Raw genomic sequence first — 260844 nt, 5'->3', positions numbered from 1 at the left:
GCATTGAGCAGCACGGCACGGTGGAGACTCGCTCAGCCAGCTCTTCCTTGAGGCCTGCGACTGGCTGTACCAACCTCTCTCGGTTGGCCATTCTGGCGCAGGAGACTAACGGGCTCTGCCTGGCCTGCCGGAGTCACGTGCCACCCAGCAGGGAGGCAGGACACTCCGCCACTGCTGAGTCAGGTTCTTGGAGCACACGCACCACGGCGGAGAGGTTTTAAGCTATTGTGGACCCTCAGAACTTGGATTGCCCTGATGGGTGACGGGGAAGGTGGGGCTCAGGCTTGTTCCCTGGCCTGGGAGCTCCAGTGGGGCACCTGCAACACGGGGGCGTGCTAGGCGGGGGTACGCCCTGGGCTCTGAGGGCTTCTGGGGAGGTCGGTGTATTGGCAGAGGCCACGCTCGCACAGGCAGGGGCCGGCCCATCGGCTCTGAGTGCGGATTAAACGGCCAGACCGGGGCCAACAGAACAACAGTGGGCAGGGCACAGGGTGGAAGGAAGTGGACCGGGAAGGCCCAGACTCCAGCAGTGCTACACGAACAAGGCACCCGCTGCAGGATGACAGAGCCTAGTGTGCTCCACCCCTGCCAGGTGCACTGCTCGATGTTCATAAACCAGAGCATGCACATTCTTACTGTCTTGGCTCCTTCTAGAAGCTCCTCCTGGACAAGGAAATGGCATGCCCCCTGCAGCGTATGGTACTGATTATCCTGGGGTTTTTCTGGGTGCCCCTCCCTCCCGCTTACCGTGCCAAGGGGAAGGGATCTGGGCTAGGTTGCTGGCAGGAGCCCGAGTCCTCCCGCCCCGTGCCCACCGTTGTTCTGTTGGCCCTGGTATGGCCGTTTAATTCGCACTTGGAGCCTATGGGCCAGGCCCCGTGCCTGTGCGAGCGTGGCCCCTGCGGATGCACTGCCCTCCCAGGAGCCCTCAGACCCCAGCGCGCACCCCCAGCCTAGCACGCCCCCTTGTGGTGCCCTGAAGGGATGAGAAAGTGCCTGGAGGAGGGTGCAGTGGGGAGGAGCCGATAGCCTGGCTGGGGACCAGCCAGTGGGACCGCCGTGGGGAGCTGTGGGGCCCGGTGGCCCCCAGGTACATGTCTTCCGTCTGTCCCCCACTCTTTCTCCCTGGGGAGTCTTCAGGAGAACTTGATCCGCTCAGTGAAAAATAATGATCAAATGTTCCTGCATATCCGGATCTGCAGCGGGCTGGCTGAGGCTGAGGCTCTGGAGGCCAGGGAGCGGGGCAGCCCCAGCCGGCCCGGGTCTGGGGAGGAAACACCTGGCCTAACAATGTTTTCCTGGTCAAAGGTCAGCAGGCGTCGCTTGAGCCAGGGAGGACCTGGGAGATGGGGTGAGGAAGGCAAGGGTTCAGCACCTTCACAGAGGGGGACGCAGAGCCGGCCAGGGAGATCTGCCCAAGGCCACAGCAGACAGCCAGGCAAAGCTCATCCGAAAACAGACCACTGGGGGCTCCTCCCGGCAGGAGGCAGGCCCCCGTCTCCCTTCCCCCTCGCTCCCTCTGCCCTGTCCTTCATACAAAGGTCTTGCTCTTGCGAGGCAGGCACTCTACCACTTGGGCCATGACCCAAGTTCTTTATGGGTTTAATTATTTTGGGGATAGCTTGTATTTATGTCCAGGCCTGCTTGGACTGGAATCCTAGTCTTCCCATGTAGATGGGATGACAGACATGTGCCACCAGGCCCGGCTTATTGGTTAAAATGAGGGCTCAAGAACTGTTAGTCCATATTGGCATCAGACTACATCCTCCTCATCTCCACCTCCCAAATACCTGGGATTATAGAAGTGACCCCCACAGCTGGCACCTTTGTTCCTTAGGAATCAACAGCAGCCACTCGAACAAATGGGAAATATACTTCCATGCTCACAACGAGGCAAATGGCTACTTTCCTTCTCCCCAGACCTGGTGGGAACAGCAGAGCTGGGAATCAAACCTGCGTACCCTGCTCTCTCACCCGCAGCATTGTAAATGTTGTCAAGTCTTTCACACTGTCTGGACCTGCCAGCTCACATGGAGGGGAACGAAGCCAGCCAGTGCACCCCTGAGCAGCTTGTGTTAATGCTAAACTTATGGGTTTCATTTTGTCTTTTAGTTAAAAGTATCTTAACTGGTACATAAAAACATAAACATGGGAGCCAGGAGTGGAGGCGCACACCTGTATACTCAGGGGGCGGACCCAGGGGGATGGTGAGCTTGCAGCTGGCCTGGGCTACACAGTGAGACCCTGACTCAAAAAACAAAACCAGGGTCAGGTACAGTGGCACAGGTGTGCTGATGCTCTCTACCTCACCAGCAGAGGTAGGAGAATCGGGTCAGAGGCCGGCCCAGGGCACGAGTTAGCACAAGACCCTATCTGGAAAGTAAGCTAAAGTAAAATGGGCTGGGGTGTGGCTCAAGTGGTAGAGAAACTCAGAAAACATGAGGTCCTGAGGTCAAGCCTCAGGACCATTAAAAAGCAAAAATACCATCAATGAGTGGCATGTGATGTTTTAATACAGAAATGCTTTTGTAAGGTTTAAATATCTCCCCAAACATGCATCCTTTTGAACTTGTGGCAAAACTTCTAAACCTCTTTCTTCCAGATTTGTAAAATGCACATTAATGAACGAATGTACATTGTCACCTAGAATCACCTTCCTCAATTAACAGCCCAGAGCTTCTTGGGTCTCTGTCTCAAACTTACACACTCTAACTGCCACCAGGGGGCGCTGCACACCTTGCTTTTCCACTTTGATTCCACTTGGTTTGCAGTCGATGCATAGGAATATTGGACCACAAAGCCTGTGTCATCTAGTTCCTTAAAGCCAGACAGCTTGTGGAACTCCAACACTGTGCTATCTGCTGGTGCCAGGAACAAAGAAAGAAAGCATACGTAACATGCACTGTGGGCGCCAGGAGGAACATCACTGTAGCCCACAACGCTGATGGAAGACGACAGGCTGTCAGGAAGAGCATATTCCGGGCAGGACAGGTTCTGTCAGCATGCCAGGCCCTGTGCATTAGCCAAACAATGGGTGAACAGAGCTGGTGTTGGGGTTCAAGGTCAGATTCTGCCACTTCAACCCACAGGCCCCTCTTCCTGTTCACAGTTTTAGCGTCCTCATCTGTTCAGGGTCCGTGCAGTTTGAATACTGTGTGTCTTGGAGAAAAGCCAGCATGCCTCTGTGACTGGTTAAGAGGTTAGAGTGTGAGAGAATTGTTGGTCAAAGTATCTGCAGCCAGCATTTATGTGTTGCTGGGTGAGGACACTGAAAGCCAGTGCCACTAGTGACCAAGTAGGTACCAGACGTGGTCTCTGAGCCCGTTTCCTCCAGCAGCGAATGCAAAGGGAAAAACGCCCACCACAGAGGGAGGGGCTCACACAGAAGCCCGCTTCCTCCTCAGCCCACAGTAGGAAAGACCCCTCATGATACCAGCCTGTCTCTAGTGAGTGTGAAGCTGGCCTCGCCAAGCTCCATTTCCGTCTTACTGAGTCTACTCAAGCCGGGTTGCTAAGTTCTTGTTGCCATCTTCTTCCATCCTTTTTACCCTTTATGCCTTTGCCAGGTTGAGGCTGGCTGGAAATGGTGGTGGTGGTTAGGGTTTGGGAGTCAGAGGAGGGCGGGAGGCTTCGCGCGCGCGTCCTCTGCCTTGCTGCCTCCTTGGTTCTTAGCAGTGATTTTCTCAGCTCTGCTTTAGGGTACGGAGCGATCAGTGGACCCGGCTTGGTGAGCAGCACGAGACGATGACATCACTGTCATCCACAGCCCAGGAAAAACCCAGGCTCCAGTAACCAAGGGGAAGGGCGGCTCGTCCGCACGGCGGGGCCCTGTCAGGCTTCAGGGTCTGAGAGCGTTGCTGAAAGCTACCCAGAGCCGGCCTGCCGCTGCACAGCGCGCTGCTCCACACCCGTGGAAGGGCAGAGTGTCACCCATGAGTTTTGTTCCCCCTTTCCTGGAAGAAAGCATACCAAGTGCCCACATCAAAATAGAGTGTGAGGTGTGTCGCAGGAATCCTGTCCGGTCTAAGCCCCCTCCGGGGCCCTCTGGGGGAACAGAGCAGATAGACAAAACCCTCTGCTAGAACTGACATTGCAACAGGCCTCCGGCCAGCGGCCTCCCTCCTGGCTCCCCCCACCCCCAACTCCCTCCGGCTCCTCTTGTTGTTCCTGCAGCGCGACCGTTCAGGTGGCTGGACGGTGCCTCTGGGCCCTGGAGGACCCAGCTTTGCGGGGGGGGGGGGGGGGACGCCAGGCCTCAGAGGAGGAAGTGAATGGCTGTCCCGGCTGCTGGGTTTCACTCCGCATTGTCTGCTTCCAGCGTTGAGTGCACAGCTTCCCGAGGCTAACCTTCCAGAACGGGGGAAAGTGAACAAACTGGAGAACTGAGCAGCGCCTGACAGGCTTGTCTGTCACAATCACATCCTGTAACTGCGTCTCGGGGCAAGTGACTCATCTGAAGGGTCACCTCTACCCTTTCACATCCAGCGTGACAATGGGGTCATTTCATCAGCCTGGACTTGACCACTGGTATTAGCAGCCTCTTTCTACCCTACATAGCACAGACACCTGACAACGGTTTCGAAGCAGATTCTTTTCATGTTGATTACAGTCCGGCACAAAATATACCATCCTAACCGTGTGTGAGGGGCCAGCTCAAGAGAATTAAGCTTCTTCACTGGGAGTACCACAGACTTCTCATCTTTACAAAGTAATAGTATGATGCCCAAGCTCTCTTCGAGTGTTCCCAAGCTTTGAGGAGTTACTATGAAGCAGGTCCATGGGCATGCTTCCGATATGAGGGCCTGGACTGTCGGGGGGGGGGGGGGCAGGGAGGGCGGTGGGAATGGTGCTCTGGTGTCCCTGCCCTGCTACAGCCCCCCACCTCTCCCCATCCCAACGGCGCCCCCTCCTTCACGCTAGCCTCCCCAGAACTGTCTTCTTCAAGCCCTGCCAGCCTGCCAACCCCTGGGGCACTCTCCTTACGTTGGGTTGAGCAAGAAAAACACTTGAGAGCTGGTCACGGGCTCCAGGGCAGGAAGCCCTCCACCAATAAACCATTATCTCTAGGGCCTGTCAGATCCTCATTACAAAACCAGACCCAGCCATTTCCTCCCGCAGCGTCCAGCACCCTGGCTGAGAGCGAGCTCCTGGCCTTCCTCAGCAGCCACAGCACTTGGGGGGGGGGGCAGTTAGAAATGCAGATTCTCAGCCCTGGCATGGTGCAATGCCGAGTGCTTTCCCAGCATGCACAGCCCAGAGTTCTACCCCTAGCACTTCAAAAATAATAATAAAGACATAGATTCTTGATGCCCATCCCAATGTTACTGAATCAGGACTTTGGGAGTCAGAACCTACAAGCTGTGTGTGTGAGAGAAAGGGAGAGAAAAGAGGTGGGGGCGGGAGGAGGGGAGACAGCACTGTTACTGGGGCTTAAACTCAGGGCCTGGGTGCCATCGCTCGGCTTCTCGCTCAAGGCGAGCACTCTAACACTTGAGCTAGAGCTCCACTTCCAGCTTTTTGGTGGCTAATTGGAGATCAGAATTTTGGATTTTCCTGCCCAGCCTGACTTCCAACTGTGCTCCTCTGATCTCAGTTTCCTGAGTCACTAGGATTACAGGTGTGAGCTACTGGAATCCAAGCAGCAATAAGTCCTCCTGTGAAAGGTGCACACCACACTCTAGAATCTCTTGGTACATGAGACGTGCCTCACTGGCCAGTAGCACCAAACCTCGGGAGCGTGTTAGGCACAGACTCTCAGATGCCACCCTGGTGGGCATCCCCATCTACGTCAGAGCCTACAGCTCTGTCCTCAGGGACTTGAGTCATTCCTAGCTGTCACCTGGGAAGGCCCAAGAGCAGCAACACACTGGAAGGAGCCGAACCTGTACCAGATTAGACCCTAAATATCTTCTGTGGCCAAAGGAACCTTTCAAAGCAGTCTAAGGAGACCCTTGTTCTCAGCCAATAGCTAGGCATGGCAACTCATGCCTGCCATCGCAGCTACATGGAAAGCTGGGATCAGGAAAAGCAGGGGTTCCGAGCCAGCAACGGAACAATGTTCATGCCCTGTTCATCTCTGCAGAAGCTGGGTATTGCGGCACAGGCCTGTTAGCCCAGCTGTGGTCAGGCCTGTAGATCTAGCCCAGCTCCCCCAGACAAGATCCTATCTCAAAATAACCAATAGAAAAAGAAGTGTTGGCTCCACATCTCAGTGGTAGAGGGTCTGCCTGTCAAGCCCCAGGCCCTGAACCCAGGTGGAAAAGAAAGAAAGGAAGAAAGGAAGGAAGGAAGGAAGGAAGAAAGAAAGAAAGAAAGAAAGAAAGAAAGCTTCGAGATCAAGAAAGACCAAGAATGTTATGGAACTATTCCAGACTAAAACAGACCGGTGACAGGAGGAATAAGTGTACACGTGATCCTGGACCTGGAGCAACGTGCGTAGCTCTGAAAGATTATTGTTGGAGCAACTGACCAAACTTAAATATAGCCTGCGGATTAGACGTGGGTCCTGGCTCTATAAGAGAATGTTCTGATTGTAGGAAATACACACACAGTGGGGTCGGGGGGTGAGATGGGGCTGAAGAAGTGTGTGTGTGAGAGAGAGAGAGAGAGAGAGGCGGGGGAGAGACAGAGAGAGAGGGAGAGAGAGAGAGACAGAGAGAGGGAGAGAGACAGAGAGAGGGAGAGAGGGGGAGAGGGAGAGAGACAGAGAGAGAGGTATTCTGTATGTTTACACAGAGAGCAAAGATACGAGACCCAACCAGTAGATCTAGGAGACGAGACTCCCATGTACTGATCTTGGAACTTTTATAGATCTGAAATTATATCAAAATATATTTTACTCTTGTTACAAAGCAAGATCACAGAGCCCCAAGAGCTCTCCTCCTTCCAGCCCCAGCCCCAGCCACCTCCCCAGAGCGGCTGTGCCCCGGCCCTCCCACACACCCACCTCCCGCAGCCCTGGGTTCTTACCCCAGCGCTCCTGCAAAGGACTCCTCTTGCCTCAGAGTTCGCCTCCCTGGACGGGACCTGCACGCCTACCCGGGCTTTTGCTGCCAGTCACAGGCTTCAGCAGGGCCCACACACAGAGAGGAGCAGTCTCCACGTCTGAGACTCCAGTTTCCATTGCAAAACGCAGTCTGACTCTGCAGCAGGCGCCCGGCCACATGGCGGCTCCACTGTGTGGCCCAGGCTGGCTTTGAACTCACTCCTGGCCCCAGAGATTCTCTCACCCCGACTTCCAGCAGGGACTCCAGGCAGCTCTCTACCACGCCCAGCCTTGTCCTGGACTTCCATTTCTACTTTCTCACCCAGCCCTCCAGCCTTCACCCAACCCTCCAGCCCTCCAGCCCTCCAGCCCTCGGGTATGCCCGCCTGGTCCTCCACTTGGTAAACAGAGTCCCTGTTATCTGCTGAACTCTAAGGAAAAGATACCCTAAGCCAGGCACTGGTGGCTCAAACTTGCAATCCAACTACTCAGGAGGCTGAGATATGAGGATCAAGGTTCAAAGCCAGCCAGAGCAGAAAAGTCTATGAGACTCTTATCTCCATTAAACTACCAAATCATGTAGGAAATAGAGCTATGACTCAAGTGGTAGAGCACAAGCCTTAAGCAAAAGAAGCTCAGGGACAGCACTCAGGCCCTGAGTTCAAGCCCCAGGACTGGCACAAGAAAAAAAGAGAGCGAGAGAGAGAGAGAGAGAGAGAGAGAGAGAGAGAGAGAGAGAGAGAGAGAGAGAGAGAGAGAGAGAGAGAGAGAGAGAGAGAGAGAGAGAGAGAAACGGTACCCTATCCCAAGGAGCTTCCTAGGTGAGCAGAAGTTGGCTGAGAAAACCAAGACTCTGAGAGGTTGTTCAGCTTGCTGAAGCCACACCGCATGCACACATCTGAGCTGGGAGCTCACTGGCTCTCACTGCAAGGTGCCAGAGAGAAGTTGGGGCGCATCTGCTCCTGGGTGGCCCCCAGAGCCTCAGCCCCTTTCCACACTCATCCTCATGTTACTTGTTTTTTCCAGGTTGTGATTTGTATGATTCTGTGGCCTCCAGTCCTACTCACAGGTAAGGGGAGGTTGCTCTGCCTCATCTAAGCTGGAGATGTGATCAGATAACCTGGGGGGGGGACTGAAAAAGCAAAACCAAAGTAACAAAATTTTAAAAAATCACTTCAAAAATGTCTCAGGAAGAGACTAAGCATGAAGAATTAAAACAATGCAAGGGATCAGGACATTTCTCCAACGAGGTTTTACTTCTCCTCAGCCCATCGACCTTTCCCTCCTTGAAAGCATTCTGTGCCGGTTCATTGGCCTCACCAGGGCCAGGCCCTGGGCCCTTCACCATCGGCCCCACCAGGGCCAGGCCCTGGTCCTAGTTCACCGCCTGCAGCCTCTAGATCCACCCCCTGCTCCCCACCATCACCACCACACAGTAAGACAAATGTTTGTCTTGGAAATGCAGTGCCACCTGGGAGGTCTGGAATTCCTGGGGTTTACTGCGGGCCTTGACTTGGACTTGCTGGGTGACCTTCCTTTCCCTTCTCCAGTCCTGGGTATCTGAACTAAAGGAAGAAAGCAAAGTGTCCCTCCCTTCTAGTCTCTCCCATACCCTCCACCCCACCCCAGACCGGAGATTGTGCCCAGTTCCTGGTGGAAGACCAAGGGAGAATCTGACCGGGAACACGTCCCTATTCCACAAATGCTCAGGATGAGAACTGGAGACGCGTTCTTTCTCTGTGTGTGAGACCTGGAGATGCGTTCCTCCTCCATGGGTGAGAACTAACGATGTGCCCTCCGTGATGTCTGCAGAAGACTTACAGGAGATAAAAAAAAAAAAAAGAGAGAGAGAGACACATTAACCACGTTTTGTTGTTCTAGAGAAACAAGCCATGGCTCCACCTTTTCAGGGCATGCAGGTCAGAGCTGAGGAGGGGCAGATGACACCGCTGCTCTTTGGAGTGATCGTTCCCAGAAGCCTTTCTGTCCTCAATGGTCATTGGCTTTTCACGTGACCAGGCAGCTGACTGCCGGCATGTGGCTGGCGAGCCGGCGCGTGCGGCTGCAGGAGAGTGAGACGCTGCCTGGCGCTGGCAGCGGCAGAGGGCGCAGCAAGCCCTGGGCTCGGGCTCCTTCCCTCCCTTGCCCTCCAACCTCTTTGCTCTTGCTTGGACAGCACGGGATGGGGGCTCTGAGGGGAGCTCATGAGAGCACCCCAAAGGGCAGCATGGCCTTCTGTCTGCTGCAGTGTGCCATTAGGGTGAGGGATGGCAGGAGAGCGAGGGTTCTAGTCCACGTTCTGCTGATATAGAGCAGCATGGTTCAGGGCCAGCGGCGGCAGGCGCTGCGCACCGAGCACACGGAGGAGCGGGGCCAGAGCGGAGCCCCTGCCGTCACCGCAGTGAGATGCAGCGCCAACCACGCACCAACCACCAAATTGAAAGGGACCCTAAAACGTGGGACATGAGCTGGTGCAACTCCATTTCGAACTTGAACTCTTTTACAAAACCGCATCTTAGTTCTAAAAGGCCCAGTTCCCCGCATGGAGGATACATCCGTCTCCATCCCCTAACAACCTTACTGTTTCTGTTAAAGGCTGACCAGTAAAGCCAATACCTTGTAATCTTGCTCAACTTGCTTCACCACCCGCTTATGGTAGAAACCCCGCCTTTTGCCCGCCAAATTCACATGCCAGTTCAAACCAAAACGATAGGCTAGTTTAAACAACTACTACAAGGCAGACTGTAACTCCACTGGCCACCTGTGTGTGGCCTGCCGTGACTATGCAGTCCTTTGTGTGTGTTGTGACCCCACTGGTCACCTACGTGTGACCAGGCTTGACCACATGGATGTTGCCTTTAAAAACCCCAGCTTGGGGGCCGCTCGGGGTCACAGTATCAGCTCCTGAGCCTATGCTGGGGCCCTGGCCGGTCAGTGTAGGAGCCTTCTCAATAAAGTTGCTTCTTTGCTAACAACTTTGTTGCGGTGGGCTCTGTCATTCCAGATGACTCGGTGGGCTTGCCCGCCTGAGTAGGGGTCTTCCTACTACAAAATCACCCAGCGGGCTTTGTCCTGTGCACAGCAGGGATGAAGCTCAGCAGAAGCCATGGAGGAAGCTCGGTTCGTGAGCACACACTGCACCCACGTCGTGGAGGAAATGTCTTTCAACAGGAGGGCTTGCAGGCACCGCTGGCTCTGCAGGCAGAAGGAGTCATGTGTGCACGCATGTGTGTGTGAACACACGCACACACACGCACGCACACACATGCACAGGCATCCCTCTGCTTTCCGTTTTCCACCATCAAAGCCCTGTCACCATGAGAGGCAGGGAGGGTGGGCACAGTGGACAAGGCCGGGGAGCAAGCCACGCGCGGTGCCCCTGTAACAGGCTCTCCATGGCACGCTGCGCTGGATGTGTGCAGATATGATTCTATTTTGTCTCATAACCACATGTGAGGGAAAAAACATGCGACCTTTAGCCTTCTGAGCCTGGCTTACATTCTTAATAGGATGGCTAGCTTCCAGATCCATCCATTTCCCTGAAAAATGACATCCTGTCATTCAGTTTTTTTTCAGATTGAGATTTCGTTTATTCCTTATGAATGTACATTAGTTACACCGGGGGAGGATTTCACTGTAACATTTCCTCATGTTTACCGTGTATTCTAATAAACTCCCTCCTCCACCATTCTCCCCTCCCTCCTTCCCCCTTTCTAAAAGCAATTTCAACAAATTTCTATGTTCGGCTGTGATAGCTGCACACAGTCGCCACCCATTGTCCTCGGCAGCCGGGCCCCACATGGTGCCCCACACGGTGCCCCACACGGTGCCCTCACACGGTGCCCCACACGGTGCCCTACACGGGTGCCCCACACGGTGCCCCACACGGTGCCCTCACACGGTGCCCCACACGGGTGCCCCACACAGTGCCCCACACGGTGCCCCACACGGTGCCCCACACGGGTGCCCTCACACGGTGCCCCACACGGGTGCCTTCACACGGGTGCCCTCACACGGGTGCCCCACACGGTGCCCCACACGGTGCCCCACACGGGTGCCCCACACGGGTGCCCCACACGGTGCCCTCACACGGGTGCCCCACACGGGTGCCCCACACGGGTGCCCACACAGCCCTTCTTTTCCTGCTCCCATGCCCCTGTGATCGGGAGCTTTCGGTGAGGTTCTCTATGCTGTTTTAATTGATCCATTCTTCCTTACCATCCATATTTTGCTGTGTGTACCTATTACATTTTCTTCATCCATCCATTGGTTGTAGGGTGTGGGCTGTTGGCACAGCTTGGCTGTGGTGAGTAGTACAACAATAAATGCGTGGCACCTCCACTGTATCCTACTGGCGTTCCTTTGGATGAGCGCCACGAGAGGTAGACCGGGTCACGGGAAGGTTGACGGTCCATTTACCGGGGAGCCTCCATAGCTCGTTCACGTTCCCACCAACAGTGGGTTATGGTTCCTTTTCCCCCACAACCTCACCAGCACTTATTATTGTTTGTGTTCTTGATGATGCCCATGTAGACCAGGCTGAGATGCAATCTCAATGTCATTTGAATTTGAATTTCCTTTATCACCAGGCATGTTGAGATTTCTTCATGTATAACTGTTGTTTTTTTTTTTAAGAAGTTAACGAATTCCTTTTCCCTGAGTACTTATTATTCTCACCAAATAAGACAATCGGGCCGTCTCCCAGAGCAGGGTGTCGCCCAGCCGCTCGGCAGGCATTTTTGTGATAAGTAACCAAGGCAGCTGTGGAATGAGTGTCCTCCGGGAGGGGCTCGGGAGGGGCTCCTTGGTTCACTTCGCCAACCGGCAGGCGCTTGTGTCTCTGGGTCTGGTTCTCTCCCAAAGTGTAAAGCCCTTTGGGTTTTGCAACACAGACTCTTCAGGCACTTTCCTCAGGCTGAGAGCTGGCGACTTGCGCTTTACCGGACGTGGCTGGCACGGCACGGGCGTCGGGGCACCCTCGACTCTTCAGAGAGGAGAAGTCAGGCAAGGTCAACTCAGAGCAGCCCGTGCTGCCCGGGGATCCTCACAACAGGACTGGTTCCTCCTTCTTTGCCACCAGGAGACTCTGTTTTAAGCAAGTGGGACCCCATAAATGACAACTGACCCTCACCTAAACTGTGCTAACCTAATCATCCTGTTGTCTGGGATTCAAGATGTGTTTAGTGTGCTGGCCACCGGTGGCTGGCCTGTAATCCTCGCTAGTCAGGAGGCTGAGATCTGAGGATCATGGTTCAAAGCCAGCCTAAGCAGGAAGTCTGTTAGATTCTTTTTTTTTTTTAAGTTTTTTTTTTTTTTTTTTTTTTTGGGTCCAGTCATGGGGCTTGAACTCTGGGCCTGGGCGCTGTCCTTCAGCTCTTCAGCTCAAGGCTAGCGCTCTACCACTTGAGCCACAGCACCACTTCCGGCTTTTTTTCTTTTTGCTTATGTGGTGCTGAGGAATCGAACCCAGGGCCTCAGGCATGTAAGGCAAGTGCTCTACCACTGAGCCACCTTCCCAGCCCATCTGTTAGATTCTTATCTCCAATGACCCACCAAAGAGCTGGAAGTGGAGCTGTGGATACAGTGGTAGAGTACCAGCCTTGATCAGAAAAAAAAAACAAACAGACTCAGTCTAAGGGCACAAGCCCTGAGTTCAAGCCCCACTACTTGGGGTGGGGGCGGCGGCAGCGGTGTAATTTAGCATCTCAGTGTCTTAGGTCAAAATACAACACTTTGAATGAAAACATTTCTAAGCTCCTGAAAGGGATCCCACAAATCCCCGAATTTAACCTTCCCCCAAGTCTGCTCCACAGAACCCCTCCCCTTTACTAGGAAGGTTTGTCTGCAGGCATATTTGGACATGACCTCAGTGTCACACCTGCATGTGCAGAAAGTTTAATGTGTAAATTCATTATTAGCAACAATAACCAATAATAAGATGATTGTGACAATACCTTGCAATAAGAGATAAATGAATGTGCTCTCTCAGAATATTGTATTAACTGTAAATTTAGCAAGCTCTTCCTTCCTTACTGAATCAAGAACTTAAAGTTTCCTCTTCACTTACAGGAAGCTCCCAGCTCTAGGACAACACAAAAGTCCATTTGATGGGCTGGGAAGGTGGCTCAGTGATAGAGTGCTTGCCTTGCATGCATGAGGCCCTGGGTTCAATTCCTCAGCACCACATAAGCAGAAAAAGCTGGAAGTGGTGCTGTGGCTCAGTGGTAGGGAGCTAGCCTTGAGCTGAAGAGCTGAGGGACAGCGCCCAGGCCCAGAGTTCAGGCCCCACAACTGACAAAAAAAAAAATCCACTTGATATGATAGCTACTAGTAACTGTGGCAGAAACTCTGGGCAGAGTAGAAGTCCAGGGTTCACTTACTCATCACTCAGAAAAACATGTGTCTTAAACCTAATTCCTAAGTAGGAATTACTTACTTCAAGGTTTTTTTCTCTGTAGTAGTTGCTCTGACAAGAGTCTCCTGTAGTAGTTGCTGCCGAGGGTTGTCTTGCAGGAGATGGGAGCTCTAAGTCCTCCAGACTCAATGAGAAAAGAAGTCTCAATTGACTAGCGATGTCTGCCGGGAGCACCGGGTAAGGCAATGATGGCAGATGTGCCAGGTATTTGCCATTTTTCAGTAAGGAAAGCTGGCGGAATACAGCGGCCGGGTTCCATCCTGCAGGGCAGTTGCCCCGCCTAACAGATCTCCTGTCCTAACGCAGACATAAAGTCAGCCTGCTGTCTTGTTTCGTTTGGCAGTGCTGGGGTTTGAACCCAAGGTTACCGGAGCCCTTTCTGCCTGTTTGGAAACGGGGAAGGAAAAGCAGGAATATAGTGGAGGAGATGAATTTGTTCCAAGTACAGCGTGCAGGTATGAAAATACCACCGCGAAACCCCTCATGTCACAAAAGTGTACCAATTCAAAAATAAAGTAACCAATGAAAACAGACCGAGGCTCCCATGATGCCTCCCCAGCCAGGGCTGGCACCAGACTGCAGTCCTCCCACCTCTGAGCCTACACAGCTGTGACCACAGACGTGCGCTACAACTCCTGGCCGGCTAGTTGAAACAAGGTCTTGGTAGCTTTTTTTCTTTTTAATTCCTGGTGGACTCTAAGCACAATCCTCCTACTTCCTCCTCCAAAGTAGCTGGCATTACCAGGATGTACCGCCAGGACTGGCACTTAGCATGTCCTCAAGGTTTATGTACTCTGAAGAATCAGTACTTCGTTTGCACAAGCTTTAATCTGAATGCCAGTCTTCAGTTCTTTTGAGTGTACACCGAGGGGTGGAACCGCTGGGGCACACAGTAGTTCCAGGTTTATCCGTCTAAGGAATGGCCAAGTACTTTTTTTTTCCAGCAGCCAAGTTCCTATCCCAGCCTCCAAAGTAGCTAGGACTATAGACATGCCCCACCAAAGCCCCGCTGTGGGGAAGCTGATGTAAGTAAGTTCATTTTTTGCTGTTGCATGAGACAAGAATCCAGTTCCATTCTTGTTCCATGGCCGTTGGTTGAAGAGATAATTCTCATCACCTTTAAGTGGTCCTGACATCCTTGTTGAAAATCACTCGGCCACAAGCGTGTATGGATTTGGTTCTGGACGGCCACTTCCTTACCGCTGGCTAAGATGCCTAGTTTGATTGCTATGATACTGTCCCAAGTGTTGAAATTGGAACCTGTAAGTTGTCCAACCTTACATTTCTCAATAAAACAAGCGCTTTGGCTATCCAGGATCCCTTTTAATTCCAGGTAAATTTGAGGATCGGCCATCTGTTTCTGCAAAGCAGGAAGTTGGAAATTTGGTGGGGATGGCCCTGAATCTGTTGATTATGGTGGGGGTAGGACTAGCTTCAGGTTCCTTTTCTGCCTTTTCCTGCCTGTCTGCCCCGGGAAGAATTTGCAGCACAACGCTGACTAGCAGTGTCCTGCGCTGCTGGGTCTGGGGCAGGTCCTGCTGAAGGGACCCGACCCGGGGCTGTGGTCAGGGAACCCTGACCACAATTAGCATCATGAAGGGATTTCAGAGAAGCCGCTCACTGCCGCCTCCTGCTGACTGAAGTATGCCTTCGGAGACCCGTCTCTTCCCTCACAAAGCCGGTTCCAGCTTAGGAAGGGCACAGGGGGCCCTTCTCGTGTCTGGAGACCTGAGCCTCTGCCATGGCCTCCCCACAGGACCCCATGTGACCTCTCTTCTCCAACTGTGAGGTCTCTGGGTCTTCGACGGTGGTGTTCTATGGTGTTGCACCTGGGCTGGCCGTGGCCTTGATGTCTGACTTCACTGAGAGAAACATGTCAGATAAGCGGGCCCTGCTATGACAGGGTCCTCACCGTCACCTCCACGCCTTCATTCAGCAGCCAGCTCCACGGTGCTGGCACCGCCCCCGTCCCATTGATGAAGTGTCCTGAAACTTCTCAATGAGCCGGCACACTGTAACTGCAGTGATAACGGGCTATATCTGGCCAGCCCGGAATCCTGCCCTCATTCCAGACGCTGCTACGGCTATTGCTTATCTGCTGAGCAGGAATGACTACAGGCAGAGAAAGTACAGGGAGCCATGCTGTTGAAGAGTAGAGAGATTAATTTATGTCGCATGTGGGCCCCAGTCCTGGGCCCGGCAAGTGCTGGGCAGAATGCGTGGTGACAGCTGCCCGGGGTGCGCTCCGCACGCCCGGCGCCCCCAGAAGCAGATTCCTTCAGGCCTCTCAGGCTTAGCTGACAGCTGCGCTCCCGGTAAAAGCTGCTGAAGAACCAACAGGACGGCTGGTCCCAGGAAGTCAAGTTTCCTGTCCTGAGAGGCACTGGGAGGGGAGGGGCTGCGCAAGGGGCGAGGGGCGACCTCCCCTGGCCCCCTCCACCCCAGGGTCATCCTCGCCCAGCACCGGGCGTGGCTTTCTGCCTGGGCATCGAGTAGGGCATGGGAGACTGAACTGAGGGGAGGTGGTGTGAGTGCGCTGGGCTCGGGCTCCCCAGGAAAGAGCGCCAGGCGGCAGGTGTGAGCGCGACACCAGGCAGAGGGAGAGCAGAGATCAAGGAAAGGCCATCTGGGGCCGGAGCCCAGAGCAGCCCGGGCACGGTGCACCGGGCGGCTGCCTGGCCGCCCGTGGGGCTCACATCACATCGTGTTTGGCCCCAGTGGGGTGCACACCACATCTTGCTGCAGACTCTGCTGCGGGGTGCCTGCCTTCATTTATATGAAAACCAAGGCAAACATAAAAGTCTCTCCCACACCAGAAAAATGAGCTTTGTTAACTTTCTTTTGTGTGTGTGCCAGTCCTGGGGCTTAGACTCAGGGTCTGAGCACTGTCCCTAAGCTTTTTCAATCAAGGCTGGTGCTCTACCACTTGAGCCACAGCTCTACCTTTGGTGGTTAACTGGACATAAAAGTTTCACAGACTTTTCCTGCCTGAGCTGGCTTTAAACCTTGATCCTCAGGATCTCAGCCTCCTGAGTAGCTACGATTACATAGGTGTGAACCACCAGTTCTCCACCATGAGGGGCGGTGAGGCTGTACCCCAGCACGCCCTCTGTCCTGAGGGTGGTGCCCTGTGGGGCCTTGACGCCCGTGTGCACCCCCATCCTTCCTCTCTGCCCCCCCCCGAGCGTGTCACAGGAGAAAGCAGGGCCTGGGCGGGGTGAGGCGGGGAAACTGGGCACCGGCCCAGCCTCTCGTGAGTCAGGTGCTCATGGCCTCATTCTTTTGTTCAAAGCGAATTCCTGGAACATCACCCGATGTCTGTTCTCTTAATGCAAAAACACCTCCCATGCCAAGGACTGTCCTCTGGGGTCACAGCTGCCTCTGAGGGATGGAAGGTGGGCGGGGGACAGAGGCGGGGTCCTCGCAGCAGTCTTGGTGTGAGTTGAATTGTTATTGGAGAGCGTGATGTGAGACAGGCTGTGATCTGACATTCATGACGGCCTGGGCGCTGTCCCTCAGCTCTTCAGCTCAAGGCTAGCGCTCTACCACTTGAGCCACAGCGCCATTTCCGGCTTTTTCTTTTTATGTGGTGCTGAGGAATCGAACCCAGGGCCTCATGCATGCAAGGCAAGCACTCCACCACTGAGCCACCTTCCCAGCTCTGACATTTATTTTTAAATGGGGTGGGTGCCAGCAACATGGCTGACGGAGTAAAGGAACCTGGAGGCTGAGGGGCTCCAGGGCCGCTCAAGTCCATCATCCAGTCTGCGCTCCTCAGACTCTACAAGCGGGAGGCACTGGAAATAAGGTCCCCACTGCCCAGAGCACACGAGGAGGAAGACAGGACCCCAGCACACGGTGGTCCAAGAGCCTGTGTCCAACTGTGGCACATATGATGCAGATGTGTTGGGAGGAGGCACGGGAGGAGGCGGCATGGTTGCTAGGCCACAGGAAGAGATGCCGTGGCCGCTGCAGAGGTGGCTTGCATGGCCTTTCTGAGGAAACAACACTGGTGCTAAGACCTAGATGGAGGGAAGATGTGAGTCCCGTGCAAACGTGGCGATGGCACTGCAGACAAAGGAACCAGCATGTGCAAAGGGCATGAAGCAGGCCGAGCCTGTGAGCCGGCAAGGCAGGCGTGGTGAGCGGAGAAGGCGGAGGGGACAGGTCCTGTAGCTCTTCACTGCCAGCAGCTGGGCGTCCAGTTCCACACACGGGGAAGAGAAGCCTTCACAGGGTTTGTTGTTGTATTTGCTCTGGTACCAGGGCTTGAACTCAGGCTCTGGGCATGGTCCCTTAATTTTCTGCTCAAGTCCAGCATTCTACCTTTTTTTTACTGATTAAATAGAGAAAAGCATCTCATGGGCTTTCCTGCCCAGGTTGGCTTCAAACTTTGATCCTCATACCTCAGCCTCCTGAGTAGCTAGAATTATAGGCGTGAGCCACCAGCGTCCAGCCCTAACGGGGTTTTGAGCTGAGGCTGACAGCCTTCGCCATGGCTGTGACAGCTGGCCCACCACCAGCTTCTGTAGCTGAAGTGTTACTGAGACCGGTTAGTGCACTCGTTTACCTGTAGCCCTGCTGAGCACTTGGGACAAAACCCACCTGCCCACCAGGCCTGACCTACTCTCTCTGGCCCCTTACAAGCGAGTTTGCTGGGTCCTGATCTGAACCATACTCTCCGGGGTGGACTCCGGCTGCCATGGGGACATGGTGACATGGAGGAGGCCGAGCCTGGCCCGCGGGGGCCTCTCCTGGGTGCTCGCTTGTGCTTCTGAGGGCAGAAGTGCCCGGCACATGGTGGCCGGGCGGGCGGGCTCTGCTTTGAGAGGCGTTGATTGCTGCTCATGAAGCCCCCACCCAAACCCAAACTGCCTGTCCTTTGTCTGTGGCACCTCATTACTGTTCTGGGGCTGGCCAAGCAGCTGGTTCCCATTACCTGCTTGTCCCACGGCGGCAGCCCGCCGAGACTGCCAAGTCTGCCCACACCACACCCAGCGGGGAGCGAGAGACGCTGTGAGAACCGGATCTCATTTCCAAGTTGCAGGGCAGATCAGTTTTGTTTTGTTTCTTAAGAAAAACACAAAATACATGAAATAGCTGAACACTGTGTTAGAAAAGTAACCCCAAACATCTGCAGACTCTGCTGTGGGAGCTCATTTTCATTCCTTTGGTTCTAACTGATAAATATTCACACAATAATTGAGTTAGTCTATTTTTTCAGAGGCGGAAAACCATCCATGTTATATAAAGCAACGGGGAGGATGAGGGCAGGGATGCGAAGATTTGGGGTGAACAAGCGGTTTGCTGTAGCTGGGAGGTCAGAATGAACTTCACATATTTCAACAAGCGTTGATGACTGGGCACCTACTCAGTGCCAACCCCGACTGAGCGGTGGGATGTCTGGGTCTGTGCTGCCTGGGCATCGTGGTCTGTTAGCAACAAATAGCGTTGGGATGGGAAAACAAAAGCGAGCACTGCACACCTCCAGAGCAGACGCTACCATTCTGATCTCAACGCTTTCTTGTCTTCAGAACTTCTGGCTGCTCCTGGATGGCAGGACAGAGGACCAGTCGCTGCGAGCCCCAGGCAGGTGGGATTTAACACAGGAGCAGGAGGGGATGGTGGGGGCTCTAGACACTGCAAAAACATGGTGGTGGATCCAGACCCCCAACAGCGCCGTCAGAAGTCTCCGAGTCTTGGATCCTCACTCTCCTGCTGGGCCTTCAGGATCAAGCAGGCCCTTCCCCATGGATGGCATGAGCCAGCTACCAGGGTAATGCTGGGCCTACTTTGTAGTCTCAATAGAAGGAGGACATCTTTTCCCAGCGGTTTCATCTCAAGTCCTGTCAACTCTGGCCTGTCTTGATTCTCATGCCCATCTCTAAGTCAATCTCTGCAGCCACAGAGATGCAAGCTTCTCACTCGGACTGAGGTCAGTCCCCACCTCTTGGAGCCTGGTCGCAGCATAGTGAAGTGAAAGGTGGTGGGACCTTTGAGAGGTAGAGCCTGGCGGAGGTGTTTAGGTCATTGGCCTCAGAGGGCATGCGTGTAGTTGCTGCATTAGTCCTCATGTGCAGGTGCCACACACAACACTACACATGGCCTGGCCTGGCTTCCTCAACCTTTCACAAGTGCTCCTTTCAACATGCCATCACCATGGTGCGGTAGACCAGAGGCCTTGCAGAGGCCTAACAGATGGAGCTGCTTGGTCTTGAACTTCTGTCCTCCACAGCCGAAATAGACCTCTTTTCTTTATAAAGTACCCAGCCTCAGCTACTTTGTTAGAACAACGGGAAAGAGACCAGTTCACCCTTCCATCTTCTGGACTCCCCCAATGCAGCTTCTCAGGAAAAAAGGCACTGGGCTCCTTGAGGTCTTTGAGTGGAACACTGTGACACCGCTCATAATGGCCGGCAGGAGGGTGGACTGGAGCTCAGTGAGTGTGGCTGGTCACTCTCCAGGGGATCTTGGGTCAGTGCCCCCCGCCCCGACCCACAGCTAAAAACTGGATATCACAGTCTCTGCCATGGGGGCTGCCATGCTGGCTGCGGAGATAATCATCTTCCTACCTACTCGCCGCATGTAGCCCTCACAACGGCGCTCCATGCCCTAGGGATAGCTCAAGAAAGGGGGGATCCAGGAGGGCCCAGGGTGGGAGGAGCGGGAGGTGGCTGACGCCGTGGGCCAGCTCTGACTGCGGGCCACCTGGACCGGGCGCCGAGGGCAAAGGCCTGGGCAAGCCCCTCATCCTCCCCAGCTTCTCCTGCCCGGCGTCCCCCCAGGAATGGCTTGGCTCAACCCCAGAAACGCTTCCAGAAGTGAATACATAGGGACCAGCCCTCAGCTGGTCAGAGGTCTGCCCTAGACACAGCTACAAGGGGGGAAATACCTTCAGGCTTGTCTCTGAAGACCTGCGGCGGGGACGGCGGCACCCTGAGAAGGCAAGCACCAGGCCTGCAGCCCGGCCAGAGCCCGGCTCTGCCCGCCAGCGTGGCTCTGCCCGCCAGCGTGGCTCTGCCCGCCGGCCCGGCTCTGCCCGCCGGCCCGGCTCTGCCCGCCGGCCCGGCTCTGCCCGCCAGCGTCTGTGTGGCCTGGGGCAGGAGCTCACGCTCCTCCACCCAGGGATGGAGGAGCTGACGGTTTGAATTGGCTCTATATGGAAAATGGCAATAGACAAGTCAATCTTTTTTTCTTCTTTTTCTGGATCTGGGGCTTGAAGTCTGGGCCTCAACGCTGTCCCTGAGCTTCTGTGCTCTAGGCTACTGCTCTACCACTTGAGCCACAGCTCCACTCCTAGCTTTTTTTTTTTTTGGTAGATTGGAGATAAGAGTTTCAAGGACAGGCTGGGAAGGTGGCTTCAGTGGTAGAACGCTTGCCTTGCATGCATGAAGCCCTGGGTTTGATTCCTCAGCACCACATAAGCAAAAAGAAAAAAAGCCAGAAGTAGCACTGTGGCTCAAGTGGTAGAGCGCTAGCCTTGAGCTGAAGAGCTGAGGGACAGTGCCCAGGCCCAGAGTTCAGGTCCCACAACTGGACACCTCCCCCCCCCCAAAAAAAAAGAGTTTCAAGGACTTTCCTGCTTAGGCCAGCTTTGAACTGCAGTTCTCAGATCTCAGCCTCCTGAGCAGCTAGGATTACAGGCGTGAGCCACCCACACTCGGCAGGTATACTCTTTATTACTTCTCATAAAATATACTTAATCTTTCCTGCAATAACAGAGGTAAGTTGTTGGTAACTACGTAACAAGTGTCTCTTCGTCCATATTCAGCCAAACACAAGTGTAATTTACAGCACTGGAAGTGCCTCCGGACAGGCGCACGCACACACAATGCTCCATCGGAACTAAACACAGATAGCCTTCCTGTCTTTATTCCCTAGACAATGCACACGGCAGTGACGTTGAATTCACGCACGACCACAAACCATTGAAGGCCTTGTCTCCAAACATTGTGAGGTATTGGAAGTTAGGAATTCAAAATATAAATTTCAGTGGTTGGGCAGGGACACAATTCAGCCTCTAACAGGGGATGGTCAAGGAGAAGTGGAGAGTGTCGACGTGGCACAGGTGGCCTGGTGTGCGGCTGCGGGCAGGTGGCTGACACCGCCTGCGGTTTGTAACAAGAGGATTAGCCACTGAAGACTCAGCTGACCTAAGGTGAGAGAGCTCACCTGATGTGATAAACCCGAGAGACCCCGAGGAGCACGAGGGGCACGGGTGTAACGGAAGCGAGAGCAAGGGCGGGGGGATGCTGAATCTGGGTCGCTGTGGCGCTGACTTAAGTCAGCGCCAGTCCCCGTGTGGGCCACCCAGGGTCGCGCTTCATCCATACTCCGCGCCTGCCAGGTGTTTGATTCCAAGTTACCCTTGAAGGTTCTCTTCTTTCTCTGAGTCCTGAAATGCTTTAAATAGCATCAGGGTTAGCAGTCCCCAAAGATCCAGCTGGGTCTACTTAGGGGCCTGGTGACTTTCCCTCTTTCTGATGTGTTTACCAAGGTTTACAACACTGTAAGGGTCTTCATGCTCCTTCGCAGTCCTCAGACACCCTGACCTGTTTCCTATTAAGGTTTATTTGCATGTTTTACAATGCAATCATGTGCGCTCTGCCTGGGGTTTTCACAAGGCATTCTGTGATCCTATGAGCCACGCTTGTCTATGTGGCTCACCAGTGACCAGATGTCATGATGTGGCAGGTGATGACTGGGACTCACTGTGCTGTGTGAACCAAGAGTTCACTCAGCCCCACTGCTGGGCTACACTGCACAGTATTAAAACGCCAGCGTTCTCCCTTGAGGGGGCAAGGGAGGGCGCAGAAATGGAGGAGGAAGGGGACAAAGGCAGGCATGGTTTCAGTAGACACTATGTGGAAAATGAATGACGCAACTTGTGGGCAGGGACAGGGCAAGTGGGGGAAAGCAAAGAGGTAACACTGTCTAGAAAGGAAAACGTACTCCTTACCTGACTTATAAAACTGTGCAACACCGTAACAAAAATAAGTTATATTTACAAAGCACCACCATTCGTCTGTCTGCACATCTACCAGCTGAGACGTGTGTTGGCCGTGAGGCTCTAGTATAGATTAATCTACTCAGCCGGGTGCCAGTGGCTCATGCTGCAATCCCAGCTACTCAGGAGGCTGAGGTCCGGAGCATCGTGGTTCAAAGCCAGGCCAGGCAGAAAAAAAGCTTACAAAATTCCATCTCCAAAAAATAACCAGCAAAAAGTGTGGCTAGAGGTGTGACTCAAGTGATATGCCACTACCACTGTAAGCTACAGGCCAAGCAAGAGAAAGACACAAGGCCTTGAGTTCCAATCCCAGTTATGGTAAAAAAAAAAAAAAAAAGTTAAAATAAAATAATAAAGAACAAAAGCTACTATGAACATTCCTGCACAAGCGTCTGTGGAGACACTTCCTTCTCTTTGAGTGACACAACGAGGCCATATAAGGGATGTGGGTTAAACTTCTAAGAAATTGTTTTCCAAGGGGCTATTCCACTTCACACCCCCACAGCAGGGTGTGGGGTTCAGATTGCACCAAACTGCTGCGAACCCTGGGCACAGCCAGTCCTGGGGATTTGGGAGTGATTGAGGTTTGATAGCTTTATCTCTTTATTTTAACCTAGGCTGCCTGGCGGACACCCCCTCCCCCGCTATTGCTCAGATAGCCATGTTGAGGGCAGGGATGGGAGCCTGGGAGCTGATGGGAGGGGGAAGGGCACAGCTGCCCCAGGTAGTGTCTTGGCCACTCAGCCATGTGGGGTCTCCGACAGGCCAGGCGGGCGTGGGTTCCCACCTTCCCCTGGTCCGCACCCATCCACGGAGCTGCCACAAAGGTGCGGTGTGGTCCCTTGCAGCAGCCGCTGGGGAAGCAACCTGACACTGCAGGGTGCTGCGCTGCCTGTGTCTGGAGCAGAGGAGCTGGGGCTCCTGTGTAGCCAGGGAGGAGACTGCTGGTCCCACCTCTACACCAGGCAGGCTGGCCAAAGCACAGCCCTGCAGCGCTGGGCCACGACACCCTCTGAGCAGAGCACTTTCACACCTGTGCAAACGTCAGGCTGTGCGTTCATGAAGATGGCTACAGCACCCCAGCTGGTGTCCTGCAGGACCGCTGTCATATCCGTGGGGCACTCTTCGCGGAAAGGGTTTTATAAGCACACACTGCAGAGGGACGTGCACAGCTCTATGTGCACTGCACACAGTAGGTTGTGTGTGGATCCCGTGTACAGTGGATCCCGTGTACAGTGGATCCCGTGTACAGTGGATCCCGTGTACAGTGGGAGGTACATGGTTCTATGCTAATGCACTGACATTTTATGTGAGTTATTTGGACATTTATGGCTTTTATGGTCTTCAGGGGTCTTGGAACCAATCTCTTATCACAACCAAGGATGGCCGCACCTCCTAGGGATGAACTCACCGAAGCATTAACAGTGCCCATGATGGCAGACATGTATGGAGATGAGTATGGAGATGCCAGTGATGAAGACACCTGGCACCTGCGGACTCCTTCCTTAACCTCTGGATGAGAGTAAGCGAGTTGGCGTGAGTGAAGAACGCATATGGCAATGAGCTGGCAGTGCACACCTGCAATCCCAGCTCCTCCGGAGGCTGAGGCGGGAGGATTGTAAGTTTGAGCTACACAGAGAGCCTGGTCTTTATAGCAAGAGCCTGTCTCAAAGTAAAATGTGGCTCAGGGTTCAGTCCTCATGGGGCATGCGCAAGGCCGTGGATAGGATGAGGCCCCGTTTTCACCCTCCCTCACCCGCTTTCCCGTTCCTTTGTCGGGTGGCACAGCCTCTTCCCCACCCGCATCAGGAGGGAGGCCTGGGAACCTGATCTGCCCTTCTCCCACCCACCCAGCAACAGCCAGCCAGCTGTCAGAGACACGCTCAGCTGCGGGCCTGGCCTGCCATCAGCCACGTAACCACTGGAGACGGCCCATGGAGGAACGCCCAGCAGAACACGGCCCGTGCTGCCAACCAACCAAACGGCAAGTTTAAGCCGTGGTTCTAAGTCACCACGATGGTGTGTGAACGTCACCGAGGGCCTGGCCTACTCATAGAGCCGAAGACGGTGAGGATCGGTGGACAGCGGTGGCCACGCTCAGGCCTCGCCTGCAAACAGTGAAGCTGGCTCGCGACCTCTGTCCCACGCGGCTCCTGGCGTAAGATGACTCACTCAAAGACCACCACTCATCCACGCTTCCAGGAACCTGAGCAGGGAGGACCCGAGGGGAAGAGGAGCCGGAGAGGGTCCGAGCAGGGGTCTGGAGCGCCGTGCCGCCAGCCTCTGGCTGGCACCTTCACCTCCAAGACAGGATGGGCAGAGCTGGGAAACCAAAGCTCACCCTGAGTGAGAGCCTCTGGGCAGGCCACACAGGCTTACCCAGAATCCCTCATCCTAAAACCACGTGGGGGAAGAGCACCCCCCCCCCCACGGTATTCTTCCCTCCAGACAGGTCACTGGCCCCAGCAGTGTGGTCCAGGTCTCTGGCATTGGTTTATAACCAAGGGACACACTTAATCTGTCCAGTAAATAGCCCGCCCGGCAGCCTGGCGGCGAGCAGCGTCCCTGTGCAGAGAACACTGAGGTGGAAGCCGCAGCCCCCCTCCCCCCCCCCGGCCTCCAGCACCCAGAATTCTCCTGCAGGGTTTTAATGTCTATGTGAACAAGGAATGTTTTTTTAAACAAGTCTGCAATCAGAAGCAAACAAATAGCGCCGGCGTGCGCATGGGATGTCTGGAAGGTTTCATCAGGCGGTGGCACGAAGACTCAAGAAACAGCTGAACTCACGCAGCTGTTCCGGCCCGGACAGACAACGGCTGACACGCTCCCTCTCCGCACAGCCCCCGTGCACGGCGTGCACGGGGCTCTGCCACGCACAGCCACCTGCACACCCACACGGCATCCTGACCCGCCTCTCTCTTCCCACCCCACAGCTCAGTTCTGTCCACACCACTGTCCCCGTCTACATTTGCTGACTCCATGAGCAAGAGAAAAGCCAAGCTATGCCTGAGGATGGGGCAGCCAGCCAGTCTGTGAACGGGCGCATGCGCACCGCAGGAGAAAGGTAACAGCACAGACATGGATGGAGGGCTGACAAGACTTGGCGTCTCTGGATCAAGCCATTCCTGAAGTCTTCACACCCCTAGCATTTTCAGTCTCAAATAGTAGGTTTTGTTAGTTAATCCAAACAGAGACAGTTACATACAAGTTTACATGTTATTCACAGTATCTTCAAATGGGAAGTGCCCTATTTGTCCATCACCAGAAATGAGTACAATAATTGAGATATAGCCACACCACAAATCCATACAATAGTAACAGCACTCCACAACTCATCAATAAAGGGAACACACATCTCATCGTAAACTGGAGGGCTGTATCCCCCCTGAATTCACCTGACGAGGCCCTAACCCAATGGGGCTATGACCTGATGGGATTAGTGTCATTCTAAGAGGAAACACCAGAAAGTTCTTGTTCTCTATCTCCCTTTCCTTCCCCCTCTCCTCGGTGCACACGCGTACACAGAGCGAGCATGTAAGGACATGGCAAGAATGTGCTATGGGCAAGCCAAGGAGAGAGCCCTCACCAGAAACCAAACTGGCTGGAACTTGTCGGCGGCCCAGGACCGACACCCCTGGCATGTGCAGTGGTGTGGATGAATGAACCTTGGGGAGACACACGGAGCATCCAACTCCAGGGGTGCAGGAAAGTGCACTGGGAAGTCCTTGTGCAGCTACGCAGTGTGAGAGGATTCACACCAGTGAGGGGCTGGCAGGATGGGACACGGGCACCTTACGGGGCTCACAGTGACGGGTCTATTGGAGGCTGTGAAGAACACACACGCTCATCCTATCGCTTGCACATTACCTACCTTCTCTTTGGAAAACTTGGATGTGAATCTTTCTGAAGATATAGCTGATTCTCCTGAGCTGGGGATCTGGGGTGCTAGGATTATAGGGGAGATCCCCCTGGGAAGATGTCTTGAGCATGGCTCTGGCTTGGATCTTCAGTAGACCTTATACGAGAGGTGGCCAAGGGCCAGGCCTGTGTCCTGATGGACAGGGAAGCTGGTTTCTGAAACCCTAGGAAGAAGCCAGGCTGGTTTCACTTTCTCCCTCTTTGCCTTTCTTCCCATTGCCTGCTATCCCATCAGCTGGCTGTCTAGTAAGTCCGATAACGCTGTGCTTGAGCAGGTTCTAGTCCCACCGCAAGGCTGCTGCAGGGCCCAACTGCTGCTCTCTTGCCTGGAGTCCCTGCCCAGGTCCTTGCAGCTTGGTGATCCGTGGTTCCTCTGGGCTCCAAACCTGCCACCCCTATAGGGAAAATGCCCTCTCCCTTGCTTTTCAAAAACAAAGGACAAGAGTGATATGAATTGTTTCTCTCCTCCTCAGCCTCCTTCCCACAACAATGGGGCCTGGGTTTCTCCTAGGCGAACTCAGCGTCCCGGGATACCCAGGCCATAGGGGAGACACACCATAACCAGCGTGAAGGGCTGGAGTGAGGGGTGCGGACACTCACACCGCACCTGCCACCGCCCCTCACCACATGCTCCTGGCTCCTCTGTCCCGGGCAGAGCGGAGCTCAGCAGAGCCCAGCCGTGAGGACGGGACCTGCGCTCAGAGCTGGAAGCACAGGGCGGGATAGGTGTGTTGTGAGACCACATCTCGGTGAGGAGGGCTCTAAGGATGTAGAGCCTACACAATGGGAGCAGGGCTCGGGTAACAGCACTCCAGAGCTCTGCCTGAGGTCTTACCCCTTCCTCACCCATGCACGCACGCGCACACACACACACACACACACACACACACACACGCACACGCACACACGTGGACCTGCAGCCGGATGTCTGTAGTAAACAAGCCCCTGCATGCAAGGCACAGGGCTTGAGCACCAGAAGCCCTGACACCGGGGGTCTCTGACACTTTTAGCCGTGGGATGGCATTCAGTAAGTGCACACTGTAACTGCAGACTCTGCTCAAGTCATCCACTCACGACAGAGGACGCGCCCAGGCCCCGCTGGCCCTGGCCTTGCCGTCTAGCTCTGAGCAATGCTGGTCTCCTGGCGAGCTCATGGACTTGGGTCTGACCCGCGCTCGACGCCACCTAAGAGATCAAGTCACATCTTTGTGTTTAACAGCACCTCTTTTTGTTTGATTCGCTGCCTAGCACTTCTTGTGTGAACCTGCCTTTGTATTTACCCAGTGTCTCTGCTGATGGACAGCTGGTGGCCTGCCAGTGTGCGCGGTTGTGAGTGCAGCCAGCTTCTGTGAACAGGATGCCACGGACAGGAGCACTGACTGGCCAAGGCCAACCCAGCAGGGTGCCGGGGCAAGAACTACCAGCAGAGTGGACGTGGGGGAACAGGGGACCCGTGCAGAGCTAAGTCCTCAGCCACCAGGAAGCAGACTGCGGGGGGGGGGAGTGCGGGGGGGGGGCGGCTGGGCGGCTCTGAGCAGCAGAGGTGGGGGCTGAGGGCCGGGGCACCTCCTCCACTGGCTGTCCCCGCGGGCGGGCGACTGACAATGGCTGCTGTGCTTGCACCGAATCCCCCGTGATGGTCAGCGAAGCTGAAGTGGTGGCTGGACACCTGCCGGTACCGGCTCTGGCAATGCCCCGTGGTGGTCTTTTGCCCATTTTTAAAATCAGGAGATATATCTTGTTCTTATTAATTCATACAAGGACCTCATACATTCCAGATGCATTCATTTCCACAGGCATTCTGTGAACACATCTGCAAACTGTTCTGTTTAAGAAGCTTGGTGTGTGTGTTGCTATGGCTGGGGCTTGAACGCAGGTTCTGGGCATTGTCCTCTAGCTCTTACGCTTAAGGCTGCTGCTCTACCACCTGATCCACAGCTCTCAGAGTCCCACAGACTTTTCTGCCCAGGCTGGCTTTGAACTGCGATCCTCAGATCTCAGCCTCAAGTAGCTGGGATGACAGGCGCGGGCCACCGGTGCCCGGGTACGGTGTAAAGCAGGACCACCTTTCCCACCCACACTAACACCTGCCCAGGGGGGAGCCCGGCTTCCTCACGCAACTGCAGCGCAGGCAGTGGGCTTGATTCTGGGCTCCCCATTCTCTTCTACTCACTCATTTGGCTAGGATTGTGCACTGCACACTCTTAAAATGCACATCTGGCTGGGTGCTGGTGGCACACGCCTATAATCCCAGCTACTCAGGAGGCTTGAAGCCAGCCTGGAGAGAAAAGTCCCCATGAGACTCTTACCTCCAATTAACCACTCAAAATCCAGAAGTGGCTCTGTGGCTCAAGTGGTAGTGTGCTAGCCTTGAGCACAAAGAGGCTCAAGGATGGCACCCAGGCCCTGAGTTCATGCCTCACAACCAACCGAAATAAAACGACAAAAAAAGGCACATCTGGTAGGGTGAGATTTTCCAATTTTTCAGCCTGGGTCTCATGTGAGATCAACTTGCCTCTTCCAAGCTGTCTGAATATCCATATAAAATTTACAGTCATTGTACCAGGGTCACCGTCCCTGTGTGCCAGGATGCTTTTTGGGGCTATAGAGAACCTACCTATCCTTTGGGGAGATCGACACTTCAACCAGCCTCCGTTGGGCAGTGAGTGAGCACAGCGCCGGACCCTTCAACCTCTCCAGGCACCCACCTCCAGCCCCATGCTCTGTCACTAGGTTCATTCGCATGTAGTTGGTGGTTCAGGAGTCACTGCAGAGAGCATTAGGCTTCTCTCTAGTTCTCACCAGAAACTTGACTGATCTCTCTCTCCCTCCCTCCCCCCTTCTCTCTATAAATGTGTGTCTGTAAACTATAACTACAACAATATATATAGTTGATTATATCCAACAACTCTGCTTAACTCATTCATCCTAATGCCCTATAGATTATGTTAGATCTTTTCTATATTATCTTTAGAATAATGATGATGGAGTGTTCCCTTGGTGTTCTTTTTCCTTTTGCATTTTGTTATCTTTATATCTTGCCTGTTTAAATGATCAGGCTCTACCGCACAAGGCTGAGTAGAAATTCTTAAGCTGGACATCACTTCTTGATCTTATTTTTTAGGGAAAATATTTTATGGCTAGCAATGTGTGTACATATGTGTATGTGTGTGTGCCTCTGCGTGTGTGTGTGTGCACTGCAGACTAAAGAACTTTCTCATCCATAATCCCTTGACAGTTTGGTCATGAGCCGAGTGGGTGCTGGACTTCAACAAACATCTTTCCGTGTCTACTGACGTCAGCTCCCATCCGCACCTGCAGCCATGGCCTAGCAGAGGCTGGAGGAGCGGATGTAAGAGGCCGGAGGCCCCTGCTGACCTTGGTCCCCGTGGGCTTGGGATGCTGTGCATGCGACGGGTCTGTCTTCTAAATGGAGATGCGTGCCTTGCCTAGAATCGGCCGCACAAACGCTGCCCTTCCAGGGCTTCTGGTGGCCCCACAGCTTAGGAGGGACCAGACTCTGGACTAGACCCTGCAAGCCTGTGTCTCCTCCATGGCCCCTGTGTCCCCTGCCAGGGACCAGTGATTCAGGGAGAGCACGCGGGGGACACAGCCTCGGACCGTGGCCACCTTCTCTGTGTTGGCCTCTGGCCGCTGACTCGTGGATTCTTGGCCTTCCCAGCGCGGTCTGGGAAGGCTTGGAAGGTTTCCTTCCAGAACCCGCCAGCCAGGAATGGGGCTGCTCCGGGCTATTTGTGTCCTGAGTCTCCTTTCAAAGATTTCTGGATGGCCGATGTGACTCCGGCTTGTGGTCAGTCGGTGGAAAGGGCCTATCGGTTCAGACTTTAGGCTCGGCTCAAAGATCCAAATGTTGCAATTCCCACACTGGATGCTTCAGTCTACAGAAATAAAAGCCTTGCACCTCCCCCCCCAAAAAATGCATACAATGGTTGTTTCTGCTGTGTCTGTCCAGCCGCCTTCACCCCGTCCATGACAAGCCTCTCTTCCAGCTCGACTACTGCGCAAGGTGTCAGGTGTCTTCAGGGGACAGGCATCTTACGTGGGACAGACACTGACAGAAAACTAGTCGGGGCTGGGAAGGTGGCTCAGTGGTAGAGCGCTTGCCTTGCAAGCATGAGGCCCTGGGTTCGATTCCTCAGCACCACGTAAGCAGGGGGGAAAAAGCCAGAAGTGGCGCTGTGGCTCAAGTGGTAGAGCGCTAGCCTTGAGCTGAAGAGCTGAGGGACAGCGCCCAGGCCCAGAGTTCAGGCCTACAACTGGAACCCCCCCCCCAAAAAACAAGAAATCTCCTAAAGCCTCATGGGGGGAGGGGGGAGGCTGGGAAGGGATGTGAAGGGTAAACCAAAGGAGGAGGGTGCAATGCTTGGTAAGAAATGTACACATTATCCTGCCCATGTAATTGTAACCCCTCTGTACAGTATGTTCACAAATAAAATAAAATTAAATTAAAAAAAAAAGAAAACTAGTCCAGCCCATTGAAAGGAGACTGATTTACAAACCTAAAAAGTCTACAGGAAAATGGCTTCAGGAGTAGCCGGATCATCAGGAAGGTGCCTCTTGACTCTTGGACTCTGTGTTTTCTGGAACAGGCTGTGTTCCCAGGCGAGCTCGGCCTGCGGGGTGGTACAGATTGGGCTGCCGCCCGTCCAGTTGGGCCGTTCCCATGGAACAACAACCGCCCTTTTCCACAGGCAGAGTCTCTGTAACGACCGCGACTGGCTGGCCTCCGTTCTCAGGCCCAGGCGGAGCTTCGGTCCACTGCCACACAGGACCTGCAGTGTGGGAAGGGCAGGTCCAGGAGGAAAAGCGGGTGTTAGAGGCAGAATCCAGGATGTCGGGCAGGCAGGATCACCATGTGCCTTTGTGTACGCTTCCATCTCTGCAATGTTCTCTGTCCCCAGCTCAACGCCTCGAGCCTTCCAGTGCACAGCCCCCACTTGCTGCTGTGAGCTCCTCTGTGCCAAAGGTCATGCATTTGTTCTTTTTAATGAGAAGAACATGGCTAATTCCTCTGACTGTATCCAAATGATACCAAGTGGTCAAAAGTAAGAAAATGCAGAGATGCAGTCCAACAGCACGCGCCGCGGCGGTTCCCAGGCTGGAGCAGTATCGGTCAGGAGTGGGCCGGGCGTCTGCAGGCGGGCAGCCGCACTGGAGGACTCGGGAGGGAAGGGGCGCAGCAAGTGTGAGGCCCCACGGAGCCCAGAGGGGCCCTGGAAAGGGACACACTCTACCTGGAGGTCCCCCAGCCTGGGGGAGCAGTGTGCCCAGCTGGCTGGCGCCTGGCAGGTCACTAGGACACCTCGCTACCCGCCATGCTGGCCTGGCCAAAGATGGAGGCTGGACGGGCGGCTTGGACCCTGAGGCTGGGTGGCTCCTGGTTCGTGGGTTCAGCTGTAGAGTGGTGGGGTGACACTGGCTGTCAGGGGGAGGAGGGGGAGGAGGGAGAGGAGGGGGGAGGAGGGGGGAGGAGGGGGGAGGAGGGGGAGGAGGGGGAGGAGGGGGGAGGAGGGAGAGGAGGGGGGAGGAGGGGGAGGAGGGGGAGGAGGGGGGAGGAGGGGGGAGGGGGGAGTGGGGAGGAGGGGGAGGAGGGGGGAGAGGGGGGAGGAGGGGGGAGGAGGGGGGACGGAGGGGGGAGGCGGGGTGGGAGAGGGGGGGAGGGAGGGGGGAGGGGGGGAGGGGGCGGGAGGGGCGGCGTGCGGGGGGAGGCGGGGGTGGTCGGTGCAGGGGGGCGGCGGGGGGGCGGGGGCGGCGTGGGGAGGCGGGGGGAGGAGGGGGAGGAGGGCTCTCTAGACGTATATCGCATGGACTGCACTGGCATGCCTGCCCCCTCCCCTCCCCCGTCCCCCCTCCCCCGCCAGCTCCTGAGCAGCTTCCCACAGCAGTAACACAAGCCCACCGTGTCCTTGGCCGTGCTGTATACTACTCCATGGGATGTGGTCCGCAGTCTAGCCAGGCTCCCACAGCGGCCCCATGAGCTGTTCTGTGCGGCACACCTGGGCCGTGGCTGGCTGCCAGATTTGCTGGGCTCTGGGTCTGTTGTCCCTCTGTCCCATTTCAAGTTGTCCCAAGTTCTGGAGCTGCACTCTGGGCACTGTCCACTGTGGCCACTAGGTGGCAGTGCTGCACAGCATCCCCTGGGGGGATGGGGGGGGAGGCCACCTCCAGGTCTGCCCTCCACCAGAAATAACCACACAGCCCTCCTCCCCCAAGGGAGCAGCCCTAGGGGTGATTCACTGCCTGCCTGAAGAAAGCGGGGGACGTGGGCTGGCACTGGGGGTCTGCCAAGTGCCGAGAGTGCCTGGAGGTGCCAGACGCCCGTTACCAAAGGATATCGATAGGTTTTTAGAAAAATAGTATTCATCCTTCCAATCCATCACCTCCCATACTTTCATTGCTTAGAAGGTTACAAGAATTTCCATGTAAATCACACGTGGAAAGGAAAACAACAGCAGGATTGCACAGACATGAATCACTGGCCTGCAAGGTAAACTGCTGTCTTCCAGCTCTAGTTCCCAGTGCAGAAACCCTGGTGAAGGCCTGTAAAGACTGTTGTTTTTTGCACCAGGGCTTGACCTCAGGGGCTGGGCACCGTCTCTGAGCTCTTTTACTCAAGGGTAAGGCTCTACCACTTGAGCCACAGCCCTGCTTTCAGCTTTTTGTTTGTTTGTTTTCTGGTTGTTAACGGGAGACAGAGTCTCATCAACTTTCTGGCCCAAGCTGGCTTCAGCCTTCATTCAGATCTCAACCTCCTAGAAGTGAGGATTACAGGGGTGAGCTCCCAGAGCCCAGCTCAGAATCACGTTTTAAAGCTTTGATTTAGAGACATCAGATCTAGAGACACCACTCTTACAGCCACACTAGCATCCTGCCTGGGGGCCTGCCTGGGCCCTCAACCCCACCCAGCCTCCCTCACACCAGCTCCTGTCCGCTTCCCAATGCTGCTCCTCCAAGCCAGCCAGGCTGATGAGCCTCTTCCGGAACATACGGGGAGAACATGAGGCAGCCCAGCCAGTGCGCAAGGACAGCATCCCCGCTGCGTGCTGTCTGTGGATGCCCTGCAGATCGAGATCCACCTGCAGCCTCCACTGTTGCTACTCACTGTTACTGGCCCAGGAGCTGCAGAGTGGACTCCAGGGAAACTTCCTTGATCTCAATGTCCAGAACTCTACCTAGAGATAAAACTCACTAGTTTCTGGAGGCCTGAACATGTATAAGTCCTCCTCTTTCTAGACTCAGTGCGGGGCTCTTGACAGGCATGATGGCTGGACTTAGCACCCCCCCCCCGTTAGCGCCCACAGAGCCCCGTGTTACCAAAGGCTGTGGTAGGGGCCAGGGGTGTGGTTTTGGGAACCTGGCACTCCGCTCTTCAAGGACAAGGGGCAGCGCAGAGACGCAGACTACAGAGTGGCGAGCATAGGGAATCAGCCCAGGTGGAGAGGCAGTGGACAGAGAAAGCATGTACACACAGTAGAGTACTGCTCTGCCCCAAAGAAGAATGAAATCATGTCATCTGCTGGAAAGCAGATCGTTATGTTTTGTTAAAATAAGCCAGTCCACAAAGAAAAGTATCACTTTCTTTCATTTGTGGGAGCCAAAGGAAATCAAAACAGATCACTGAGTTGTAAAGGTAAAAGGGGGAAGGGGAAGGGGAATAAACAAAAGAAGGGGAGAGGGAAGGATAAGAAAGAGTAATTATGGGGTAGAGGTGATCAAAGCACATTGTATATCTGCACCTCTGGAGATGTCGTGATGTAACCACTTACTAGGTATAATTTCATGCATACCAATAACAATTTAGGACCTAGTCCACTGCACTCTGATTTGGCAGTGATCTGGTTGGTGTTGGGTAACTGGGAAGATCCCAGCAGGTCCTGGGATCTTCTAGAAAAAAACAGAATATAGCATACATTATAGCCAACATCCCAGAAGCTGGACCCTGACCGCCTGAGCAGAGGCATCAGCAGCCGTGGAAGCGACCCCCCGCAAGCAGGCCTCCCACAGGCCCCAGGGAGCAGAGCCAAGACGCTCTGGATCCTCAGCCCCTGTGCAGCCCCCACCCCAGCCACAGCCAGCCCCGGCTTGCCACATGTGCCAACTCGGACACGCCAAGACAAGCCTTCCCCTCCCAAGCCCCGACTCCATCGCATATTCATGCGCAGAATGAACATGTGATTCCTACAGAGCTGCCGAGCACGGGGCTGTTTGTTACATAGCAACAGTTAAGGTTCAGCGGAGCCCAGGCTCTGCCTGAAGGGGGGCTGGTGGCCCCCAGGTGTGGATGTGGAGGGACCCGCAGGGCCATCGACAGAGCGGGGGGGAGCACAGATGCCCACTGAGGACCCCGACCCTGCACGTCTAGATGGCCATCTGCACACATGCCCGGTGTCCGGAGAGACAAGTTCAAAGACACCCAGGCAGCTGATTAGCAGGGCCAAACAACTGGAGACAGCCTAGCATCCAGCACTGGGGTGACGCGCGGTGTATTTATAGATCACAAGTGAACGGATGGCAGCCGCGGCCACGCGCAGCCTCTCTGACTCACAGCAGACGCAGTGAGGGTGGCTGGCACTGCTGGTCTGCCCCAGCAGGGCCTGCGGGAGTCAGAGCGCAGTGAGCAGTGCACCGGTGTTCTCCACATTGCGTTGCTCTATGTTGGAAGGGATTTCATCTGTGGCGGTCGGAGTCAGCCAGTCCCGAGCCGCCGGCACGCCAGTCCTCAGAGGCCGCCCAGGCCCCGGGGGGCTCCGCTGCCCTGCACACACCGGCTCTGCATGTGCCCGAGCCTGGGTCTCTGCACCTGACGTGGACAGTAAACCCAGGACGTGGCTGAGTTCTGAGCCCCGACTCCATCTCCAGCTCTCGCCTGATGAAACGTTTTTAGACAGATTGGTACAGAGGAGAACTAACTCAAATCCTAAGCAAGTGCAGTGGCTCATACCTATAACACTGGCTACTCAGAAAACGGAGAGTAAGAGGGTCTGAGTAAGATCCCTTCCCCACAAACAAGCCGAGGACGGGTTCTGTCTAGTTTCAGCCATGCAGAGGAATGGGTGGAAGGACTGTGGTTTAAACAAGATCCTTTAAACACACACACACACACACACACACACACACACACACACACACACACACACACACACACACACAGCCAAAAGGGCCAGGGGCTTGGCTCAAGTGGTAGAATACCCACCTAGTAAAATCCTAAATTCAAAAGAAAAATTCAAACCCTGACCCCCCCCCCCCCACATCTCCTGGCTGTGTGACTTCAAGCAAGTTGCCATGCCTCTCTGAATTGGTTTGTTTCTCCCTTTGTGAGATAAAACTAACCCCTAGGGGACTCTGAGCCCAGCAAGGAAATAACCAATTAGAAAAGACTGAGTCTCATGTCCAGTGAGATGTTGGATAATGAGGGACCAGCCCCCCCCCCCCCATGAAAGAACCAAGTAGACTGTGCCCATGCCTGGGCCTTGGACCATGGAGACTGACTGGGAGAGTAAGGCTGCGGCTGTGGTGGGGGGCCCTGGGCTTCTCCTGCCCATCCTCCAACACGCCCGACCCCAACAGCCCATGGCTGGAGGGAGGCGGGCAAGAAGGCCTGTGCGTGTGCTGGGCTTCCCGTGAGCTTAGTAGAACAGCAGCTTCTGGACAGCATCTGTCCCAGGATTCTGTTCCTGTCCTTTCTGGACCAGCCTCCCGTGGCCCCTCCTCTCCCAGCCCACTGCCGCTCTCCAAACACGGACTGAAAGCTTCAGGGGTGGAAGGGGACGTGGTGGCTCCCATCTGTGATCCCAGCTGCTCAGGAGGCAGAGATTGGAAGAATCACCATTTGAGGTGGTGGGGGCAGGAACGTCTGAGACTCCATCTCAAAAGCAGGCTGGAGGCATGGATTAAGTGGTGGAGCACCAGCTTAGCAAGGAAGCTGAGCAAGCACAGGGTGTAACCTTCGTGACTGGGATTTTAAAAAGACCCTTTTGGAAGAGTGGCCAGCGAGCTCCTTTCACTGTGGACCACACGAGGGCACGTCACAAAGGCACCATCTGTGACCCAGAAAGCAGACCCCCAGAGCCTCCCGCCCCACCCTACCCTGCCGGCCTCAGGACCCTGGATCCCCAACCCACAGCGGGGAGACACACATACCTGCAAGTCTAACCCCTCCGTCTGGTCTATGGTACTTTGTACAGCACCAAAAATAGACAAGGACAGTGACCGTGTCTGCAGTAAAAAGCTCAAAGGCTTCTGGGGGCCACCTAGCAAAGCCTCAGGGGCCTTCCCCACCTGGGGGCCCTGCCCCTCCCCAGCTCCCAGAGTCTGGACTCTTCTCACTGTTCCCAGAAAGCTGCTGGCATAGACTCCTTAAGCACAGTCTTCATCTTGCTATTACTCTTTTAAAGCCAAAAAAAAAAAAATGAATTAAGCAAAGGAGCTCCAAACTATTGCTACTTAAGTTTTTTTCTTTTTTTAATTTCGAAATAGTTTAAGACCCACAAGAAGTTGCAAAAATAGTACAGAGTTCTCATGTACCCTTCACCCAGCCGCTCCAGGTCCTCCGTGACAACACCTTATGTAACCGGTACTCGTCAGGCCGGGAAACCCACAGGCCCAGCCTCAGCAACAGGAAGGCAGGCCTTGTTTGGATTCCTCTGGTTTTTGCATGCAATAGCTGTTTTGGCAGATTTTCCTTTCTTCTACTTTTCCTCCTCCTCCTCCTCCTCCTCCCTCTCCTCCTCCTCCTCCCTCTCCTCCTCCTCCTCCCTCTCCTCCTCCTCCCTCTCCTCCTCTTCTTCCCTCTCCTCCTCCCTCTCCTCCTCCTCCTCCCTTTCCTCCTCATCCTCCTCCCTCTCCTCCTCCTCCGCCTCCTCCTCCTCCTCCCTCTCCTCCTCCCTCTCCTCCTCCTCCTCCTCCCTCTCCTCCCTCTCCTCCTCCTCCTCCTCCCTCTCCTCCTCCGCCTCCTCCTCCTCCTGCTCCTCCTCCTCCCACTCCTCCCTCTCTTCCTCCCCCTCCCCCTCCTCCTCCTCCCTCCTCCCACTCCTCCCTCTCCTCCTCCCCCTCCCCCTCCTCCCTCTCCTCCTCCTCCTCCTCCCTCTCCTCCTCCTCCTCCCTCTCCTCCTCCTCCTCCCTCTCCTCTTCCTCCTCCCTCTCCTCCTCCTCCCTCTCCTCCTCCTCCCTCTCCTCCTCCTCCCTCTCCTCCTCCTCCCTCTCCTCCTCCTCCTCCCTCTCCTCCTCCTCCTCCCTCTCCTCCTCCTCCTCCCTCCCCTCCTCCTCCTCCTCTCTCTGTCTCTCCTCTCTCTCCCCCCATCCATCCCCCCCTCTATTATTGGTGCTGATACTAGAGTTTGACCACAGGCCTCTCGTTCTTGCTTGGCTTTCTGGCTTTTCTCTCAGGGTTGGCTCTCTATCACTTGAGCCACAGCCCCACTTCTGGCTTTTTGGTGGTTTATTGAAATCTAAGTCTCACAGACTTTCCTGACCAGGCTGGCTTCATACTGCAATCCTCAGATCTGTCTCCTGAGTATCTAGGATGACAAACATGAGCCACCAGTGCTTGATTTTGTTTTCTGCTGCCTATGCCTTTAAGATCTTCGCTCGTGGATAGATGCAGGTGGGGACTGAGAATGTTCCAAGAACCACGAAGGTGATGTTAACATTACAGCCAAACCCTCCCAACCCTGTCCCCTAGAAGCCCAACATACACGTGTAATGCTTTATAGCTGTGTCATTTGGACAATGTACGGCTATTTTTTTTTTTCGGTCAGTCGTGGGGCTTGAACTCGGCTTAGGCGCTGTCCCTCAGCTCTTCAGCCCCAGCCGAGCACTCTACCACTTGAGCCACAGTGCCACTTCTGGTTTTCTGGTGGTTCATTGGAGGTAAGAGTCTCATGGACTTTCCTACCTAGGCTGGCTTTGAACTGTGGTCCTTAGGCCTCAGCCTCCGGGGATTACAAGTGTGAGCCACCGGTGCCCAGTGGATATTTTTATTTCAGTGATTTTAGTAGGTTTGTAGAGACATCACAGCATTTTTATTTTTCTGTCTTTTGGAAACAGATTCCTGTTACATAACTTACAATCCCCTTGTCTCATCCTCCCAAAGTGCTAGGATTCCAGCCAAGTGCCCGTGTCACCTGGCATGACATAATTAGCATTCATGTGCGTCTCCCTCGTCACTCATGATGCGAGAGAATCTTCCTCTGTGCTTACTAGCATCAGTCTCTCCTCTCTGGTGACCCGAGTTCAGATCTCTTGGCCATCTTCTAGTTAGATTGTTTGTGCATTTACTGTTGAGTTTAGAATGTTCTAATTTATCCCTCTGGATATGGGACTTAATGAAGATTTTTGTGTCTCTGCTGGTACTGGGGCTTGAACTCAGGGCCTGCTTCTTAAAAGCTGAAATTTAGCCTTTCATGCATGAATGGCACTCTACCACTTGAGCCACAGATCTACTTCTAGCTTTTTGGTGGTTAACTGGAGATAAGAGTCTCACAGACTTTTCTGCCTGGGTGGTTTTGAGGCATAATCCTCAGACCTCAGCCCCTGAGTAGCCACCAGTACCTGGCTTTTAATGGAGATTTTTCAGAGCAAATATCTTCAGTTCTCATGAGGTTCTAGGGATCTATTTGTTCTCTTATGGGTCAGCTCGTCTAGACACCTTTCTTCTTCTGCAGGTGAAGAACTTCCTGGTTATGCTCAAGTTCAGCTAAGGCATAATTCACTCAGCCAGCTCCATGGCATGACAATCCCAACTTGCCACCATGAACAGCTCCACACCCACCCTTCACTGTGGGCTCCGTTGGCCAAAGTTCAAGCGTGTGGAATACGGATGCTCTCTCCTCCGCCCTCCCAGGATGTCAGCAGCAGATCCCACCAGCTCTGACCTTTATTTATCAGATGACTTTTTGTTCCGGGTGGCATGGTTTTAGCTTTCTTGAAGACCTTTCTACTCCCAGCCTGTGTGTCCTGTGCCCGGCCTTGTCCACTAGCAGGAGTCGACAATGTGAAAGGTGCTTCTTGGACCAGCACTCACCCACTGGTGAGTCTGAGAGCCAGTACTCACTCACTGGTGGGTCCGAGACTAGGTTCAAGAACAGGGCCTAAAGCTGGGCGCCAGTGGCTCACCCCTGTAATCCTGGCTACTTAGTAGGCTGACATCTGAGGACTGAGGTTCAAAGCCAGTCAGGGCAGGAAAGTCTTGAGACTTTTCTCAGAAAAAACAAAAAACAAAAACAAGGGGCTGGGAAGGTGGCTCAGTGGTAGAGCGCTTGCCTTGCATGCATGAGGCCCTGGGTTCGATTCCTCAGCACCACATAAGCAAAAAAAACCAAAAAAACAAAAAAAAAACAGGCAAGTGGTGCTGTGGCTCAAGTGGTAGAGCAATAGCCTTGAGCACAAAAAGGCTCAGGGACAGAACCCAGGCCCTGAGTTCAAGCCCCAGGACCGTGTGGGCCAGTGTGGACACACAGACGCAGGCTCTGGCGAGCGGTGGCTCGTCAGCAAGAGGAGGGCTTTCCTAAAGTTTCCGCATCTGCCGAAAGGCTGGATTTGTCAGGGGGACACAGCTGCCTTCTGTTTTCTTACTTGAACGTCACTCCTCAGAGGGAATGAGCTCCTACCACAAGTGGAGACACTAAAAAGCAGACCCCCAGAGGGCGGGGATCTCCCTCCCAGGCTCCTCGCTGTGCCCTGACCAAGGGGCTGGCAGGGCCCCAGCCTGGCCCTCCGCTGGGTCCCTCCCTAGCTTATGTATTGCGCAGCAATACATAAATCTATGCCTTTTCTCCCACCAGTCTGGCAGTTGGTTGTTTATTTCAGCGGGCTGAAAGACTGGGACTTTCAGAGAGGGAGAATTCCCCTCACTTCTGTACCTGGGGACGCGTCCCTGGGCTTTTCTTTATGCCACACCCACCTTGGGTCCTGTCTCCCCCTTCCCACACTGCGTTAAGACGTCACTCACACAAACCCTGCCCAGGACTTGCTTTCGGAAAAGACAACAGCTGCAAGTCACCAAAAAAATGGTCCCAATTCTTCACTCTGCGTGAAGAACCACATGCTGCTGTTGGACCATCCTTGGTGACCCCACCCCTCAATCGAAGTCGCTAGGCAGGGTCCCATGACTTGCCTCAGCCAATAGGACACGAGCAATCGCAAAGCCAGGGTTACCTTGATTGGCATTTGCACAATGGAGGTAGCTTGTTACTTGTATGCCTTGGCCATCACTGTGACAACACATGGGGCTAGTAGGCAGGAGGCCACGGCCTGCGGCACCAGGCTGAGCCATTCCAGTTGCCCAGGTTGAGGCCATCTGACATTAGCCAATGGCCAGGGGACCTTCTGACATGTGAGCACGGGCCGTCTGGGACAGCAAAGCCATCAAGACTGGCTCTTCAGTTGGGTGCCATCTGGGCCATCCTCCCTGCCGGCATGCACATCCTGCATTGCTCAAGTGCTGGCGTGATGCGGCCCATGCCAGCACTTCACGCATGGCACTCGGGTCACGACCGAGACCCAGTGCCACAGACAGCCTCTGGCAGCCTGTGCGTTCATCGTGGAGCACTAGCAAAAACCAGCCCATCTGCATCTCAAGGTTTGTCAGAGAGCACTTAGTCAGAAAGGACAGGCTTTAGAATCCCAACTTCCTGTGCCCCTGACTCTCAGAGGAACACAAAGGCCTTGTGGTTTAGGGATATGCCCTGTGCTAAGTGCCCTTCTCCAGAGCAGGCCTGCCGGTCAAAGCCTGACCTTCCTAAAATCTCCCCGATCACGAGGGCCGCTCTCACTGTCTTCTTCCATCTGACGCCCCAGGCGGGTGGTCCGAGCACACCACAGAGCTACTGCCTGCTGCAGGCAGACACCTAAGCCACTCAGAGGAGCCTCCCAACGACGTCCTCATGGGGGCCGGGAAGGTGGCTCCGTGGTAGAGCACTTGCCTCACATGCATGAGGCCCTGGGTTCGATTCCTCAGCACCACATAAGCAGAAAAAACTGGAAGTGGTGCTGTGGCTCAAGTGGTAGAGCGCTTGAGATGAAATGCTGAGGGACAGTGCCCAGGCCCAGCATTCAGGCCCCACGACCAATGGTGGGAAAAACTAAAAGAATTTCCTCATGGATTCAGCTTCTGTCTTCCTGGGTACTCAAGGTGCCCGACACGAGGTGGTGACAGGCACACGGGACCCTGGCGGTCTGTCTGGGAGTCCTCAGCACCCACTGCTGGAGGGTAAAAGGTGCCAGCGGCGTTTCTGATGGCTAGGGTAGGAGCCAACATGCCTGGAGCAGGGGCTGCCCTGTGAGCTGTGGAACACTGTTTCTGGGCATGGGGAGGGGACAGGAAGCCGACAAGAGCTTGGCACTGAGATCCGTGGATAAAATAAGGGAGGTCCATTAACCAGTGAGTGGGCAGCACCTGTCAGCCGAGGACCTGGGAGGAAGTGTGACTCACTGCCCCTCCTGCAGTAGGCCACCATCTTCTGCCCCTGGGTGTCAGAACCCCAACCCCAGGCTCTCAGGGCTTCGGAGGCCCGAAGCAGCCTTGGAGTAGCACCGCAACCCCCGGCACTGAGGTTTTCAGACTGGCTTCCCGGGGGCTCAGCCTGGGCAGCTGCGGGACTCCTCTGTGACTGCCCATGCCAATTCCCCAAAGACAAAAGTCCCTGGGGTGAGTCTGGCTCCTGGTGTGTGTCTCTGCTTTAGGGAGACCGGGAGTGACCCCCCCCCGCCAAGGGGCATGGACCCGACTTCCTCGGAGCCCACAGTCCTGGGGCGAAGGCCTCAGAGAGCGGCTCTTAACCTCCCAGCCTTGACTTTGAACTTGACCGCTGGAATGGCCTGGAAGTGATGCTTGTCATCTTCACTGGCCTGCTTGTGCCTTCACCACTGCAAGGGACGATTCCATTCGTTCATGGGTCCCAAGGCCAGGAGAATGAGGCACAGAAACGGGCTACCACAGCCTCCCCATGGGCCTTTGGGGGGAACAGAGCCATCAGGAAGAGCCCAGCCTGGCCCAAGTACCCGCTGACCTCCAGGTCCTGGAGGGTGAATGGTTCCTGGCCCAAGTCATTAAGCTTTAGGGTAGTTTCTTACGCAGCACTGTTGTGACAGAGCTGGCCGATGCATCCTCTCTGGATGGATGGATGTGTGGAGGTTAGTGTGATCTCATTAGATATATGGCTCCCTTTTACCTAGACCCACTTCCCCTGGTAAATCTGTCTCCTCATTGGAGGAATTTGGGTAGAAGGCAAGCCCTGTCTCACTATATAAGTCGAAAAAAACAAGAGTTTGAACAGACAGACAAACCACAGTCCCCTGACCCACAACGTGATACATATTCTGTGACAGAAGCAATTATAGATGGTGGCGGTGATGGCCTAGAGAGTCCAGCAATGGCAGCGACTCGGCTCGTGACAGAATGACAGCTCGTACCCATGGGGGTGTGCCTCTGTCTTCTCCATCCTGGCTCTCCAGCCTTATTCAAGAGTCCAGGAACTACACAATTATCTTACCAGTAACTTGTCTTATCTTAAGAGGGCCAAGCTCAGCTCTGTCGTTACCAGTCATGAACCTGACTGGGTACACAGGAAACCTAACCTCTCTCTGACCGTTTCTTCCATGAGACAAGAGAATGATGACGACAATATTTACTTCCTAATACAGAAGTGAGATGCAGACTTAGCTCAGGACTGCACACAGCAAGCACTCGATTAATGCGGTCAGCACACACACACTGAAGCTCCAGGGAGCTCAAAGGACACATAAAGTTGGCATTCCTGAAGGTTATCTCCGAAGCCCAAATGGCCGTTAGCCAGCAGGAAAGAGGTGCAGGAAGTGCGGTGACAGGAGACATGATGGAGAAGCCGGTAAGCGCTTGAGCAGTCTTTCCTTTTGCTGCCAGATCCTCTTCTAAGTGCCTCATTCACCCCTCACATCCATACCAGGAGGAAGAAACCATCACACACACACACACACACACACACACACACACACACACACACACACACACACACACACACACACACACACACACACACACACACACACACACACACACACACACACACACACACACACACACACACACCGCATTTTTACCCATGAGAACACTCAGTGGGGCACAGTGATGTGACTTGTCCTGGCTCCCATGGGTGGTGAGCGGTGGCTGTGGGGCGCATCACCCAGGGGTCTGGCTCCATGGACACAGGAGGGGTGTGGAGGATACAGTGTCTGGTGCTCAGTTCTGCGTTCCTAGCCCCTCCCACTACAGCCCATGCCCTCCGGGGCGGCAGCCTTGTGGTCCTGGCTAGTCACTGACTTTAAGTATCTGAAGCTGTGAGCCAGCTCCCTGGTGAGAGCACATGGTTCCGGTCAGAACTGGCTGGCACCCTGGGCGCTGCAGGTGAAGGCTCCTCCTGAGGAGCCATCTCACTGGGCATGCGAATGCAGCCCCTCCCAAAGCCAAGACGCCCACCTGCTCCCAAAAGCCCAAGGCCTGGCTGTGCCCACCTCTAGCATCTAAACACTAGACTCTGCACCCAGGCAAAGCTGGCAGCCCAGTGGGACCATGCTGAGGGTGGAGGTCACTTGTCTGGAGCCTCAAATCCTGCCAGAGCCAGGATTTGAACCCACATCTGCCGACCTGAAGGCGTCTGTGGACGTAACTAGAGGAGCATGTGGCTTCCATTAGGCTGTCTGGCTGACAGGGGCTTGTTTTTGTGCCTTAATGAAAAACAATCTTGAATATGCTGACGTTTATGAAGTGTCAGCTCCTAAGAGCCAGGTGGTCACATGTGTGACAATGTTTACTGCCCGAGACCGTCCTCTGGGAGCCTAGCCATGCTCATCTCCGAGGAGGAGAAAGCCACAGATCTGGGAAGCAAAACCACACACTGGACATGTGTTCTTTATCCCTTTTTTGAAGAAAAAACAAATTTAAAAATTTTTAAATTTAGTTTTAATTCAGGAAGTCTCCTTCTGCCAGAAGAGTCAAAGGTTCGGTCAATCAGATGCTCTCCTGGGACTTTGTCTCTTGAATTAAGTGACCCATAAAGGCTGCTTCACCTGCTTCAGATGAGTGCAGGCCACTCATCTGACGCTTGTGTATGTGGAAACAGACCTGCAGATGCCTTCCAGCCTTCAGTGAGGCCCCAGGTCTCCGACTGAAGCTAGACCAGCCATTCTGGGGTGGCCAGTGGATTCACACAGGAGCATCCCAAAGTCACAGGAACTCTGAAGCTGTGAACCCAGAGGGTCTAATGCCAGAGCACAGGGAGTCTGGGATGCTGCCCGGGCCAAGACCTTTTAGGTATAAGAAGAAACACACCTTTCTGGGGACCAGACAGCTGCCCAAAGTTTCTGGGAAATCTGTATTTGTTACCGCTGGAACATCACATTCTTTTTGTAAATGAATGATATCTAAAATCACATAGAATTTGTTTTCACTGCCCTCCATCTTCTGGGCTTGGCAAACTCTGCAGACCAGATCCTGGTAACCCAGGAGTGTGTGAAAAGTGATTTAGATACCCAGCACAGCTGACATGGTCGAAAACAAGGCTCGTAAGAGCAGAGAGCACTCGGAGGCAGAAGAGAGTAGAGATCCCGTGTGTGGTAGATGGTCTACAAAGCACGTGGCAGGGGAGGGGGGAGCCGGAAGCCAGGCTGCCCTGCCCATGCCCCAGCTCTCCTGGGTCTGTAGCACTTTGCACTGTCACTTTAAAGCATCCAAACAACTCCTGGCAATGGGGGAGGGGGCACATCTCTGTCAGCCACTCCCCTGCCAGCAGCTGGGCCGGGCCCTCTGCACCTCCACACCCCCACGGCACCCACAGTGCCAGCTGGTGTGGGCTCTGCATAGGCAAACTCATTTGAATGTCAGCTGCACACGGCGGCGGCGTTTAGAAAGGCAAACAGGTGACAGAAATAGATGTGACAATCACAGTATCCTGGACTGTCGGCAGGCACTGCCGGCCCCTCTTAACCCTTCCCAGGACGCAAGGTTCTTGGGGGAAATCGAGACAGCCAGGAAAAACTGGGCATCAAGAGGCTCACAACTACAGTCCTAGCTACTCAAGTAGCTGAGATCTGAGGGTCACAGTTCAAAGCCAATACAAAAGCTGGAAATAGAGCTGTGGCTCAGAAGTACATCACCAGCCCTGAGCAAAAAAGCTAAGAGACAGTGCTGAGGCTCTGAGTTCAAACCCAAGTACCGACCGCCCCCCCCCACACACAGGGGTTACCCAGACTGTAATTCCACTGTCATCTTAGAGGGTCACGGGCCTGCCGCCGCCTAGACCACCTGTGTCCCGTGGATAGAAACCCTCCCCAGAATGGTTTTGTTTGGACAATCTGAAACCAAAGCTTTGGAACTGGCCGGCGCCTGTGATTTTCTGGACAGCTCCCAGGTCATGAGCTGTGAAGCAATGCCTGAGTCCCCGGCAGGAGCTGCAGCAGGATAGAGCCCACCTTTGGCAACCACGCTCAGCAACAGACTTGTTGGCGTGGAAAGCTGAGCTTGGGGGGGAGGGGTTCTACAGGTGGAGGGCCTTCTGTAACATCAGTAGAGTTGTTGCCCACTTAAAAGAGGACCCAAGGTTCCATTCCAGCAGAAAGGAGACACCCCGTCTCGGTGCCAGCACCCACGGCCGTGTCTCCAACACTGCCTTGCACAATGCTGCCACACACCATCTGATGGAAAACAAGAGCAGGCTGGCCCTGGGCATCATCTGGCTCTGAGGTCCTGGCCAAGGTCCCGAGTGGCCTTAATGAGCTGGCTTTGTTTTTATCATCCTACTGTCCCATCCACACAAAAGGCCAGAACCCCTGGGACAGCAACCAGCCTCAGGCCACATTCCCCTTTTGTTTTAGGCCCTTTCACTCCCAATTATCTTATGAAATTCCTGTTCTCTAGCAAGGATAGGGGGCAAAGGGTCTCCCCCTCACCCCCACCCAGAGGAAGTGGTAGGGACACAAGCTGAACAACAGGGCTGGAGAGAGGCCTCTGAGACAGCAAGGGCGAATGACTGACAGGAAGAGTGAGCAATGGCTGGAAAGTGGCTGGCAGGCAGAGGAGCTGAAGGTCAGAAGGCACTGGTCTCAGCAGTTTGAGGACGGAAGGTGCAGCGTCTGTGTGGGATGTCCCTGGTTGGGGAAGGACTCTCTTCTGTAGTTGGGGGCTGAAATCGAGTCAGAAGCCTCGCGCATGGTGCTAGGGGCTGGAGGGAGCTGGCACAGGGCCGGAGGACAGAGACACTGGCTGTTGTGGCACACGGGGCCAAGAGAGGCTTGTGTCTTCTGGGTCCTGGCCACTGCCCCTCTGTCCCTTTGGCTTCCTGCACAGAGGGTAGAATGTGCTCTCTGGCCAAGAATGTCGCGTTCCATCTGCCACAGCACGGAGCTGGAGGAGGAGGGTGGGCTCATGCTTGGTTGCCCGGCCCCCTCACCTCCCCAGAGTGTGCAGCCAGAAATGGGGGTGGAGTGGAGGTCTAGGGAGACGCAGCCAGGGACCACACAGCTCCCCCTAGGGGAGGCTACAGACCCAGCTGCTGACCTCCCTTTAACCTGCAACCCTGAGCCTGCCAATCCAAATGTCTATGGCGGCGGTTGAAGATGAAGGACCATGCCTGGTGGTCACACGTCCCAGAAACAGTCCTGACATCACCGAAAGGCAGAATAGCATTGAATGGCTGTAGAAGAAACATTTCTAAAGCCCAGCTGCCTGGGTCCAAATCACACTTGTCCCACCTATCAACTAGGAACCTACAAATGCATTCCCTTGGTTATGAATGGATTCATAAATGACAAGACACATCCTTGACAAACAGCATGCCTTCTATTGCTTTCCCTGCAGCCCTGACAGACATTGCTAGTAGATCTCATGGAGCCTTAGGCTCCCCTTCAGGATCAGAGCTCTACCAAGTTACTCCCAGTCGGTAGCACCTGGCCTTCGAGATGAGCCTTTTGGCCACCTCCACCAGAACCCAGCCTCCGTACAGAACACTCCATGGCCCAAGCAGAGCAATCCCACTCAGTGCCCCTTGCCGCTCTACTGCCCAACCGTCCTGATGACCAGGAGGTCCCTCTGAGGAGAGACTCCCTCCCTGCCGGTCTTCCCTGACAGGCCCCTGCTCCGTGGCAGAGAGCCCCCTTCCTTCTCGGGTTAGCTGTCACTACAGATTTAGGTGATTTATTTTTAGGTGATAAAATTTGAACCTTTTGATGAGTACAGCCTTCTCTCTGCTTGCTTGTGCTCAGTTCCAGACTAGCTAAGCACATCAGCCTTCGATGGACATGTTCTGGGGGTAGGGCATAAACGTGTGTGTGCACGCGTGCGTGCTTGTGTTAGAATAGATGGACGGAGACAGATTTGAGGGGGGTAGAGGAGGAACAAGAGGAGAATGACAGAGACAGTCATGAGTTAATGCCTCTTAACACACCAGGCCAATGTCACTCCTTACGTAAGCTTAATAGCTTCGTGGGGGATTTGGGGCTGCATTCAGGGCCCGTGTTAGCTGATTAAGGCTGATTATTCCAAGGGGAGGGGGTAGTGAAGAGGGATGTGGAGTTACATAACAATCCATCTATTTGGATTTAATCCACACTGCTAAATTTAGGAGCTAGAAGACTTCATAAATGAGCCCTTGTCATTTGGAGTGGAGCTGGCTGTGCAGAGGGACTCAGGACCAAGAGTGGTGGAGTCCATGAGTGTCAGGATGGACTTGCAAGGCAACCCGTATGGCCCAGGTCATCTCCCGCTCTAGAGCAGGTGCATACAGGGGTGCATGGCACCGCGGATTTCCTGTGAGCTGAGCAGCGCTAGGAAATCTGGACAGCTGTGGTCATGCTGGGTAATGGCTTGTGTGGCCAAGGGTGTCTATATCCAAGTGGATTTCCTATCTGTTTGGGATCACAGCTTTGATGCTCTAAACATTTTGCACAGGGCTGTGCAAAACATGGAGGTCATTCAGATTTGCATTGCACAAGACCACTAAGATGGACATCTCTCACACTGAAAGTAATGTAGAACTAGGCACAGTGGTGCACGCCCATAATCCCAGCACTCAGGAGGTTATAGCAGGACGGCAGTGTGCTCAAGGCCAGTTTGGATGACATACCAAGACCCCATCTCACTTACCAACTCAGATTCACATAATATGAGGAGGCTGCAGGGGACACTCCAGTAAAACCACTGTCACACCTGTCTAGAAGCTGAAAATCAGCATCCTGAGGAAAGGAGCCTTCTCCTGATTTGCACAGAGACACCACAGGGGCTAACAGCAGCCTGCCTGTCATGTCTAGGGTTCCAACTCTGACTTCACACCTACACACCGGGGTCCTGGTCACAAAGCAGCAGCTGAAACCCAAGGACGAAGAGCAGCTGTGGAGTGGAGACCCCGAAGGCACCTGTCCTGGGCAGCCCACCTCCCTGCCCCCCCCCCCCAGATACCGCAGAGGTGCAGGGCTGCGCAGAGGGGCGTGCAGATCTGCCATCTACGAGACAGGATGAAGATGTGTGTGACATGGCTCCAGCCATTCTGAAGACCACAGAGCTGCCCTGGAGGTAGTCAGACCCGAGCCCGGCCGCCAGCTCCACAACATGTTAAATCAAGTGGGGATTTCTCACTGAAAGCCTCATCTAGAGCCTAGCCCACAGCGAGCTCTTTTATAAAGGTCTGATTTCTCTCAATTCTAATTTTAAAGTCTCCAGTCAGTCTGGACACTAGAATGTGGTGTTTTCTTTGAAACGCTATGTACTTAAACAAAATTCAAACTCCTTACCATGGCTAAAAAATCCTGGGCCTAATTCCCTAACCACCAATCTACCCCTATCTCTGCCGCACTCCATGAGCTCATTCCACATCTGGCTGTCTCTTAAGCAAGCCAAACTTCATCAAGGTTAACTGTACAGCAAAGGACATAGACATTAAACTAAAAAGGCAGCCTATGGAATTGGAGAAGATATTTTTACCAGCTAAACATCTGACAAGGGCCTAATATCCAGATTATACAAAGAGCTTGAGACCCCCCCCCAAAATATTAATAACTCAATTGATAAATAATGAGACTTCTTAGAAGAAACAAGAATGGCCAATAAACACATGAGGAAATGTTCAACATCCCTGGCCAAAAAGGAAATGCAAATCAAAAGAACACTGAGATTCCACGTCACCCCAGTAAGATTGGCTATCATCAAGAATACAAGTGATAAATGCTGGTGGGGATGTGGGAATGAGGGACCCTTTACACTGTCAGTGGGAATGCCAACTAGTGCCACCATTCAGGAGGATGGTTTGGAGGCCCCTCAAAATTCTAAACAGAGAACTACTATATCATCCAGCAATATCGTTCTTGGGTATTTACTTGGAATATTACAAGTCAGAATTCAGTAAAGACTCTTATACACCATGGTCACTGCTGCACTATTCATGATTGCCAAGTTATGGAAACAGCCCAGATACCCCAGCAATGGATGAGTAGATCAAGAAAATATGGTACACACAGGCACAGACAGATAGACAGGCAGACAGACCACACACATACACACAAATTTTACTCATCTATCAGAAAGTATAATGTATTATTTGAGGGAAATGGATGGACCTAGAAAAAAATTAACTAACTCCGCTCAGAAAGACATGCACACTTTCTCTCCTATGTGCAGTTAGCTCTAAACTATGACATACACAGGGCCATGCGCACACGCACAGAGCACAGGATGAGGTACTCAAGGATTTCGGCCGTGTAACTCCACTGAGCAACTAATGGGCAGTTTTACAAATGGACAGCGGGAAGCTGAGGCCACTATCTCTGTCACAACGTATCTGAGATGATCAGCTGGGAGACGAGGAGGTTTGCCTCGGGTCATAGTTCAGGGGTTTCAGCTGTGACGACTTGGCCCTGTTGCTTTAGGCTTGGCGCAAGGTATAGGTCTGGTCACCTCATTCTGGCCAGGAGAGAGGCCAGGGCTCCAGCAACCCTCCAACAGCACACCCCAATAGCTAACTTCCTCTCATCGGGCCTCACCTCCTCAGTGTCCCACCACCTCCAATACCACTGGCAGCAGGCCAAAGCTTGAACTCATGGGCCTTTGGGACATTGAAGACTCATACTGTAGCAACAGGCAACTAGCTTACATGTGCTAATGAATGAATGATGTCTGTGAGGGGAGAAGAGACTGTCTTCTTCCCAAGCACAGCAAGCCTCCCTGTTTTAGCCTCCCGTCTTTCTCGTCTTCTCGAATTTGTTGTCTGTCAATTTGGGTCCTCATCTCCAGGACCCTGGGGAAGCAAGCTCAGGCCAACATGGAGGTCTCCACTGGGAAGACTTTTGATGACACAGAAGCCGCTGCCCCCAGAGGCTGTGAAGCCTTGTCCCCGAGGCTGACAGTGCTTTCTGGCTACATGTGGCTACACGACAGCAGGTAACCCAATAACTCATTATAATCTTACAAAAGAGAGGACTTTAAAAGCTCCCAGGACAAAGATGGTAGACATTTAAGGAGACAAATTGCTGGGTGCCAGTGGCTCACAGCTGTCATCCTAGCTGCTCAGGAAGCTAAGACCTGAGGATCATGGTTCAAAGCCCTCCCAGGCAGGAAAGTCCCTGAGACTCTTATCTCCAATTAACCATTAGAAATCTAGAAGTGGAGCTGTGGTTTAAAATAGTAGAGCACTAGTCTTGAGTGAAAAAACTCAAGGACAGCACCCAAGCCCTGGGTTCAAGCCCTACTACTGACAAAAAAACAAAAACAGAAATGCTAATTATTCTGTCAAATTGATACATTTCACCATGTGTGTGTGTGCAGTTGTAGATCAATTTTAGCCCTCCCCCTTTTTGGCGAGTAAAAACTCAAGGCTGCATACTTACTAGGCAAGTGCTCTACCATGTGAGTCACGTCCCCCGCCTTCTTTTGCTTTAGTTATTTTTCAGGTAGGTTCTCCTATTTTTTTGCCCAGCTAGCCTTAGATCAGGATCCTCCTACCTAAAACTACTTCTTAAATTTAAATAAGTCAATTGAAAATAAAGCTAGGTCACTAGGCACTGGTGGCTCATGCCTGTCATCCTAGCTACTCTAGAGACTGATATCTGAAGACCCCAGTTCAAAGTCAGCCTTGGCAGGAAAGTTCATAAAACTCTTATCTCCAATGAACCACCTGAAAACCAGAAGTGGAGCTGTGGCTTAAAGTGGTAGAGAGCTAGCATTGAGCTTTTTAAAAAAAAGTTCAAGGACAGTGCCTAGGCCCTGAGTTCAAGCCCCATGACTGACAAAATAAAATAAAGCTGGAGTAATGGTTCAGGTAGTAGAGTGCCAGCTTAAGAAGCACTAGGGCCTGCATTCAAACCCTAGAAATACAAAAGGAAGAAAAATGCATGGTGCCAGTGACTCCCAGCTATAATCCTAGCTAGTCAGGAGGCTGAGATCTGAGGATCACAGTTTGAAGCCAGCCTGAACTCAGAAGTCTATTGTCTCCAGTGAACCAGTGAAAAGGAAGAGCAGAAGCATGGCTTAAGTGGTAGAGCACTAGTCTTGAGCAAAAAAGCCAAGTAGTAATGTGAGTTCCTGAGTTCTAGCCCTAAGACCACAAAAAAAATGCTCTGAAAATAAAATCTAAAATCTTTTACACATTGTTAAAAGGAAAGAAAATTTTCCTGAATAGCTTCCAACTTTTCACAACCTCTATTCAGTAGGCCATGATGGAGGAGATACTGAATTCACTAAACTACCATCTCACCCCTTAAAGTAACCAATGTGGGTAGGGGACACCTGGCTAGCGAAGCTATCCTGTGGATTTTTCTGGATTTGGGACCTTTGTCAGCTAACTTTCTACGACTCCCCCTCTCACAGCCAGTATCATCTCCATACCTCATTTTCTGTCCCTTTCCTCAGGGACCCCCACTGCACAGTTTGGGGCCCTACCTCTACATCATTAGGACCGCTCAGACACTAGCACTGACAGTCATCTTGTTTTCCTACGGTTTTTGCTTGGAAGGCAGCTGGTGACAGTCATCCTGGTGGTCAGGCGGGAACTACTGTGATGGTCTGGGGAAGAGGATGGCACTGGTCACCTGCCGGTGCGGGGGAGGGGGCGCCAGGGAGCACAGAGGGGCAGCTGGCTGGGAAGCAGCTCTGGAGGGTGTCGACTTGAGGTGCTGGGAGAAAGGACAGGGGACATCCAGCGTGACCTCACAGCTGGCATTGGCCACCCTGGCTTGCTCTGCCCTCTGCCAGCTCTGACTGTGAGAGTAGGCCTCTGGGAAAGTTGCTGTGGGTGAAGGGGGCAGTGCCCCTCACCCTGGCTGGCCAGGGTCTGCACACCCTTGTCCTCCTGCCCCTCAGCAGTCCCCAGGCCGTCCCCTCAGGGCCCCGAGGCGGCCCAGGAAGCGCCCTGGCTCAGGCACGGGCCCTGGTGGGAGCCCAGCCCCGGCTGCCTGGGCCTGCGGGCGGCCACAGTGCGTGCCACGTGCGCCAGCCCCGCCCAGGCACGGCACGTGCAGCCCCGCATGCGCCCCACTCCCCCACCCCCAGCCAGGCCCCTGGGCGCGTTCCAGCTCCGGCCCAGGAGCAACCCCAGCTGACAAGGTTGCGTGCAGATGCATGTCAGGCCCCTGCCCCGTGGAGGAGGAAGGGGGAGTGTCCTGGCGGGGACCCACGCGTGGCCTGCTTCCCTAAGCTCCCCTCCCACCCAGACTCCGTTGCCGGCTCAGGGAGCATTTTCAGGACTATGTTGATGACGGTCTCTGACCATCTTTCTCTCTGTGCCAGGCCCAGCTCTGCACTCCTCACATACACATGACCCTGGCCTCCACAGCTACCCAGTCTGTCCCCAAGCTCAGGTGGAAAGTGACTCTGTGACATCACGATCCCCAGGATTCACAGGACAGCGCCAATGCTGTGACAATACTGAGGCTTCCCAGGGGCCTGCAGAGATCACCATGCTACCCACACCTCTCCGGCACCATCTTCACATCTTCCCCCTTCTACATGTGAGGACAGGGTCCTGGGCAGGTGAAGCCAATTCCAGGACGACACAGCCGGTCGTGTGACAAAGCTGCACTGGACCCCAGGACTGCTGAACACACTGAGTTGTGACCACTGCTGGTCTCTGGTCTACCCTTGGGTGGAAAAGCTGGAAGACATAACCACAGTGGTTCCTTTCCCTTTCCTGTGCCCCCACCCACCCCGAGCCTGCTTCCTGGCTCTAGGTTTGGGGATATTTGGTTCTTGTCTGTACTGTGGTTTGGTCTCAGGGCTTCAGACTCACTAGGCAGGTTCTCTACTACTCCTACCAACCTTTCACCTCAGAAATGCCATTTCTTCCCAATTTTCCGCCCTGTGGAGACTTCAAGCGGGCAACCTGCCTCTCCTTCCTGACCTGGCGGTCCGGCCCCTCGCGAGCTCTGGCGGCCAGACTGTAAGGTTTTTTGGGGGAAGGCCTAGAGCCTCACTTACCGAGAAGTCTCCCGGTCTTGGTCCAAGCCCACTTGGGAAGCCCTGTCTTCACCCCTATGCCATGTGGACCCCTAACCCCAGCGCCAGCCTGGAAGTGCCTGGGGCTTACCAGGCTCTGGGCCACCAGACCTATGGCCGGAGGGGCCACACAAGGCTGCAGCACCACCTGGAAGCAGATGCTATTGCTGCCACCTAGGAAGGAGGGATGGCACTGTCCCACTCCAGCCTCTCCTTCCCCAGGATATATTTGATGTCAGCTAGGAGCCCCCTGTACCCCTCCCCACAGTACCAGGCTGCTGGGACATCACAGGAGGTCCCCAGGGCTGGCTGGGGTCCTCTGCACACAGAGACCTGCCACCTTTCATAAGGGAGCCATGACAAGCTTCCTGTTACTGTTTCAAAGAACCCCACAGTTAACTTAGAAGAGGGAAGGTTTGGGGTCACAGTTCAGAGATTCTGCTCTATAATTGCTTTTGGGCTTCTGGCCAGGTAGTGCATCATAGTGTGGAGCATACAGCAGAGCAAACCTAGGTTTTTAATGGCAGGGCGGGGTGGGAGGGGAGGGGGAGGGGAGAGAAAGATGGGGAGGGGAAAAAGAGAGAGAGAAGGGAGCCAGGGTCCCACAAGTGTGTGTGTGTGTGTGTGTGTGTGTGTGTGTGTGTGTGTGTGTGTGTGTGTGTGTACTGAGGCTTGTATGTGGGATCTCACACTCTTACTTTTTGCCTGGGCTGGCCTCAAACTATAACCTTCCCAATCTCTGCCTCCTAAGTAGCTGGATTGCAGGCATGAGCCACACACCTAGCCTCATGCACTCCTAAGTTTCCTGCAATCTTTGAGAACAGAATTCCATCAAGTAGGGCCTCCTGGCCCTAGGTAGCACCCACTGGGTTCCCAGGATGCCAGATTTCTCCCTGGAGTAAACAGTACTGGGGAAGACCCCTTTATCCCAACTCTGAGGGATAAAGATGTTTCCGTTCAATCTCAATACTTCATTTTTGAAGCAAAGTGAAAACATCAGAAAAGGACATGAGCTATAGTAGAGAGCAGACCTCACCCAGCAGATTCTACTCCCTGGCAGAGGTCACACCCATCCCAGATTCCAGGTGTGGTCCCTGTCTGGGGGGGACCCATCCCAAGACCCCCTTGATCTGCAGTTGCTCCAGTCCCTGGCACAAAATGGGATCCCTGAATGTGGGACCCACAGATTCAAGAGCGCTGCCCGCTGCCGGCTCCGACCGCCGATAGCCGTCTCGTCGTCTGCCTCCACACACGCAGCGAGGAGGGGCCACCCCTCCCAGCAAGAGGCAGCCTCTGCTTCTCCCACCGTCACTCACCCTCCAGGGTTGGCCAGGAACCTGGAGGAAGTGATTAGGGTAAGCGAGTTGATAGAGGGCCAGTTCCCAGGCCTTGCAGGCTGTGCAGGTGCAAAAGAGTCCAACAGCGACCAGTCCAGCTCCTGCTGACCCTCAGACGCACTCAACAGCTAAGTGAATGGTTTGCTGATAGAGTGTAGCAGGCTTATAACAAGCACTGCTGGGCAGATTGCTGATACAATGTATCTAACAGATCACTGACACAATGTTTCTAGAGACACTTTCACACAGACTCTGGACCAGCCTCACCCCTTCTTGCTGCTACACAGTAGTTAGTTTGTGATTATACCACCATTTGCTTTTTCACCCGCCTGCCTTCTCGTTTCTGTAAAAACGAAGCTGTCCACACCTGTACCTGTACCGTGATTGTTTTGCAAGACTTATCTCAGATAGGGCAGAACAAAGCTGTAAGTTAGAAAAGGCTCTGCACAAGCTGGGCATTGTGACTCATGCCTGTAATTAGCTACTTGGGAAGTTGAGATCCGAGGATTGTGGCTCAAAGACAGCCTTAGGAAAGTCTGTGAGACTCTTATCTCCAATTAACTACTAGAAAACCACAAGTGGAGCTGTGGTTCAAAGGGGGTAGAGTGCTAGCCTTGAGCAAAAAAGCTCAGAGACAGTGCTCAGGCCCTGAGTTCAAGCCCTATGACCCACTCCACCCCCCGACACACACACACACACACACACACACACACACACACACACACATTGTGGGTTTGTCTCAATACCTACTGTCTGGGTGCTCCCCAGGCTGCCACGTCTGGCTATGAGGAAGCACCACGGTGATTGACTAGTTAAGTTGGGAGGCCGTGTGCAGGCAACCTTGCCAGTCTCAGGAGGACTGTCCACTGACCACCGTATACATGCTCAGGGCAGACCTCTGAGGGTCAGAGGGAGACCGGAGCTGGCTGAGACTCTGCCTGAGCTTATTTGATTTATCACCCCTACCAAAGAAAAATCCACAGTATCAGCTAAAATCCCCAAAATATTTTCAAGACAGTAGGGTGCCGCAGGCTTACAATAAGGTACAGGCCTTGCCAGAGGCCTGGGTGAGAGCCAGGCACTCTCCACTCTTTGTTCCCAGCCCCTTCGCCCTGGCAAAGCTGAGGGCAGGTGGATGGTGTCTGTGTCCTGCCACCCCTTCCTCCCCAGCAGACATTGCTAATCAATTTAGCACTTTTCCATAAGATCCTAAATTCAACACCATTATTCAGCTCCCCATCCCCTGGGGAATAAAGCTAATGCTGCTTTCCATCCATGGCTCAGAGCCACACCCTTCCTGCGGGCCGAAGCTTGCCCAGCTGAGGTTTGAGAGGAGGAATTTCCCCCAACTCCACCACCATTTGCACCTTCTTCATCCAAATCCCATCAAAACACAGTTCCAGTCTGCTTGCGTTGGGACGAGGACACACCCAACCCAGGAATCAGCTGGCGTATTCATTGAGTGACATCACAGAGAGGCCTTTGTTCCAGTGGCCCTCGGCCTCCTTGTGCAGAGTCCCAGGCTATAGAGGGATCAGGAAGCGGCAGACACATAGCTATCCTGTCTCCTCCTCTTGGCTTTGGGCTCCTCAAGGTGGCTGTGGTCTTCTCCGGATCCTTCTCAGTGCTCACAACTTAGGAGTGCTACAAGCCCAGCTCTGCAGCGATGCCACACCTTCAGGCTGACGTGTGCCCAGTGTCTTTGCATTCTGGACAGTCCCCAGCTGTTCCTCACAGCACTCCGACCACTTCGTCACAAGCACACAAACTGCAGCCCAGGAGCGTGACTTCAGCTTTGGAAAGACTAGTTCCAGACATTCAGAGAGGTCATGGGACCCATCCAGCATCACAGAGTAGCCTGCACAGCCAGACCTTGAACCTGTCAGTTCTGGTCTATGCTCACAGCTCAGCCCTCACAGAGACACTGCAAGCTGGGCAATGAGAGCATGCCCACTTGACAGCCAAGGCACTGAGGCCCAGCTGGTGGGCAGCAGAGGCAGGGCCTGGACCCACACCAGGGGACACAGAAGTCTGTTCTTTACAGGTTTTCAGACGGGTGCGGACTGGCAGATGACGGGCTCTTCCTGTCCCTCCTTCTCTCTTGGCCAGTCTCCTGTATCCCAGGGCTTTGGACACACACGCTGGAATGGCAATGGCAGCCGTGGAGAAGAACAGGACATCGAGTGCCCAGCAGGAAGTGCCAGGCACAGAACCAAAGGTGGGGACTGACACTTGGCCCGCACCTCCACGCTCGGCGCCTGTGTGGTGGCGTTGCTTAGGGACCTGGAGAGACAGGAGACAGCGTTCCTCTATGGTAGCCACCCTGGGCACTGTCTCAGACGGAAAATGGTCAGCGTACCAAGAGGGTTTAAAAAGAAACACTTGTCTTGCCTTCTGTCTTTGGTATCCCTGAGCCTAGAGATGGATGTGGTGAGGGGGAAGGACAGCCTTGGGTTTGGCTGCTTCCAGTAACAGGGCACGGGCTATGGGCGTCCTGCATTGCATAGCTGGGATTCATAATCAATGCTGAGACCACTGTCTTCCGCTCGGAAGCACCAGCTGGCAGATTAGTGCCCCACAATGCCACATCACGCAGGTGTGAGGGCCCTGGGCTGAAGAACTCCACAGCTCCTGAAGCGTTATTCACTCCCCTTCCTATACCACCACTGTACCTGTTGCTGGGGAAACACATCTACTAGTCCATTCCGTGTTGCTGTAACGAGACACTGGAGGTAGGCTAACATTACAAAGAGAAATTTTGGAGGCTCCAAGTCCAACACCAGATGGCCCCAGTGACCAGCCTCTGGTGAGCGCTTGGTGGCAGCTAGTGGCAGAACCACAGACTTTTGCGTGGAAGAAAGGGGGTGGTTCTGGAGGTGAGAAGGCACAGGGCTCTCTGGGGGAAGGCCTTGCCCTTGGGCTTGCTCTCTTTGGAGCTCAGGGGTCCCATGACAGCTCCCCCTGGGACCTGAGGACTTGCGCAGGACCCTCTTCCCATGCTGCCGCACTGAGAAGCCTCCCTGGGAGGAGTGCAAGCCCAAGCCGAAGTCAGACGGTGACATGACCCCTGAGCCTGCCCTGCCTTCACCCGGGGGGATGGCCTCTCCTGACACCAGGCCTGGGTGCAACCAAGGCCCAGAGTTCTGTGGAAATTAAAGCATTTGACCCTTCCAAATCTTAGGAGTTTGTTTTTATCCATTTCATATTGCAGACTTGATGGAATGAGAATCATAGTCCATGTCAGAATAAAACACACATAGAAAAGAGGGAAGGAGGAAGGAGAGGAAAAGAGGAAAAGGAAGCTGAAGTCATAATCAGAACTAAGCATGAACAAATGTTAGAAATATTTCCTTTCGGCCTGAGGTGGAGCACTCCCTCTGGCTTTTTACAGAGACAGAGGTGATAAACGTGACTAAAATTGTGTGTGTGTGTGTGTGTGTGTGTGTGTGTGTGTGCATGAATGCGTGCGTGCATGTGTGCATGTTCCAGGGCTTGAACTCAGGGCCATGAGCTCTTGCTCAGCCTTTTCACTTATGACTGGCACTCTACCACTTGAGCCAGTCTGGCTTTTTTGCTGGTTAATTAGGATAGGATCTCTTGGACTTTTCTGCCCAGGCTTTAAACTGTGATCCTCAGATCTCAGCCTCCTAAGTAGCTAGGATAAGAGTGAGCCACTGGTACCCGATAATCCAAGACTTTTCTCTGAGCAATGGAAGGGGAACTGGCGGGTGCCGAGACGCTGGGCAGGCGGCTGCACTGGAGAGGAGCGCAGCGCAGGCCTGGCCAGGGCTGAAATAGCAGATTCATGTTTTTGGCACATACAGACCTCAGTGTTTCACTGCCCCAAAGCATGAACTTCCCTTGATTTTTTAATAAGAAGTAATGATCAATAATTTTCCAAGGGATCAGGTGACTATAAAACAAAACAACAAAACCCTGCTTTTACTTGATGCAGAAGTTGGTTTCTTCAAGGCGTCCCATTCCAAAAATAACAGAAAGAAAAAGAAACAGACAACACGGGGTTTGTTGCCACCAAGGTAGGAATGTTTCCAACAAAACAGGAAAATGTTTGCCAAAGTTTTTAACAACCCAGAGGACACTCTGGCTCCCTGCCGCCTTGGCTTGGAGACTCTAATCAGAGCTGATCAATGGAGCCAAGAAAGGTCTGCTTCCCGCAGACTGCAGCTCCCACGGCAGGGAAATCTGCAGGGTGTCAGGCCCTGCCCTGCCCTCCAGAGCCGGCTCTGTGCTCTGGGCAGCTCTGCTAGTCAGTGTCCTGGCTCCTGTCTAGAGTGCTGGGCTCCTTGGCACAATGGCCCCGTGCTTCAGAACAGGAAGGCAGCCCCCTCCTCTAGAGGGGCCAGACGCAGCAGACTCCAGCTAAAAGCTACGAACTCCTTGACTGGCATTCGAGGCTCTTCCCAGACTCTCTCTCTCAGAGCTTCCCAGCATGCTTCTGTGCTTCTCCACCGCTGAGCCTTTGCATCTACTGCTCCCATATCTGATGTAGTCTTCCTCTTCCTCTTAACATCTGCATGTTCAAAAATCCTCACCATCTCTTAAAGGACCAAAGTGACTAGCCTAGCCCTGGTTCACAGGTTGCTCACACGGGATGATCTGCAGGGCTTTCCTGGCTTGTAAGAGTAGCTGCCAGCCAGCCTACAGGAAGTCTGACTCCAAGGCCGCCTCCTGGAAGCCACCCTGGAGTCCCGGGACACAGCGCCCCCCTCCTGAGGGTGTCACATCTTCTGCATGTGGCTCTCTCTCCCCAGCTGGGCAGAGAAAGTGTCCCACTGAAGACACCCAGGTACACTGAAGTCTTCACCTGGCTATCTGCAGAAGTGATCTATTTGGAAGCAGGTCTCTGTGGGTCCCTGGGTGAGGTCCCTGGGGTGGGGGTGGGGGGAGAGACCAATCCATTTTATGTCTCTGGAACAGAGACCCAGCCACACAGGGAGAAGGCTGTGGATGAGGGGCGATCAGCAGCAGCCACCAGATGCTGCAGGAGGAGGAGGAAGAGGAGGAGGAGGAGGAGGAGAAGGAGGAGGAAGGGGGAAGGAGAGGGAGGAGGGGGAGGAGGGGGAAGAGGAAGAGGAGGAGGGGAGGAGGGGGAGGAAGGGGGAAGGAGAGGGAGGAGTGGGAGGAGGGGGAAGAGGAAGAGGAGGAGGGGGAGGAGGAGTGAGAGAAGGGGGAGGAGGAGGGGGAGGAGGAGGAGGGGAGAAGAGGGGGAAGAGGAAGAGGAGGAGGGGGAGGAGGGGGAGGAGGAGTGGGAGAAGGGGGAGGAGGAGGGGGAGGAGGAGGAGGGGAGAGGAGGGGGAGGAGGAGGAGGGGAGAGGAAGGAGAGGAAGGGAAGAGGGGGAGGAGGAGGAGGAGAAGGAGGAGAAGGAGGAGGAGGAGGAGAGGAGAGGAGGGGGAGGAGGAGGAGGGGAGAGGAGGGAGAGGAGGGGGAGGAGGGGGAGGAGGAGGAGGGGAGAGGAGGGGGAGGAGGATGAGGAGGGGGAGGAGGAGGAGGGGAGAAGAGGGAGAGGAGGGAGAGGAGGGAGAGGAGGGGGAGGAGGGGGAGGAGGAGGAGGGGAGAGGAAGGAGAGGAGGGGGAGGAGGGGGAGGAGGAGGAGGGGAGAGGAGGGGAGAGGAGGGGGAGGAGGGGGAGGAGGAGGAGGGGGAGAGGAGGGGAGAGGAGGGGGAGGAGGGAGAGGAGAGGGAGGAGGAGAAGGAGTGGGAGGAGGGGGTGGTGGTGGTGGTGCTCTCCCACAGCCACCAGCACACTGGACCCCCAACTTCGGCCCCGAGGCTCAGGCTCCTATTGTTCTAGACCACCTGGTTTCTCCCAGGAAACAAACTAATACATACGGCAAGGACTGTTCTAAGTAAGCGCTCTAGTGGGATGCAGTTCCCAGGCCATGAACTGGCCCTTCCGAAGTATCTGACCTTCCTCGTACCTCCCTCAGCCCCACCACAGCCAGTGCGGACCCACGCTGGGGGTGGAGAGTGACAGATGTGGACCGGGGCTGGGGCTCGGCCCCACCTAGCAAGGGCAATGCCTTTAGCGTAAACTCCAGTACCACCAACACCAAATGATGGATATTCGTCCGCTCAGGGGCAGACGGACAGGGGCAGGTCAGCTCCCCCCAGGCTTGGGGCTGCTGTGGGGAAGGATGTAAAGAACAACTAAGTTCAAATCTTCGTGGGGTCCTCATCTGCCCCAAAGGAGTCACGGGACGATTGTCCCGTCACGTGCTAGTACTGTGGGACCTTTCTGTACCGAGCAGAGGGCACTGACTCTCAGTGATGGCCTGGGTGCCGTCTCTAGGCTTTTATGCTCAAGGCTAGCACCCTACCACATCGAGCCTCTTCCAGCTCTCTGATGATTAACTGGCTGTAAGAGTCTCATGGACTTTCCTGATGGATTTTCTTGGTTCAAAGATAGAGCTTTGCAGTTTGAACGAAGAGATGGCCTTAGCGTCTGGATACTGAGCAGACCCCCGCACAGCACAGGCAGGCGCCAGGGCAGGGTAGGAGCGGCTCGCTCCGAGCATGTGCGCAACCATGGCTGACAATCACCACCCCGGCAGCAGCCCCATGCGGCCCCCCTGGCCCAGGGGTAGAGATTCCAGGTCCTCTGCCAACCAGTTTTCATCAGAGTAAAGAACCTAGGTCAATTATCCTCTTTAAAAAAATAATAACTTCCAAGATGTTGGAAGCCTGTAACTTTAAAACAAGCCAGATTAATGAAAAATAATCATTCTGAATTAGGAACTCAGTGGCACGTTTCTTAAAATTCTTTGTGTCTCACTAACTCCAGGACATTCTTTGTCTTTACTTACTTAGCAGAACGTTTCTAGAATGTTTCACTGTGACCTCTCCCCTACAGGCACAGAGCATATCCCCAGGCCCCTCACCCCTCCCTCCTCCTTCCTCCTCCCTCTCCCCTACTCTGAAAACCACCCAACGGAGGCAGCCCTACTTTCCTAAAACAAGCTTTGGAAGCCTGGTCCCTGTACCCTTTCTTCACCCAATGTTCCCCCCTCCACCAAGGCTTCTGACACTCAGTGGGTCTGTGTGTGGGGTGCAGGCTGCCCCTGCTCTGCGGCAGTCGGCTTCATGGGGGGGGAGGTTGGGGCAGTAGGGCTCGGGCTCTAGAATCTGATGCCCACTGTGTATCCTAGTGAGGTTACCTGCCTGCCTGTGGACAGGGAGACTGCTCCCTGAATCTGGGACCTTCGCGGTGGCTCATCTCAGAATTGGCGTATACTTGGTTTGAACTTGAAGTGAAAACAAAGCACTAATGTCAGGTTTAAGGGACTAAGGAGCAGGGGCCTTTGGGGGACCCTTGTCTAAATAAGCCCTGGGGCCTGGGCTTGCCAAGCTCACTAGCCTGAGCAGGGCCCTGGGGCACAGGCACAGGTTTCGGGGTGGAGGCTTGGGGAATGGCCCGGAGATGAATTAACACTTCTTCTCCTGGCTTAGGACCAGGGGATAAAGTCGCCTCCCACGGCTCCCAGCAGGTTTGGGGCAGGAAGTGGGGTGGTTTGGACAGCAGGAATCTGGCTCCACAAAAGCCGCTGAGAAGCCATTGTTCCAGGGCTTAACTGGGGGCCCCTCGAGTTGGCAGCTCCCCCGTGTCTCAACTGGAGCCAAGGTCTTTATCCACACACTGATAAACAAGGGGCAGTGCCAGAATAAGCCCTGCGATGCTCCCTCCCACCCCTCGCGGCAGGAGACTCCTGCTCGGGGTCCTGGGTCCTGCGTGGCTCCTGGCGCCTGGCCTCCCTGCCCCACCGCCCGCCGCTGCCCAGCGCTTTAGCCTGGCCAACAGGTAGGCAGCATCTCCTTGGGGCCAGGCCTCGCCCCTCCACGGAGCCAGGCAGCGAGAGCGGGGGGGGGGGGGGGGGTGGAGGCAGTCCCTTCCCAGTCTCCCTCCATGTCTGCGCTCAGCACCACGCCAGCACCAGCGTGGACGGCAGCGGCCCACGCGGAGGCCGAGGCCCTGAGTCAGGGGAGCACTGTTGGGCAGAGGCGCCCGCCTCAGAGCCTCAACTTCCTCATCTGTCAAGTGTGTGTGTGCCCAAGCGTGCAAGTGCATGCGTTCTCTCCTTCTCTGAGGAAACTACGAGACTCCGATAAGGATGTGAAATGTGGGGTATCGGCCCACCCCCACCCCCTCCACCCACCAGCCATGATCTGACTGCCGGGAAAGCAGTGAGGGAGCAGCCAGGCAGGGCTGGGCGCAGAGGAGCGGGGCTGGGGCACGCAGCCGGCTCCTCTGCCACTGTCCTGGGCTTGCCAGAGGGCAGTGCCGTAAGATGGCAGACAGGGTGCTCTTCTCCACTACCGGGTGTGTCCCTGCCTTCTTCCCAGGGTAAGACCACTGCGGCCATCAGCACGCGCATGCACACCTCCCGCAAGGCTGAGCAGGACCTGCCACCTCGCGGGGGACCAAGCGGCTCTCGCTCCCTCTGGCTCCTCCATCTTCTCCCTCTGCCCAGAGTTCTGGTTCCATCATCTCCGTCACTTCCCTCTCTCCTCCTCAGCGTCCCGGCTCCGTCCCTCACTCTCCTCCGCTCTGCCTGCGCCTGGCGCAGTGACGCGCTCTGAGCCCTCTCCCTGTGTCTTCAGGAGGCCACCTCCACCCCGACCCACACTGCGTCCAGGCTGGGGCCTAGATGGTTGTCGGCTGTTGGCATGGTCACCAGAGCTCCTGGGCAAGCCTGGCCCCTGATGGGCACACACTCCGGGGAGCTACCTCCTCAGACGTGGCCACACACCTGGCATCCACAACAGTTGGTCTTCATCTGGAGATGTATCTGGACCAGCTCGGCCTCCATGTGGTGGGGTTCAAGGCCCATAGAACTAAAGGGAAGAGGAACTGGAACATCCAGCCCCTGCCATCCCCACGGATGGTCACCAGACTATACACACCTAGCGTCTCTTCTGCAGCAGCATGCTCCTCCCCAGCTTCCCACACTCCTCAGCTGCAGCCACGACCAAGCCTAGGTCAAGGAGGTCTAAACAGAAGTTTGCGGTGCATTCTGAAGAGAGAGGACCCAGCCTTTCTCCCTTGCGTCCTCTCTTGAATGTAGATGAGACGGTTGGAGGGGAGACAGCTCTATTATGGCTTTGAGGGAAAAGCAAAAAAATCACAAAATTCTAGCTCTGAGCTCTGAGTGATAAAGAAATGCCTAGAGTCACCTCTGTATTTCTTATCATTTTAGAAAAATACAAGTTCATTTATTAAACTTGGAGCTTTACACTCATTTAGCTTTCTTGCTCAAAGCTAGTGCTCTACCATGTGGCCCAGGCCTCCAACCCAGCTTCTTGCTAGTTCTTTTGGAGATAGAGTCTCATGGACTTTTCTGCCCAGGCTGATTTCACAGGCAGCTGCTACTGGTGCCTGGCTGGTCAGATTTGTTTGGGCTGATAAATAAAAGCTTTAAAAAAAAAAAAATTCTCCCCTACCTAGCCTAGGCTGACTGTCAACTTGTACTCCTCCTGCCTCAGCCTCCCAAGTGCCAGGGTTATGGATAGGTGTGACATCATCCGTCCGACTGAAAGCTGTCTTTTCCTTTCCATTTTTATGGTACTGGGGTTTGAACTCAGGACATCAAACTTGCTAGGCAGGCACTCTACCACTTGAGCCAAGTCCCCACATTTCACAACTTTAAAACTCAACCTGAGTTCAAGTTCAAAAAAGCATTCCTGCGTTGGGAACTCCTGTGCCAGTCTTCAGTGGCCAGAAGAGCAGCTGTAACTGGCCCCATCAGCCAACCTGTGGACCAATCAAACCGTCCAGAGGACAGTGGGCGGGGCCTACTTAGACACTGGCTTTCTGAACAGCAGATCACGGGTATTATCAAGGTCATGTCCATGGCTAGAATCTACACTGGGTTTGAGTCCTTCCCACACTTCCCCATGCCCTTCAGCCACAGGGCAGGGGCTGTTCAGGAAACAGAGCCTCCTGCCCAGCAGTGTGAGCCACATCCCTTGGGGCACCGCCAGATGGGGGACAGAGGTTCGGGCCACACTAGAGTGTGGGTCCTCTGGGCACGGTCGTGCAGGTCCCGAGAGCAGGATCTGGCCCACTCACCTGGAGCTCAGGACAGCCCGGTGCCATGGGTTCCGGCGACAGCCTCTGCTCTTACTGCTGGCTAGTGTCCCACCCCAGCAGCGACTGAGTCCTCCCTGCTCTGAGTCCTCCCTGCCGGCCTCCTGAGTCCTTTGTTGGGCATCAGTGAGCGGCCAGGCCAGCAGGCTGGATTCCATTCCTCGCTCTACCCCTTCCAGCCCCGTGATGACCCCATCCATAACGCAGGGGCTGGTCCTGACCTCCCAGGCCACAGGGGAAGGGGAGACAGGAGATACCCTGGGCCGCAGAGAAGGTGCTCAATAAATCCTCAAAACAAACATGTAGCTGCCCCAAGGGAATGTATGACAGAGAGGACTTAGGATTTACGAAGACTTGCGGCCCAGGAGGAGGTTGGGGGGATGGGGGTGTGAGAGAGTACAGCCTCCCACCCCCACCCCCCACCCTGGAGAGTCAGAGAGCAGCGACAGGACAGGGCAGGGTGGAGGAGCCCTGCCTCCAGCCTGCACAAGCTCAGGGGACCGGCTGGCGGATGTGGGTCAGTGGTGCACACCAGTCCCCGGGGTGTGGGCCATCTAAGGGCTGGCAGCCACCAGGACCACATCGCATAGGAGAGGGAAGCCAAGGGCGGCACTTGGACCCAGTCACTGACAGCTGCCGGCCACGGAAGGGGGATGACCTTTGCTTTGTCCCCGAGCAGCCGGGCAGAGCCAGGTAGGTGAACGGGCCCTCAGGCCCCCTTCCTCCACTCCTCAGCCACACAGCAGGGGCTGTGAGGGGTGGACCACCACCTTGCTGAGCCCGAGCAGGGGCCAGAGCCAGATGGGGCAGAGTGGGAGTCGCCCCCTCGCACACGGGTCCTCTGAGGCCAGGGCACAGCGGCTGCCGGTTCACATCAGCTCACTGCAGCCCTCACCAGGAGCAAGGGCTACGATTCCCACCTTCCAGAAGAGAAAATGGAAGCCCAGAGAAGCCCACTGGCTTGTCAGCATCACGCAGCAGAAAGACGGAGCTGGGATCCCAACCACCCCTGTGCAGCCACAGAAGGTGGCCTCTTTCTCCTGTGTGACACAATCTCCAAGAAGCCAGTGAACGGTCCAAGTGGCATCTAGTGGGCGTGGATGCCGAGAGGCTGGACGTCAGAGAACTGCACCGACCACCCTCCCTCTCTCCATCCCAACTCCCTCTCCCTCCTCCAAGACTCCAATAGGTGCCACCTCCTGCAGTCAGGCCCCTTCATTTCTCCACTTCTCAGCCCTGCTTCCCGCAGGAGAGTGCAGCCTCCAGAGGACCAGACTACATTTGTTGCCCTCCCTGAACAACATCTGGGGTGTGGCAGGAAGCCTGGCACATGGCAGGCCCTCAGTAAATATTTGTGGAGAAAATAACCAAATACCTAACCCTACCCACCCTCAGAGCTCACGGCGGAGGGCTTTTCCCAGGGTAAGCAGAGGGGAGCAGGGCCCCAGGGGTCCCACGGGATCTAGGGGCTGCCTTCTAGTATCTTGTGTCCCCCAGCCCCCACAGGGTGCCATGTGTCCTCAGAGCCCAGCCCATTGCATTTTTTTTTCCTAACCGGGGTTCATACTCAGCTCTGGCTGATAGGAACCTACCAGAGGAGACCACGGGCCCTTGTGCTAAGTTTAGTGACTGCACAATGTCCCTGATAAATTCCAGATGGAGCCAGGGCTGGCGGTATTTTCCTCCTAACTCATAACTCCTCCAGCTCTCCAACCGGGAACCCACCAGGAGGCCACCGGGCAGCTCTGAGGGGCTGGGTCCACCTCAGATTATGCCAGCAGCCATGGAACGGGCAACCAAGAAGAGGGCCTACGCTGTCTGGGGAGCCTGGTACAGGACCCAAGCCGGGGAGTTTTCCAATAATACACCACGCACACAGAATCCTGGCTCTGTGCAATCCTGTACCTGGAAATCCAGCTACACAGCAGACCGCTGCACCAGGACAAAACTCCCCTGAACCAAGGTGTGCTCTGCTTCTGTGTAGGAGCCCCACTCTTGGGACCCACACTCACTCCATCTCCTGCCCTCCACAGGACAGGACCCCGGCTCCCTCTCTGCTCCAATAGCCCCTCCAGATTGTCCCTTCTCCATTCCTCCTCCAGAGACAAGCCAAAGGTGCCTAGTAAGACAGAGCCAAAGAGAGGGTCTCGGGTGGGAGAACCCTCTCCTCGCTTCTGAAAACAGAACAGACTAAACAGAAATCATCCAAGTGTCAAGGCAAGCGAAAGGTCCCTCAGACCACTGCTGCAGATTGCTCTTGCCGTCCACTGGGACCTTAAGATCCCATTCCACGCACGTGTACCAGCAAGGCCTCCAGGCCTGCACTGAGCGGCAGGCTTTCACCATTTCTCCCTGATCTGTGAGAAACCACATGCACTGCATCACCAGCCAGTGACTCCCATCTCCTGGCTAGAAAGGCGGCCAGATGGTCAGATTCCCCAGCCTGGAGCACAATACCCATGCACAGGTGTAAGGAGGGCAGTCCTTCATAAACACAGATACAGAAGAGCGCTATGACCACTAAACAATAATTTAAAACAGTACAGCAAGGCAAATTGTAGTAAGTCGATGACAAAAAGTACTTTTAACAAATGAAGCTGGAGGATGGGATAGAGGTATGAGGAACAAACCCACCTAGCCAGGTCTGGTGGCACTTGCCTGTAGTCCCAGCTCTTAGGAAGCTGAGGTGGAAGGATTGAGAGTTTATACCTCAGCCGCTCCCTGGCTCCATACACAAAGCTTTGACAGTTACTGCGTGGAGTAGAGCTGAGGTTCGGAAGTACGGAAATGTCTTTAAACAGTAGGAGGTAAAGGTTTCTTGACTAGGACATGAAAAGCAGTCACCCTAAAAGCAATGGAGCAACTGGACTTCATCAGAATCCAATTTTCTGCTCATTAGAAAACACCATTAACAGAGCCAATAGGCAAACGAAAGACTGGGGAAAATACTCACTGTGCGCACCTGTGTGACAAAGGACCTATTAAGAGAACATATAACTAACTTCAGGCCAACAGCAATAAAACGTGCAGCCACCAGCCAAGTCTGGGTCAGACACAGGGTCAGCGGCAGCTGCTGACCACTGAGAAAATGCAAAACACTTCAAGCACACACAGACCTTGCTCCTTCAGTAGGTGGAGGGTGTTTGTTTTGACAGTAGTGGGGTTTGAACTCAGGACCAGTGCTTGCTGGAGCCACATCCCCAGCCCTTCTTGCTTTCATCTAACATTTTTGCCCGATGAATTTTTGTTCCTGGTTGGCCTGGACCTTAATCCTCCCTATTTACACTTTCCAGGAGTTCGGGATGATAAGTGTACAGGCATCACACCCTCCTTTGATTGATTGAGAGGGAGTCTTGCATACTTTTTACCTGGACTGAGCTGGCCTGGCCTGGGATGGCCTGGCCTGGCCTGGAATGCAATCCTCCTGATCTCCAACTCCCACATGGATAGAATTACTAGGCCTAAGCCACTGCACCTGGCACCGCATTGGGTTTTTGTTTTTGAACTCAGGCCTAGGCACGGCCGCTGACCAGGCTATCATTGAGCCACAGCACAACTTCCAGCGGTGGTTTGGAAATAAGAGTGTCATGGACTTTCTTTCACTGGCTTTCAAACCTTGATCCTCAAATCTCAACCTCCTGAGTCGCTAGGATTACAGGTGTGAGCCACCAGTGCCTTTTTTTTAAATTGTTGTTGGTTGTTTTTTTTGTTTCAATTTTTGAGACAGAATGTCACTATCTATGTAGCCCAGGCCACAACCAGCTCCCAACAGCACTTTATACCCAGAATTTGTGCCCCTGCTCCCTCTCTCCCTGCACCCCTCATTCGGTGTTATACGAGAATCAGAACCAGGACCTCATACATCCTCATACATACTAGAGCAGAACTCAGCCACTTGAGCCACACCCCAGTCCTGGGATGCGTCAGGTGAGATCAGTTGGCTTTCCCTTTGTGTGACAAGATAGCTGATGCTAAACTCATGTAAGGAAAGGTTGCTGTTACTCACAATTTCAGAGGCTCCGGTGCTGCCCAGCTCCAATGCTCGAAGCTCCAACGCTGGGCATCCATGGCCCCGGGCTGGGAGAAGCAAGGCTGCTCACCTCCTGGCCTTGGGGCAGGTGAAAGACTGAAAGAGAAAGGAACAGAGCAAGATGCACTTTCAAGGACACACCCCTAGTGACCTCACTTCCTCCCCTAAAGGTCTACTAGCTTTCAACAGAGCCAGGGGCTGAGGACCAAATAAAGGCTTCTTGGGGATACTACCCTCACATTTGCTCCTGGTGTGCATAGCAGCAACTTCCTAGTTTCCAATGCCACATAATATTGCAACATGGAGCAATAATATCATTTATTTTTCATTCGCCTGTTGATGGATATGGGGGATTTGCACAGGGCAGCAACTAGTGTATGTGTATGTCTTCCAGCGGGCATGGGTGCGAGTCCCTCAGAGGTATAAACCCAGAAAAAGATTGGCTGGAACATGGTAAATAAACACAGCTTCAATTTACTAAAAGATCCCAGTTTGTCTACAAATTACTACTAGATAGTTCCAAAGTACCCAGCTGGAACCAACACTACAGAATATGAAAAGTCTAGGCATCTACATTGTTGTTGACTCTAGGAATGATCAGAACTAGCAGATTTCCTGTTTGAAAACAGTGATCACCACTCAGATGCACTAGGGCCATTAAGGTAACTATTAAGGCCAGACTGGGGGCCATGGTGAGGGGTGGCAGGGACTGTGGCATCTGAAGGGGGTAGCTTCTGCCCTGCTCCTGCAGGGGCTGGCAGAGAACACAGACTCAGGTCTGCTCCAGTTGGGGGCAAGTCTGAAGAAGACAGAAATGTAAACTTTACATGAAACCCGATTCTGAAATGTCAGCAACGATCTCAGATTTACTTAACACACCGTCTGTAGGCCAAGCCCAAAGTATCCTATTACACAGATTTTGTTCAAATTCAACTCAGGGGCTGGGGTTATGGCTTAGTGGTAGCGCGCATGCCCAGCACGCACGAGGCTCTGAGCTCCATCCTCAGAACCCTTCAATGGACACCTGCACCGGCTCAGTCCTCATAGCCTCCCTGCTTCGCTCCATTCTTTACTGGTGTGTCTGCTTGCTTCCTGTCGCTTCATGATTCAGAAGGCTCAGGTTTGGGGGACTCCAGGGAACAGAGTACTGAGGTGCTGCTCCAGTCTGCCCTCTTATTTCAGACCTCCCTCATCATCCACGTTCTCTCTACCTACAGCCCATGCTTTCACTTCTTTGCTTCAGTAAGCCCATCCACAGACCTAGCATTCCCACAGACAAAGTCTGGACCAGGAGCCGTGCTGTGCTTTGCCATGCACGCCCTGCGTGGAGCAGCCCTGCCAGCTCCGCCCGCTCAGCCTCTGCCGGTCCTCCTTGCCTCTGATCTCCTGAGGTTCATCTTTGCCTCTGGGCCAGGCACTGATGCCACCTCCCTGGAGCCCTGCCCTGCCACACAGCCCCCGGGACCGATTCTAGGTGCTACGCCACGAGCAGTGACCCTGGGTATTTGGTACTCCTCCATGGGTCTCCCCCAACACACCACAGCTCCCCACAGGGGCTGCGCCTCACCACTGTGCAAAGCCCAGGGGCTGGGGAGGGGGCACCGACTGTGTGCAGAGCCCTGTGGTGTTGTGATGAGCCAGGGCCCAGACAAGGAGTCAGCGGCATGCGTCACAGCGCTAGGGTCACAGCAAGATGGCAGGGGTGACACTGAGCATGCCCATGGCTGTTGACAGCTGGCACCTCCTGTTGTCAGCTGCTCTGCTGGGGCTGACCACATACTCACCTCCTCCTCGCCCCGCCCGGCTCAGGCTACCGCTGAGACTAAAGGCAGGCACAGCAGAAGGACTTGGGTGTGTGGACTGGCTGTGTGGCCTTGGGAGAGGCCTCCCTACCGAGGAGGACGTGAGGTCCGGGCCACGGCACCCATGGCCGGACAGCGGCACACCGGGGGACACCACCAGCCAGGCGGTGCAAGGCCAACAGGCTGAGAAGAGCCTGGGGACGGTGGGGGAAAGGCTTCCTGGCTGAGGGACAGGGTGACTCGGAGCCAAGTGGCCTCTCTGAGCCTCCCATAGATTTTGGGTGTCCTCCTGACCTCTGACCCCCTCTGGGTGCTGGAGATGGGACCCGAGGTGTGGCAAGGCTAAGGGAGAGCTCACAGTACTTGAATACTCTCCTCTGACACACGCGGGGCTTCTGCCAGGAGCTGGGGTCCTGCCATGCTCCTGTGGACTTGTGTGCGGAGCCTGTCCCCCCACGGAGGCTCTGTCGGATGAGGTGACAGTCTACAGCTCAGCAGGGCCGCGGGGGGTGGGGGTGGGGGGCCGGCAAGGAAGGGACATGACTGGAATACCGACTGTGGCCCAGGCCAAGAGGCAACTAGGATCGGGGAGAGCTGTGCAGAGTCAAGCAACACTAGGGACACCTGAGCCCCCCCTCCTGGCCCTGGCCCCCCGGGTCACCGCACAGAGCCAACTGAAGAGTGCTGACACTTGCGGCGGCAGCACGTGTGGGTGAGTGATTAGCCCAGGGAGGGTTAAGTGGATACCCGCGGGAAGAGTGATGGCAATGTCCACAGCAGCAGCGATGGGCTGACCCTGCATCCTGTCTCCTCCGGACGGGCGCCGTGTGGAGAGCGCTGCGCGGATGAGCCACCTTCATCCCTGCCACCACCCTTCAAGACAAACGCTATTTTCTTTCTCTTTGTAAAAAACCAGGAAACTGAGGAAGAGAGGTGAGGTGTGGGCCCCTGCTGTGTCTCGCTCAGCTCAGGCTTGGGCAGTTTGTGCCAATCCCAGCGTCCAGATGCCTCCTAGCCCCCCTAGAGGCCACCCAGACCTGCCCTCCCCAGGGAAAGCAGTGACGCCCTAGGAGAGCAGGGATGCCTAGCAGTCAGCAGGCAGAAAACGTGGCTCTCGTTTGATGTTGCTCCTGAATCTGGGACAAACCCCAAATCTCCTGGCTTCGGATCCCTGCAGGGACCCAGCAGGGCCTGGCACTCGGTGGGGCTGGGAAGCCTGGTGCTGGCCACGCTGGAGTTAACCTTGGTCCCTGGCTTCCTTCTTTACTCCCTGTTCACTGACTGGCCGCCCACTGTGTGCCAGCCACCTCTGCCTGGGGCCCGTGCGCTAGCTCCCGCTCCTGGAGTGGGGTCTGCCTCCTCTTCTCAAATCCGCTCCGACAGCTTTGGGTTCAAATCCCCAGGCTGCCCTTCCTCATGCCTGGCCACAAGCAGACTGCTGCCCACTCTGCAAAACGTTTAGACATGCAGACCTGGCGGGTGAGCCCTCCTCAGGGGCCCCCCCCGTCTCAAACAGCCCCTCCTTCCTGAGCCCTCCTGCGGCCTTCCGCCCCAGCACCGAGGGGACCTCCCCCACAGTGCAGTGCCAGCCGCTCTGCGGGGCCTGGAGAGGGATGAGGATGTGCGGAGCAGGACCTTGTCCACTCCCCACTCCCCACGGGCCTCCCGGCGTGCACAGAGCCCCATGCGGGCAGACACCAGGGGCAGGGCGGGACACAGGGGTCTTGGGCCTCAGAGGGAGCTGAGGAGATGGCTGAAACCAGGCCACTCTGCCCCGTGGAGCCCGTGAGGCGGGCAGTGTCGCTGGGGTCCCGAAGAGGGGGCTGCGCTAGACACGCCTGCCTGGCCTCAGCACCTTCACGCAGCCACGGGCACAGACATACCCTTGACAAACCGCTGCTGTCCACGCGGCAGAAACGACGCCCAGCCCTGCGATGCCATGGGCAGACCAGGGGTTCTTCTGGCCCGTGGTCCTCAAGGCAGCACTGGGCAGCCAAGACTGTCACTGTCCAGGTTTATACAAGAGAAATCAAAGGCTGCTGCCAAGCAACCTGTCCATGGCACGGCTGAGAAGATGCCCAGGGAAGAGTTGGAACGGCAAGCTCGGAAACCCTGGGCTCTGTTACCCACCTGCCTTCTACCCAAAAACTACACAGGAATGGGATGGGCTCAGCGGCAGAGCACTAGGCATGTTAGGGTCTGGCACACAGAAAGAAAGGAGGAGGGAAGGGAGAAACAGAAAGGGAGAACAAAGGAGAGGGGGAGAGGGGAGGGAATGGGGAGGCAGGGAAAAGGGGAGAGGAAAGCAGCCATGTGCTTGGGCTCGTAGTTAGGGTTACTGCTGGGCTAGTGTGGCACTTGCTTACTGTGCTGACACACCAGCTTCCAGCTCCGTGACAACCTCGGACCCAGAAGTAGATGCTGGGCAAGAAAGGGTAGCCTGGGCCTAGGAGCACTTTGCCTTTCTTAGCTTCTTTTCCTGGTGCTGGGGATAGAATCTTTGGCCTTAAGCAGGCTAGACAAGTTCTCTACCTCTGACTACAGCCCTTTTTTTTCTTTTCTTTTTCTTTTTTTGTACCAGTCCTGGAGCTTGAATTCAGGGTCTGGGAGCTGAGGTGTTTTTTGTTTTGTTTTGTTTTTATCAAGGTTTGCACTCTCTACCACTTGAGTCACAGCTCCACTTCAGGCTTTTTGGTGGATTAACTGGAGATAAGAGTCACAGATTTTCCTTTTCAGGCTGGCTTTGAACTATGATCCTTAGATCTCAGCCTCCTGAGTAGGTAGGATTACAGGCATGAGCCACCAGTACCTGTAATTGTTCGTCCCTCTAAAGGCTGAATTAGAGCCCTTCCCTGCCCCCTCCATCCTCTGTGCCCCACCATGCTACACAGTCCTAATCCTGCCTCCTGGATGCTCTCTTCCATTCCTGCTCACCCTCTTCCCCATCCCTGTGCAGGGTGGAATCCGCCCCCTTCAAGCTCATTCTTGCAAAAAGTATATGCTTCTACTTTTCTGCTTTGCAAAGTAAGGTACAGAGAAAGGAGTGCAAGTAGCCGTGCCAAGGTCTGCATTTCCACAACCCGAATGCACCAGCGTCACCAGATCAAAACCGTCAGCGTGAGGCTGCAATGCCGCCCAGTAGCGGAGGGCTTGTCTAGCGTGTGCAGGTTCTGTCCCAGCACCACAGAAAGACAGAAACAAGAAGCAAGCGGAAGCGTGTGAGTCCATGCCCTCCCCCGAGGTGGCTGCACACACACATCCAGCTCTGGCCCTCACAGCACGGGTGGCTGTCCTCGAGCCGTACAGGAACAGAGTGTGCACTGGACCACCTGGCGCCAGGTTTTTGAGGCTCCTGCAGGCCGCTGGGCTGGGCTGGGCTGGGTCACTGGGATCATCCCATCCTGAGGAACTGCCGGTGTTTACCCATTCCCTGCGGTTGGATTTACAAGCTATTTCCAGCCTGGCGCAGTCACAAACAGGGCCACACGCTCTTGGGCATCTTTGGGGGACTGTAAGTACACATTCCTGCGGGGTAAACAGCCCGAGTGGGCGGCTGGGCACGGCACACGTGTGCGGAGTCCCAGTACGCTCTGCTCATTGCCCAACCTGCCCTGGCCGCTCTCCTCCACCAGCTGTGCACCCGGGCTGTTTGTCCCCAGTTCTGTCGGCCTGGCCTCACCTGTCTTTCTCTCCCAGCCCGCCACTATCACAATGGGTGTGCCTGGATTTTCAATCCTGGCACATGATATTGGCTCTCAGTCCTTCTGTGGCTTACGTCTTCCCTTACTCCCAGCCATTGCCTGCCTGCCCACCGCCTACGAGCACCCAGGAGGGGCGTTGGGTGGGAGCAGCTTCCGACACCAGCCAGCGATGTGCCACGGTGGTGGGGGAAGCAACCTTCCCTCCCTAATGTGGGGGAAAGTGGGTCTACGCAGCCGGCTACTGTGCAAATTAAATGGGTTCGTGAAGATGAGGGATTTCAAAGCATCTGGGTCCTACCAAGAACTGAGTGAGCCCAGCTGTGGTTTCCCGATGACCATCGGGTCGTGGTTATCAGTAACGTTTTGGGGTTTCTGCCTGGCTCAGAGGCTGGGCGAGGGGGGCAGGGGGATCAGAGTTACAAGATTAACACAGAAAAGATTACCCAGTAATTAGAATACCTTCATTTTTAGTGTAAGTGTGTTGGTATAAGGTGGTATCTGGGATATGCTTTTAAAATGTTATTTCATATCTGAAATTCCAGTTGAATTGGACACCTTGCCTTCATCCCAGCCATCTGAGAGGGCAGGTGCTGTGTCTGCCTAAGACGATCCTTAGTGCAAAAATATGGCCCAGAGATGTGGCCAGGAGCTTTAAGAAAGTTAGAGGGCACCTGCGGCTCCAGTCTGTCCTCCCAGCTACTCGGGAGGCTGAGATCTGAGGATCGCGGTTCAAAGCCAGCCCCAGCAGGAAAGCCCGAGAGACTCTTATCTCCAATGAACTCACCAGAAAACCAGAAGTGGAGCTGTGGTCAAGGGGTAGAGCGCTCACCTTGAGCTGAAGAGTGCAGGAACAGCGCCCAGGTCCAGAGTTCAAGCCTCATGACCTACCAAAAAATAAATTAAAAAGGAAGTCAGAGGAAAAGCAGGTGGCTTCCAACATCCTCCTGCTTCTGTTCTTGTTTGGAAACGCACCCCAGAAGTTGGCTAAGAGCTGGCGCCACGCACCTTGGGTGCCGGGGGAGACATGATGTAAGAACGCCCTATCTGATGGGCAAAGCTCAGAATGGCTCTGCCGGGAGTTTGGGGCCAGGCCTCATGGGGAGAGCTGGCAGCCAGGGCTTGGCAGCTCCAGACCCCAGGCTTTCTGTACCACTCTCTTGTACCACTGTCTTGCCGTGACCTGAACCGAAGAGCATCCCTGGGCTGGATGAGGTCCCTGACTCCCAGGAAAGGCCAGGCCCACCACAGTGCCCACCACCTGGGTAAGTAGAATGAATGTCCCAGCCTTGGGCACAGAAGGGCACTTGTGAAGGACCCTTACAGAGGCATGGGGCCCTGCCCAGCCCCGGCACTCTTGTTCCTTCTGGCCTCCAGCTGCAGGCCCCCTGCCTGGCCAGCCCTCCAGGCTGGCTACCTGGCTCTCATCCTGGACTAGCCCCCAGCATGTTTCTGGTGCTACCAGCTTAGGGCCAGGTCAGCGACCACCACTCCCTTCTTTGTGCCTCTCTCCACCACAGCAGACATTGTGGATGTCACTGTGGGCGCAGGGTGCCAGGACATGGGCCAGGCTCCAAGTGCCCCGGCACACTGTGCTGTCTCAGGAGGCTTCACTGACAAAAACACAATGACAGTATTAGTGTGAACTTGAAGACAGCCACTAGGAGCTTTAGACCCCCAGCGCTGGGATCTCCTGAGCACACGCACTGGCCAGGCACCCAACACGGCGGCAGCTTGGTCCTGCTCTGGCCTGTCTCAAGGCCTCGCCAGTGCTGTTCCTCTGTCTGGAATGCTGACCTCCTGCCCTCCCCCGATGCATGTCCACTCAGCTCTCCCTCCCCCAGGAAACCTGAGGCACCCCAACCTCTACCTCCCCCCCCTCCCCGTGAGCCCAGCCTCCCCCCCCCCCCCCCCCGCGAGCCCAGCCTCCACCTTCCCTCCCGGGATCCCAGCCTCCACCTTCCCTCCCCGGATCAGACTCCTCACAGCTTTGCCCTGTCCTGTCTCGTCTGTGCACTGTGGCCCCCTAGTTACCAGAACCCAACTGAAGATGTCATGAGAGCAGAAACCAAATGGCGGGGTCGACGCAGACGCAGTTGACAGACTAGCTGGCCTGCCGAGGGGTGGGTGACCACCCGAAGACCCTGAAGACCCAGAGCAGGACAGAGGGCCTGGGACCTCTGCAAGGGTACCTGGGAGGTGCTAGAGGACTTGAGGCTGGAGTGTCAGGATGGTCTGACTGCCAAGAGCCTCCAACGCTAGGCTGAGGGCTCTGGCTGTGCCCTGGACAGGGTCCATGGATGGGTTATTAGCAGTTGGGTGTAATGTCACAGCTATGCCAAAATGGGTGAGGGAGGAGACTGGAGGCAGGCATTTGCAGGAGGCAGGGATCCACTGGAGCCAGAGATCCCTGGGAGATAGGGATCTGGTACAAATGCCCTGGTAGGGGCAGCAAGGAAGGAAGAAGAGAGCTGGTTAGCAGCTGCCCCTGTGCTGGTAGCTTGTAGCCTAATCCCTTTCTCTGGCAGGAGTTAGAATGAGGTGCTTAGAAGTCACGTGGTGGCTGAGCCCTGTCCGGCAGGATTAGTGAATGCTCCTGAACTTCCTGGGCTCTCGTAGGGGTGTGGGCACCTCTGAACCTGTGGAGCCTTTCTCACCTGACCCAGATTTAGCTCAGAGTTTAAAACCTCTCTTTTTCAGATGGACGTGGGCTAAGAATATTGAAGATTCTTCGAGACTTGAAAACGGCAGTGTAAAAAGAGATAGGCAGAGAGTACCTGAGCCTAGGCGAAGCGACTCCTAGACAGGCAAAGGTGCTGCTGTGTGGGAGGGTGTCAGCACAGCCCTTCCTGGGCTTTGGGAACATGGTTAGGAGGAAATCCTGGTAAGGGAGGAATGTGTGAAGATGCGAGGCTGGCCTCAGGTCCACTAGGGGCGCAGCGGACCATCTTGTCCTCCGATTCGGCAGTGCCCGAGAGACCAGGTGAGGAAATGGGGCAGAACCGGGAAGAGGAGCCTGGCAGACAGTACAAGATGTACAGAGGAGAGCTCTCAAAAGGAGGAGGCCACTGAGAGGGCAGAGCTCTGAGGCGGTGAGGCACGGGTTCCATTCCCAGCACAGCAAGCAAAGGAATTCAAGATTGAGTTCAGTAGCCATGTCGGGCTTCAGAAGACAGACCAAGCACTCCTGCTCTCGAGCGCTTCCGTCTTGTAGGGTAGAAACTCCTTGGTAAATCACTGCTAAAGACAAAGAGGTCACTCTCTTCAAAGAAAAGCAGATTTGAGAGGAGGCCGAGGAGGGAGAGAACACATTGTGGGTTACCCAGGCTGGACTGTGGGCTCTGCCTGGGCCAGGAGAGGCCTCCCTGTGCCTCAATTTCCCCTCCTGCAGGTTCTCAGCTCAAGGGAGTACCCCAACCAGGGAGGGGGTAACACAGGACTGAGGGCTCACCCAGAGTGTGGGGGTCCAGGGGGGTCTATGCCAGCTTCGGGTCTGGGGACAATCCTTGGGGAACCACCAGGCTGGAGGAAGGGCTGTGGACTGAGCCCTACACGAATCCCTCTGAGAGGGGCGTGTGGGGTCCCCACACGTTCAGGACACGGGACTGGCCCTCTTGACCGACACACCGACTTCACCGCCAGGCCACAAATGCAGACTGGGCCAGGCCCGGTCGGCACAGGGACCTTAGCGGGGCTCCGACGTGGCTGTGTGACCAGGGCTGCAAAGTGGGTTGTGGGACGTCAGTAAGGCACAAAGTTGCTGCTGGGGAATGTGGGCAGCATTTCCCTTGTTAGGACTTTTCCCCACAGCCCAGGCAGTGAGCTGGCTTCTATGGCTGGAAGCCAAGAACCGAGCTGGATTTGGCCTCCCACTCCCTGAACCACAGGCACGTGTGGCCTCTGCTCGGCAGAGGCGATGGGACGGAGCCTGCTCTGGACTGCCGGCCGGGCCGCTGGCCTTGGGATGAGCTGGGGATGATCAATTCCAGAAGGGCTAGATTGGGGGGGGGGAGGGTGTGGCTTGGGACAGCTCTTGCCTAGCTTGCAGGAGGCCCCCGGGTCCATCTCCAGGAACAACAAACCTCAGCACAGAGCCGGAGCTGTTCCTAGCTTATCTCCCCACCCCCCCTGCAAAGCCCCTCGGGCAGGCCTGAGTCATGGGTGCTGGTTGGTGTTTTGTTACCAAATTCTTCCTGAAGAAAGAACCCACTGTGTCAGGAGCCCGGGGCTGTCTAAGCAAGAGAAATCAGCCCACATCTCCCTCCCAGGGTGGAGCAGGGGAACCCACAACCAGCTCTGTTACCAAACCCAGGTCCAGAAGTTCATCCCATGGAAAAACCCACGTCCCAGAGAAAGACGAGAGAGAGACAAGTGTTGGGAGACAGAAAGATTTGCTTCGGGGGCCACAGAATGAAGCAGAGGGCGCTTTGCTCCAAGAGGCTCCTCCAGTCCATAGGACAGGAGGGAAGGAAGCACAGACAGGCTGTCTCAGGGAGAACACTCATGATCTTTCTGGAAACAGGCAGAGATTTTTCCAGGAAACGGCGCCACCCCTTTCTACTCCATTCCTGGTCCGGCGTTTGCAGTCATGGTGGCTGGCAAGTGACTTTAGCCTTGAAGGGGAAGGGAGGCTGGGCAAGTCCAGGTCAGGTTAACCTCGTATTTATAGTTCTGAACCAAACGTGTATCACCGCTCAACAAGTCCACACGCATAACGGTAAGATGTGGTGCGCAGGGGGAGGCAGCCACGGAGACAGACAGACAGACAGATCCCGTCACCCCTTCAGGCCCGCATCCGCAGGCCTGTCTCCAGCAAAGTGGCCTTCAAATGAAAAGTAAGCTAGGCAAGGCTGCCATCAGCCCCATGCCAGAGGTGTTAATAACCTACAGCCCCGCCAGAGGAGACCAATAACCTACAGCCGGGCTGACCACCTCCAAACCGACCGGTTTTTGGCAGTACTGAATTCAGGGCTTCTTCTTGCTAAGCAGGCCTTCTACCACTTGCCAGCCCCTACGGATCTTGCTGAAAGCCCAGGCAGGCCTGGACTTTGGTTCTCCTATTGGTACTTCCCTTTGTTGCCGGGGTGACCAGCACACGTGACCATGCCCAGCCATTGGTGGAGATGCAGTCTCACAAACTTTTTTTTTTTTTTTTGCCAGTCCTGGTTCTTGAACTCAGGGCCTGGGCACTGTCCATGAGCTTCTTTTTGCTCAAGGCTAGCACTCTACCACTTGAGCCACAGCACCACTTCCAGCTTTTTGTGTTTATGTGGGAGGTACTGGGGGATGGAATCCAGGGCTTCATGAATGCAAAGCAAGCACTCTACCACTAAGCCACATTCCTGGCCCTCACAAACTTTTCATGCTAGGCTAGCCTCAAACCACAATCCCCCAACTCTTTGTTTGTTTGTTTTTTTGGGTCCGGTCATGGGGCCTGAACTCTGAGCCTGGGCGCTGTCCCTCAGCTCTTCAGCTCAAGGCTAGCGCTCTACCACTTGAGCCACAGCACCACTTCCGGCTTTTTTCTTTTTGCTTATGTGATGCTGAGAGATCAAACCCAGGGCCTCTGGCATGCAAGGCATGCACTCTACCACTGAGCCACCTTCCCAGCCCCACAATCCCCCAATTCTTGCCTCCCAAGTAGGTAAGATTATAGGCATGGGCCATTGTGCCCAGCTTCAAATTGGTGCTTTTTAAGTAAACTAAGAGCAATAGAGCTGAAGGAAACAGGTTTTCCATGGTAACACTGCCAGTGGGTATTTTCTTCTTCTAAGGTCTCCTTCCTCCAGAGTAGCTACCAAGAAGTCACAAGGGCCCACCTGGTGACTCACTGTAATCCCTGATGCTCAGGAGGCAGACATTGGGAGGACTGAGGTTCAAGGCCACCCTAGGCCACCCTGTACCAACAAATAAGCCAGACTCACTGCAGATGCCTGCAGTCCCAGATACACAGGAGGAATCGGTAGGCAGGAGGAGTGTTGTCTGAGGCCAACGCCAGACAAAAACTCAAGACTTTAGCTGAAAAATAACTAATGTAAAACCAGGCTGGGGTATGGCTCAAGTATTAGCATGTAAGTCCAAAGCCCTGAGTTCAAACCCTACCACTTGTGATCAGCAGTCAAGGGCCCTGGAGCCAGGGCCCCCCATCTCAGGCCTGCTCCACAAGCCCGCTGGGGCCCTCCCAGACCAACAGCCACCTCTGCAACTCAGAGCCCTTCACCCCCGCCCTCAGCCTCCGCTAGAGCTAAGTCTCTCTCACTCTTTCCCCCGTCCACTGGCCATGCCCTACCTCAACTTACCCACCAGGACTGAGGGGCACAGGCTTTGGGGTCCGGCCCGGGATTGAGGGTCACAGGCTTTGGGGTCCAGCCCGGGACTGAGGGGCACAGGCTTTGGGGTCCGGCCCGGGACTGAGGGGCACAGGCTTTGGGGTCCGGCCCGGGACTGAGGGGCACAGGCTTTGGGGTCCGGCCCGGGACTGAGGGGCACAGGCTTTGGGGTCCGGCCCGGGACTGAGGGTCACAGGCTTTGGGGTCCGGCCCGGGACTGAGGGGCACAGGCTTTGGGGTCCGGCCCGGGACTGAGGGGCACAGGCTTTGGGGTCCGGCCCGGGACTGAGGGGCACAGGCTGTAGGGTGCTCAGACCAAGGACATGGACAAATGGGGCAAGTTGGGTCGCTCCAACATCAAGGTGGGGTATGGTCACCTCAGTTACCTGTGCCCTCACATCGAGGCGGGGTGCAGACACAGTAGAACATTGAAATCAGCCACCCTCAGAAGACCTTGCTCCCATGCCCGGCCTGCTCACCTGGCCTCCCCCTGGCCGTGTGAGCAGGCCCTGGCAGCCTGCTGCCTTGCTTTGGTGGGTCTGGGCCAGTCTGAGGGGACAAAGGGCTAGTGTAGGGAAGCCAGAACAGGGACTGAGCAGGAGAGGTGACCCAGGGTTGAGCGTAGCATGGAGTGCTCAGGAGAGCAGAAGAGGATGCTGCTGGGTTGGTGTCTGTAAGCCACAGGTCAGAGGCGTGGTCCTCACCCAGGGCAAGGGGCTCCGTGGCCTGGCACGGTGGGAGAGCAGGTGCTCACCGCGTCTAGCGGGGAGCAGAACGCACATCCCCGGAGGTGGCAGGAGAAGGCTGTCTAAGGGGCAGGGCTATACCTGGGGGTTCCAGACAGGCCACATCTGTGGCAGCGAGACACGAAAGCACAGGCCAGTGTCTCGGGCTGAGTGGCTCTGCCGTCTGGGGGTGAAGCCATGGGGCCCCGCCGCACCCCATCCCCCAAACATAGGCACTGGCTCATTCACTCAGGTCACTAACGGAAACTCAGGCTCCATTGCAAAGTGAGTCAGATCCTATTTGTGGCCACAGAGCATCAGAGGCTGTGAAGATTCTTTAAAAAACAAAACAACCAAGAGGGACGTGACATTCTGAGTGACGGCAACGAGCCACCTGTGCAGAGGCTTGCAGCAGTGGGCACATGGCCTCGGAGGACGGGGGCAAAGTTCATCGCTGGCAGACGGCAGCACGTGGGTGTGGAAGGGTAACAGGGCGTGAACTGGAGGCGCCCTTGATCCCTGGGCTTTGGGGAGGCCCTGATAGACTGACCGGGCCATGTTACTAGCTTACTGGGCCCTAGGCCTGTGGCTGCTTTGGCGGCCCTACCTTCAGCTCTGCCTTGTCCTTTGTGGACCAAGAGCTGCTCAGCTAGACAGGTTTGTGTCTCCCTCCTCCTGGGGCCCCTGCTCCTCCCGTCAGGGAGAAACCTTGCACACGCTGGAGCTGCCCATCTGCCCAGAGGAGACTGAAGCCAGCCACACAGGGCTCCATCAGGCCTCTGCACTGGGCGCAGCACCCCCAGTGAGAAATCTGGTGCTTATAGCTCAAGGGAGGGAAAGTCCGGCAGAGACTGCCCTTGCTAACTGCAGTGCCTTCCTGGTCCTCAGTCAGCAGCCCACTCCCCTCCCCTGGCCGAGGTGACATTCATTAAGCAGGGTAGTCATGCACACCAGGTGTCAGTGCAGAAGAAACTGTTAGTTAATAAGCACAGTGTTAACTGACAGGCACGGTGTTCCTCTAAAGCTAAGGTATTCACTGCGAATGTAAACACTAGGTAGAGCCAGGCACAGTGGCACACACTGGGGAGGCTGTGGTTGGAGGATTGGGAGTGCGAGGTCAGTCTGGGCTACAGAGGGAGAAACTAGCTCAAAAAAAAGCTAAAATGGAGCTAAGAATGTAGCTTTGTGGTAAAGCATTTTGGAGTCCTAGCCCCACCCAAAACCATTACCTAAAATAAGTGATCAATAAGGGGTGGCTGAAAAACTAAGCAGTAACAGATTAGCTTTCTACAGTTCAATAATGAAACGGTTGTCCATTAATTGAAAGCAGGAATTAGAAGAGAGTCGTTTACTCAGACACACGGCTCTATGACTCACTACAGCCAAAGATGGAAGCAACCAGTGTCCATTGATGGATGAACGGCTAAATCAAAGGGAGTCTCTCCACACATGGAGTATTATTCAGGCTTAAAAAGGAAGAAAATTCTGACACATGCTATAGCACAAATGGGTCATTATGCTACCAAGAATATGACAGTTTCTGGACAAATACTGTGTGGCTCCATCTATATTAGGTTCCCAAAGTAGTCAAGATTTTGGTTGGTTGGTTTTTTGACACAAGACCTTGTTATGTATCCTAGGAAAGCCTCAAGTTCAAGATGTAGCCCAGCTGACCTCAAACTCCAGAGCTTCCTGTCTCATTCTCCCAAGTTCTGGAATTACAGGCATGAGAGACCCAGCGCAGAGCAGTCAAATTGGCGGCAAGTAGAACGGTGGGCCCACCGTGAGCATTCATCTTGACTACCACCTGGATTTGGACTGAAAGGGACCTAGGTGGGTGGTGTCTGTGAGGCATCTCCAGAGGCGCAGACCTAATCAGTGCTTTAATCCACTGACGGACTCACACTGTGACCGGAGGAGGGGCCAGTAGGCTGCCTGCCTGATTGGGTAGGGTAGAGCTCGGGGCTGTCTCTGGCCTTAGCTCCTTCTGGCACTTCTCCTCTCTGCCTTCTGTCTTTCCTCAGGTGAGCAGCCTCCTCCACACACTCCTGCCGCCCTCGGCCTCCCCATGAACTAAAATCTCTGAAACCACAAGCAGTGGTCAGGTATTTGGTATCAGCAAAGTAAAAGCAGCACAGGGCACAGGGGAGGAGAGAGACAGGATGTTTAATGGTGAGTGACAGTTTGGGAAAATGAACCTCTGGAGATAGATGGTGGTGATCGTTTGCACAACATGAATGTACTTAATGCCATTAAACTGCACACTTCAAAACAGCTAAGAGAGTAGACTGGACAGGGTAGCTCATGCATGCAATCTCAGCTACTTGGGAGACAGATCACTGGCTGAGACCAACCTGAGCAAAACGTTCAAGGCCCTATTTGAAAAACAAGCTAAAAGCAAAAGTACTAAAAACAAAAAGTTACAGCCAGGGCCAGTGGCTCACACTTTTCATCCTAGCTATTCAGATGGCTGAGATCAAAATTTGAAGTCAGCCTGGCCAGGAAAGTCCATGAGACTCCATCTCCAGTTAACCAGAAAACGCTGGACTGTTCGTGTGGCTCAAGCAGTAGCATGCACGAGGTCCTGGGTTCAACCCCCAGGAGCACTGTGGGAAGACACACTTGGAGTAAAAACTTATGCTCCAGAACTTTCGCACACGTTCACAGCCACGAGGAATCACCAAACTCTATCTTGGCATCTGGACCTCAGGAAGGGTCCCACCCATCTGAACCTCAAGGCCACCAGCTCAGCCATACAGCCATGCCTGGCATGAGGCTGGCACACAGTAGGTGCTTTATCTGTACCAGGAGATTGATGGCAGATGTTATTGGGAGCCCACCCTGTGCTCTGAACCACAGGTTCTGCAGTGGGATGGACGATGCAGTAGAAAGAATGGTTGCCTTCCTGTGTAGACTCCTGTCTACTCCTGCAGGTAGATGACCCCTGAGTCCCCCCCCCTTAGGATGCAGGGGGTGCCTGTCCACTTAGTCTACATGGAAGATCACCTCCTCCCTCAGCATGAATAGGGCTGACCCTCCTCCCCGCAGCTTGGGTACCCCTTACAGGCCCACATCTCTGTGGTTCTGCACCCAGCACCAGACATAGCCCACGGCCTGCAGGGTGGAGCTCCGGACCCCGCAGTGGGGACCCAGCCTGTGATTCATCTTCTACTTCCTGTCCAGGTGATAAGAGCCAAGCTTAGAGCCCCGGCCTGTGTACTACAGCTCCCACCGACAGGCCACAGGACAGAAGGGCCTTGCTGCCGCGTGAGAAGGGCTGGGAAATGCTCCAGCCACAGGTCTTCACTAGCCCGGCACCGAGCACCAGACAGTGAGCGGCGTTCACCCCGAGCGGAGGCTAGTTGGGGTTCCAAGTAATGAAAATCCCCCCCAGCGCAGTGCCAGGCGCCAGTGCACACACGTGCCTCACCCCGCCCTCCTTTCCTCCCCTCACACCTGCCCCCCCCCACTTCCCAGATCAAAGGCAGGCCACAGATTTCCTCCTCAACACGTTTCTTCCTCAAGCCAAGGCAAAGCTGGCCACGGAGCAGAGCAACACCGCCACAAGCCACCGGGCTGGGGCCCCTGGGCGCAGGAAAGGTGGGGTGCCTGCTCAGAGGCACCCAGCCGGAGCCTCCCACCTCACTGTGAAGTCAGGGTGCTGGAAGACGCTACGGCCCCGAGCACCAGCCCTGCCTGAGTCCAGGCTACCTCTACCCACCAGCTGCCTCTCCATCCCGAGGATGCCTGTCTGTCTGCTAACTCTCCTTTGCTAGGGACGTGGAGCACGTGGCACAGGTGAGAAAAGCAGCTGAGGGCAGGGCCGGCGCGTCCCCGAGCTTCTTTGCTGGAGGCTAGCGCTCTACCACTTGAGCCACAGCTCTACATCCAGCTTTTTTGGCAGTTTAGTGGAGGTAATGGGAAGGTGGCTCAGTGGTGGAGTGCTTGCCTAGCATGCATGAAGCCCTGGGTTCGATTCCTCAGTACCACATACACAGAAAAAGCCAGAAGTGGTGCTGTGGTTCAAGTGGAAGAGTGCTAGCCTTGAGCAAAAGGAGCTCAAAGACAGTGCCTAGGCCCTGAGAGTTCAAGCCCCAGGACTGGCAAAGAGAAAGAGAGAGAGAGAGAGAGAGAGAGAGAGAGAGAGAGAGAGAGAGAGAGAGAGAGAGAGCCTTACAGACTTTTCCTGCCCAGGCTGACTTTGAACTTCAATCCTCAGATCTCAGCCTCCTGAGTAGCTAAGATTTACAGGCATGAGCCACTAGTGTTGGCTTCACAGTAGACAGATACTTGTAAAGAGGCACTGACTGGCCCCGATCATCAGTGGAGAGGAAAATGCACACTGCCATGAACTGAAAGGACCCCATCTGTGCACTCACAAGGGCTCTAAGCAAAGTCAAAGTTTGAAAAGGAACCTCACATCACTCCCAACCTGCTGTCGCAACTGGCCCTTTGCAATCGCATAATTTCAGTCCTGTATGAATGTTCACCAGACCAGTGGCCTGAACTTTCTCATGGTGAGACTTTCAGCCCCAGTCTCGTCTTCAAGTGAAACCTAACTAAGCAGCCAACTGGGTAAAAGCTGCTGAAGAGATGGGATTAGACGTATCTGCTTAGTCCCGGTCCTCCACTTCAATGCCCTATGACACACAGGGTGTTAGTTCCTACTAGATGCAGGAGTGCTGAGGCCAGACTGCATTGATGGTGTGCCTGCTGTATATACAGCCTGTCTGAGCCTATGGTCACCCTCCCCTTCTCATTTACATCCGCAGCTGGGAACAGTGGAGTGAGCAAGACCCAGACACCACAGGCAAGTTAGCTAAACCACCCAGCTCATACAGGGGAGAGCGAAATCCATACTATCAGCTCCTTCTGCCTTGCTTGAGGCATGGGGAAACTGAGGCCCACCATGGGGGAGGGGCAGTGAGTCCTTAAAGCCATACTCCCATTTGTTAAACTCAGGTCGAGGCTAGTAATGGCCTTGGTGACTTCTAGGCCAGTTGGCTGAGGCCAACTGCGGCCCCCTGAGGGGGGCCCAGGGGAGACTTTCTTTTTGGAGTGCCAGAGTTGGGTCCCGGGGCCATGGACAGGCTGGGCAAGTCGTCTCAGACCGAGCACATCGCAGCCCTCTGCGGCACAGTTTATGAGCCAGGTTCCTCGGCCTCTGCCCTGATCCTGCTCTGCAACTCTGCGACCTCCAGACGGCTGGCCTCGCCCCACATGGGAGCTCTGGAGGCGTTACCCTGAAATCCGGCCGTGGGACAAACAAGGGTGGCCGCGATGAGGGAATGTACTTAAAGATGGAGAAACCGAGTCTGAGAAACGAGGGCCTGCCGCCCCTGCCTAGCTCTCACGCGCATTCTCCAGTGTCACAGGAACACTCAAAGGTGTTCTGGTACACCTGATGAGGAAGGGGGCATTTATAACCTACCAATGCCCCCTGGGAAACCCTCTGCCCACCAAACAGCATGGGGCTTTGCTGCACATATCCGCTTTCTGCCTGTGGCGCAAGGCAGCTTCATTGGCTGTGCTTGGTGCTGCTGGACATTCCTGCCCCGGCTGGCCTTGAACCATGGGCCTCAGATCTCAGCCTCCTGAGTAGCCGGTGTTAATAGTGTGAGCCACTGGCGCTCGGCTTTCCCTTCTTTTTTACTTTTTTTTTTTCTTTCGTCGGTCATGGGGCTTGAACTCAGGGCCTGGGAGTGGTCCCTAAGACTTTCCTGCCTGGGCTGGCTTTGAAGCGGCATCTTCGGATCTCAAGCTGCCTGAGTAGCTAGGATGACAGGCATGAGTCACTGGTGCTGGGCTCCTTTTCTACTTTCTCTTCCGCCCATTCTCCCGTGTACACCTCAGACACAGCTCAGTGTCTTCTGTTTGGAAGTAATCGTCTCTGCTTTTCCCTGCTGCGCAAAGCCCAGAGGTGTCCTCCCACAATGCCTCCTTTAGGGGACAGGCTTACATTTTGGTCTTGAAAAACCAGAAGTGGAGGACTTGAGGTGTGCTCAAGCAGCATATGGGATTGGGGCCCAGACGATGGTAACTGGAGTTTAAATTCAGTCTGTGACCCAGCTCAGGGCTCAGTTTAGATCCATAATCAGGGGTTATCCAGACTGAGTTAGAGCTCAAGACCCAGCATATGCTGATGAGCATTCCGCCTGGGCTAGATCAGATCTGCGTACGAGCGTTCATTCCATGGCAGAATTACACACTCGTCCACGGCGCTCTGTGGAATACCAGGATCAAGCCATAAGTCAACAGCCAGAACTAAGGCTCAGTCTGTGACTAGGATCAGAGGTCAGTCTGTGAACAGAGCTAGGGTTTGGGTCCAGGGACACACTCAGGCCTTGGGCTCTAACTAGGACTGGCCTCAATCTGTGACCAGTCAGCTGAGTTTAAGTTTCATCCTGTGTTTAGAAGCTGTGCCACTGTTTCCTAATGGCCCAACAGAGCAAATGTGGTTTCTAGAACCAAAGTTTGGACCCCTGGAGCCAGCTCAATTTTCTTCCCATTCCTTTCCTAGTGAGAGCTCCTCCGTGTGGCTCACACCACACTGGGGGGCAGGCGGGAGGCGCTGCCCTGCTTCGCCCGCCCAGCCCCTGCCTCCTGCCCGCCCCCCTGCCTCCTGCCCCGAGCCTCCTGGCTCCGAGATCATTAAGGAAGGAATCTGTGGGAAGAACAGGGTAAACAAAATCCATCAGCAGGGCTCGGGCAGGCGCCCAGCCCTCCCCGGGCCCGCGGGCCCATTGGGAGCAGTCCATGTTGACAGGAGACTTCATGAAATCCAGGGGAGGCCTCTGGCAGGGCCCACCTGGAAGGAGGCCGGGAGGTAATCACATTAATTCTGCTGTGTGTGTCCCAGCATGCGCTGAATGGAGAGCCAGGCTCTGGGCCCATTCACCCAGGCTCCGGGAGCCTGCCATAATTACAGGGAAAGATAAAATTCGGAACTTATAGAACTCCAGGGCGAGTTCAGGAAACACCGCTGTACTGGAAGCAGCACCTGCTTACAGGGACAGGGAGGCACGGAGCGAGTTTGGTTCTTGTCCTCATTTCTCAGAAGAGGCAAAGAGAGGCATGGATGTCAGGGGACCCAGACTGATAAAAATCTCAAGCTCCAATTTCCAGTTCTTCCTTCCTAAAACCTCTCCTGTCTGCAGCCCAGGCTGGGGAGAGTGGCCTTGCCTGTAGTGGCATGGACACGAGCCCTCCTGGAGTGACTGACTTCACCGTGGATGGGGACTGCCAGGCTCAGGGCCCAGGGCCCAGGCCCAGGCCCCTGCACTGGGCGAGGGGCGCGGCGGTCGGGGGAGGGTAGAGGCAGCATGGCGAGAAGCTTCACAGAAGTGTGTCTTAATTCAGTCTTCAGCATGCCTCTTGAGCCTCTCGCTCCATCCTACAGTTCAGTAAACCAAGTCTGGGAATCTGAGTCGCTTGCCCAAAGCAGGACAGACAGGAAGTGGTATGGCTGGGTTAGAACCCCTGTCTATTGGCTTCAGAACACTTGTTTCCTGCTTCCCACGGCCCTGGCCAACTCTGCTGGCTTCCCTCTGCTGAGCCAAGCAGGGCGATGCTCTGGGCCAGAGCGGAGAACCACCAGGCCCTTTGGGATGAAGAAACGGCAAGGAGATCCGGGTCTGGGTGCGGGGCGACGGCCAGGAGCCCGCCCCTGCAGGACACCTCCAGGGCAAGAGAACCAAAGAAGGTACGCGTGCGCGCAGAGGGACGGCAGGGAAGCAGGCAGGCTCAGGTTGGATCCCAGGCAAACACACATGTCGGAGTTTCCCAGAGTCCTCATCTCCCCTGGGAAAGCCATTTCTGGCCCTTGCCAGTGGAGGGATGTGGTCAAATGCAGCTCCAAGCAAAGTCAAGCGGATTCTTTGTACCCAAGGGGCTTCTTCTTCAGACGCTCCCAGCTCCTTGAAAACGGCTCCCAGCACGATCATAAAAAAATTCCTTCCATGTGCTGGGACCGCTCATGGGGTCCTATCTCTGCCCTGAGCTGAAGAGAATAGATACAAGAGCACAGAGAGGGGGAGAGGTCCACGGGGGTCACACAGCACAGTCCAGGTGGGCCTCCCGGCAATTGTACGGGACCAGGCCGTGGTGCCGGGGTGGGGCCCCTCCGCCTGGGCCATGGGTCCTTGACATGGCCCTTCATCAGGAATGAGAGTGTTTATTTCCAGCTGAATATTTCCCCAACCGCAGACGAGACAGGACAGGACTGCACATTCCAGAATCCTGGCAGCTTGGAAAACTCTACTGTGGGTCCTGCCTGGCCACCTCGCTTCCCCACGGTGGCCTGGTCACTTGCCTCCTCCTGGTGGCCTAGTGGCCACTGCCAGAGCCCTGGGTCTGCCTTCCAGCTTGGGTGAGAAGCTCGTTCAGGGCAGGAGGCGTTGGCAATACCCCAGCGTCTCTCACCTCCAACCCCTCGCATCTCAGCCCCATGGAGGGCAGCCTGCAACAGGAGGTTCATCGCGCGAGGCAAGGACAAGCATCGCAGGCCAAGGAACAGCATAGTTGTGGCCTCCTTGGTGAATGGCCAGGGCATGAGCTCCTGCCTGGTGAGGGTAGGCCATGAAGCAGGAGAGACGCAGCTTCTTCCTAAAGGCCCAGAGCACCACGGCCTTGCAGTTCTTATGGGATTGCTGGGGATGGGGATTGAACTCAGAGCCTCAGACTTGCTGGGCTTGCTTTGGTCAGCTGATGGTCTACCACTTGGGCCCACCCCTAGCCCAGCTTCTTGCTGTTTATTTTGGAGATAACATCTCAAGGACTTTTCTGCCCTCGCTGGCTTGGAACCTCGGTCCTCTGGGCAGCCAGGATTCTAGGTATGAGCCACGGATACTTGGCCAAGGTCCTGCATTGTTCATGAACAAGTAGAGCAGGGTGAGAAATGTGTCCCAGGAGGTGCTCTCCAGTGAGCATCAGTGACCAACTGCATGGACAGAAAGCAGCATGGGGGCCGGGAGCCAGGGGTGGGGGGGAGCTGGCATGAGGGCCATCCTGAAGTGGGTACGAAGGAAAGGGTGATGGGGAGTGGCTGTGGCGGGCAGACATGAGCTGAGGGTCCTCACTGCGGCAGAGGAGGAAGCTGGCTTTCCACCATCAGTCCAGCATCATGTCTGCCTGTGGCATCCACATGGGCTGAGTGAGCGGCCGGCACTGCCACTGTGGCCAGATTTCCTAGGAGAGCCACGCTCCCTGCTGGGACTTGATCCAAGGTGGCCAACCCCTTCCTCTCCTCTCCTGGACCTTCTCCCACCAGCCCTGCCAAACTGCATGCCAACACGGTCTGTTTCTCACCCTCCGCTCAGGTGAGGTTCGTCCTGGGACGTCAGGGGCCATCTCTCGGCCTGCTTTGTCCAACCTCTTCCCTCCACAGCCCATCACCCAGTCCTGGCTTGGCTCCCCTTGCTCTCCCAGACAGCCAGCAGCTTAGCCTCCAGCAACGCATCACATGACCCCACTCCTACCTCCTATCAGCTTCACAAGGTACCCACACTCAGCATGGCCATTCTACCTGCCTGCTAGATGCTTCTTGGTGAGCTCCTATTCATCCACTGCAAACCATTCCTCAGGGGTGCCCTCACCAGCTACTACACAATCGATCCGTCTCTCCTCCAGACCTTCAAGTCAGTTACTTGTCCACCCCACTGGCTAGGAAGGCCTCAGGGACGTAGGACCTGCCTCATCTTAGCCTGCTTGGAACCAGAACAAGGCAAAACATTGAGTAAGTACTCAATTATTGTTTATTGGAGAGATGAGAGAGACACATGAATATAGAAACAAGGGAGTGAATGAAGGAACACCTTGATTCCCATACCCTAGAGGCACACATCTTGTCAAAAAGACAAGATCTGAAGCAGGCCAGATCCCTACCTCTAACTCTTGCTGGCCGGGTGGCCACAGGACCTTGGCTTCCTGAACCTGTTTCCTCTCCCACCGGAGCCAAGCAACTGTCCTGACAATGCAGCCAGCAGAGTAAGCTGGTGACAAACATGAGATGGAGAACAGTGGAGAGCATGGTTCAGCTGGCCTGGGCTCAGGGCCTGGCTCTGGCAACAATAGGCTGAGACGGGAGGCAAGCTGCAGGACTGCTCTGTGCCTCTGTCTGCCCAGAATAAAATGGTGATGCTCCACAGGCTTGTTCTGAGAGCTCTGTGAGGGGTACCACTGCCCCTACCACAGCCTCCCCTCCTGCAGATGAGCATCTAAGGCACCAAGATGTGGGGGACCAGGAGGCTCCGGCGAGGCTGTGTACTTGGTGCTTGGAGCGGCGGGACGTGCCAGGCCCTGTCTGACCTCTGCCTGTGACCTGCAGTTCCCTCGTTCCCCTCCCCACTACTGACTCACCCTCTGCCTCAGTGCCAGGCCTTAGGTCTTCTCAGTGGAGGTTGCTCAGGGCATGGTGGTGGGGTTCCCTTGATGACTTAGCACGGAAGCCCACCGTTTCTCTCTCCCCGCATCCCAGGCCCCACCGGAGCCAAGTCACCAGAGAAGAGACGGGCCCCTGGGGTGAGGCATGGCGTCTCTGGAAAACACCTTCATGGAGGGAACCTACGAGCCGCGTAAGGAGGGGGCTGGGGAATGGCAGGCCTGGGGTGCCCCTGTGTGCACCCATCCGGCAGGGCTGCCTTACCCGACTGCCACTAGGCGGGCAGAGGCAGGGATGCCGGGGCACTCCGGTCCACAAGTTGAGCACTGTGTACTCAGCGTGGCCAACCCGGTATTTCTGGACTGCGGGGCAGCAGAGCAGGGATCTATCAGAGAACACCCAGCCCCTGAGGACCACACCCCTGAAGGCTAGCAAGAGAAGAGCATCTGCCTCAAGGAACACCTGGAACATTCTAGAAAATATTTCCAGGGAATCTGGAGTGAGTACATTGTGTGCAGATGCTAAAGAGGGGGGAGTTGCGCGGAGAGGGGTGGATGTTGGCAAGGGTGAGCCAATCCTGGCTTCTTCTCGTGTTTTTTTTCCCCAGCCCGATTCCTTTTCCCCTGCTTGTCAGTTGGGAACAGTTAGTTCTGATTTTCACAGATGCATCTAGCCAAGATCTCCGGTGTCTACACCCACTGGGTGTCCTGTGCTGTGTGGCCCAGAGCACAGGCCTCCACCTTCCCGAGGCTCCCTTGGCAGCAGCTTCAGAGCTGCTAGTCTTGGGGGTGCTTAGGACACACGCAAGTGTCCCTCCCTCGAAAGAGACACGTCAGAAGGCAAGAGCTCTTCGGCTTTGAAGGGTGAGCAAAGCTTTCGTTTACAGAGCATTTATGGAGCGCCCACTGTATGCCAGGTCCCAGGCAGCATCACAGAACAAGGATGCACAGATTGTGAACCTCTAATGCTCAGCCTCCTGGGAGGCTGAGTTTAGGATTACACACACACTGCTGGGGCTCACCATACACAACTGTGGGTCCGGCACTAGCATGCCCACATCACAAACGAGGAAGCAGAGCTCTGCCCAGTGATGCACACAGTGTTCCCAGGGAGGAGGCTGAGAGCCAGGATTCGAACACAGTGGCTGCTTACTCCAGTGCCCCCAGGTCCCAGGGAGACCCTTCTTCACTCAGCTCGGCCTCACCCACTGCCTCAGGTCTCCCCGGCGTGCTCAGGTTCTACATTCCAGCAGGCTGGAGAGGCAGGTGTGGGCAATGCACACCCGGATCCCAGAACCTCACCTGTCAACCCCCGTGCCATCACAGGCCAGGGTGACGTGGAGGGCCCGTGTGCCCGCGTTGGAGGCAGCGCTGGCTGAAGGCTGGCCCTGCCTGACCTAGGGGCTACCAGCTAGTCAAGGCTGTCAGTCCCTCCTCTGACACGCCCAGAAGCTCGAAGCCAAGAGCTAGTAAGGAAAAGAACAACTGAAGACATGTTGCTGTCCATGCCTGAAAACTACCTCCGTCTCCAGGTGGGGCTGCCCATCCTCGCCTGGCACAACCGACCTCGGTGGAGATCTCCATGTAATCAGAGGTGCTGCTCACGCATCTCTGTTCTGATGGAACCGAGGGCCTCCACTGCCTGTGACTCACAGGTGCACAGGTGACCTACAGAGCCACACGTCCTGAGCCTGGACTCTGCCTCTGCCATTTACCTGCAGTGGAGATTTGGGCCACTTCCTCTGTGCTGGTGGAAAGGAGCACCCAGCTCTCAGGAGTGTCCTCTTTAGAGTAAGTAAGGTCTTAGGCAGTGGGGCAGTTTGCCAGAGATGCTCAGCACCTCTGGAGTTCAGGACAGTAAGCCGTCCCTAGTACTGCCATTACGGCCCCTTCCCAAGACCCCAGATCCACAGGGGCTTGTGCCAAGGGAGGGAGCTAGTCAGTCTGTGAGCAACAGTGCCAGCCAGCTCCCCTGGGGTGGTATTTGGAGGATGAGGAGGGAAGGAGGCAGGTGCCATCCCTGCCAGCCACATCCATGCTGTGTGACCTTGGGCAGCTCTAGTGCCCTCTCCCTGTGCCTCCATGTCCTCATCTATATGTCGGACGTGTGGGGAAGGCACAGGGGGACCTGCTGTGGACTCCCAAGCGGAGCTTTATACCAGACTTGAAGGGGACCATAGGAAGGGGGAGAGGGAGGGAGGGAAGGAGGAAGGGGCGCTGAGGAGCTGAGGAGGAAGGATGCAGACTCACCTGTCAGAGAGAAAGGACAGAGAAGACAACCAAGTAAGGATGCGTCTGCTTTGCTGTGCGCTCTAAATTACCACCATGTCCCAGGAACAGGAGCACTGTTTCTGTTTATCTAAATAAATAAATGTAGGAGCTGGGCGCTGGTGGCTCAAGCCTGTCATGAGCTGAGAGCTCATGAGGCTGAGATCTGAGGATTGCAGTTCAAAGCCAGCCCAGCTCAGTCAGGAAAGTCCATGAGACTCACACACAATGAACCATCAGAAAACCAGAAGTAAAGCTGTGGCTCAAAGTGGTAGACCACTAGCCTTGAGCAAAAGAGCAGTAACAAAACCCTAAGTTCAAGCCTCTCAACTGACAAGAAGGAGGAGGAGGAGGAGGAGGAGGAGGAGGAGGAGGAGGAGGAGGAGGAGGAGGAGGAGGAGGAGGAGGAGGAGGAGGAGGAGAAGCAGAAGCAGCAGAAGCAGAGGAAGAGGAAGAGGAAGAAGAAGAAGAAGAAGAAGAAGAAGAAGAAGAAGAAGAAGAAGAAGAAGAAGAAGAAGAAGAAGAAGAAGAAGAAGAAGAAGAAGAAGAAGAAGCAGAAGCAGAAGCAGAAGAAAAAGCAGAAGCAGAAGCAGAAGCAGAAGAGGAAGAAGCGGAAAAAGAAGAAGAATTTTAAAAAAAATAGCCAGGTTCCCTTGGCTCTCGCCTGTAATCCTAGCTACTGGGGAGGTTGAGATTGAGGATCCCGGTTCAGGGCTAGACTCTTAACTCCACCAAACTACCAAAAAAAGCTGTAAGTGGAGCTGTAGCTCTTGTGGTAGAGCTCTAGCCTTGAGCACAGAGGTACAGGGGCAGTGCCAAAGCCCAGAATTAAAGCCCAAGACCATCAAATAAATAAACAAGTCAACAAATAAATTGACATCATAAGTTGCTAACTACCCTCGTTTGATCACTATACCATGTACACGTGTATTTAATTATCATACCATGCCTCTAAGTCTGTACAATTAAAATAGCAAATGAATCTGGCCTCTATCCTATTCTGGATAGGCAAACCAGTCCCTGAGCCTCAGTTTCCCCATGTATCCAAGGCAGTCAGACTCTGACGTCCCAGGCAGGCCCTGGCTGGAGGTGGGGTCCCTCCCAGGGCAGTGGAGTGGAGTGCTGGACGCTGTGGCCAGCTCCGCTTCTTGCCTCTGGGCCGGCCCTCCTCCCACACCGCAGCGGGGCTGGGGCCTGGCCTCTGCCGTGAGGCTGGGGCTGCCTTCCAGCAGAGGCTCAGGACGGGCCTGCTTGGGTCTAAACCCAACCTGGGCAGGCTGCTCGGCACAGCCAGCCCCGTGCGCCAGGGCCCCCTCACTTTGAGTGTCAGTGTTGTCACCTGTCCCTGCGGCTCCCTGTGAGAGGCCCCTCGGTGTCCACGCAGGGGGCTCGCCCCACCCCCAACACTTGCACTTCTGTCTTTTTTGTGTGGTGCCCGTCCCGGAGCTGGGTGCTGTCCCTTAGCTTTTTTGCTCAAAGTTAGCACTCCACCAGCTCTGCCCCTGGCTTCTTGCTGGTTAATGAGTCTCCCAGACTTTCCTGCCTGGGCTGGCTTCGAACCGTGATCCTCAGATCTCAACCTCGTAAATATGTAAGATTGGGGGCCGGAGTCATGGGTGCTCAGCTTATTCTGGGAGGATTTTTTGGGGGTTTTTTGGCAGACAGGAAACAGGTTTCTGGCTTTGCACTCTCTCAGCTAACAGAATCCTGAGAAACTGTTCAAGCTGCATTCTGCAGCTTCTCTTGGAGCAGAGTTTTCCCAGATACACCAGGAGAAAGCTAACCTGGGAAGCTCAGCGCTCCCATCCCCTGCAAACGCCAGCCCCGCCTCTTCACTGCAGCAGCCTCAGTGCCACCCGTGTGGGGTGAGGTCAGCCCCAGGCGCCCCTGGGGCCTGAGAACTACTGTCACGATTGATGGACGCAGTGCCCAGAACTGGGCCCACGACACAGCCAGGGCTGCCCAATGCAGTGAAGATGTTTAAAGGAGCAGGATGGTGACGCACAGACACCCCAGCCTGAGAAATGTTGGCCGGGTCCCCCCCCCCCCCACCAGGGAGACCTGCTGCTACCTGCCGGCCTCTACCAAGGCAGCACCGGCTTAATCTCCAGGCTGGTAAACACGCGATTATGTTTCCCAGCTAAGGTCATGCTACGTGCAGGGGTACTCATCCCAGACCTTCCTCTCTTTCAGCTTAGCACCTCCTGGCCACCTTTGGTCCCCAAAACCCTGAGCTGAGACTCGGTCTCCTCCTCTGTGGTGTGGACAATGACACCTGCCTTTCACTCCAAAAACGGCCTCTCGTGGCGCTTGGCTGAGCTACGTGGAGTAGAACTGCTAATGTCACTCTTTCTTTTGTGGGGTTTGAGGTTGAACTCAGGGACTCTGCTGGCTGGACGGGCACTCTACCCCCTGGGACATGCCCCCAGCATTTTTTGCTTTAGTTGTTTTTTTGAATCGATTTTATGTTTATGCCAGAGCCAGCCCAGAGAGTGATTATCCTACGTATGCTTCTTGTATAGCTGGGATGACGCTCGGTTCTTACTGGGGACTTTGGGGACTTTGGGGACTTTGCAGCGCCCAGGTCTTGTTGATGCCGTTTACTCTAACACGTGACTGCTGCTACACCAGGGGCCCTGAAGATCCCACTGCACCCATTCCTACCTCTCAGCCTTTCCCTCCATGGGGCTCCCACCCGAATCCCCCTTCAAGTCTTTGCTGTGGCCCAGCTGCCACAGCAGCCCAAACGCCATGGTATGAAACCCAGAAGCCACTACAGCTACCTGGCTCGCTCTTACTAGCTCCTGCCGCTAGGCCACACCTCCGCCAAGTCACGATCCCTGCCCTGAGCAGGCAGAGGCAGGAGGAATGCGCGTCCCATGGCTTCCTCACGAGACCATGGTGGGGGCATGAGCCAGTGCCAGGCACAGGGTCAGCCTGGTATTAGGGCCTGGTTCTATCAGGTTCTGGTTCTATCAGGTTCTGGTTTGATGAGGTAGTTTCCGGCACTGGATTTGAACTTTAAAAAATCACTCATTCCAGTTTCTGGGCAGGGTCACAGGAACCTCCTCAGAGGAGCTCCTCCCCTCTGGAAGCCTTCGGTGGCCCCTCCCAGCCACTCCCCTGCTGCTGGGGGGGGCGGTAAGAACTCAGACCTGGCGCCCCTCGAGGCCAGACACATGACATGTAATTTCCCCACAGGTGCCCTGCCTTGTCTCTGGGCTCATTTCCAGCCCAGAGGCCTCTTGGACTTGCCCTTCCCTGTTACCCATGTTACCTCATTACCGCTGCCATCAAGCCCAGGACTCAGAGGGTCAGGCTTGCCACCTCCTGGGCATGGCCGGGCCTGGGACAGAGGTCTGCCTCTAAATCGCAGCTGCTACTGCCTCTGTGCCTCCTCATCTATGTACGCTGCCTGTCCTACCAAACCCTCAGTGCTCTGACCAGGAAGGCAGGGCCTCATTGGAGATGGAGAAAATAGAATATGAGCAGTTCCAACGCCTCAGGAGCCCGGACAGCCATCACCGGAACGACCTCCTTTTCTTCCCAGTCTGGTATAATGTGCCCAGTGCTTCCCCAGTGCCTTGTGCTGTCTCGGGGAGACAGCCTAGAGGCATCTCCACCTGCCATCCAGGTAAACTAAGGTACAAGGCACCACACCCTAACAACCACCAGAATTGCCAACACATGCACACATATTAATTGTATAATATGACTAGGAATGCCCTTATTTATTTATTTATTTATTTTGCCAGTCCTGGGGCTTGAACTCAGGGCCTGGGCACTGTCCCTAGGCTTCTTTTGCTCAAGGCTAGCACTCTACCACTTGAGCCACAGCACCACTTCCAGCTTTTTCTGTGTATGTGGTACTGAGGAATCGAACCCAGGGCTTCATGCCCGCTAGACAAGCACTCTACTTTAATTTTTTTGAAACAAGGTCTTACTTAAGCAGCACAGACCGGCCTTGAACACACACTCCTCCCCCCTCAGCCCCCTCAAGACCAAGAATAACAGGTGTGTAACATCATGCACAATGAGACACACTCACTGAGCTAGAGGAGTGATTCTGTGGTAAAATCACCTGCCTACCAAGTGGAAGAACCCTAATTCAACTCCCAGCACTGCCAAAAAATCCAAAATGATGAAGATGAGGATGATGGCGATAGATAGATACATACATACATAGATTCCTTGTTTTAAAAAAGGACCTGAAAGCCGGGTGCCACGCTTGTAATCCTACCTGGAGTAGCTGAGATCTGAGGATCATGGTTCAAAGCCAGCCCAGGCAAAAATGACTGTGAGACTCTAATCTCCAATAAAAACTACCAAAAAGCTAAAAATGGGGTTGTGGCTCAAGTGGTAGAGCAATAGCTTTGAGCAAAAGAAGCTCAGGGATAGTGCCCAGGCCCTAAGTTCAAGCCTTAGCATTGGGGGGAAAAGCTACTGTAAGGCCAGGCGCTAGTAGCTCATACCTGTAATGCTTGATACTTAGGAGGCTGATATCTGAGGATTGAGTTCAAAGCCAGCGTGGGAAAGAAAATCCATTAGACTCTTATCTCCAATTAACCACAAAAAAATACAAATAATAACCAGACACGGAGCTGTGGTTGGAGTGGTTGGGTGCTAACCTTGAGGGACAGCACACAGGCTCTGAGTTCAAGCTTCGGGACCTGCACGTACACACCAAAAAGAAAAGGGGACCTGAGAAATGGGATGGACCTAAAACAAATCATGTTAAGTGAGGTAGGCCAAACTCAGAGGAACATATGGCTGTTTTCTCTCATAGGTGGAAGCTAGATCTAAAATACACCAGAACGGGATAAATTATACAGGACTCTGGGCATTCACACACAGACAACCAAAGGAGGATACTCTTTCTTTTTTTCTTTTTCTTTTTTTGCCAGTCCTGGGGCCTGCACTCTGGGCCTGGGCTCTGTCCCTGACCAAGCCCCCAGCTGGCAGGAAGCACCCACTGATTCTGCTTGGAGATGAATGACTGGCGGGAGGGAGAGGTCTCCCTGTGAGCCTGCCGGCCTTGGAGGGTGGGTGGTTAGGGCCCTGTGGGGTTTCCACAGGCCTGGGCTGCTTCCTGGGGCCTGCTTGTTTCATCCCTGCCTCTACCTCCAGGCGTGAGGCCTGGGAACTCAGGAGTCCTCTATGTGAAACTGAGGCTAACTGCCCACCTGGGCCTGTGGCAAGGCGTTTCAGAGCACCTGGCATCACACTCCTTGTGCCACACGGCGCTGTGGTAGATACCAACAAGACACCACACTCTTCAGATGCTCGGCCCTTACCTAAGATGGCAGTGTTTGCAGAGACAGCCTGTGGACACTTCCAAGTGGTCTCGAGATTACTCTAACCACGAATGCGGTCAGTCAGAGACAGTGACAAGAAAAACAGCCCACACGGGTTCACTACAGATGCCGGTGACTCACGCCGCCACCCCACAAACTCGCCCTTCCTCAGGGGTCCTCAACGGCTCTCCTTTGAGAGAGGCTCTGGGGACCCACCCCGCCAGGCCTCCTCACCCTGACCCCTGGCCACCCTCTGACTCCTTCCCTGGCACCTGGCAGTTCCTGCCTCCCTACCCCTGCCTCGCTCTGGCTTCCCCTTTGCCACTCTATCCAGGTTCTCACCAGCTGTACCAGCTGGGATACACCAGCCTACCACCAGCTAGCTTCCTGCTCTTGCTGCCAGGGTTTGCCCTCCTCCAACATAGCACTACACACCACTCAACACCCACCCTTAAACGCTGTCCTTGGATCTGGGTGGCAGGCTCTCTGGGTGACAGCACCCTTTCTACCATCCTATCCTACCATACAAAGGAGTGGTACGTGAGAACACTGGAGCTCAGAGCATGAAACATGCCCAAGGTTGCTCAGCAGCACTAACATCAATAACCAGGCCATTTAACCCAATTCCCAAGCTTTTCCCTTAAAAAAATTAATTTGGTGGCAGGGATTGGACTTGGGGCCTTGTGCTCTACTACCCCAATCTCTTGAACCTTGGCCAAGTATCTAGGGCAGACCCCAGTTCCGCCTCTCCGGAGGGCTTGTGAAGCAGACCCCCAGCAGGGGCGGAAGGACCCGGCAGGCCCTCTGGTTCTGGCTCCCGGAGAGGGGTCACATGAGGCTTGCCCTGGGGTCTCCTGCGGTCTGCGCCCCAAGTCATTTCTGAGGGTGTCCTGAGTTGGCTTTCCTTGCTGGGTTTCCTTTGCTCTAGGCTGGTGCCAGTGCAGCGTGAGGGTGAGCAGGCTCTCCTTGCCAGCAGCCAACCCGGCAGAGCGGGCAGGGCCTGTGCCAGGCACCAAGGCTTGACGGTCTCTGGAGGGTGGGCCAGCCAGGCAGCCGAGGAAGCGGAGAGAAGCAGATGCCACTCCCCAGGCAGGGAGAGGGAGCAGGTGATGGGGACTGCAGGAGGGGGCTTTCACCAGCTGTCCTGAAGGTGACATGCCTGCGTGTCTGGGCCGGGAGCTGACAGCCCGAATCAGACCCTGTCCACACAGCACGGGGCCGGCCCAGGCGGGAGCCCAGCCAGCAGCTGCATCTCTGGGGCTCCACAATGCTCACCATTTACCGAGGCCTGGGGGCCAATGTGAGGTCCAGATGAGGGGAACGAAGACAGCCCCACTCCCCATAGCCACACATGGATCCAGGTACCCCTCCCCCCCCCCCACCAAGTCCATCTCATTGGAGAGAAAAGAGGTGCAGAGTGACAGTGGGCCGGGATTCCCCAGGGCCACATTGCTCACCTGTGCTGAGAGCCCCAACTGCGGTAGTTGCAAGCTGTGTGCTCTGCCACCTCTGGCTACTGACTCCTACTCCAGCTGGATTTCCAGAGCCCTTTTTAGCACCTGACCCCAAACACATGTCCAGTGCATGTCAGGAGAAGGAATCAATCAATCCGCTGATCTATCTGGGTGGATCTAGCTGGGCAAAACTGAAACTGAGCCTCTCAGATCATTGCATCTCAGGTGCTCTAAACAGTGTTCCCAGCTTGTCCTGGGCTGATGAGATGATTAGCCCCACGTTAAAACAAGGAATTTGAAGCTTGGGGTTGAGCCTGGCTCAGGAATCTTCTACTCACAGCCCTTAGCAAGGGGTGTTTTATGGAATCAGAGTCTACCCAGAGTCTACATGCTGTGTCCTAAACCTACTCCTGGGGTAGAAAGAGGTCGTACATAGATTTGGGATTGAGGGCCACCCCCCACCCCCAAGCCAGCCCCATGGCAAAGCCCCACTCCTGGACGGCCATGTGTACCAAGCTGGCCCAGGACCAGCCAGGCTACAAAGTCTCTTCCTCCTTTTGTTCACAGTCAATCTGAAGAAGCAAGAGAACTGCTTCATCTGGGAATATGCTGGTGTTTTCCCACCACTCAGAGGCTGGCTGATCCAATATGAGCTCCTTAACTCTCTGAACCCGTTTTCCCATCTTAATATGGAAACAACAATCCTATTACCTGAACAAGTAAGAATAAACATAAGAACAATCAAGTCATCGCCTTTCTCTGGAAGAGTATATGGCACCAGCACAGATGAGCCTCAGGAATACAGGGAAGAAAGAGAAAAGCAAGTTCCAGATGAATGCATTCAGCATTCGTCTTTCATGAAGGTGAAGAGGAGGCACATTGGCACAGAGCTTGCCCGCACGGGCAAGGGCCCTAGATTTCATCCCCTGCACTGAAAACAATACACCAATGTGAAAAACACACATGGCACCTGTGTGTACATTATTTGTAGATATAGTAGTTACAGAATAAAAATTCACTTTGAATGAGAAACACCCAAAGCAAGGCAGTGGTTACCTTTGGTGGAGTCACCAGAATGCCAGAGGTAAACCTGCCCAGGGTCAGGCTCCCCAGCGCTGTTAGCCTTTCTCAGCCGGGGTTGGCCTGTCCTGTCCAGCTGTCCAGTGACAATGGTGGATGGAGCCGCATAGTGACTGCGCAGAGGTAGAGCTGTGGCAGATCCAAGTTGAGTTCTGAAAGAACATTCTGAATTGCACATGCATTGAGGCAATGGTCTTCACCTTGCCAGCCTGTTTCCTCATCTGTGACACAGAGAAACAGCCCACAATGGAGTCTCAGAGAACAAGGTCAAGGATGCCCAGAAAGCCCTCAGTGCCAGCCCAGGCCTGCCAAAGGCACCTCTGGCAACTCATGGCCACAGTGACTGAAGTCATTGCTGGCTTGGGATGCAGATGAGCTGTGTGGGGTCCCAAGATGTGGGACCCCAAAGATGAGTGGTTGCTCATATGCCAAGCTGGGCATCTCCCCGCCCCCTCCCAGGGAAAGAGGTCAGGCCTTGAGACGCTTTGCTCCAAAGCAATCCCTGAAAATCCCTCCCCGGGAGACTCACAGGCCCAGCTAATCAGTCACTGGGTGAGCTCGCGCACAGAGGCTGACCCACACGTGAGTCCACACCGCCTCCCCCTACCACCAGGGCTGGGGAGCTCTCTGGCCAGTGCAGAAGTGAGGCCTTTGCATCCCAAGAGCCAGGATGAGGGCTAAATACTCATGTCAGTCTGGGTTCCAGGTGTCCAGGGGTGAGGCCCGGGAATAGGCTTGGTTCTGGCTCTGCCTAGCTTTGGCCTCTCCACTACTTTGGGCAATAAGCCTCAGTTTTCACATTTGTCCAACAGAGAATGCATGATGGCACCCACTGCAGCATGGTGGTGTGTGCACAATCAGCAGGCTCAGAACTGCCTTCACCACCACTCCGTCTCAAGGCTATCATCAGCCCTGTCCCAAACTCAGCACTGTCATTTGAAGCACTATGGGGTCAGGGGCTAGGTTCTCAACCACTGTTGGATCCCAGCACAGGGCAATGTATGTGATCAGCATGTCAGGTAGGAGCCAGGAAGGGGGAAGGGGGTGGGATGGGAGGGAGAGTATCTTAGAGCATGCTTCACGGGACTAAGATCCCTGTGTGCCCTGACTCTGTGCCCTGATACTGTCCTCTCCCTGCCTAAGCCTTCCTGGATTCACAACCATCTCCTCATGAGCCCTCCCTGAGAGCTTCTGGGCTGGGAAACTACCTCTCCCTCTCCTCTCCTGCTGCCAGCCCAGATCTCCCCATGACTGGCAGCCCGGATGGGGCTCCAGGCTGCGTGCAGTGCCTCAACTCGGCATGAAGGCTCTCTCCAGCTTCTGTGGCTCTGTGCACCCACCGGATGTTCCAGTGCTTTCTGAACAACCCTCAAAGCCAGGCCTGCTCCCATGGATGGAGCCTAGGGACTGGATGGGGGCAAAACAGACTGCAGTGGACTGCTTTGCTGTGCACTGCAGGTGCCTGCAGATGCCTGTGTGATCCCTTCCCTGGTGACTAGGGTCTCTGTGGCCCATAGCGACTACAGCAAGGATGGTGTGTGACTTCTATGGTTAAGTCACACTGGCACTGCCACTTCCGCCTGCTCTCTGGGAGTAACTCCTCTAGGGCGGCCAACCACTACGGGACAGCCACGGGTGCAGAACTGACTCGGCTCGCCTACAGTCAGGCCAGCCCTCTGGACAGCCATCTGGCTCCATCAAGACTTCTGATGACAGCAGACTCAGCTGACATCTTGACAGTGACTTCATAAGACCTTGGCCATCTCACCCTGAGCCAGACATATCCAGCTAAGCCTCTCCCAAATTCCTGGCCACAGTACAAACATTATGGTGGCTTCAAGTTCTTCCTCTGCGGTGATTTGTCACACAGTGAGGGTAACACACCATCACAGGCAACCTGAGCTCCCACTGCCTTCCCGAGTGACAGCAGGATTTCAGTCTGAAACTGCCCCTAGGTTGCCAGGGAACCACTTTCCAGGAGTACATGAGAAGCAGAGGCCTGACCCTCATATTCTGGACCAGGATGTGTGTGGCTGGGGTGCAGTGAGCCTGAGCCATGGGAGGGGAAGAGAGCACTCTGACCCAGGCCCCAAACTGGAGACCTGGTTACTCCCAGAAAGCAGACTTCACTGTTCTTGACGTGGCTTAACACTCTGGGGCAGTGCAAATGCTTTCTGAAGACAGGTGAGAGAACTGAGACTTTCAGGAGATTCATGGTTTCTAGAACAGTCCAGTCCTGGTATATGAAGACTTACCTCCCTGCCACAGAGTGCTGAGGCCAAGAAGAGAGCCCAGGATTGTACCCAGTGCAACTTATTGGGGACTTACAGAGAGCAGCTGGATCCCTTTTGTTTGGGTCAGAAAGAGGGTAGTTGGGGGAATGTTTCTCATTTACCTAGTCAGATGCTTCCCTGAAGCGGGGGCCTCATAGTTAAGCCTGTGAACAACTCTAATGGTTTTATTTATTTATGGTTTGCTGGGAAACAAGGCAGGAAAGCCCAGCTAGGGTTTCTCAGCTTGATGGAGGTAGTTACAACTCAAGCTTGGCTGTAGTCAAGAAATGCTGCACCCATAACCATGATGTTTGGGGAGGCTCAGCAGACTAAGTTCTGAGAAGCTTGCAGTCCTGGGGTCTGGTGGAACGCAGGGTTTCACATGCAGTGCGCGAGCCTGCAGCCTTGGAAGGTTCTTAGCCAGAGGGTGCTGCCAAGCACCCTGCGGGACACAGGTTAAACTGTTCCCCAGAGTCATTCCCCACCCCACAGGTGCTCCTCCGGAGGCTGAGATTGGAGGATCGTGGTTCGAAGCCAGCCAGGCTGAAGAGTCCATGAGACTCTTACCACCAACTAACCACCAAAAAAAAAACCCACACGTGGAGCTGTGGCTCAGGTGGCAAGAACGGCAGCCTTTGGGCGAAGAGCTCAAGAGCAGCGCCCAAGCCCTGAGTTGGAGCCCCAGGGCCCACACACGGGCACGCGCTAGTCGTAGGCCACGTAAGGAAACACGGGCGAACAGGGTGGCGGGGAGGGGGGAGGGAGGAGAGGGTGGAGGAAGGGGGAGGGGAAGGAGGAGGGAGGGGAGGGGAAGGAGGGAGGGGAGGGGAAGGAGGGAGGGGAGGGGGAAGGGAGGAGGGAGGGGAGGGGGAAGGGAGGAGAGGGGGGAGGGGAAGGAGGAGGGGGGGAGGGGAAGGAGGGAGGGAGGGGAGGGGAAGGAGGAGGGAGGGGAGGGGAAGGAGGAGGGAGGGGAGGGGGGAGGGAGGGGAGGGGCAGGGAGGGGAGGGGAGGGAGGAGGGGGGGAGGAAGGGGAGAGGAAGGAGGGAGGGAGGGGAGGGGAAGGAGGGAGGGGAGGGGGAAGGGAGGAGAGGGGGGAGGAAGGGGAAGGGGAAGGGGGGAGGGGAAGGAGGGAGGGGAGGGAGAAGGGAGGAGAGGGGGGAGGGGGGAGGGGGAAGGGGGAGGGGGAGGGGTAGGAGGGAGGGGAGGGGGAAGGGAGGAGGGAGGGGAGGGGGAAGGGAGGAGAGGGGGGAGGGGAAGGAGGAGGGAGGGGAGGGGAGGGGCAGGGAGGGGGACGCGCAGGGGCCGCCCGGCCTCGCGGCGCCCAGCGCGGGAAGGACGACGCCCCCCAGCGGCGCCCGGCGCCCGGCTCCGGCGCACAGCGAGGAGACGGTGCGCCCGCCGCCCTTCATGCGCGGGAAGGACCTAGAGAAAGGTTCACTTCGGCTCGGGGCTCCAGCGTCACTCCGCTGACCGACCTTGGGTCTGTGGCGGGCCTGCGCGTCAGCCTGGGAGCGGACCAACACGGCGCCCGGAAGCGGAAGCGGAAGCGGAAGACAGCTGTGGGGCGGGCCCTGACGGCTCCATCCCCCCCCCGGGCACGCCCCCCGTGACCTCACTTCCTCCACAAGCCCCACCTCTTAAAGGTCCCTCCACCTCCCAGAGACGGGCAGAGGTTGGTTTAGAGGTTCAGCCACTCCGGGCTCTGTGGCGCCCAGAGGATCGTGAGAGAGCCGGGCCCGGGTTCTGGCCTAGGACGGCCGAGAAACTCTGACGAGGGCCTTCGAGAAAGATGTTCCTCCCGGGGAAGTGAGGGGGCCGGCGGAGGTCAGAGGCTAGAGCGCTCCCCCACATGCCCAGACCCCGGATTGAGCAGCGCCACACGGAAAACTAAAGGAGAAATAAGCACCTGTTGCCCAGCTCAGGTTCAGTGAGTGTGCGCACATGCGTGTGCGTGTGAGCGCACACAGACGTGCGGGCCCTGGTGTGGAGAGGGCCGCGGGGACCTGGCCGAGCAGGGGGGCAGAGCCGGCGGGCCTGGCTGACCCCGCAGGCCACAGTCAGGACTTCAGATTCTATGCCTTCTCGTTGTAAAAGGGTCAGATCTGTGTGGTGCGTGTGTGCGTGTGTAACGTTCACATATGTGACTCAGGTTCAGCCTCTCAATGTTTTGGCTCACTTGCCCCCCCCCCCCACACACACACCACACCACTTTGTTTAAAGCTAACTTGCAGACTTCATGACTCCTACTCCTAAATATTGATTATATGTCTCCTAAGAGCAAGGATGTTCCTCTACATAAATACATTACCATTATTACCAGGGAAAATTAAATTAAAATCTTTCCCTAATACCCAATCCATATTCAAATTACCCTCCAAATGTTTACACATCCTTGGGCTGCTGGGCCTCCTTGCCTCTTCCTTTCTTCCATCTCTGGAACCAGGATCTAATAAAAGTGCACATTTAGTGCTTGATTGCCACATTCATCTTAAACCCTTTCAACTTAGAAGCTATTTAAAAGATTCACTTTTTAAGCTCAGTTGTTTCATTGTGGCATTTCCACACATGTATAAAATGTATCCTGATCAACCTTTTAACTCTGTAACTCTCCCCTCCTCCTCAAAACAATTTAAAAAGGTTTCATTGTTTCACTTATTTACTTTATTTTTTGTGTCAGTCCTAGGGCTGGACCCTGAGCTTTTGTGCTCAAGGCTAGAGCTGTCTACCAATTGAGCCATGGCTCCATTTCCACCATTTTAGTGGTTAGAGGACTTTCCTGCCCAGGCTGGCTTCTAATAGAATCCTCAGGTCTCAGCCTCCTGAGCTGGGATTACATGTGTGAGACACTAGTGCTGTCTCATTGTTTTATTTTATTTTATTTTATTTCTTTGTCAGCAGTGTGGCTTGAACTCAGGGCCTGGGCACTGTCCTTGAACTCTTTTTGCTCAAGGCTAGCGCTCTGCCACTTTGAGCCACAGCACCACTTCCCATTTTTGAGTAGTTAATTGAAGAGTCTTGTGGGAACTTTTCTGCCTGGGCTGGCTTCAAACCATGATCCTCAGATCTCAGCCTCCCGAACTAGGATTACAGGTGTGAGCCACTGGCACATGACACATTGTTTTATTTTTATACTTGCAAATAAACCACTTGAATTCACTTTCTTCACTACCCTTCCCAAAAAAGGAAATTTAAAGGGCTGGGAAGGTGGCTCAATGGTAGAGCACTTGCCAAAAAAGGAACTTTAGGTCTCCCATGTATTTCCTCCAACACTGACTCTTGGGAAATTTTATTTTATTTTATTTTATTAATTGGGTTGTTCAAATGTAGAGTATTGCTTTCTTTCATTTTTGAACTCTGACCCTTATGCTCTTATTCAGCTACATACACACACACACACACACACACACACACCTGCACATGCACACACCTGGGCACTTATAGGCACAGTTCTCCACTACTTGAGCCACACCTCCACTCCCATTTCAGGCTTTTTGCTGGTTAATTATTGATGAGTCTCCAGAATCCCCCACCTTTCAAACCAGAAATGTGACTCTCCGCCTGCTGAGTAGCTAGGATTATGGGTGTGAGCCACCTTGCGTGTACCTGTCCACTACACCTGAGATGGCAGAAATCCACCTGACACTTGTACCTTTCTTTAATCCTTCCAGCACACTCTAGAAGCAGCTGCTCTCCAACCTCATTTTACAGGTGGGGAAGTGGAGAACCACAGAGAAGGAAGTTAGACATCTTGGCTCTTCTCACCCCAAATTCTCTGTAAGTAGAAAACCTGCAGGGGCCAAATATCCTGGGTATCCAGGTAGGATGGGACTGAGAGAGGCAGTAAGAGGGCAGACAGCAGGTGGGACTGGATGGTACTTGGAGAGTGGAGGAGACTTCAGGAGAAGCTTGAACTCAGGGCCTGGGTGCTATCCCTGAGCTTTGGTGCCCAAAGCTGGTGCTCTACCACTTGAGCCACAGCTCTAATAATTGGAGACAAGAGTCTCCCAAATTTTCCTGCCTGGGCTACTTTAGATGATCTTCAGATCTTGGCCTCTTGAGTTGCTGTGATGATTACAGGCATGAGCCACTGGTGCTCAGCTTCAAGCTTGCTGTGATGATTACAGGCATGAGCCACTGGTGCCCAACTTCAAGCTTGCTGCCCTTTCCTGTCAGTGTGGGCACACTTCCTTTGGCCGAGTGCAGGTGGATGAGATGGAATTCATAGGCCTGAAGGCTGGCGTTCAGTGTCCTGGTGGGATGTTTGGGTGTGGAGACAGAGGGCTCCAGCTTCTCAAGGTCACGCTGATGCATCTGGAGGGCCAGTCTTGAGGCTCAGCCCACTGGCCTCCCTCCATCCCACATCAGGTGTGGAGGTGCTGATGTAGAGGTATAGGGAGGACCAGACCAGGAGCAGTCAAGCAAAATGCACCCAGGCTAGACTGGTTGACAGAGCTCAGCCTCCTGTGTAAGGATGAGCCATGCGCTTGGGGGTAGATGCGGCAATGACATGAACCCTGCAGGGAATCGAATCCTTTCCTGGGCTGGTGGGAAGGTTTGCAGTGGGTGCTGGGCAGTCCAGTTACAGGAGATTGTAGAGAACTCGAGGGAGTCCATCATTTGGAAGACAATAGGGAACTACTGATGATTGCTTAGAGGAGAGACATGGTTAGGTGGATTTTCCCCAAATGGCGGCATGAGGCTGGGGAGTCGCCAGCCTGGCCTATGTCAGGATTTAGAGTCTTGGGCCCACCCTTTGGAAGAGTGTCTCCATGTCCCACGGGCTTGGCGGTGGGCGCTGAGTTTGGAGCTGACCGCACCCTAGGGGTGTTCAGGATCCAGAGAGGAGCAGAAATAGAGACAGCAGTTCAAAGAAAGGGACCTTGTAGTAGGCTGTGCCAACCCTGGGTCACACTCTAAGGCCATGTTCCTGTAGACAGGCGCCCCAGCCTTGCCAGCTAGAACCAGGTGGGCAGGGGTCCAATCTTGCTTGTGTCCACTCCTGCCCAGGTTCTGTCACGAGGGTGGTGGCTTTATTTCCTGTTGGCAAGGCCTGGAAGCTAATCTCACCTACCTGCCTCGTTGAGCAATTGTGAGGATCAAGTGACTTGAAAGCAAATAAAGAGCTAAGAATGAGGCTGGCCCCTGAGTGTTTGGAGCATTCCTGCTGCCAGTCGCCTTTCCCTGCCTGCCTGCCTGCCTGCTCCCGCTCTCCAGCCATCCATATTTCCTTCTTCCCTTCTAAACAGCAGGCCTCCATCTGCTCAGGTGTGTTTTATAAAAACAAACCAGCTGACGCACACAGCTCCCTGAGTGTCTGCTGGTTAGGAGGGGCCATCTCACCCCAGCCAGGGCTCAAGAATCCACGGCAGTGCGTGCTCCCCCCTCCTCCTCTCCCATGGACCTCAGAGTATAGTGACAAGCTTTAAAAAAAAAAAAAAGCCTTGCTATGTAGCCCAAGATGGCTTCAAACTTGAGATGCTCCTGTCTCAGCCTCCTGAAACTGTTGGGACTACAGGCGTGTGCCACCACAGCTGGCAACCAAATTGTTCTTGAGGTCTGAGGGGTGAGGTTGGTGGTCCACTTGGTGCTAGAATAGCTAAATCCACAGTGATTCATGGAATATGAGCTGAATAAACCCCTAGGTAATGCCACAGAGTTCAGATTTTTGACAATACATGTGCTTCTGTTTTTAAATTTTATTTATTTTTTTCTGGTGTTAAGAGATCAAACCCAGGTCACATGTATAAATTAGTGATATATATATATATATATATATATATATATATATATATATATGAATTAATTTTTCAGTGCTGGGAATGAAATCCCAGGCCCTTAGGCTTGCTGGGAAGATATTCTACCATGGAGCTATATACTGCCAGATTCTAAACTAGTATTTTTAAATTCTAATTTTGAAGCCGGACGCTGGTGGCTCACGCCTGTAATCCTAGCTACTCAGGAGGCTGAGATTTGAGGATCGCGGTTCAAAGCCAGCCCTGGCAGGAGAGACCGTGAGACTCCTATCTCCAATTAAAAAAACCACCAGAAAACCAGAAGTGGCACTGTAGCTCAAGTGGTAGAGCGCTCACCTTGAGCTGAAGAGCTGAGGGACAGCGCCCAGGCCCAGAGTTCAAGCCCCACGACCAACCAAAAAAAAAAAAATCTAATTTTGAAAATACTTTAAGAATCCTGAGTCTATAGATTGCTCAGCATGCCTAAGGTATTTCATCTCCAGCACTGGAGAATGATCATCATCATCAACATCAACATCATCATGATGAGAGGGAAGAGAAAGAGATGAAGGAGGACAAGGAGGAGGAGAAGAAAGAAGTGCATTTAGCCCCCTCCTTCACAGTGCTGGGATGGAGCCCTGGGTCTGTGTGTGCCAGCCACAGCCATAGAAATTATTTCAGGGGGCTGGGAAGGTGGCTCAGTGGTAGAGCACTTGCCTTGCATGCATGAGGCCCTGGGTTCGATTCCTCAGCACCACATAAGCCAAAAAAAAAAAAAAAGAAAAGAAATTATTTCAGTGCATTTGATCAGGCCGTCTATTTCCTGCTGTTACTACATTGGTTGAAGCAAAAGGGCCGCTGATAGGGGAATCTTCGGTCCCACCCCTCCAAACTTTCACTCCCATCTCCCAGGTTCTCCTGGAACTCCATGGAGCCAAGTCTGTCAATCCCAAGGAGCCACAGCTCAGAGGGAAATGCCAGCACTGCCCGAGTGGTGCCCATAGTCCTCGCCACCTGGACAGCACTGAGGGACCGCCTGGTCCCCGGCATCCTTCCCAAAGGACTGATCTGAGCAGAGCGCCCAGGCTTCTGTCAGGTCTTCCAGGGGGGACTCTTCATGTAGCTATGTGAAGAGCGTCGGATCCCGAAAGATATGCGGACGTCTCTCCCGCCACCTGTGCTGGCAACTTAATTTGGAAATAGCCTATTGGAAGCTGTAATGGAGTTCAGGTGACGGGCCATCTGGGTGGGCCCGAACCCAGCAGGACTGGGGGCCTGATAGGAGGGAAACATGGATGGAGAGAGATACGGAGGTTGGACAGGTGATGACAGAGACACACGGGAAGATGCCACCTGAGGTTGGAGGCAGGGAGGGATCCTGCTGTGAGCCAGAGTGTGGAAGGGAGACACAGGAAGGACTGGCAAGAGCCTTGGAGGGCGCCAGGGCCTTGACTTAGGCCTTGCAGCCCGCAGCACCCTGGGAGGGGATAAGTCACTGTTATTTGATGCCTCCCAGTTTGTCAGGAAACTAATACTCCTCCTAAATTCTCATTTAATTTTCTTCCAGACACACTCAGTTTTCCACAACTTGCACATGGTTTGCTAAAAAAGTAAAACTTCCATTACAGCTATAAATAGAAGTCCATGATCCTTTCCATAAATAGATGGAGTCTTAAAAGTGAAGACAATGAAAGCCAGCCAGCTTAGCGGGGTGCAATTGCTTGGTGGCTCTGTTTGGGGGGCACCTTTGTTAAAAAAAAAAAAAAAGTAGGTGAGGATGGGGGTTGCCTGAGATGGAGTGCTTATATTGAGCACGTGAGAGGCCCTGAGCTGCGTCTCCATCACTAACAGAGAGAGAGAGGAGAGAGGGAGGGAGGGAGGGAGGGAGGGAAAGGGGAAGGAAGGAATAAGAGAAATTAACAAGTAGCAATTGATATTGAAGACAAAAGCATAGCTTGCTGACATACCTTCTGACCAAAAAGAGAAAAACGGGCTGGGAAGGTGGCTCAGTGGTAGAGTGCTTGCCTTGCATGCCTGAGGCCCTGGGTTCGATTCCTCAGCACCACATAAGCAAAAAGAGAAAAACTTCCTTCTACCTGAAAATGTCTCATTTGTGGAAGTCTCCAATGATAGGAGAAAAATCAGGCCCTGAAAGGCCTAGTAATTTGCCCAGGGTCACACAGTAAGTCAGAGGAGGGTCTAAACTTGAATAGATCTCCTCTGTGCTTTCCAGGAAATCAGACTTGGTCCCATCCAGGGTCCCAGGGTCCCAGAACTTGTGTGGAAGGCCCTGCAGTGAACCCAGGGGCACAGAGCAGGGGTGATAAACTATGAAGGTCATGCGTACAGACTTCCTGTCACAATCAGCCTGGCCACAGCCAGGTAGACTGTAGAGTTATGCTCCAGACCTGAGAAATTTGGCTCACACAAAAGGCATAGGCAGGGCTGGGAAGGTGGCTCAGTGGTAGAGCGCTTGCCTTGCATGCATGAGGCCCTGGGTTCAATTCCTCAGCACCACATAAGCAAAAAGAAAAAAGCCAGAAGTGGCGCTGTGGCTCAAGTGGTAGAGTGCTAGCCTTGAGCTGAAGAGCTTAGGGACAGCGCCCAGGCCCAGAGTTCAGGCCCCATAACCGGACCCAAAAAAAACCCAAAAAAACAAAAGGCATAGGCACACTGAAGATCAGAAAAGGTTTCTTGTTGTTGTTGTTGTGGCTTTTCTTTTTTTGTCGGAGGTGGGACTTGAACTCAGGGACTGTGCCCTGTCCCTGAGTTTTGTTTTTTTTTTTTTTTGCTCAGGGCTAGCACTCTACTACTTTGAAGCACAGAGCCACTCCCAATTTACTGGTGGTTAATTGGAGATAAGAGCCTCACAGACTTTCTGCCTGGGCTGGCTTTGAACTGTGATCCTCAGATCTCACGATTACCAAGTGAACCACCAGAGCCCAGCTGTTTTTGTTTTTGTTTTTCTTTCTCAATGTACTTTGCCATGAGGAAAAATAGAGTAATGCTGGGAGCCATTCCACCTCCCTTCACACAAGAGCCCACACTCAGTGACAAAGGTCAGGCACCTTATCTCCAGAGCTGGACACCTCCCGCCCTTGTCTTGGCTGCAGAGGTCTCCTGGGGTGTTCCAGATGGTCTGATGTCATCCCCAACTTTCCAGCAGTGGTGTGCAGAGGACCCCGCACTCATGCAGTCAGGGTGGTGCAGAGCCCAAGCCTTTCAACCCGGGGTGGAGAATAATAGCTTAAAAGCTGCTGGTAACATCAAAGCCAGAGACAGGTGCCTGCCCCGAGGCCAGGTCCTTGTTCTCTTATGGCAGTCCACTCCACCCCTGTGCCAGTGGCACCTAGAAGCCATCAGCTCCTCTTCTCTTCCAGGACACCTCTGGGATCTTCTTGGTAACCATTTCTTTCCCCTCCCATCCTCCAAGATGGGACCTTGGCCCAGGTGAGGTGTCCGAGACATGACCTTCTGATTTGCCCATTGTATTGTTCCACCATCCTTTCTGGTCTTCCGCTTTCTGACTGTTTTTGTCATCTTGGCAGAAATAATCAGAAGGATACTAATATTTGCAAGCAGTCACCTTGGGAGGCCCTGAACTTCACATTGACCTTGGTCAGGGCTCTAGTGCCTCCCTCATAGGGAAACTGAGGCCCAGTGTCAGGCCGAACCCTTGTCTAAAGTCCTAGCAGATAAGGGGCAGAGCTTAGAATCCAACAGATGTCATTTTAGATTGAGAGCTTACACATCTGCCCCAATGGCTTGAAACTCCATGGGGAGGAGCCTTCTCAGCTTTGCTGTGTGTCCTAGGGCAAATCACTTACCCTTCCTGGGCCTGTTGCCATAGGGAAATGGCCTTGGGGAATGGCTGGGGTCCCCTAGAGCTGAGGGAATTCTGAGACTCCAGGAGTGGACCTTGTCCCGGCCTGTGCAGGCTCAGAAGACCAATCCCAAGGCTTCAGGGTCCAATTAAGCAGGTCTCTGATCAGGCCATAAGTGGGCACAAGCAGTCAAGGAGTTCGCCTCTGCAGCTTTGTTTATTGTCTGGAAGCTGGGAATATTTTGAATTGTTGTGCTACAGACAGGAGGGGGAAATAGACAAATAAAAGAAGGCAGCGGCTGAGAGGCACCCCAGCAAGAACGGGAGGAATTAGGCCAGCCTGGGTGCGTCAGGCATCGGGATGCTCTGGGCTCCTAGCTTGCCCTGGCCAAGAGGTCCCGGCTCTGACGGGACATTCACATTGCCTGAAAACAGTCAATTAAAAAAGCATTATGCACAATTAAATTAGTCTTTCTGAGTGGGGCACCTGGCATCAGGGTGGAACCCAGGGTCTGTGGAATGCATTCTACCACCCAGCTACCCCTACCCAGCCCTGCTGATTCCCACTGATTGCAAGGGAAAGCCTGGAGCAATGGTTCTCAGACTTGAGCTGTCTGGGAACTCCTGCAGGGCTTGGTAAATGGTTCCACACATCTGCTCCATCCCGTTTCTGATTCTCTCTCCGGTGCCCTAGTACCGAGGCCTAGGGTCCAGACACAGAGAATTCCTGTCCTGTAGTTGGAACCATGCCCATCCCACCCCTGCTTGCCTGGAGTCTGCATGGAAACAGCAGCCCCAGTTGGAAGAGGATGTAGCTCAGTCCCTTGTCACTTGCAGGGAAACTGAGCCAGAGACTGGAGGGCCTCAGGGGAGTGAGTGTAGTGCTCACTGGTTTAGGGCTTGGATCCCTACCTCCATGGGAAGATGAGGAAAGAATCCTGGGTGTGGCTGAGCACACAGTCCTAAGGCTGGCCCTTTGCTCCCAGCCACACAAGTGGTCGCTTTTGTGACCTGGCCTAGCATATGTAAGGCCTTGGTTACATCCCCATCATTCCCCCCTTCCTCCCCCCCCCCCACAAAAAGACTACTTATATCACAGAGTCCAAGGTAAATGCTACATAGCATTTGTTATACTGCATCGTCTCCATAGCTAATACACAGGCAATTCTTCTAGTACAGCACTTGCTTGGCAGGCTTGCTTGGCTGGTACCCTACCACTTGGGCCATGCCCCCAGCCTGGCTTTTTGCTGGTTAATTGGAAACTGAGTTCCAAGGACTTTTCTGCCTGGGCTGGCTTTAAACTTAGATCCTCTGAGCTCAGCCTTCTGGGTAGCTAGGTACAGGCACGAAACGCCCCTAGGTGCCAGGCTGGCAGCAATTCATTTTCTTTGGCTAACATTTTCAGCCTGAGGTTGCTTGCATCAACCAGAGGACCAGGCACACAGGGAAATTCACTGATGTGAATTCGCACTGGGAGTTTTGCAGATGTACTGTCTACTTCTGTCTCCCCAAAGGGTCCGGGGAGCCTTCTGTTGAATGCCCACTCCCCCAAGCCCCCGCCCCCAAGCTTGGAAGGCTGCAACCTATCACTTGCTTTACCTGACTTCGAAGCGAATAGAACTGCAGGGGTGTGGCCTCTGGCATTTGGCTTTGTGATGGCACCTCCAGTGTTTTGAAGACCCCTCCTGCTTTTATGCAACCCCAGTGTCCTTTTCTTTCTCCAGCTGTAGTCCTTCCCCATGTCTGTCTTCTGGTGGGTACAGCCCCAGCTCTTTCCATTGGGGATGATTTTGAATGGCCTGGCCATCCACCTTGTATAAGTCTTTGTGTGGATGCATGCTTTCATTTTCAATACCTGAGTGTGGGGTTGCTGACCTTACAAGAAATGTCTAACCTGATCTGAAACAGAGCTATCCCCCCCACCCCCCATCCCCCCCCTCACCATGCCGTTTTATGTTCCCAGCAGGGAGTGGACATGGCAGGCTGGGGGGCAGGGAGCCAAGGAAGAAGTAGGCCTCAGCGCTCACCTGGAAGGGAGCCGGTGGTGCCTGCCTGCTCCTGGGTGAGCGTAGAACTTCAGAGTGGCTGCCTGGGGCATTATGAACTAAATGTGGTTGTGGGTCCCCTGTTGGAGATGTCTCTACCACTGACATCTTCCCAGTCTGGCTCTGGGGCAGAGAGGAAGAGAGGGGAGGAGGAAAAGGGAGGAAGGGAGAGAAGGAGAGGGAGAGGGAGAGGAGGGGGGAGAGGGGGAAGGGAATGGCCTCCAGGCCTTATCCCCCACAACCACATCCGGCAATGGTTTCTTGAGCTCTTCTGGGCTCCAGGCTGGTGCAGGGCACTGCCAAGGACCCTGCCTGCCTCCTGGCACTTTCCATCTGGGGCTGTAAGTCTGGCTGAGCCCCAGGCTGCAGGAGAGCAGCAAGCAATGTGCTCTGGGGAGGAAAGGGCCTAGAACTGGAAACACTCAGGGGCTAGGTGTAGGGAGGGCTGTCGGGGGAGGGCTGGGGGGAGCTTGAGTTCCACACGGTGGGCGGTGTGCCAGGGACCATGCTCAGAGCTTCCTAGAACCTCCACTCCATTCTCCCAACAGGCTGCCGCAAGGGTCAGGGTGATGGTTAGTCTGGCTGTAGGAATCAGGACACTGAGGCCTAGAGCAGTCATATTTTTGTTCTGGGTCACACTGCTGGGGGAGAGATGAAGCTGGGATTTGTTCGCAGGATGGGGTGGGGGGTGAACAGGCAGCAAGGAGCAGCCTGAAGCTCTGATTGGCTCTGTGGACATTTGGGTGTGGCCAGGAGAATGTGACTGGACAAAAGGAGGACCCATCTCTCACCACCAAAGGTCCCCTGTCTCGTCAAGGATCCTTCCAGGAATGAAGTTGGGCGTTTCGAGGCTCTCCTCTGCAGGGCTGGTGCCAAGTGGCTTCCTGAGCTGGCCAGATGGGCCAGCATGTGCTATACCTCTGTTAGCATTGCAACATCGCTGTTGGTGTCCTGCTAGATGACACCAAGTCTTCCGACAGGGATGAGAGATCTTGTTGGACTGATGTTATGATACGATTGAAAACTGCTGCAAAATTTACTTTTCCAAGTCTCACTGGCTGTCCGTGAACGAGTGAGTGAGCAAGTATCTGCAGCTGGAGCAGGAAACTTGGCCATCACCTCCTCCAAGGCCCCCAGGAGCGCTGCCAGCTCATCGATTTTCAGACTTCAAATAAGAAGAGCTAGTCCCAGTGGAATTGCAGCCTACTATTTGGCTTGTCCAGAGGAAGTTCTGCCTGGCTTTCCTTGAAGGTCTCTCCTAGTTGCCAGCCTTTGCATTTTCCTTGGTGCCACAGGCTCTTCCTGAACCTGCCAGCTTTCCCTGGCCGGGGTAGGGTGGGGGTGGGGGTGGGTCTTAACTCCAGTCCCCTGCAGCTGATCATGGAACCCAGGGAACCCACCTACCTACTGCAGGGGAACAGACCAAGGAAACTGCAGACAAATGGGATTGGGCCATTTACAGCCTTATTTTGCCCTTTTATTCCCCCAAGTAAAAACACCAGTCACCCTGAGTGTTTGTTTGCTTGCTTTTAAAGGGAGGATCTTCTTGTGTAGCCCAGATGACCTTAAACTCATTATGAAGCTCAGGCTGGCCTTGAACTTGCCTGCTCCATTGTGTGTGTGTGTGTGTGTGTGTGTGTGTGTGTGTACCAGTCCTGAGTTTGAATTCAGGGTCTAGGCACTGTTCATGAGTTTCTTGTATTCAAAGCTACCACCACTTGTGTCTATACTTCTGGCTTTTCTGGTAACTAATTGGAGGTAAGAATCTCACAAAATTTCCTGATCAGGCTGGCTTTGAATCTGGATTCTCAGATCTCAGCCTCCTGAGCAGCTAGGATTACAGATATGAGCCACTGGGACATGGCCTTGGAGTAGTTGGTGACTCCCTTCCTGCCCTTTTATTTCCCACCCTTCCCTCCATTCTCCGTCTGTCTGTCTGAGTTCTTTGGTTCCTCTATTTCTTTTGGTGCTGAGGTTGGAATGGGGACCCCACCCCCCCAGCCCCAGGCTGATTTTTCTCTGGTAATCAATGATATACTGAAGCTCCCGGATGGCCTGGGTTTGAACCCCAGCCCAGCTGCTCACCAAGGAATGACTGTGGGCAGGCAAGTCACTTAATTTCTCTGTGACTCCAGCTTCCCCTTTGTCAATGGGGACTGGGGTAGTGCTCACCTCCCCGAGCTGTTCCACTGGCCTGCACCAAGCTTATAGTTAAGTGGTACGTGAAGGTGTGTTAAAAAGCCAGGTGCCAGTGGCTCACTCCTGTCATCCTAGCTACTCAGGAGGCTGAGCCTGAGGATCATGGTTCAAAGCCAAACTGAGCAGGAAAGTCTGTGAGACTCTTATCTCCAAAAAACCACCAGAAAACCAGAAGTGGCTCAAGCAGTAAAGTGCTAACCTTGAGCTGAAGAACTCTGGGACAGGCCCAGAGTTCAAGCCACACAACTGACAAAAATAAAAAAATTAAAAGGTGTATTAAACAAAATAAAAACCAGGTGCAGTGGTGTAGAGCTTCAGGCCTGCAGCCCAGCCCAGCTCAGGGCAACTCATCTAAAAATACAGTGCACGCATATATGCGAAAGGCTCTTGTGCCCACAGCATGCCAGGCTTGTGAATGACTGTTGGACTCTGCAGGGAGGGGCCAGAGCCTCCCCCCCAACCCCACGCAGTGGCCCTTGGCTTCCTCAAAGCCTTCTGGGTTCAAACCTCAGCCCTGGAGCCACTTCCTCCATTTGTGATGGCCTGCCCCTTTGCCTTAGTCCCCGAGCTGTGTGGGCAATGGCACGGCACAGGTGTCTGGAGAGTTTTCCTTTCTTTTGGAGAGACAGTGTCTTGCTGTGGAGCAGAACCTGTCCTTAAACTCCTATCTTCCTGTCTCTGCCTCCTGAGTGCAGGGATACTGGTATGCCCAGCCTTACGCACTCCGCAGCTCAGGGAGGAGGAACCTCACACACATCGGGAGACTCAGCCTTCTTTTCTCCTTCAGCCTCAGCTTCCTCGCTCTAAATGGGTGTGATCACGCTGCACCAACAGGAGAAGCAAGCCGTCTGGCCGATGGCCCTCTTGGTCCTAATGACCTGGCGCTCTGCTGGCGGCCCCTAGGTCAGCACCCACCGAGCGGCAGTGGCCCTGGTGTGTCTTGGCCGGCGTTTGGCTTTCCTGTGGGCTTCTGGAGGGAGGTCAGGTTGAAGCCCCGAGCGGCGGGCCTCGGTGAGGGCACTAGCTGTGAAGAAGGGTCGCGTCTGGAGTTGTGGCTGTGCTCCAGGCTGGCGGAGGCCTGGGCCGGTGCGGCACACATGGATGGAGCTGGCTGGGGAAGGGCTGAGCCGGAGACCGGGCAGCTGGGTTTCTGGAGGACCTCCTGGCGGAGGTGACCCATGCCCAGGCCCAGCCCCGATGCGCCTGTGGTCGATGCTGAGGACCTGCTCCATCCGAGAAGGCAAGAAGAACGGCCCACTCCCCATCCCCGTTTAAAAACAGTGCCGCGGCACCTCTCAGGAACCGGGAGCCCCCGGGGGCCAGCAGCCCGACGATCGGCCACTGTGGTTACTCATTTTACAGATGGAGGAAGGCACAGAGAGACTGAGGAACTTGCCCCAAGTCACACAGCCAGGGTCAAGCCGGGCTGGGGCTGGCGCGTGTGTGCGCGTGTGCGCGTGTGTGATGGGGGTGCTTGGCTCTGGGGCCCCTTTCCCAGAGCAGGGAATCCAGGCCGGGAGACCGCGAGCACCGCAGTGCAGGGGGCGCAGCCCCGCCACAGCCCCAGGTGGGCAGGGGAGGGGTGGGGTGTGGCGGGAGCTCGGGTCGGGGTCTCGGGCGCTGCCCGGCCGGCAGGAGGAGCCCGCGTCAGCCCCCTCCACCCCGCCTCCCCGGGGGCCCGGCCGCCCCGGCTCTGCCGCGAGGTGGGCGGCGCCACCCGAGGCGCGCGCGCCGGCCCGGCGAGCCCGGGCTCTTTGTGTGTCCGAGCCGGTGCGCGCGCGCGTGCGCGCATACGTGTGGCTGAGCGCGTGCGCGCGTGTGTGTGCGTGTGTGTGTGTGTGTGTGCGCGCGCGAGTGCTTCCCCGCGCCCGGGGGCGTGGCCGTCGCGCCCGGCCCCGCCCCCGCCGCCAGGCCCCGCCCCGGCCCCGCCCCCGGCCCGGCCGAGCTGGTATTTTTCCACCCAGCAGGATGGGTGATGCTGAGAGCCGCCTGCTCAGACAACAGACACGCGAGGTCAGGAAGAAGCCGCTTATAAATTACCGCTTCCTCCGCGCCGCCGCCGCCGCCGCCGCCGCCAGCGCCGAGCTCCGGGCCCCGGCCGCGGCCGCGCCCCGCTGCCCGCGCCGAGCCCCGAGGACCGCGAGGACCGCGAGCCCCCGGGCGCCCCGAGGCCGCGCCGCGCCGCGCCGACAGCGAGGGCCAGCGCGGAGCGCAGCCCCCGCGGGCCGGACCCCGAGCGGGCGGGCAGCCCCCGGCCGGCCGATCCCGCCGCCGCCCCAGGTACCGAGCGCCGGCCCGGCCCGCGCAACCCGCGCGCCCGGCCTCCCCCGGCCCGGGGTCACCGTTCCCGGGGCGGGACCCGGCGTCATTGTTCCCGGCGGCGGAGGGGGCTCGGGCTCCCGGGGCTGCGGCAGGTGTGAGCGTGAGTGTGAGCGTGAGTGTGAGCGCCAGCCCCGCGGGCGACCCGGGCGCGGCGTGCTCCGCGGCGTGCACACGTGCACACGTCCCGGGGCGCGCGCGGGGCTCGGGGGCCCGGCGTGCACGGCTGCCGCACCTGAGCGGGCCGCCCGCCGCGGGGTCGCCGCGCCTCCCCGGCGCCGCTGCCGTGCGCCCCCCGCGCGCCCCCCGCGCCTCCCCGGCGCCGCTGCCGTGCGCCCCCCGCGCCTCCCTGGCGCGGGCCGCGGCGCCCGGGCCCGGGCCGTGGACAGCACGTGTCTCCCCGGGTCCCCGGCCCCCGGAGGCCGAGCGCCCAGGTGCCCGGGGCTGCACCTGGGACGGCGCCCCCGGGACCCGCAGGGCGGCGTGTGTGTGCGTGTGGCCGGCTGGCGGCCGTGCCAGCCCCGCGGGCCCGAGTCCGGGACGGGGGGACCCCGAGGGCCAGCCTGGGGGTGACAGGCGGTGGGCAGGGCCCGGGAGACGCGTCTTCCTGCGGGCTGCTCCCCTTCCTCGTTCGGGTTCCTCTTTGGGGCCGGCTCCCTGGTCTCCCCCCTCCGGCCCAGCCCCAGAGGGGATCGCGGGCTCCGCCTCCGGGAGCCCCGAGACGCAGCCCGGCCGCCCGGCCTCGGGTGCTCCGAGAGAGGCGTGTGCTGGGCACGGCCACCGGCCCGGCTATTTTGGTCCCCGCCGAGCCTCTGCCAGACCCTGGCCTCCCCCAGGGCCAGCCCGAGCCCCGGGAAGGCGCCGGGGCCGCTTCCTGCCCCGGGACGTACAGCGGCTCGGCAGAGCTCCCCGGACGCTGATCCGGGGGCTCCTGGGGCCTCTGATGTGCGCGGCCCACACCGGAATCCGTGTGACCCGAGGTCTCCGCTGAAATTGAATTAGTCTCCATGCGGTGGCTGCGAGGGAGGAGCTGGTCCTGAGTCTCCTCGCCAGAAGGAGTTTATTTTTATGAGCGAGCTGTGAGCGCTTAGCAACCGCCTCGTCCTCCACCGGGGACCCGTGCCGGGGTGCGGGGTGGCCCCAGGCCCGGGCCCGGGTTTAATCACGGCGGTGTCGGGGGTGCGGGGCTAGAAGGGGCCTCCTACCACCTGCTGAGACTCCACAGAGCGGCCCGGCGGCCAGAGAGGTTCTTAGGCCTGACTCAGCCTTCAGCTGACCTTGGGTATTAGTTCCCGGCCTCAGTCTCCCCATCTGTAAAATGGGTAAGGCGTCCTGGCGCCCGTTGGGCTGGTACCCATGGGGCCGGGAGCTAGGGGAGCTGAGTGCACCCTGTCTTCATGGTGACCTTGGGTGATTTCTCTTGGAGCCCCGGGCTGTCCGGGCAGAAGAGACACAGGACCAGCCTCCCCGCGACCTTGAGGGGTTGAGGGAGATGAGGCTGAATAAGCTTGCGGTAAGCTGTAAAGCCGGGTTGGGCTTCAGAGCTGCCGATTAGAGTGTCACGAGGTCCCAGGTCACAGTGGTATGTGGCGAGGGCCTCCGCGCAGCCCGAGCCTTTGTCCCCTGGGGACACCCTTGTACTGCCCGCCCGTGGCGCACCCAGAGCCTGCCTCCTGCACCCAAGCCCCCCCTGCCCACGGCACCTCACCCTCCTCTGCCCATCCCATGCTGCCTGCACCACCCCTGCTTGGCAGGGCCCAGTCGCAGATGGACCGGTTGAGAGCCACCTAGAAGACGGCCCTGGATTGGACAGTGACAGGATTAGGCTTCAGAAAGCCTGCACTGCACATGGCCAGCCGTGAGTTTTGGCTCCATGGGGCTTCTGTTATGATTTCCCAGGGAGCTGAAGAGCCTCTGGGGGCCGGAGACGATGAGGGCCAAAGGTGAGGCTTGGGTGAGTTAAAGGGATCCATTGGTGCCTCTGTTTTTTTCTTTTTTTTTTTTTTTTTTCTGGGAGCTGTTCGTTAGCGGATGTCAGCCCCCTCGTCCCCCATCTCCTCACCCTCCCCAGCTGGAGGAGCTACTGTGGGCTCTGGACTCCCTGTTTTCTAACCCCCCCCTTGTCTGTCCATCAAGGAATTTGGGGACTGTGGTTCTCTGAGAGTTTCCAAAGGTCCCCAATGATAAGACACTTGGGAGTCACCGGGCACATTCCCGGGCACAGGAAAGAGCTGTGAAGTGAGCTACAGAGACACCCTGGTACGCTGCTGGCCACGGCCAGAGGCAGCCGGCGGATCCCCGCTGCTGCGGACGGACTGGAGCGGGACGCAGGTTCTTCGGGTCTGTGCCTTACTTGTTGGTGTTTGCCCACCTTCCCGTGCACAGGCTGTTGGTTCTTTGCATTCATGGCTGTGGGTGGATCTGGAAAGACCCGGCATGGCTCAGGGGAAAAGGGAGGTCCATTTTTAATGTGCTGTACACTGTTGGTTGATAAACATTGGCTCTGGTCAGGTTAGAACAGGCATTAGATACAGGATACATTGTTGGCTTTCCAGATGTTCACACCTCTCAGAGGGAGGAGCAGTTGCAGTGACCTTCACCATGCATGGTGTCCTGAAGAAGACTGGAGTGACGGGGGGGGGGGGGGGGGGAAGGGGGCAGAAGAATGTTCTTCAGCCTCTTAGTGGAGGTGACATCTGAGCTGCTCTCCTCTCTCCTTGTAGAAACAGGGTGGACTGGCACTCGGGCTAGGGCGTAGCAGGTGCAAAGGAACCTGTCCCCAGGGTCCCAACTGGAGAGAGGACCAGGAGCCAGGGTTGGATTTAGCAGGACCAGGTGGCAGGGCCTTGGGTGCTGGGCACATGGACTTTATCAGGAGGACAGCATAGAAAGAGGCTCTCATGGGCTTTGGGGACAGCAGGGCAGAAGCCAGTCAAGCCTGAAGCCTAAGAGACTCCTGGTGGTGAGTGAGGAATGAGGCTGGGGTGCAAGAGGCAGGAGTGGTCAGGCCCCAGTGGGGCCACAGTTGGGCAGGGCACGGTGCTGTTTCTGTGCCAGTGAGTCTGGCCCTGAGCTCTTTGTGTAAACATGGGGTGAAGCCTGGACATGCTGCTTTAACAGGCACACGGGCCATTAACCTCCCTGGAGCACGCAGCCCAGGTGAATTATGGACAGGGCTGTGGGGTTCCCCTTCCCACCACGCCTGGGGCTGGTGCCAAGGCTGGGGGGCAGGGGCACGGGAGGCTTCCAAAAGCCAGACCGCTGTCCTCAACAGAACAAGGGGAGAATTATCTGGAACAAGTTGTGGGGTGCCATGTGCCCTCCTGTGCAGGGTGGGGAATGTCTAGTCTGCAGGACACTTAAGGACCAAGCAGCCACTTGGTGCATGACAATAACAGGCATGTATTCCTCTCTTCGGCAGCCAGTGGCCATCTGCCTGCATCGATCATTTTGTATGGTCCTCAACGATGTTACAAGTGTTTAAACGGTCCTTGGCAGGAACAGGGTGTCTCAGCTACTTGGGAGGCTTGAGGCTGGAGGAGGATTGATTGAGAATGATAGCTTGAGCCTAGGAATCAGAGACCGGCCTGCCCGACCTAGCAGGAACCCATGCCCACAAAACAAACAAATAAAAACAATAAAAACCTGCCAAAACTGCTGGGTGCTGGAGTCTCCTGTCTGTAACCCAAGCTGTGCAAGAGGCTGAGATCTGAGGATTTTGATTTGAAGCCTGACTGGACAGACCAATCTGAGAGACTTGTATTTCCAGTTAACCAGCAAAAAGCTAGAAGTGGAGCTGTGGCTCAAGTGGTAGAGCCCCAACAGATTACCGGCCCAGCCAGGGCACCCAAAGTAGAATGGTCACGAGGTGGAGCTACCTGGGTATCTGTATTTTAAGTTTTCTTCTCTGGTTATTTACTTATTTACTTCTTGCTGGTCATGGGGCTTGAACTCAGGGCCTAGGTGAGTTCTTTTGCTCAAGGCTATCACTCTACCCTTTGAGCCACAGGACCACTTGCAGTTTTTTGAGAGGATGATTGGAGATAATGGTGTCAGAGGGACTTTTCTGCCCAGGCTGGTTTGGAACCACATTCCTCAGCTCTCAGCCTTCTGAGTTGCTAGGATTCAGGTGTGAGCTACTAGTGTTTGGATATTTATTTGTTTGTTTTGTTTGCTTAGGACAGAGTCTCTCAGGCTGGGCTTAAACTTGTGAGCTCAAGTCATTCTCCCGTCTCAGCCTCTTCTGCATCACGAATATAATAGTTCCCTGAGAATTTTTTTCTTTTGTTCAAAAAAGCATTTTAAGTGACTTGGGGTGTGTCTTTGATCAGCAACCAAAGTAAAAATTAAGTCAAATTTAAATTGATGCCTAATACTCATGTATTGAAACATAGAGATTTCTAAACAGTTTAATGAATTTTCACAAATGTATATGCTATGTAGCCATCACCGATATCAGGATAGGGAACCTTCCTACAGCCCCAAAAGAGTTGTCTTGTGTTCCTTCCCTCTCTCGCTCTCACTGGAGATTGAACCTAGAGTCTCACACCTGAGAGGCGAGTGCTCTCCCACTGAGCCACATCCACAGCCCTCTCCACCTCCTAAGATAACCGCTCTCGATTTCTGTCACCATGCGTGTCAACTCTGCATCTTGCACTACCCCTTGAGCCAGGCCCCCAGCCCTGCTTCGTGTCTTCCTGCCTGACATCTAGGCAGGATGGGGGCATGCACCAGCAGGACTCCGTCCTACAGAGTTGGCCACCTTCTTCTGTTACCCTTTTTGAGATGTCAGTTACCGGGATTACTTGCTTCTGGAAGAGCTAAGTGGAAGGATCCTGAGAGAAGCGGTTCATCTGTGAATAACTTTCATTTATAATGGCTCTGTTTTATTACTAGCTATTGCTAGTATTGCGAGTTTGTAGATGAAGCTTTATCTAAGAGTGTACATCTGGGAAAAAACAACAGTGTCCACGGGGTTTGGTACTGTGTGGTGTCAGATGCCCCCCAGGGGTCTGTGGAAGGGGAACTCAGCCGCAGTTGGTCTGTGGATGTACAGTTTGGTTTTCCCAGGGTGGAGTTTTGTGAACTAAGCTCCTGTGAATATTCACATTCCATCTTTGTGAACCTATATTTTCATTTGTATAGGAAATGACTGGCTGGATCGTAAGGTAGATGTGCTGGCTTTATGAGAAACTGCCAAAGATTCCTTTTAAATCAAAGCAAAAATAACATACTTCAAGAAATACAAAATGGATAAAATAAAAAGTAGTACTTTCAGATCATTACGAAAGCAAGTAGGATATAGGTGGAGGTGTGTGGCTAATTAACTGGCAGAATATATGATTGGCAAGAACATACATGCAAGGCCCTGGGTTCCCTCAAAAATAAACTTCACTGCAAATAAATAAATAAAGGCCCCTAAGGCTATACATTGCCCTTCACATGCAGCTTTGGCCACGCCCCTCAGGTGTCACAGATACAGAACACTTTTTACCACTTTCTGGATCTACTTTCATTTTATTTTCAGTTTCCTCTTTGAGCTTTGTTTGGGACTCGCTCAGTAAGCTTGCAGTGGTTTTGTTTTGCTTTGAACAAAAATAGCATCACAATGTTCTTGATTCTGCCACTTGGTCTATTCAAACAACGGACCATTGTGGACCTAACGCACGTAGTCAGAACCCACAGGATTGCCAGCTCATTGTGCATAGCCAGCCTTGCATTCAGGAGCCTTTGACCTCTTCTGTCCCAGCTAACCCACTAGCCCAGAGAATGATCCACCCCACCACCGATGACTTTGAACTTCCCCTGCTCATGGACAAAGGAACAGCCTGAGCCTGTCAGAGAGGGTTTTGTTGTTTTTGTTTTGCCAGCCCTGGAGCTTGAACTCAGGGCCTGGGCACTATCCCTGAGCCTTTCTGTGTTCAAGGCTAGCACTTTACCACTTGAGCCAAGGCACCACTTCTGGCCTTTTCTGTTTATGTGGTACTGAGAAATCAAACGCAGGGCATCATGCATGCCAAGCAAGCACTCTACCACTGGCCATATTCCCACCCCCTAGAGAGGGTCTTATAATGATGTCCAGGCCAACCTTCAACAAACTCCTGGGCTCAAGTGATCCTCAGCCTCAGTATCCCGAATGGCTGGGGCTGCAGGCATGGTCTGCTGGCCACACTACAAGTGTTTATCGAGCAGCAATTTTATGCAGGCATGGTGCCGGGGTAAAAGGGCAGCGATAAGTAGAAAAGTCCCTGTTTGCAGGTAGCTCAGTCCCACAGTATCACAGTGGGAGGGAGGGGAGCTCTGCCTGTGAAGCAAGGAGAAGATGTATATCAGGAAGTTAATGAGCAATCCTGGGTAGTTTGTACCGAGGACCAGCATACAGGAGCCTGTGGCAGGTGTTGCCGTGGGAGTTTGGACCTTGGGCTCACCCGCTGTCCAACCCTGTGGTGAGGATGCTGAGCTCTGAGTGAGAGCAATCACCAACATCTGAAGAGCCCTGATAGGCGGGTGCTGGGGGCTCACACCTGTCATCCCAGCTACTCGGGAGGCTGAGATCTGAGGATTGCCATTTAAAGCCAGCCCAGGAAAGTCCTAGAGACTCTGATCTCCAATAAATTACCAAAAAAGCCAGAAGTGGAGCTTTGGCTCCAAAGGCAGAACACTATCCTTGAGCAAAAGCAGCTCAGAGACAGTACCCAGGCCCTGACGTAAGCCCAAGACTGCAAAGAAAAGGAGAGAGCCCTGTTCTTTTGTTCCTTCCTCTCCCCTGCAGTGCTCATCCCCCCTTGTGTGTCTGGGGGGTGGGGTTGTGTTTCCCTGGGACCGGAACCTGGGTCTTGCACATGCGGGGGGCACGTGCCCTACCGTGGAGCCACACCCAAATCCTGCCTCAAAGTAGTGATGGTGGCTATACCCAGAGTCTCTGTTCCCCAGGTTGGCACGGCCGGGGGAAAGGCATGCTAGCTAGGTTCAGTGTGACCCATCTGCCCGGAGACACCCCAGAATCCAGGATGGACCTCCTGGAAGGCTCAGAGATGCATGGAGCCTGGTCTGCAATATGCAGCCCTGGCCCTGGCTTGGTTCAGGAGGACTGGGAGAAGGGCAGGCCCGGGCGGCAGGCTTGGTTCTCATTGTGCTCACTGGGCAACTCCCTGCCCTCCCTGAGCCTCCGCTTCCCCGTTAAATAGTGCCTCAGACCCCATCTCTGCACAGTCCCTGCCTGTGCAGTTTGGAACCGAGGGCTGTGCCCTCCCCGCCCCTCATCCCCGGAGGACACCTGAGTCTGTGGCAGGGTGGATGTCAGCGCGGCCTCCTCCGGGTCCCCAGGACTGCCGGGGCCTCTACACTGTCCAGGAGCCTACCATGTTGCTCTCCTGCTCAGGAGCCTTCAGTGGCTCTCCGCGCCTTGTGACACCAAGTCCAAACTCCTTAACCCGGTGTTGGGGGCTGGTCAGGCTCTGACTGTTGCGGGTGCTTACCCTCACTGTCCACAGTTCCTGCTTCTCCTTGTGGCTCTTTCAGCCTGCCCATGACCATCCCTCAGCCCACAGCTTTCTCCCACCGCTCCTTGTCATTCTAGAAGCATCCTGCATCCCAGAACAGTGACTGACCCATAGGAACCCCTCAAAGGACATGAATTCACCCTGCTGAGTTCCTGTAGCTTTTCCTCTGGCCACGGTCAGCTTACTTGTCCACCTGAGCACAGACCTGTTGCCATCCACCTACTTGGTATGGTAGTACACACCTGTAATCCTAACCCTAGGGAGGTGAAGGCATGAGGGCTGTAAGTTCAAGGTCAGCCTAGGCTATGTAGTAAGACACTTTTTGTTTTTTTAAAGATGCCATGTATATACATGAACCATAACAGGAGCCCTGACCACATCAAAGCCCCAGCCCAGGCCCTGTGATAGTCTGGATGTCGCTCCTGGCTTGCTGTATGACCTAGGTGAATCTTTTCCCTCTCTGGGCCTTGTATTTGCGGTAAATTTGCTGGATAAAGGGACAAGCCTTCTCTCTATTCACCACGTGGGCTGCCCATCCCTGGCATCCCTCTAAGGAAGCAGTTGTCTCCCTGTTGGTTTCCCAAGGTGTTGGGACTCTGAGAGAAGGCACCCCAGTTCAGGCTCTTAGTTCCAGGAGGACACCCAGCTGAGCCACAGCCACCAGCCTCGAGAAAGAAGAATTTCTTCTAGGAACAATGTGTTTCCTTCCACTCTTGGTAAAAGAATATAAATGAGAACAAGAAAAAGAAGCCAGGCGCCGGTGGCTCATTCCTGTCATCCTAGCTACTTAGGAGACTGAGATCTGAGGATCGGGGTTTGAAGTCCAGGCAGGAAGTCCATGAGACTCTCATTGCCAGTTAATCACAGAAAAAGCTGGAAGTGTCACTATGGCTCAAGTGGTAGAGTGCTAGCAAAAAGTAACTCAGGGACAGTACAGCGCCCAGGCCCAGAATGAAAGCCTGGGACCAGCAAGAGAGAGAGAGCATGCAAAACCAGAAAGCCCACACGTGGCATCCCTGTCCCACCAGTACCGCAGGGCCTTGTTCTGTCTTGGCTCCTTGCTGGTGGTGGCTTTAAAGGTGACCTGCGGTGCGTGCGCGGCCTGCCGAGTTTTGGCCACCATGTGTGCAATGGATGCCCCTGGCTGTGTGCCACGGGGGTACAGCCGTGCAGGGTGCAGTGTGGGGGCGACGCAGGGGTACAGCCGTGCGGGGTGCAGTGTGGGGGCGACGTGCCCTCCCTCCCTGTCGCTGCCGCAGGTGCCCCTGTGTGCCCATGCTCCTTGAGCCGGGGCCCGCCCAGCCCCCACGGCCGCACTTTGCCGGCGGGCGCCTGCAGGTTGCCTGGGGTCTGGCTTCCGGCTGCGGCTGCGATGATTCCCGGCGCTGACTCAGTGCAGGGGCAGAGGGCAAGGTGATTACGGAACCCTTCAGCTTCTCACTCGGTGTCCAGCCCCCGCCCTCCCCTGGCCGGGGCAAGTCGCAGGCCTCTGTCACGGAGCTGGGGTTCTGGGGACACCCAGGCCGCCACCGCCCTGCGCGGAGCCCGCGGTGCCTCCCTGCCAGGCTGGGCGGCAGCTCCCAGGGCAGCCGCAGCGCCAACTTCTGCCTTGAGTTCCGGGCAGTGAGCTCCAGCCAGAAGGGTAATTTGCTTTCTTTGAAACTCTGCGGAAGGCAGAGAGGAACAAAGGTGGCCAGGCTCTTCCGAGAAAGCCCCGAATCTGTCACCTGGAGCGCCGTGTTTTATTGCCTTGGCCTGGGCAGTGGGCAGCGCTCACCCAGCCTCTCCGAGGGCCCCGCCGGCCGCTGCGCATCTCCCCGCCGCCCATGGGGTCATTAGATTGGAGGCTGAGAGGCAGGGAGGATTCTCTTCCCTTTCTCAATATGTTTTTGCCACTGACTCCAGCTTGCTATCACCACGGGCCTGGAGGTGGACCGGGAGCTGAGTGGCTCCCAGGGTGGCTTGTTCGGTACGGGAGGTGGCAGGATGTTGTAACAAAGCAGCGATGATAGCAACACGGCGCAGGCAGCCACACGTGCAATCTTGAGACCTCTTGGGGATCCCCCCCATCTTTTTGAGGCAAGATTTTGCTGTCTGTAGCCCAGGCTGTTTTCAAAACGATGAGCCCCCACCTCAGTGCTGGGATTACAGGTTCAAGCCACCAGGCTCGGCTCTGGTCTGTGGGGATGGCCAAGGTGGGTGCATTGCTAACCAGCTGGCGTGTTTGCTGCTGGCCCTGGGGCCGCAATTGGAGTTAAGGTGGGGCACCTGTTGTCCCAGTTCCTTGGAGGCTGCGGAGGGAGGCCTGAGCCTTGGAGGTCTGGCAACTCAGTGAAAGCCCCCACCCTACCAACAAGGATGACGACATGTGAACCTCACATTCTCCGTCTTGTATTATGAAAACTCAGGGCCTCCCGAGGCAGGTGACTTGCCCAAGGCCACTCTCTGGGCTGGGAGTCGGCCCTGCCTGGCTCTTTGGGTCAGTGCCGCCTTGGAAAGGATGCAGGTAGGGAAGCCTTTTACTAGTGAGCAGTGTCCCCGCTCCAAAAGCCACAGAAGGCGTTTGCAGGCGCCAGGTCACATGACCAGAGCCCAGCCAGCCAGGCCCTGCTGGCCCGAGGCTGCAGGCGCTGTGTCTCGACCAGGTCCACAGCAGGGGCCTGGCGCCCTGCCCTGCCCGCTCGCTCCAGGAGTGTTGGGGAGATGCTCTCGGCTCCGGGGAGACCAGCATGGGGCCTGCTGGAAACGGCCCTCAGAGAAGCTGCCCACCAGCTAGGTAAATTCCCGTGTGGGCTGGCCTGAGCCAAGGACATGCAGGAGCTCTCATCTGATGCTTCCCTTGCTTAAAGACCGGTTTCAGCTGGCCACTGGTGGCTCACACCTGTAATCCTAGTTACTCTGGAGGCTGAGATCTGAGGATTAGGGTTCAGAGCCAGCCCAGGCAGGAAAGTCCTTGAGACTCATCCTCAATAAACTACTCAGAAAAGGCCGGAAGTGGTGCTGTGGTTCAAGTGGGAGAGCACCAGCCTTGAGCACAAAGAGGCTCAGGGACAGCTCCCGGCCCTAAGTTCAAGCTCTCGGACCAGCAGAAAAGAAAAAGAAAAAAAAAGATTGGTTTCACCTGGCAAGTGCACACAGTTTTCCTGAATTGGGGACCGGGCTTGGGGAGGGGGTTCGGTTCCCCACCTGGTTAAGCCATTTCTGTTTCCACTTGGGAAGAGTCTGACAGACACACACTGGGTCCTGAGAACGCGGAGCTCCCTGGAATGGCAGAGCTGGGCATCAGCTGGGGCTCGGGGCCCTCAGGCCACCCGGGATGGAGGGCGGGATTTATGATAGGCTCTGAAGAGCCCAGCAGGTGTTTTTGTAGGGGTGGGGTGAGGACCAGGGAGGTTCAGGTCCAACCTTTGCCCACAGGTTCCAGGTAATTGGATGCCAGGGCTGCCAGAGGCATGGGGGGAGGTGTGTTAGATGTCAGTTTGTTTGCATTTTCCCATTTGTTATGATGGACTGAGAATCTTAGAGATAAGGAGACCATTATAAAAGGACATCCAGTTCAAGACCAGGCATAAGTCTGGATTCTTATGGTTGTAATTGGCCAAAATCTTTGTAAAGAACGTTGATTGTGTTTATGAACTTCAGGTGTAGCTAGACTCAGGTGCTGAGAGAGGCGGTCTTTTGTCTCCATTCATTTCTGGGCTAAGTGTCCCTCTGTGCCTGTACCATTGTCCTCGTGGAGCGGGACTCCTAGCTGCTCCAGTAAGAACTCTCCCCTTCCGCTTTCTGGATGAGCCATGTCAGTGTAGAGAAAGCCCTCTTTTGTCCCAGTGTCTTTAGCCGGAGTGTCTCAATCATCATTCCTAGGTTCCGGCATGGTTAGAGGCAAGAGTCGGCAGTCCCTTCAGATTGGCCAAGCCTGGCTTCTGTTCCCACCTAGGAGTAGAGGTGATGTCGGCCCACTCAGTGGGCTGAGACTCCAAGGCCAGTAGATTTAGGCTGTCCCAAGATTGAGTGCCACTCAGATCCACTGCTAGGCCGGGCTGGCCTCCCCCCGGCTGGTGAGAATTCACCTCAGGGAGAAAGCTTCCGCCCTTCTTTGCATCATTCTGTGGTTGTGCTGTAAATATGTGAACTCCTTCCTTCCCTTTGGCCCTCTACCCTTAGTATAGTCCCAGACCGTCAGATTCAAACCTCATAGACGGTTGCTACTTCTACCATCGTACCCAAGGCAGACATCACTGATGCATCCCAGCTTCACAAGAGCATGAGGGAAAGCTTCAGTAACGTGGGGACCTTGGCTTGTTCACTGCTGTGTCCCTGTACATAGTAGGTGCTCACATAATAACAGTTGGCCGTTCCTACCCTGTACCTTGGACCAGTGGGGATCTTTCGTAGCCAGGGCCTGTCTGACTTGGGGGCTGGGGCCACACCTGTGTTTTGAGTCGGGTAGGGACCACAGGGCAGGGCATCTGGGAGGGAGCGAGGGAGGGAGGGTATAGTGGGGAGCATGTCCCCCTATCCCGGTCACTGCTAATCCCACTTTAACTGCTCATTGAGATGTAAGATCTCCCCGATAAGAAATCATTTCCTGGTTTTCTGAGGGGGGTGGGTTATATTCCAGGAAACTGGGAGGGCCTTCCTGCCACTGGGTAAGAGGCTCTGCCGGTGGTCTGAGACACAGGTACTCTGCCTCCATTTGCTTGTTTCCCAAACCACGTTCCAAAGTACCAGAGACTCCTATTAAAAACCCTCACAGGGCCTTAGGCTGAGCACGGTGGTGTAGTCCTTCTAGGCAATGGGTAGAATTTACCTTGGGCTCTACCCTTAGCCCTGCAGAAAGTGAATGAATTAAAATACACGAAATAAACCATAGTAGGGCCCATAAAATGGCCCTGGAGTCGTTCCCCCAGGAAGATGGCTGGCCCCAGCAAAGGGAAGCTGGTGGGCTTGGCATGATGATGCTAGCCTTCAGCAGCCCAGCACGGGGCTCACGCCTGCAATCCCAGCTACGCAGGAAGCTGAGAGCTGAGGAATGTGGCTCAAAGTCAGGGTGGGATAGTTGGAGAGACTTGTCTCCAGTAACAGCTAAAAAGCCAGAAGTAGAGCTGTGGCTCAAGTGGTAGAGTGCTACCAGGGACAGTGCCCAGGCCCTGAGTTAAAGTCCCAAGCCCAGCACACACACACACACACACACACACACACACACACACACACACACATACACACATACACACACACACACACACACACACACACACACACACACACACACACACACACACACACACACACACACACACACGCCAATGTAGTAATTGATGGGTGTCACATTCTCAAAATCTAGGGGTCTCTCAGAGCCTTGCCATCCCCCCTGCTGTGACCTTTGATGTGTTTGTGCGGAATACCCAACCAGTCACAGGCTTGCTGAGAGCCTGTGGTGGGGTTGGGGGTATGGAGGCCTTTCAGGGGGCGTTACTGTTTGCATGCCCCTCTGAGCCCAGCAGGCCACCTGCAGACCGCTCAAGAGCATGCAGAACAGGGTGTGTGTGCACAAGGGCTGCGGGCCCAGCGGCCCCGGGTGCATCCCTGCACCTGCCTTTCTGCTCCCAGGCCCTGTTGGGTAGAGACAGTCACCCCCTGCACGAGATGCTGCTGTCACCCCTGAGCAGAAGATGGCTGGCCCGGGTGCAGATAGGCTCTATCTGACCACTTGTCCTCTCTCTTGGCCGCAGGTCCAGAGCCAGAAACACAGCGCCTTCTGAGGAGCCTTTAAAACGTGAGTAGCTTTGATTCCCCCTCCTTTCTCCGTGGGGTGGCGTTGGCCATTCTGGGCACCTCCATCCCTGCAGTAGGCCTCCTGGCTTGGTCCCCTGTGTGCTCACCTTCTGCAGGGATGGCACAGGAATGGGAACCTTGCGGAGTCGGCTCATGATGGCACCACACCAAGGGGTGACCCGGGCTCCCTCGGCAGACAGGGTGCTCTGGGGACTGGGGCTTTCGTCACAAATCGTCTCGATTATATTGAACATTTATTATTATTTACTATCTGCAGTACTGGGGATGGAACCCGGTGGTCTTAATATTGAGCTATATCCCCAACCCCACTAAGCTTTGTTTTTATTAAAACGAAACAGAATAAAACATGTTGTGCCAGACACTGGTGGCTCACACCTGAAACTCTAGCTACTCAGGAGGCTGAGATTTAAAGATCCCAGTTTAAAGCCAGCCAGGGCAGAAAAGTCCACAAGATTCTTACCTCAAATAAATTACCAAAAAGCTGGAAGTAGAGCAGTAGTTCAAGTGCTAAAGCACTAGCCTTGAGTGTAAAAGCTCAGGGATGGTGCCCAGGCCTGAGTTCATGCCCCAGTATGGACACACACACACACACACACACACACACACACACGCACGCACGCACGCACACACACACACAGTTGAAAACTCTCGGTGAAATTGAGAGAATGCTATAGTGACCTTGATATACCCTTCATCCAGATTTTCCTATTGTTTCTGGGTTTGTCTCCTTCTTGCTACGTGTTGTTCCACCAATCAGCACGTGAGTGTTCTCTTCTGCTGATTCATTGGGACTTCCCTTTACCCCAGTCCTTCAGCTATTTTGTAAGACCCAGGCCATTGTCTTACATAAGCACAGCACAATTAAGAACTCGGGACATTTAACATTGACACAGTTTTCTTATCTAATCTATAAGCCTTAAAAAGACATTCTGCTGATTGTCTATGTGTTTACTGCTGGCAGGCTTGCTTTCCTTGGTGTGGGGATCACAAGGGTATCTTTCTGGGGGGCTGAAGGAAGGAGTGTCTTCCTCTGGCTGGTTTAGTTGATTTAAAACTTCACTAGCTTTCAAAGTCCTTTAGTGCTGGCATTCGGCAAGAAGTACTGCTTCCTGCAGATCCTGAAGACGGGGCTTCTCCAGCCCAGGCTTGGAGTAGAGGAGCTCTCTTCTCCAGCCCAGGCTTGGAGTGAAGAAGCTCTCCTCTCCCAGCCCTCACTAAACAAGGGCCTTTATGCTAATCCCTCACCTACCTGTGGATCACCCACCTGTGGACCGTGCCCAGCTCTGCACAGCCGCCCCTTTCCTTTCTGCTGCTTTGTGACTATCATTTTGTTCTGATGAAACCCAGGCCTTGGCCTGGCCAGGCCTGTGACCCACCACTGAGCTGCACCTCCATCCCCTGAGCACACACCTGTAAGGGGGTCAGTTACGTTCCTGCCAACCCAGGGCTGGAGTGCGGTTGATGTGGGGCTCACCTTTGAAGAGAGACTAAAAAAAACTGGTTTGTGGGTCCCCTTGTCTGCTGCCTGCCACCTGTTGCTGGGCCTGAGTGTGCCCTTGTCGGAAGGGGGCAGCCCTACCCAGCCCCCCTCCCTCCCTCCCCCCTACCCCTGTGCCGAACACTTCCCAGCACTGCCCGGCGGATGGATGGGCATGTGTGGAGGGAGAGGATAGCTCTACCATGGTCTTAATTGTTCAGCAGCAGAAGTAACCCCTGGCCGCTGGTGGACTGGAGCAACTACCCCCCCCCCCCCATGGGTGCTTCCTTCCCCATCAGCCTTCTCCGCTACATTCTTATTGTGTAGCTGCAAGTGACAGGAGAAGGGCAGGGTCAGTTACCAGAGCAGACCCACAGCGGCCAGTGCTGACATGATGTCCCTAGTACAGAGGGGGAAACTGAGGCTCAGAGATGACTTTAGTTATTAGGCCGCCTCTCCACTGGATGGACTCCAAGCCCAGCCCCTCCCTCCCCCAGCACTTCTTGCTGGTTAATGAGTAACAGGGGCCCTGGGAGACCGGGAGGACCTTCTGCTCCAAAGCTGGAATGCGGCTCGGCCTCCAGATAAAGAGTTGTGCAAGGGCGGGCCCTCTGCCTGGCAGTTTTATAGGTCACGAGCAGATAGAGGCCAGCACTCTGCCTCCTTTTTGGGAAGCCCGTTTTGCGGGAGAGGCCGAGAGATGATTTTTTAGCTGGATTTGCTCTTAGACATGGGATGCTCCAGGCAGCCTTCCTAGCTTGCTCTTCTAGAAAGACAGTCTGGGCCACCCACGGTGGGCTGTGGGGAGGAGGCACCATCCAGAGCTGCTGCTGGTCAGCTCCTCCGGCCCGCCCTCCTCTGAGGTTACCTCCCGGGCCTTGGGGTCCCCTTTTCAAGAAAAGGAGCAATGTGGTCTGGTGCGTGTCTGCGTTGTTCGGGAGCCTGCCCTGTTCATGAGACAGCTAAGAAAGCATTTGCTGTGACAGCCCACATGGTGGAGCTCGCTGAGCTGGGGAGCTCTGGGCCCAAACCCTAGCTCCAGGGCTGGGGTGTGTGTGACTCAGTGGTGCAGGCCCTCGCTGGAGCCCGTGACCACTCTGTGACTGCAGCAGACTCAGTAAACCTCTCTGAGCCTCAGCTTCCCTTACCTGAAAGATGGAACACCGAGGAGGGCTGGAGGGACAGGGGACATAAATGGGGGTGACTCGAACCAGCTCCGTGCACCCTATGTAGTTTCTCCTCCAGTTCTCCAAGGAAAGATTCTTCACAGCAAGCCCGGCCCCCCTCAGCTAGAGTCCAAGGACCAGGGCCGCCCTGGGCGAGGGTAATTTAAGGGATTGTCCCACTGGGTTAGGGCTCTGGGCTGTTCCAGGCCCTCCCCGACCTGCCTCGCCCCTGCTATAAACTCTGGTCTATTACCTCACCAGGCCCGGAACTCCTAGTGTCTTCAGAAAGTGCCACCCCAGCATGCATGCGTGCACACCCTCACCCCCACACACACTTCAAGAGAGCCAACGACACAGGATTTCTTATTTCTTATGCATGTTCAGTAGAAAAGCCAAACTCTTCCAGCACAGAAAACTTACTATCGAAAAACTGAAAGAAGAAAACCAAACCTTGTTCTCTCTATCAGTCAGAGAATGTGTGCGTAGATATAAGTGCCAGCTGGGCAAGGTGGCTTGTACCTGTAGTTCCAGCCACTCTGGAGGCGCTAAGCATTCAAGGCCAGCCGGGGCAAAAGCAATGAGATCTTCCCTCAAAACCAAAATGCAAACAAAGCGCTGAGATTGGCCCAGGATTCAGATTGCCATACTGGTGTCATGGCCAGCCTCTTTGGGTAAAGCATTAAGTAGTAGTAGTCGTCATAGTATTAAGTTTTTGTTTGCTTTTTAATCGGTCATGGGGCTTGAACTCAGGGCCTGGGTGTTGTCCCTGGGCTTTTGCACTCAAGGCTACTGCTCTACCACTTCCAGCCACAGCTCAAAGTTTTCCGGTTTATTGGAGGTAAGAGTCTCACAGACTTTTCTGCTCAGGTCTGCCTCAAACCGTGATCCTCAGTTTTCAGCCATCCTAGTAGCAAGGATTTACAGGTGTGAACCACCAGTGCCCAACCATACTATTTTTTGTTGTTGTTGGTTGTGGGTCTGAACTCTGGGCATGGGCACTGTCTCTCAGCTCTTCAACTCAAGGCTAATGCTCTACCACTTGAGCCACAGCACCACTTCCAGCTTTTTTTGCTTATGTGGTGGTGAGGAATCAAACCCAAGGCCTCATGCATGCAAGGCAAGCACTCTACCACTGAGCCACCTTCCCAGCCCACTATGTTTTTTTTTAAAGATTTTTTTTTTGTCGGTCGTGGGGCTTGAACTCTGGGCCTGGACGCTGTCCCTCAGCCCTTCAGCTCAAGGCAAGCGCTCTACCACTTGAGCCACAGCGCCATTTCCGGTTCACGGACTTTTCTGCCCAGGCTGGCTTTGAACCGTCATCCTCAGATCTCAGCCTCCTGAGTAGCTAGGATGATAGGGGTGAGCCACCGGCGCCTGGCTTAAGATGTTTTTATAAGCATACATTAGATACGCCCAGGGAAGTTTCGTTGTGATATTTGCGCGCAGCACCCTCACCCCCTCTCCGTCTGTCTCCCTCTGCCCTCTGCATCCTGTGTGCTCCTGCCCATCTCTGCCTGGGCCTACATGTCATACCTTCATCTCTTGCCTTGGGGGTGTTGCGCACCTGTTGTAGACCAGGAGCAGGGGACATAGCAGAAGCCCCCCGACCATCAGCCCTCGAGTCAGGGGCCTGGCCACGGGAGAAGCTATACCTCCTGAGCCTGTTGCCTCCATTTTCCTGTGCATTTCCAGAGGTAAACGGCTCAGAGGTAGTGCTTGCTGCCCAGTGCTGCCATCCCCAGCTTGCACACAAAGTAAAGGCTTGCAAGGTTTGAGAGAGGTGGAGCCACTTGCCCGAGGTCGCACAGCACCGGGGACTTGGGCCTCCGCACCCCCCCCCCCAGCACTCTCCTGTGTGCTCGCATCTGCCATCTGGCAAAGTCATCGCCCAAGTTCTCTGACCGCGGGACCGTGTGGTGCCCACTAGGGTAGCAGGCGTGGGAAGGAGAAAAGCCTGGTCCCTGGTTGTTGTCAGAGTGACGTAGTAGTAACCACCAGGAGTGACTTAGTCACAGGTCAGTGACATCGCTCACCCTAAAAAACCAAAGCCAGGGAGTGGCCTGGGCCCAGAAGCCCCATGGCCAAGGGCCAGGGAACATCGGGAGAAGGGTGGCCCCAGTTTGCTTTTGTGGTAGTATTGGAGTTTGAACTCAGGACTTTGTGTTTGCTAGACAGAGGCTCTACTACTCCAGCTTCTTAAAGCCATGAGTAGAACTCTGTGAGTCTTTGGCCTTTCCAGTCACAAAGAAATTCTATATTGACAGTCTTCCAGCTCTGCTGAGGTGGGGGAAGGCCCCGGGGACTGGGTTTAATGGCAGGGGGGAAGCTTGGGGAAAATCTCTTAAGCATTTGGAAACTGAGAATTGAAAGTGTGATCATTCAGTCAGCAAAAAGTTGTGGACTTTTGCTGGGCATGGTGGTGCATGCCTGTCACCTCAGCCCTGGGGCCCAGTTTGGTCTTCATAGCAAGACCCTGTCCTCCTGCCCTGCTCCCCAGAGTTGTGAACTTTTCCAGTGGACCAGCCTCTGAGGAGCTCTGGGGACCCACAGGTGATACCCCTGCTTCCACCTAGGGCTCCAGGCTTGAGCATGGGGTGGGGGTAGGGGGGTGGTGCAAACTAGGAACTTGGGGTGTGTGTGTGTGTGAGAGAGAGAGAGAGAGAGAGAGAGAGAGAGAGTTTTCAGTACTGTCACAGAGCCACGCCCCTTCTCCCCTGTGAGGATGCTTTGGATCCACAAAGTTCCACAGGCTTTTTTCCCAGAGGTCTGGAGAGATAGTGGTTTGCCACTGTGGATGAGCACAGGAAGGGCCTTACCAGTACAGGAAGTTGCCCATGTAAAGGCCTTGGCAGAGTGTGAAAGCAGGGAGGGATCTTTCCGGAAGCCAAGCAGGGGGCGGCTTGGTGTGGCTGGGTGTCCCGGGCAGGTGGTCTCCCTGGGTCACCTTGTGGCACAGGCCCTGGGCTGGTCCAGCCTCCGGGACCCATTGTCCGTCCTTAGTTCATGGTTTCAGAGGTCCGCTCAAAGCAGCCAACTGTTGTTTGGTTGTTTTGACAACTGCTTCTAAAGAAGCTTCAGGAAGGAAAGCAGATAAGCTCTGTGCTCACCCACCTCGGTTGTGGGAGAATCTCAGCTGGGCCTGGAGCCCCAGGAGGAAACCCACTTGAATGAGGCGTCTGGCCTCGGCGGCTGACCTAGTTTGCCGACTCCCCTCACGTGGTTTGGGGAGTGAAGCGCCCGGGCTGGGGACACCACCCAAACAGCCGGCTGGTGTGACACGGAGCGCCAGGTGGAGAAACTGAGAATCTGGTGTTTTCCCCGCGTGACGTCACTCCCAGAGCAAGGGTGGACACCTAGGGCCACGTCCACGGTTAGGGTTTGCTGAACCAGGAGTGAAATGAAAGATGTCTCCCCTCTCTAGGCAGGGCAGGGGGTGTTCTGTTTCTCCCCGGAGGAGGTGTGATTGTATTGGCATCACCCCGAGCCTTCGGGGAGCAAAGCTGGAGAGCCCGGAGGCCTTCCCCGCAGGGCAGTGTGAAGGTGAAACTCAGCCTTCCGGGGTCAGGAGGAGCTGGTTGACCAAAGAACTAGATGAGTGAATTAACAAGGCGGGAGCTCTTGTCTATTTATAGTTTGGCCTAAATCTCTGCCAGTCTTGCCTCCAAGGAGGAAAAGGAGACTTTTTGCGTTTGGCCCAGGTGATGTGCGTGGGGAGTAAGCGGATTAAGTTCTGGCTGCGGGGGCTGGGAGGCTGGAGGGTCAGGGGTCAGCGGCAGCTCTGAGGACCGGAGCGGTGGCCAGGCCACTGGGGGCAGCCACGGCCTTCCCCAGCAGCGAGGGCTGGGGGGCAGCACCCTCCTGTTCCCTCATCAGGTCCTGGACTTTGGCCCCCTAACTGCTCTAACCCAACTGAAGGTCCGTGGTTAGAAACCCTTTCCCTTAGCCTGCCAGGTCAGTGTTTGGTCTTCTTGGTAGATGTCCTTCCCTCGTACCTGCTCTGAGTTTAGCTAAATGGGAAAGCACTGAGGAGGCCTGGGTTGTGGGGGAGGGGGGAAGAGTGAGGAGAGGGGGTGCCCTCCACAGTTGCTGCTGGTCACCACCTGGTCCCTGAAGACTGGTCTGGGTCAACTCAAAGAGATCTGGATTCTTTTCTTTAGGTGTCTGCTACTGGGGCTTGAACTCAGGTCCTGAGTGTGGTCCCTTACCACAAGAGTCTCATGGACTTTCCTGCCCAGGCTGGCTTTGAGCACTGTCCTGAAATTCAGCCTCCTGAACAGCTAGGGAGACCTGGTTTCTAACCCTTGCTGTAGTTACCTTGTCTCTCTGTCTGCCTTGTCTCCTCTAGTGTCAAGTTGAGGGTTGGGGCTTCGTGGTGTCAGAGGTCATGACCTGGAGATGCCCCAGAGGGCAGTGGTTAAGGATCCAGAGTAGGTTCTTCTCTGGGCTGTGCAGTCTTCAAGTTGCTTAAGATCTCTGGGCTCAGTTCACCTGTGGGACATGGGGAGGTAAGATTTCTCACAGTACTGGCTGTCAAGAGCTTGGCTCACACAGCCTGGGCAGTTGGCACTGGCTGGTACGGTGCCGTTGGAGGACCTCGCTTGTATATGGCATGTCTGTGTGCCTTTTATCCTGGCAATCTCTACCATGCTGTAAACCCTCCTTACCTTTGGACTAATTAGGAGATAAGTGCGCAGCTGTGAGCAGTGGAAAAGGATTTAAGGATAGAAGAGAAATATTTAGCCTGATTAAAGAAATTGCTATTAACTGGTGTTTAATGGGAAGTATCCAGCCGGGTGCCAGGCACATGTCAGCCACCGTGATTCTGCGGTCGAAGGAGAACAGTTGTGATTAGGGGCACAGACGCTTGCTACATCTATGGTCAACCTGGGTGCCTAGCCCAGCCCTAGAACATTCTGCCATCTGTGACCACAGAGAAGGAACAGGCACACAGTCACCAGCAGAGGATGGGCACCTAGCTGCTGGGGGTACGTGTGGGAGGGGCAAGGCAGGCTTCCTGGAGGAGGTGGTATTTAGGGAGAGAAAGAAGAGCAGGATATGTCTTTCAGGGCCTAGAGGCCAGGACTTCCAGGAATGGTGGGCGACAAAGCAACCCTGGGGGAAGGGCTTTTGTTTTTTTCTTCTCATACTTTGTGTTTATGAGGCAGGTGCCCTACCCATTTGAGCCCAGGCCTTGAGATCTATGCCAGTGGCGGGGGGGACAGCTCACAGCACGGGTATGCCCCAGCCTGGACACCCGAGGACAGAGAGCTCTTTGGGAGCCAACCCAGCAGTCGCCTCTGCCTCTGTTCAGAGCACCTCCATGTGCTGGGCTCGTGCCAGCGGCCGCCCTCCACCCTGAGCTGTTGATGTCTCACCAGCTGGGCACAGGTAGGCTGTGCAGGACAGCCTGGCAGACTGAGTCCCCACAGCACTGAGTCCCCACAGCGCTGGCCCGCAGACGGGCTGAGTCCCCACAGCGCTGGCCCGCCCTTCCCCTCCTTCTCACCTGTCGTTAAGTAATGCCTGGGCGAGAGGTCCCAGATGCCCAGCAGGACCCTGAGGCGTGTGGTTTGGTGACCCCCGTATGGGATTTTGGTATATGCAGCACCCTGGAAGGCCTCCTCAGTGTCCCCAGGCCTCATTCCCCGCTGCCCAAGGCCTGTGTTCCCTCCCTCTCCATTTCCCAGCAGAGCCCCTTGCTCCTCAGTCCCTGCCCGTCACCACCCCAAGGCCAACAGCGCTTGGTGTGGGGTCCCGGGCCCGCGCATGGCTCCATCGTGCCCTTGGAGAGGGTGCTCAGCTCCGAGAGCATGGGGCCCAGCGGGAGCCTGTTGGGCAGCTTGAGGTCCCTGCCGGCCCTGCCTGTGCCTCACGAAGCCCAGGTGCAGAGGGGGGCGATCCTCAGGAGAACAAGAGGCCGTGGGACAAAGGAGCAGAGCTGAGGACGAGATGTTTAGAGTGACTCCAGGCCGCTGCTAGTTCTTGAGCTGGGGTAGGCTCAGCAGGCTGGTGGGTTTGCTAGAAACACTGCTGGGGACAGAGGTCAGGGCAGGTCTCCAGGGGGTGTGCGGTGCTGCACCGCCCCCGGCCTGTGACATTGTGTGACTGACAGCGACAGGCAGGCGGTGCGTGTCCCCGACCTGCCTCAGGAGGGTGCGGCTGAGGAGCAGCCGTGGGGGATGCCCTGGGAGATGCGCCCGTGGGGGCCTCCTGCCACCTCCCCCCACCCCCGCTCCGCCGCCCGGGGTCCGGGATTTGACGGCTGAGCGTTTCTCCTGGCGGAGCAGTAGCTGGTGTTCGGCACCCACCTGGAGCGCTGGAAGCTGCCATCGCTGCCACACCAGAACCGGCCAGCCCAACAAAATGAGTTCGAATCGCGTCCTCCCCGGCTTACAATCAGAGCTTTCCACGCTGAGCCTGCACCCCTCATGCCTCAGTTTCCTTTCTGGGCAGCCAGCTCCCCGCAACCCTGTTGCGTCACCTGTCGAAGACACTGGCGTCAGACCTTCCTCTTGTCTTTGAGGTGCCAGGGCCTCGGTTTCCTCTTGTCTAAGGTGGGGGAGGGGGGCGGCGTGCGTGAGGGCCCTCACTGAACCTTCTGAGGGCCCCCTGTGAGTCTGACTTTGTGCAGGGTCCCTGACATGGGGCAGATCTGGGAGGGGCAAGGAGAATCTCCCTCAGGGTTATTTTGGGAAGATGCTCAGGGACTATGTGTCATAGATATTAATTCCCCAAGAGCCCCAGCTCATCTCTCAAAAAAAAAGCAGAGAAAAGCTTCCTAGATGTTTGACCTTGGGAAATTCACCGGGGTCAGCTACTGTGTTCCCAACCGGGAAGTGTCCAGGCCACAGAGCACAAGCAAGGTGTGGGGGACGAAGCAGCAGGTCTGTCCTCGGTGCCCTGGGGACCTGGGTGGGCGCCGAGCTGTCCAGGCTCCGCTCTGCAGCTGGACGCTGGGGGCAGACAGTGCTGGGCCTTCATTACCACCCATCCTGCTGCGTGCCTGTCTTGCTATGTTGTTCCTCTGGCACCAGTGTTTCATGGACATCGTGTGTGTGTATATGTGTGTGCACGCGCATGGGCACGCTAGTACTGGGGCTTGAACTCAGGCCTCGGTGCTGTTTATTAGCTTTTTTACTCTAGACTACTGCTCTATCACTGAAGCTACAGCTCTACTCTACTTCTTGTGGTTAATTGGAGATAAAAGTGTCATGGACTTTCCTGCCCAGGCTGGCTGGTGGGCATTTATTTGTAAGCCACAGGAGGTAAGGGTGGAGCTAGTTAGGAAGGAAGAAGAATGTTCTTCCTGTTTGAGGAGAAAGAATCATGTTTGAAAGAGGAACAGAGCAGGGGGATGGGGTGGGAGGTTGTGTGCCAGCATTTAATGACCTGGGGTACTGTGCCCACTGAACAGACCCAAGCACTGAGGCCCGGAAACAGGGTAGCTTTCCGGGACCCTCCTGCTGATTCCCTGGAGCTGTGGCTTCGGGCAGAGCGCTGGCGACAGGGGTAGTGGCCTTGCTCTGAGCAGGCCTGGGGCCTGGCTGGAGTTGTTACTGAGGCCCTGTCCTGTCTCCACCGAGCAAGGGGGGGCTGCCTGTTGGATTTTCCCAGGGTGCAGTGGGGCCGAGTCAGGGCAGATGGGCAGCAGCCTTGGGGTTTTGTACCTTGAAAGGGGAAGCCTGAGGAGACTTTTCCTGGGGTCTCTTTTGAGGCCTTCAGAAAGAATGCCGGACCCTGTAGCATCTGCCCTAGGACCACGGCTGCCCGCACTGCACCCCGCTTCCGGCAAAGTCAGCTGAGGCTGGGTGGGGGAGGTGAGTCAGTGCCAGGAACTGGCAGCCTGCTGACTCACCATGCCACCGGGTGTGCCCAGCGGGCCCGTGGGACCCCAGCCTCAGCCCATGCCCACACGTGCTGCGGGCCCGGGGCAGACACCTCAGGGGTCTCCTCCCCCCTCCTCTCTCCTCTGAGGCTTGGGTTCTCTGGAGGTCGCGTGGAGTTTGAGCACCTGGCTTCTCATGTGGAGTCCGGGGGTCCTGACCTTCCTGTGTGAGCCCCAGTTCAGGCCCATCTCAGGGGAGCCCTTCCTCAAAGGACCCTCCGCTCTACAGCCTTTTAAACCCTGCAACACTCACTGCTGCCAGCCCCCGTCTCCTCGGATCCTCCAATAAGTTCTCGTTGCCTTCATGAAACCCCCTCTCCCTCCACCTAGTACTTGGGGTCAGGGGGTGACTGGTAGCCCAGCCAGTGTGTGGTCAGTGCCTCTCTGGTGTGAACCAGATGATGCCCAGGGTTTGGTCCCCACCAGTTACCTCCCCTGGTACAAGGAATGCCAGGTCAGGGGGGAGGCCAGCCACCTGCCGCCCACCCCATGCCCGCCCAGCTTGTGGTGGCACTGGGTAGCGCCAGTGTATTGGGCCCTTCACATCTACCCAGAGCGGGTGGGGGGGGCGGGGATGGCTTGGGTGGAGAATGAGAGGGTCACAAAACTCAGGGCACCCAGGTGCCGGCGCTGGCCTCAGGGCCCAGTGTGTCTTTGCTTTGCCTGGTATGACTGTCCATGCATGTGCTGTCCCCTGCTCTCAGAACGCCATCTCCTCAGACCTTGGGAGCGTCCAGCCTGGTCTTGCTGTGGTTGGAGAATGGACAGTAGGGTTGTCGTGGCTGAGTTCCAGTCCCTTTTGCTATCTAGGAAGGGCTTTACCAGGTCTGGTGGATGCCCTGGGGGCCACCCCTTGCTGGTCACCATTGCCTGTTTGTGCTCCCTTGCTGGGCAGTGGGTGACACACACTAGGCAGCTTCTCAGCAATTGTCACTCCGTGCCTGCTGCCTTTGCTCTCCATCGCCCCCTGGACCTCTGAGGGGCAGAAGGAAGTGATTTGGCCTTTGACTTGACCCACGTGACCTAGCCCTCTGACTCTCAGCCCTCTTATCATCCTTTTCCAACTTAACAGCCTGCTGAGACCCAACCTTGGGCTACCTCTATTTGGGGGCATGTGATATGCCTCAGCTCCCCCGACCTGGGCAGTGCCAGGGCCTCCTGCCCCCGGGTACAGCCCAGAGAGGCCAGCTTGTCCTCCTTCACCTCCTGGTGTCTTCTTTGTGGACCAAGGCATGGAACCCAGGGCCTTCCATCCTAGGCAGGCCTTCCATTACCCAGCTCCAGCTCTTTCCTTCCTGTTTCTTATCTACTGCCACTCTGGCTCTCTGGGTCTTTGGGTCAAGTCCTGCCACCTCCAGGAGGTTTGGTAAAGCAATCAGGGTCTTCCCCCGTCCTTGAGTTTATACTTGTGCTGGGGATCCACCTTGCACCCCCCCTCTTGGCATTTTCCCAGGGACCACGTCTTCCTCAGGCCTGGTTACCTTTGTCCAGTTTTCTCTCTATACACCTTAAGATAGGACAGTCTAGTCTGGAAGGGCTCATCTGGCCCCAGGTACTCCTTGTGTCATGCGGTCAGTGCAGATCCTGGCTCACTGGCCAGTAGCCGTGGGACATGAGGTGTGGTGGACCCTTCCCAGAGCCTGAGATCCCCTGATCTGAGCGGGTGAGGCTGCGGGCGGCCGGCAGAGCTGGAAGTTCTGTGGGTGAGCCGGCGGGGCTGTGCCGAGCCCCAGGCAGGCAGCGGGTCTGGCCCAGACAGGGCAGCTAAAACCATTCCCCCAGTGGAATTCACTTTCACTTAGGCCAGAATATTGTTGCTCATTGTTTTCGGCTTTGTTCTGGGCCAAACAATGCCCGGCTTCCTGGTTGACCTCGGGAGGACGAGCCGTCGGGGTGGGAGGCTGGCCTGGTTAGCATCTCCAGAGGATCGTGGTCCTGCTTTTTGTCATGGATACCTTGGGGACCTGGGCCACTATCTGACCATAGAGGACAAACTGGCTTTTTTCTTTGCATTTGGCCCACATGGTATTAGAGAAGTTGGAAAGTGCAGGAGGTGGGATTGCAGGAGGCTGTGTGGCAGGCTCTGCCCCCAGAGGACCTGGCCCCGGGCAGCTCCTGCCCCTTCCGTCCCGCTGTCCTTTGCCCGCCATGCCCTGGTGGCATCTCAGGCTGTCATGCTTGGGTTAGTCTTTTCTTAGAAATAGATAGCCAAAGGATACAGTCCACATGACTTAATTAAATGATTAAACCCTTCCAATGTGTACTTACAAAATGTTTTTTTTCCCGTTCCAGGGTTTAAGCTCAGGGTCTCTCACTTGCTAGGCTGATACTCTTAGCATTTGAGGCATGCCCCCACCCAGCCTTGGGTTGTTGTCTTGGAGATGGAGTGTCACGGCTTTTCTGCCAAGGCTGGCTCTGAGTAGTGCTCTGCCAGCTCTCCTGCTGCTGCGTGTGTAGAGCTTACAGGCGTGAGCCACCGCCACTTGGCAAGGTGTACTTTTTATGAAAGAAAGGCTTCCTTTGATTCATTTCCTTTTGGAGCATTTGTTTTATTTGCTTGGTGCTGGAAGTCAAGCCCAGGGTCTCCTATGAGCTCTACCCCCAAGCCCAATTTTAAAAAATGGTCTGTGCTAGCTGGGTGCTGGTTCACTCCCATCTCCACTTAACCAGCAAAATGCAGGACTAGAGGCATGGCTCCAGTTGTAGCCTGCCAGTCATGAGCAAGAAAGCGAGTTTAAAGCCATAGGTTCAAGCCCAGGTACCAGCAAACACACACACACACACGTGCAAACACACACACACACACACACACATGTGCACACACGCACGCACACGAAGTTCACTTAGAGGGTTTTTCCTGGCAGTACTGGGTGTGAGTGACATGGTTGCCAGACATTTTGCCTTTGGTGATCTTTGGAATAGAATCTTGTGCTTTCGCCTGGGGCCAGCCTCCACATGATCTTCCTGTTTTCACCTGCCACCTCGCTGGGATGACGAGAGCTGGCCACCACTGCCAGCTTATTGGTTGAGATGGGGTCTCACTGACTTTTACCCCTGGGAGATGAGGGTGGGACCTCAACCAGGAAGCTCCCCATCTCTGCCTTCTGAGTAGATGGGAATACAGGCATGAACCACTGCACTAGGCTCGAACAGTTCTCTTCACATAGCTCTCCTTTATTTTATGGTACTGATTAAACAGTTGCTACGGCCATGAACGATGCCTAAGCATGCTGGGACCCATTACTAATGGATCCCATCCCTCCTCTGTGCCTGTACCACCCAGTCTGTGGGGTCAGTGCTCCAAGGAGCCCCTCAGACCTACCCAAAGTTCACATCAGCTAGAGAAACGCCCCGTGCCCGGCTCCACCTGCTAGTTCATGAGCCACCCCAGGTCCAGCCTCTTGAGCCCAGTCATGTCTTGTCAGGTCATGTGACCCTTCACTTCCTTATTTGCCCTTGAGTTTAGTTCCCTATTTGTCAGCTTGCAGCTGGGCTCTTAAAGGCACCAGAGCCTGTTTCCCTGTGTGAAAGTGCGGTAGCAGATGACTCGTGACAGCTGCAAGCAGTGGCGGCAGGGACTTTGGAGGCCAAGGTAGAGCTGGAAGCAATTCAGTTAGCCTTTTGTTTTTTGTTTTTTTTTTTTGTGCCAGTCCTAGGGCTTGAACTCAGGGCCTGGGCTCTGTCCCTGAGCTTCTTTTGCTCAAGGATAGCAATCTACCACTTGAACCACAGCTCTACTTCTGGGTTTTTTTGGTGGTTTAGTGGAGATGAGTCTCATGGGCTTCCCTGCTCAGGCTGGCTTTGAACCTCAATCCTCAGATCTCAGCCTCCTGAGTAGCTGGATTATAGGTGTGAACCACCAGTACTCGGCTCACTACATGTTTTAATATATGCAAACACACAGAATGACTAAATAAAAGACCATTGGGAATTGTCCTAATCTGTCCTAACAAATTTCAATATATGGTTGTAAAATGTGGTTACCATGTACAGTAGGTCTCTTGAGCTTTGTAATTTCTTTGTACTTTCTCTGAGTCAAGGTATCTATATAGCCTGGTTTCCAACTCTCCACTCTCCTACCTCTGCCTCCGGAGTGCTGAGATTGCAGGTGTGTGCCACCGTACCCCCTTGAGCTTGATGTTTTTCCTTTGTATATAACTGTAGTTTGAGGTCCAGTGAGCACTCCCTCACTCACACCTTTGTTTTAAATAGAGTCTTTGTTTTAAATAGAGTACACATTGCCTGTCCTAGAGCGTCATAAAATCTCAGTGGGCTGGAATTTTACTTCTATAATAGCCAGCATATATGGAGCACTTGACATGCCTGGCCATGTGTGGCATTTTACGGGCATTGTCTTAATTTTTATTTTGTTTGCCAGTCCTGAGGCTTGAACTCAGGGTCTGGGCTCTTGTCCTGAGATGCTTTTGCTCAAGGCTAGCGCTCTACCACTTGAGTCAGTGTCACTTCTGGCTTTTTCTGTGTATGTGGTGCTGAGGAATTGAACCCAGGGCTTCATGCATGCTGGGCAAGCACTCTACCACTGAGCCACCTTCCCAGCCCTAGGCATTGTCTTATTTAATCCCTGGAAGGTGTGTATTACTTTTACCTCCATATTTGAGCAAGTGTGATAACTGGAGCACAGAAACTTGTCCCTTTCCCTGGACCACACAGCTCATCGTGACGCTTGTCTGCAGTGGCAGTTAGAGGAGGATGGGCGGACAGTGCTCCTTTGGGCAAGGCAGGGCATGGCACGGAGCTGTGGGCAAAAACCTAACCAGGTGGTCTGCATGCCGTTGGCACTCAGACGCCACCCCAGGGCTAGCCCTGGGCCGGGCGGTGAGGAGGGGCTTCCTCTCAAGCCTTTGCCTCGGAGTCCATTCGCATCTCCTGCTGCTGTCATAAGCAGGAGGAAGCTCTTAAAATGGGGAATTATGCATCTCAGCTGCTACAAAATAACCCTGGGCCCAGTGCCAAGGAAAACAGCTCCCGTCTGCAGGGAAGCGGGTCCCTGGAAGCTGGGTCCAGGGGACTGGTGCCTGAGCACGCATTGCCCTGTGGGGTGGCCGCTTGGCCTAGCCGAGCGTCCACAGACATGGACAGCATGCTCAGAGAGGGTGTCGGGGTCAGCCAAGGCAGAAGCCAGGCCGCAGCATGGTCTCCTGCTACTAGCTCAGTTAGGGAACCTCAGAGTGTTTGGGCCTTGCTGAGTTCATCCTGAGTTGGATGGGGACTTTTCGTCTCCCAGGACTAGGGTACACCTGATGAATGGTAGCAGAAACAGTCCCCCGGCATTTACTCTTACAACACCCCATGATGTGGATACCACCTCCTTACTCACCCTTCACACATGGGGCCACTGGAGACCAGAGGGGCTAACGAAGTTGCCCTAGGTCTCCCAGCCAGGCCACAGCTCCTGGGTCCAGGCTCAGACATTCAACGGGGGCCTGGGGAGCGGGAGGCACTAACGCGGTCCCACCGGGCAGCCATGCCTTCCTGGGACACAGAGGGCCAGGAGGAGCTTGCGTTTCCCCCCTGGGAGGAGTGGAGGGTTGGGATAGGGGCCGACTCACATCCTGATCGTGTTTTGTAAGTTGCCTTCAGCTGACACATTGAGAATAGGCGGGGGGCGGGCAGAGCAGCGGGGAGACCCGTGGGGGAGACTGCCGCAGATGGAGCTGGGGATGCTGGGCCTGGAACTGCAGTTGCCATGGCAACTGGGGAGCTGTGGGCGGATGCCAGGACTATGCAGGAGCAGAGCTGCAGGTCTCGCTGTAATGGTATTTCGCTGGGGCAGGGCTGGTCAGACACCCCCCAAAAAGCTTGGCGTGAGCCCCCCAGGAAGGGGCAGGGTGCCTGAGTCTATGTCGGACCATATCAGACACAGTAGGTGGCTCTGAGGCTTGGGCCGGGCCCCCCGGTGGACAGTGGTCGTCCGGTGTGTGGCCAGAATGGTGGGGGCAGAGGCGTAGGACCGGGGGGCTTCGGCCGTCCCCGGCAGCTGGGCTGCGATGGTGCCTCCACAGACGGGGCGGGTGGGGGGGAGGGAGGCAGTGGTCCTCAGGTGGTGGGGTGCGGGGACACCCTCTCGTGCTGTCCCGACGATTCCTCGCTGGCTCATCAGATGATAGGCTTCTAACTGTGGAAAGGCCTAGAGTCCTTGTTTAATAGGAAACCTGGGACTGGAGTACAGGATCTTAGGTAACCCTGGATGCTGGCCACTCCCCAAATTTCTAGAGTATTCTCTCTAATGAGAGATGGGTGCGACGGGCCAGCTCGGCCGGAGCACTGGGACTGACAGGACAGGGATCTCGGGATAGGTGGGCAAAGGGGCGGCCAAGTGACAAACAGACACAGACTCAAAAGAGTTGCATCTGAGTGTATCTTTTTTTTTTTTTTTTTTTGGCGGGGGGTGGGGGGGGAAGGTCCGGTCATGGGGCCTGAACTCTGGGCCTGGGCGCTGTCCCTCAGCTCTTCAGCTCAAGGCTAGTGCTCTACCACTTGAGCCACAGAGCCACTTCCAGCTTTTTTTTTTTCCTGCTTATGTGGTGCTGAGGAATTGAACCCAGGGCCTCATGCATGCAAGGCAAGTGCTCTACCACTGAGCCACCTTCCCAGCCCCTGAGTGTATCTTTATTGAGGAGAATTAACATTTTTATACAGTGTGTGATTGTGACATAGATTCTTTGTTTATTTAAGCACATAATCAATTTTTAAGAAAAGCAAAGTGTTAATGGGTTACATGAAAATTGATGACTGTCCCACCAGCTGTTTGAGCTAAGTGGTGCGAAACAAGTCTAGCCTATTGTTTAATACAATGCCTCATCTATTCAGCCTTTTTATGTTTAATAATTAAGAAACCTAAGACAGGGCTGTACTAATACTGTACTCTTTTTATTTTTTCCATATATCTTCAAGTCCCTTTGAAACCATCCTGGAAACCACTTCCAGGTTGAGTCAGGCATTCTCCGTTTCCTATTATTTTAATCCCAATATTTGTTTACATAAATCTCTAATTGTATTTTAAACTATCTTGTTTTATTTTGATAATAAACACCATAATGGTCTAGAGCTTACCTAATCTTTGCATAAAATCTAATGAGTACTAAGATACTCTTTTTCCTTTTACATTAATCCATCTATTTTCATCTTTATAAACTCCTGTATAAGGCAATGGTTCATCGGTCAGCTCAGGAAATGTGATGTCACTAACTTTATATTTTGTGGGAAACCACCATCTATTCCCTATAACGTAAGCTGGACCAAACTTAGTCATAACTGTTGGGGGAATCTTTCTTTTCCTTTTATTATCAGGGGTCCCTTTTTCTATAACTCTCTGAGCTTCTGGGATAACTCCTTCTAACTTAGTTTAATTCATTAATTCTGCCTGTTGTAACATATCTGGAAATTTTAAGTTTCTATATTTACTATGAGTGAGCTGCAAAACTGCTTGTGAAGTTGCAGGAGCTTCTGGAGGCAGCGTCACATCAGATGATAGATTGATTGGGGCATTGTCCACATTTAATCTTTGGTCCTAGTCTTTATTATTCAGAAAAGCCGTCTCTATTGGACTGGAAAGAAACAACATGCTCTGTTTGCGGATCAATAGAAAAATAGCCAAAACGAGAATAAAGGCAACGAATGTACTGCCGAGAAGAATATAATAAGAATAAAGGTAGAGGCGATAAAGGTGCAGCCAAGTGTATAGGAAGCCTTGCACCAACACCCCCTTCCTGCAGGCATGCTTCCTTGGAGCTTATGCTTTGCCTGACGTGATCTCTCACACAGATTCCGCAGGAGGTGGCGTGGCAGATGGGGCCAGGGCACCCCAGGGAAGCAGAGCTTGGCTCCTAGCGAGGCTGAGTCTCTCTGCCTGTGTGGTCCTGATACCCTGTCCCCCCCTCACGCTTCCCCCCTTTAAATTCAAAGGCCAAGCTGACCTTCCGCAGTCCCCCATCCAAGAGGACCAAGAAGTATGCAGCAGGGTGGACGAGGCCTTCTCTGCACGGAGTCATTCCCTGAGCAGCGAAGGTGGGCGTGAGTCCACATCCTCCAATTATCCCCCCTCCTGCCCGCCGTGAGCGCTTAGATAACCATCGTGGGCCACAGGATGAATGCTGGAACAATGCTGGCCTCCCGGGCTATTTTTACAGCGGTGGCCGTGGGCCGGCCGAGCCCCGCGCCTGGTCCCGAGGGAGCCGGGCAGAGAAAGGCCGTGCGGATGCCCCGCCAGACGGAGGAAGAGCTCCATGGGCTGCCCGGTGGCTCCAGGAAGCCTTTCTGGGTCTGCTGGCTGTCAGATAGTGAAACAATTGGGGTCCCCCACCCCAAGGGAGCCCGGGAGAGGAAAGAGGCGTGGGGGAAACGGGCTTGTTGTGCCTCTGCTCCTCGAGCCCCCAGAGGCCGGACTGCTGGGCGAGGTCGGCACGTCCCCTTAGGCCGCCCTCCAGGCTCCGAGGCCAGGGCTAGGCCGGGGCTCATCACGCCCCGCAGAGCTGAGGTTTGCATTTGACGCTGGCTGCTGGCGGGGCTCGGCTGGGAACCGGCCACCCAGCTGTGCTTTCCTGACGGCCTGCGTGTGCCAGGAGAAGGACCGGGCATGGCGGCCAGGTCTTTGTCTCCATGAGTTCTGTTTGAGTCACCAAGGAGACAGCTAGGAGGGGGCAAACCAACTGTCTGACCTCAGGGAGAGCCAAATGAGGGGAGGCGCGCAGGAATTCCCTGGTGCCCCCCGGGGTGGCGTCCGAGGTAGGGGTGGTGGGAAGGAGCTAGGATGGAGACTCGCAGGCTGTCTGTGGAAGGGGCAGCTGCGCTTGCGCCAGCTTGCTTGCGGCCATGTGTTCTGACCTATTTTCTCAAGAGACCCTTGAAATCATTACTCTTCCCTGAAGTCTGGTATTTCTGCGTCGGCCGCTGATGTGGATCAGGAAAACAGAGCGAGTGCCCCAGGCTGCCTGGCTGGAGTTGGCCGTGTTCACTGTGGTTCATTCCATCCTCCAGAGTGGGAAACTGAGGCTCAGGGGAAAGCAGGAGAGGCCTCCGGCTCTGGGTCTCCCAGCTGTACCCTGACCCCTGATGTGAGCTGCAGGTGAACCCCTGTGGGGGAACCTGGCCCTGGCACGGTCCTCCGGTGGCAGGTGCGTCCTCCTCGCGCACGGACATGAGGCTGGCTGTGGTCCTCAGGCCTGAGCTCCCGGGAGAGTGAGTCCTGGAACCTGAGAAGCAGGAGGCTGTGCCCTGACTCTGGCAGACCTTTCTAGAGCTGGGGTCCGAGCACCTGTGGCCTGGGGTCATGAACCAGCCCCAGGGGCCTAGTCCTCCCTCTGGCCAAGGCAGCTGGGGGCCAGAGGGCAAGAGAGCTGATGCAAGGGGCACCAGGCAGGCTGAGATGACCAGCAAGCAGTCTTTCCTTCTCTTTGGTGCTGGGGATGGAGCCAAGGCCTTCTTCATATGTGCTGAACCGCATCCTCAGCCCACGGAAGCACTCTTGCAGGACTCAGTGAAGATACCCTAGCTTCCTGCTACACATATGGGGCTCATTAATAAGTTGCAAATCCATTTCATAGATACCCACTGTCTGCACTCTGGCAACATCCCAAATATCCACGTCTTTGCATCCACAAACTGACTTTTCCCATGTGTCATGCGCAGTGCTCATACATTGCTAAGAACTGTCATTTTATTTCTTCTTCCTCTTCGTCCTTTTTCTCCTCCTCCTCCTCCTCCTCCTCCTCCTCCTCCTCCTCCTCCTCCTCCTCTTCTTCTTCTTCTTTTCTTCTTCTTCTTCTTCTTCTTCTTCTTCTTCTTCTTCTTCTTCTTCTTCTTCTTCTTCTTCTTCCTTCCTCTTCCTCTTCTTCTTCTTCCTCCTTCCTCTTCCTCTTCTTCCTCTTTCCCTCTTCCTCTTCCTTTTCCTCTTCCTCTTTCCCCCTCCCTCTTCCTCTTTCACTTTCCCTCTATTCCCCTCCCCCCTCTTAGCTACAGTTTGAATTCAAAGCCTTGTACTTGCTAGGCAAGTAGCCCTCTTTGATTTATTTTTCAGGGGAGTCTCACATTTTGCCCAGGCCCAGATGTGGAGCACCTACTTAACCCTCCCACATAGATGGTGTGACAAATGTGGGACACCACATCTAGCCTGTTAGTTGAGGTAGAACATTGCTGCCTTTTTGCCTAGGCTGTCCTTGAACTAAAATCTTGCTGATCTCCACCTCCTGAATAGCTGAGATTACAAGTGTGAGCTGCTATGCCCTGCCAAGTTGTCATTTCCTATACAGATCTCAAGTCAGAAGACAGGATCTGTCCTGTGTGGAACTGCAGGCAGGCCGCCTGTTACTGGATGTGTTCTACCCTGTGGAAGGTGGTGCTGGGTTAGGGTGGGGGCCCAGGGGCTGGCCTCCATGCTCCCCCTTGTCGTCTACTTATCAAGTATCCGGGAATTGGAGCCTGTTGCCTCTGGTTTGCAAGTGTGCCCAACGCAGTGAAGCTCTCAGTCCCTAGAGGGACCCCAATGGCTCTTCCTGTGGACTGAAGGGGGAAGGGCATCCCCCCCCCCAGCCCAGAAGGTGGGAGCTGCTCATCGGGAGACAGAAGAGGCTGTCCCCAGGCACCGTGGTGGCCTTGGTAACCCTACATTGTCCTGCTCTGTCCTGTGCAGAGAGCGAGGACATGGCCACCAAGGAGAAGCTGCAGTGTCTCAAAGACTTCCACAAGGACATCCTGAAGCCATCTCCAGGAAAGAGCCCGGGCACGCGGCCTGAGGATGAGGCCGAGGGCAAGCCCCCCCAGCGAGAGAAGTGGGCCAGCAAGATCGACTTTGTGCTGTCCGTGGCCGGAGGCTTCGTGGGTTTGGGCAATGTCTGGCGTTTCCCGTATCTCTGCTACAAAAATGGTGGAGGTGAGTCTGGAATGGGCTGCGTCTGGAGCTGGGGGTGACCCTGCAGGTGAAGGCCAGGGCAGGGCAGGGCAGCTTCTGTGTGCGGGTCAGCCTGCCTTTCCCCTGTGCTGCCCCCGCCAGCCTCGCGGTGACACTGAGCATCGGCTGTGTTACCTTGGGCAGCCAAGCAGATCCTCTAGCTTGCTTGTCAGGTCCCTGTTGCCCAGACCTCATTCACAGCCCCATTCCTCCGGTGTGCTGTATTTATGTGCCTCTTTTTACCTGCTTCTGGTTTTCCAAGTGACCCGTTCCCATCATACACAGTGTAGAGAGATGCAGGGAAAGGAAGACATAATGAATATAAATATATATATATATTTTTTCTGTGTATGTGTTCTTTTGGGGACTTGAACTCAGGGCCTAGGTGTTGTCCCAGAGCTTTTGTGCTCAAGGCAAGCACTGTATCACTTGAGCCACAGCTCCACTTCTAGCTTTTTGTTGGTTAATTAGCGGTAAGTCTCATAGCTGGGCTGCTGTGGCTCATGCCTATAATCCTAGCTACTCAGGAGGCTGAGATCTGAGGATCATGGTTTAAAACCAGCCTGGGCAGGAAAGTCTGTGAGACTCTTAACTCCAAATAATCACGGGGAAAAAAGCTGGAAGTGACATTGTGGCTCAAGTGGTGGAACTCTAATCTTGAGCAAAACGGAGCTCCGAAGCCAGGTGCTGGTGGCTCAGGCCTGTAATCCTAGGTACTCCAGAGGCTGAGATCTGAGGATCAGTTTGAAGCCAGCCCCAGTAGGAAATCTGTGAGACTCTTATCTCTAACAGACTACACAGAAAAAGCTGAAAGTGGCACTGTGGCTTCAGTGGCAGAGTGCTGGCCTTGAGCACAAAGTGGTTCAGGGACAGCTCCAGGCCCTGAGTTCAAACCCCAGAACCAGCAAAAAAGAAAATGAAAAAAAGTCTCAGATTTTTCCTTCCCTGGGCTGGCTTTGAACTGTGATCTTCAGATCTTAGCCTCCTGAGTAGCTAGATTACAGGTGTGAGCCACCGGCGCCTGGCAATGAAGATAATTTATCAAATGTAAGGTCTCGGCTTAGAGGGTCTGGTTAGTTGGTGGGTTCAGGTTTGGATGTTTTGGTTTTGTATTTCTGCCTGCTAAGGGCCCTAGGGGAGGTGTCAGTCGGGCAGCACTGGCTCCCTGAGGGGTTGGAGGTGACCTGGGCCTTGCAGGGCAGCAGAAGTGGACATGGCCTGCATTCTGCTGGGCTAGGAGAGCCACCTTTTGGGGACCTCTGTCTTAGAGCTGATCTTTTACCCTTTCATAGGTATCTGGTTCCTTTGGGGCTCTGAGTGTCCTGGACGCTCCCAGGGCAAAGCCTACATACAGACCTTCCATGCTTAGATAGCTTCTAAGGGCCCTGGGCCTGCTGAAGCCACTAGTGGACATCTGTGTCCTCCTCCCCCACCTGGCATCATGGCCCCACGCCGGGGCCACCCCCTTGGCTTCTCACCAGGGCCCCTCCTACACCTCCCCGCTGCTGGCTTTGGTGTAGGAGCCCCGATCCCTGGGCCTAGCTGTCCTGTTCAGAGGGACACCGTGGAGAAGGCAGGCAGGTGGAGGCCCAGCTTACACGAGGCATCTGCCAAGATCTGGTAGATTTCGAGATACGGGCAGAGGCAGGCACACTGACAGGAGGATGGTGGGGTCGGGGGGGGGGGGGGGAAGAAGGGCAGAGCCCGTGGAAATGTCATCAACCAGCTCCAGTGGCTGGGGGCTTAGCAGGTAGTGCCCTCACCTCCTTCCCACGGCACTCCGACCTCGCCTCACCCCTCTGCTCCCCGCAGGTGCGTTTCTCATACCGTATTTCATCTTCCTGTTCGGGAGCGGCCTGCCCGTGTTTTTCCTGGAGGTCATCATAGGCCAGTACACCTCAGAAGGGGGCATCACCTGCTGGGAGAAGATCTGCCCCTTGTTCTCTGGTGAGTGTGGGGCTGGGCCCCTGGGCTGGGGCGTCTCCTCTACCAGGCGTCAGGCCCTTGCCACACAGGGAGGCTGCACTGAGAGCGGAGAAGGGGCCACGGCACGTGCCGGGCACACGTGGCCGCTCGCTCTGCATGGCCACGCTGTGCCTGCCCCTCAGACACCAAGAGCTGTCTAGCCAGGCCAGGAGGTTCTGTCCCGGTTCAAGACCCATTTCCTCCACTTCAGTTTGGTGACTTTGGGCATCTCACATTCCAGCAGTTTCCTCATTTCTGAAATAAAAATACCGTGCTGACCTTCACAGTGTGAGTCACATCCAGCAGCCCGAGTGCTCAGCGAGCACCGGATGAATGGTGGCTTCGCTAGTCCTGTGCGGAGTGCTTACTGTGCGCAAGAACGTTAGAATGTCAAGTATGAGAGTCTCTAACGTCAGTCGCTCGGGCAAACGTGTCCATACCTTAACCCTTTCCTCCACTAAACCATTAAAAAATTAGAACATTATGGGCTGGGAAAGTGGCTCAGTGGTAGAGTGCTTGCCTTGCATGCATGAGACCCTGGGTTCGATTCCTCAGTACCACTTAAGCAGAAAAAGCCAGAAGTGGCACTGTGGCTCAAGTGGTAGAGCGCTAGCCTTGAGCTGAAGAGCTGAGGGACAGCGCCCAGGCCCAGAGTTCAGGCCCCACAACCAAAAAAAAAAAAAAATTAGACCATCATTGTCCATTCATCTCCCCAACTTTCTAACTAACCACCATATGTACCTATTTCCAAACAAGTAAGTGTGCTTGATAGATTTACCATGCCTCCATCTACCCACCCTACCCACCGGTCCATCCACCATCCATCTAGTTATCCACCCATTTGTCCACCTACCCACTCAACCCATCCATTCATCCACCTATTCTGTCCATCCATTCGTCCATTTGTCTACTACCCATTCACCCGTTTATCCATCCAGCCACCCATTACCCATCTGTCCTTCCAGCCAGCCATCTAGCCACTTTCCCCCGCACCTGCCCCCCGTCCCGCCGGCCAGTCGCCCATCCAGCCAGCATGCTCATTGCCCTCTCCCTGCCATCCCACATCCCACTTCTCTGAGCACTCTCATAGGTCCATCCCTCCAGGCAGCCATTCAACCTACAAACGCCGCTGGTCACTGTGGAGGGCTTCTGACCAGAGGCCTTCCAGTTGAGGCTGCGGTCATGGTCGCGGTGGCCTTCTGGCCCTTGCTCATCTTGCTCACCCTGCCGCAGGCATCGGCTACGCGTCCATCGTCATCGTGTCTCTCCTGAACGTGTACTACATCGTCATCCTGGCCTGGGCCACCTACTACCTGTTCCAGTCCTTCCAAAAGGAGCTGCCCTGGGCCCACTGCAACCACAGCTGGAACACGCCCCAGTGCATGGAGGACACACTGCGCAAGAACAAGAGCCTCTGGGTCTCCCTCAGCGCCACCAACTTCACCTCCCCCGTCATCGAGTTCTGGGAGTAAGGCCACCTCGCGGGGGTCAGGGGTGGGGCGTGGCCAGGGGCGGGGCGGGGCGTGGCCAGGGGCGGGGCGGGGCGGGGCCAGGGGCGGGGGGCGTGGCCAGGGGCGGGGCGGGGCGGGCAGCAAGGACAGCCACCTCCCCTTCCTCCCGGGGTGGGGGGGAAGGAGGCCGCTTGTCTGGAGACAAATCCATGCCTTTTGGTTTCTGACAGGCCTGGGAGGAAACCCAGTTCTGTCATTCACTGGCTGTTTGAATTTAGGAAAGTTGCTCCAGCCCCCTTGATGAGCCTCAGTTTCTTTAACTGTCAATTGAGAGGAGTGAACCCCCCAAGATTTCTCCTAAGACAGGGAAACATGTTTGAAAATGATAACTTTTTTTCATTCACACACACACACACACACACACACATACACACACACACACACACACACACACACACACACACTAAAATGTATGAAGAAAACTTGTGTTTTCTAACATATACTATAGAAAGGGGTTTATAAATCTGTGCAGAGGGCCGGGCGCTGGTGGCTCAGGCCTGTAATCCTAGCTACTCAGGAGGCTGAGATCTGAGGATCGCGGTTCAAAGCCAGCCCGGGCAGGAGAGACCGTGAGACTATCTCCAATTAACCACCAGAAAACCGGAAGTGGCACTGTAGCTCAAGTGGTAGAGCGCTCGTCTTGAGCTGAAGAGCTGAGGGACAGCGCCCAGGCCCAGAGTTCAAGCCCCATGATTGAGAAAAAAAAAAAAAAAGTCTGTGCAGAGGGAAAGGAAAATATTGGAAACTGCATATATAAGAATATATACTCATATACTCATGAATACTCAAATGAAAAGGTGAGTCAGTAGAGCAAAAATAGTATCAGTTAGCTTTTGGTGCGTAACAACCATTCCCAAACCCGGTATTTGTTTAGCTAGCAGCTGCTTGTTGACAGCATGGGCCGTTTGGCTCAGCTCGGCTCTTCTGTGTTAGACGCCTGCGTGTATCTGCCCGCAGCTGTCCCGAGGGCAGCCCTTCTGGGAATTGGCCGGGCCTGGCCGGGTGTCAGGAGGCCAGGAACAACTGGTGTGTCACCTAGCAGGCCTGAGCTTGTCACAGGAGTGACAGATGGGCAAGCCCGGTTGTGAGCTTTTTTTAATCTCTGCTCACGTCATTTGTGTTAAAACCCCCTGGGCCAAAGGGAACCCAGGACAAGCCCAGTTCAGGAGGTGAGAAGGTCATCTCTGCTCTGCGTGAGAGGAGGACGGCGGCAGGCAGACGGGAATGCATGTCACGCCCAGGACAGGGCGACAGGGCCGGGGTGGGGGGCGTCCACCTCACCCCAGAGATGCCCCAGTCATCTTGCCTGAGCGTGGGCCGGCACGGAGGAGGAGGAGGAGGAGGAGGAGGAGGAGGAGGAGGAGGAGGAGGAGGAGGAGGAGGAGGAGGGGGAGGGGGGTAGGAGAAAGAGGGGGAGGGGGAGGGGGAGGAGGAGGAGGAGGGCGTAATCCGAGACCACGGGGCACCCCTCCCGCACTTGTAGCTCTGCTGTTTTCCAGGTGTCCGCTCACCTGATGAGCCGGCTTGGGGACAGGCCGGAGAGGGCGCTGCCTGCTCCCAGGCCCCTGCCATGCTTTGGGGTCGAGCTGGAGACCCTCCAGGGAAGGGTCGGGGGTCCCTCCCTTGGGTGGGGGGGCCCCTACTCAGTCTGTGTCACTCATGGGTCTTTGCCGTGCTCAGGGGCGGGTTCCCGGGCCGCCTGGACTGGGGGTCTTTGTGTGTGCGTAGTTTGCTCTTCCACACAGTCCGCCCCCACCTTCTCAGGTGGATGGGGCCTGAGGCCGCAGACCGGGCTGCTCTTGCCTGGACGCCGGCACCACACCCCGTCACCGAGCACCGTGCACCCGGCCTTGTTGCCCCTGCTGAGGGTGGGCTGCCCCTGCTGGCTTGGCCGGGCCGGGCCCCGCCTCTCCCCAGACCTGGGTGGTCCCAGCTCTGCAGGGTGGCGGGGTGAGCCGCTCCCGTGGGGGCAGCTGAGGCCCTGTGCCCTGTGGGCGGGCCACAGTTTACATCAGGCCCCCATAGCGGCTACACCCAGCTCCCCACCCCTGGGGTCCTCACTCCTGACCCCGTCCACAGCCCACAGCCCCCTTCTGGTGTGCCTGGCTCCTGTTGTCCGAGGCCCCAGGGGTCTCAGGGAAGAACTCAGTGTCCGTCCTCGCCCATACTTTTTTCAGGGCCCTTGCCTTCCTGAATCTATTCTGAACCCCGGGGCTCCCTTTTCTGGCCAGGAAGACCCGAGGCGGTGATCCCCTCTGGGAAGTTCAGCGATCAGTCCTGCGCCCGGGCCCGGGTGCAGTCGGCAGGGTCTGCCCCGCCTGGACAGCTGCCAGCCGAGCACCCTCCCCCAGCCCACGCTCGCCCTTCACCAGCCGGGGTCTAGCAGAGCCTCATGTCAGCATCTGCCTGCTCCGTGCCTCCTGTCTTGACTCCTAGGGAAGGTTGGGGCTCATGAGCAGGAGCCCTAAAAACAGGCTTGAGGGAAGTCCCGGGACCGCCCCATGCATGACGAGCTGGGGGCTGAGCCCAGGAGCGGCCGGGCAGGGGCGTTGTCCAGCTGAGGCCTGCGGTGGGCTCATGACGGGATGCCCAGCGTCCTGGCTGTGTCCGCACCCACGCAGCCACACAGCCCACGGCAACAAGGCACTACCCTTCTTTGCCCTCATTTCTCCACCTGCAAATGGCCAGCCACAGCAGCTGGGCTCTGCAGGATGAGTAGAAGCTCACTGGGCAGTGTGAGCAGCTCTGGCAGAGGGAGAGTATTCCGGAAGCACAGAAGAGGTGGACTGGAGAAGAGCTGTGTGGGGCAGTGACAGGAAAGGGGCCAAGTCTGAGCATTGTTCCAGTCGTGGACGGGGCAGAAGGGAGTAGCGTGAGTGAATCTGCTCTGGCACCAGACAGTGGACACGTTCTCTAGTGGAGCCTTTTTAACTGGGTCCCAGAGACTTGAAAGAAAGAGGCAGTGTGTGAACTATGGAAATTGATGGCTTTGGGAACCCCTACTGCAAAGGCCCTGGGGCAGGACTGTTTAGCCCAGGAGCTAGAGGTGACAGGGCAGGATGGAGGATGGTGGGGAGTGGACAGCCACCTTGGGAGCGCACAGGGCAGGCCCGGGAGCCAAGTCCACAGTCACAAGTCCCATCAGTTGGTGCCTGCGTGTGTGCGTCTCCAGAGGCCTGAACTCCACGCACACGCCCGCCGCGCCTGCAGCGCGACATTTCCCTTCTCAGCCACTGCGGGCCCCAGAGGAGCGTTTCACGCTGGCCTCGTGGGGTGAGGGAGGTGGCTTCGGTGGGAAGCACGGCCAGCCCGTCCCGAGGCCAGTCCTGGAGGTCTGAGGTCACGTTTGTCCCCAGGCCCTGGAGGACAGGCGGGGCCAGGTCTGGCTGGGTGCCCTGATCAGGCTGGAGCCCGGGCCTTCCTCCCTGGCTCCTCCGGAGCCCCTGGGAGCTCAGCACGGATCATTAGACTCTATTAGAATCAAAGACGTGAGTCATATTTGCAAACAAGTGGGCTCGGCCCATCTCCCCGAGCAGCTGTCAGGCGGCCGCACAGGGCAGGGACGCGGGCCCGGGCTCAGGCGGAAGGCCCTTTTTATAATTGTTGCCTCCGCCGGTCTCCAGGGGAGAGCCGAGGCCAATAAATGGCTGGCCTGCAGTCAAAAGGAAGCGATTTGGCCCACTCCAGGACGTATTTACATCTCTGAGTGCCGGCTGGACGGCAGCAGGGCGGCCGACTCCAAACACACGGCCAGCCCATTCTTCTTTGGATCCTGCCCTGGACTGAGGCGTTTCTTTTCTTGGATAAGAACATCCCTTGCCAGGCGCCGGTGGCTCCCGCCTGTCATCCCAGCTACTCAGGAGGCTGAGATCTGAGGATCGCAGTTCAAAGCCAGCCCGGGCAGGAACGTCCGTGAGACACCTATCTCCAATAAACCACCAGAAAACCAGAAGTGGTGCTATGGCTCAAGTGGTAGAGCACTAGCCTTGAGATGAAGAGCTGAGGGACAGCGCCCAGACCCTGAGTTCAAGGCCCCACAACTGACCAAAAGAAAAAGAAAAAGAAAAGAATGTCACTTACCTCCAGGTCCCCGAGGGACAGGGACGCCTGGGTGCTGGGATTTCTGCCAAGGACAGCATCAGCCGCACAGAGGGCGGCTGGTACCCAGCCTTAATTCCTGAGTGGGTTCAGATGAATTCTGCACCTCAGTTTCCCCCACCAACCAAGTGTGTGTAACTAACCCTTTTACTGCTGGCTGATCCTGAGTGTCTCCCGCCCTGTGCTCCGCTCCAGGTGCAGGCCCCGCCCCCAAAGCAGACACCATAGAAGGCTGACGTACATGTCAGGATGTTTGAAAGGAGCCAGGGCAGGCGGCCCTGACCCAAGGCGTGCGGGAATGGCTGTTGCTCAGGGCAGTAGCATCCGCACAGGGCCTCGAAGGGAAGGACCTAGGCGAGCTGCGGAAGCGTGTGGACGGTGCAAAGGTCCGGAGGCCCCCTAGGCCAGGCTGCTCTGCTCGCTTGGAGGCGGCAGCCTGAGCCTCCCCACTGAGCTGAGCTGCGCGCTTAGATCCATGAGATCCGCGGGCCGGCCTCCCCGGCAAGCGGGTGCCAGCTCCTGCTTTCTGGCAGAAGTCTGAGGGGCACACAGTCCCAGGCGGGGTGGGCAGTGTCGGGAAGAGGAGGCCAAAGGCTTGCGGTCAGGGCAGTGTGCTCAGGACCAGAACCTCGCCCGGGGCGCCTGGCTGATCTGTCCCACTGGTGGATGAGCCTCACCGTGGAGGTCAGGGGCCGGAGGCCAGGCCAGGAGTTGCGGGGTTTTGTCACGGTCTTCATGCTGTGGCTTCCAGGTGCACGCAGGGTGGAAGCTATTGCCCCCCTTTTTATTTATTTATTTATTTTTTGCGAGTCCTGGGGCTTGAACTCAGGGCCTGGGCTCTGTCCCTGAACCTGGCTGGCTGTGCCGGAGGCTGGTACTCTACCACTTGAGCCACAGTCACACTTCCAGCCTTTTCTGAGTAGTTCATCAGTGATGAGAGTCTCCCAAACTTTCCTACCCAGGCAGGCTTTGAACTACAACCCCCAGATCTCAGCCTCCTGAGTAGCTAGGATGACAGGCATGAGCCACCAGTGCCCGGCCAGCCATCGTTCCCTTTTGTAGGACAGACAGGCCATGGGGCCCCTTCTGCGTGGGAGTGTGCTTTCCAAGGGGGAGCTGACACCCGGCACAGGGGCTCAAACCTCAGCGGGTCTTCGGGAAAGCTTTGCCGAGTAGCCCAGACTGCCCTCAAGCCCGCCATCCTCCCGTCTCAGCTTCTCTAGTGCTGGGATTAGAGGCATGTGCGACCAGGTCTGGCTCACAGTCAGGGTTGGGCAGAATAAAAGGGACAGGGCCCATAAGGCTGGGTGAGGGTGACTTCCCCTTTTACGAATGGGGAATCAGAGGTTTGGGGACTTCATGACCCAGAGTTCACCTGGCTTAGGAGGGGTTTTGCATATGCCAGGCCTGTGCGTGTGCTGTGCATGCCCCGGGCCTCTGAGGCCCATCCGCAGCCCTCCACCTGCTTCTGACTGCCCACGACTCCGTCCCAAGACAAACAAGGTCGCGGGGACCTGCGCGGATGCCCCAGGCTGGCCCCTGACCTCTTCCTCTGTTTCCTCGAAGGCGCAACGTGCTGAGCTTGTCCCCCGGCATCGACCACCCAGGCGCTCTGAAGTGGGACCTCGCTCTCTGCCTTCTCTTAGTCTGGCTGATCTGTTTCTTCTGCATCTGGAAGGGCGTCAGGTCCACGGGGAAGGTAAGCTGGACACCTGTCCCCTGCCTCGGGGAACAGAAACACTTAACACAGACCGACCCCCCCCCCCCCCCGCCCTCCTGCCCACACAGCCCCGGCCAAGGGAGGGAAGCCGGTAGATGAGACGAATAGAGCCCAGTGGCAGAGCTGCCCTGTCACGCTGCACTTTGTGGGTGTTAGTGACCAGCTGCCACAATTCCTGCCTGAGCAGCCAGGCCCCTCCCGTGAGCTCCTCCCCTCTGCCACCGGCCCCTCACTGCTGCCTCCTTGCCCCAGGTGTTGGTAGTAGATGCAGATGTTAGCAATAAAGGAACACTGGCACTGTGGGCCTTGTAAGCAACGTCAGCTGCCAGGCAGAGGCCAGCCGGGCGGCCCTGCGGTTCAGTATGTGGTGTCTGAGACGAGTACAGGCCCTGGCTCTGCCCAGGCCCAGGGCCAGCAGCCTCAGCAACACCCGGGGCTCAGAGCACCAGCTGCCCACATGTCCCAAGCCAGGTTAGGCCGGGCCCCATCTTCAGGTAAACCAGATGCCTTTGATGGTTTGGGAACCACTGGACTGTCTCAATAGGGCTGGGTCAGACTGAGTTATAACTAAAGTTTCACCGTAACTTCCATACTGCCTATTCCTGCAAACATTAGCTAATAATGAAGCCACTCACAGCCAATAAAGGCTCGCCCTTAGCCGGAGCAAACGGCAGGGTATGCCGTTCACTGATGGTGGCAATGAAGGAGTGGTCAGCTGACCACTGATGCACACATGTGTGTCAAGGGTTGCAGACCTGTGTCTGGTGTGTGTTGGCAGTGGTGATGTTAATCTGTTAAGGTTCCTGTCAGGCAGGGCTCTGGCTGTTGTCAGCAGTGAGCTGACCTCAGGCACTGGCTCACCCACGCCCAGGCATGGGTCGCCACACAGACTTGGCTGGCCATTTGTATCTTTGTGGGACACAATCTCTCTAATTAGAGACACCTCGGCATAAAAGCATCTCTCTAGGTGGCACTCGAGGGCACCAGCAAGCTGAATACAGCAGGGTCTGGAGAAAGGTCCGCGGCTGACACGTTTACTTGAACTTAGGGCCAAGCATGTGCCCCGGACAAAGGCACAATTGTGGATCTGGAAAAGGTTCCAGAAATCCATCACCTGCTGTTCAAGATGCAGGGTGCCAGGTAGCAAGGGGGAGTGTCCCGGAATGGGGCATGCTGTGTGCAGACCCCCAGGCCCCACCAGTCAGTTTCCCATCACTGTGACAAATACCTGGGAGAAATCAACTTGAGGAAAGGTTTATTTGGGGCATGCTATCCGACATTCCAGTCGTGGCCGCGTGGACCCTTTGCGTTGGGGCCTGTGGCAGCTGAATACATCGTAGTGGGTGTGTGTCAGCTGAGGAGGCTGAGAGAGTGAGCAGAGACAGGGACAGGAAGAGGCAGCCCTAACATCCTCTTGAAGGCCACACCTCCCATGACCTCACTTCCTTCTGGCTAGGCCCCCAAATCCTAATGATTCCACCACCTCCCCAAAGTGCCGCAGCCTCTAGCGTCGGCCTCGGGCCCTGACCCAGACCATGGCTTCCTCTCCCTCTGCCCACTCTGTCACCCTGGACCCCCGTTGGGAGAGGAAGTGGTCCAGCCTTCGGCTCACACAGCCGCCTTGGGGTCGGAGACGCTGTGCTCCCAGAATCCCACAAGCCCACCTCCGCCTTGAAAGCACGCCATCTTATCACTGTTGCGTAAGCAGCGCGGTACCCAAGGCTTGGAGAGGAACGGTGACCTGTGTCCGAGCTTATGCCCACAGCTCCGAGCCTCAGTTTCCCCATCTGTGAAACGAGAGGCATGAAGGTTAAACACCCAGTACATGGCTTGCTCAGACTGCACATTCATCACCTTTTTCAGTCTGCCTCAGTTTCCCCATGCAGAAGTCAGTCTAGGAATTTTCTGTGATACATTGGTGCCAAGCAGTGCCAGACACCTGATCATATTCTTACTCACTAGTGACTTCTGACCCTCATTGTGTGCCAGGCCTGTGGTTGGAATGGGGCTGTCCAGCCCCATTGTGCAGGCTTTGGTGGCTGGGCAGGAAGAGTCTGGCAGGAATCCTGTGATAACGGGAAGAAAGAAGGAAGGCAGGGAGAATTGGAGTCATTTTAAGTGAAGAGGCCAGAGACTTACAGTCAAAGATGTGAAGGAAGTGAAGCAGGAAATTGCAGGGAGAGAGAACAGCCAGTGCAAAGGCCCTGAGGTGTGCTCAGCCTCTGTCTGTGGGGCGTCTCCAGTCTGATGGAAGAGGCTGATGCCTATCGGGTGCTGGGAGCGACATTTGAAGTGCAGCAAGGCAGGCAGGCTAACAGGACTGAGGCCAGGAGGGAGTGTGGCAGGCAGCGGGCTAGGAGTGAAGACGTGCTGTCCTCGCTGGGCAGGCGTGGTCCCCAGAACAATACAGGGCCAGGCCAGCCCCAGGAAGCCAAGGCAAACAGCCATGCCGGGTGTGAGCCACCCACCAGCCTGCTTTTGGGCCAAGTTCCCTGCCACTGTGGGGGCTAGGCCGGGACAGGCCCAGGGCTGGGGATGGAGAGAGGCCACCCGGGAGACCGAGCACCTGCCCCCCGTTGCTGGTCCGAGGGCCCGCCACGTGCCCCGGCCACGCTGCCGCTCACAGCTCCCGTGCTGACCTCTCAGACAGGCAGTTAGGGAAACCGAGGCCCACGTCACCAAGCTTGTCAGTGGCCAAGTTGCATTTTAGCCCTGGGCACCCCCATTTCTGCCCTGAGTGCCCCCTTCTGCCACCTCCTGGGCCAAGCTGAGGTGCAGCTGTAAGGCGGGAGCCGGGCCGGACCCTGCTGCCACGAAGGACGGAGCCCAGGCAGGGGCAGGGCCAGATGCCGGCACAGGAAGACCACAGACGTGTGCCACCGCCACCCTCTGGGGTGGCTCCTCTGTCCAGTGCCCAGAAATGTGGCAGGGCCAGGCCCGGTTTGGGCCTCCGTTCTGCTCCTGTTCCTCCCAGCCTCGGTTTCCCCTGTGTGAGTGGTTCCCCTCCGTGCACGTAGGAGTGACCCCTGTTGCCTGGACCTTCGCTTCCCAAAGGGCATGGTGGTGGCTCCATTGTGCCTGGCAGGTCCCCGCCGTGTCCCAGGGGTCTGGGGAAAGGCTCCACCCGCATCCAGGGCTCAGAGGAGCCACGGCGTTTCTCCAGCTAGAGTGGAAAAGTACCGCGTCCCACGGCAAGACCTGCTGGGTCACCACCAGGGCCCGCCGGCGACGGCGGCTGGCACCAGCCTTTCCCCTGGGACCCCAGGGGTGGCATGGAAAAGCTGAGAGAACGGCTCAGCCCTCAGGGGCTGGGCAGCCCGGCCTGCAAAACAAGAGCGAGCACTTCCCAGACAGGGCCTGGGGGGCGCAGCCAGGCCTGGGGGACTCCTGTCCAGAGACGGGGTGAGCCAAGCCAACACCCCCCCACGCACACACACGCACACAAGATGCGCACCCTGAAAACACCTGTCCTACAGTGAGTCCCGCCCCGGACCCTGCTAACTCAAGAGAGTGTAAGAAGCCAAGGAGGCTTAGCTTCGGGCAGACACTGGTCAAATCAGTGAGGTCTGGAAAACAAGGGTGTCACCCCCCACCCCACCCCCCAGGCCTGGCCACAGCCTGGTGGCTTTGAAGCTGGGACCTCTGGGGACCCCCGCCCGGCAGCTGTCTGCAGCCATTGTTCACCAGCCCCAGAGCCCGGAACTGGGCAGGGAAGGAAGGGGACAGGCTAACTTGCCTTCTTTTACCCCTCTGTCGCCCCCCCCCCCACACACACACTTCCCTGTGCCCTCCCTCTCCCTGCCCTCTCCCTCCTGGTCTACCTTCCTGGCCGAAGAATGTTGTGAGGGCTCCCAGCCTCAGAGAACAGAAGGAAGAGCCACTTTCTGGGGAGCCTGAGGCCAGAGGAAGAAAGAGCACCCAGGGATGGGTGGCAGGGACAGAAGGCCTCCCTGGCTGGGATCGTTGTTGGGGACTCTGGAGCCTGTGCAAAGGCCCCTTGCTCCCAGGTGGGGGGGGGTGGGGGGCGTCCAGGGAGGAGCCCGGTTCAGAGCCAGGGTCTTGCTTCAGCCCCGGGATGAGGGTGTCTTCAGGGCAATTCAGGAACTGCCCATCGTGGACGCTTTCCTGTAGCCCTGTGGAGTGGCGGGCAGGCGGGGCAGGAGGCCGGGTGGGCGGGCGCGTCCATGGACCTGCCCAGCACTTCTAGGCTCCGCCGCACACTTGACCTCAGCCTGGCCGGGACTTAAAGTATGACTCAGGGGAGGCCGGGCGCCTCCCAGAGGCCAGGGAGAGGCAGCCCCTCCCTCGCTGGCTGTTCTTTCCCTAAATCCGTTTCCCGAGCAGCCGCTCAGAGTCCAATGTGGTTTCGGGGGTCTCGTTTCCGCCACAGACCCTGTGTCCCCGAGAGCGAGGGGACTGGGCTGCTGGGACCGGAGCCCTCACCTTCCTGTTTTGTTTCAGTTTGTTTGTTTTGAGACAGTTATTGCCATGTGTTGGCAGTACTGTGATGCCGGAGGTGTGGACACAGCGGACAGCTGGCTTATCCATAGGGCCACGCGGGCCGCCCTGCCGAGTGCCCCGCGGGCCGCCCTGCCGAGTGCCCCGCGACCGTCACTGGGCTGGGCCTCTTGCAGCCATACATGAATCTCTTCTGTGCTTTCTGTCTCCCCAGGGCAAGGATTTGTTTTTCTTGCTCCACCACTGTGTTCCTGGCTTACGTGATACCTAAAGCACAATAAATACAATTTTTTTTTCCTTTTCTTTTTTGCCAGACCTGGGACTTGAACTCAGGGTCTGGGCATTGTCCTTGATCTTCTTTTGCTCAAGGCTGGTACTCTACCACTTGAGCCACATTCCAAGTCCAAATACAAATCTTTATAGGATTTTTTCCATTTAAAAAGTTCCTGTGAGCTGGGCACTGGTGGCTCATGCCTGTCATTCTAGCTACTCAGGAGGCTGAGATCTGAGGATCGTGGTTCAAAGCCAGCCCAGCAGGAAACTCCCTGAGACTCTTATCTCCAATAAACCACTAGAAAACCAGAAGTGGTGCTGTGGCTCAAGCGGTAGAGTGCTTGCCTTGAGCTGAAGAGCGTGGGGACAGCGCCCAGGCCCAGAGTTCAAGCCCCACAACTGACCAAAAAAAAAAAAAAAATTCCTGTGGCCTGATGCTGGCTCGTGCTTATAATTGTATCTACTGAGGAGGCTGAGATCTGAGGAGTAAGGTTTGAAGCCAGCCCAGGCAGAAAGTCTGTGGGACTCTTAACCAAAAAAAAGGCCAGAGTGGAGGCATGGCTAAAGTGCTAGCTAGCTTCCAGCACAAAAGGCTCTGAATTGAATTGAGTTCAAGTCCCAGGAAAACACACACACACACACTCTCTCTCTCTCTCTCTCTCTCTCTCTCTCTCTCTCTCTCTCTCTCTCTCTCTCTCTCTCTCTCTCTCTCTCTCTCTCTCTCTCTCTCTCTCTCTCTCTCTTGTGTCAATGGGCTGGGCACCGGTGGCTCCATCCTAGCTACTCAGGAGGCTGAGATCTGAGGATCTCATTTCAAAGCCAGCCTGGGCAGGAAAGTCTGTGAGACTCTTATCTCCAATGAACCACCAGAAAGCCAGAAGTGGTGCTGTGGCTCAAGCGGTAGAGCGCTTGCCTGGAGTGAAAGGGCTTAGGGACAAGGCCCTGAGTTTGAGCCCCACAACCGGGAGGGGTGGGGACGGAAGAGCCTGGGGAGGAAAGGGTGCAGCCAGCGGTGCCCCGGGCCAGCTGATCTCTGTGCCCTCTACAGGTCGTCTACTTCACAGCCACTTTCCCGTTTGCGATGCTTCTGGTGCTGCTGGTCCGAGGGCTGACGCTGCCCGGTGCGGGTGCAGGCATCAAGTTCTACCTGTATCCTGACATCACCCGCCTCGAGGACCCACAGGTATGGCCAGTGCACGGCCTTCCCTCCACCCAGCGCCCGGGCGGGCGGGCGGGCGGGCGGGCGGGCAAGCGGTGTGCGGTGGGCAGCGCGTCGGCCAGAGCTGCACCCCAGCATCTCCCCCTGGTACTTTTCCACGGGCCCTGGCTGGAGAGTTGCTTGTCCAGCTGACGGCTCACATGGCTCCTGGAGCCGGCAGTGGAGGGCAGGCTGCCTCAGGCTCTGGGCCGGGCACTCCCGGGCACTCCCAAAAGTCTGGACTTCTGCCCCCACCATCCTGGGGACAGAAGGTGGGGCTCCCGGGACCTCCGCCCTGGGCCGCCTGGGCGCCCGGGGGCCCCAATGCTCCAGCTTTCCGGTTACCTCCCAGGGGACTGGCGTTCTCTAGGCCTCCTTCCCTCGTGCCCGGGCAGGGTGGGGTGGGGGCAGCCAGCGGGAAGGCAGCTTCACAGCCTTGGGGGCTGGAAGATTCCAGAGAGCCGCCTTGCCTGCAGACCCCACAGGGAATTGCTCCCCTCTGAGCCCGGTCCCCGGAGGTAGCCATCCCCGGCGGCCGCACCCCGGTCGGGCGTAACCTGGACCCTGAGCCCCGAGTGCTGTGCGGGACACCCTTCAGAGATGAGGGGCCCAAGGGGGACCCTCGCTGGCCTAGTCACTGAAACGTTCCAGCCCTTCAGCCGGTGCAGGAGGCGGGGAGCAGACGTGGCCTCGGCTTCTCGGGGTTCCTGGCCACTCAGCATTGCGTCCGTGCGGCGCTGAGACCGCCGCAGGCATTGCCCTCTGCAGTGGAGCCTGCCCCCCACGCCCACCCGCCAGCCCCATCCTCGGCCACCGCCGTCTCCGGGGAGCCGGCCCTAACAACCCCCTCTCCTTGCCGATCCCCCCTCCCCCCAGGTGTGGATTGATGCCGGGACCCAGATATTCTTCTCCTACGCCATCTGCCTGGGGGCCATGACCTCGCTGGGGAGCTACAACAAGTACAAGTACAACTCATACAGGCAAGTGCTGCGCCGGCCGCCGGCCGCGGGCGCGCGTGCGCGATGATGTTAAAGAAGACAAGTAGGGAGCGCGGCTTCCTGTGTTGTGAATTAACTTGCTCCCTGACGTATGTGTAACTTAGGGACTGTATGCTGCTGGGATGCCTCAACAGTGGTACCAGTTTTGTGTCTGGCTTCGCAATTTTTTCCATCCTGGGCTTCATGGCACAAGAGCAAGGGGTGGACATTGCCGATGTGGCTGAGTCAGGTACGGTGGTGTTGGTGGCAGTGGTGGTGGGCACTGCCACCTAGTGTGTAAGCCGAGTGAGTACTACTGTAGGCATGAAGCCAGACCCCAGGGGGATGGGGGGCCAGCCTGGCTTCTGTACCAACCCCCCACTCCCACCAGGATGCTCCCCCCCAGTAGCAAGGAATGCAGGAGCCGTCACGGTCTCCACGGCGACCTGGCCCACGGGGCGGCTCGAGCGGGGACAGCGCCGCGGTGGGGTGGTTCCCTCCCTCCCGTGCCCCAGCTCCCGCCCAGGCAGCCGCCACCTGCACCCGTCGCCGCCTTCTCAGCCGACCGCTCTGTTTTGTACTTGCGCCCCGAGCCCCCTCTAGGCAGACCTGCTCCTCCATTCTGCCCCGTCTCTTCCCTGTTGGGCTCCACCCCCCTCCACTGTGGGCTCGGAGCTCAGTGGGGGCTGGAAGTAGGAAAGGGGGACTGAGGACAGGGAAGGCCACCCTTGGGGGCGGTGACCAAACTGATCGGGGTGTGGGACTCGAGGATCCCATCACCCCTGGGGTGTACCCCCCGCAGGCCAGGTGCTGCTCCTGGGAACAGCTAGAGTCATTAGAGTCGATGCCCTAGGATCACAGGCTTGCATAGTTTGGGAGCTTAAGACCCCAGGAGCCCAGAGTTCCAGCAAAGATGCTTCTGGGATCCTAGGGACTGGGTTCCAGGACTTGGCCTTGATTGCTTGAGGTCCTGGACCCGCTGTGTTCAAACGACAGTGGTTTGGGTCACGGACCCCTCCCCCAGTCCCTCGCAAGGCCTTGGAGGGCGGCCGGTGGCCAGCTGTCGGCAGGAAAGGGTTTGTGGGTTCACACCAATCCCCCCCCGCCCCCCACCAGAGGCAGGGAAGGGCGCAGGGCCTGGCTTCTCCAGCAGAAGGGGTGATTGTTAGGAAAGGCAAGGTGTAATGCGGGGACCTCCGCAGACCTGGGGCAGGTGCCCTCTCTCCTCCTCAGCCCCGATATTTTCTGCCTTCTTGTATTTGAACCCCAAGCTCCTGCCCCAGCACCCCTCTGGCGTCTCGGATGAGCTCAGCAGTCTGAGAGCAGCAAGCGCCTTGGCGGGGGGGCACTCCAATACGGGCCCTGCCCACCTCCCCATCCCATCCCGTGCACAGTCATGGGCTTGCCAGCGTGAGAATGTGCCTGGGTCCTTCATCTCTCGCAGCCCCAGGGCCCTGTGAGCCTCAGAGCTATAGAACCATCCTCGCAAATCCACCACTCAGCCGTCTACATTGCTCCCTTTTTTTTGGGGGGAGGGGGTCCCCCTTGAAGCCCCCAAAGCCAGCCCACAGAGTGAGGACACGGGAAACACCCACGGCCACCTGGAGAGTGGGGTGGGAGAGGGGCTGGGAAGCGCAGCTCAGAGCCCCTCCCCACCACCCAGGGGGTTTGGGATTTTTGTTTTATTTTGTTGTGTTTTTGCTGAGGGCCTGCAGGCCAGTTTCTTGACTGCTAATCGCCGATAGCTGGCCGTGGACTTAGCAGGAGGTGAACATAATTCTTTCCCTGTGGACAGCTAGGTATTTTTGCATCCGTATGTGTGGTCAGCCTAAGTTGTTTTCTTCTTCCTGCCCACTTCCAAGATGTCGTTCATTCCCCACGGTGATGTCTGAGCAGCCTGCACATCAAGGGTGATTGTTTCCCTAATAAGCTTTTAACGAGCACCGTATTAAGCAGAAGGGCGTTTGAACGAGGTAATCACCGCGTCAAGCGCTGGCATGCAGGCCGGGAGTCACACGTGCGTTCCCTTTCGAGGAGGCAGACCCGGATCTGAGCGCCTGGGTTTTCTTCCTGGACTCTCCCCCAACCCTGAGCTCACCCTGGGCTTTGAGAGGAGCTCAGCCCCTGTCCCGAGTCAGCAGTGGTGCCCGCCCGTCACCCTGGGCCTTTCCCGTGGTCCTGGTCTTTGGCCAGAGTGGTCAGATTAGGTGAACAGCCCGTGGCTTTAGACTCTGGCTTCTGTTCCAGGGAGGGATTGCAGGTGCCCAGGCAGGAAGCATGCCCTTGTCCCCGCCCCTCCCCGTCCTCCCTGTGGGCAGCCCAGCTGCCCTCCGTCGCCGCCCAGGTCATCGTGTTGCTGGGGACTTCAGGCTGTGTGGACTCTGCGTTGTGGAGACCCGTTCTCCCCGCTCCCCGCCCCGTGTGGGAGTGTCAGTGCCAGATAATGTGTGACTTCGGATGCCAATTTCTTGTAAAAAAAATGGTGTGTTTTTGTGGGGTTTTACTCTATGGTTTTTTCATTCTTAAACCATTCATTTGGCTTCTGACGTTTGCTTGAACACATGCTTCCTGGACTCCGACCCTTTTTTGCTTCTTGTCCATTTTGGGGTAGGGCGGTTTTGTTTTCAGCCCAGGCCCGCGATCCCTGACTTCCCCAGCAAGCCCCTGGCGTCCCTCCCCTGCGGTCCCCGGGGGACAGGACCAAGCGGTTCTCTGCATCCCAGTGAGCTCAGTAAGAGGCTCCCTGAGCTGGCAGGCCCCCTCCCCAAGTCCACCTGCGGGTCTGGCCCAAGCACCCTCTTACCCCTGTTCTGGGCATTGGTGTGTCTCAGAGAACCTGAATGCAAGAAGGCTCCTGGGGTCACCACTCCTTCAACCTGTCAGCTGGGAGACCGGGGGCCTGGGCGGGTCTAGGGAGATGCAAAGAGGAAACAGTAGATAAAGACCTGCGTGTGGCTCCTGTCTCCCAGGCTTGATCCTGTGCCTGCACCCTCTCCCTCTGTGCCAGGCCCTGGCTGGCCTCCCCTTACCTCTGCCCACCTCTGGCCTGGTGTCTTTGGAGGCTGGAGGTCCGAGGCCACCATGGCTGGACCCCTGCAGAGCCGTTTGCCCTACTGGGCGTGGTTCTAATATGTGTCTTTTGTTTTCCTTTCTACTCATGGTGTGTTGGCCATCAGTTCAAAAATAGAAACTTTATATTTTTCATGATGTGGTCAGATTACGAGAACTTTCCCTTGGCTTCCTTCCAGCCAGTGTAGACAGGATGGCTTTGCTTTGGGAGGGGCTGGGTCGTCCTCATCTGGAGTGGGTAGTTGCCTGAGCCGCAGGCCCAGTTCCCGCATCCTGCCCCAGCCCGGTAGCCCACATCCACGGATTCGTGCCGGCAAGGAGGCCACGTGTACCGTCTAGGAGCACAGAAGCTAACACGGGGCCCCTCCTGAGCCACGGGGACCCCCGGCCCCACCCCAGAGTGAGGCAAGACAGGCCTGGTCTCTTTCCCAGGCAGCAGCTCAGCTCAGATGCCAGTGCCGTTATGTGAGGCCGGGGGCTCCGGGGGGCCCGGCGGCTGATGTGCCTCCCTCTGTGCCCCTCCCCGTTTTCTCTCCCACGTAGGTCCCGGCTTGGCCTTCATCGCCTACCCCAAGGCTGTGACGATGATGCCGCTCCCTACGTTTTGGTCCATTCTTTTCTTTATTATGCTTCTCTTGCTTGGACTGGATAGCCAGGTGAGTGCTGGGTGGCGCTGGGTGGCGCTGCCCTGGGAGAGGGCTTGGGGCGCCGTGCAGAGGTGACATCCATCGGTTCTGGGTTCTGGGATTGTCTGTCGTCAACACCACCCTCCCCCACCCCCACCATGCTCCTAGTGCCTCTGGCCAGCCAAGGGTCCTGTGGGATCCTGGAGTGGGAACGGACACAGGGCAGCTGGAAGACGCCTGTCCGCCCCCAGCTGCAGGCTGTCACCCGTCTCCTGAGCGTCCTTTCCTTATCGTGGCTAGTGTTGTGATGATGCCCTTGTGGGCAGGGGCAACGGTGCTGGGTTCAGAGCACACAGGAGAGCCCGTGTCCAGCATCGCTCTCACCGAGGGCTGCAGCCCCCTGGGTGGCCAGGCTGGCTCGCAGGGTCAGGCAGGGGAGCAGGAGTCCAGAGAGGAGGTGGCCAGCGCGCAGGGTCAAGAATGAAAACATCCCAGAGACAGAAAACAGACCCGGGCCGTGTAAACAAGAGTGGGGGCCGCCTTCATCATCTTGGGTTCATGAGCTTGGCCTTTGGAGAGGCCCCACACACATGGCTTTTAGAACTCCTTCCAGAAGTAAAAGAAGAAAACAAAAGCAGATTAATAAGTAGCTAACATCTCCATGGCCCAAGATGGACTGCTTGGGAATGGCACCTACTTGCGAGTAAGCAAATAGAGGTGGTTAGTCACTAGGGTTTTGCCCTATAGGGAGGGGGACCCAGGGATGGGGCGGGGGGGTGGGGGAGGACACCCAGGATGGGGCCAATCTCGTCAACACCATCCCAGGACGCCACTGCCCTTTTGCTGCAGTCCGCCCAGACCTTGAGGCTTGGTGGTTGGCGACTGCCAGTGTCACTCAGCCCCCAGACCCCGGGATCCGGGATGGGAGGAGCTTGCTGATGTCATCATGGCTCACCTGTGGTTGAGCCCTTGGGGAAGTGTCCCCAAGCGGGGACAGGAACGCCACCATGCTAGGTGCTAGCCTGTTCCAGGCCCCATGCCAGCTTTTACGCCCCCCTGTGTGGCACAGTACACGAAAGTCACCCACACCAGCTGCAGGGGGAGCCACGCAGTCTTCCCACCCAGCAGCTCTGCCCTGAGAAGCACCAGCCTTGCCCTGGCCTGCCCGCAGGGCAGGGGAGGGGACCCCGGCCTGGGGAGGCAGGCAGGCGCAGCCACTGCAGCACCGGCTCCTTATTCCGCCCCGAGGCTTAAGCGAAGGCCTGGGCCTTGCGGCTAGCTGGAGGCTTGGCCCCGAGCTGTTGCTCTGTCTCTGTCACCTTCTCCTTGTGAGTTCCGGAGGTTGGGATGCACAGCTGCCTCAGGCAGGGCCTCGCGTGCCGGACGTGGTCACTTAGGCAGTAGCCATTGCGCTCTTCCAGGGCTTCTTGCCGTGGTGGGGAGTGGCCTGCGGAGGCTCGGGCCATCACACTGCTGTTCTTGGTGGGCCAATCTGGGAGCCCCCCGCCCCGGGGAGGCAGGTCCCTGTTGATAGATAGCCAAGAGGCCCCCAAACTGGCAGTGCCAGGAGGAGGGAGCTGACCTCAGTGCCCAGCTCCCCCTGCAGAGGTGAGTCAGCCATACTCAGCTGTCGGGTGACTCCTAACAATGTCAGATCTCTCTCAGCATCCCGGCCGGGCCCTGCCACTTGGCAGAGGGGGAAACCGAGGTCCATCTCCGATGAGCCAGGAAGGTTGGAAGAGGCTGTGCGGGGAGCTGGACAATGAGGGTTTGGGCAGGCTTGGTCCCGATTCCTGGCAGCACTGCCAGCATCTCCAGGGAGGGAGGAGCGGTGTTACTCCTAAAGCGTCACAAAGCATGGCAGCCTTGCAGATCATGCTGCTGCTCAGGTTTGGACTCCCCTGCTAGCCAGCCGTGGGGGTGGAAGATCCCCCGCCTTCTCCCTCCAACCCCCTCCCCCGCCAGGGCCCTCTCCCCTGATCTGGGCAGCAGGGCATCTTCTCTTGGACTGTTCGCAGCCCCCTTTCCTTGATCCTTCCTGCTGCCTGAGCTGTGGGCACTTGGAGATGCAAAGGAGCCAGATCCACTTTGGGGCGTGTGAGGGCCGGTGGAGCCATCTGGCCTGGCCAGTCCTGATTTAAATGCTGCTGTGGGCTGTTAAGCCCAGAGGCTGCCCTCGAGGAACTTGGTGTAGAAGGCTCACACTCCGCTGAGTGTAGGTGGAGGGGCGGGGCCCCAGCAGGAGGAGCAGAAGGGTGGACAGCATCTCTTGGTATCGGTTAGATCAGTGATGGTGCAGGTCCTGAGAACGGCACTCGAGGCTGCTGTTTAAAGCAGCCAGGTGGCGCTCTGTGTGGTAATATGCCATGCTCTGCAAGGTCAGCCAGTCACAGAAAGACCAAGAGCATCAGCTGTGGAAGCACTTGTCAAATCTTACGTTTGGGGTGGATTCTTGGAGTCCAGCTGCCACACACAGCCACACACACCTGGGCATTCTCTGGGCTTATGAGAGAAAGGGTTAAAACCATCACAGGAGTCCAGCCTGAACTGCTCCATTTCACAGATAAGAAAACTGAGTCACCTCTCCTTGGCACAGATGTCTACCCATCCATCACATGTCTGAGCAGCCATACCGGTGTGGCCTGCCATGGTATCGAAGGTCCAGAGAGCATGGACCACCCTTACCCCAGGAGAGTGGTTGTCATGACAACTAAAACACAGGGTCGGCACTGGCTTCCTGGGGAAGCAGTTTTCCCTCAGTCTTGTGTGAGAGAAGGGCATTCTGGCAGCAGAAACAGCCTGAGCAAGATGCCCAGACTGGGGCCTTATTTGCTGTATGTATAGAGCAGCGTGGCCTGCTCACATGCAAGGCCTGACTGCGGGGAAATGGCAGGCGCCTTGTGTGTGCCTGGGCCGCTCCCCTCCTCTTCCCTGCCCTCTCCTCCCCTCCCCTCCCCTCCCCAAGCAGCAGCAGCAGCTCCCTCACTGGCTCTCTCTCCCTTCCCTCCTCAGTTTGTTGAGGTCGAAGGACAGATCACGTCCTTGGTTGATCTTTACCCGTCCTTCCTAAGGAAGGGTTATCGTCGGGAAATCTTCATCGCCATCGTGTGTAGCATCAGCTACCTGCTGGGGCTGACGATGGTGACGGAGGTAAGCGCTGTCCCCGGGCGGCACACGGGACCCTGGCTCGGGACACCAGGCGCACCCACCCCCTCCCACCCCAGTGTAGCTCACCTCCCACCCCCGCCCACCCCCTCCTACCCCCGCCCACCCCCTCCCACCCCCACCCACCCCCTCCCACCCAGCGTACCCCCTCCCACCCCCGCCCACCCCCTCCCACCCCCGCCCACCCCCTCCCACCCAGCGCACCCCCTCCTACCCCCTCCCACCCCCACTCACCCCCTCCCACCCCAGTGTAGCTCACCTCCCACCCCCTCCCACCCAGCACACCCCCCTCCTACCCCCCCACCCCCGCCCACCCCCTCCCACCCCCGCCCACCCCCACCCACTCCCTCCCACCCCCGCCCACCCCCTCCCACCCAGCGCACCCCCTCCTACCCCCTCCCACCCCCACCCACCCCCTCCCACCCAGCGCACACCCTCCTACCCCCCTCCCACCCCCTCCCACCCCCACCCACCCCCTCCCACCCAGCGCACCCCCTCCTACCCCCCTCCCACCCCCTCCCACCCCCACCCACCCCCTCCCACCCAGCGCACCCCCTCCTACCCCCCTCCCACCCCCTCCCACCCCAGTGTAGCTCACCTCCCACCCCCACCCACTCCCTCCCACCCAGCGCACCCCCTCCCACCCAGCGCACCCCCTCCCACCCAGTATACCCCCTCCCACCCCCCTTCCACCCCAGTGTAGCTCACCTCCCACCCCCGCCCACCCCCTCCCACCCAACGCACCCCCTCCTACCCAGCGCACCCCCTCCTACCCCCTCCCACCCCCACCCACCCCCTCCCACCCAGTGTACCCCCTCCCACCCCCCTCCCACCCCAGTGTAGCTCACCTCCCACCCCCTCCCACCCCTTCCCACCCAGTGCACCCCCTCCCACCCAGCACACCCCCTCCCACCTCCCTCCCACCCTCTCCCACCCCAGCCCACCCCCTCCCACCCCAGTGCAGCTCACCTCCCACCCCCTCCCACCCAGCGCACCCCCTCCTACCCCTCTCCCACCCCCTCCCACCCCCACCCACCCCCTCCCACCCAGCACACCCCCTCCCACCTCCCTCCCACCCTCTCCCACCCCAGCCCACCCCCTCCCACCCCAGTGCAGCTCACCTCCCACCCCCTCCCACCCAGCACACCCCCCTCCTACCCCCCCACCCCCGCCCACCCCCTCCCACCCCCGCCCACCCCCACCCACTCCCTCCCACCCCCGCCCACCCCCTCCCACCCAGCGCACCCCCTCCTACCCCCCTCCCACCCCCTCCCACCCCCACCCACCCCCTCCCACCCAGCGCACCCCCTCCTACCCCCCTCCCACCCCCTCCCACCCCCGCCCACCCCCTCCCACCCAGCACACCCCCTCCTACCCCCCTCCCACCCCCTCCCACCCCAGTGTAGCTCACCTCCCACCCCCTCCCACCCAGTGTACCCCCTCCCACCCCCCTCCCACCCCAGTGTAGCTCACCTCCCACCCCCTCCCACCCCTTCCCACCCAGTGCACCCCCTCCCACCCAGCACACCCCCTCCCACCTCCCTCCCACCCTCTCCCACCCCAGCCCACCCCCTCCCACCCCAGTGTAGCTCACCTCCCACCCCCTCCCACCCAGTGCACCCCCTCCTACCCCCGCCCACTCCCTCCTACCCCAGTGCAGTTCACCTCCCACCCCCACCCATCCCCTCCCACCCAGCGCACCCCCTCCTACCCCCCCACCCCCGCCCACCCCCTCCCACCCCCACCCATCCCCTCCCACCCAGTGCACCCCCTCCCACCCCCGCCCACCCCCTCCCACCCCCGCCCACCCCCTCCCACCCAGCGCACCCCCTCCTACCCCCCGCCCCCGCCCACCCCCTCCCACCCCCACCCATCCCCTCCCACCCAGTGCACCCCCTCCCACCCCCGCCCACCCCCTCCCACCCCCGCCTACCCCCTCCTACCCCAGTGCAGCTCACCTCCCACCCCCACCCATCCCCTCCCACCCAGCGCACCCCCTCCTACCCCCCCACCCCCGCCCACCCCCTCCCACCCCCACCCATCCCCTCCCACCCAGCGCACCCCCTCCCACCCCCTCCCACCCAGCGCACCCCCTCCCACCCCATCTCACCCAGTGCACCCCCTCCTACCCCCCCCCCCACCCCCTCCCACCCCAGTGCAGCTCACCTCCCTCATGCCCTCTTCTGGGTGTGCTGTGCCCCAGGCCCTGTGAGGGCAACAAGCAGAGATTCAGGCCCCAGCAGCTGACCACAGCTGACCACAGCTCTTCTGTTCCACAGCCAAACTGTCCTGCTCTTGGAGGCAGGGATTACTTGGGTTTGATTTCAGGGTCTCACACTACTATTTGACTCATGCCCCCAACCTCTGTGTGTGTGTGTGTGTGTGTGTGTGTGTGTGTGTGTGTGTGTGTGTGTGTGTGTGTGTGTGTGTGTGTGTGTGTGTGTGTGTGTGTGTGTGTGTGTGTGTGTTGAGATAAGCGTCTCACAGACTTTACTGTCCAGGCTGGCTTTGAAGCACATTCCTAAGTATCTAGGACGACAGGTGTGAACCACTGGTGTCTAGCTCTCCAGCCTTTTTTTTTTTGTTTTTTTCTGGTTGTGGAGCTTGAACTCTGGGCCTAGGCACTGTCCCTGTGCTCTTCAGCTCAAGGTGAGCGCTCTACCGCTTGAGCCACAATGCCGCTTCTGGTTTTCTGGTGGTTTATTGGAGATAAGAGTCTCAGGGAGTTTCCTGCCCTGGCTGGCTTTGAACCATGATCCTCAGATCTCAGCTTCCTGAGTAGTTAGGATTACAGGCGTGAGCCACCAGCGCCCAGCTCTCCAGCTGTTTTTATGCTTATTTTTTATTGGATCTCATTTCCCTCCCAGGCCAAGCACCCAGACTGCAATCTCCTTAGCTTAGGATTCCTGGAATAGTGACACCTTCCTCATTCAGCTTATCGGGCTTATGAACTTTTTCTTCCTGAGCTGGCCTGAAACCTCGATCCTCCCAATCTCAGCCTCCCAAGTAGCCAGGATGATGGGCTTAAGCCACCAGCTTCTGGCTACCCTACTTTTGAATGCTGAGCTAGACCCCAGGCCAGGCACATGCTCAGCAAGTGGTCTTCCACTGTGCGGGCATCTGGACAGTGGGGGTGCATCAGGCAGGGATCTTGTATGGGGTAGAGGGAGCAGGAGCGACAGCAGGAGATGCAGCAGAAGATGGACGTCCAGCACCACCGAGGGGGCACTCCACACCCCGGGCCACACACCGAGCAGCTGGGGCCGCTGGGGAGCAGCGGCGTCTCCTTTGGATATAGATGGCCCATTGTTCAGATGGGCCCCCTCTTTTGTTAAGACATGTCATTTGCCTCCAGTTTTTCTCTTCCTGTGTTTTAATGAAATTTGTCAAACCTAAAGTTGGATCATTTTTACTTTTTTTTTTAGCAGTACTAGGGTTTGAACTTGCTAGGCTGGCATGCTACCATTTGAAGCATGCCTCCCATCCAGTTTTTTGATGATTAATTGCCCAGGTTGGCTTTGAACCATGATCTTTCGGGCATCAGCCTCCTGAATAGCTAGGAGTACAGACATGAGTCAAGCTGAGCACTTAAAAAAATATATGCATGTATGTACACATGCTGCTAGGCATGCTAAGCATTTTCCTTTGGTGTATTCTAGCTTATTTGCCAGAGAGTTTTATATATGATCAGTAAGAGACCAAATAATCAATCACCCCTCTCTTGTCTCCTCCACAGGGTGGCATGTATGTGTTTCAACTCTTTGACTACTATGCAGCTAGCGGTGTATGCCTTTTGTGGGTTGCATTCTTTGAATGTTTTGTTATTGCCTGGATCTATGGTGAGTACGGGATTGTGCAGATCCTTTCTCAGGCTTCTCCCTGGGGCTTCTTTTCACTGGAGTGTGAGAGGCTTTGGCTGGAAGGCCTTGCCCTCCCGGGCCCTTTCCAGGGCAAGCCTCGCCCTGTAGTCACATCACAGACAGCCCCGTGCTGAGGTGCCGGGTGTGAGAGGTGCTTTGACCAATAGAGAACCTGGATGAATGAGGGTCTGTGTGTGATCACCTAGCATCCCCAAAGGGCCCATGCTGACCTCCTAAGGCTTAAGTTTGCCATAATGGGATCTGGGCTCTGCCTAACACCGACCAAGAACAAAAGCTACAGGATGCCCTGTATTATTTGTGTTCCACACCATTTTGGTTATGCCACACCTGTGTGGAGACAGAGGCCTGATGATCCCAGAGGCCACACCCCAGCCCTGCCACACCAGCCCCAGGGCGGCGCCGGCCTTGGACCCGAATCACCCGTGTCCTCCGCTGTGTCTTGCAGGCGGTAACAGCTTCTATGACGGGATTGAGGACATGATCGGCTACCGGCCCGGGCCCTGGATGAAGTACAGCTGGGCTATCATCACTCCAGTCCTGTGTGTGGTGAGTTCCACAAGGCTCTGGCTCAGCATGTTTACTGGCTAGCCAGTCTTCCATTCTGCCAGCGCTGGTTGCGGTGTGTTTGGCGAGGAGCTTGCGGGGGGGCGTGGAGGGGTGAGTGGTCAAGCTGAGGCCGCAGCGTGGTGAGCCGGGAGTTCTGCCCGTTAGTTGTCCACGGAGGAGGGGGTGTGGCAGCAAGCTGTTCTGAGCTCTCCCGTCCCTGCCGCCATCTTAGGCTTGACCTTGGCATGTACCTTTCAGCCCGTGGTGATGTTCTTCAACCACTATCACAAAAGCTGCTGCCCTGTCCATGTCCAAGACCAGCCCAGACCCTAGATGCTTGTGGGAAACCTTGTCTGCACCCCGTTGTCACACCACAGGGAACACGGATGGCCTCCTAGCATTTAGGAATCAGCTTGGGGGATAAACGGGCCCTCCCCCAGTGACCTGTGCTCCCAGGCAGGGCCGAACTGCTGCTACCCCCGGCAATTGCAAGTCGCAGCCTCAAGCACACCACTTCTCTGAGCCTCAGTTTCCTTACCTCTAAAGCAAGGCCTGCAGGGGGCACCAGACAACTTCACCTTTTCCCCATCACTGTTTAACACGACAGCGGGCTCCCATCAGGACGGTGTGCCCCTCCCCCTGCAGCCGGAAGCACCAGCAGCACTAGCAGTGGGCACACTTGGCCAGCACACACTCGCTTCTCTGGGTCTGATCTTCCATTGTGTTTGCCCCCCGCCCCTCTTACCACTCTGACCCCTGTCTACTCCTCTCTGCGCTCCCACCCCCCGCCCCAGGGCCAGAGCCCCACAGGCAGAAACCGTGAGAAAGGTGGGCAGGGCCGGGCACCCTCCCACCATGCTCTACCCTGCAGAATTTGTCACAGGATGGAGTTGGGCCCAGTTGTAGATGGCCTATGACCACCTATGCAGCACCTCATTCAGGAGCGGGGCTCCTCCCAGCCTCTTTGCCAGGCTGAGGTGCGCAGTATTGGGGCCCTCAGGGCCAACCCCACCCCACTTGGAATCTCGCGACCAAATCCCAGCCTGGAGCCTGGGCCCGTGGCTTGGCTTGGGGGGGAGGCTGGCAGGGGGAGGGGAGATGCCAGGCATTCACCCCTGCCCCCACATTACTGTGCGCCTGCCGTGTGCAGTCTGAATGGCCCTAGGTGAGCAGTGGGGAGCATTGGAGAGAGTGGGGTGAGTTGAGGGAAAAGAGGGCTGGACAGAGGGAACAGCCCATACTCAGGCTCCGGCATAAGTGGCTCAGGAACTGGGAGGAGTCCAGGATGGCCAGATTGCACAGGTGGGGGCAGGGGAGAGGTAAGGGGGGATACACGGGCTGACCAGGGCGGCTACGCTGAAGAGTGCAGCCTTCCTGCACCAGGAGGCACCCAGAAGCTTTGTCAGACTGGCACCAGCAAGACCCTTAAGGTGGCAGCGCAGGCAGCCCCAGGGCAGGCTGTGAGGACCCAGGGCAGGCGGCCCCAGGGCAGGTGTGAGGCTGCAGGGCAGGTGTGAGACCCCAGGGCAGGCGGCCCCAGGGCAGGTGTGAGACCCCAGGGCAGGTGTGAGACCGCAGGGCAGGTGTGAGGCCACAGGGCAGGTGTGAGACCGCAGGGCAGGTGTGAGGCTGCAGGGCAGGTGTGAGACCGCAGGGCAGGTGTGAGGCCGCAGGGCAGGTGTGAGGCCGCAGGGCAGGTGTGAGGCTGCAGGGCAGGTGTGAGACCGCAGGGCGGGTGTGAGGCTGCAGGGCAGGTGTGAGACCGCAGGGCAGGTGTGAGGCGGTAGGGTGGTGTGAGACCGCAGGGCGGGTGTGAGGCCGCAGGGCAGGTGTGAGACCGCAGGGCAGGTGTGAGGCCGCAGGGCGGGTGTGAGGTGGCAGGGCGGGTGTGAGGCCGCAGGGCGGGTGTGAGACCCCAGGGCGGGTGTGAGACCCCAGGGCAGGTGTGAGGACCCAGGGCAGGTGTGAGACCGCAGGGCGGGTGTGAGGAGGCAGGGCGGGTGTGAGGCCGCAGGGCGGGTGTGAGGAGGCAGGGCGGGTGTGAGGCGGCAGGGCGGGTGTGAGGCGGCAGGGCGGGTGTGAGGCGGCAGGGCGGGTGTGAGGAGGCAGGGCGGGTGTGAGGAGGCAGGGCGGGTGTGAGGCCCCAGGGCGGGTGTGAGACCCCAGGGCGGGTGTGAGGCCCCAGGGCGGGTGTGAGGAGGCAGGGCGGGTGTGAGGCCCCAGGGCAGGTGTGAGGAGGCAGGGCGGGTGTGAGGCCGAAGGGCGGGTATGAGCCAGCCCCTAGGAGAGATCCACCCGGGGCTGAGGCCTGCCCCTGCTCCAGCAGCCCGGCCTCCGCACAGCCTGGGACCCTCTGACCGCCCCGTCTGCTTCTCCACAGGGGTGTTTCGTCTTCTCTCTGGTCAAGTATGTACCCCTGACCTACAACAAAGTCTACGTGTACCCGACCTGGGCCATCGGGCTGGGCTGGAGCCTGGCCCTGGCCTCCATGGTGTGCATCCCTCTGGTCGTCATCATCCGCCTCTGCCAGACCGAGGGGCCGTTCCTCGTGGTGAGTGGGGGGGGGGTCTAGGGGGGTGGCGCCCAGGACAGCTCTCTGCCGGTTTTCTGGGTGGCCTTAGGCAAGATGGCTGCCCTTTATGAGTCCTGGGTTGAGATTGACCATGGGCAGAGGTGCATTGTGGGCTGTGGGTGGGGGAAGGTGTCTCCGCATGGGACACTGAGGGGGACAGCCGGGCTGTGGGGGACACAGTGGTCCTGCGGATCCCTCATCCCAGGAGGGAGACAGGAATCCCTCCCCCCCCCCCCCACCCCCGGCCAGGAGCCAGCCCAGGGGAAGCCCGGCCCGGCTCGGCCCAGCCGGGTTCCAGACCTGGGGCTGTGCGGCCTGACCTTGGCGGGCCCCCCTCTGCCTGGGACCCCCCCGCCCGCTTCCCCAGCTCCCCCACAGATTCCTCCCACAGTGCTCCAGGCCAGCAGGGCCAGGGCTCTTTCCAAGAACTTCTCTTCTCAGAATCTCTTTTAACCTTTGGGTCTGGGCTGATTCCAAGTCTGCACTGTTTTGTTCTGGGACCTTTTTTATTGTTATTCTCTTAAAAAAAAAAATATCTGGAGCCAGGATGTCCCGGGGCTCTGCCCCCACAGGCGGCTTGTGTTTCCTTTGGGCTCGGAGTCGCCCAGAGGGGCTGTTGATGGGGGGGGAGGTGTGGGGCGGAGGTGGGGCTGAGGGGGACAGGCACCGGGTCTGAGGCAGCAAGGCCTCCTGGGTATCCCACAGGGTTGGACCTGGTGTAGGTTCTGAGGAGTTGACGTACTGGACAGTGCATACGGAACACCAGCCTGGGGTGGCCATGGCTCTGAGCCAAACCAGGCCCCCCCTGGACACCCAGGCCCCCCAGAGTGCCGAGTGGGCACAGTGTTGCTGGGGGCGGGGTGGGTCTCTAGAGACCCACTGCCAGGGTGGGGACACCTAGCGGTCACTCACCTGTTGCCCTTTCCAAGCCTGATTTTAAAGTACTGGTCCCGCCTGCGCTCAGAGTTTGGCTGGCACAGGAGGGAGGGCAGAAGCATGGCTGGGGTGTGTGAGGAGGGTTCTCTGGATGCCTGGCCGGCACCCCCCCACACCGGGCCCCCGCTGGTGGCCTGCGGCGCTTGTGTACTGCCCATAGTGTGGTCAGCCCCCCAACCAGCAGGAAGCAGTGGGCCCCGGCAGCTGCCAGGCGGCTGGGCTGGAGCCGGGCAAAGACCAAGTCCACAGCTGGCAGCCAGGCGGGCCACAGGCCAAGAGCTGCCAGGTCTTAAGAAATGGAAGGGGGCGGCCAGGCGCCAGTGGCTCACGCCTGTCATCCTAGCTACTCAGGAGGCTGAGACCTGAGGATTGTGGTTCAAAGCCAGCCCGGGCAGCAAAGTCCATGAGACTTCTCTCTAATAAACCACTCAGAAAACCAGAAGTGGCACTGTGGCTCAAGTGGTAGAACGCTTGCCTTGAGCTGAAGAGCTGAGGGACAGCGCCCAGGCCCAGTTCAAGCCCCATGACTGACAAAAAAAAAAAAGAAAAGAAAAGAAAAGAAATGGAAGAGGGGCACCCTAAATGAGACTTCCTAGCTCGCACCTACCACGCATGTGCTGCGTTGTGTCAACGTTTTTATTTTTGTAACTGCTGGCCTCTCGAGGTCTGCGCAGACACTTGGCAGGACACGGGCTTAGAGACAGGCGTCCCGGGCCCTGGGCCAGCTCTGGCATGGCTTGTCTGGGGTTCTTCCCTTCTATGATGAGATGACTCACCTGCCCAGAATGGCCAGAGCTCCCCCCCCCAACCCAGAGCTGTGGGGGAGTCTGAGGGACTTGGGCCTGCCTGTGAGGAGGAGCTGGCAGCTCAGGAGGCTGAGGGGTGCCCACGGTTCCCCCCGGAGCTGCAGGGCTACACAGCAGCAAGCCACACTGAAGGCACCAGGGCACAGACAGGAAGGGCACCTGCGGGGAGACCTGTGTGGCACGCACGTGGAATTGGCTAGGAAAACTACTTTTCCAACTCAGGGGACCAGCAAACTCCATGGCCCCACTCCTTCCTTCCCAGAGAGACCAAGAGCAGGAGGTGGGGGGACGGGGAGAGACCTGCCACACGGCCCACCCAGCTGCAGGCACAGCAGTGCCTAGGAATGGTGAATCCGTGAGTCGGCCAACCAGCCGGCTCACGGCCTCTTCCTCCCCCCCCCCCCTGCTTGCTTCTGCAGAGAGTCAAGTACCTGCTGACCCCCAGGGAGCCCAACCGCTGGGCTGTGGAGCGGGAGGGGGCCGTACCCTTCAACACCACCACCACCATGAACGGCGCCCTGGTGAAGCCAACACACATCATCGTGGAGACCATGATGTGAGCTCGCCCCGGCCGGCCGCTTTCCTGCTGTTTACTAACGTTAGATTCTCATAGGACCAGGTTTACAGAGCTTTACATTTGCACTAGGATTTTTTTTTAATTGTCACAGAAAATGTTAATGTTAAATGTGTATGTGTGTGTGTGGGTGGGTGTGTGTGCGTGCCTGTTTATTGTGTGTGTGTGTGTGTCTCTTGTTTTGATTTCGGGATATTTTGTATAAAAAGACAACCTGTGGGCAGATGTCCCGGGGGAGGCCAAGCTTTCATACTGAATTAGATGGGAACTTGGTAAAATCTTCCTTTGTAATTTTTTTAAACATGTAACTATACAGACACTTAAGAGACTGTCATACACTTTTACCACTTGAATTGATTTTCTTGCCAGCAATACATCTCAATTTCTCAAAAGCAGTCCTTCGGTGCTTATGTAGCTGGCAGAAAGTTCTGCTCCCTCCGGCCCCACCCCAGAAAACAACACGAAACAACAGATCCACACTGGCTACAGTTTGCCTGGGATGGCAGGTACATCTAAGACGTGTAGCCCTTCTGAAGCCTGGTTCAGGTAGGAAAGGACCCACCAGCCGCAGAGGCCCAGGGGCAGGAGGACTTGGAGACCCTCTTCGCTGTTTGTCTTAGGAAGATAGATGCCAAAATAATGAGCCAACTCTCAAGACTAGAGCAACTGACGGAGGTTAGAGCTGAGGCCTCCAGCAGAAACGGTTGATGGGGAGAACAATCAGTAGGACTCTCAGAGCCACCAGGAGTCTCGGCAGGGGAGAGAGGGAGAGGGAGAGAGAGAGAAAGAGAGGGAGAGAGAGGGAGAGGTGTAGCATGAAGTGGCTCCTGGGAGCCCCTGGGCCAGGGGGTCTTGCAGAGGGCCAAGTGTCTGGCGATGCTGGCAGTTCTGGGCCATTCCATGCTCGGGCCTGAAGCCAGCTCAGAAGTGTGGGCTAGGTGTTCCCCAGGCCCCATGGATTTGTTGAGGGGTGCAGGAGAGGAGGAAAGGGGAGGCGAGTGGATCAAGCCATGTGGCCCCAGCGTGAGGACGCAGAGTTGCCCCTCCTGGCCTCCCGGCCCCCTTGGCTCTGACCTCACTGCCCTGGGCTGGGAGACTCGCCACATTCTCTCTCAGAACACCACCCCAGGGCCACCCCAGCCAGCAAAGGCTACCTTTGAGTAGAGCCCAGAGCTACTTTTGAGGCTGGATCTTGGATGCGGTGGGGGGGGGGGGGCGCAGCTTGGTGGTGGTGAGCTGGCTGGCCTTGAGCCTTCCACGCTAAGCCTGGCAGACTGTGTGGGGATGGAGGAGAGAAGGCAAGGTTGGCAGAAGGTTGGAATTGCAGGGGGCTGGCCCCCCTGAGCTCGCAGACCAGGCCAGGGCCAGGAGCAGGGCACACAGGCAGACACACCTCCGCCTGCCCGGCGATGGTCCCAACGGACACATCGTCACACGCACAGCCACAAGGCTGCTGGCAGCTTGGAGAGCGGGGTCCTCCTCAAATCCAAGAGTCAGGACTCCCCCCGCCACCCGCCCCCCCCTCCCCCCGGGGGCAAGTCTGGACCTCGTGTCTCTGACAAGTGTATACATTTCTCTGTTTCCAAAGCTATGTACTCTGCCAAACCACGCCGAATCCTTTCCAAACATCAACCAGTTCTACCATGTTCCTATTTTTCTATGTACTTATGGTTGCCGTGGTGTCTGATCGAGTGTGTGTTGTTGTTTTGTCGTCATCTTACTGAGTAGCTATGTGACCTGTGTTCTTCTGTCTTACGGAACTTTAGTAAACTAACCACTGGTGGGTGAAGACAGGTGACGGGAGAGCGGGGCGGGCCTTGTGGTCACTTCCGTCTTCCCTTCCCTCCCTGGTACCCCGCGTGCAAGGCGTCAGTATTCTGGGTTGGTAGACAAATTGCAACATTCTGGAAAGGCCTGAAGAAGGTCTCTTCTCATAAGATTCCCAGACCAAATCCTAGACCAAAGACACAAGCAGACCAAGTCTCCAGCGCTGCCTGGATGAAAGGTCGCCTCCTCCCCCCTGTCCCCGGCCTCCCGGGCACCTGTCTCCAGTTCCAGTCCCGCGCCCGCTCCCGGGCTCTGTCCCATGTGCAGTGACGATTGTCTTCGTGTCGCCGTATGAGTGACATTTTTTCATTAGAGCTCGTGACTCCGGTCCACCTGTGTCTTGCCAAGTAGCTCTCTGCTTGGGACGGTCAGACATTGTGACCGCAAGTCGCCCGGCCTGCCAGGGCCAGACAGCAAGTGCGGAGACACCATAAGGAAACAAATGGCTGAGCTGCCCCGGGGGACACATCATTGGTGGTCCTGGGCCATGGTCCCTGATCTAATGTCCTCATTGTACATGGGGAAACCGAGGCCCTGAGCAGACCGGGGGGGTGGGGGGGGGATTTGACTGCCTGCTGTACTATCTGCAAGGTGTGCATGCGAGGTGGGCGTGGCCGGCTTCCACCATAGGAAACACACACCTTCCCCCACCCGTGGACCCCAGGCCGCAGCCTGGAGGAGAAATGAGCTCTGACCACCGCCCCAGTGACCCTCCATCTCCTGGCTAGGAGATGGGGAGGACTGAGACCCCCGCACAGCAGGAAAGCAGCTCAGGCCCAAGGCTTCCTAGGAGGAGCCTTGGTCCCCGGGAGAGAGCAGGAGGCACCCCTCGGCCTCCCCTGGCTCTCCCAGCACAGCACCAGCCTCGCCCGCACTGCAGCTCTCCACCAGACGCGCTCTGGGCAGCCGGTCCGAGAGCAGAGCCCCCTACTGCTCCCCCAAGACACACACAAGCCAGGAAGGCACCCCAGAGCGAAGGCCCCTCAAGGTCTCACCTAGCCCTAGACCCGTCGCGTGGGTGCTGTAAATACCTCTGTCTGCGAACCCCCATCCAGTGCAAAGCCACAAGACTAAACCCAGGGAGCAGAAGGGAGAGCCCCCCTCCCCCTCCAGGCCTTCCCTCAGAAACATGGCATCTTCAGAGAAAGCTGGCTGCCCTAGTTCTCTGGGCCGTCTCCGCAGGCTTGCTCTCCTTCCGCAAGGACGCGGGGCGTCTTGTTATATATCTGGCTTCAATCTGAGATGGTTACTCCATTATTATTTTTTTTTTTTACCCAATTAATCTTCCCAATCCCTAAAAACTGTGACTCTGTATTTAGCACAAGAAAAAGCCAAGAACGTGGGTTTGCCTCCTTCCAGAAATATGTCTGGCTCATCAGGACATTTTTTAAAAAACTTCAAAATATTTTTAAGGTATTTTAAACTTTTGTAAAAAATAAAAACCAAAAAAACTGAAATCAACCAACGAGAGGAGGAATTTGTATCTGAGCAAGACCCTGGTGTGTGAGTCAGTCTCCAGTCTCGCAGTATACAAGCTTTTGTGTATAAATGTTTTATGATATGGATCCCTGTATTTTGCAGGGTTTTTTTCCCTCTTTTGCTTTTTAGATAAATATGTATATCAATATTTTAAATTCATCTTTGCTTTTTTTAGAGGAGTTTGTAATCACCTTATAACATGACAATAAACATTTCCTTTTTAAAATTCAACACGTGTGGTGTGTTTGGCAAGCACCTTGCGGGCTCAGGCCTGCTCTCCAGCAGAAGGCCGTCAGGGTTGGGAATAGCTGCGTATCATAATGAGATACCTCGGGATAGGATTTTTTATAATGCACACAGCCTGAAGGCCATTTTATACAGTATTCGAGGGCTCCCACGATTTGACTGCGACCTTGGGATGCAGGAGCAGGGGGGATGGTAGGCCTGTGAGCCAGGCAGAGGTGGTGCTGGGTTGATGCTCAAAAAGTTTCAGCACCTGGGTGCTGATGGCTGACGCCTGTAATCCTAGCTACTCAGGAGGCTGAGATCTGAGGATCACTGTTCAAAGCCAGCCTGGAAAGTCCACAAGACTTTAATTTCCAGTGAAGCACCAAAAAGCTGGAAATAAAGCTGTAGCTCAAGCAGTAGAGCACTAGCCTTGTGCAAAAACAGCTCAGGGATGGCACCCCGGCCTAGAATTCACACACACACACACACACATACACAAACCATTTCAGATCTTTTGCCAGGCACTGGTGACTCAGCCCATCATCTCAGCTACTCTGAACTAAGGTGTAAGGTAGCCTCCTGAGATGAGTCCTCTGTGCTGCTTACTGGCTTGCTGATGTCACTAGAATGTGCACTCTATCTCAGACCACCTGAAGCCCAGTAAATGGTAGAGGGGTGAGTGTGTGTGTGTGTGTGTGTGTGTCTTGAAGCTTTAACTCGGCCTGGGCGCTGTCCCTGAGCTTCTTTGCTCAAGGCTAGTGCTCTGCCACTTGAGTTACAGCTCCCCTTCTGGGTTTTTTTTTTTTTTTCATTAGTTAATTGGAGCTAAGACTCTCACTGGCTTTCCTGCCTGGGCTGGCTTTTGAACCATGATCCTCAGCCCTCAGCCTCCTGAATAGCTAGGATGACAGATGTGAGCCACCAGTGCCTGACATGACAGAGGTTTTGAGTGGATGAATGCTCTAGAAAGCAAGTGAGATCACACAAGCTGGCCCTGGTACGCCCAGGAATTTTTTTTTAAAAAAGCAAATAGCCTACTCTTAAGTGCATTTTAATATTTATTAAAAATTCATCCCAACAGTGGCCTGCCGCCCCACCCCCGGCTGCAGTCCCGGCAGGACAGTTACACACGGGCCCCAAACATCACAGGCAGCTTTTGGCCTGCTGGCTTGTGCTTCCAGAGAGCCCCAAGAACTCCCAGTAGAAAAATAATTTACACAGAATGGGCTTTCAGCCAGAGAAAAATACAGCTTTAGGGGTGGGGGAATGTCACCCAAAATGCAGGGGTGGGGGGGACTCCGGGGTTGGCGAAGGTCAGGTCCGGATGGATGTGTGGGAGACGCCAGGGGGACTATTGCATATGAGCAGGCCTGGCCAGCCCCCCCCCCACCAGCCAGGCCCAATTGCATATGTGTGGGAGAACAGCAGAGACCCGAGGAAGGCCAGCCTGGATGTGCTTTCTCTTGCCTAGAGTCCCGGAATCTTGGAGTCCTGTGGCTTTCCTAAGGGGAGGGACCCTGAGAGTGTCCGGTCCAGCCATGTTATCTAACAGGCCCCGAGAGGCCAAGAAGCCTGCCCAAGGTCACACAGCTTGTGGCTGCTGGCGGCCCAGGAGCCATCTCTGCTATCCTCAGCCCTCCAAGCGGAGCTCCGCCTTTACTCGACGCCCCTGCATGGGGGGCTAGTGCCTTTCTCCCTAGTGTGACCGCAGAGGCTCTGAGGGCAGGGCCTGGGCTCAGCCAGGAGACCTGCACCTGCTCCCACTGTCCACCCCACTTCCCAGAGGAGCACGAGCCCGCAGGGGTCAGCCAACAGGGAACCTGTGCCGAGAAACCTGGCTCCTTCCTGCAACTGGTCTTGGGTGGAAGAGCCTTTTCCTGGCCTCTGGGGGGCCCAGGAGTGGAGCACGCAGCAGGGCGGGGGAGGAGAGGCCCCTGGTTTGAAACCCACCTCAGAGCCCTGTGGGAGGGAAACAGGGATTGGCTGAACCCCCAGTGGCCCTCCAAACCCACGGCCAGACCGCACCTGGGCCGTGCTCAACACCAAACGGTTCTCGCTGCATTGTGAAACTGGAGGCAATGGTGTGGGGCCGCCAGGGCCGCCGGGGCTTCCAGGTTGCAAGAGAGACAGACTCCACCTCAGGACCTGGAGGCTGTCCCTGCGGGCCTCCCCCCCCCCTCCACCCCAGCTCTTCCCCCTCCAGGGCTGGGATGTCGCCAGGCGCCCACCTCCCCTCTGCCTCCTGCCCCCAGGTTTCTCGGTGGAGTGGCAGGCCAGCCATACTTCCTGGGCCTTCTGTCCTCCAAACGCTGCAAGGGGGCATATGGCCAGGACATGTGACCGCCCACCACTGACACTGGGCTGCCCACGGACAAGCCGCTGACCTTCAGTGGCTGGAACACCCGGGCTGGAACGCCCGGCTTGGGGCGTCCTAAGAAGGTACGCAGAATTAGAGGTCCTTGTGCCAGCCAGCCCCAACACCTGGATTCGGGCCCAGGGAAGGTGCTGGCTCCTTCCTGAGCCTCCGCCCATCAGGAAGCGGAACATCACCTGCTCGCCTGGCACTTCAGTCCCTGACTCAGGGAGGGCCCCAGCCTGCGTTGCTTACCTCTCCTGACAGGGAGCTCGCTCCCGGCAGGGCCTGGGGATCCTCCCATTCCCCCCACCTACGCCTCTCTCCCTGGCTGCGCAGCCATCCCAGCCCCTTCGGAAGGGGCTTCTCTGGGCATCTCAGAGACCTAACTTGGTCAAGACCCAGATGTAGCTCCAAATAAGGCTGGGACCTCGCTGCCTGGGACCACAGAAGTGGGGCACAGATACCAAGGCCCAACCCTGGCTCGGAACCTCCAGGCACACAGATGAGCAAGGTGTGCCCTTCTCTAGCCCAGCCCTGCCATGTCCGGACCACAGAAGGCCTTCAGAGCATCTGGGGGCTGCTGGGGGCTGGCGTGCGGGGCGTCCGGCGGCTCTGGGCCAGGGGGTTGCGGCTGATGACCAGCTCCAAGATGTCGCCTGCCTCTGCCAGGAGTGGCACTGCCAGGCAGCAGTCGAAGTCCCGCGTGCGGACATGGTTGACCTGCAAGGGACACAAGCAGGGGACAGGGCAGGGGATGCGTTGAGTGGCTGAAGAGGTGGGAATTGTATGATTTCCCGAAATAGGGGCCTGCCCCAGCCTTGGTTAAATTCCTGTACACACAGAGGAAGTTGCTCGTCATTAACTCAGTTCTTCTGGTTAGGCAGCAAAGAGAATGTTCTAGGGAGACACCTGCATACCTTTCAGGCTCCTCTGACTTTGCTCCTCTCTTTTTGTGTGTGTGTTTGTGTGTGTGTGTGGTTGTGTGTATGCGTGTATGTATGTGTGTGCATGTATGCGTGTGGGGAGGGTGACACTAGGACTTACACTCAGGGCCTCACACCTTTGCTTAGCTTTTTCGCTCAAGGCTGGCACTATTCATCTGAGCCATAGCTCCACCTCCAACTCTTTGCTGGTTAACTGGAGATTAAGGGATACTCCAATTTATCTGCCTGGATTTCAGATTTATCTGGATTTCAGATTTATCTAGATTTCAGATCACAGCCTCCTGAGTAGCTAGGAATACAGGCGTGAGCTCTGGGCAGCCAGCTTTCTCTCTTTTCAACATAAAAGGCAGGGTATATGGAAGGCAGGGTAGATGGAGCTCAAGGGTCTGGGTTCCATACTCAGCATCAGCAACACACACACACACACACACACACACACACACACACACAAACACACACACACATACACGCACACGCACACACAGCCTCTTGCCTACTGTTTGGTGACAGTCCTTGTTTCTGTTTTGTTTGTATTTTACCTTGAATGTCTATCTTAGACAAGGGATACTGATTTTTCATTCTTGAGATAATTCCCTTTCAAAAATAAATGTAATTAGCCAGGTATCGGTGGCTCACGCCTGTCATCCTAGCTACTCAGGAGGCTGAGATCTGAGGATCGTGGCTCAAAGCCAGCCTGGGCAGGAAAGTCTGTGAGACTCTTTATCTCCAATTAACCACCAGAAAACTGGGAGTGGTGCTGTGATTCAAGTGGTAGAGCACTAGCCTTGAGCTAAAGAGCTGAGGGACAGCGCCCAGGCGCAGAGACCAAGCCCCACTGTGGACCAAAAAAAAAAAAAAAAAAGAGAAAAAAAAGATATAAAAAATACATAAATTGAAGAAGATTCATCGATTTAGAGAAAACATGAGTACATTGAAAATAAAAAATGGCTAAAACAAAGGAACATAATCAGCTAAGGCAGGGGAGGGGGCAAGGGTGGTTCTGAGGTGGTTCTGGGTGGTCCAGGGTAGCCTAGATGGCCAGGCCACACGGCCCAGGCTCCCTTGGGAAAGTAAGGTAGGTCACATGACTGGCTCTGGCCAATAGATTGTGAAGAAAGAAGACAGGTGAATTCAGGGAGAGCCAAGCCTGTCATCCCGGCTCCTCCAGAAGTCGAGGAGTGGCTGTGGAAGGCCACTGGGGACAGAAAAGTTCAGGAGACTCCGTCTCCACAGACGGCAGGGCCCAGGGGTGCTCGCCTGGCATCGCAGCACACAGGGTCTGGACCCAGGATGCAGTGGTAAACAGACCCTATCTTGGAAAAGGGGTCGGAGCATCTGCTCAGCTAGCATGAGGCCCTGGGTTCAATCCCCGGTACTGCCAAAAAAACCCGAATCATTTCTCCTGTGGAGGTGTCTGTGTAGGCTGCATGGGAAATGGGGACCCCCAGGAGGTGGGCGCAGGGCCTTGCCTCCTTGGTGCCCATGCCCGGTGCTACAGGTGGAGGTGTCGGTGCTGGGCATCGCTCCTACCCGCCCTCCCCACTTTTCGCAAGCGGAGGTCTGGCCTGGTCCCCGTCACCGCCACGGCCCACCTTACCTGCAGGATCCTGTCGAAGGGCCGCAGGCCCCCACGCTGGGCCGGCCCGTCAGCGCGTACCGTGTGCACATAGACGCCCTTCTCCAAGAGACCGTCCGAGACGCTGAAGCCAAAGTCATTCCGCAATGGGTCCTTGTGCAGCGTCACCTGGGGACAGGAGGCGACGCCGGCCCTGGAACTGTGCCTTGCTGCAGCTCACCCCTTGGGCTGGCATTCGGTGCCCCTGGGGTCCAGGTCCAGGCTGTTGGCCAGCTGCACTCCCACAGCAGCCTGCTGAGCCCACGCCAGGCCCCCATGCGCCCCAGCCCCCCACGTCACAGCACCCCGCACCCCTGGGGCCTTAGCTGGAGGCCCCGTTCCCGCTTCCTCCGAACCTGCGGAACCTGAGAGGCCCCGGGCATCCCGCCACCCGGACACCTGTGGTCCTTAAGGGCAACGCTGCCTGCCACCCACAGGCTGTGGGCAGCCGTGGCCCGCAGGGGTCTCCGGTCAGTGGTGTTCCCACACGGGGACCCAAAGTGCCGGCAGGTGCCAGCTTCTGGCCCCAGGTAGTTGTGGAAAGATGTGGGAGAAACTGATGTTTGGTTGTCCCACAGTTCCAAGCCCACCGGGGCAGCAAAGTCCATGAGACTCTTACTTCCAATTAATTACCAAAAGAAGAAAAAAAAAAGCCAGAGGTGGAGCTATGGCTCAAGTGGTAGAGCGCTGGCCTTATGCAAAAAAGCTCAGGGACAGCGTCCAGGCCCTGGATTCGAGCCCCAGCACACCAAAAAAGGTTTTTCCCCCTATATGTATGTTAGATAGGTAGTTGGTTAATCTCTGATTGCAGAATTGGCAGATGAGAAGGGCTGATTACATACACATGCACAGCAATAAAAACAAGGTTTTATTCCCCTCTCTCCTTCTTCTACCCCTCCCCATCTCTGTCAGTTGTGGGGCTTGAACTCAGGGCCTGGGTGCTATTCCTGAGCTCTTTTTTGCTCAAGGCTACCACTCTATCACTTGAATTCACAGCTCCAATTCTAGCTTTCTGGTGGTTAATTGGAGATAAGAGTCGCACAGGGGCTTTTCTGCCTGGGCTGGTTTCAGGTCTCAGCCTCCTGAGTAGCTAGGGTGACAGGTGTGAGCTTGGTGCCCATCTTCTGTTTTCTGAACCCGGGTTTCATTGTATAGCCCCGGCTGGCCTGGAATTCATAATCGTCGGAGTGCTGAGATCACAGGAAAACACCACCGAGCAGGGTTCACAAGCTGCCTACAGAAAACCACCTGTGAGTAGTGGCCCGGTGAGTGTCACGGGCGTGTGCGTGTGCGTGTGCAGGTGTGCTCACTCCCACATGATGAGAGTTGCAGGAGACCAGCCTGGTGTAACACCCTTCCTTTGTGGTGGAGGAGAGGCCCATGGGGCAGGGCTGTGAGTCCACGGCCGGCGCTCGTGGCCCTCAGAGCCCCCCCCCCGTGCCCGCCCTCAGTGCCCACCTTGTGCATCTCCAAGGGTGTTGGTAGCAGCAGCTCCTGCAGGTCTTCATGGGACTCTCGGATGTCCCGGGCCCTCCGCCAGGGCCGGGGACCGGGTCTGCCCTCCAGGGCCACGCTGGGCACAGTGCCCGTCATGATGGAGTTCTGTGAGGGGACAGGGCCACTTCTCAGGTGCCTCTCACCTGCTCCACCAGTGAGTCAGCACCCCACCCCCGCCCCGCCCCGCCCCGCCCCGCCCCGGGCACCGTTCTCTGGGGTCACTGTGGTGGCCCTGAGCCCTAGGTGGGGTGGAGCGTCATTCCCCAATCAAACCAGAGGAGAGCCCCGCAGCTGCCACTGGTTCATCTCTCCGTCCACACTGAACTCGTTTTCTCCTCTGTACACCTTAGCATTTTCTCCCACTTTATTCATGAGCAAGGTAAGATTTGGACCCAGAGTCTTGCTGCAAAGTCAGGGCTCCTAACCCCTATGCTCTTGCTAATCATAAACACAACTAAGAAAATGGTGAGCTGGACAGAAGAAGGAAGCGCCCAGGACAGTGGGAAGAGACAGAAGAGAGGGTCCCGGCAGAGGGGACAGCTGTGCACAGGCCCAGGGGTGCCTCCGCCTCCCACCAGAGACAAAGTAAAGGAGACATCGCCAAACGCACAGCAGTGTAGGCATTGCTCTCATAGAACAAGAAGGTGTCTGAGAGCCAGTGAGTCACGCCTGTAATCCTAGCTACTGGGGAAGCCGAGATCTGAGGATCCTGGTTTGAAGTCAGCCTGGGGGCAGGTCTGTGAGATCCTTATCTCCAATTAACCACCAAAAGAAGCCCCCAAAATCGAGGACTTGAAGTGGAGGTGTGGCTCAAGTGATGGAGCACTAGCCCTGAGCAAAAAAGCTAAATGATAGCCCCCAGGCCCTGAGTTCAGGTCCCAGTCCTAGCACACAAAAACAAAATGGAATAAGGGGTTGGGATGTAGCTCAGTGGCAAAGCACTTGCCTAGCAAGTGCAATGTCCTGGGTTCAATCCCCAGTACCAAAACACATACATACACACACACACATACACGCATACACGCATACACGCATATACACATATACATATATGTCTATATATTGCATGGCTATATATATATATTGCACGGTTTTATATATATGTGTGTGTGTATATATATATATATATAATATATATATATATATATATATATTCCATGGCTATATTGCATGGCTATATAAATACATATATAAAACTGTGCATATACATATATATATGTGCAATATATAGATATATATGTATATGCACAGTTTTATATATGTATAATATATGGCTGTGTTAAGGCCTCATTGGACCCCGATACCCATGTGAGAGTGTGCACACACACACACACACACACACACACACACACACACACACACACGTCACCCAGTGTGCCCAGATGCACTGGCCTGCGGCCAGCGGCCCCTGCCCCATACCTCTAGTCCCCTGAGCAGCTCTGACTGGCCGCAGGACTCGAGGTCTTCCAATGCCTCCCCCAGCACTCTCCAGAGCCCCTCGTCTCGGGCAGGGCCGGGGCCTGGGCTGTAACGTAGGAACCACAGCATCAGCTCCTGGCCGGCCGGTGGGTGGACTGCGGGCTGGGCCTCAGTCTTCAGGGCCTGGCTCGTGGGGCCATGGGGTGGGCAGGCGGGCAGGCGTGGGTCTTTGGTGGCAGTGCTGGGACCCCAGGGCAGTGGTTGGTGACACAGAATGGGAGGGACGCAGTTAGGGGTGACCAGGACTGTTGGTGACCAATTAGAACAGGGGCAGATGAGATGGGGTGGAGAACGCTGACACAGGACGCCTGGGAAGAGAGACAGACCGACAGAGAGATGGACAGAAAGACAGAGGAGATCTGTGGAACAGCCCAGAGGAAGGGCCGCGGGCTGCCCCCTCCCCAGACATGGGGTGCTGTAGGATGGGGGTGGGGCAGAGCTGGAGTCCGTCAGGACACAGACAGATGGAGGGGACAGGAGGGCTGCCCCAGGAAGTGGTCAGCCCGCAGGGAGGTCACGTGCAAAGCCCCCATGGCCCTTGGCACCGTGGCCTGCCAGCGCTCTCCTCCACTAAGCCCGAAGGCCGGCTCTTCCCTTCCCATTCTGTAGGCCACATGCCTGAAGCCCAGGGGCCTGGGGCTGACAGGGACCAGGCGCGAGTATGCGTTCTGGTCTACCACGGCTCCCGTGAGCACAGGAACTTGCCAGAACAGGAGAGCCGGCCAGGCCACCCCCCACCCCCACCTCTGCCCTTGAGTCCCTTCCGTCACCCCTCACCTTCTCCTGGGCCTTTCCTCTGGCCTGGCTGCCAGATCTGCCCATGCACCCCCTCCACCCCCCCATCCCCACCTCCCTGGCCCAGAGCCCAGCTTCTCCCCCCCCCCCCCCCCCCCGGCCATGGTGTCCCACTACAGACCTCGTTGGAGGATTCCAGGCCCCGTCCTCCTCCTCCTCCTCCTCCTCTTCGGGGAACTCACGGGACGCCCGGGGGTAGCTGGCCCTGCGGGGCTCGATGGGTGGGGGGCTCCTCAGCCTGGCAGGCTGCCACTCCTGAGGGATCGCAGCCCGGCCTGCTGCCTGCGGGGCGCGCGCTGGCGGGCGGAGAGGGGCAGCCGCGTCGGTCCCGTCCATCCACGCCACGCTCCCACCCCGACTCATGCCCAGCCACCGCAAGGGAGCAGGACCGTAGCGGCCGCTCTCTGTGCCCGTCACCCAGCATCCTCCACAGCTATGCTGCCTGCCCAGTGGGCACGGCATGGCTGTGCCCAGCCAGGAAGGGAGGCCCTATACTGACGCCTCCTCTTTCAGCCTCTGCTGCTCCTGCTCTGATGCTCCTGCCTTGAACCATCTAGCGCTGGGCTTGGGGAAGCAGACACCTAGCAGGCGAGGGCCTCCAGGGAGAACCGGCCTTGCTGCTGGAGGAGGAGCTGGGGAGCTCCAGGGGCTCAACCACAGGTCACAGGCCTCCACGAGGGGCAGAGGGCGTGGCCTGGCGGTGGCCTGGGGGCCTGGTCCTACAGGATGGGCCGGGAGGGCGCTTTCTCCCCCCTCCCCGCCCCCCGTCTTCCTGTGGATGCAGAGTGCTCTGACTGAGCACCTACTACGTCCAGACACAGGGGCGCGAACAGGAGCCGGCTCAGTCCTCGAGCTCATGGTGAGGAAATCTGAACCAAACAGACCCCGCTCCACACTCGCGGCCATGGGCCCAGGATGGGGGCTGGGCCCGCTCAGCTCTGCACCCTGAAGAGGAGAGCTGGAGAGGGGCAGGGCGGGGGCAGCGGAGGGAACCGGCGCCCACAAAGGCCTGTCCAGGAGCCCAGTGTTACCTGAACCCCTGAAGCCCCTCTCCATGGCTGAGCTGCCCCAGGACTCCACGGCACTGTCCACGCCGGGCACAGCTGGTGGGCAGCGGGCGGCCAGCAGGCCCCCACCCAGGGCGTCAGGCGTATCCTCGCCCGCATCGCTGGCCTCGCTGAGACTGCCTGACTTGCGGGGCGAGGGGGCACCTAGGAGGAGGGGGCATGATCTCTGACCTCGAGCAAACTTCAGTCAGTTTCCCCACCCGAGCGTGGCTGGCAGTTCCCAGGGCTGCTACCGTGTGGGTGGGGCAGCCAAGGGGGCAACGCTCTTTCGTAGATGGGGAAACGGAGGCTCAGGAAGCTGAACAACTTGCACAAGGTCAAACAGGGAGCAGTCGTGGCACCCCAGTTAGAAGGAAGACCCTCCAAATCCAGGGGAAACGGAAGCGCACAGCATTAAGGACAGGGGCCGCAGGGCTCGGGGGCTGCACGCTCTGCCCCCCCCCCCCGGGAGTGTCCCGTTCCGTTGTCTGACCCTCCCTTTCCCACTCCCAGGGCCGGTGGCCAGGACGCGGCTCGGCCCGGAGGCCGGGCAGGCGTGGAGGGACAGCCCCGGGGATGGAGCGAGGCTCACAGTCCGGCTGCTTCTTGATCTTCAGCGTGACTGTCTCGCCGGCCATCTGCAGGAGGTGGATGGCCTCGCTCAGGGGCCGGCCCTTGAGGCTGACGCTGTTGATGGCCAGGATGCGATCGCCGATGTGGATGGCGCCAGTCCTGAGGAGGGACGAGGGCACGGGGTGAGACACGCAGCGGCTCGGCGCAGGACGCCCCGGGCCAGGCCTGCTGACCTCCTTCCGCAGAGAAGACAAAGAACGGGAGGAGCCACTACCGACGATCGAGGGCCCCAAGAACAGAGGGCCGAAGCCCATCGGGAGGGGACCGTCCAGCAGGCGCTCTGAGAATGACGGAGCCCCCACACTAGCTGCCAAACACTAAGTACAGGGTCCTGGGCAGGGTCCCCCTTTAACATGGGGGATCCCTGATGCTTATTTTCCAATTCTAATTGAGGGGTGAAATATATGGAGTGGATTCATTCTCCCCAGAAGAGAGTCTCTGTAGCCTTTCTTCTTCCCTGGCTGCAGAGTGATCACAAGCCCCAGGGGCCGGGCCAGCCTCGTGGAGGGCTGACAGAGCAGGCCCCGTTTGGCCCAGCAGTTTTCTAAGGGGTCATTGATTCAAATTACCCCCAAGAGCTTTTTGAAAAATGCAGAAACCTGGCCACGTGCCCCACCTGTTCTGTGATCTGTGGGGGGGGGGGGCTGAGGGGGGAGGAGTGGAGGGGTACAGTGGTACAGTGCCCGGGGCTGCGGTGGGAAAGGAGCTTTGGCAGGGGTAGCTGGGGGAGGGCTAGGGTCCAGGAGCGAGAACTGAACACTGGACACCTTCAGTGGGGGCTCAGGAGGGCAGAGCCCTGGTCTTGCCCAGAAAGCCCTTGCTCTGGGGGCCGGCGAAGGGGCGGGTCGGATAACTCCTTCAGGAAGGGGTTACTGACTGGTCCCAACCAAGAGTAGCAGATAATCTAAAGTCCACGCCGTATTGGGCGGCTGTTCTGTGAGGATGGCTTGGCTCGGATCCTTGGTTAATAGTTTGACATCAAACCCATTTCAGTCTCCTTTGGTTTCTTTGTCCTTTTAGAATGCAGCCACTTGAAGCTGACACATTGCGTTGTATCTGGACCCTGCTGGAGCCTCACTCTGGACGGGCAGGGTCCATCCTGGCCTATCCGTGTGGGGCCGGCACCCCCGGTGTACGGCTCCAGCGGACCTCCGGCCTCTGCCGGAGGATGGCCGTGCAATCTGCCTGGAGCCCAGCAGGGGGTGCCATGCCTCGCCTTCCCACAGATCCCACCCTCCCTCAATTGCCCAGCAAGGACAAGTGCTGGCTTCTCCAGGGAGTGGCCTGTCCCAGAGCGGGGGGGCTGGGGGGGAGGGGGGGGAGGCCTGTGCCAGAGCGGGGGCCAGGGGGAGGGGGGGAGGCCTGTGCCAGAGCGGGGGGGGGGGCCTGGGGGAGGTGCGGCAGAGGGCGGTCCCTTTATCAGCCAGGGCCTCCCTGCCCCAAAGCTCACCTAACACCTTGCTGCCAGAGGAGAAAGCCTCTGGAGACTCACCCTCTCTGGGAAAGTGGGGGCCCCCTTCTTAACGGCCCCCTAGTGCTTCAGGGAGGCACTTCCTAGGGGAAGGCTAACAAGAAAGCCCCAAGGCCTCCATTTCCCCATCTGGGCTGGTCCCAGCACCGGGGTGCCGTTGCCACCCCCACCCCCAAATTCAGGAGCACAGAGGCACTGCCAGAGCGGCATTGAAGCTCACTTCAGGAGGGGACAGAGTGGTCCAGCACTTTCCTGGACTGGGTCTGCCAGCCGCCCCCCTCCACCCTCCAGCCCGACCGGTCCCTTCCCCTGGGAGGCTGGACTGACGTTTTCATTGTATAGATGGGGAGTTGAGTTGCTGCTCACCGAGGGCCAGTGCCTTGCTCAGTATCACTCAGCAAGGACTTGGAACAGAAGTCAGAATCTAGCTGGGCCCGAAGCCCTCATCTGGTTCCGGGTGGGGGCGGGGGTCTGCCTCCATCCCCATCCCATCCATCCCCACGGGTCCCGGCTCACCTCTCGGCCAGGCCACGTTTGGTGAGGCCGGAGATGACAATGGGGTCGAAAGGCTCCTCTGTACCAGAGATGGTGATGCCCAGGGGGCCGCCATAGCGTTTGAGCTCCACCGTGTAGCTGACTGCACCCGAGCCCTCCTGGTCATCTGCAAGGGGTCGTGGCAAGGGTCAGGGTGGGGACAGCAGCGGGGGAAGGGGCGAGGGTCAGCAGGAGAGGAAGGAGCGGGGCTCCGTCACGGGGTCCTGGCGCAGCCGTGGCATTCATCACCCATCCATACATAGCCACCGCTTGCTTGTGCCGAGGCTTCGCCACATGGCACAGCCCGGGGCCCTGAGTCTCCCTTCCACCCAGCCTGCTGCCCGCGTGCCATTACAAGAAAAAAACAAGACACAGAAGAGATGAAATGCAGAGACTCGGGGCCTGGCGCCATCCCTGGGCGCCGTCCCTGGCGCCGTCCCTGGGCGCCGTCCCTGGCGCCGTCCCTGGGCACCGTCCCTGGCGCTGTCCCTGGCGCCGTCCCTGGGCGCCATCCCTGGGTGCCGTCCCTGGGCGCCATCCCTGGGCGCCATCCCTGGGTGCCGTCCCTGGCGCCGTCCCTGGGCGCCATCCCTGGGTGCCGTCCCTGGCGCCGTCCCTGGGTGCCGTCCCTGGCGCCGTCCCTGGCGCCGTCCCTGGGTGCTTTTTTTTTTTTTTTTTTTTGCTCAAGGTTGGAGCTCTACTACTTGAGCCACACCTCCACCTCCAGCTTTTTGGTGGTTCGTTGGAGGTCAGAGTCACAGACTTTCCTGCTTGAGTCGGCTTCAGTCTGAGATCCTCCGATCTCAGCCCCCTGAGTAGCTAGATGACAGGCGTGGGAAATGCTTAAAACGGCTGATTTTGTGCATCATCCCTGAGAGCAAGGAGATGGTGGTAGGAAGAAACCAGGTATCCAGGGGGCGGGAGCGGCCGCTGCCAGACCTGAGGTCTGCCCTGCGTCGCCCCTCTCCAGCCTCTGCAGTTCCCCGCTTTGCTCCCCTGTTCCACTGTTACGGGGGCGCCTGTGGGGGGGGCGCCTGTGGGGGGGCGCCTGTGGGGGGTGCCAGTGGGGGGGGGGCAGGGGCTGGCGTTCTCAGCCCTCACCAGCACACACAGCCCCACCCCCACTCAGCAGCGGCTCCTCTTTCGCCAGGCCCCATGCTGGTTTGGGACACGCAGGGAGACCAAAGGCAGCGGCTCAAACTCCCTGAGACCTCGGGAGAGCCCGAGGCCCTGCCGCCATATGTTGGGCATCCACCGGACCAGGGTGGGGGGGGGACGGGCGTGGCGTGGAGGGGGGTGAGGGGAGGGCGGGGGGGGGGCGGGCGCACCCGAGTTGTCCTCATCTTTCTGGATCTTGAGCTTCACCAGGTCCTCGCACTGCCGCAGGATCTGCATGGCGTCCTGCAGGGGGCAGTGGTCCAGGCGGATGTTGTCGATGGCCAGCAGCTTGTCGCCCGGCTCCAGGGTGCCGGTCCTGCGTGCACGGGGCAGGGCAGGAGACTTGTGTAGGCGGGTGCCGCGAGCCGCAGGGTGCCAGCGGTCTGGGGCACACCTACCTGTGTGCCACGCTGCCCTTCTTGATGTCCGAGATGATCAGGGGGTCCCCCCGCTTCCTGCTGGCCGCTGTGGGGAGAGGAGCCATGAGCGAGCCCGATCCCGGACGGCCTCAGCCCCGGGGTGGGACAGGGGACCCCTACCTCCTGGTGGGGGGATGGCCAGCCAACGGCTTGCCTCCCCATGCCTCAGTTTCCCTTCTGAAAAATGGAGGTGGTGATCACATCAGACAGGGCTGTGGCCATCACAGGCCCCACAAGGGCTCTGGGCCGGTGACCAGCAGCCCTTCCTGTCCACCTGGCCGCTCCCCGAGCTGTCCCAGCAAGGCCTGGAGTGGGCTGGTGGCTCGGCCCCAGGCCCCGGAGCCCTGCTGTGTGCCGGGCATGGAGGACACAGCGGGGCAGGACACAGGCAGGAGGAGCATCATGAGCAGCCACAGTGCGATCCGCACTTCCTCAGGCTGAGGGCACAAATTCCTTATCAAGGGGTGTGTGTGTGTGTGTGTGTGTGTGTGTGTGTGTGTGTGTGTGTGTGTGTGTGTGTGTGTGTGTGCGCGCGTGTGTGCAAACCTGAGACTAGACAAGTGTTCTTGCAGTGTACTCCATTCTCCAGACTTGTAGGTGGCGTCTGAGCAAAGACTTGAATGAAGGGGGAGAGAGCCGAGCCAGCAGCCGGTACAAAGGCCCTGGGGCAGGAAGGAGCTGGGTGTGCTCCAGGCCCTCAGCCTTCCTGGCCAGTGAGGACGCAGCGTGCCCTCAGTCCCCGCTTTGTAGGAAAGCTTGTGAATTCACCATTTCTTTGCATATCTTCATGTCAGTCCTTTGGCTCTGGCACTCAGGGAGACAGGAACCCCAGCCTGGCCCCATGTTTGGTCCTGACAAACCGGTTACGCTCACCTGGGAGGTGGTGAGGCCGGGAGACCCCCTCTTCTCCTCCCCCCCCACAGTGCACAATGGGGAAACTGAGGCATCAAGAGTCCTGGGCTTGCCCGAGCACATCCCACAGGGCCCCACGGGTGGAAAGACTGGTACTAAAGGTGGCCACTCCCTCCCTGGAGCCTCTCCGCAGCACAGGGGTGTCGGGGCCCCTGGAAAGGCCCGGGAGCTGGGCAGTGCCCTGTGGGGCCGGGGCGGGAACTCACCGCTGATGGTGATGCCCAGCTCCACCCCGCGCCTCTTGGGCAGCTTCACATGGAAGGTCCCGCTGCTGGGGATGACAGACTCTGCAGACCGTGGGGACGAGGAGGGACAGCTGTGACGGTGCTGGCCCGGCCAGAGGGCCCCGGACGGCCGCCCCGGGCCCAGCTCCCCAACAGGTGAGGGAGACGAATCCCACAGGGCTGACCGGCTCTGGTGAGAGCAGAGTCAGCACTGGACCCCAGACCCAAGATGCGCTGCCCAGCGTGGGGGGGGGAGGGATACAGCCAAATCAACTGGGCGCAGGTTTGCCAGGCCTGGCCTGAGGGCTGTAGGGAATTCTAGCTGCTATTTCACAGACGGGGAAACTGAGGGAGCGGGAGGAAGCAATCGGTGCCCGCAGAGAGGGGGCAGCAGCAGGGAAGGGCTCTTTCCACTCACCCGCCACGTCGAACTCCACCTCCAGTAGCACCTTTCGGGCCAGTGCAGCGTCCCGGAGCAGCTGGTTGGCTTCCTCCATGGTCCCGTCCTCGGTGGCAATGCCATTGATGGACAGGACGCGATCCCCCACCTGCAGCAGCCCACACCTGCCCCCGAGAGGCCGGGGCAGCACCGTCAGGAGGCCAGCGGCACCGCAGAGCAGGGCGGGGCTCAGCGCAGGCCCAGCTCCGCCCGACACCTATCCCAGGGTGTGACTCTGCCTCAGTCTCTCTGTCTGTCCACTGGGGGAGAGGGGTGACTTCACAAGGTGTACAGACTTCAAGGGGTTGAAGCCTGAGGGCCTTAGCTGCCCCGAGGGGCTGGCGGCGGGGTGGACGCGATCGCAGTGGGGTGGACGCGGTGGGAGGGCGCGGGCTGGGGATGTGAGCGCTTCCCTGGCCGGGCCGGGTGGGGCCGGCTCACCTCTCGGCCGGGCTGTCGGGCTCGATGAAGCGGACCAGGGGTGGCGAGGACAGGGTCTCGGTGGTGAAGACGCCGCCTTGCAGCTGCAGGCCGAAGCCGCTGAGGGGGTCTCCGCACAGCACCACCTCCGTGGTCTCGGCATGCACGATCTGCCCGCCCGGCCCCACCGTGGAGGCCAGCGACACTGCGGACGGACAGACAGAGCTGCCCGCCCCGGTCTGGAGCGTCCTGACTCCGTGCGGCCTGGGGATGGACGGGTCCCCCGCGCTCCCTGCCTCGGTTTCCCCACCTCTACAATGGGGTTTGGGTTCCGGGCGGGCGCGGCCGGCTTACGTGAGCTCCTGTGCTCCCTCCTCCTCGGCCTTCTCCGCGCGGCCGCAGGCCGGGGGCTGGCGGGCTGGGCCCCGCGGGCCAGGGTGCTGGCGTTGGCGCAGGGAAAGGTGTGGTTCATGGTGGGTGAGGAAAAGGGGGTGGAAGACAAGGCTGGGGAGAGGAAGGGGCACGGCCGGTGAACGCCACAGAGCTCCAGCCTGCCCGGGCCCGGGACAGAGCGGGTGCCCGTGCCCTGCGGCGGGAACCTGTCCCCCGGCCCCGTGCCCTGCGGCGGGACCCTCTGTCCCCGGCCCCGTGCCCTCCCACGGGACCCTCTGCCCCCGGCCCCGTGCCCTCCCACGGGACCCTCTGCCCCGGGCCCCGTGCAGTATCAGGGCGGGTTTTCAGCCCCGGTGTCCTCCGAGGCACAGCTCCCCCCTCCCCCTCCCCCAGGAAGGGTGCGGGGCCCCTGGGTGCAGGGGACTTACACCGGCTGTGGTCCTGGCCCAGGGGCGTGGCCCAGGGCGGTGGTGTGCGGCAGGGTCCGGGCCTCGGGCTGGGGCAGGAGGGCCGGCCGGGGTCCCAGCCCCGCTCGCTCCTCTGCACCCGCACTGTGTGCACAGGGGAACGGGAGGGGGTGGAGGCCCAGCCGGGCTGCGTCCTCCATGCCCGCACCCCTGCTGCACCCCCGTGTCTGCTCTCCGGGCCCTCCGGGGACCCCTACTCTCCCCCTGCCCAGACCTGCACACCCCTCCTCCAGGCCTGTCCCGCCTGTTCTGCTCCTCTCTGTCTGGCCCAGGGCATTCTGGGACAGCAGTGGGAGGACTCAGCTTCCCTGCCCTGTCCTCCTCGTCCTGTGGGACATGGGCAGCTCTGGAGCCAACTGGGGCAGAGATCCTGCTCCATTGCTGACCTGCTGTGTGACCTGCACTAGTCACTTGACCTCTCTGTGCCTCATTCATAAATAGGACCCAGAGAGGAGTGGCCTCCCAGGGTCAAGCGAGACTTAACACCAGTTGAATGGATGAGGACGATGTGCTGACAGCAGGGCCTCAGCCTTGGGGTCTTGCATCTAAGGAGCCCCAGCTTCTGGCCACATGGACTCCATTCCTCCCGGCCTCCCGACCTCTGCTGCCTCCACTTCTCCATGCAGTGTGCTAGCGGTAGCCACAGACAGTCCCTCGGGCCCGCTTGGCCTCGGCTTGGGGCCCTGACCCGGCTGAGGGCCGCACCTGCCTCCAGGGGCCTCGGGGGCCACCGGCCGTGGGGCGCGGGCAAGATCTCCAGCCTCACTTTCTCAGACACGCCCGCCAGGAGCTTGGTGGCCTCGGGCAGCGAGCAGTGCTCCGTGCTGGCGCCGTCGATGGACAGGATGAGGTCTCCGGCGTGCAGGGCACCGCTCCTGGCCGGGCAGGGGACCGAGCAGGGGTGGGGCCGGCTGAGGAGCCCGAGCCGCCGCCGCCGCCGTTTCCCGGAGTGCGCCTGCGCGACGCAGAGCCCCCTTACCTGTCCACCACGCTGGCCGGCTTGATGCGGTCCACGGTGATGACCGGCTTGTTCCGGTGGGAGCCGGTGGTGAGGGAGAGCCCCAGCGTGGACCCCGGTGTCTTGGTGATCTCCACCACCAAGGGCCCCGAAGCCTGGGCCACCGAGTCTGGCACCGCGGACAGGAGGAGGGTTGGAGGGCAGCCATCCTGGGTTCCGCTGCCCAGGCCGGGGCACGGGCATGCCCGGGGCTCGGACGCCTCAGGGCAGCCGGGGGACGCCCGGGGGGCCGGGCGTGGGGGGGCGTGGGGGGCGGAACCCGGGCTTGCCCGCATCACCCTCCGCCCCTCTGACAGCCGCAGCCTTCCTGCGCTCCTGGCACCCCGCGTCTCCGCCCTTGCGGCGGCAGCCCGGCCAGCCCCGTCCTCGGCTGTAATTACCTCCTCCACCGCCCGCTCCCCCACCGCTCCATCTGCGGCCGGCCTCCTCGCTGGCACACCAGGCGTGCCGGCCCGTCTCCTACCTCGGGGCCTTTGCGCTCCCCATTCATCTACCTCCCGCCGTCCCCAGCCTTTTTTCCTCTTTCCCGAGGCCCTGGGACATATATTCTGCTAACGGATCTTCTCCCGGGCAGGTGTCCACTCCAGGAGACTAGGGGCCTGCTCTGGTCCCCAGGGCCTTAAACAATGCCCAGCACGTAGTGTCTGTGGCTTAGAGAGGCTCAGAAAGGCCGAGCGACTGGGCAAGGCCGCACAGCCCCCGCTCATCCCGCTCGGCCCTCCCCTCCGGGCGCTGACGTACCCGGGGTGACCACGTCGTACTCCACCTGGAAGAGGGCCTCGTGGCCGCACTGGCGGAGCGCGGCCAGGGCGGCGGCGTGGCTAGCCCCGTGCAGGGGGGTCCCGTCCACACCGAGCAGCCTGTCGCCCGCCTTCAAGGAGCCTTCCCTGTGGGGCAGGGGCCAGGCTCAGGGGACGGAGGACAGAGCTCCTTCAGGACCACCCACCTCACGCCAAGCACAGAGCAGGGGACAGGGTCCAGAGAGGGTGGCGGCCTGGCGGGGCCACACACAGCACTGGGGGGGGGGGTGTGGAGGGCACTCCGGCCCCTCCCTGCTTCCCGGGCCCGGGAGACCGGCCTGGGAACACACTGGCCTCTCCCCCGCGTGTGCCAGCCCAGCCCCAGAACGCCAGCGACAGGTGCCAGCGCTATTTTAGAAGCTTCTAGGAATAGCTCACTCAGGCCCTATCCCAGGGACAGATTTAGGTCTGGGACAAGCCTGGGCCAGGAGGACTGTCCCGTCAGGGGGTCAGGGGTCAGGGGCGGGACTCTGACACATTCCTTCCCCACATCCTGTCCCACAGGCCGGGCCTCACCGGGCTCTGCCCATGGCTGCCCTGGGGAGGGGGGTCCCTCCCGGCCTGGGGCTGCTCGGCCACGGGGGAGGGGGGCGGTCAGCTCACCTGTCTGCGGGGCCGCCTGGCCGCACGTAGGTCAGGACGAGCGGCCGGGATTTGTGCACATCTTCGTGAGCACCTCCTGGCCGGAAGTCAACAGAGGTGGGGCGGTGGGGCGGTGGGATGGTGGGGTGGTGGGGTGGTGGGATGGTGGGGTGGTGGGATGGTGGGGTGGTGGGGTGGTGGGGTGGTGGGGTGGTGGGATGGTGGGATGGTGGGGTGGTGGGATGGTGGGGTGGTGGGGTGGTGGGATGGTGGGGTGGTGGGGTATTGGGATGGTGGGATGGTGGGATGGTGGGGTGGTGGGATGGTGGGGTGGTGGGGTGGTGGGGTGGTGGGGATGGTGGGGCGGTGGGGTGGTGGGGTGGTGGGGTGGTGGGGTGGTGGGATGGTGGGGTGGTGGGGTGGTGGGGATGGTGGGGCGGTGGGGTGGTGGGATGGTGGGATGGTGGGGTGGTGGGATGGTGGGGTGGTGGGGTGGTGGGGTGTTGGGATGGTGGGATGGTGGGATGGTGGGGTGGTGGGATGGTGGGGTGGTGGGATGGTGGGGTGGTGGGGTGGTGGGGTGGTGGGGATGGTGGGGCGGTGGGGTGGTGGGGTGGTGGGGTGGTGGGGTGGTGGGATGGTGGGGTGGTGGGGTGGTGGGGTGGTGGGGATGGTGGGGCGGTGGGGTGGTGGGATGGTGGGATGGTGGGGTGGTGGGATGGTGGGATGGTGGGATGGTGGGGTGGTGGGGTGTTGGGATGGTGGGATGGTGGGGTGGTGGGGTGGTGGGGTGGTGGGGTGGTGGGATGGTGGGATGGTGGGGTGGTGGGGTGGTGGGATGGTGGGTGGGATGGTGGGGTGGTGGGGTGGTGGGATGGTGGGTGGGATGGTGGGGTGGTGGGGTGGGATGGTGGGGTGGTGGGATGGTGGGGTGGTGGGGTGGTGGGGTGGTGGGGTGGTGGGGATGGTGGGGTGGTGGGATGGTGGGGTGGTGGGGCGGTGGGGTGGTGGGATGGTGGGATGGTGGGGTGGTGGGATGGTGGGATGGTGGGGTGGTGGGGTGGTGGGATGGTGGGGCGCATCTACCTGCCGCCCCCGCCCCCGACAGCCCCAGCAGCCTCCCTCAGTAACACCTGTGTGAGGACTTGTCTTTGCCATCCACAGACCGCCCTCCCCCCCCCTCCGTCCTCTCCGCTCCTCCCCGTTGCTCTAGGGGCTCCTTCTCATCTCACTCCATGCAGCCTCAATCGTGACCTGGCACGGGCCTTCAAGGTCAGAAGTGATCAGATCTACGCTGTGCTCATTTGCGTGGGAACCAGGCACCCAGGAAACCAGCCCTCCCCCCCCCCCCAGCCTCCCCTCCCTCCCTCCTGGCCTCCCTCCCGCCCTTGGGCTCCACGGGCATCCCCACTGACCTCTGAGGACGAAGCCGAAGCTGCTGCCCTCCTTGTGGAGGGCGATGTCCGCGGTCTTGGAGACGATCCTCGGGTTGTTCTCGGGCGCTGTGGAGAGACGGAGGCCTCCCTTGAGCCCCTGCCGCCTGTCCAAGCCCGCAGAGGAACCCAAAGCTCATTCCAGGAGGGCGGAGGGACGGGCCCGGGTGGTGGGGCTCAGAGCGCCCCTCTTCCCCAGGGCCCACCTGGTCCTCACTCAGACAGAAGATGGCCCAGGCCGGGCTTGTGGCTTGGGGGGTGAGTGGGGGGGACTTGGGCCCAAGGTCAGTTCCAGAGTCACTCAGAGCTTGACATTAGGCTAACTTTGAACTCGGGGCTCAGGGTAACCCAGCCTATGTCCTCCGAGTAGGGTGTGGGGGCCCCAGGCCGGGGGACGGGCTTCTAACTACACAGACGACAGGAGGCCCAGGGTGGGGGGTCCCCGCCGGTGCCCTCGGCAGGGAAGGGACGCCGGGCACGGCCCACCCCAGCTGGCGAGGTCCCATCACCCAGACCCCAGTGGGGAGGCCGCTGTGTCCCCCCAGGACCGGGCAGTGGAGGCGGTTCCCCGTCCGCGGGCACCCACCGGGCGGGGGCAGCTCATACTCCACCTCCAGCACCACGCGCTCGCCCACGTTCTTGAGCAGGGTGATGATGTCATCGTGGCTCAGCCTGGTCACGTGGATCCCGTTCACCGAGCGGATGTAGTCGCCCACGTTCAGCAGGTCGCTCCTGGAGCGAGCGGCGGAGCACATGTGGTGACCGGGGTGGGGGGGGGGACCCTCACTTTCTAGTGACGGCTCTGGGCACCCGGGGCTAGCCTGGAGCATGGCCCGGCCGTCCTGGCCTGTGGTCTTCCCTCCGGCCATTCCTGCCCGATCCTGAAATCCTCTGCCGGGCTCAGCTGCTCAGAGGCCGCGCTGGGCAGAGCCAGGCTCCCGGCCTCGGGGGCAAAGGGGCCGCGGAAGGCGGCCCCAGAGCTACGCAGCACCACGCCGACTGGGACGGGCGTCCGCGGGCTTCCCCGAGGCGGGGGTCTCTGGGTGCACGGGCGTCTGGGGGGAGGTGCTGTAGGGAGCAGCACAGAGGGTCAAGCCATCTTCAGGAAAGGACAGCCCGGAGGGGGTGGGCGGGGAGACGCTTGGCCTACGGGGGCGGGAGGGGCCGGGCCCTGGAAAGGGCATCCTGAAGACACCACCTAACCGCCCATCTTCCCCGCGCCTCTCACCTGGCTGCCAGCCCCCCGGGCCTCAGGCTGGAGACTCTGGGCTTGCCGTCCTTGTCCGTGCCCCCCGAGATGGTGAGGCCCAGCGTGCTGCCTTCCCTCTTGAGCAGCTCCACCACGGTGACCCCCCGGAACTCCTCTGCGGCAGATGGAGGGCCAGCGGTCAGCCCCGCCTGCCCCGTGCTCACCCGCGACCGCGCGGGTCACGGGACTCCGGCTGCCTGACCGCACAGCCAGAGGGAGGAGGGGGCCTGGGTACCTGGAATGCTCTGCCGCCGGCTGGCCGGGGCCGCGTCCCCTCCCGCGTCCTTGCTTCCTTTGGAGTACGGCCCATCGTCTGCGGGGATAGAGGGGCACGGCCTGAGCCACCTGCTCTCCCCCTGACGCCCCTCTGTGTGGGCGCTTCTGCAGGGTGGCTGGTCCCACCCTTGTCCTCTGCCCCGGCGTCCTCCCTTCCTCTCGGGGCTGAGTCGCTCGGGTTCGGCGCCCGCCGTGTGCCAGAGCTGTGTGACACAGTGGTCTCTTTTCTTTTTGTTTTGGGCTGATCCTGGGGTTTGCACTCACTCGGCTGGGGCTCTACCAACAGAGTTATGCCTCCTACCCAGCTTTTGGCTGTTTAATTGAGATGCAGTCCCATGGATTTTTTTGGCCCAGGCTGCCTTCAAACCTTGATCCTCAGGCCTCAGCCTCCCCAGTAGCTAGGATGACAGGCGTGAGCCCACCGGTGCCCGGCGGTTGGTGGTTGGGCAGCTCCATTGCCGTGAGTGTGACCATTATTAATCAGGGGTGGTATCATTGCACTTCACAGATACAAGGCTGTGGCTCAGAGATGGACCACACGTGGGCTGGGCCAGCTGTGGAGTGGAGGTCTGCCGTCTGGCTTAGAACCAGGCCCATTGCCCCGTCCATCCCAACCCCGAGGCCCACTGGCCGCTAGGACTGCCCCAGCTGGCAGGTGGCAGAGGCCCTGCAGCCGGCCTCGGCCAGGCCTGTCCATGAGGGGTGGGATCGGTTAGGGCTGAGGGTCACCGCTGGGGCTCAGCCACCGTCAGGACGGGCTCTGTCCACAGCAGGCTCCTCCACTGCAAGTGCAGTTATTATTGTGTTTTATTTTTATTTTTACTTTTTTGCTGGACTTGAAACTGGAACGCAGCATCTGGGTGCTGTCCCTGAGCGCTTCCACTTCTTTGGCTTTTTTATTTTTCCTGGTTAATTGGAGATAAGAGTCTCATAGACTTTCTTGCCCTGGGCTGACTTTGAACCTTGATCCTCAGATCTCAGCCTCCTGAGTAGCTAGGATCTCAGGTGTGAGCCACCAATGCCAGCTACGGAGGGTTTTTGTTGGTTTTTTGCTAGCCGATTCCTTGCTCTGAGGGGGTGGCGGGTTCTCTTCATGGTGGGAACTTAGGCAGTGCCCCTGGCTTCTAATCCCCAGTGGCCCCAGACATTGCCAAGTGCTCCCTGGGGAGCACTGCCTGGACTGTGAGCCAGGGGCAGGGCCTGCCTGGGGAAGGGCTCCTTTTGGGCAAGGAAGGGCAGAGTTTGGCCTGGGGAAATGGGCGTGGCTTGGCCTGAGAATGGGCATGGCTCAGCCAGGGGCTTTGAGAATTTCCTGCGTCTTCCCTTTGACCAAGGCCTGCAGCCCCCCAGCTCCCCAGCCGCTCTGCCACAGCCAGTCACTGGCTCCCTTTGCCTGTCCTAAGCTGCTAAACAGCCAAACAAATAGCAGTTGAGCTCAGAATCCTTTCCAGGCCCCCTGGGGTAGGGTCCCCGCAGCGCCACCGTGCACACTTTTTCCAGATCCTGGTTCTGATCAGCTGCCAATTCAGGCAACACCCTATTAAGTATAATGCTCCCATCACAGTTCCTTAATACGCCCTTCCTCCAGATTCAACAAGATGATTCTGAGCCAATAAAATGAGAAAGGCTGCGTGACCGTGTTTCTGAGGGCCACTCGGAAATTAAATGTCTTATACCATGTAAATTAGCTTCTGCCACAGGCAAATCCCTCCCGCCCCAGACCGGCCCGGGATGGGCCCCGGAAGGGGTGCGGGGAAGGGGGGGGCGGGCTTGGGGGCTAACTTCCTGGGAAAGGTCAAGGAACTGAGGACCCCACTGGCCAAATGCAGAGAGCAGATTCCCAAAGAACGGAGTGCAGTGTGACTGGGCAGGCGTGTGGAGGTGGAGCTCTGCTCCCGATAATGAACACAAAGGAACTGTAAACCTAGACCGAGGCCATGGGACCCCCAAGGCTGGCCACTGAGGCTGACAAACGGCTGCTGAAGGACGACACCCCTTCCCTGGGCATCGGACGGTGGCCTCCATCTTTCCACATTCAATCCTCACCTAGTTGCATGGCTGCCTGTGTGACCCGCGTCTGTTCCTCTCTCTGTAAGATGGAGGGGTCTCTCCTCTCGCTGAGGACAGGTGGCTGGAGCTTGGGGGGGGGTCACTTGGCTTGTATGTAATCCCTATGAGCCCTCTCCCACTCTCGGTTTTTGTTCTGGGACCTAGTAATTACATGCTTAGAGATGAAGGCTTTTCAAAAACATCTTTCCCCCCAATTTTCAGCTGGAAACGTGCACAAAAAACAGAGATATTTTTATCCAGTTCTTTTTTTTTTTTTTTTTTTGTCTCCTCCTTCCAGTAATGGGCAATGATACACTCTGCCTTCACCCCGTGCCGAAAGAACTCGCTTCAGAGGGGAATTTGCTTCTGCAGCCATTCCAGACAGCGCCAGGACGCGGGGTTGGAGGGGACAGGACCCACACCACCGCGGCCCAGGCCGGCTGGGCCGGGGAGGGGTCGCTCCCCATCTGAATTCTCTTGAAATTCTCGCTAACTTGTCCCCTCCTCCCGGCTCCTGCAGCAGCCCTGGGAAGCCATGGAGCTTTGACAAAGAGGAAGGAAGTCAGTCCCCTGCCAGGCTGCTTTGCCAAGGCCCCGCCTGAGCCGGGAGCCCAGGAGAAGCGGCGGGGCGTTGGGTGGGACTGAAGAGGGGCCCACGGAGTTCACAGGGGTCCGCAGCCCAACGTGGACAGGCTGCATGGGACCCCTGGCCTGCGGGGAGGGCCGCCCAGGACCGGGTGCTGACCTGCCCTCAGCCCCACTCCGCCCTTCCCGGGCATGGGTGGGCATTGAGATTCCCAGGGGAGCCCGTGCCACCTCCCCTGGGGTGGCAGCTGTCACTGGTCATCAGCAACGGGAGCCAGGACAACCTGGCATTCTGAGAGGTACAGAAGAAGCTGACACAGAGAGGCGAAGTAACAGCCCAGGGTAAGGGGCAGAGGTTGTTCTAAGAACCTAATACTAGACCACTTAATCCTTATGATGGCGCCTGCCATCGGCATCCCCATGCGACAGATGCAGAAACGGAGGCCCAGAGAGGTTAAGGGACTCCCTAGGGACACACAGCTTCCGCCTCAGTCCAAGCAGCACACAGGGCTCTGGGGGCTGAGGAAAATGGAGGCCTGCTCCTGCTCCTCCTCCCCTCCCCCCAGCCGCAGCAGTGGGGCCTGCCTGGCAGCCCGGAGCCCGCACCCCACCAACAGCCCTCTCCTCGCCAGGGCCAGGGCGGCCCACACCTCACAGGAGGGGCACAGGCCGGACAGGCTGCGTGCTGGGTCCGCGCTCTCTCGCCTCTCCCTAAAACAGGCAATTGCCATTTTCCAAGGTGGCGGCCCGCAGCAGGGGGAGGAGAGCAGAAGTCCCCGCGGGACAGAACGGCGTCGCGCCTCATGATCCCACCTCTCCGCGCTCTCCCCTCGCCCGTGCCACTCCAGATGCCTGCTTCCACTTCCACTCTGGACCCTTCTACGTGCCTGCCCCGGGGCCTTTGCACGGGGGGTGACTGTGTGAACGGACTCACCATCCATCAGCACCCCACACCTCTGCACACTCCCTGATCTCATGTTCTATCCGCCTGTGCTTCTAGGACGTCAGAGGGGCGGAGTGGTCCGTCTGCTCCCACCGACGTGAGCACCCAGAACACTGGTGGCACACAGCAAGTGCCCAGCAAATCTTTCTTGGACTCAATTCCCATGACAGATGAGCGGGACGGGGATCCGGTGCTGGAATGGGGTGCCCCAAATCCAAAGAATAGGAAGAGGCAGAGCCTGGATTCGAACCCACACCTCCCTGGTCCTGGGCTCCCTGAGCGCGTGGCCTCTGAGGGATCCCGGGGCGGCCCAGTCATTGGTGAGGTGTTGTGGGTGGAGGAGGGGCGGTGTTGGGCGGACATGCCCAGGTCCTCGCTGCCAGCACGTGATGGCTCAGCGGCCTTGTGGCTGGGGAGTGGGAGGAGGCCCGGCCCGCCAGGGGCGGGAGAGCAGAGGGTGGGGTGGGACTTCCTGCCCACCGTGCAGGTCCCAGCCCCAGCCAACCGGGAGGATCACCGTCCTGTCCCACAATGCCCCTGGCGCAGCAGCGGTGAGTGAGCTCCCGGAGGGGCCTGGCCACATCCAGCCCGGGCAGAAAGACAGCCCGCGGCTGCCTGTCCCCCGAGCCCCAGGCCTCACGGAGGAGCACGTGAGTGGCCCACTTCTCCCGGCCTGTCTTCCTGGTGTGGCGTGGAGGTGGGCAGTGGGCACCTAGGGGAGGACACGGCCCGGCCAATGATGGGTGAGCAACGGGTGTGTGTCTCACGCCGAGCCAATGGCAGCCAGCCCCCCCCCCCCCCCGTAAGTGTAAGCACCGAGCTCTTCCCTCAGGGCTGGCGGCCTTGACCACCCTGCGCTGAGGAGCCGCCTGGAAACGAAGGCCGGCGGAGACGCGAGCCACAGCGGAGACCCCGATTCCTCATGCTGGGTGAGCACCCAGGTCCTGCGGCCCCCAAGCTCTGTGTGTGGACTGAAGTAAAAAGCAGTCTCGGGAACTGATGTCCGCGGAGGCAGGTGTTAGGGAGGGGACTCCGGGGGCTGCAGGGGCACCCAGAGAGGGGTGGGGAAAGGTCCTGGGTGCCGGGCCGGGAGTGTGGAGCGCTCCCTCCATGAGCCCCGGCGGAGGCCCTGCTCCACAGACGCGGCCACCGTGACCCCCGCTGGACTCGGGCTGGACGGACAGGAGAGGGGACGGCGGCAGTCCCTGTCTGTGCTGCGTAACCATGCACGCCGCTCACCCAGCACAGTGCCTCAGTTTCCCCAACGGTAAAATGAGGATTCGGTTCTCCCTCCCCCCACATACACACACAGTGCCATTGTAAGGAGAACGTGAAAAAATACACAGAGAGAACTTAGAAAACAGCCCCTCCCAAAGACGGGCAGGCCGCTCCAGAAGGCTGAGGCTGGGGAGATGGACAGACGGATGAGCAGCCAGATGGACGGATGCACAGGGCGGGGAATCACCCCATAATAACCGCCTCTGCGCTGGCCCGGCCTCAGCTGCCGAGGAGCGCAGCGGCGGCTCCCCACCCCTCCGCTGAATTCCTGGATCTCCAGGCCGGCCTCCTGCCCGGTGTGGGGCCGGGACTGGCCTGTCCATGCCGGAGGGAGGAGCGGTCTGAGCCCGGCACGGCCCAGCCCCGCAAACCCCAAGCCCTGTGGCCCAGGCTACAACCTTCCAGAGGCGGGGGCACAGAGCGTCCGCCTGGCCCGGGTGCCCTGGCCCTTCCTGCTCCTGCTCCCCAGACCCACAGCGATGCCGTGGCCGTCCTGATCCTCAATGCCCCCCACCTCTCTGTCCAGTGGGCACAGCCCCCAGCCTAGCCGTACCTGCTTCTCCAGGGCTGAGCCCGCACAGCATGTGGCCGCTGTCCTGCCGGCTGCCCACCAACTGGAGCCACTCCACGGCCCGCCTGGCTCCCTGGGAGGAGCCAGAGGTGAGCTCCCACCCACTGGCCGGCACCGCCGCCCTGTGCTGCCCAGGGCTCTGCACTTAAAGGAGACACAGCTGGCGCTGGCTGTTGGCTCCACGCGAGGTCCAAGGCCCCAGCCCCGTAGCCTGCGGCTGGACAGGGCTCTCAGAGGGTGGCCGCTCTGCTCAGCCCTCCCCGGGGCGCCTACAGACACACAGCCTACACCCAGGGCTGCTCCTGGCTGCCCTGGGACTCAGACCCATCGCCCTCCCAGGCCTTTGGTTTCAGTCTGGAAATAGTGCTTAAGTCTAAGGTTACTTTGGCACCGGTGGCTCACACCTAGAATCCCAGCTGGGAGGCTGAGAAGGGAGGATGGCAGTTCAAGGCCAGCCCAAACGGAAAAGCCAGCAAGCCTCCGTCTCCACCGAGGGAAGCTGGCCGCAGTGGCGGCAGCTCGTCATGCCAACAAGGACAGGAAGTCTAAAATAGGTGGAATGCGGTCCAGATACACACACCCGAGGGAAATGAGACAGGGAAAAACAGGGCTGGAGGTGTGGTTCCCCAGGAGAGTGGCTGCCTTGTCCTGAGTGAGGCCCTGAGTTCAAATCCCCTATCACTAAACAATCCCAGATCTCAGCAAGGTGGCACGGAATGCAGGGTCCCGGCCAGGCAGGGCCCGGGGACCCGGAGTCTGTGTGTAAAGCATGTGCTCACGGCAGCGCCCCCGCCCCCCCCCCGGTAGTGAGGCTCTGTCCCCTCGCGTCAGGACTGGGGAACATGGCCCCCGTTTGCGGCGTGGACTCTCACCAGTACTTTGGGAAGGCCGGCGTGCCGTGCCAGGAGGGAGTCCGCCCACCCCTGGGCTTGACGGGCGGGCGCAGCTGGTCCCAGGCTCCGGGCACAGATGGCAGGCTGCCCCTGCCTGCCCCAGCCGCCCCCCCGCCCGCCATGGCGGCTCAGGGCCGACCAGGCAGGTGCTCATGGACACCCTGCCATCTGTCCATGAGAGGAGCGCCGGCTGTACTCACATCCCACCCCGCCACCCCAGGGCAATCACCGCCTGGGCGGGTGCCAGGGAGAAGGGCAGAGTGATAGTTGCCACAAGGTGCTGAAAATGGGGGTGTCCGCAAGCGGTGCGCGCGTGCAGGGCACCCAGCCAGATGCGGTGAGGCCGGACGCGGGCACGCTGCCTGTGAGCGAGTCAGGCCCACGTCCTCGTGTCCCGAGGGTCCTCAGAGAGCACGCCTGTGGCTAGGGACCTTCCAGAACGGTGAGGGCCGCCGCGGACCTCAGCTGCCACACCCCGCCTCCCACGCGTGGCCAGCACTCAGAGGAATCTGCGGGTCCAAGTCTCCCCGGGCTGCCCCTCCCTGGCGGCCCCTCCCCGCGGCCTTCTTTCCTTATGTGTCCTGGGGGACTGGGGCTGGGTGCTAGGCATGGAGACCCGACCCACAGGCACGGGTGCAGCCAGCGGCTCTCCGGAGAGCGCTGGCGGGGAGGAGGGCTCCCTGTGGCCATGGGGTGGGGGGCGGTGCTGGCAAAGAAGACTTTGATCTTTGCCAGGGAAGAGGGGGGACCCAGAGCCCTGGCTCATCAGATCAGACAGGAAGGGGGGGGTGCCCAACTGCTCCAGCCTCCACCTGCGACCCCACCAGAGGACCGTGTGTGTGTGTGCGTATGTACATGTGTGTGTGCATGTGCGTGCATGTGCATGTGTGTGTGTGTGTGTCTTCAGCTTCACCTCCACCCTTGCTTATTTAGGTTGTTCAATAGTTATTACAAAGGTGATGTACACAGGGGTTCTGGTGACGAAAGTCATTTCTTTTTGGACCACGTCGCTCCTTTCCTCGCTCTCTCCCAGACACTGCCCTTTCTGCTAGGGAAACATTTGCTCTGCACAGGTGCGTGCGAGCGGCCGCATTTCCGTCTCTCTCACTCGGCCTTTGGAATTTACCTTTGTGGACGCGAAGCCCTGGAAAGGTCATGCCGTGGATTACCGCAAGGCTTCCGCTCAGCCTTTCTCCAGACGCCTCCACCACCAGGCCCTGGGGGACCCGGGCGAGACTGGGAGGAAAACGGGGCTTTGCGCCTGTCCTCCGCCCCCATGGGAACAGGGGTCTAAAAGACGCCATTGCTGAGAAGCACCCACTCTTAATTCTCGGACCCACGGATGAACGAGAGAGCCGGCAGCCCTGTCTCCATTTTGCCTCTGTCTTCGTGTAAACCATCCTCACCGCAGTCACTCTGCAGTCACCTTGGGTTCCGGGAAGGACAGGGCTGATGACAAGGGATGGAAAGGACCCCAGGGAACCGAAGCGCCCCCTCAGGACACAGGGGTGACAAGCAACCTCCTCAGAGCCCCTTCCCCCAAAACACCAAGAATGACTGGGATAATGAGCAAGCAAGCCGAGTTTTCCCCCGGACTCCTAAACAATCTGCACACCGCACACCACGGCCACCGATCCTTTGTCTATTTGAACCTACAGCTCATGTCTGTACCCGGAAGACAGCCGAGGATGAACTCAAGCTCCGACTTGGCCTGGATGTCAGAGCCACAGGATAAATCCTCCCACGCTTCTACCACAGCCATCGGTCATTTGTCATCCAGGGCAGAGGCACCAAACAGGACTGTAGAAGCCTGGGGTCTAAAGCTCTGGTTCACCATGAACCCCACAAAGCACATCTTTACTTGCTTTTATGGAAGTGTGAGCTTGAAATGGCTGTTGGTCCATTTTGTGACAATGCAGGACATACACATCCTTGGGCCCAGGGAGGTGAAGCAACTTGCCTGAGGTCACCCAGCCTGTGATAGTGAAGCCAAGTTTGCATCCCAGACGCCTGGAGCCAGCCTGTGTTCCAGCACTGCCTTGGCCCTCGGCGTTCAAGGGCTCCAAAAGGGAAGTGGGAGCACAGGAGGGGAGCAGCCTCTCGCGAGAGTGCACGTTGGGCCTGTCACCGCGATCTGTGTGGCCCCGGAGTCTCCTCTGCTTCCCACCTGCGTGGGGTGCGCGTGGGAGGAGACCTTGGAAAGGCCCTGTGGATGGGCGGGTCCTGCTGCAGATGGGGTGCCTGGCCCTGCGGTTGGGGTGCCCTGGGCTGCACTGGGACCGCAGCAGCTGGGAGCCAGTCCCACAATACCCTGAGGGAGCCTGAGGCTCAGAGAGACTATGCCAGAGACCCGGACAGCACAGAGCTGGGCCCGGACCCAGGCCTCTAGAGCGGAGCCCATCACCGCCCCAGACAGCTGTGTCCGGCTGAGTGGCAGCCGGAAATGAAGGCTGGCAGGGAGGAGGGCAGAGATGGCGATCTCAGGAAACGCAAGATAAACCCCTCCGTGCTGTGGGCTGTGAGCCACCTTTCTCCCTCCTTCCCCTCCCCCAACCCAAGGGCCAGGCCTAGACCACGGCTCCCTCCCGCTTGGACCTCCTCAGATCTTGTATATCCATGTTGAACATTTCCATATGGTTGGTGTGACCGATCCTCACTGTGCAGATGGGGAAACTGAGGCTCCGTCTGCGATTCCACCAGTCACAGGGGAGGCACAGGCGACTGGTGGTGCTGTTGGTCTAGTTCTCACCCCATGTCTTCCCCATCCCCTGGGAATCACTTCAGGGACAGTGCTACCTGAAGACCCACAGAGCTGCCATTCCAGGACTGGAGGCAGAGCCTCGGCCTCAGCCTCAGGAGGCTGAGGTGGAGGACAGGGACCCACCTTCCCTGGGCACTGTTAAGTCAGTTAACTACTCCTAATGTTCCGCATAGTTCAAAGGCCCTTAGGGCCCAGCGTCCCTTTCAATGTTCATTTCTCCTTTAAAGAAGCTGAGCTGTGAGGGCAGCGATTTGTGCCCTCACTGACAGCAGTTAGACCTTTCCTGCTGCCTCCAGCGGAGGACTGAGGCCCGGCGTCCCCACCGGTGTATGCCCTCACCGCGGCCCGGCCTCCCCGAACCTCCAGAGACCCCCAAGGAGGCTGCGCGGCAACCACAGCTGCTCGCTGCAGAGCGCAGCTCGGGCTCTGGAAGGCACCGTCCCAGCCGCGGCCGTTTCCAACAGCTCAGCTCTGCCCTTTCCACCACCACCCACCGCAGGCCGCCCGGACGACCCTGCCGCCATTGCCACCCCAGCCAGAGCAGGTGCACTTGTGAAAAACCAATCAATCACAGGCCTCAAGCCCCTCCTCTAAAATACACACAATGAGGGCCGGGAGGTGGCTCGGTGGCACAGCACTTGCTAGGCAAGTCCTGAGTTCAGACCCAGTACCAAAAAAGAAAAAACAAAAATAATAGTTAAAAATAATAATAACTTAAAGATATACACCAGGAAGCAGTTTGCTCCTGTGGGGTGTGTGTTGAGAAGCTCAATGATGGAGCACAGACACCCAGATGTGGTTAGCGGGTCCAAGGCCCTACTCCCTCTCTGGTCACTCATTCTCTCTCAGTACCTGCCAGGAACTAAGCATCCAAGAAAGCAAACAGACCCAGCTCACCTGCAACTTCGCATCCAGGAGAAGGGCAGAGAGGAAACCAGGGACCCATACAGAGGCAAATATGAGATTGGAGATGAAGGAGGGCTGTAAGAGACACAAGGACAGTGCTGGAGGCAGCCAGAGCCCCTGGGAGGAGGTGACCTTTGAGCGGCGACAAAGAGGAGGAGGAAAAGGGAAGAGGTTCTAGGCAGATGGGCAGTCAGGGGACAGGCAGGAGTTAGAGCAGCTGAGGTGCAGGTCCACACAGGAGGGCAGGAGGAGTCGGGACAATGCTTCCTATTTCAGCCTGGATCCCACCTCCCACACCCAGGAGCAAGTGCTCCCTTCCATCCGAATGCAAATGCCCGAGGCGGAGGGAGGGCATAGCCATTTACTGAGCACCTAGTCAGCACCTTGTGCTTTTTGTGAAGACTCTTTCAGGAGTCTCAGGAGGTGGGCACTGTAGCCCCTTTTGCAAAAGAGGAAAAACTGCTGCCCAGAGAGAGAAAGGGATGTGTCCCGGGCTGCGTCGGGCGAGCCCTCTGATCCTCTGCACAGGCTCCTCTCTCCATCCTCACCCTTGGTCCCCATTTGCCCTTGGCGCCCAGTCTGTCTCCTCCTCCTCCCCCTGCCTGCCGGCAACCCGTCCTCACCCTCAGCCCCTCCTTCAAGTGTCGCCCTGTACTCTCTCACTTGGCGGGGACTACGTCTCGCAGCCCTGTGTGCATGGCAAGCGCCGCCGTGCGTTGGCTGAGTGACTGAGAAATGATGAAGTTCCTGAATCAGAAGGAAGCCGCTCATCCTGCTGGAGCAGGAGTCCCGCCTGCGGCCGTCTGCTTCCACTTGCTCACCGCTGCAGATGGGGAGCTAGCCCCCCAAGCTGCAAACACACTTGTACCTCAGCAACTGTGAGGAGCCGGCGCCGAGGGGTGTCATGCCACAGCCCTGGTTACGCACCACCCCCAACTCCATGACTTCTGAACCCGAGCAGGAGAAGCCATGGCTCAGACCCTACATGTGGCTTTGGTGAGGACCCGGTACGTGGCTGGATGGGGTGGGTGGCCTTTGATCTATGTCCGGGGCTTCCTCCTGAGGAGCCACCCTCTCCCCGGGACAAACCATCTTCCCTAACCACAGCAGCTTACTGTGCGGGGCAGACCTTCCCCATGCCTCCGCAGTGCCTCATGGCCCATGGGGAAAAGCCACGCTGTGACAGTAGGAGCAGCCAGTCATGGTGACCACCCCAGCTGGGTGACCACCCCAGCTGGCCTCTGTAGGGCCCCCCAGATCTCAGACTGCCCCCACCTCCAGCAGCCTTCACCTGACCCCATGAGGCTGCTCCGAGACCCCCTTTTTAGGGGAGGGAACCGAACGCCCCCCACCACACACAGTCTGGCAGGGCTTTGAGGCTGGGAGGCCTGGTGCAGAGACCTTGCTCAAGGTCACCCCGCAGGGCCCCAGCCGCCAGTGATGCGGCGGGTAGAGCTCTGGCTCCGGGCCCGGTCGCATCCGCCCACCTGCCCACCACATCTGCTCGTGAGTCACCAACACCTCGGCCAAGACTGCCAGATGCGGGGGCTGCAGAGACAAGGTCACTCCAAGGGCAGAGAGTGGTGAATGGTGAATAGGAGGTTCTCAGCCCTAGGAAAGCAGGGCTGGGGCACAGAAGGGAAACGGAGGCTGGGGGGAGTAGGATCTACTCCCACCAGGAGGCCCACCAGGAGTCGGGGTCAGCCCAGGTCCCGGCCTGATGGATGGGTGTTCTTTCTGCCCCACCAGGCTGTCTTCCCAGGCGGGCAGCTGGGCGGCGCAGGCAGCCTTCACCATGATCAGGGCAATTAGGGTGGGCAGATGGTCCTGCAGGCTGGGCATTCAAGCCGACAACTGGGAAGGCACTGACAAGATCAGCCTAGGTTCTGGTGAGTGGATGCACAGGCTCACTCCCAGTGTGTCAGAAGTTCACCCAGTGTGTTCGGAAGAGCAGGGGGCTTGGGCTGCTCTGCCCGCTTTGCCGGCTCGGACTTCAGTTCCAACTGCTCTGATAAAGGACCACGGGCAGCCATGGTGGCTGGGTGTGGAGGGGCTGAGGGGGCCACTCTGCCTGGAGCAGAGGCTCCTGGGGGGCCCATTGCCGTCACTGTCAGGCTATGCCAGAGGATGAGGGGGGAGGGAGGGGAGGGAGGGCTGGGGGAGGCAGGCCAGGAGCACATGCTGAGCACGCACAGCAGAGTGCAAGTCCCTGTGAGCAAGGGATGCTGGGTAAACTGACCAGTGAGGACCGTCCGTCCTCCCCACCACCAGGGAGGGGACTTGCTAGGGCTCCATCACTTCCTTCTAGGGGTGTGGCTTTGAAAAGTTACTTCCTCCTCTCCAGTCTCAGTTTCCCCAGTCAGCCATTTGATTCACAATTCCGAAGCCCAGTAAGAGGACAGGAGATGGCATGTGGAGTGCCTTACATTGCACCTGGCATGTGGTCGGTGCCCAAGAATTGCTCAGGAGAACAAAGAAGCAAACCAGAGCAGTGCCTCAGGATCCAGGACCGGATGTTGCCCAGTGTAGCTCGGCGATCCCGGGCACTTTGGTGAGGGAAGCGCCCCCGGCCTCAAGCCCGCCCTGGGAAGGCTGGGCAGACTCCTCCCTCTGCAGTCCTGGTGCCCAGAGCAGGGAGGCAGAGGGAGACCCAGGAGCGGGCGCTGAACGCCCTGGAGGGAGAAAAGCAGAGCTCAGCTCCTGCTGCTGCTGCTGCCCCCAGGGTGCGAGATGCCTGGAGCTGGAATTGGGTGGGGGGTTCAGGGGAAGCCTCCCTCCAGAGGACCGGGAGGGACACAGTGACTCAGGAAGACGGGTGGCGAGGAGAGGCACAGCCGGACATGGCTCCGGATGGGGTGGAGAGGTTTGATTTTTGTCTGTCTTATTCCATGTTGTACCCCATGACCTAGAACAGTGCCCGGCACAATAAACATTTAATAACTCATTTATGAATGAGAGGACGGCACGGTGGGTTCTGCCTGGACTCCTTCGGCTGGCTGTGTCCTGTGGTCCCTCACTTTCGCCTGGACCCCACCTCAGCGCCCTCCCCGCGGCCTACTTGGTGATCTATAGACCGAAATCTACTTCCACACTCAAAGCCATCCTCCACCAGAACCTTCTGTCTCCCAAACCAACCCTCCTCTCTCCCCCTCCTCCACTGACTCCCCCCCCACCGTGTCCCCCCTCCCCAGGTCCTCCCAGTCCTCCAGGGAACATCTGGCCAGCCTCAGACACCTGCACAAACAGGGCCCTTCTCTACCTGACAAACGTCCGTTTATCCTTTAGATTCTGAGAGCCTGCATTCACAAGCAAAACGTACCTGGAGCCAGGGGCTGGTGGCTCCCACCGGTAATGTTAGCTACCAGAGAGGGGCAAGGCCAGCCTGGGCACGTAAGTCCCTGAGACTCCTCAGCAAAGAAAGGGGCGCCGCGGAGCACCTGTTTGGTTGCCCACCGGGAAGCTCCAAGGCACAGAACCCAACATTCAGCATCTGCCAGGGGAGCTCCAATTTAGAGCAGCCCCAGGACGCGTCCCCCTGTTCCCCAAGCGGGGATTGTCCCATGGCTCCCCAGGGAGGAGCTGGCATCTCTTCTGGTGTGTCCCAACACAGGAACCCCTGGACAGCCCCAGGAGAAGCCCTGTTTTTGACCCCCTGTCCCACCGGTGGCCACTCAAGCCCTAAAGAAGGGGCTACCGGGGATGGCTGGGGCATCAGACTCCAGCCATCTAGCTAGCGGAGGGGGGCCTGGGGCGCTCTGCTGCCCCACAGAGCCCCCCTCCTTGCCCTCCCCTTTCTGTAGAGCCCTCAGAGGCTAGAACATGCTCAGAGCGGTAGGAGAGCCAGCTGGACAGAGCTCCCACACAGCCGCTGTGTGCCTTGAGCAAGCGCTTTACTCTTTCTGTGCCTCAGTTTCCCTCTGCATAGTCTGGACAGCAATGGGCACAGTGTTGGCGGGCACAGTGAAGAACAAAAGAGCACATGCACTCCCTGGTACTCAGTGGCACTGAATTAATGTCTGCTGCAGTCCGACCGTGTGTTGCACATGGAGAGGTAAAGTCTGGGAGGGGGAGGGTAAGGCCCAGCTCCTCCCCTCCCCACCCCCACTCCAACCCTGCCCGCACTGGGCCCCTTCCTCTGTCCTTCTGAGCAGTGGGGTGTTTGCCCAGGGATGGGACCATCCAAGGAGACACAGCAGCCCTGTCCTGGGTGAGCTTGTCACCCCAAAGTTCCCCACCCAGCGCCTCCACACCTGGGACCCGCTCGCCTGCCCCTGGGGGTAAGCAGCAGGGAGAAAGAGACATGCCCCAAGACAGTGGGACCCTAGAAGAGCCAGGGGAGGAGGGGAGGTGGGGGAGGGACCTGCACGGGGACAAGGCCCTGGAGGAGGACGATGGGAAGAGAGGGAAGAGCAGAGCTGGGGCACACAGCAGGCAGGGAGACAGGGAGACCTAGAGGAGGACCGGACAAAGAGAGAGCTGGGTGGAGATGGAGAGGAGACGGCAGAGTGTCAGCCTCAGACAAGAGATGGAAAGAGAGAGAAGGGTGCAGAGGGGAGGGATGGGGAGAGGAGCAAGGGGTGGGTGGGGCAGAGGGAGACTGGACCGGCACAGGTAGACTTGGGGGAAGAGACCCAGATCCCTGCAAACGCAGCAGGGAAAGCCCCGGCCGTCTCCTCCGCGCAGCGCCCCGCGCCCACCCGGTCCACCCGCGTCCTCGCCCCGCAGGTACCTTTGGGCCGCCGCCTCACCACTCCCAGCCGCCACTTGAGTGACACGGCCAGCATCGCACCCTGGGGCACCAGGACGCGCAGCCCAACCGCAGCCTGGAGTCCCGCTCGCTCTCCACCGCGCAGAGCTGCCTGGCTGGCAGAGGCCGGGCGCTCCCTGCCTCCTCCTCCCTCCCTCCCAGAGTTGCTAAAATAGATAATCCTCCCCAGAGCCCGCGTGTGGTGGCACGGAAGCAGCAAGCCGTCACCAGCACTGGCAAAGCTCAGCCCCAGCACCCTGGAGTGACAAGCTTTCACTGGGCATCCCCTACCCTGCAAGCTCCTTTCCCACAAAGAACTCCCGTCAGTCCACCTCCCAAAGCCTGCCAGGTGACCCCTGGCTCTTGGCACTAGCCAGCAGGCCCGGCCAACCTGGAATGGGCTCCATGGGAACTTCTCATCCCTCAGAGTCGCCTGCCCATCTGCCTGCGGATCCTACCTTATCTAATGACCAGGCAGACTAGGACCCCTTGTCCCACACTTTGCATGCTATGGGATTTCCTGACATGTAGCATTGATTAGTCAGTCATCTTTGTTACTGTAACCCCAGACAGTGGATCTGATAACCAAGACGGCTACAAAGCTGCGGACAGGCACGCCATGTACACAGAGTGGATCTGTTGGATCTCAGCTCTGAGAAGAATGGAACCAAGCATTATGAGATCACACGATGCCACGCCGAGTGCACTACAGAACTTACAAATTATTTCCACAATAAACAGATAACGCAAGTATGAATGTTTTCAAAATGCTGGTCCTGGGTTTTGACCTCAGGGCCAGAGTGCTGATCCTGAACATTTTTTTTTGCTCACGGCTAGTGCTGTATCAGTTGAGCCACAACTTCTGGCTCTTTTTTTGGGGGTGGGGGGACAGCCCAGATTGGCTTCAAACCTTGATTCTCAGATCTCAGCCTTCTGAGTAGCTAGGATTGCAGGCGTGAGCCACTGGCACCCCTGAAATTTTTTTCTTTTTCTCTTTCCTTCTTTCTTTCTTTTTTTGTTTTTTTTGGCCCAACACTGGGACTCAAATTCATTATCTTGCTTTTGCTCATTGGCTGGTGCTCCATGACCTGAGCTATGCCTCCAACTCCCCCGAAAACATCAATACATGATATTTCTTTCCATTTAATAATTTCAGACCACAGCTGACCACAGAGGGGAAAATCTCTGGAGTGACAAACCACAGACGAGAAGGCGCTGCTGTACTGCAGCTCATACTAAGTTGAGATTGTCTGACTGCCCCCAAGACTTGTTGGAACAAAGTCAGAGGCCCTAGTCCCATGTCCTCAAGCAGATAGCACAGGGCTGGCTATCTAGTGGGGTTGGCAAAGTAGAAGGATGACACGGAAGACCCAGCTCTATTCCTTACCTCCACAAACGCTCTTGCTTGTAACATTTAGATACTGGGTGGGATCTGCAGGGCTGTATGTAAGATCCAGCTTCGCAGTGAGAACCCATTAATCATCACACACACACACACACACACACACACACACACCCCTGAGGCAGAGGGGCAGCCACCTTCGCGCGCACACGCACACACACACACACACACACACACACACACACACACACACACACCCCTGAGGCAGAGGGGCAGCCACCTTCTCTGCTAGCAGAGCAGGCCTGTGGCCTGAGACCCTTGCACACACACACACACACACACACACACACACACACACACACACACACACCCCTGAGGCAGAGGGGCAGCCACCTTCTCTGCTAGCAGAGCAGGCCTGTGGCCTGAGACCCTTGCACACACACACACACACACACACACACACACACACACACACACACACACCCCCCTGAGGCAGAGGGGCAGCCACCTTCTCTGCTAGCAGAGCAGGCCTGTGGCCTGAGACCCTTGCACACACACACACACACACACACACACACACACACACACACACACACACACACACACACACACACACCCCTGAGGCAGAGGGGCAGCCACCTTCTCTGCTAGCAGAGCAGGCCTGTGGCCTGAGACCCTTGCTCCTTCCAGCCTCTCCCCAAACCGCTAAGCCCTGGGCCCGATCTGAGCACTGAACACATGCTCGCCGGGGAAGACCAGGCCCGCAGCCCCGGGGAGTCACAGACAGCTGCCCCAGAAATGAGACTTTAGCAGCAGGGGGCTTCTCGGGGGAAATGCACCCAGGGGTCCCCCGCATGCAGCCCTCCTGCCAGCCCTCACACAGTGCTCTGCAAGGTGTGGGATTCCCACTACCGTGGGGCGCAGAGCAACGGGGGGGGGAACACCCCCATCTTCCCAGGGGACTTCCGGCCCGTCCGGCCCAGGCAGTGCTTCGCTTTGGCTCTCGAGCCTCCTGAGGCTATGATTCCCCCACCCCACCCCCGCCACGCAATAAGAGAGCAGGTCCCGGGCAAGTGGATTCCTGTCATAGGTCCTTGGAAATCTGTCTGCCACGTGCGGCAGACTCTGGGGTTCAGGGAGACCCCCCAGTGACTTCTATGGGAATCCAGCCACGGCCTCCACGCTGCGAGCCCCTCCATCCTCACTCCTCCAGGGCATGCTGTCCTTTCCTCTGCGATACGTGGCTGGCAGAGCCTTGCCACCTGGCTGGAGTTGGGCACTGGCTCCAGACTGCCCGTCTCACTCTGGACGTGTGGGGACAGGCAGCGGCTCTGCGGTCCCCGCCCCGGCCACCCCCAGAGGAGCAGAGGCTCTGGGCTCCCGCTGGCTTTGACTGGCTTAGCCTCGAGAGGACAGATCACGGAACACAGGTCTTAGGGGATGGGCAGGCCTGAGTTCAAATCTCAGTTTGGCTAGTCTCAGCCTCAGTTTCCTCGTCTGCCCGAGGGGCTGGCAGTTCCTTCCTGCGTGTGACGTGGCCAGAGCAGGATGAGTGGTGTGTGGTGCACTTGGTTGAGTCTGGCACGCAGTAGGTGCTCAGGACAGCGGGTCTGTAGGTCTGTGGGTATGTGGTCCCAGGGAGGCCGCCGTGGGGGATATGGCAGGGGCTCAGGGTGCAGAGTTCAGCACTGTAGTGCGCATGTGTGATCCACCTTTGTCTTAACATCATCTTAACATGCCACCTTTCAACCAGGCGCAGATTTTCTCTCTCCTGAGTAGCTGGCTTACAGGTGTGAACCACCGGCGCCCAGCATTTACCATTTTGATTAAGCACATCCTCTTTGACCTTGATTTGGGGGAGCACCCTTTGCTTTTTGGGGATGCAGGCTGTATTTTCACAAAATGAAGGGCAGATGACACCATTTTAACACGGCTCATTACAGTGCAGGACCGACCGACCAACCGACGGGCAGATTCTTGACATCACCTGAGCAACATAGGCACACTCTGTACTTTAGAGTATTTGTTCTGAGCCAAGTGCCTATCATCCTAGCTACTCAAGAGGCTCAGATCTAAGGATGGCGGTTCAAGCTTAGCCCAGGTAGGAAAGTCCATGAGACTCTTAATCTCTAATTAACCACCAAAAAAAGAGAAGCCATTCATGGAGCTTTGGCTCAAATGGTAGAGCACCAGACGAAAGCAAAAAGCTCAGGGATGACTTCCAGGTCCTGAGCTCAAGCCCCAGGACTGGCACCAAATACATACATAAATTTGTTCTGAAATTGTAGATCATGCTTGGTCAAAATCTTGTGCAATCTACCCATGAGTAAGGCGAGCGAGCTTCCTGCACCTGGCAGGCAGGTAACGGCTGCTCCTGCGGTGGCCATTCATGAAGCCCACTCCGTATGCGTGAATGGGAATGGCAGGTAGGGGCTGGAACACCAGGACGCTGCTGCTTTCCACAATGACCTCACCAGTGACGACCCCACCGCATCCTCCTGCCGTCCCCAGTGGTCCTCGGGCATCCTCACTTTACAAATGAGAGGTGCGGGATTCCACCAGGGCCACACAGCTCAAATGCGGCAGAGCAAAGTCTCTCAGACACGGCCAGACCTGACCCAAGGGAGCAAGCCCTGTGGATGCCCTCCTGTGCCGGGTGCTCTGCCAGCTCAGCCCGGAGCACAGCCTGCCTTGTTCACGGTGACCGCTGACTAAGGGCAGAGCTGGGACCACATATTCCTGCGTCCCTTTTTAATTATTTAAAAATATTCTTCATTGTTATTATGAAGGTGATGTACACAGGGGTCTGTCTTTTCTTTTCCTCCCTCCCTCCCTCCCTTCCTTTCTTCCTTCCCTCCTCTCTCCCTTCTTCCCTCCCTCCGTCCCTCCCTCTCTTCTCTTTCTCTCTCTCTCTCTCTTTCTTTCTTTTTGTTGGTTGTGGGGCTTAAATTCCAGGCCTGGCTGCTGTCCCTGAGCTCTTCAGCTCAAGGTGAGTGCTCTACCTCTTGAACCACAGCACCACTTCCAGTTTTCTGGTGGTTGAGTCTCATGGGCTTTCTTGCCTTGGGTGGCTTTGAACCTTGATCCTCAGATCTTAGCCTTCTGAGCAGCTAGGATTACAGGCGTGAGCCGCCAGTGCCTGGCCTGGGTTATAATCTCTTAAGTCAGGTAATGAGTACATTTCTTTCTGGGCAATGCTGCCCCTTCCTTCGCTCTCTTCCAGTTTTTCCCTCCTGTCCCTACCCACAAGTTGCACAGTTCATTTTCCACACAGTGTCTGCTGAGTACCACTGCTGCCTTTGTTCACCCTTTGTCCCTCCATTTTCTTTTTTCTTTTCAGGTTTTCAAACCAATACATTCCCTGTTTTGCTTAACTTAGTTCAAGTTGGGTTTTCCCTTGCCTTCTCTTCCCTTTCCTTTCTTTCCCTTCCTTCCCTTCCCTTCCTTCCTTCCTTCCTCCCTCCCTCCCTCCCTTCTTTCCTCCCTCCCTCCCTCCCTTCTTTCCTTTTTCTTTTTTGTGTGGTACAAGGCTTTGAAATCAGGATCTGAGTGTGGTCCTTTAGCTTTTTCATTCGAGGCTAGCACTCTACTGCTTGAGCCACAGGGAGCTCTACTTCTGGCTTTTTGTGGCTAACTGGAGATAAGAGTCTTGATCCTTAGATCTCAGCTTCCTGAGTAGACAAAATGACAGGTGTGTGCCACCAGTTCCTGGCTTCAGGTTGCTTTCTTTGGTACAAATCTAGCATTGTCCTTGTCCCACAGTCCCAGATTTCAGTGCACAGCAGGGACCTCAGCAAAGACAAAATGAATGAATGCATGAATGAATGAATGAATGAAAGGTGGGTGAATGAATGAAAAGCAGCACTCCGAGTAACATATTCTCCAAAGGCTGCCTTCGACAACCCCTTCCTTCTCCACCTGAGTAGGAGGAGGCCAGAGCCCGCAATGATTTGCTGCTAGCGCAGAAGCCCTGACTCTGCAGTGGCAGCAGCAGATCCTGCAGAAGCAGAGTCAGCACAGGAGGAGGACTTGGGGCTCTGCTTTCCAGCTATCGCAGGCCCGCTGGTCCCCCACGCCAGGCCCCCAGGCTCCATAGGTTTATGCAGCCTTCTTTCTGCAGAGAAGGCAGCCCCAGTGAGCGTAGGAGGGAGCAGGGAATCTCTCAAGGGAGATGAGGCCCTGAGATACTGCAGGCTGACCGGCTGTGCTAAAGCAGGGGCAGATAAGCCCGGTCTTGCTGGAGTTCAGGGCCTAGCCAGCTGTGTGGTTTCAAGAAAGTATTTGCTGTTCTCTGGCTGCTATGGCTGTACACTGAGATCACTAAGCAGCATTTATATGCCGATCACATTCTTACTCCTGTGTCCTGAGGCCTAGAGGTGCTCTTCCTGCTGTCTGAGATCACACAATCAAATAAGGATTCAAACACAGGGCCATGTGATTCCCCTTAAAAATGAGCCACAAGTGGAGCATGGTGGATCAAGCCTGCAATCCTACGTACTTGGAGGTAGAGATCAGAGGATCATGGTTCGAGGCCAGCCCAGGCATAAAAGTTCTGAAGACTCCATCTCAACCAATGACTGTGCCGTTGGTCTATGCCTGTCATCCCAGCCACAAATAAAAGACTCACCAGCCCAGTGCCAATGGCTCCCACCAGTAATTCTAGCTCTCAGGAGGCTGACATCTGAGGATCATGGTTCAAAGCCAGACTGGGCAGCAAAGTCCGTGAGACTCATCTCCAATTACCTTCAGAAAACTGAAGTGGAGCTGGGGCTCAAAGTAGCAGGGTGCTAGCCTTTAACCAAAGGGCTCAGGTACAGCACCCAGGCACTGAGTTCAAGCCCTACAACCAACCCAAAATAAAGGCTCACAGTCAGGCTAACCAGGGCATAAAACGAGATCCTATCCAAAAACAGTCAGTACAAAGAGGGGCTGGAATGATAGAATACCTGTTTAGCAAGTACAAGGCCCTTAGTTTGAGGCCCAGAAACACACACACACACACACACACACACACACACACACACACACACACACACACACACACACACACACACACACACACACACACACACGAAAGAGCTGTACAGAGCTACAAGATGGGTTGAAACAAGGAAAACAATCTCAAGAGGTCCAGGGAAGCCTCCATGATTCTCTTTCTTCCATTCCTGTCTTAGCCTCATGCAGCCTCCAGGGGCTCTGGGTTGCTGCTACCCCCACCTGCTTCCTGAAACAAATTAGCATCTCATTAAAGATCCTTTTCCTTTAATCTTCCTGGCCTTTGCTTCCCACTACGGGCCCAATATGACATTTCTGCTGCCCGGTGCTACTGATCTAAATGAGACCCAGGCTTTCAAGGCTGTCTCTGAAGATCAGGACTGGGGACTGCAGGGGGAGGGGGGAGGGAGAGGGGGGCACTGTTATATTTCCTGTTAGGTGGAGGTACAGCACAGGCTATTTACTCATATTAAGCACCTTCTGTGTGTCAGCCCAGAGATACAGCTATGAACAAAAGCAAGGCCTTGTGGGTCTTGATTTTCTATGGAGGAGAGAGGATAAATGATTTGCAATATGTGTGTGATGCTGGGTTTGAGGCAAGGCTCAGGTGGTAGAGTGCTAGTCAATAAGTGAAAGCAAGTGTCAGCAAGTTCAAGTCCTGGTCTTAAAGGGGGGGGGAGGGATCACAAATTAGGAGGTGAAAAACGGGAGGAATAATAACACAAGCTAACAGATAACCGGAGCACAGCTGATGTTGTCTTCCCAGAACCCATATACTCAAGAACATTCCATCTCCCCAAATCCAGACCTGGGCCTCTTTCTTTAGTCTCAGAAATGAAGGAAGTGCTAAAAGTCTGAGAGAAGAAGGTTGGAAGGATGTAGAAACCTGTCCTGAGGCTCCCACTGGCCAAATCTAGGACAACTTGAACATCAAAAAGAATGACTGTAACATTGTAATATTCCATGTGTGCATAATGACTTTCAAAAGAAGAAGGAGAAAAACCCTTACCAGTCCCTTTGGAGGTAGTTAAGGTATGGACTCATTTTTCTGTAAACCAACAATTGAAGGCAAAGAATGAAGCACCAACCCACCTGCCTTTGTGTTCTAGGCTGGCAGTATTTTAGGAGAACCGAGTAAGGGAAAGTCATTGTTGATAGAACCACAGAAAATAAGTACAAAAGAAATGATGAAAGAAGGGAACCATGCTGTACAGTCCTAAGGAAAGAAGAGATGGCTCGTGACTCTGAGAAGGAGAGCAGGTAGCTCTCAAGCCCCTGAGTGGGGCTGGGCATCACCCAAAGTGATTGACTTGACCTTCTGGGCCTCCTGAGGGGTGGAGGAGGAAGCCCACAGCGCTCTGTCAGCAGGCCTGCCTGAACCACTGGACTAAAGCAAACCTAGCCTCAGACCCAAAGACCAGGTGACGGATGGGGCGGGGCAAAACGGGCGTATGACAAAATACCATGAAAACATCCCATTGGGCAGACCACCCCGCTCCCCAGCCAAGAAGGGGGCGCAAAAGAGGGCGAAGGGATTGTTATGGATGAAGAGACTTCAGAGATGGATCAATCAATGCGGTACCAGCATCTTAGCAAGATCCTAGCTTGAATCGACTGCACGTGAAAACCTCTTCGAAAGGACCCCCGAGAGAGGATGCCAAGAGCGCCCGGGGGCTGCTGGGACTGTTACCGAGAGAGGAGATGCTGCCGGGGCTGCCGGGGCTGCGAGGGGCTGTCATCGCGCCTCTGGCCTGCGCGGTGCTGAGGGGTGGAGCCTATAAAAGGCGGTGCCCAGAACACGGAAGTGAGGTCACGGGGGCGTGCCCTGGATGCTAACAGGCCCCGCCCCTTCCGCTCTGTCCCTCCGCTTCCCGCCAGAAGCCAGCGGCCTGGGCCTGGCCGTGGCCGCCATGTTGCTCGGCGTGGCCACAGGCCCCAGACCGCCCCGGCTAGCCGGCCGTGGGCCGAGAGCTCCGAACCGTGAGTGACCAGGAGCCTTTTATTTATCTCTGTGCGGCGTGGGAGCTTGGGGGAGCCCCTCCCCGCCGCCGGCCTCGCGGGGAGGCCCGAGGGGTGAGTGTGGGGAGAGCAGAGGGGGCCGAGGGGAGCGGGGGCGACGGAGCGGGGCACCAGGGAGGGGAGGCCGGAGGTGTCTCAGAGGCCGCAGGTCCGTGCACCGGCCGGCTCCCGACGCCCCGTTGGGGCGCTGTGGGTGAGGCGGGTCGGACAGGGGCACCCCCAGAGCCACCGGCCAGGAAACGGGCCTCCCGCCCGCTCCCGCGCCCAGCCCCGCCAGGCTGCTGACCTCCCCCACCCACCCCACCCCCTGCCCCGCCAGGCTGCTGACCTCCCCCACCCACCCGACCCCCTGCCCCGCCAGGCTGCTGACCTCCCCCACCCACCCCACCCCCTGCCCCGCCAGGCTGCTGACCTCCCCCACCCACCCGACCCCCTGCCCCGCCAGGCTGCTGACCTCCCCCACCCACCCGACCCCCTGCCCCGCCAGGCTGCTGACCCCCTGCTGCAGCCCCGCCGGGCAGCGGCGCCCTTCCCCACCTTGACCCAGACAGAGAGCTGTGCTGGGTGAGGGGTGGCATTTCCTCTCAGAGCGACTCCATCTGAAACACGGGGAGGAAAAAAATGCCTAAGTCAACTTTGCAGCATCAAGGGCAGCTTCCAGCTCTTCAGGCACATGACCCATCCGGACACCCTGAGAAGGGGGGGCTAGACTTATTCTGTATTGCAGGTGTGGAGACCAAGGCAGGGGAAGCCAGGCCAAGGCCCCGCCGCTCTGAGCAGTGTCTGAGTGTGAGTGCAGTTGTTGGGATTAAATACAGCACACATAGACAGTGGGCACTAGGGCATAGCTGCCCACCCGGGCACCTTGAGGTTCTGCTGTCCAGGTCCCTGCACCTTCCGACCTGGATCTCCACCTCCTAGCTGGCGGTGTAGGCGGAGTGCCCAAGGTGCCCTCCTCTTAGACAGACTAAGGAGAGGTGGTTCTTTATTGCTTTGAGCAGCTGTAAATCCTTGGGCTCTAGCTCTCAGTTCACATTAGGAAGACCAACCCCCACCTCAGAGCTGGGAGTGGATAACAAGTTCATCCTCTCCCCTGACACCAGCCAGTGAGGACCCAGTCTAGGAAACACAGTAAGAATTGAGGGAGGGGACAGAGGTTGAGTGCACTCTTAGGGAGATGTGTCAGTGAGGGAATTTGTCAAATAAGGAAACTGGAGTCTAGAAAAGGGAAGGAATAGCTCAAGGTCACAAAACTGTTAAAAACCACTGTCAGGCTAATGCTGGAGGGGATGTGGAGAAAGAGGAACCCTGTTACACTGCTGGTGGGAATGTACACTTATACAACCACTTTGGAAAGCAGTCTGGAGGGTCCTTAGAAAGCTAAAGATTGACCTCCCTTACAACCCAGTCATACCACTTCTAGGCATCTACCCTGAACAACAGGAACCAATATACAAGGACACGTGCACCTCCATGTTTATTGCAGCACTATTCACAATAGCTAGGATATGGAAACAACCCAGATGCCTCACCACAGATGAATGGATCCAAAAATTGTGGTATCTATACACAATGGAATATTATGCAGCCATTAGAAAGGACAAAATAATGGCATTTGCAGGGAAATGGATGGAGCTGGAAGGAATCGTGTTGAGTGAGGTAAGCCAAGAGCAAAGAGACAAATGGTACATGGTCTCCCTGATAAGTGGATGCTAAATCCAAAATGTTAGGTGATATGACAAAACTAACGGGACTTAAGAAACAAAGAACTCCCATTCATCTGGTCGAATCACTACTAAATATCCCCACGCTGCTGATCATATGTACGGTGTATAACATGTGTACACCATTATATGTTATAGACTGTGATAGACAATTTGCTCCAGGAAAGTTAGAATGAACTTGTGACTTTAAATGAGCATCATTATTCCACAATACTGTGAAATTTGGGAAATTATGTAATCACTTAATCACAATCAAAAAAAAAAAAAAAAAGAACCTGGGGAAGGTAGGGAGGGAAGAGATGGTAGGGGGAAAACAATGGAGGGGGTAACAATGCTCAATAGGAAGTGTACTCATTACCTCACTCATGTAACTGTAACCCTCTGTATAGTATCTTTACAACAAAAAATAAAATAAAAAAACAAACCACTATCGGGGCTGGAACCCAGCTATGCCCATGGGGCCTTGTGGTGTGAATAAAGCTGGGTGTCCCAGATGGAGAGTTTCTCAGGTCTCCACATGGCAACAAGCAACCACAGGGACCCGCTGGGCCTTATGGCTTCAGGACCCTGCCTGTTTCCCCCTCCCAATCAGATCATATGCCCCAAAAATCCTCCAAGGCTGGGATATGTGGAAGGGAAGCCCCCAACACAGTAGGCAGTGCCAAGGATGAGAAGGGGCTGCAGAGAACCCACTTTCTCTGGTCTCAGCATGACTGCAAACTGCCCAAATTGCAGTACTGCCTCAGAAGGCAGCTGAGATTCCTGGAGGCAGCCATGTCCTGGCGCTGTCCTTCCTGGGGTGGTCAGTGAGTGCATTCCCCATCTGGCATTTAGAAGACCAGAGGCCTGCATGAAGGAGTCCTCAGGCTGCTGCCCACCTGTCACCTGCAAAGCCCCATTCTGACTCCCCAACTCTGAAGCATGTTCTTGCTCTTTGCTCTCAGTTCTGTTGCTCAAGACAAAATGTTTTGTTCCTGTCCTCCATCCCCGCACCCCCCTTACAGAGACAGACACTTGTGCCACATCACCCAGCAAGGAGGCAAGGCTAGGACTGAACCAGAGACTGAAAACAGGGCAGGAACTCAAAGCGTTCGAAGTCCCCATCTTCTGCAGCTTTTCTTGGGGAGGCAGCTCTATCACTGAGCTATATCCCTAGCATCCTTTTTTTCTCAGAGCGTTGATATATACCAAACACAGTTTTCCTGCCTCAGCCTACAGAGTGCTGGGTTATAGGCATATGCTACCACACCCAGCTTAGGTCTGTATTCAAGCTTGGCATACGATTCTGATGCCTCATTCCGAGTGAATCCAAACCCCTAGGGAAGCATAAAACAAATTCATACAAAAAAGATCTGCACAAGTATTGGTGAGGATGTGGAACAACTGGAAGTCTCATGCCCTGACTATAGCACTCTAAATTGGTACCACCTACTTTAGAAAGGTATTTAGCAGCATCTATCAAAAACTTTGAAATAGGGGCTAGGAATGTAGATTAGTGGTAGAATGCTTGCCTAGCATGCATGAAAGCCCTGAGTTCAGTTCCACATAAACAGAAAAAGCCAGAAGTGACCCTGTGGCTCAAGTGCTAGAACACTAGCCTTGAGCAAAAGAAGCTCATGGACAGTGCCCAGGCCCTGAGTTCAAGCCCCAGGACTGGCAAAACAAAAAAACAACACCCCTCCCCCCAATATTACATAGATGCAATGAAGTAAAACTGTTGGGATGTCCATATCCCATGACCTGGTAGTTGCACTTGACAGAGACGCAGAAATGTATGTATTTGGGTCCCAGAAGTCATGATTTTTTTTGGGGGGGGGTCCGGTAGTGGGCCTGAACTCTGGGCCTGGGCGCTGTCCTTCAGCTCTTCAGCTCAAGGCTAGCACTCTACCACCTGAGCCACAGCGCCACTTCCAGCTTTTTTCTTTTTGCTTATGTGGTGCTGGGGAATCGAACCCAGGGCTTCAAGCATGCAAGGCAAGTGCTCTACCACTGAGCCACCTTCCCAGCCCCCAAGAAGTCGTGATTGTGCAATAGAATACTATGCAGCAATGAAGAAGAATGCCCTGCTCTTTCATACAACAGAATAGATGTATATAAGATACATGTCATTGAGCTACATAGATTATACATTGTGTTATTCCAGATACAGGAAATTAAGCAACAGTCAAAAACCAAACTTATTCATGTAACTAAAACCAAAGAGGAGGATACCTACAATCAGAACTAAGGTTGCCTCTGGGTGGAGCAGGGTAGGGGACACAGTTTGAGGTGAGTCTGTGGAGCTGGCAATGTTCTAATTTTTTCTCCCATGTTTTCTACTAGAATCAATTAGTTGTACAGGTTATTTCATTTTAGCATTCATACATGCATTTAGTATACCTTGATCAGACTTACCCTCACTACTCTCCAGTTTCCCCTGTTCTCAAACCCATTCAACAAGCTTCCTTGTTGATTTCACACATGCACACAGTGTTTTGGCCATAATTCCTTCTCCCTCTCCCATTTGCTCTCCCTCCTCCCACCAGTACCCCCATTCCTGAAAGGACTTGTTTTACACTCAAATCAAATTTCTCAAAAGGGTTTAATCTGTGTTTCACACATGCATATGCGATGTTTCAATCAAGAGCAGCCTTGGGCAGCTCTGGATGTAGGGGAGTACTGGAAAGAGGGCAGGTGGAGTTAGCGTTTTGTCACCAAAATCCCATAGTGGGAGTGGCAGCCTCCGGAGCCTGCCCTAGGGCCAGGAAAACAAAACGGATGAGGAGAAAGCAATTAAGAAGCTGTCATCAGGGAGGCAGCTGGCATCTGTTTGGGCATCTGCTGAAGCTGGCTCTGTCTCCCCAGAGCCAGGGGGAGGCAGGCAAGGGAGAGGAGCAGCATTCAGGTCCATCTCAGTGTGAGAAGCTGCTGGCGGCAGTGAGCTGTATAAGCCCACGACTCCTTATCAGGAAGGAGGACACTGACAGGTTTTCATGATGCCTGGGCACTCAGCACCACTTGAGGGAGAGGGAGCAGACTGTTCACCCAGTAGATTATCTGCTAAATGCCAGCATCTCTACTGCGGGAGAGGGACAGACCAGGACCTGTGGAGCTTGGGGCCAGGCGCCTTATCAAAGGCCATGAGTGCTCACAGGACAAGACTGGTGCTGTGTGAGGGTACAGTAGAGCAAGTCTAGGAGGCTTGGGGTGAGACCTGGAAGCTCAGTGTGATTGCACGGGGTCCAGTGCAGAGAACACACAGGTGAAGGCCAAGAATGAGGGGGAGTGCGGGTCCTGAGAGCACTGTTGTGCTGCAGGCATGGCCCCTGCTCTGCTGCACCGATTCACACTACCCTCAGGACTGGGGGCACCGTTCACCCTCCTTCCAGAAGGAGAATCAGGTTAGGTATCACAAACAAAGGTTACAGCTTATAAGTAAGCTGAATCGGACCCATTATGCCACTCTTCCTCTCATTTGTTTCTTGTTCCCCAAGAATGGAAATGCCAGTGTAGCTGGAAGCCAGCCATGCTGGGCCTGTGGGCTGCGGGAGCCACTTCTGAGGGTGGAGAGGAAGCAAGAACAGATGTGGTGTGCCAGCACACAGCCCAGTGGTAGAGCAGTACTGGACCATCATCAGACACCTGTTTTTCCACTCTGCATTTACAGAATGCTTCAGGCACAAGTTCTCCTTCCAGATATTAGGACATTTTGGCTCTTCTGTCAGATGGCAAGGACATGTCCGGCACAAACGTCCACATCTCAGCAACTTTGATGACTGAGGACTCTTTCTAGCATGAATCTTGTCACTTCCACTTAGACTGTTGATTCATCCTCTAAACAGCAGTCTAGCCACGTCCATGGTTTTCCATTCTCATTTTTTTTTGCTTTATTGAGGTCAATTTCATTGATATCAAGCCTTTCCTAATTAAAATGTATAATGAAGACTTGCTTCATTAATCACATACTGATTACAGACAACTTATGCCCCTTGGGCTTCTCTGTCTGGCCATTATTTCTCTCAGCTTCATTCTCTCAGGTCAGGTGTTTGCAGCACTTAAAGTTGGCATGGTGATTATATTCTTTTGTCAATTTTTAGATCAATGGCTATTTTTCCTGTGCATAGTTTTAGCCTATGCCAGTTTTATTTTATGTTGATTACTTCTGCTATTTGCTATACATGATGGATTGAACAAGAGACAAATTGGTCCGTGTTTATTTCTTAGGAGATCCATGAGACATTGAGACACATTATGAGTCAGAAGACAAAAAGAGACCCAGAGAAAGTATATGTAGGTAAACCAGCAAGCAAGCTAAGACAGAGTCAGGAACACAGATCATGGTTCAAAGCCAACCAAGACAGAAAAGTCAAGAAGCTGGATTAGAGCTGTGTCTCAAATGGTAGAGCACCAGCTGTAAGCAAAAGAGCCAAGTGAGAGACCCAAGTACAAGCCCCAGTACCAGCACAAAAAATTAAATAAGTAAATGCAAAAAAGGACTGGGAGTGTGGCTCAAGTGGCAGAGTGCTTGTCTAGCAAGTATGAGACAGGCCCTAGTATCACAAAAAGAAAAGAGACTACACTGGCACTATACTACCCTGACATGAGTGTGTTTTACTGTATATGTTGCACCCCAATAAAGCTTAAAAAAATGTTCCTGAGAACAGGCTTCCTGTGAACTCCACATGATCAAAGAGGATGGTTGCTCTGGTTGGGTGATGAGGGTCCCCTACAGGCCCATGTGTTGGAAGGCTTGTCCCAAGGGTGGCACTGCTCGCCATAATGTCTAGGAGTTAGGGCCTTTTTGAGGTTTTGGTTTGTTTGTTTTGTGCCCATCCTGGGACTTGAAGCTCCGGGCCTGTGTACTCTTTCTGAGTTTCTTTTGCTCAAGGCTAGTGCTCTACCGCTTGAGCCACAGCTCCACTTCTGGCAGGGTAGTAGATGACAAACTTCCCTACCCAGACTGGCTTCTAACTGCAATCCTCAGATCTAAGCCTGCAGAGTAGCTAGGATTACAGGTGTGAACCACTGGCACCCAGCTGTTTTAAGAACATTAGGGACATAACCTTGAAAGAGACCATAAGACCCTGTTCCTCCCTCCACCTCTCTCCCTGCCCTTTTGTTTCCGGGCTGGTGAACTAAATAGTTTTGCTTTTCCACATGCTCTGACCATGATGTGCTCTGCACCTATCCATAGGCCCAAAACAATGGGCTATACAATCTTAGACCAGAACTTCCCAATTGTGAGCAAAGAAACAGTTTCTCTTACAGGTTACGTGCTTCCCGTATTTTGTTAAAGTAACAGGATGCTGACCAAGAGCATGTGCAGAAGCTCTCAACCTGAAAAGCAGTTCACAGGTATGAGGGATTATGGTGGTTTCTGTGATTATTACCAAAGACAGTGACTACCACCCCAGACCAAGGTGGCCCTAGCTCTGGTATCAGGCTGAACTGGTCTGCAGTCTCTCTCCGTTATGATCTGCTTTGACACCTGGGGCAAAGGTGCTTCCTTCCCCGAGTGTCAGTGGAATATTCTAATTCATGTACTTTCATTTTGTGGCCTGTCATTGGTGCACATGCATCTGTTCATAGAATGTCTGGCTGGCCTACCTAACTTGATGTCAAATTCACTGGGGCAGAGTCGTGGCCTGCCTCTTCACCACTGGCTCCCCAGGGTATAGGCAGTGCCTGTTCAGTAAACATTTGTAGGGTGAATAAATGAACATTTCTTACACAGCTATATATATTTTTTATTTATTATTTTTTTGGTCGTTTGTCAGGCTTGAACTCTGGGTTTGGGTGCCGTCCCTGCACTCTTCAGCTCAAGGTAAATGCTCTACCGCTTGAGCCACAGCGCCACTTCTGGTTTTCTAGTGGTTTTTTTTTTTTTTTTTGGCCTGAACTCTGGGCCTGTCCCTCATCAGCTCTTCAGCTCAAGGCTATCATTCTACTACTTGAGTCACAATGCCACTTCTGGCTTCTTTTTTCTCTTTGCTTATGTGGTGCTGAGGAATCGAACCCAGGGCCTCAGGCATGCAAGGCAAGTGCTCTACCACTGAGCCACCTTCCCAGCCCTCTAGTAGTTTATTGGAGATAAGAGTCTCATGGACTTTCCTGTCCAGGCTGGCTTTGAACCGTGATCCTCCGATCTCTGCCTCCTGAGTAGCTAGGATTACAGGTGTGAGCCACTGGCGCCTGGCACACAACTATATTAAGACTGCCCATTTCACAGATGAACACGGACTCAGAGAATATGGGTGACTTCTCCAAGGCTGAGCAGGAGTGGAATCAGGTTTCTGACTCCATAGACTCCTCTCAGCTCTCTCTCAGCTGACTCTCTCAGCTCTAGGGTAACAATTCTGTGAACAGATACTCTAGGAAAAGGGGAGGCAGGGGAGGGCTGACTTCAGTGGGCAGAACGTGAAGGTCAGGAACCATTCTAGGAGACCTATGCATCAACTTCAAGCAGGTTAGGCCTGCAAACGTAGCGCTCCCCCCACCCCCTATGGTCTAAATGTCCCAAGAATCCTCCAGTCCACCCCAACCTAGGACAGGAACACTTGGGGCAACAGCTTTGATGGGAGGGGGACATTAGGATTTGAATCCAAAATATCTTTGGGGGGGGATGTTATGGTTTGAATCCAGACTTTTTGAAAGGCTTCTGTGTGAGAGGCTTGGTTGCCTGCTGGTTTGGTTTTGGGAATGATTGTATGCTGAGGGCTCTGACCCCCAGTGGATGAGTGGATAGAGTTGGGGCGGGCCTCCAGAGGTGTGCCAGGAAGGTTGCACTTGGCAGGCAAAGTAAAAGCTTTCCTCCTCCTCCAAGTTGACTTTTTCAGGTATTCTATCACAGGGATCACTACGTGCTGGGACAGTCCAGTCTAGTCTCACTGGGCTTTCTGCAGCAGGGAGGGAAGCCCAGCACCCCTACCTGGGCGTCAGAGCACTTTTGGTTGTGTGGCAAGAAGTGCAAACAGGAGCAGTCAGATGCACACCAAGAGGCTGTCGCTGTCTGGATCCTGGCAGAGTGGGACAAGTGAGATATTTTATTTATGTGCCGTGCATATCTATTAGGGAGAGGTAAATAAATGAGCTGCTTGCCATCTGCACCCCAGCCTGTGCCAAGTTGCCTCCTCCTCCTCTGCCTCAGGAGCACAGGCTGCCCCAGGGAACCCCCGGACAGCGACAAGGAGAGCTCCTGAGCACGATGCCCTCTCCAGTGTGAGCAGTCCTACATTAGAACCTTCTGAGAGGGAACGGATGCCAGGAACTAATCTAGGCCATTTGCTGCTATCTGAAGGGTGGGTGTTTTGTTGTCCTCATTTCTTGAGGGTCAGAGAGCGCAGGTCACATGCCCAGGGGTACCCAGCAAGTGAGCTCCAGACAGAGAGGACCAAATCCTTGAACAATGGGCAGGGGAAAAGACCACCAGGAGAGGACAGTGTCACATCCCTGCCTCTGGCACTAGTTGCTGTAGGTCCAGGATGGTTCTGTAATTCTCTGGGCCCTTCTCTGTTGAAAAGCTCCACAGGGCTGTGTGAATTAGATCACCCTTCTTGCAAGGCCCCAGTGTCCTCGCTTGTCATGGAGGCTTTGGACTCCATGAGGGTGCCTGCCTCCCCGCCTCCAAGCAACGACACCGTCCCTAAGAGCAGTCCAGTCTTTCCAGGGGACTTCCTGGAGCCTCAGTGCCTTAGGAGGGAGGGATGCAGGCTGCAAGGAAGAGGAACTTACAGGGGTGGCATTGCTTTGAAACATGTTTTTCAGAGCCGTGGGCTAGGGAGAAAACTGTCCAGTGGTGCTGCAGAGTCAGGGCTCAGGACTTGCTCACAGTCACAAAGCCTTCAGAGTGGTGGGGAGTCCCGGGCCCTGCTCCCAGGCTTCAAAGCCCAGGCACTGAGCCCGGCCAGCAGCTCCAAGCTCAGCCTGAGCTGAATCTTTTATGAAGCACTATAAATCTCCCCGAATCACTCCATCCCGCAGCCCACAGGCCCTGCCTGCCTCACTGCGTCTGCCTCCCTGCAGGGCCTTTTCATTAAATTAAGTGCAAGGAATCCAATGCAATTGCTTTTGATTGTCCCCAAGGGACCGCCTGCCACCTCCCTCCAGGGCACCTGAAGGCACTCCCACTCAAAACAATCATGATGGAGATTTCATGGTAAAAGAGTATTTCTAAAGATGCTTGATTCGGGGGTTGGAACTATGGCTCAGTTGGTAGGTGGCTAGCCAGCGAGTGAAAGCAGCAGGTACCAAGTTGAGACCTGGTCTTGGACCAAGAAAGAAAGACAGGAAGGAAAGGAAGGGGGGAGGGAGGGAAGGAAGGGAGATAGGTTAGTTGATTCAGTATCTCGAGCTGGTGTTGGTGAGCCCCATCAGGTACTCTTGGAGCCTCCTGATAGTTGTGGGGGTTGGGAGGCCAGAAATAGCCCATGCCTTCCAGCAGGACAGTTCCCCAGGCAAACACAGGTCCATAGGCCCCCAGTTCTAGGGCTGAGGAGTGGAGGGAGGGACTGCAGATAGTAGGGCACATTGTCCTAGGGCACCTGTCAGTGGGAGCATGTGAGCGGCCGTGGGTCTGCAGGGGAAGTCTAGAAGGAGGCAGAAATCTTTGTCCTGTGTCTGTCGTGGGCAGAGACGACTATGGCGGCCAGCACATGGAGCCCATGATGCTGTCTCCACTGCCTCCCTGGCTCCCTCCCCATCCCTAGGGGCTGTTTGCAGATGAGGACATGGAGAGTTCTAAGACAGAAGGGACAGCAGGAAAAGAGACAGGTGTGACACATTAGGTCACATAGCAGCGCCTTGGTAAAACCTTGACCCTGGAGGAACCTAGAGTCCTTCCTCAGCTCATCTTCTACCCCATGTTCCTGCTCCTCCCTCACGCATGCTGTCATTCTGAGGAGCGGAGGCTCCTCGGTTTCCTCAGACACCCAGGCGCACGCTTGCCCTCTACTCCAGAAGCCCCTCCGTGACCACCCTCTACCTCTCCGTGCCTTTCCCGGTCTTCTAAGCAGCACTTCTCCCTCTGAACGTCTTCATTGGTCCCCTGCTGTGGGGGCCACCTCTCCTTTTCCATAAGGACAGACTTGGGCTTGTTCATTGCTGTACCCCACCGAGCCACACTAGACAGTGACTGGCTCATGCTCCTTAGACAATGAGAACACGAAGAAGAAAAGGACACAGCACCCGAGTGCAGTGCCAGGGTGCAGGAGGAGGCTGGAAATGCCTGGGGTCCAGCTGCAGTGACAGCAACCTCTCCCTCCAGAGCTCGGATTTCCAAATCAAAGGAGCTGGAGAGTCTGAGCCTCATTCCTAGAGGGAAAGCAGGAGGCCAGTATGGATATGGAGCGGGAGAAGTGGCCTAGAACGTGAGGAATAGCAAGCAACCCTCCAGATTATGTGGCCATTAGGAATGACAAGTGTAAGAAATAACGTCTGTGGGGAAAGCCTTCAGAGCTGCATCACAGGCCGATGACAGCCACAGGAAGGTGGAGTCTCACAGAGGCATTTTTATGAAAGCAAAGAGCTAAAAATAACCTTGGTGTCCAACTATAGGGGCACAGTATGCTACTTACTGGGGCAGGATGAAGCAGGAGGACATGCTGGCCCTGGAAACCAAGTGAGTGAAAAGCCAGAGACAAGAATGTGTGGTATGATACTAACAAGAACAGACAATGAAAAGCTGGGCGCCGGTGGCTCACACCTGTCATCCTAGCTACTCAGGAGACTGAGATCTGAGGATCATGGTTCAAAGCCAGCCCGGGTAGGAAAGTCCGTAAGACTCCAATAAACAACCAGAAAACCGGAAGTGACGCTGTGGCTTAAGTGGTAGAGCGCTCGCCTTGAGCTGAAGAGCTGAGGGACAGCACCCAGGCCCAGAGTTCAAGCCCCATGACCGACAAAAAAAAAAAAGATCAGACAATGAGCCAGGCACAGTTGCTTACACCTATAATGCCAGCTATTCAGAGGCAGAGATCAGGAGTATCTCTATTCCAGGCTAGCCTAGACAAGAGGTTTGCCAGATGCTATGTCCACTGATAAAAGTTGGGTGTGGCTGTGTGTGCCTGTCATCCCAACCATACAGGAATTTGAAATAGGCCAGATTGAGCATAAACATGAAACCCTATTTGGGAAATAACTAAAAGGAAAAAAGAGCTGGGATGTGGCTCAAATGGTAGAGCACTTGCCAAGGACTTGAGTACAACCAAAAACCAGGAAACAAAACAACAAAAACTGAAAAAATGTGGAGGGAAGCATACCACTGTGCCTTGGAAAATGGATTGGTTGAAGTTGATCATAGTTTTCTTCTTGATCTTTATCTTAATATCAAAAGGATCAGTGCTGGGGCTGGGAAGGTGGCTCAGTGGTAGAGCGCTTGTCTTGCAAAAGGATCAGGGCTGGGAAGGTAGCTCAGTGGTAGAGTGGTGCCTAGCATGCATGAAGCCTGGGGTTTGATTCCTCAGCACCACATAAGCAGGTGAAAAAAAGCCAGAAGTGGTGCTGGTGCTGTGGCTCAACTGGTAGAGTGCTACCAATTACATGTTGAATCTGAAAGTCACTTAGTATAAGCTAACTACTTTTTTAAATGATAGCCAGAGGCTAGAAAGATGTGTGCCTATTTATTGATATTGCCATTGCATTACTAAAAATAGGTTAAGTGTCCAACAGTATCTTTAAAAGCTTTTCATAAGTTAGAGAGACAGAAAAAAGAACCATGAAACTGGCCAGGAAACTTTGCACCAAGAAGGCTGAGTCTAAGTGCAGCTGAGCACTAAGCTGGATGAATCTTCCTCCTGAGTTTGTCTCCTTATCTGTAAAAAGGAACACTGGTACATTTTTGTTGATCTAAGTACCCGAGGCAGGCTAACTGCATAAAGAAGGTTTATCTTGGCTAGAGTTTATTTTTTCAGAGTACAGCCTATGCAAAGAATAACACGCTAGGAGATGGTGCATGCGTGCGTGCGCCTGTGTGCGTGTATTCAGTCATGGAGGCCCTAACTCAATGACCCTATGTAAAATTTGTGGCTTCCCAAAGGCCTTACTTCTAATTGGCACAGTGAATGAAGTGTCTCATCCTCTCAGCACCATTAACATAGACACTGGGAGGATTAATCTCCAGTTTGAGTTTGGTAGGCACCACATCAAAAAAAACTTGGGATTACCCATCCTGCCTCCCACTCTAGGTTTCTGCCCAGCACCTGGTAGGTGCTTAGTAAATACTGGTTACCCTGTGCTATCTAAGAGTCCAGCCCAGAGTCCTCTCAACTACTGTATTCCCTGTGGAGAGGTGATTCTTTATGGTCTGTGAACCTCCATCTGTAAAATAAAAATTGTGCATTACTCTGCAGGAATATATGTATATAATGTATATGTATCTATTATTTATGGACTAGTGGCATTTCACTCCATTTGTATATCATGCACATTATACAACCTACGCAAAAGTGAAAAAATCAATATGTAATAGAACATAGATGTCAACTGAAGCTCTTCATCTTTTTCCACCCTTCTCAGGAGTCTGAGATCACTAGCTGAATCTGAGTTCTTGGAGGTCAAGGTTCACCAAGCTCTTAGCCACTGTTACAGCCCCCAAAAATTGATGGCACTCGATCCAGAGTTGTTCAGAGGAAGGTCCGTTATGTTAGGTCTGGTTTATTCTTAGAATAAAAGAATGACCAAAGGTACTCAAAAATAGTGTCTTAACTCCTTGGGTCTGTAGATCCCTGTCCTTTGTTGGGACCTTGGGTTACCCCTCCCATTTTCTGGACATTGTTCCACCCCCAGGACCCAAGAGGGCCAGACCAAGTGATCTCTATGGGAAATCACTGTCCTTCCTGCTGTCCTTCCTGCTGGCTATGGATTCTCTGAGCCCCTTCACACCCACTGAGGGAGGCTGCTGATTTAGAGCCTCCTGGGCCCACCGTCACCATGAAATACCACTACCTCTGCTCACCCGCCCTGCAGGACTCCACTAGCGCTGAGCCCACTGAACATCCCAGATATCAGTCTTGAAGCCCGTCTGCCGTCCAGAAGGCAAGTCATACCTGTCAGGCTCCAGGGGGTCTGGTGGGGAAGTTTCATCAGAGACTTCATTTCTTACCCTGCAGTAAGTTAAGTCCCTGGACAAGAGAGGGGCATAAGCATTTGTTCACTTGGTTGAAGGCAGAGTGGCTTGTCTGGAGGGCTCCTTCCCCTGGGTGAGTCCCCCAGGGCCAGGAGTCTCCAGACTGGAAGCCCAGACTCCGCCCGAGCCTCCGCCTCCGTCACCTCATGGCTGGCCCATTCCCCTGCCAGCTCCCCTTCTTTCAGCTAAGGGTCTCCATCCTGCTTAGTGACAGGCCCTAAGCTCATCTATTTTGTGACATTACGTAAGTCTTAAGAGGCAGCACAAGTGGAACAGTCCTTGGGAGAGCTTGCCAGGCACATTCTGTGGCTTGAGCCCGGGACAGAAGCAGTGGGGACTTCCTATACTGCTTTTATAGAAAGCACACATTCTTAGCACTTTCCTCTGTGTGCCCTGTATCTCATGATAGAAGAGCAGAGGGCAGAGCATATGACAGTACACCAGCATTTGTGTAAAAAGGGGGAAAGAAAAGCATTCACAGAGAGTTACAGAGGCACAGAAGAAAACTCAAGAAAGTGTTAGAGGGTGTAATGGGGTGGGGTTGGGGGGGACGATGCAAGGGGTGGCGTTGATCACGCACTGTCCTCATAACCTGCCATGGGATTGTAACCTTTTTGTACAGCTGCATGATGAGGATGATGCAACTGGGTAACTCTTGACTACCCCAGGGAAGGAGGAGATGCTGCAGCTGGAAGGCGTTTGACTGAGTTGTGTGGCCCTACAGTTCTTATGCCATTTCCCGTGGAAAGTGTTAGTTAGATTCATTAACAGTGCAGCGGACATCCTTGTCCACGTTGCCTTATGCATCTGTACAAGGTGTTTCTCTAGAATGGATACTTAGGGAAGGAAGGACTTGGCCGAGGCACTTACTTTGTACACTGAGAGAACTGTCCAGTCCCCTCCAGCATGGTCCTACTCGCTCAGTTTATGTTCAGGGTCTACTGCTCCTAGGGTCTCACCAGTGCAAGGAGCTAGGAATTTTTAAATTTCCTCCTTAACTGATATCATACTGTTGTTTCTGTGAACATACCATGCTGCTAATAGAATAGTCCCCTAAGATGGCGAGGCTATCCATCTTCCATCTTCTCTCTGGCCATTTATGTTTTTCCTTCTAATAACCGACTACTCAGATCCAGTGCCATCCCCTAGATTGCTTATCTTTTTTTATTGACTTGCAGGAGATCTTTATGCATTCAGGATATTATTCTTTATCAGTAATGTGTCTCATAAATTCTGCTCCCTTCTGGGTCTTAGCTTTGAGTCTTGTGGGTGGTTTCTTTTGTCCTATACACCTTTTCTTTTAGTTTAAATTTACCATAAAGGTGACATACAGGTAATGTATCCTGTAGACTTTGTACTTACTATTTCCCCATCTTTTAATCCTTTCCTCCATGAAGTCTACATCTGAAGGTTCTGTTTCCTCATCTGATAAGGTGATAAGGGCAGAGCATATATGAAGAAGACCCTGAAAGTGCTGAGCTGATGCTCCTAATAAAGACACTTTTGTGCTCCCCCTCCTTCAGCTTGCTTCCTGTCCCCTCTAGCAGCTAGCCAGAGCTTTTGGAAGCTATCGTTCTCTCTCTGGAAAACCATTCAGCCACCTAAAAAAGAGTGAAGCTCAAATTCCTTTTGTTAGTGAGTACAAGGTCTGGAACACAGGGGCCTGGGGGCTGGCTAGGTGAGTCAGTGTGTAGAAGGGCTGGGTGGGGGCCATGGCAATGCGTTTCACAGCTGGCAGTAGAAATGCAAGCTCAAGGCTCCCAGAGCTTCTGAAGAAAGCTGAAAAATCTCTGCTTTTGCTTGAAATCTCCTCTCACTTAAAGCTTACCAGGAAATAAGTTTTCCTGGCTGTGAGCCAGACATAATCATTTCTGCCCTCCCCATATCTTCTGTTAGCAATGTCCGTCAGAGATCTGGGGTAGAGCTCCACATGTAGTCCTTGGAGGGAAGGAGCTCACTCTTAAGACCAAGATACAAACATCTACTTCTGCATTGTTAGTCATTGTTAAAACTGCCTGGTTCACTGCCTGCCTGCAAATCCTAGCTCCATTCCTTACTGTATGCCTGTGGGCAAGTCTGTAACCTTTCTGCCTCAGTTTTCTCATCTGAAAGTGGAGTTAAGAATAGTACCTGCAGGGCTGGGGAAGGTGGCTCAGTGGTAGAGTACTTGCCTTGCATGCATGAGGCCCTGGGTTCGATTCCTCAGCACCACATAAGCAGAAAAAGCTCCAAGTGGTGCTGTGGCTCAAGTGATAGAGCACTAGCCTTGAACTGAAGGGCTGAGGGACAGAGTTCAAGCCCCACAACCTACCAAAACAAAAACAAAGAAAAAGAATAGTACCTGCATAAAACAAAGTTTAATGTGAGAGGAAACAAAAAGAATAGTAACTTCCTCAGCTGGGTGTGGTGGCACAGACCTGTAATCTCAGGTTTGAGGCCAGTTGGGCTGTAGAATGAGACCCTGTCTTCAAAAACCAAGTACAGAGGATGTAGCTCAGTGGTAAAATGTTTGCTTAGTATGTGCAAGGTCTTGGGTTCAATCCCTATTACCATTAAAAAAAAAAAAAAAAAGAGCCAGGTGCCAGTGGCTCATGCCTATAATCCTTGCTACTCAGGAGGCTGAGATCTGAGGGATACAATTTGAAGCCAGCCTGGGCAGAAAAGTCTCACTTATCCCCAGTGAACCACTCAAAAACCTGAAGTGGCACTGTGAGCACAAAGAGGATCAGGGACAGTGCCCAGGCCCCGAGTTCAAGACCCACAGTGGACAAAAAAAATAGTACTTACCTTCTAGGGTTATCACAACAAGTAATATAGTTGATGCATAAAGCACTAAGGTACAACCAGACGGCTGATTGTAGTTAGTAGTGTAGCCCCGTTCACTCAGGGCCACGTCTCTGCTCCAGTATCACCTGTCAGGGCGTGCCCACCCCCACCACCATTTTTCTAGAGGATTCTCACAGGTGCTTTTCAGAACGTATTCCATTTAATCTCACTAGATTGACACAGCGTCCATTTGGGGACAGTTATTTTGTGATTTTCCTGAGAAGTAAATGAGACCCTGATGCGTTAGACAAGTAGCCCTGGGAATTGCCCAAAGAATTGAGACAGACCCCACATTCCTCCCTCTGGCTCAGGCATGCTTTGGGATACCCATTGACATTCAGCCCTCAAGCTTTGTGGTCATGGAGTGTGCCCCCAGGACAGAGATACTGAACAACCGGGCCACCTATGGTATTTGTCATCTCTGGATTCTCACTATAACTCTACAGACAGGGATGCTCCTATTTTGCAGAGAAGACAAGGGAGGCTCAGAGACAAAGTCATTCCTACTTAGTTATACAGCTTGGAAAAGCTGAGCTAGGATACAAGTCAGCCCCTTGGTATGGCCTGAAGGGTTGATCAAGGATCAGGAAGGGTGGGGGCTGCAGACAAGCTAGGAGGAGGCTGCTTATCTTCTCAGGATTCCCCTTGCTAAGAGGGGGTCAGGACAAGTCATTGCCCTGTCTCAGTTGCAGCATCCTCACAGGGTCCTCACAGGGGACGGATGTGAGAACAGTCAGCTCAGGCCTGGCTCCTCTGTTTTCTTTTGTCACTCAGTGAGCAGTGAACACCTATGCTGGCCCCTGAGGACTACAGGTAAATAGGACAAAGTTCCCACATTGGGAAGGAGCAAACATAGTGATGTGCCAACAAGTGAAGAGCTAAAACAGAAAAGTGGGGGGGGGTCTAATTCTGTTATGTTGGGAAAGGGGCAACAGGAAGTGGTACCAACAGCCTTGCCTTAGGGACAGTCACAGCTGAGTGCCAAAGATGGCAGGAAGAGGCACTGCAGGCAGCGCAGCAGCCTAAGCAAAGCAAGGGCTCAGAGCTGGGGCAGAACAAGTCTTCCCGCGGGGTAAAGTGATGAGAAAAGTTTACTGTGGCCAGGAAGGGCCAAAAGTAAACCAGAGCCTCTGCGCTGACTTCATTTGACCCACACTGGCTTTTATTTGAATTGGTAGTCAACAGTTTAAAGTCAAGAGATCACAGGTAAAACTGTAGATTTTTAGGTTTTATCAGAAAATCTGGTTGGGGGCTGGGAAGGTGGCTCAGTGGTGGAGCGTTTGCCTTGCATGCATGAGACCCTGGGTTCGATTCCTCAGCACCACATAAGCAGGGGGAAAAAAGCCGGAAGTGGCGCTGTGGCTCAAGTGATAGAGTGCTAGCCTTGAGCTGAAGAGCTAAGGGACAGCACCCAGGCCCAGAGTTGAGGCCCCACAACTGGACCCCCCCCAAAAAAAAAGAAAAAAAATCTGGTTGGTTGAGATAGAGCTCCTAGGAGGCCAACATTCTCTGCTTTAGCTCTGCCCCTCAGGCCCAGCTCACGCACTCAGTCCACACGGGCCAGGCACTGTTCTAGTGAGTAGAGACCCAGCTCTCATGGCACTGCTGTATAGTGGAAGAGAGGGAAGAGCTGCAGGGCTAAAGGACCACTGTTGTAGATGGGTGGTCAAGGAAGGTTTCTCAGAGGTGGACATACATGAAGGGGGATCTAGATGCAGGAACGGGGAGGACAAAGAATACAAAGGCCCTGGGTCTTTGCTCATCTTTTGGGTCTTTTGCCTTGCCTGTGTAGGCATGTACAATGTTAGTGCCCTATAGTAAGTAGTGGAGCAAAAAGGGCAATGTGCAAACACATGAAAACCACTTTTGGATGTGTTTCCAGGACAATACGTTTGACCAGTAGTGAGGGAGACAGCAGGAAACAAGGAAAAGGCTGAGGTGGCTCACACAGGGATGTGAAATGGAGCCTAGGACGGAGAAGCCAAGAGCAGGGAAACCCTTGCTGCCTCTCCTCCAACTGCATAATCCGCTAGCCCTGCAGTGTAGGAGGCAGAGGCAGAGGGAGAGAGATGGACAGTGCTAATCTTGTGCAACCCCGAAGCTGATTTTAATTACATTTCTTTGTTCCAAGCCTACCTGGGCTGCCCCTGTGAAGAACCAGCCACACAGGAATCCTTTCAGTGCCCTCTTTCCCCTTTCCAAACAAAATCAGAATGTGGACTCCTTGTCCTTTTAGCACACAGAAGGAGAGATGTGGTTGTTTTAAAGGTGAAGGGAGGAAAAGTCAGCCACGATCTCATACCACCCCCTGGCTTGCCCTGGCTTCAGGAGGTGGGGCAGGGAATTCTGCTCCCTGACATCATGGTCTGCGTCACGAGAAATAACTTCTGCCGTTCAAGCTTTATTTACATTTTTGGATATATGAGGAGACGTTTCAAATCAGCTTGGTTGTTGACATTGCAGTTACTAAAGCCAATAAGATTCCTCCACAAGTCTGGCTGGTTCTTCTTAAATTTATCTGGGTCCCCACTACCTGATTTCAGGCAGCAAGCAGATGTTTCACAGCAGGGAGCTCATTAGCTCCAGATGTGCTTTGTTTAAGTCTTGAGCATGCACACATGCACGTACCAGTAGGTGCACACATGCGTGAGCGCGCGCACACGCACACACACACACACACACACACACACACACACACACACACAAACACACACAACCCAGGGCAGTAAACATCACACCTCCTTTTCGGGCACTTGGCATGGCTACAAGGACCATTTGTAATCCCTGCATGCGGTTCTGACAGAGAGTTGAGCAGCACCAGTGAGTAGCCAATCAAATCCTGCTCTGTCGTCTTCCTGTTGTCTCCTAGGTAACTGGCACTGGGACACATCAGTTAGCAGGGAATCACAGGGGACACACACACACACCCATCCTACCGGCCCATAGTTCTATGCTCAGGAACACACATCAGCACCTTGGACAGCTCCCACAGCAGCATTCAATGTCATCCTTTTGGCAGCCTCTTTTCCTAGTTTCCCGGCTTCCGCCCCCTTACTCGCTATTCCTCAGCCTGCGATGCTTCTCCCACTGCTCTCCACCTTGCTCAGTCTCGCTCATCTTCAGTGCCAGCCCAAGTCCTTGATCAAGGTGCCCATCACGGAGTACAACCCATTATTTGCCCTGGCAGTCAAGGTCCAGCGGTGAGCTTGCTTTCTGTGAGGTGGGCTCCAGTAGCCCTCCTTATGCTCCCTCCACTCTCCCTGCAACAGGTCAGACTGCCTTATCTGTACAGCACCCTGCGGAGCAACACTGTCCTCAGTACTTGTGTCTGGCTGGACCTTCTCATTCTCTAGTTCCTGTTCAAGTCACCTTCCTTGACCTAGGCCTCATTGAGAGAAACCCCTACCCTGGGTCTCTCCCCTGTAGTTACCTAAGTTCCTAGGTGGTCCCCTATCACTGAGGTCTTTGAAACTGTCCTGTTCACTTTCTTGGACTTACTGATTCTTTGTCTCCCCTGTCTCAGAAAGTCTCCCATCTTGTTCACAGCTGAGTCCCCAGTCCCCACAGCCATCTCCTTGATGCTGCTTTGTGTCCCGTTCTCTCTATTAAGAGACTTCTATTAACCCTTCTGGCTAACATTCCAGATGTCTGTTAGACTGGCATAAGGGACAGCATTAGTCAGTACACCGTGGGAGATGCTCCTGGTAGAAATCCGACTTCTCAGCTGGACTGTCCAAGCAGCTGCCCTGACAGGATTGTGCTGCTGCCCTCATTCACATCCTCCAGCACAGGGCACCTTACGGCTTCTTGTCTGAAGAACTAGGCAACTCGAGACTAAGGACCTGCTTGATTTTTCTGACTGTTCGTGGACACTGACTGGTCCTAGGGGCCAAGAGTCATCAGAAAGTATTTGATACAACGAAAGGAAGATAACATGTTTCCAGTGGTCCAATGGAAGTTTCTTGGAAGATGAACAAGGAAGTCACGAGTCACACATACTCCAAGAGCATTAATGGAGCAAGAACTACAGGGCCCCAGTCTTGTGAGTGCATGCATCTCTCCTCAAGGCAATGATTACTGCTCTAGTCAGCTTCATTGGCAAGACCAGGTTGAGGTCAAGTAGGGAAAATCCTGCAGCATTCCCCAAGACTCTAGCAGTGTAGAGATTTGTGTTGACCATTCATAACCCTGGGGTCCTGAGTTCTCCCTGACCATGCTCCAAATCATTTCCCCAAGCCTGAAGGTGAGCTGGATAGAATGAAGGAATGGTAGGATTCATGTTTCTAGAGCACCTACTAGGTGCTGGTGCTTGCACTAGGCTATGCCAGTACAGATTGTTCATGACCATCCTACCCACTTAATGGGTAGAAAGAAAGAAAGAAAAAAAAAAAAACTCCACAAAGCTAAAGCTTAAAAAAAACATACCCAAGGTCACATAAGTTGGCACTTGTAAGAGGGTCCAGAACTGGTCTTTAAGCCTGCTCTTTTTCCCCAAGGCCTTAAACTACCCAATGTTACGGTACCCAGAGGAGCTGGTCTTGTACAAAACATCCCTCTGGCAGATTGAAGCGCTGCTCTGAGAGCGGCCCTGTCTGTGGCCCTGTCTCTCCATCTCTGACCCCCTCAGCTTGGCTGATTTTCCACCAGCTTCTTGTCAGACTGGATGCTGGATCCTGGATCCACATCTCGGGGCCCCTCATTTGAGACCCATCCCACAGGCACCGATTTTCCTGTGGCCCAAAGAAAGCGAGAGGTTTTTGTCTTTCAGAATAGTGATTTTCTGCCAGTGCAGACAGTTGTTGCAGCCGTCCTCTGAGCTCAAGGATCGGTCCCAACTGAGATTCCCCAGGGAAAGCTCAAATGTCGAGTACCTCCTGGACTGAGAAGGCAACCCTGGCCCAACAGCTGGCCGGCGTCTCGTGCGTCACACATGTACGCCCCACCTGCGTCTCAAACATGCACCAGGTGCCTCCAGAACCCCTCATGTGCTCTCATAGTGCCTCATGCACGGCACCCGTGTGCACAAACACTCCGCGTGGGTGGCAGGGTCAGGGGCCAGAGTGAGCCCTGGGGACTTCAGAGAGCAGAGCCTGCCTCAGCCCGTGTGAGCTGCTGGGTCCGAGGCTGGAAGTCAGCCCCGGGGGTGACTTGCTCCGCACCACACTCATCCTCGAGGCTGCTGGTCAGCTGTTCCTGCAGGGGGTCCTGAGTTTGCTCTGCGCCTGGGGCAGCCCACACTCCAGTTCCGGCCCCTGTCGGCCTCCTTGGACTCCAGCATGAGCCTGTGTCCTACGGCTCTGTGCACAGGGCCTCGGCTCGGAGGCCTTCCGGGGTAACAGCTAAGGCCTGGTGGGGTCCGAGCCGGGACCCGTGGCTGCTCGGCTTCCCAGCCCTCAGTGGCCAGGGCTCGGAGAGGACGGGACAAGACCGGCTCTCCAGCCTCCCTCACCCCGCACCACCACACAGCACCCCGTGCGCGCTGGCCTGGGCTGAGGTGGAGCCTCTCCCGCGGGTCTGGGTACAATCCAGGCTGGAGGGAAGGGGAGTGGAAAATGCCAGAAAAGTGCCCTGGGTCGGGGTCGCACCCCGGCCCGCCTCCTGGCGGAGTGACCTTGGGAAGGGAGGCCTCATCCCGGAGGCCGGCCTCCCTCGCTCGCTCGGCAGGAGCCCGTGAAGGTTACAGGCCTGCGGGGCGGGGGGAGGGGGGCGTGGGAGGGGGGTCCCCAGCTGAGCGGGCCGCGGCCGGCCGCTAATCAGCACCAGTCCCAAACTTGGCGAAGGCGGCCCGGCCGGGACAACAGGTACGCCGAGCTGGGCTCCGGGAGCGCCGCAGCGCTGCGGCAGGCCGGCCGGCCCGGCGCTTCACAACTTCGGGTGCCCGCAGGGGCGCCGCCGGGAGCGCCCGCGGGGGAAGCTGGCCGCGAGGGACGGGGCCCCGGGCCGGCCGGGTGGCCGCGAGGGAGGCGGCACGTGGCCGCTGGCCGGTCCCGGGGCGGACCGCGCGCGCCCGGGTCCCGGTGTCCCGCGGCGACCCCGATCGCGCCCGGGCAGCTCCCGGGCCTGGCCTCGCACGTGCGCCCCCGGCCCGCTCGGCCCCGAGCACGGGTCGCTTCCTACCTTCGTCCGGCAGCCGCTGCAGGCAGAGCGCGAGGTTCCTCCGCCAGCCCCGCATCCCCGCGGCCGCCCTGCGGCGCGGCCCGGCCTGGCCGGCCCGGCCCCGGCCCCGCCGCCGAGCCGAGCGGCGCGGCGCAGCGCTGGCGAGGGCCGCGGGCCCGGGGCGCCGGGCATGGGCGGCCGCGCTGGGTGGGGTGCGCTCGGCTCTGCCTCCCGAGCCAGCCGGAGCCGCGGCTGAGCAGCCGCGCCGCTCGCGGAGCGCGCGCTTTCCCGGCGGGGCGGGGCGGGGCGGGCGCGGGGACGGGCGCCCCTAGGAGCCTGAGCCGCTTGTCCTCGCCGCCACCCCCGCGCGGGAGATGTGTTCGCCCCGTGCTCGCCAGCTGACAGCCAGATTCCTGAGCTGCGGGAAATCGCGAGTGAATGAATGGGAATGGGTGGAGGAGCGCGTGAATCAGTGAGCTCAGGAAAAGAGCAGTGGGTAACGCCGGTGAACAAAGCGGGAGCTGTCTGGAGATGATGTGAATGAGTCCGAACCGTCCTTGTTTGTCTTCTGGCCTCAGGCCTGTTGGGGCTGCCCAGGAGCCGCCCAGGGGTCATCCTGCAGGTGGGGCCTGGAGGCTCAGGGAGGGCCCGGCTGGTCTGTATAGATGGAGGGAGGAGGTTTGTCTGCTAAGTTGTGACCACTGCACCTGATGTCCGTTCCACACAGCCAGCGTTGGCTGAACAGATCTGAGAGGCCTGAGGAAGAGCAGCCTGGGGCCGTCCTATTCGCTCCTTCTGTGTGAGAAGGGGAGGTGTGTGGAAGGGGTGTGCAGCCCAGACCACGGAGCATTCTTCATGTGCCCGCCGGAAGCCATTTCTGGGGTGCATTGCTAGGTGACCCGAGCTAAGGGAAGAGCAGGCTGAAGTGTATGCAGAAGGGGGAGCTGTACATTCCCATTTTCTCAGATACACGGACATGACCCAGAAGAGAATTGCCCCTCAAGAGGCAGCGTCACAGGTCAGGCCCGGTAGAATAGACTCGCTTTTCATTGGCTCCCCTTTTGTGACTTGAACCCTGAACAGGGGATCATGTGTCTAAATATATGTTAAAGATTTTCAATAAACCTACAATATTCAGAAGCATTTACACTTCAGTGAAGGCTGCCTCCACGCCTAGTCATCAGCCTGTCTGACTGGACCCCTTCCCTGCTGTCTCTGTCTTTGCTGATCAGGAATACTGAAATAGGACCCTGGTGGTGAAGGGCAAAGCACAGAACCCCCATGAATGTTGGGAGGAAAGTAAAAAGCCTATGCCTGGATCCCGTGTTTAGCTGTGTGTCCTTGGCAAAATCACCAATCTCTCTGAGCCTCAGACTCCACTTGCAAACCGGAAGTCAAAATAATGACCTAACAGTTGTGTCGAGCTGGATGCCAGGTCTCGTATTCCAAAAGAGGGAATTCAGTGATGGAATCTGTATTTCAGAAGTAGCACTTTTGGTGCCAGACCTACTGTTTGAACTCAGAGCCTGG

At 56.3% G+C, this 260844-nt stretch overlaps 2 protein-coding genes across 6 annotated transcripts; one reads left to right on the top strand and one right to left on the bottom strand.

Annotated features, from left to right (window-relative positions):
* Window positions 1-108315: 108315 nt before the first annotated feature.
* Window positions 108316-191322, top strand: LOC138824843 (sodium- and chloride-dependent taurine transporter). 4 transcript variants are annotated; one of them, XM_070019211.1, is made up of 15 exons: window positions 108316-108334; window positions 133913-133956; window positions 155153-155392; window positions 157223-157357; window positions 158609-158843; window positions 164551-164683; window positions 170484-170618; window positions 171510-171613; window positions 171736-171860; window positions 175223-175335; window positions 178318-178455; window positions 182207-182309; window positions 182797-182897; window positions 185278-185448; window positions 187631-191322. In XM_070019211.1, exons 3-15 carry the CDS (start codon window positions 155164-155166, stop codon window positions 187769-187771), a joined length of 1863 nt encoding a protein of 620 aa, XP_069875312.1. In that variant the 5' UTR covers window positions 108316-108334; window positions 133913-133956; window positions 155153-155163; the 3' UTR covers window positions 187772-191322. The 4 variants fall into 4 exon arrangements, with proteins under 4 accessions (XP_069875312.1, XP_069875311.1, XP_069875309.1 ...); XM_070019210.1 differs by lacking the exon at window positions 108316-108334 and adding an exon at window positions 120348-120639; XM_070019208.1 differs by lacking the exon at window positions 108316-108334 and adding an exon at window positions 122600-122621.
* A 2206-nt stretch (window positions 191323-193528) lies between these two features.
* LOC138824841 (glutamate receptor-interacting protein 2-like) lies at window positions 193529-259390 on the bottom strand. 2 transcript variants are annotated; one of them, XM_070019207.1, is made up of 24 exons: window positions 259336-259390; window positions 213439-213516; window positions 213183-213318; window positions 212541-212686; window positions 211937-212023; window positions 210543-210618; window positions 209881-210026; window positions 209101-209248; window positions 208827-208996; window positions 208083-208205; window positions 207616-207765; window positions 207283-207466; window positions 206821-206966; window positions 206385-206465; window positions 205246-205312; window positions 205018-205163; window positions 203672-203816; window positions 201644-201783; window positions 201037-201216; window positions 200127-200301; window positions 199151-199256; window positions 197693-197836; window positions 196217-196363; window positions 193529-194395 (listed from the first exon to the last, which is right to left on the bottom strand). In XM_070019207.1, exons 1-24 carry the CDS (start codon window positions 259388-259390, stop codon window positions 194237-194239), a joined length of 3135 nt encoding a protein of 1044 aa, XP_069875308.1. In that variant the 3' UTR covers window positions 193529-194236. The 2 variants fall into 2 exon arrangements, with proteins under 2 accessions (XP_069875308.1, XP_069875307.1); XM_070019206.1 differs by lacking the exon at window positions 259336-259390 and adding an exon at window positions 218888-218925.
* Window positions 259391-260844: the final 1454 nt, after the last annotated feature.

The sequence above is a fragment of the Dipodomys merriami genome, unplaced genomic scaffold (genome assembly GCF_024711535.1).
Source record: "Dipodomys merriami isolate MVZ:Mamm:240054 unplaced genomic scaffold, mDipMer1.0.p SCAF_13, whole genome shotgun sequence".
Lineage (NCBI taxonomy): Eukaryota > Metazoa > Chordata > Mammalia > Rodentia > Heteromyidae > Dipodomys > Dipodomys merriami.
The sequence above is the reverse complement of the archived record's forward strand: the minus strand, read 5'-3'. Positions and strand labels throughout refer to the sequence as shown.

Excerpts from the sequence above, each read along its gene's own strand:
- LOC138824841 (XM_070019207.1), bottom strand. The coding sequence starts at position 259,390 with ATGCGGGGCTGGCGGAGGAACCTCGCGCTCTGCCTGCAGCGGCTGCCG. Across the intron at positions 208,997-209,100 it reads CCGGCCAGCGTGGTGGACAG|GAGCGGTGCCCTGCACGCCG; the intron begins GTAAGGGGGCTC and ends CTGCCCGGCCAG. Across the intron at positions 200,302-201,036 it reads GAGGGGCTTCAGGGGTTCAG|CGCGCGCCCCGCAGGCAGCA; the intron begins GTAACACTGGGC and ends TCCGCCCGCCAG.
- LOC138824843 (XM_070019209.1), top strand. The coding sequence starts at position 150,248 with ATGCAGGAGCAGAGCTGCAGGTCTCGCTGTAATG. Across the intron at positions 164,684-170,483 it reads GCGTCAGGTCCACGGGGAAG|GTCGTCTACTTCACAGCCAC; the intron begins GTAAGCTGGACA and ends TGCCCTCTACAG. Across the intron at positions 175,336-178,317 it reads TGCTTGGACTGGATAGCCAG|TTTGTTGAGGTCGAAGGACA; the intron begins GTGAGTGCTGGG and ends TTCCCTCCTCAG.